This window comes from Panthera tigris, chromosome A3, assembly GCF_018350195.1.
Source record: "Panthera tigris isolate Pti1 chromosome A3, P.tigris_Pti1_mat1.1, whole genome shotgun sequence".
Lineage (NCBI taxonomy): Eukaryota > Metazoa > Chordata > Mammalia > Carnivora > Felidae > Panthera > Panthera tigris.
In genome coordinates, this window is record NC_056662.1 from 111000995 (window position 1) to 111289352 (window position 288358).

The window sequence follows — 288358 nt, forward strand, 5'->3', positions numbered from 1 at the left end:
GGAATGCACTAGAAGATTTTGTTGGTGAGAGTATATTGGTTAATTTTATGTGCCAGCTTGCATGGGCCTTGGAGTGCCCAGATATCCAGTTAAACATCATTCTGGGTGTGTCTGTGAAGGTGTTTGTGGATGAGATTGACACTTGAATTTGTAGACTGAATAGAGTAGATTGCTCTCCCTAATGTGAGTTGATCCCATCTGTTAAAGGCTTGAATAGAAGAAAAAAAAAAAAATGCCCATCTTCAGTGAGTGAGATGAAAACTCTCCTGCCTGAATTCTTTTGATCTGGAATATGTTTTTGTTTTGTTTTTCCCCCTGCCTTCAGTCTAAAGTTGAAACATTGTCTCTTTCTAGATTTCAAGCCTGCTCCTCTAAAGACCAGAACCCCTCCATTAGCTCTCCTAGATACCCAGCCTGTCCACTGTAGATCTTGGAACTCATCAGTGTCCATAATGTTGTAAGTAAAGTAACTTTATTTTTTATATAAATAATCTCTCTTCGTATATATAAACACACACACACACAGAGTTTGGTTTCTCTGGAGATTTTAACTTAGGGGTACTTATAATGATTTTTACTTCATGATCTTTCTTCAAAATCTACATGCTTTACCTTTGCTTCTGTATTATGCATTCCTCAAAAAAACCTAAAACACATAAGCAAAGTGAGCAGTTGCCAATCTCTCTCCAGAAGTCTACTTAGGGAATTTTTATCCCCTTTTTCTTGCTGTCTCCTGTGTAATCCACCTTTGAATTTCGGTACAAAAATGGCTATCCCTTAAATAAAACATTCCCTAGAAATGAAGCTTTAAGTTCTCACCAAATAGTTTCATGAAGTTCTCCATTTTTTACTTCCATTTTTATCTCCACTAATTTAGGTAGTGAGTTTTAATTGTGGCAAAAGATTGGCATGTGAATTTTGGCTTTGGGGGTAGGTTTCCTTTAGGTTTCAAATGTGGGTGGGAGAAGGGTAGAAAGCCATCAAAAGAGAGTTTAACATTGGCGTAAGGTAAGATCAAAATTCCGGAGAGGAACACATTTCTCAGGCATTACTTGGCTCGATAAATACAGTTCAGCTGGTAAATCCACCATCTGTCTTGAAAGCTCAGTGGGCATAAAGATGTTCCAATTATTACAGGGACCTCAGGGCATCGCTAAGTTCCTGTAGCTATGCAACTTTGTGTTTGTGATAGATTTCTGAAGAGAAGATAAATAACTACCATCATATTCTCCAGGCATCTCAGAACCATCATTATGGGTTGCTAGTCCAATATTTCCGTAATGTTGTGGGTGTTAGTTAATTCTTAGTATTCTTAAATATTGTATTAGAATTAACAATAGAATATTGGATTAGGACTGATAATAGTGAAAGATTACAGTGCCAATTACAGGGACGTGACAAATCCTGTTAGAATTTATATGCCTCAGAAGTGATCATAGTGGAGTTGCTGTACTCCTGTGAGGTGTGTTTATAAGTAATCAGGATCATCATATGTTTGACGCGTATGTGGAATTTAGTAAAGAGTATAAACAGCTAATTTTGTTTCTATTACATTATTTCTTGGTTCATAGGATAAATGATGACAGAGAGTGAAAAACAAATGCTTCAAATTACTAAATGATCTCTTTGTTACCTGACATATGTCATGTGGCTTCCCAGAGTGCCACTTTGTTTCTAAAAGAATCCTAAAGCACAGAAATAACTGTCTCAGTAATTGAAAATGCATATTATATCTACTATGTTCTATGAAATAACAAGATGTAGTTAAATGATTAAAAATATGTAGAAAGGTTCTATAAGGTATACAATTCTATAAAAACCAAGGTATTCTAGCTCATTCTTCTGGTTTATTAAATATTTCCTCCCAGTAAATTGCACTTTTATATAATATATAAACTATAATGAAATGCACGTTTTACTAAAATACACCTGATTCTAAAGGAATACTGAAATTTTCATGTCCTATGTAGCATCATTTGTGTGTGTGTGTGTGTGTGTGTGTATTGCATGTACCCACAAGCACATGTACATACATACACATAGGAAGATAAAAGTATTTAAGCTAAAAAGAACAAAAATATATTCATACATGTGTATATGTATGTGTATGTATAATCACTATTATCCCTATAGAAGTGGATAAACTCTAAATTTCAAACAGTATTGGAAATTATGGAATACTCCCTTGTAAGCATTAATAACGTTAGTGACTTAATGTCCAGTTATGTGGGAGGTAATCAAATGTTTTCAAAGAATTAATATTAAAGAAAATGAGCTTTATTTTAAAAATACACAACAATCATTTTGGGGTAACTTTGTGAAAATTACAATAACAATATTTCAGATGAACTGTATTTGCATATAGAAGTTTCTCCTGTCTTAAATGGAGAGATAATGGGTGGTTCTTCCACACTCCAGAATGCTCAAGGAAACTGTATATAGTGTGTGTCAGACCTCAGGTGTGTATACAGGGATTTAAAAACATGTAAATTTAAGACTTCTAGTGTACTAAAGCTTACTGTTGGGCTTTCTTTGTTTTGCCTTGAAATGTTCTTTATTAGACACCTAAATGCTCAAAGAAGGAAAACCTGTACGCCTCAATTTGATAGCATTTTCTTCATTTTGAATGAACCTGAAAATAGTGAAAAACTGCCTTTTAATGTTAACAAATTGTTCATATTTTATTTAAATGAAAATAATTAAAATGAGTTAAATGGGCTTTTCCTGACCATGTCAGGCACCATGATATTCATTTCATTTTTATATAAATAAATCATTAAAGACTGAATCCTGTATAAAATCTAAAATGGTAGTAAAATAAAACTGAGATAGTAGTAAACTAATCAGTAAAGGTTCTGGACAGAATGTTTTAATTTTGTAATTAGGCAATTTTCATTAGCAAGGAATGATTTTAAAGAACTATTACACGTCTGCAGAGTTGAGCATAACCATAACCATACTGGTACCAACATTCTTCAGGCCAATAAAATGGAACTAGAAAGGAGGACACAATCCAAAGAAAAGCTGTATTTACAAGTTTGTTAACATTGAAACCTTTAACGAAAAGGACACTTAAATTTCTTTGAAGTGGAATAAGATTTTTCTTTAAAAAAATCAAAATAGGTTCTACACCTACAAAGCAGATTATCACAGTCTTTGCTATCCATTGTCCTGTGATAACAATTGTTACATAAACTTTTTCCAAGTACGGATTGCTCATAGCGAAGGTGAGTTTGATACCATCCATCTTCAAGTATGGATAGACCTGGCAGTGGCATTGGAGTATTTTATTCTTGGGATTCTAAGTACACAGGAGATAATTCCTCTGTATAGGAGACTTAGATGGCAGAAATGGAATGGGGTGGGGGGATATCTTTATTTTCATCTAAGATAGAAACTTATGACATAGAATGTCACAAATCATAATTAGAAACCTAGATGATTAACAGTTTTCCAGTAAATTAAATGTTCCTAAATACATCAGGCCTGTAACTTTTAAAACCTCTTCATTGTGAAAATTAATAATCAATAGCTCTGTATTTTAAGTATTTTTTTTTTATTTTTGCAAGGAAAAGTTTAAGCAAAATGTAAAAAAAATACTTAATAGGGTAAATGAGGAATAAACTGAGTAAATTTAGACAAAGAAATAAAATGTGTACTCTAGACGGTCATCTTGAATGGGAGAATTTGCAGGTCATGATCTCATGGCCTTGAGATTGGGCCCTACATAGGGCCCTGTGCTGTGTGTGGAGCCTGCTTAAGATTCTCTCTCTCCTGTGGGCTTTGTCGACCCCCACCCCTTCCCTCTCCAGGCTTACACTCTGGCACATGTGCTCTCTCAAAAAAAAATTGTTGAACTTGCTCTAATATTGATCATATTTCAACATCCTTAGTAATATTTTAAAAATTAGTTAAGTATGCCATGTAAAGTTGGAAAGAATTTTGAAGCCAATTTGTTGCCGAAGTCCACAATGTTGTACAACCCTTTTCTCCCTTAGATGGTGTGAAATTGTTGATCAGTTCTGCCTCCTCAGATTCTCATTTTAATTTGTTCTCCGTCTCCATCTATGTTCTTCCACCGAAAGTACTTTTCAGATGCTTGATTGACATGACTTGTTTAGATGCTTGTAATGTGGGTGTTAAGTGCTTGTAGTGTGGGTGTAGGAAGGTGCATTCTAATAGATGAAAGTAGCATGTCCCATTCCCAGAGATGCAGCATTTCTTAAACAGATCAAACATCTTAAGGACTGAAGCCATGGAATGTTAATGATTGCTTCCTAATACTCTACAAAGTGGGAAAGCAAGTCGGTTGAAATGTTGGCATCAGGGGCCTCTTGGTACCTGAAATTGAACCACTTAGTAAATAACATCTGAGTGCAGCTAAGGGATTTAACTACTACCATTTCAGATCCAATATTGATTACTACCTAGCAAAAAATCACTTCTTAAATTGAGCTACTCTGAATCAACTTTACTCATAATAACCATTCTAAACAATACGCTGACACTTAGGATTACATGGAAAAACCAAGAATGGTCCTAGTAGCCATAAACTGTAAACCCTTGGATTGTGAGTAACTTGTTCTGCCGGTGTTCTGCAAGAGAAGCAAACATGTCTAATAAGTTTTAACTTGATAAGCAAGTGATGTCTTGAAATACGAGTAGTCCATGACACAATGTCACGTGACCACAACTGGGCCAATAGTTCTTGAAATATCGCTTGGATATACAAGTGCTTTGGATTACAAGTATGTTTCTGGGATGAATTATGCTTGCAAACCAAGGTTTTTAAAATGCTACTCGCCTAATTCTGAACTGCAGCCAGAACTGAGATCTGTTAGTGTTCAGCCTATTTTGAGCTTGTAGTCTGGTCTAGTTTGGGGTCTAATTGACTGGCATTTTTACCATCAGACTGCTTTGGTTCATGGTGTGCTATCTTTAAAACTCTTCCTTTAAACAATACTGCAAATTGGCTTTGCTTGATCACAATTCTCATTGAGCATAATTAGCTCTAAATAACTTTTGATGATTTCCAAAATTCAAATTCATCCTTCAGTGGTAAAGACTTGATATTCTAGACCTAAAAAGGAAGGAGCGATCTCCAAAAGCACTTCTGAACCTTGTGTTCCAAGGTAGCTGTATGAAATGGACCAGTACTTGGGGAAATGCTCAAGTTCTAATATATTCTTAAAAGGCTTTCCTTGGGGGCACCAGGAGCGTGCTTCAGGATCCGTGTCTCTCTTTCTGCGCCTCCCCCACTCATGCTCTCTGTCTCTCAAAAATAAACAATAAAAAATAAACAAAAATGTTCTCCTTATTTTACAGTGATGACTAAGAGGAAGGGAAGTATGAATTTAATCGCTCACACACATATCTAGTAATAGTGGAAATATTTTGCGTATTAAAAGTGAGCAGTTCAATTCTCCTAAATGAGAATTGCTAAAATTTCATCTAGATTGAGTACATATTTACTGTTTGTGTGCGTGTTGGTTTTTAAATAAAAGCCTTAAAATGGACTGGAGCATAGGAGATTTTAAGGGACATGTTTAGCATACATAAAAAAAAAAGATTTAAGAACTTTAACATCTTTAAGTTTAATTGAAAACACTTTTTATCTTGGGTTGAAAATGGTCTTTGAGTCTCCCTATTTCACAATTGGAGATTTTTAAAGAAATACAGGATTTTTTTAATATATGGAACTATTGAAATTGTAATATCTTGACAGGAAGAGACCATTAGCAGCTAGCTATATAAAATGAACAAAATTGATCTCTCCTATAAGACGAAATATGTATACTTCTTCTGCAAGGGAAATAGACAAAGTCCCGTCAGAAACAGAGGCAGTATCTCTCAGTGGCACATCTGTCCATAGAGCTGCTAGGAAGGGGTGACAGCTGCCTATGAGAGCATCAACACAAGATCTGTCCTAGCTATGTCATTGTCCTTTGAAACCTGTAACTAAATAACTTCTGTTGATGAACAACTCTGACCAACAACCTATGCATCCTTACCCTTGATAGGAAATGCTTAGGGCCTTCCATGACCCTCTTGAGCCAAACTTGGCGTCAGAAAAACCATATCCTCTAGAGCAAAAAGAATAGTTGGTGCTCTTGAACAAGACCACTGCCTTCAGTTTTGTAGAATTACAGGAAGTCCATTTTATATATCATTGTAACTGAATGCTGATTCCGTGTATGGTCCAATGATCTTAATCCACTTGTCCACATAGATCTTTTCTACATAGACCTGGATATTTTTTTTTTAATTTTTTTTCAACGTTTTTTATTTATTTTTGGGACAGAGAGAGACAGAGCATGAACAGGGGAGGGGCAGAGAGAGAGGGAGACACAGAATCGGAAACAGGCTCAAGGCTCCGAGCCATCAGCCCAGAGCCTGACGCGGGGCTCGAACTCACGGACCGCGAGATCGTGACCTGGCTGAAGTCGGACGCTTAACCGACTGCGCCACCCAGGCGCCCCAGGCCTGGATATTTTTAATCCTACTTGAATTTGAATATTTGAATTTTTGAATTTTAATTTGAATATTTTAATTTAATTTAATTAATACTTAATTTGAATATTAATACTTCTTGATAACTGTTTAGGTCTTAAAACATCCTATCAGGCAACTTAAGTGCTATTTGTGCTATTTTAAAAGTGATTGTACAGGTGTGAATAATGGATGACAGTAAAATAGAACAATATCTCAAGTTGGTGATCTATACCAAATCAGGTTTAGTAGGTGGTCAGTTTTTTTTTTCTTTTTTTGAAAAATATATCTTGTAATATCGTAAAAAGTTTTACCACTAGAAAATTAAGGTAATGTTGGAGGTATAACAGGCATTAGTTTTTAATAGTGAACATTAGGGTAGTGATTATAGAACCTCGTGTTCCTTTTACTCATCTTGTTATCCATACATATTTCAGACTTTCAAAATGATTGAAGAAAATCGATGACCTATTTTTACTGATAATTCTTCATGAAAAAAACTCAATCCAAAGTATAAGTTGTACAGAATGGAAGTCCAATATTCTTAGACCTAATTTAGCAGTCTTGTTAACAAATGAAGAGATAAGATTGTTAAATCTGAATTACTTTGTTTAAATCAGGGATTCATAATCTGTGAGGAACAGTGAAAGAATTTGAGTCCTAGAAAAACACATTTTGTGAATGCCTGTTTTAAATGCACATGTCTGCATTTACGGATGTTCACTTTCTGGTAAGGGACTTCGTTAAACTTATAGGTGTAGATTTGACCCAGGAAGGACTAAGAAATATTGACCTTCTCTTGTGCTTGGCTCTACAATATGGGGCCTTCCTACAAGAGCTATGGAAAAGAAAATGTCTTCTTCATATTTGGTCTACTGGTCTTAGTTAGGATGACCGTATATTCTAGTTTATCCAAACTGTCCCAATTGAAATTGCAATGCCTTCCTAACTATTGGGTGGAGGATTTCTTTGTTCTTCAAAGTGTCCCAGTTTGGAAAATAATTTATGCCGTCATTCCCCTAAACACAGTCTGAAACCAATTGTCTGCAATCTAATTTCAGCTCTACCGCTGGCTAATTTTGTGACCTGGCACAGCTTAAATACTCCGTTTCTTCTGCTGTAAAACAAAGTTATTATATTCACTACTATCTGCTTTCTAGGGCTGCAGTAGTGGTATGTGGGTTAAAGTTGTTGAAATTTCGAGAACAGGAATTATACACATATGTAAAGTAACAGTTTTTTTTTAACTGAATTATATTTTAAATTTATATTGAATCCTAGTTGACACACAGGTTCTGTTAGTTTTAGTTATAAAACATAGTGATTTGAGAACTCTGTATCTTACGCTGTGCTCACCATGAGTATAGTTACCATCTCTCACCATACACTATTACAGTGTCATTTACTACGTTCCATGTGTTGTACCCTTATTCCCATGATTTACTCATTCCATAACTGGAAGCTTGTATTTCCCACTCCCCTTGAATGAAAGAGACGGTCTTTAAAGCCTGACTCCTCCTCAGGAATGTTTGAATTTCATCAGTGATGGAAAAAAAATCCTTAATATACTATAGAGAAATGTGCTCAGAAGAAATTTGGAAATACCCAGAGAATTCTAACCACTACAATAAGTCAGCCACAGTGGGAATCAACCTTAATTGAGATACCACTGACCTGTAACATTGTATATGTTTAAGGTATACAATATACTTCGATATAAATCAAAGGTGGTAAAACGTTTACCACAAAATGTTAACATTTTATCACCTCACATAATTAGGAATTATATCAATTACATCTCAACAAAATTGGAAAAAAATAGCTGACACATAGTGGACCCCTAATAAATGTATGTTGGGGAAAGTAGGGGAGGGTATGTTTTGAGGCTGACTACTCAGAGTAGGAAGCAATCCTACTTCGAGTATAAGCAGACAGGAAGTTCTTGGGAAGACAAAAATATGCCCCCTACCCCAAACTCTTTCATTTGACTATGGAATTGCATTTTTTGATCTCCTTCAAGGAGTTATAGTGAATGCCTCCTAATTTAGCAATAACCTCAGCAAAACAAAACAAAAAACTGAAGCTAGGACTGGTTTTGTGACCCGAAGTCCATAAAACTGTTGGCAGCTTTTTCTATCTTCTTAATTAATTCGGCTTTTTTAAGTTACCATTGAACCTTGTGAAAATAGCATTTGTAAGAACGTTTTAAACTTATGTAGTCTTTTATTAGAATACTCCTAGCCATTTTAGATGTAAGGCAGATTAAGTATCTTTCCCTCCATTTAAATGGAACTAGCCTCTCCAAAGTAATTCATCAGAAGTCTGCAAAATTTTGATCACCTGTTTAAGAAAATATTTTAAAAAGTTATAAACTATAAACGTTTATTACTTAGAAACTGCATGTTCTATCAGTAACAATATTGAATGTTAAAACTAAATGTTCTTATTGATAAATATTCATAGAAAATTTATTTTCTCGATTTTTTTTACCCATCATGTTTCAATTTCCTCATCTGGAATGAGGCATCTGTACTGTAGGATTCTTGGAAGTATTACTTAAATGTATATTGAGTGCCCAAGATCATAATACAACAAGTGCCAGCTACTGTTTCCAGTACATCCCCAGTGGAATGTATTTTCCACCCTCCATGGCTCACATACATCACTTTGGAGATCAGTCTCTTAAACTGTTATTTTCTATAATTATATATGTTTTCTAGTTTTAAAGACCCCACTCGGTGTCTTAATTTTATATGTTGCTTAATATTTCAGTCTTTACTTGGAATTGAGAAAATAGAATGCATTAAGTTGAATTGCTGTATGTTTAAAATTTCAGTCCTCAGTCATTTGATATTGGCCAGAATGTTTCTCTGTGTGTAGATGTTTCATCATCCGTCAATTATATAAATCTTCTTTTTCCCTACACCAAAAGATTACTGTAAGAAATGGCCTAGTGTGTGAATATTACTTTAAATCTAAGAGTGACAAGGAGGCTAAAATACAATATTAGATTGGAGGCACTATGCTTGGTGCTTTTAATTAAACTCCTAAGTAAATGTTATTAAAATGATTCCTAATTGTTGAGGAAGTATAACTAGAAGTATGCTGTAAATGATGATGAAATATTTGTCTTAATTGTTTGAGGGAAAGTCCTAAGTGAAATACTCATATGCTGGCAAGAATATCAGGGGTATGTGCAAGTTATCCAAATTAAAACGAACTTCCCTCTAATTGCACTTCAAAAGAAGCTTTGTGGTACTCAAAACACATTTTGCTAAAAATTTTCATTCTTGGCTAAGGAGAAAAACTATTAAGTCTCTTTATCTTTTATTTTTGCACATTCTCTGAGGGCACTGCCCCCCCCCACCAATTTACGAGTATATAAGGACTTTGTTGTGCTACTTAAATCTAGTTTTCCATTAACAGCTGCGTTGACTTTTCTTTCTTTCCAAAGAAAAACCAGAGAAAGTATTAGTGGAATAACAAGAAGCTATGAAATCTATCTAGACATAAGTAATCTCTAACTGCTTTCTAAATCAAAGGAGTTGTGTACATTAAGCATGTTTGAAGAGTACATGGATTTACAATGAAAACTTCCCCTTTGACTTTCTAATTTCCAGTTTTATCGATGTGTAATTGACAAATGAAAATTGTATGTATTTAAGGTGTACAACCTAGTGTTTTTGTTTTGTTTTTTGTTTTTTGCTTTTTTTTTTTTTAATGTTTATTTTAGAAAGAGTGCTCAAATGAGGGAGGGACAGAAAAAGGGAGACAGAGTATCTGATGCAGGCTCCGCACTGAGAGCTCAGAGCCCAATGCAGGGCAGGGATTTATGCCATGAACCCAAGTCGGAATTCTCGACTGACTGAGCCACCCAGGCGCCCCAACTGAGTGTTTTAATATATGCATACACTGTGAAGTAAATCCCACAATCAATATAATTAATAGATCTCTCATGGGGGTGGAGAGGGAAATGGGAAGATGTTAGTCAAGGGGTACTAAGTATGCGTTGTAGAAGATGATTAAATTCTAGAAAAATAATGTACTACAATGTGACGATAGTTAAAATACTCTGCTGTATAATTGAAACTTGGAATGACGGTAGATCTTACAGGTTTTCACCACTTTGATTTTCTAGTAAATACTAGCTTCCATAACTCAATAGACTTGTATCAGAACAACAATAAAAAAAAGTTACAAACTTCCAGTAAATGGAAGTGAAGCACACTTTATAACTTCTGTTATAAGGCTTGTATTACCTCAAAACCAAACAATGATATCACATGAGATGTAAACTATAGACTAATGTGTTCATAAATAGGAGCTGGAAAAGGATAGACACACAAATCAATGGAGCAGAATGAAAAGCCCCAAAATAGAACCATATATGGAGTTAATAAAAGCAACACAGTGGAGAGAGCATAGTATTTTCAATTATTTGTGCTGGAAAATTTGAACATTAACAGTAAATACACCTCGGGGTGCCTGGGTGGCTCAGTGGTTTAAGCGGCCAACTTTGGCTCACGTCATGATATTGCGGTTCGGGAGTTCAAGCCCAGCATGGGGCTTTGTGCTCAGAACCTGAAGCCTGCTTCGGATTCTGTGCTTCTATCTCTCTCTGCCCCTTGCTTGCTCTGTTTCTCTTTCTCAAAAAAAAAAAAAATATATATATATATATATATATATATAATATACACACACACACACACACATATACGTGTGTATATATATATAAATATATATATAAAATAAGTAAATCTTCATGCCAAGTTATATCCTACACTGTTAACTCATAAGCCCAGGTATTAACTCTTAAAACATGAATCTTGTTAAAGCAGTATAATAGAGAATCTTTGTGACCTTGTATTCAGCAAAATTACATTGCTTAGGACATCAAAAGAAAATACCTTGGACTACAGAATTTAAATCTTCCATTAATATGGTGTGTCACATTAAGTTTTTTGTGTACTATGAGCATTTTTTGCATCCCGGGAATAAATCCCAATTAGTCATGGTGTATGATGCTTTTGATGTGATGAATTTGTTTTGCTAGAATTTTGTGGAGAATTTTGCATCTATGTTCATCACAGATTTCCACTCCTAGTTTTCATGTGGTGTCCTTAGCTGGCTTTGGTATCAGTTCTGGCCTTGTAAAATATGTTGGGGAGTGTGTTTTGTTTTTTTTTTTTGGTTTGGTTTTTTTGTTTTTTGTTTTTTTTTTTTTTTTTTTTTTTGCAATTTTTTTGGAGGAGTTTGACAAAGATTGGCACTGGTATTCTTTAAATTTTTGGCAGAATTCACCAGTGAAGTCATCAGGCTAGGGACTTTCCTTGGTTGGGATTCCAGTTTCTGATTACCAATTCAATCTCTTCACTTGTTATTGATATGTTAGCATTTTCTACTTATTCTGGATTAAGTCTTGGTGGGCTATATACTTCTAAAAATTTATTTTAGATAAATATTTTATTATTGACATATAATTGTTCATGGTCGTGTTATGATCCATTGTGTTTCTGTGGTATGAATTGTAATGTCTGCTTTTTCTTTCATAATTTTATTAATTGGGCTCCTGTCCTTTTTTTTTTTTTTCCCCTTAGTTGGTCTATCGAAAGATTTGTCATTCATATCTTTTCAAAAACACAACTCTTTTGTTAATCTTTACTACTGTTTTCCTGTTTTCTGTTTTATGTATTTCTGCTCTAATTTTTATTTCCTTCCTTTTGCCACCTTTGGGTTTAATTTTTTTTTTCCTAGTCCCTTGAGGTGTAAAGCTACATTGTTTGAGATCTTTCTTTCATTCTTTTTTAAAGCAATTTCCAGTTTTTATTAGTTAACGTACATTGTAATATTAGTTTCAGATGTAGAATTTAGTGATTCATCACTTACGTATATCACCCAGTACTCATCACAACAATTGTCTTCCTTAATAACCACCATCTTTTTCATCCAGTATCTTTTGGGATTTGAAAATTAAACGCATTTTCATTTTCCTCTTGGAATTTCTTTTGTTGTATTTCAAAGGTTTTGGTATGTTGTGTTTCCAATTTCATTTGCCTTGAGATATTTATTTGCTTTTTGATAACTTCTTTGGTGGTTGCTCAGGAGTGTGTTGTTTAATTTCCTCATAATTGCAAATTTTCCAGCTTTCCTTCTGGTACTGATTTTTAATTTCATACCATTGTGGTCAGAGAGATCATTGATATAGTTTCTATCTTGAATTTGTTGAGGCTTTTTTTTTATGGCTTAACATAAGATCTATCCTAGAAGATGTTCTGTGTGTTTGAAAAGAATGTATATTCTGTTGGATAGTATGTTCTGTAGATGTCTGTATGGTGTGTTCAGTCTATGGTGTTGAGAAATTTTGCATCTACATTCAGTGGATATTAGTCTGTAGTTTTCTTCACTTGTAGCCTCTTTGTCTGACTTTGGTATCAGGGAAATGCTTGCTTCATAAAATGAGTTAGGAAATGGTACCTCTTCAATTTTTTGGAGGAGTTTGAGAAACATTGGTATTAATTCTTGAAATACTTGGTAGAATTACTAGTGATACCATCTCCTTGGCTTCTCTTTGCTGGGATATTTTTAAATGACTAAGTTTCCTTACTCGTTATTGGTCTGTTCAGATTCTCTATTCATTCATGACTCAGTTTAGGATAAAAATCACATAATTGTATCAATAGATGCAGAAAAAATTTGACAAAATGCTAGATATAGGATAAATTAGGTATAGGATAAATTGACCTCAACAGAATGAAAACCATATATGAAAAGCCTATACTTAACATTATATTCAATACTGAAAACTGAAAGGTTTTCCTGTAAGATTAGAAACAAGGCAAGAATGTCCATTCTCATCATTTCCATTCAACATTGTGCTGGAATTGGGGAAAGGGGTTTGAGATAGTTGGGAGGGAATAGAACTACTCATTGTCTTGACATTGTAAGTGATTAAAAAGCTATAGTTAGCCATGAATAACATGGATTTGAACTGCGTGGGTCCATTTATACATGGATTTCTTTTGCTAAATATACTATTGTAAATGTATTTTCCCTTGTGATTTTGTTAACATTTTCTTTTTAGCTTCAGTGTAAGAATAAAGTTTATAATACATGGAACACATAAAATATGGCTCAATCAACTGTTAGTTGCTATTAGTTGGGGGAGTCAGAAGTTATTCATGGATTTTTGACTGCCCAGGGGGTTGGTGCCTTGAATCTCTGTATTGTTCAAGAGTCAACTGTATATATATTTCTTACAGCCCCAGGGTCAACTGTGTATATATTTCCTATAACCCACATAACTGTACACAAAACGTGAATTTTGCTTTATGTATATTGGGTCTTGGTAAACCTGACTTCAAAAAATTGCAAAATTAGTTACACTATTGAATTTTTCATAAAAATTTTAAACCTTACATTTTACGTATATTATCAAAAATAGAACTCCATGGTTTTTGATTGTTTATTTTTGACACTGAAAATAAAACCTTCAATGATTTTACACCCAAGTTAAACTACTGAGAAACTGGAATTATTGATACTAGTTTTGCAGTCACTGTATTACTGAGCAGTGAACATATGGTTTTGACATAAAATCACTTAGTTTCTCGTCTCCACTCTGCCACAATATGGATAGAACTCAATAGTGATGTTGTGACATTTAATTAAGTCCATGTATTGAAAGCACTTGTCACACAGCCAGCCCTGCTTAGGTACTCAGTAATAATTAGATTTCCTCTACTGTAAATGAGGGAAATGAAGGTGCTTCAGTAATTTACTCCAAGGTCACAGCTAGTAGTTAGTGAATTAAAACATAAATTGAGGTTTCTGACACCATATTCCATGATGTCAACATATACAATACTCCCTTAACTACTTATTGTGAACTGATCTTGATGTTTCATTGAAAAATAATGACTTAGATGAAGCAGACAAGGAGATACATGTATATGAAACTTGACCGAGTGAACGATCATTACGTTAAAATAGAAAAATTAGAATCAAGAATATTAAAACAAAGCCATTGAATTTTTAAAAAATAGTTCTTCCATTCTATAGTGGCAATAAGACTGAGTTACCTATTAAGTTTTTGTTACTTGTTTTATTTTATTGTGTATATGCAGTGTGAGTAAATGAACTGAATGTTGCTTTGGAAACTTTTATCTAATACGGGTTCTATAATATAATTGGCATTAAGAACAAGAAAAACATATTCGAAAAAAAAATTATCTCTGAATAGTTGGCCCCCAGTGTTATATTAGTTCCAGGTGTACAGAGTAGTGATGCACTTTATAGGTTATGCTGTGCTCGCCACAAGGGTAGCAACCATCTGTCATTATACAACGCTATTACAATGTCACTGACTATATTCCTTATGCTGTGCCTTTTACTCTCATGACTTCTAAACCTCTTTTACTCACTTATTGCAATCAGTGACTGACAGGCTATCACCAGCAACCTTAAAATTGTTCCTTTGTGGGCCATGATAGTTAGACTTGAGAATAAAGATAACTTGGTTTGTTGTAATGTTTAAATCCGTGTTTTAATTAAACTATTTATAATTTTTTTAATTAAAAAAATTTGAATATCTTAGGTTTCCAAAATACGATTTGAATAAAATTTCACACACCCTTAAATAGAATATAAATAATACTTGAACATCTAATTTTTTTTTTCCATTTTTTTGAGAGGGAGAAGAGAGTACAAGTGAGCGAGGGGCAAAGGGGGAAAAAGACAGACAGGGAGGTACTGGCGGAGCAAGGGAGGGAGAAAGGAGGCTCACTTACTACTTAAGATGGGATTCGAACTCCTGAACCTTGAGATCATGACCTGAGTTGAAGTGAGATGCTTAATGACTGCCTGAACATCTAAGTATTTTAATGGAGCAGAAAGACATCATTAAGATTATATTAAAAGTTGTGTTTTATGAGGCTCAACAAGCTAATATAAAAATAGTGCTCTGTAGTTTACAAAGTGTTTTTCATATTACAAGGAACTAACTTTACATAACACTGGGCAATTAACTCCATAAAATAAATTAAAATTGTTACTATTTCCTATATTTAGTTCAGTATATCTTATTGAACTAATCAAAGAACTGGAATGACAACCTCTCATGAAATTGGGGCTGTGGAAAAGTCGTCCATGTAAATGGTTGTAAAACCTTGACTCCCCAGCCCATGAATATAGCAAGAAAGATAGTCTCTTGTTAGGCTTTTATGGGGGTGGGGGGAAGGTACCTTCTGAGAAACTGGAATTCTAAACCTTTGCTTCTCATACATGTGGCATCCAAGTTTACCCTAGTGATTAACCTCCAAACAAGAAATGAAAGACTGATAGTATTTGGTGAAAACACTGGGGTGGTAATTAAAAGCTACTATAAACGACCTCTCTGAAGAAACTGGCACAGACCAGATCACACAAAGTTTATATTCTATGGGTAGAGAATTTTCAATCAGAAGTATAATCTATAAGAGGAAACAGAGGATGACAAAAAAATTAAATAATAAATTTATAGAAATGAGAAAATTGAGTGAAATTAAAACCTAATAGGAGTTAAACATTGCATTATATACAGCTGAAGAGATAATTAATATAAAAAAAATAGATCTGAGGAAAGTATCCAGAAGGCAGCACAGGACTGTGGTAATGAGATTAAGAGAGATGGAGAATAGAAGATGTTCCAAAATGCAACGAATAGGAGTTGTAGAAGGTAACAAAAATTGCATAGAGAGACATTAGTCACAAAGATAATGCCAGGCAATTTCAAAGAATTGAAGAAAACCTGTACATACTCACACTGGCAAAGTACACACCTGGAAACGTTCAGTGGAAGTTTGGAACACCAATGACGATTATCTTAAAAGCAGAGAAAAAGAAATTATGACCAGGATTCAGATGACGGTGGACTTCTTACCCACAAAGTACTAGTACCAAATGAATACCAAGTATTAAAATCACTCCCAAATCCAAACCCTTCACACCATAAATCATCACTGAGGAGTGAGAGCAAAGGGAAGACCTTTTCAGAAAAACAAATAGTAATGGATGTACTTGGGAGAAAAGGATAATCCTCCAGAATAAAGTGAGATAAAACATTGGTAAGAAAATAAATTGCTAATTCATGCGGGATATATAAATTGCCACTGATTTTAAGATAACGAAATGATTTCAGAATTGAGTGAAACGAGGTAAAACTTCTATGAAGTTAACTTGGAGGGTGGTACCTGTTGGTGAGAAAGTTTTTATCATTCTTAGTTCCTTACGTTTTGTTTTAAAGATCATGGAAATTAAACGTAAGGTAAAAACCTCATAAGTCAAGTATTAACACTGAATTCCTCAAGTAAAATGTACACATTATGAACTAATAGAAAAAGTGGGTAAAATGAACTATAACGAACTCAAATCCAAGAGAAGCTAAGGAAAAAGTAAAAAATAAAAATAAACTAATACAATGCTTTCAGCATAGTAGGAGATAAATGAATATGTTTTATACTAATATCTTGAAAATTGATAAAGAATATTTCTGAAGACATTTTCATTAAAAATGCAAAGTATTAAATTGGTTTTTCCATGTAATGCATCCTACACTATTGAGAATGTGGGGCAATGCATACAGGGTCATTTTATGAGGGGAAAATATAAATAATGTTAGAAAGGTTTGAAAAATATAAATCCTCAATTTGGAAATAGAGTATAAAACGTTGATTTCTATAGGGCAAGTACTTTCATCTAAAACAGTATTTTGCTTGTTTGGACAGACACTGGTATTAATTTCTTAAAGTTGAGGATTATTGTTATTCTTGAACCTGCTGCGTAATCTACATTGCCTTTAATATAATAGGAGCTCTAGTAATACTGGCGACAGCACTGAAATAGCATTTACTGTCTTAGATATGGTATAGGGGAATTACCTTTTTCTGGGTCATTTGGCTTTTACTGATAAGGGGCTTTGCTGAATTATGTCTCCAATAGCGGCCGATTGGAGGATATGAGCTTTAAGAGCAGTTCAAAGACTGCTATGAACATATTTCATAATTATTAAGAGCAAGGAGTTTGTTCCAGTATATATAGTCAAACTCTAGGAAGTAATTAGTTCACATGATAATTTTCAATCTAGGAACTGAATTGTGGACCCTGACTGTAGTGTCTGAAATTTCTTGCCTGAACCCGACTTGTCATATTATTAAACCCTAATGTTGAATTGCTAATGTTTGGCCATCGTAACAGTACCTTCCATTAACACTTTAGCAGTAATAACATGTTCCAAGAGACTCATCATAAGTTGAGAATGCTGTAAGTCAAAAATGCATCAAATACATATAATCTGAACGCCATAGCTTAGCCTCGCCAAACTTAAACATTCTGGGAAGACACGTTAGCCTGCAGTGGGGCAAAGTCCTCGAACACAAAGCTATTTTATAATAAAGTATGGAGTATCTCATGTAATTTATTGAATACTGATAGTGAGAAACAATGTCCGTATGGGTACAGAATTGTTATAAGTGTATCTATCAGTTGTTCACGCTCACGATCACGTAGCTGACCGTGAGCCGCAGCTTGCTGCCACTGCCCAGCCTCACAAGGATTCTTATACCAAATATTGTTAGCCCGGGAACATATCAACAATCAGAATTTAAAGCACGGTTTCTACTGAATGCATATTGCGTTCCAACCATTGTAAACTCAAAAAAAAAAAAAAATCCAAGTCGAATATTGTACATATCGGCTGTACAATAACCAAGACAGAAGAATGATCTAATATAGGCTAGGAAACAGTCAAAAATGAGATGTTGATTATTTGGTTTGGGAGGAGTAGAGGCTACAGGCTAAAGTGTCCCCCAGGGGAAGCAGCATGACAAGGGTGCCAAAGGATGGACCTTGAGCAAGTTTAAAAGATGTGTTTACGCCAGTCAGAGTGGCCAAAATGAAGAAATCAGGAGACTATAGATGCTGGAGAGGATGTGGAGAAACAGGAACCCTCTTGCACTGTTGGTGGGAATGCAAATTGGTGCAGCCGCTCTGGAAAGCAGTGTGGAGGTTCCTCAGAAAATTAAAAATAGACCTACCCTATGACCCAGCAATAGCACTGCTAGGAATTTATCCAAGGGATACAGGAGTACTGATGCATAGGGGCACCTGTACCCCAATGTTTATAGCGGCACTCTCAACAATAGCCAAATTATGGAAAGAGCCTAAATGTCCATCAACTGATGAATGGATAAAGAAATTGTGGTTTATATACACAATGGAATACTACGTGGCAATGAGAAAAAATGAAATATGGCCTTTTGTAGCAACATGGATGGAACTGGAGAGTGTGATGCTAAGTGAAATAAGCCATACAGAGAAAGACAGATACCATATGGTTTCACTCTTATGTGGATCCTGAGAAACATAACAGAAACCCATGGGGGAGGGGAAGGAAAAAAAAAAAAAAAAAAAAGAGGTTAGAGTGGGAGAGAGCCAAAGCATTAGAGACTGTTAAAAACTGAGAACAAACTGAGGGTTGATGGGGGGTGGGAGGGAGGGCAGGGTGGGTGATGGGTATTGAGGAGGGCACCTTTTGGGATGAGCACTGGGTGTTGTATGGAAACCAATTTGACAGTAAATTTCATATATTAAAAAATAAAAAAATAAATTAAAAAAAAATAAATAAAAATAAATAAATAAATAAATAAATAAAAAATAAAAGATGTGTTTACTAATGTTTCTTGTTCGTGCATAATAATTCTCAGGGCGCCTGGGTGGCTCAGTTGGTTAAGCGTCCAACTTCGGCTCAGGTCATGATCTCACAGTCCGTGCTGCCTCGGGCTCTGTGCTGACAGCTCAGAGCCTGGAGTCTGATTCTGTGTCTCCCTTTCTCTCTGCCCCTCCCCTGCTCAAGCTCTGTCTCTCTCTCTGTCTCAAAAATAAATAAAGACATTAAGATTTTTAAAAAAAAAAATAATTATGTATTCTACCTTTTAATGTGGTTTTTCCCCACTTAAAGGATTTTATTCTAATTTAGGGCAGCATATGTACATTTATTGCGTGTGAAGTTTAATACATGCAAAATAATATGTATGAGGAAACTGCTACGTTCAGACATTGTGTTAAAGACTAGTGGGATTATTAAAATGAAGGAAACCCAATTCCCACCCCGAAGGCTTCTTTCTCTAAGGATACTGCAAATAGCAATTACAAAGCACATGATGGAAACAAAGGGAGGTTCTGAGAATAGATTTGATGACCAGAGGTAAGTAGCCAATGCTCTTACTGAGATTGCAGTAGAATGAACGTGTAAGTACTTATGAGTACAATTGATATTTGTGCATCATTGGAAGACTTGGTAGAGGAATAGTGATAGGAAGCAAGTGTATGAAGTTGATAGATGATGTATGTTCATCCCCTGTGCAGTGTTAGGACTAACCATAACACTGACGGTCTGTTTTCAGGAATAGACCCTACATGGGTAGCACAGGGAATTAAAATGTTAATATGACTTTGACAGATGGGATCAGTGAATGTAATAGGTTATGCATGGAAAATAGGTGCTGTGATCAACTTCCTTGGAAAATCCATACAGAAGAGTGGATTCCTTACTGCAGAGCTTTTCATAGTGTTCAGTTATATTCATGTTGAATCTCAAGAAGGAAACTAAAATATGCAATGTTTTCTGGATGCACTGCAATGCGGAACTTCCCTTTGTAGAATATTTTTAAAAATTAACGTTCTGAAGAACACACTTTGTGAGGCACATTATGATGCCTATTAGACCTGTGTGGGAAATAGTGCTATGCCTAATTATCTTTGATAAATAATACTTTATTCTGAATAAGGATATTGGATTACCTATTTCAATTTATCATTGTAATTTACACAGTTGTCTGAGAGCAATAGAAAAATTTGAATGGCATAATAAATTTTTGAACATGTATAATTGATGATTGTGGATAAATGTTTCACTATATTAGGTTCCACAGTAAGGGGATAATGATTGATAACTTAAAGTCAAATGTACTGTTAAGTAATAAAAACTTTGAAATGTGAAGTTGATATGAAAATGACAAGCATAAGTAGCTTTGCACAAGTAAGTTTCATTGTCACGTATACTCAATTAACTGAAAAAGTGACCTAGTGATGAGGCCACTGGACTCTGATCCAGGACCTGGGTTTTTTGCCCAGGCCTGTCATTAATTATCAGTGTGTTCTTGCACAAATGAATTAATCTCTTTATCTTAGAATGGATGGGGTTCTTAGAGATTATATAGTTTAGTAACCTGATCTTAATCCTCGGAATACAAGTTGGAATAAAATATGTTATTCAGACATTCTAAGGTTAACGTTTATTTTGAGAATTTTCAATACTGAAGTGGGGTAAGGATTTGTAAGATTTTGCAGGATCAATTACTTGATATTATTCATCAATTAGCAGATAGGTTGGTTCAAGGTTTCCCAAAATTTATTACACCTGGTGAGCTTTTAAACACCAGTGCTTATGCAGGCATCATTAATTTACAGTTGCTGTCGGATGGACTCAAGTAAAAGTATTTTTCAAAGCTTCAGGTAATTCTAAACTTGAGAACCAGTGAGTTAGTAATCATTATCAGTGGTTATTTTTTTTTTAGCAAAAATAGGATAATATGAGTTACAGTTGACCCAAACCCCCAAATTATAGCCAAATGGGACACATTGCTTACAGGTGCCTGAATCCTTGCATCTAGGGGTGTATGAGAAATCATCCTGAGGAGTGCCCTTTTGAGAAAATTGATAGAAGGGAAGGTTTAGATATTTTCCAGCATGGTAACCTGGTCTTTTATAATTACAGAGATAAAATTTCTCTTGAATATATATGATCACACACTTTCATTTTACATGCAAAGTTGTTAATGCTCAGAGAATTAAAATAGAATTGTCAAAGTCACAATGCTCCTGAGTAGTTAAGCTTAAAAATATGTCTCCAGATTTCTGGAAAAAATTTTTTTAAACAAAACTACACCATCACTATCACTAAATGTTTTTTGAAGACTTAAGTGGACCAAAAAAAAATTTTTTTCTTTCCTATCTCCATTGCTTCCTTAGAAAGATTTAGTCGGGCATAGTAACATATCCTTTCTATTTTGTATGGCATTAACCTTGTCAAATTCCTTTTACATCAATTATTTCCCTTGACATAAAAAAAATTTAATGTTTATTTTTGAGACAGAGACAGAGTGCAAGTGGGAAAGGGGCAAAAAGAGGGAGACACAGCATCTGAAGCAGGTTCCAGGCTCTGAGCTGTCAGCACAGAGCCCTATGCAGGGCCTAAACTCCCAAACCATGAGATCATGACTGAGCTGAAGTCGGATGCTTAACCAACTGAGCCACCCAGGTGCCCCTCCCTTGACATTTTAACCGTAAGGTGGGGTTTCTACTGTTGATTTTGCAGGTCAGGAAGCTAAGGCCTTATCAATATTGGTCTTTTCTATGATGGCCCATAATCTTGACAGCGCTACTACATTTAGAGACCTATCCATTATTACAGGTCTTGTCCCGTTGGCATATAGTGGAACTCAAATTACCAGGCTTCCTTGCTGCTAGGCCCTTCCAGTCAGATGCACACTCTGAGGGACTTGTAAATGAAGTGATATGCATGAGGAAGGAAACCGTGCAGATCTTTGATCTTACTGGTATTTGTGGAAAAGCCCTTCATCTTCGTGGGGCAGCAAGCACGCATGGTCAGGTGTCTGACTCAGGAAAGGCAATGGCTCTGGAAGAAGTGAGAATCTCATTAGACTTCTACCGAAGCTTAATCCTGTCTGCCTGCCTGTCTCAACAATTTGGTAAACTACCTAATAAACTTGAATAAACTTGAGACTTGCCTGAGGTGACACAAAGGCAGAGTTGACAAGTGAAGCAAAACCATGGAGCTGAGAGAGCTTCTGAGGGAGGGAAGCAACGTTTTGTTGTAGACTGTATATTTAGCGTTCAGTCATGTGGCTATGAAATCAACACCTAACCATTCATAACTATTGATCACATTTTTATGAGGCTTTGGGGCATAAAATAATTTCATATTTTTAGGTAGTAAAGTTTTATGTTAAGTTTTTTTGTGTATCCTAAAAATTTCAAATAGAAAATCTGGTCCATGGGGCGCTACTTTTGAAAACGTTGATAACTTTTGTGATTGCTTTTATGATGATTAACATTTCTGGCTTCTAATTCCTTTCCAATCAAATTATTCTCAGTCAGATTCCATGAATCTATTTTCAGTGTTCACTCCCAGTAAGGCTTCAGTAGCAGTATGTACTACTTTTTTTTTTTGTTTTCTTCCCCCAGAAGAACTTTGCCTGAGGGACACCTGGGTGGTTCAGGTCATGATCTCATGGTTCATTGGTCCGAGCCCTTTATTGGGCTCTGTGCTCTCAGCTCTGGCCTCTCAGCTCAAAGCCTGAAGCCTGTTTCAGATTCTGTGGCTTGCTCACTCTCTGCCCCTCCCCTGCTTGAGCTCTGTCTCTCTCTCAAAAATAAACATTAAAAAAAAAGAAAGGAAAAACTTTGCTAAGTGAAAAAATGGGAACTTAGTATTCTATCGTTTGTAACTCTTCCTATTTATTGGCTTATAATCTATAATATTAAAAATTTCAAGACAACTAATATGTTCAACAACAAGGAAATGATTAAGAAATGTTACCAACCTCCTGTTGTAGAGTACTATACAGCCAGGAAAAGCAGTACTTCTAAAGCATATATAAAGAATAAGGGATGTTAACTAACATGGATTTAAGTAAAATCTTGGAAGGAAAAAAGAAAAGCCCAGCAAGGTACAATAAAAAAAGGGGGAATGATCACAATAATTATTTAAAAATAAATATGGATAATTAGCTTAACATGAAAATTAGAAATCTAGGATGCAAAAATGCAACCATAACTATCTTTATCTTTATGACTATACGTGCATTATTGATCTTCTCCATGCTATTTATATCTATTACAACAATTTTGAAGTTTTTACAGTGCATAATTCTTAGAACTCATAAAGATAATTCCATTTGCAATTTCATTAGTAGTGTTGAAAGGAGCTGGTAAATGTCTCTTCTGTGTTACCCTCTGGTATTTCCTGGAATTCTAATAAATAACTTTAATAATGTAATTAACAAGAAAGTGTTTTTTCACCTTTACTATATGCTTATGTGTAAATAGGTTCTGAGAGCAAATATCTGGTTAGTGAGTTGCACATATTAGCTATTCATGCTTTGTTTTTATTGCACCAAGAAACTCTTAAAGCACATGCGCGTGCGCGCGCGCGCACACACACACACACACACACACACACACACACACACACACACTGCAGCTACCAGCACAACAGCTTTACCATTGGGATCCCGTTAGTTTTTGTTTTTTGTTTTTTTTGTTTGTTTTTTTTTAAATAAAACACAAGTTTCATTATACTAGTCTTGTGTTACAATGTTCATCCTTCATGAGAGCAAGAATTTTACCTATTTAATTGCTGAACGCTTATACCCCGAATAGGGTATAGAGTACACTATGTGTTCTTAAAACATATTTTTAAATGGAATACAATATGTGCTTGTTGAACATAATGTAAAATTTGTAATAGTATATTTCCAATCTTAATTGATCATATAAGATATAACTCAATACCAATTAATTTGCTAATTAAAATTCAAATGAAGCAACTTTTGAATATAGTATTTACAAAGATCTGGGCAAACATCTTTCCATCCATAGTCACCATGAACGTTATCCTACTTATACATCCTTTACTCATTTTTCATATTCTAGTTTCATTGAATTAAAAGTTAAACTGAATTAATTCCTTCTTGGTAGAGAGAGACAGCTGTGTGTTTCTGATTGTACCCGAATTATCTTTTCCAAGTATTGGTAGACTGAGCACCTGCTCTGCCTACAAGGTACGTATATAGAGCCTGTGTTTATAAGGATGCATAAAACCATGGTTTCTTACCTCACATACACTGACATGAGTGACATTACATCATGTTACTATTAGCTACTGGTGTTTCAGTAGTTGAGCAGAGGCAGATATAAAATGCTATGTAAACAGAAAGGTCATCCCAACTAAAGAGAATTCCCTGATATACACTAAAGAAAGTGGCAAATGTCTATATAGAAGCAGCATTCATGAAGTGTGTCATATATATAGCTACATCTATTCTATCTATATAAATATATGTGTGTATATATATGTGAAATAGGAGATTTTGAATGTAGATTATGAAACTTTTGACCTGGAATGGAGGATGATAAAATACTATGTGAAGAGTTTGGCTTTACACAGAATGATGTAACTACCATTCAATTAAGAAATCTACAGGATTTGGAGGAAATTGTGTATAGCCTGTGTTACAAATTTTACAAAGAAAATATTGAATAAAGTAATTATGACATGATACTGATGCTGAAATTACCAAAATAGCTATTGCAATGTTGTTTTCCTCTGTGAGTACAGGAGAAAATAGCTGATATTTTGGTAGCAACAGCTCCATAATCATCTGACATAATTTTTTTCTTCTCGATGGGGAAAGCAAAAAGGAGTGTCATTATTTAGCAGAATAGCACTTGCTTCTAGTCTTAGTAATGTTTCCTAAAATACACATCTATCATAGATTATTCTGTTATGTTGCATTATGATGATTAAAAGCCTGGGTTTTGGTGTCATACCAATTAACTTTGAGTCAAAAAAGTGCCATTCACCAGCTGTCTCTTGACAAGTTACTAAAATTTTCCATTTTAGTGTACCTTTCTATAGAATGGGGATATTGGCTGTTTCTGCATTATGAGATTATTTTGTGTATCAAGCAATATTCTGAACTTAGAGCCCTTAGCTAAGTACCTGACCTAGAACATCCTCTTAATAAATACTGTCCCCACCATCAGCAACACTATCTGCTTCCAGTACCGGACAACCACCACTGCTACCTCGGTCACTGCAGATGCATGACCTCTCCTATTACCACAACGTTTGCAACAAGGAACAGAGCTCACTTGTCTTCACTGTCCTCAGTCCAAGCTATTAGGAATTCCCAATGCATCCATGTGTCTAGCCAGGGCTTAAAAACAAAATCTTTATTCTGGATTTGGAAAACTACAGCTACTTCATTAACGTTTCTCTAGCAGACTGAATCGTACGATGTTTAATTGGCAGTTTGTTACCTGTAATTTCCCTATAGGGGAATGGCCATGAATATGGGGGAAAATGTATGTCCAATAGAGTGGAGATATGGCATAATTCAGACTCCTAGGGTATTTCTTATCGAGGGGAAACACTGATTTCTCCTATACTTCAAATTAAAATGGAAAATTAAATTGCATTAATTTTGTGGATTGGCCAGCATCTTTGGGGTTCATATATTAGAAACATCTTAGACCTTCAGATATTGAAAGAATCTGAAAAATTACCTTTGTTAAAATGCTGATTTAATAGATAAGGAAGCTAAGGCTTAGACTATTGAATAAAAAGAATTTGAATAGGATAGAAATTGTGTTGAAGGACAGAAGTGTATTAGGGTTTAATAAAGAATATGCTGATTGAATCAATAATTTGGGAGTGAGAGTATTAAGAGAAAGTAGGATATTAAGAAAGAAGACTGGAGAGCTTGTATGTGCAGAGATAAGAAAATCCAGGAACACATTTTGAGTTCAAGGAAACTGAGCAGAGGGCAGAGTGAAGACTGAAACATAGAGTCCCCTCCCTGGGTTGCCATGGTTACAGGTCTTCCTTCTCTAGCTAGCTAAATATAATGGGGAAAAAATAGATGCAAATGAAGGAAAGAGTAATTAGCCATACATATTCTGGAGAAAAAATTGGAATAGATTTGTGCCGTCTTCCAGGAAAAAAAAAAAAAAAAGATGTCACAAAAGGATGGAATAGTATCTTTCATTAAGCAAAGATTGTACTGAGCCCATGAGATTACATGTCTCTTGAGTTCTGCCAAATTTTGAGTTTATTTGTGCAAACTAGAGATAAATACAATGTGGCAGCTACCTATTTGACCTGATGCCAATGCTATGTGGAAGAAATCCTGGGCTGACAAAAGGAGCTTGCTTTCTGGCCATTTTAGGAGAAATGAATTAGTTATCAGCAATTCTGGCTGTTTGGTGCCTTCCCTACTCTCCTGCTGCCTTGCTTCTGCGAAGGAGAGAAAACACCCCAAGAAGAGACCCCTAAGAAGAATTGAAGTTAGTTTTTCCCCAGTAGAATAGCATTATTTGTACAAATTCATTCGTAAAATACACATGGAGGAAGTTCTAAATGCCAGCAACAATTCTAGAAGTAGGGACAAGCAGTGAACAAAGGAGACAAAATTGTCCTCCTGAAGTTTACATTCTAGTGATGGAAGGAGACAATAAATGAAATTAATAGGTTATGCAATACACCCCTCCTTCCCACGTTGGTATGGGAGTAATCCATTACTATCAAGTAAAAGGGGGTTTGAAGAGTGGGAAACATATGAAAATTTTAAAGCAGGTGACAGCGAAAGCCTACCTTGGATAAAGATTTGAGTAAATGGGAAAACTAGGCATTACGATATGAGGTAAGGGAGAACCAGGGAAATGGAATGGTGAGGGCAAAAGCTCTACAGTGGGCTCATGCCTGGTGTGTTTTGGGAACAGTGAACAGTGTAGCACAGTTGGAGCACCATGAGAAGACAGTGGTGGGAATTAGAGATAAAGGGTGGAGTGCAAGTTGTGTAGATCCTGTTTACATGTTGTAGTCCTCCTTTAAGTGGCAGTAGGGAAGCCTTGGAGAACTTTGAGCAGAGGCATAATGTGACCTCTCCTATGCTTAAAAAGAGGCTCTGAGACTGCTGTTCTGGAAGAGACATTGAGAAGACAAGGATAGAAACCTGGTTTAGAAGGGGCCCCAGGGTGGCTTAGTAGATGAAGCAGTGGACTTCGGCTCAGGTCATGATCTCATGGTTGGTGAGTTTGAGCCCTGTGTTGTGCTCTGTGCTGACAGCTCAGAACCTTGAACCTGCTTCGGATTTTGTGTCTGCCTTCTCTCTCTGTCCCTCCTCCACTCACGTTCTCTCTGTCTCAAAATAAACATTAAAAAAACCAAACCTGGTTTAGGAGACTAGTAATTGAGGCATGTGGCAATGACAGCTGTCACCACTGGTAAGCAGCTGGGATCACATAGTGGAAGGACTGAATATGTTTTGAAAGAGATGTCTTTAGAATTTGTTGAAGGTCTAAATGTGAAGGGTAAGAGAAAGACCTCAATAATGAGTCCAAGGCTTTGGGCCTAGTGAGAAGAGATGTTTCATGCTTCTAAAGCTCTCCCTCACATGGTCTCGATCTGATCTCTTAAATGAAGATAATTATCAAAAGTAGGGAACTTTTTTCCAACTTTAGCATTGAGTCTATAAATACAATGTTTAGAATGTGCCAGCTGGTTTGCTAATCATTAGTCAAATGCAAGGAGCAAAAGACTATTTACTAAGAAAGTAAAGTCTCGTGGGTGTTTTGTGTGTGTGTGTGTGTGTGTGTGTGTGTGTGTGTGTGTGTGTGTGTGTGTGTGTGTTTAGAGTTTATTTATTTTGAGAGGGGACAGGGGAGGGAGAGAGGGAAAAAGAGAATCCCAAGCAGGCTCCATGCTATCCGCACAGAGCCCAATGTGGGGTTCCGTCCCACAAACCATGAGCCAAAATCCAGAATTGGATGCTTAACTGACTGAGCCACGCAGATGCCCCAAGAAACTCAAGTTGTTTTAAATTAGCATCTTTGGGTTAAATCACAAAGACCAGCAATGCTGGTAATTTTTTTGGACAGATGAGAAATGTGGCAAGGAGTAGGAATTGCATGCAAATCATTTGCTTGATGAGTTTGTCTCTGTGTTCATGGAGTACACTGGTGAAGAGAAAATGGAGGTATTCTCTAATTTATGTAAATTTAGGAGGAAAACATGAGCTAATGACAAAGATTACAAAAGTAGATCATAATTTTATGAAGAAATATTGATTCGAAGAAATATATATATATGTACTTTTATAGATTTGGGGAGCTGTGATATTCTGTAAATTGCGAACATAAATTTTTCTTTGAGTTCTTTTCAGACTTCTCTCCATTCTTCTCCTTTTCCTCCTTATTGATATCTAGTGCTTTAAATGTCAGTACTTAAAACAACATCCTCAACATCTTTGTGAATTTTTCTTCTTTTGCCATGATCTCCTTTAGCTAAATGGAACTTAAAATGACTTGGTAGAGTTTATGGACCTTTCAGAGCTAATGATAAAACGAAGTGTGTCACTTGTATTTCTATTAATAATTTGAAGCTGGTGTACTTACAAAGACTATATAGATGAACTCATTTTTTAATTTTGTTTCCCTAAGTAGACTCTTGGCTTATCAGTCACTTGGGAAAAATACATCTCTGCTGGTTAAAACTGATTCTGTTAATCCTCAATTGGAATTTTATGCAGTACTTGACTATGGACAGAAATTATTTTAGCATGAATATAAATCCAAAGAGGGAAGGGCACATTGCAATAACACATCTTACTCTGGAGGGCAGATCTCTTTTCCAAATCAATCCTTACTGTTTTTACCAATTAATATTGTGATATTTTGTGTTAAAAGGTCTTTACAGGTAATAAGTGAATTGGAGTGAAAACTATAATAGTTATACAGTTTAAAATGTGAAATTCCCAACTATTGATATTCCCTAACTCTGATATAATTCCTATCAACGGTTTTGTTAAACTACAATATATATTGTATTACAATATTACTTTCCACCTAAACAAATGGTTATCTTTGGATGTTTGTACTTATGTGTAGATCTCAGATTGTACATGCTGATCTGGTAGCCTATAGTATGGATGAGACTTAATCATTTCTTTATTATTGCACCCTTAGTATATGAAGTTTTAAAAACTAAAAAAAAAAATACAAATAAAAACAAAAATAAAAACAAAAAAATAAAAAATAAATTAAAAAAATAGATAAATAAAACAGGTGCCTGGGTGGTTCAGTGGGTTGAGTGTCTGACTCTTTATGGCTCAGGTCCTAATCTCATGGTGGGGAGATTGAGCCCCGTGATGCACTCTATGCTGGACGGTGGAGCCTCCTTAAGATTCTCTCTCTCATATTCTCTCTCATATATTCTCTCTCTCTCTCTCTCTCTCTCTCTCTCTCTCTCTCTCTCTCCCTCTCTCTCTCTCCCCCCCCCCTCTCTCTCTCTCTCTCTCCCTCTCTCCCTCCCCCTCCCTCCTCCACTTGCGTGCACCTCTCTTAAAAAGAAACAAAAAAAATAAAAAGATTATAAACATACTCATTCTGGATACCAAAATGAGTATAGATGTAGATACAGTCTTCATGGATATATGTACATTTATTTGGGTACATTTTTAGATCTGACGTTTTAAGTCCAAGGACATTGGCATTTTGATTTTTAGGAATAGTGTCAGGTTTGCTTTCAAAAAATGATATGCAATATAAAAACCACGAAAAAATGACATTAGCACAATCCATAGAGCTTATTTAGATTTCACCAATTTTTGATGCACTCATTTGTGTGTGTTTTATGTGATATTTTTTCACGTGTAGATTTTTGTAGTGTCACAATTAAGGTACAGAACTATTTCATGACCACAAGGTTACCTTATGCTGTCTCTATAACCACACCCATCTCTTCCTAATCTTTTGGAATTGTTTTTCTTAACTGAGCATAATTCCCTTGATACTACATGCAGGTTGTTGTACATATCAATATTTTCTCCCTTTTTGTTGCTGAGCAAGATTCCATGATACAGATACACAAGTTCGTTTAACAATTCACATTTTAAAGGTATTTGGATTGTTTGGTCTGGGGCTATTACAAATAAAGCTGCTATAAATATTCATGAACAGGTTTTCCTATAAACAAAGTTGTAATGATCTGGGATAAATGCCCAAGTACAGTTCTTAGGTTGTATGATAAGTGCATGGTTAGTTCTATAAGAAACTGCCCAACTCTTTTCCAGAGTAGTTATATCATTTTATATTCCCAATGGCAAAGCATGATAGTGAATGGTTTTTTTGCATATTCACCACAACTTATTACTATTTGCCTTTTAGCCATTTTGATATTTTTTTAAACTTTATGAGGCAGAATAAATATTGGTTGCATCAGTAGACAATTCAGACATTTTACGTATAGTAAAAACGAAAATGCGTGTACATGTCGACTGGCTATTTGAATATATAATTAAAAATGGTTAAAAAAGGTACAGAGACTAACTGGTAGAGAAGTGCTGGAATTGATTCCAAAATTCGTAATATCATATTTATGCTCTGATATTTACTGGTTGCCTAATCTTTGATATGTCACTGTAGCTCTCTGATCGTCCTTTTCCATATTGTTAAAGGATATAAAATGCCAGTTGCCAAAAGTTTGGGTGAGAATTCAAATAATGTAGTTCAAGTGCTCAAAAACACCAAAGTACCATTGCTATTCCAAAATACTTGATTTGTGAAGTAGCAATAATATGATTTCATATGTGTGTATGTATATATGTATATATGTATACATATACACACATATGTATATGTATATATGTATACATATACACACATATGTATATGTATACATGTATATACATACACACACACAATTTTTTTTAGAGGGGCAGTGGGAGAGGGAGAGAGAGAATCCTAAGTAGGCTCCACACTCAGTGTGGAGCCCTGTAAGTGGGGCTCAACCTCACAATGCTGACACCACCTGAGCTGAAATTGAGAGTCAGAAGCTTAACCAACTGAGCCGTTCAGGCACACAAGCTTTGCAATTTTTGATAGGGAATAGGACACTGTGCTCCCGTAAGAATCCATAATACTAAGCTAGGTTGGATACATGTGATGAGAAACATTCGGCCATGTATGACTGAATGTAATGAACAGTAAATATTCTTTCTTTAAATATACCATAGAAGAAATCAAGAAATCCTATGACCATCCATATCAAATTTGTATTGTATTGTTAGATTTTATAAATACAGAGTGTTTTTAAATTACTCTGAATGGTTTATGGGTATTTACATGAGCTGTGAGAAACAAAAGAGAACAGGACCAGTTTGGAAGGAAATCATCTAACAAATAGATATATCTGTTCATATTGATGTAAGAATAAAAGGGGAAAACTGTTTTTCAGTTTCTGCAGCCCCACACAATATACTGTTTTTGCAATTGTTATGAAGTCACCCAGAAAATTGCAAATGTTACTGAAAAGGCAACATCAGCTTATTTTAAATTGCTGAGCTAAGAGATTTTTATAGCCAATTCAAGAAACAGGTGTTTTTTTATGATCACATTGCAATAACTGCTGTATCCCTGAAATAACTACATGACCATTCCAAAGAGAAATATTTTATTAATACTAACTAACTTCAATGATGTAATGGCCAATTAAAGGTTGTTCAGGTTGCTTATACTCTGGTGCTAATATGAGGAACTTTAGCAATGATTTTCATTGTAAAATGTTGATGATGTAAAGGCTTTAATACATGGAAATCATCTTAGAATATGTAAAGTGCAATATAGTACCTCCCTCTTTTGTGTGCTTTTGCTTTCCGCGGTTTCAGTTATCCATTGTCTGGAAATGAATAAATGATGTTCCTCCTGACCTAGGTCACTGGCCTAATGCTACATCACAGTGCTGACATCATTCCCTCACTTTATCTCATCATGAGGCATTGTATTTTACATCATCTCAAGAAGTACAGTACAAGAAGATATTTTGAGAGACTACATTCACATAACTTTGATTATCATATTGTAACAATGTTACAATCTATTTTCATTTATTGTTAATTTCTCACTATGACTAATTTATAAAGTTTATCATAGGTAAATATAGGTACATATCATAGGTACATATAGGAACAACATGGTATATATAGGGTTCAATACTGTCTGTGGTTTCAGTCATCCATTGGGGGTCTTGGAACGTATCCTCCATGGATAAGGGGAGGGACTACTGTGGCCCACAATATATTTTATCAAAGTATATTTTATTCTGTTGTTTCCATAAACTCTTACAGTGTTTTTGTAGAAGTTTTTTTTTTATTGAACCAATCTTACGTTGGGCATATTAAGAGTGGTCACTGCATATTCATTGTAATACCTCTAATTCAATTTTAAGATGATACCACATTAGAATTGAGGTAAAACTGAACTTAATGAAGAATAACTTTGATGCAATGTTCTCTTTCTAAATCAGTGTCTCAAATTACTTTCATCCTCATGCTATTCAATGCTGAGAAAACATCTCTGAAATACATTTTATGAATAACTTCATTTTTAGTATTTGCATTTACTAAACTGTGTGTGAGTAACTATTGCTCAACCTTTCTTGTTAGGTTTATTTCTTGAGTTTTCCATCTCCTAACTATACTCTCCCATCCTTTTTTTTTTTTTTTCTTTCTTTCTTAGGCCCTACTTCATGAGAGACCTAGAATTCTTTCTTACGCATATGCATATTTTTATACACAAATCTCTTAAAGAAGCCTCATTCAAAGGGGTATTTGCTTTCATTCCTTGGTGTCTTTGTTTAGCTTATAATTTAGTTGCTCTGTCTTTGTTTCCTATAAGAAAATTTTATAGCTGCATATTATTATAAGCACAAATCATGATAATATTAACCAAAATCCTACAGATGGATGCTTGGTAGTCTTAGATTTTTCAATATTTTTAGGATGCTACAAAAAACACTTCTAAATACAGTTCTTACTTTCATCCTTAAGGAAAATTCTTAAAAATATACTATATCAGGGTCATAACTATATTGAAAAAAGTGCTTTTCAGAACAGTTGTGGAAATTGATAATTAAACACACACACACACACACACACGTGTACATACGGATATCCCTAAGCATGGTAGGAGATTCAATTCTGTACACTTGCCAGCACAGGAGATTGTAGTTTTTATTAAATTTATACCACTGTGGTAGAAGAATATGAATTTCAGTACTTATCTTTGAGGTTTAATTTTTCTACATACTTTGTTATTCAATATTCTGGAATATTATTCTGGAAGTTGTCCATCCATTCTCCATTTTCTTTTGAAATGTTTGAGAAAGAATGTGTATGCACGTACAGCAAGGGAGGAGCAGAGAGATAGTGGGGAGAGAATCCCAAGAAGGTTCCGTGCTGTCAGTGGGGAGCCTGATGTGGGGCTCCATCTCACAAACCATAAGATCATGACCTGAGCTGAAATCAAGAGTCGGACGCTTAACTGACTGAGCCACCCAGGCACCCTGTACCCATTCTCCATTTTCAGTAGGATCAAAGATCATATTTGAGGAATATTACTTTGGCAACTCCTAGTATTCAGATCTATTAGGAGAACATTACAATATTTCATGAGTGAGACATGATGACATGGGTTAGGATTTGGGAGGCATGAATATAAAACAAAGCAAAATGGGGAAATTATGAATCACAGGTAAATGGATGTGTTTTGTGTCAGGTGACCCAGAGAAAGGTGGAACAGTGACCACAAGGAGAACTGGTCTGGGATAAGCCTCATGGGTGCATTATTGGAGGTGGAGAATTTAATTTGAGAGCATACGTACCCAAACAGAAATGGCCCATAGGCAATTAAGGATATGGGGCAATATCTGGGCTCCTGGGTGGCTCAGTGGGTTAAGCAACCAACTTCAGCTCAGGTCATGATCTCACGGTTCATGAGTTCAAGCCCTGCATCAGGCTCTGTGCTGACAGCTCGGAGCCTGGAGCCTGCTTCAGATTCTGTGTCTTCCTCTCTCTCCACCCCTCCTTTGCTCACACCCTGCCTCTGTCTCTCAAAAATGAATAAATATTTTAAAATATTAAAAAAATAAAGGACATGGGTAGTATCTCAGCTTGAGAGGACAGACCCTATTAGTTGTAGATTCATATTCCCTGAAGTATGAATCTATAGTATTCATACTAGTGTGTGGAAAAAAAAATGCCAATGGGTAATTCTAAACAATAGGATTTGTATCTGCCTTACAAAGTTTTGATGAATTTATGTTTATATTCTACCAATGAATTGTGATTATCAGAATATTGCAAGAGAAAGCATCACATAAAGATTTGAAATAAGGATTTGAAATTATCCAAATTCCATATCCTGTACCAAAACTTTTATCTCCTCTCAATTGCAGAAACTAAACTACCTTTCAAATTAAGATAAGGTAGCTGTCTCAACAACAGCTTCCCTCTGTACATGCTCAATACTTCTGTTTTATACCTCCCACCAGAAACCTCACAGCCCAGAAACCTAGCATGCTGCAACAGGGAAATGGCTGACTTTGCTAAAACTACACACGGCAGAGTGGCAAATTCTAACTGCAGAATGGGGACTGGCTCCATTCTGTCACGTGTCAGAGGGATACCTGGGAAATGTGTGTTTACTCTGCAGGCCTCAGCCTCTGTCAGGTCCATCAAGAGGGGCAGAGGGTGGAAGACTGCAGACAGACTATGTCTAGGCAGACCTCGGTGTCCTTCAGGATGGGCACTGCCACACCGGGTCATAACACCTTTGGGAGGGACTTCAACAGGAAGCAGAGTCCAGTTCCAAGAAAACAGCTGAGGGTGTTTATTTCTAATTCTGCAGGTACAAATACTGAGGAATAACTTGAGTACATGGGAGCAGACAAGACTCTGAGTCCTCAATCAGAAGGGCAGAGGGGGTGCTCTTTAGTGGGGCTTGCCCATCTCCAGCCTCGTGGATGTTTCTTTGAGTCTGAGTGCTCATGAATTCTGGGGTCAGGGGTAGCGATCCTTTAGTGAGTCCTATATTGCTATTGACCTCTCTGGCAGGCTGACCAGAACATCAAAATATGCTAGCATTCAGATGGGTACAGCATTATGATGTTTGGAGGAAAAGCCCCCGTGGTATATTTCAAATTGTGTTGAAAAATAGGTAATATATAATCAACCAAACTATTCGCTGTATATAATTACATAAGGAAAACTTACAAGCATCATTTAAAATAGAGAAGCTGGAAAGGCTACAATCAACCTAAGCACAGCCAAATAAGGGTATAAAATGAGGTGTACCTGGGTGGCTCAGTCAGTTAGGCATCCAATTCTTGACTTCCACTCAGGTCATGATCTCTAACTGTTCGTGAGGTTGAGCCCCATGAAGGCTGTGCACTGACCGTGCAGAGCCTGCTTGGGATTCTCTGTCTCCCTCTCTCTTTGCTTCTGTTCTTGTATACTCTCTCCCTCTCTCTCAAATAAACTTAAAAATGTATAAAAAGAGACGAGATCTCAGAATGATTCTAAAATGTAAACTTAAAAGCTCTTTTGTTTTCATTTTTAGTAACTGCACGTTATGTCAAACATGCTGGAATTTTGACTTAGGCACATTTATACATCTATATCACGAAGTACATTCATTTCTCCGCTGAATGATGGCCTACATAGAGGCATAAATGTTTCCAGTGTTATCACTATAAGTGCAATTCATATATAACATCATTTTTTTATTGCTTTTCTGGTGACTATGGTATCATTTCTTTTTCAATGTAGTCTACCACTTTGCTAAATAGGTCCTCCAGTAAATCAGTAGTATGGTTTTGTTTTTTTCAATGCGGGCTTAAGATTCTTATTGATTACTTCTGGAAAAGTGAGAATCCTACAAATTGCATTAGCTGAAAAGATCAATGGCCCATTAGACTGGCATTTTATAAAGACCTAGACTAGATGTTTCAGCAGAAGGCCAGAAAAAAATTACCTTTCATAAAGCACCTGTCCAATTGTTCAATATTATACCACAGGGGAAATTTTTTTTCCTAATTCCAGCTGGTTATCATTTTATGCTTTGAAACACAACGATTGATGACCCTTGTAATTTTAGCCTGGCTTATAAAACTGCACATAGTTTGTTATTTATATTCACATCAATGCCCATTCTATTGTTTTAATCTTCCTAAGATGTTGGCCACCATAATTTTCAGCGTCAGAAGGCTTTACAAGAAATATGTTAAAAATGATTTTTGAGAAAAACAAAAATTTTGAGTTTAACTGAAATAAAAATATGTAGGATGAATTTACCTGACATGAGTATATTCTAGATTGGCCTATCAGAAATGAAAGAGCAGGATGGACAGAAAACAGTCATTGAAGTAGTTGTCTGTGTAGTGTCTGCAATTTTTTTTACTGAATTCTTGTACAAATAATGTGTCCTATTTCTTTGTTTCACTTACCTCTGTATCTAATGGCTGTGTTCATTTTCTACCCAAATAAATTGAAGATTCTCTTAGGTTTTAGAGAACAGGGACATAGTTTAATAATCAGAGAAAGACAGATATCAAATGTTTTCACTCTTATGTGGATTCTGAGAGACTTAACAGAAGACCATGGGGGAGGGGAAGGAAAAAAAAAGTTAGGGAGGGAGCCAAACCATAAGAGACTCTTAAAAACTGAGAACCATCTGAGGGTTGATGGGGGGTGGGAGGAAGGGGAGGGTGGGTGATGGGTATTGAGGAGGGCACCTGTTGGGATGAGCACTGGGTGTTGTATGGAAACCAATTTGACAAAAAATTTCATATTAAATAAGTAAATAAAAAATAATCACTGTCCTGGGGGCACCTGGGTGGCTCAGTCAGTTAGGCAACTGACTTCAACTCAGATCATGATCTCACAGTTTGAGTTCAAGCCACACATTGAGCTCTGCACTGACATTGTGAAGGCTACTTGAGATATTCTCTCTCTCTCTCCACCCCCCCCCTCTTTCTCTGTTCCTCCCTCATTCACTCATGTTCTCTGGCTCTGCCTCTCTCTCTCAAAATAAATAAACTTAAAAAAAGAATCACCGTCCTGGAATTGAAGGATCTGGGATTTGTGCCTTGTCTGTCACTGACCAGCTTAGTGGCCTTGGAGGAATCTTCTTCCCTTTCAGTTTGCTTCACTGCTAGGTTTTACAGTCTTTATCATTTGTAGACACTGACAAATTTGTTCTAACAATCTCAGCCATCCCCTAGGTTTTCAAGAGTTTATTCCTACCAGTAATTTCAGGCTTGAATTAATAAAGATAGATATCCAGTGACTCTGGATTAGGTGTTGTGTAAAGGTATTTGTTAGGTCCCTGTTTCTTTCACATCCCTCTCACTTCTGAGTACTTTATTAAAGTCTCAATAAAGTAAAGTCTACTTCATGTTCTTTATTCATATGCCAACTACCTGAGGGAGTTTTACTGGAGTTCTCCTATTTTTATTTTTGTTCTTGCGTGACTTTTCTATGATCCTTCTCCCTGGGATCACAGACCCTAATGAGAATCCTGTTCCAAGAGAGAATTGGTCAGATAGAGCCAAGGCGCTGCTTCATCTCTATCCTCAAGTACTATTACTATTTGAGAAATCTGCTTTCCTGTCCTAGACATTACCATGGGCCTCTTTTTATATCAACAAAAGGGTGAGAACCATTGCCTAGTGTAAGTCTACCTGTCAATCTTCTCAAGGGAAACCATAGACTTCGGCCAGCTGTTACTTAATTCAGACTATAACTTCTCTCATTCCAGCGCCCAGCTGAAGGGGTTCAGCAGGCTCTGAGACCAAGATTGCCTGTGGTATGATGTTTCTCATTTGCAATATAAAAAGAGCTGAATGAGATTAAGGACTCACTTAACCCTCAATTTATGTGACATGCTGCTCGAATACGGCGCATAATACACACGACACATTCATTAAAATATCCATTGCTTGATTAACACGAATAAATAGCGTAGCCTGAAGTACAGATAACTGAACCTCGTAAAGAGAAAATTTAAGTCTTATGTAACAAAATAATTTTGCCTTCCAGATAAAGTATTTTATTCCTATGAAAGGTGCAAGGTTCATAGCTTAGGCCAAATGAGTGGCTGAGAAGAACATACTTTGTAGATAAAGGAAGGTTTTCTTCCCTTTCTTCAGTTGTAGTGGTATAGTATTTGGCAAGCAAGGTGCCTGAAAAGATGGAAAGGAGAACAGTCTTTCATGGAGAACATGTTTTCATCAAAATGGGGTATTTCAAAGTTACTGTAAATGAACAGCCAGTGGTGGAGTCTTCTGGGTGCTTTTCATGTTCTCTTTGATACTGTTTGCCAGACGAAAACTGGAAATAATAATTTTTCAAACCTTTATACAAGATAGTAAAGAAAACACATGTTCAAGTAATTTTAACTAATAGGAAATAGGATACTAGGCTTCAACCAACCTTCTTACCAAAGAGAGAAAAGGTAGTACTAAACATTATGTAGTTCATATTTTGTTAAAAATAGCAGCAGTTTAAGTGATGTGACTAAATTATTAGGTTTTAAATACCATACAACTCATATATTGCAATCAATTTTCTTAAATTCTGGAAATACCATTAACACTTTTTTGACAGGAGAACAACAGAGAATATTTTGCTCAGTATTTTCCACAGGTATAGAATACTTTAACTCCCATATAGGGGCTTAAAATTATTCTGCATGAAGTTATACATATTTTAGTCACATTTTAGAAGAAGTTTTGAATTCCTTGAGGAAGTGTCCAACTTCTGTGTGGGCATTCATTTAGAAAAATATGATTTGTTATTTTTGAAATCTTAAAGGCTAGGTAAGCCTACGTAGGTTCCGAGCCTAATGAGATGGTATACTCAGTTCCAATGTGTGGTTCCAAGCCAAATAAAATGGTATGTTCAGTAATGGAGCCCAGGATTGGAAATAAAGATATGTACAGATAGATGTTAGAAAAACATAGGTCTACATCTACATACATATATATTTCTATCTAGAGATTTGCATCTATATACGTAAAAATGTTTTCTCTTTCACACTTTTGATTTTGATATTCTAATAGTTGCTGACCTGTAACTGGTTTTTGTTTAGCAATTTATAAACTTGTGTTACGATTTTCAAAGTTTCCTGTGCACAAAGGTAAGTTAGGTGTTTGGAAAGCAGATTTCCAGTTGCCGCCACAGAGAATCTTATTCTGTAATGCGAAATGGGGCTTGTTGTTTGATGTTTTAAACAATCTTTTTATGTAATTCTTTTGCAGGCTGTTAGGAACATACCCATTGAAAAAAATGACCAAAGCAATATTAACGCAAACAGGAAGTCATAAATATAATTCACTAGGAGGAAAATAAGAAAACCATTTTGAAACATGATAATGAGGGTATGTCCAGGAAAGGTGAATGTGTAGATTTGGAAATTGTGACAAAGATAGGGATTTTGTGAAGTCTGATTGAGGCAAAGAACATAGGAGAAAAGGTGAGAGAAGTGTCTAGGGAATTCCTTAAGAGAAACAATTAGGACTTTTTATGAGAAGAAACAACATTCTTGGCTAAATCAAACATCAAACAGAATAATATTTGTTAATTTTAATTAACTATTACTATTTCTGTAATTTACCTCTCTGTCTGTTGGAATACAGGGCTTCCTTGGGGCACCTTGGTGGCTCAGTAGGCTGAGCGTCTGACTTCAGGTCAGGTCATGATCTCACTATGGGTTCAAGCCCCGCATCTGGTTCTGTGCTGATAGTGTAGATCCTGCTTGGAATTCTGTTTCCCTCTTTCTGTGCTCCTACCCTGCTCACATTCTCTTTCTTTCTCTCAAAAATCTATAAATACATTTAAAAAACAGAATGTAGGGCTTCCTATTATTAAATATTCTAAGACGGACCTTTATAGATACTCTTAACTTACAAACTTTTACATTTTAACCTACATATTCTATTTTAATCAGGTAAACCCATAGCAGTATGAGTTCATCTCTGTGACAACAGTTAAATACCAATCACAGTTGTCTATAGTACCAATTGAAGCAAAAGCCAAAATTTAAATATACTTCATGAAGACAGCTCTTACCCAGTAAGGAGGAAGACAGGAGTTTCCTTGATGTATTCTGTAACTAATTTAATAAAAAATTTATAAGAGAGTAAGTTCTGAGAGCCACTTGCTGTATCAGCCTTTGGCCACTCTATAATCACTTCTCCTTATAGTCTGAAATTAAAGTTATAAAGGAGGCATAATTTCATAACCACCCAAGAGCTGGAGAGAGTTATAAGCAATATAAAATCTTAGAGGTAATGTTATTTTTTAATGCAAATGAGTTTCACCTTCTTTTGCTCAAGGGAGAGAGATGCCCAGGGTATTGTGTTGTCATCAAGAGCAGCTGAAAGGCATCATGATCAATTCAAATTTCTAACACGGTGCAACAGTGATGAAATATGAGTGCATGTAATTCACTACAGGAATTTGTGTGTGCATGACTAATGGCTAATGCCTGTGTTTTTTTAATTAAAAAAATTTTTTTTAGCTATTACCAGCCCTTTGGCTATTTTCCCAAAAATGTGCACATAGGACTGGATTGCTATTAGTACTCTTATTAATAAAAGCCTATAAATTCTGAAGGCCATATCCGTAACGTGGTATATATATACTCACAAATAAGTCCTCTTTTATTTGTGTATTTTAAAGATAAGTTGAAGCATTTTACAGTAATACTATGTGGAATTCATGTTTTTTAACTTCATCAGAGAAAACCTAGGTATTTTAGTGAATTACCTAGGTCTTAAGGACTACTAGGCAATTACAATTTTTGTAAGATTTCAATATGTGAAAAATACATATGCAGTTGGATTATTTAATTCATTTAATATAATGTTAAAACTTTTTTATTCTTAAATGTACATACCTTCTTGTAAGCCAACAATTTACATAGGCAATAAAGAGTAAGCTTGACCTGGTTGTTTACGTTAAGCAACCAGGATTTCTTCCATGGGCATTACTAAGTGTATGAATTAATACAAAACACGACTTTCTTGGAAAAAAAAATATGGTTTTGATACTTCTCAGTAAATGTTGAGTATCTTAAAAGACATTTATATTAATGGTATCTAAAGTCAATTAAATTTCTACTATATCCCATAAGACAATGTGATTGCTTAATCCAGAAAGAGCCCTGAAAATTAACTAGCTTTAATTTTGTAGAAAAGAAAATGGATTTTCAAAAATACTGAGTAATTTGCCAAAGAATTTTTACTATGTCATACAATAGATGAGCAGCAGCATCCAGATTTAAACCTATTTTTAAATGGCTTCAAAGTCTAATATTTTGTTATTTAAATCAGTCTTTTCTGATTGTTCTGTGAAGAATATTCCTCTCAGTGGAAACAAATGGATATTACAGACCAACTTTCTTACCACACAAAATTGTTGACAAATTTTGTAAACACCAGGTTATAATTAAATAAGTAACTTTAAGATTCTTCAGAATGTCTAATAAGCAATATAAATTTCCAAGAGGGAAATAAATGGTGTGGTTTTTCCTAAATTTATGTGAAGGCAAGTCCTTTCCTCAGAGGGGATAATTTTCTATGAACTTGAACTGTGAACTATTAATTTGTATACATTTTGTGCTGCTCAGGTGCCGGAATGTGGCATAATTATCAATTAGATTAGATTATAGTTTGCATAAATACCAAAAATCCATACTTATGGACTGGCCACCTGATCAAGTGATTGCAATAAATGCAAAAACAAATCCATTTTTGGTCTTTAGCCAGTGTTTGCTTGGTTTCCCCAGATTCTGCCTCCTTTACCTTTAATGAAGGCCACGAATGCCCAGCTTGCAAGCTCAGACTCTCCTAGTTGTTAGGAGCACTAACCTCAGTCTGGAGGGATCTCCACAAAATACTGTGCCAATACAGACATGGCCAGCTCTGTGATCCCAACCTGCCAGACCCTGACCTGTGTGGTTCACAGAGCACTCACTTTGATCTCTTTGCACTGAATACTTACCTTAATACGTGGTTAATAAACATATGAAAAATAAGTGCCCAGTCTAGTCAGAGAATTGCCAAATAAGTTGGTGATGAGAGAAAAATCCTATATAACTGAACAGTTTTTATCCTATATAACTGAACAGTTTTTAAAAAATACGATATCTAACATTAGTGTGTAGTACAGAGTGCATACTCCCACCAATACTGATGGATGTGTGAATCTGTACAATGTTGAGTAGGGCATTTTGGCCATTTAAATCTCAAAATTCAAAAGGACTCAAAATCTGAGATGGGGATTTCTTTAAATTGGGAAGAAATATGTTTAAAAACTTAAAGGCAAATATTTGTTGAATTTTTATTGCAGAAATTTGGAATGAATAAATTCATTATGGTATATCCCCGCAATAAGACATAGAGTTATTAAATTACTATAAAATATTAAAGGCATAGAAGACGTTTATGATGTCATGTTAAATATAAAAGAAGGGCATTTATATGCAGATTTTCTCAATTTGTGTCAAAATGCAAATAAATGATGTGAGATATTTTTGTGAGCTGTTTTGTTTTTAAGTTTATTTATTTTGAGAGAGAGAGTGAGGGAAGAGCAGAGAAGGGGGACAGAGAATCCCAAGCAGGCTCCCTGCTGTCAGCACAGAGCCTGATGGGGAGCTCAACCTCACAAATGGTGAGATCATGACCTGAGCTAAAATCAAGAATTAGACGCTTCACCAGCTGAGCTACCCAGGAGCCCCTAGTTTTGTATACTGCTTATGGGTGGTAGAATTCTGATTTTATTTTTTGTACTTTTGAGTTAAAAAAAAGTCTCCCCAAAGTACTGTAAAAAATTGAGGCATAGCAATACATAATATAAATACTTCTATGATGCTTTTGATAAATTTACCTACTGAATTGCTATCAATTTTTCCCATATCTGTGTAGTAAAAACCTACACCAATATATTTATGTTCTTCACTCAAAAGGTGCTTTGAGTTTCAAATTAACAAATATTACTAAGCTTTTCATTTGTATATTTTCCCAAGTAATTGTTTTTAAGAGAGGGCTTTTACACATACACGTCTTTGCAAATCTACAATCATGCATCTAACACTTGATTGTCTATCTCTTCTAATTAAATCTCTTTATATTCTAATCTACCTCTCCATATCTACCAATTCCAATATATATGCAGATCTACTTAGGAACAGTCATTTTAGGAAAATCATGTTAAAAATCCTACAGTGATTCTCCATTGTGAGACAAACTACATTCAGTTTCATCAAACAAAACCAAACTAAGTCCCAGTGGTCTGAATAGCTTTCAAGAGAGCCTGTTGACTGTCCTGGGTGCCCTTGTATTACTTTTTGCCAGTTCTGCTTTTCTCAGCTTCTAGAAAGGACGGTTTTGGAATCCCATCTCCTATTTCTAGCTGGCCTCAACTTCACTAGTTCAGAGAGATTCTTTACATCAGTGATCATTGATTATTAAGCATTTTAAATTTATGTGTGCACGCATGCTGATGGTTACTTGTAAGTTACTTGAAATGTTCTTTCGTCTTGTTGACAGGGACTTCCTTGACTGGATTGCTCTCTTCCAAGAATGGGAGCCATGCTTTCAACTTGTAAGGATTGTCTGACTTCCAATTCCATTTCTATATTATAATATTTGCTCAGACTTGAAACATAAAAAAATTGTTCAAATAATGAGGACCTCCTCATTCAGGAGCCACATCTACTTTATAGTATTTGAACCGGGCAGAATTTCAACTAGCTTTTTACACTATTTCATATTTCGGTACAATATGTTCAATGAGTTCTGCTGTTGACAGCCTACCTTCTTGCAGGAGTGTTTCAATTAGCCTTTTAAGCTAACTATTTACTGAAGGTACCTTAGAAGTGAGTCAACTACCAAAATGACATTCAGAACAATAATTCAATTTCCTGGCTCACCAGTTAGGCCAGAAATCACAGTCTTATTATGTTTCAAGGAATTTATGATGAAAGAAAAAAGTATTTGCTTTAAAATACTCAAACAGCCTGAGCCCTGCAGGTTGCCAGGAATTTAGGACATACTTTACAACTGCTCATTTACATCTGTGCCACAATAAAATCAATTTTTGGAAGGAAGTGGATGATAGGGGGTTGGCTGGGGCAGAAGAGAAGATATTAAAATTCAAGTAGTTTGCCTTCAAAAATTTGATATTTCATGCTAAGCTCAAGCAAAAAAGGACTCTGATGAATCATTACTTTTCAAACAAAACCATAGTGAAGTTTATAAATTTCTTTAATAGCCATCTAATATAAACTAAACATTATGCAATACAGTTTTTCATATTAATTTATTTAAACTTCATCCAAACCGTGAAAGGTAGATATTATTAATAGGCGCTTTTAAGGTGCAGAAATACTCGAAGGTCAGGTGTTTAAGATCAAACAGATTTCAAGTTGTTGGACTGAGATTATAATGCATATCTCACTCCCCAAACCATGTTACTGATATTACATCATACCATCATCAGTAAAGGCAGTAGATATTTGGGAAGTCATTGTGTATAGACATTAAATAAATTGTAAGTAATTGTTTCAACCTCTACTACTGAAATTTCATGTTTTATGAAACATGAGGCATATGTTAATGTGCCTCATTATAAAAAATTTAAGTGTACATTCACTAAAAAATAAGTGTACATTCACTAAAATATATAGAAAGTAATACAAAATAGACTATGAACTTAACAGCAAAAGATTAGACATAGAAAACAATGTATAATTCTCTAATAAACCTAATGTTGAGAGGTAGCCAGAGTTATTGAGTATATGTCTCCATGAGATTAATTGTTCATCCTCCCCACCATTACACGTTTAATACATTATAGAGTATAGGAGAAACCAATTGCAGCTGGCCTAATCTCTGTTGGATGTCAAAGTTATGGCCATTTATAACTAGTTAAGTGGCTTTTGTGAAAAGCATAGTTCGGAGTTTGATGCTCTTCGCACAATCATACTAGTAAAATTATTGTTTTAATTCTCACGGGAAAAAGTTAAAATGATGTTTCTCTCTCTCTCTCTCTCTATGTGTGTGTGTGTGTATATATATGTATATATATATACACACACACACACACACACACAATATATATCACATATATATACACACATATATACATACATATATATACACACACATATACATACATATATACACACATAGACAATATATAATACAATAATATAGAATATAGAATAGAATAAAATAATATAAAATAATAAAGTATAATATAATACAATAAAATATAATATGATATATAATAAAAATATATGCTAATTCCCATCTGAAATTAAACTATGATGTTACCAAGGAATAACAAAATCCCTTTAGCTCTATATGTATGTGTGTGTGTATATATATATACATATATATATGCAATATATTTTAGCAATATAATATATATATATACATATTATAAATATATAATATATAATATATATGCATATATTATATATATAATGTATATATGTATATATATTATATAATATATATGTATATATAAAAATTAAACTGTGATGTTACCAAGGAATAACAAAATCCCTTTAGCAATATATATATATATATATATATATATATGTATATATATATATATTTTTTTTAGCAATATAATATATATATGTGTGTGTGTGTGTGTGTGTGTGTGTGTGTGTGTGTGTGTGTGTGTGTGTAAAACTTATACCACATTCTAATTTCAGGGGTGAGGGACATTAAGAAAACAGAGTGAATCGGAAGGATAGCCTTAAGCTTTTAAGTGAAGTTATAGCTTCAGTTCGATACTCCACTGCTGTTTTGAGATCAACCGTATTTGTGGCAAAGAACTTGGATACTTGCCTGTGATCTTTATTCTGGGAGAGTTGCTTATCCCAGGGCAGTAACTACCCTTCAGTCTCACGGGGTCTCAGGTGGGGACAAAGATGAGGGCCATCAGTCTCCCCTTCCACTTTACTAAGTAAAGTCCTCACTACTTAGGTGCAAAACAGATACATGCCATCAACACAAAGAGACTGTAGAAATAACTTTTCCATTTCCAGTCACACATAGCAAGGAACAGGGTTAATGATAAAAATAAGATGTTATAATTTCATAGTCTTTTATTACATCTTATATCAAAGGCATTATGTCATTAAAATTCTTTGAAATCATGACTTTAAGGTTGAATACAATTGGTATGGAATTACAATGATGGTAATTTTTTTTATTCATTTGCTTTAAAGATACCACTGATATTTTTGTTGTTATTTTTTAAATGTACTGAACACTTTTATGGAGAACTCTGTGCTTTTCCTTAGGACAAATTCCCAGCAGTTGATTTACGGGATCAAAAAATATTAACATTTAAAATACTCTTGATATACATTGCCAATTTATCCTCCAAAGAGAGACTCCTTTTTATAACTCCTGGCAGGAGAAGAGGCTATCTTTTTACTACACACTTGCCAACACTGAATATAATCATTAAAAATGTATCCAGTGTCTTAAATTTGAATTATTTTGATTATTGAGCCTGAACAGCTTTATTTGCTTTTACTAATTTTTCAGTTATGAACAATAATAAAGTTACTTTCTTTATTAAAATGCATTATGGAATTGTCACCACCACCCCCAATTTCCAAACGTCATTGTTAATGAACAGCAAAGAATAATGCAAAATGCAAGCAACTGATACAGAATAATGAGAGGCTCAAATTTCAGTCCTGATTTCTAACAGGCCTACACACTGCAGTATCTCTGAGCCTCCTATTCTGCATCTTTATAATGATAATATTTTCAAACATTTTTGAATTCTGTGTATCTAAAATGTAATATTATTATATAGTAGATATGTAAGTCCTAAATAAACATGAAGTTCTTATGCCAGAACATTGAACATTTTATTAAATGCACTTTGTTAAATTTAAGCAAATTTTGAGACTTTTATATTGGCTCTGTCTCCTTAAATGAGTTCTAATTGTTTCATTTCATTTAGGGTTGCTCAGTATGAGAACTTGGTGTTCATTTTGTCTGTAGTATATCCCAGCATTCTGTAATGAGTGTGGGTGGAGGAAAGAAAAAAGATCTTTAAAGGAAAGTTGTGCTTGGTGAAGGCCTTCTTGGAAGAGTAGGTTTCATGGGTGACTACCCCCTTTCTAGACCAATGTAAACCTTACTGCCCTATAGAGCTAATTTTCTAGAATATGGGAGATAATCAATAAATAACCAAGTAAGATGTGTTCAATTGTGTTAAATGTTATGGATGCTTAAAAAATAATCAAATAGGATAATCAGGGAAGGCCTCAAAAATGAGTTGATTGAACAGACAGTGGAAGGAGGTAAAGGGCAGAGCCATGCATTTACATGTAGGAAGTAGGTTCCAAACAGAACACATAGCAGGTGTGAATGTCCAGAATCAGGAGCATTCTTGCCCTAAAGAAGAGTATGGTGGCTGATACTGAGCAATGGAATGATCAAGAGGGAGTTGTTTGAGATGAGGTGGTCAGACAGGTAGTAAATGATCACATAAGACACCCTCTAGGCTATTGTAAGAACTTAGCTTTTACTCTGAGTGAGAAAGTAAGTCATTGGAGGATTATGAGCAGAGGAATGACAAGATCTGACTCAATTTTTATATATCCTTATTCTCTGTTGAGAACGGTATAGGGGCAAAGGCAAAGGAGGGAGACCACCTAGAAAGACATGGCAGTAATCTTGGGGAGGGCTGGTTGTAGCTTATATTAGGATGACAGCTAATTGGATCTTGAAAGAAGAGAGGGAATACGATCTTCAGACCCTTTAGTTGTGGGGTAGGAAAGCAATAGAAGAAAATATTAATGATACCCTTGGACAGTGTAGGCTTGCACTAACTTAAAACATACCGAAGCACCCCCTTAGAACAGATATAAGGCTATGGCGTGAATTTGTACTCATTGTTTGTAACTCTTAACATCTTACCTAGGATTCTTAGAATGTTCCTTATTAAGTATTGATATTTCCCATTCAAGGTTCTTTTCAGGGAGTTCAATTTCTATTAAATTGACCATGTCATGCATTGGACTAATCCTGACTGAAAAAAAAAAAAGGTCATATAAGTATATGTATAACCATAATGGTGATGAGAGATGACAAAACCTGTAAATTTCTTACTAGTTATTAAGAGCACTTGATACTAAATCTTCTTGTGAACTTAACTTTTCACAGTGTAGCATAATTCTGGCAATTAAATAACATCTTTGACAGGCATAAAAATCAGAATTTTTAAAATCTGAGTTAGTATCAAAATAGGATATCCATACAATTTTGTATTACTGTTTAATATTGTCTACACTTTAAAAAGTCAAGTTCTAAAGTTCAAAGTTCTTTTTTAAACTTTATTCTGCAAAAATTATGGACAAATATTGTACGGAGTCTCCTATATCTTTTATTCAACCTACATCAATGGTGGCCAGCACTGTAATGTCAATACAGTACAATATCAAAACCAGGATACTCACATTGGTATATAACTGTTAACTCCTCTGTAGATTTTATTTGGCTTTTACCACTTTATACCTGCATATATTTGTTTGTGTGGGGTGTGTGTGTTGGTAGTTCTGTGCAATTTTATTTAGTATGGAGATTTGAGTAACTACTACCAAAATCAAGATGCAGGATGGGTCCATCACCACCAAAGAACTCCCTTGTGCTATTTCCCTGGGTTTACATATGTCCCCCACACTCTTCCCTGCCCCTGGCAACCAATAATGTATTCTCCATCTCTTTAGTTTTGCCATTTGAAAATGCTGTATAAATGGAATACTACAATATGAAACTTTGGAAGATGAATTTTAATAAAGCATGCTCTTGAGGTCTTTGTGGGTTGTTGCATGTATAAGCAGTTCATCTTTTTTATTGCTGAGGAGCCAAATAGATGGTAGCAGGGTACTTTTTAACTATTTACCAGTTCAAAGACCTGTGGGAAATTTTCCATATTTTGCTATTCCAAAGTTGTTATGAACATTCCTGTGGAGATATTTGTGCAAATATATGTATATTTCTTTGGAATAAATGCCCAAGAGAGCAATTGCTGGGTCATGTAATGAGTGCATGTTTAGTTTTATAGGAAAATGCCAACCAATTTTCCAAAACATCTCTAACAATTTACATTGTCATCAACAGTGTATGAGAGTGTCAGTTTCTCTGCATCCCTCCTCATCTGGTATTATCACTATTTTTTTATTTTAGCTGTACTGATACATATGATATTTTGTTACAGTTTTAATTTCATTTCCCTAATGGCTAATGATTTCAAATATGTTGTAATGTGCAAGAATTTGTCATATTTATTTGCTTTTTGGTGAAGCGTGTGCTTAGGTGTATCTCCATTTTATAATTGAATTGCTTGCTTTACGGTTGCATTTGAATTATTCACACATTCTAGATACTAGCCTTTGTCAGATGTGTGGTTTGCAAATATTTTCTACCAGTGTGTCGCTGTCCTTTTCTTTTTTCAACTGGGTCTTTTACCACAGAAGAGTTTAATTGTGGTGAAGTCCAATTTATTACGATTTATGGATCGTGTCCTATCTAAGAACTCTTTGTGTAGCTAAATGCTAAAGATGTTCGCCGTGCTGTCACCTCTAAGTTTTCTTATTATGTTTTACAATGAAATCCATGATTTTTTAAAAATTTATTTTGCGTACATTGTTAAGCTTAGGTTGTGGTTCTTTATGGATATGTCTATTTATATACAGCTGTTCCGTCACTCTTTATTGGAATGATTTGTCTTCCATTTGAATTGCTTTTGTACTTTTTTCAAACCTCAGTTGGACATGTTTATGTTAGTCTATTTCTGGGTTCTCCGTTCTGTTCCTTGATCCATGTATCCTTCCACCAAAACCATACTGACGTGATTACTGTAGACATGTAGTAAACAGACATAAGATTGAGCAATTCTTCCCACTTTGTTTTTAGAATTTTACTTAGCATTTGATATTTTAGTTCCTTTCCCTTTCCATGTAACTTTAAACATAAACTTGCCTGTATCTATAAAATATCTTGATGGGATATTGTTAGAAATTGTGTTAGTCTTCATATCAATTTGGGGAGATGTAAGTCTTTACTATATTGAATGTTCCATTCTATGAATCTTCAAGTAGTTTATTTAGATATTTAAAATTTTTTCATCAATGTCATAACTTTCAGCATACAGATCCTTTATATATTTCAGTTTGATTCACAACTAGGTATTTCTTTGACCTTTTTTTCCTCTAAATTGAAGTATAATTAACATTCAATATTATATTAGTTTCAGGTATACAGCAAATTGATTCAACAGTTGTACACATTACTCAGTATTCATTATCATAAGTATAGTCACCACCTGTCACCATACAACTTTATTAGAATACTGACTATATTCCCTACACTGCACTTTTCATGTCTGTGACTTATTTTAATTTTTAATGTTTATTTTTGAGAGAGAGCATGAGTGAGGGAGGGGCAGAGAGAGAGAGAGGAAGACACAGTATCTGAAACAGGCTTCAGGCTCTGAGCTGTCAGCACAGAGCCTGACGTGGGGCTCGAACTCAGGAACAGGGAGATCATGACCTAAGCTGAAGCTGGACGCTCAACTAACTGAGCCACCCAGATGTCCCTGTGACTTATTTTAAACATGGGGGCTTGGGGGTGCCTGGGTAGCTCAGTTGGTTAAGCGTCCAACTTAAGCTTAGGTCACGATCTCATAGTTCATGGGTTCAAGATCCGTGTCGGGCTCTGTGCTGACAGCTCAGAGCCTGGAGCCTGCTTCACACGTGTCTCACTCTCTCTCTGCCTGTCCCCTGCTCGCTTGCTAGGGCGCGCCCTCCCTCTCTCGCGCGCGCGTGCTTGCGTGCGCGCTCTCTCTCTCTCTCTCTCTCGCTCTCTCTCTCTCTCTCTCTCTCTCTCAAAAAATAAGTAAATAAATAAACATTTATTTTATTTTTTTTTTTAAAGGGAGTTTGTACCTTTTAATCCCCTTGATCTACTTTACCCATCCTTCCAACCACCTTCCCTCTGGCAACAAGCAGTTTCTTAAACACAGAGAACAATCTGTTGCTTTTTCTTTGTTTTTTTTGTTTGTTTGTTTTTTTCTTTTAATTCCGTGGTTAAGTGAAATCACATGGTATTTGTCTTTGCCTGACTTATTTCACTTAGCTTAATAAACTCTAGGTCCATTCATGTTGTCGCTAATGGCAAGATCTCCTTCTTATGACTGAGTAATATTCCATTAGAAATACAGATATATCGCTTCTTCTTTATTCATCTGTCAATGGACACTTGGGTTGCTTCTGTATCTTGGCTGTGGTGAATAATGTTGCAGTAAGCATAGGGATGCATTATACCTTTTCGAATTCGCATTTTCACTTTCTTTGGATAAATAACCAGTAGTGGAATTATTAAATCATGTGGTATTGTAATTTTTTAAAAATGTTGAGGAATCTCCATGCTTTTTTCCACAATGGCTTCACCAGTTTACATTCCCACCTATTCTGCATAAGGGTTCTTTTTTCTCCAAATCCTCGTCAGTGCTTGTTATTTCTTGTCTTTTTGATTCTAGCTATTCTGACAAGTATAAAGTGATAGTTTGTGGTTTTGATTTGCATTTCCCTAATAATTAGTGATGAACATCGTTTTATGTGTCTGTTGGCCATCTGTAGGTCTTTGGGAAAATGTCTATTCAGATGCTCTGCCCATTTTTAAATCACTGTTTAAATTCTTGATAGATTTTGGGTATTAACCCATTATTGGATACATCATTTGCAGACATCTTCTCTCATTTGGTAGTTTGCCTTTTTGTTTTGTTGATGGTTTCCTTCACTGTGCAACAGCTTTTTATGTTGATGTAGCCGTGATGGCTAATTTTTGCTTTTGTTTTCTTTGCTTCAGGAAGCATATCTAGAAAAATGTTGCTAAGGCCGATGTCTAAGAGGTGATTGCCTTTGTTTTCCTATAGGAAGTGTACGGATTCAGGTCTGACGTTTGGGTCTTTCATCCATTTTGAGTTTATTTTTGTGTATGGTGTAAGAAAGTGGTCCAGGTTCAGCCTTTTACATGTGGCTGTCCTATTTTCTCAACACCAATTATTCAAGAAGATGGTCTTTTCCCTGTTGTATATTTTTGACTCCTTTGTCCTAGATTAATTAACCATATAGGTATGGGTTTATTTCTGGGCTCTGTATTCTATTCCATTGATCTATGTGTCTATTTTGGTGCCAGCACCATACTGTTGTGATTACTACTGCTTTGTATTCTATCTTGAAATCTGGAATTGTGGTACCTCCCGCTTTGTTCTTTTGCAAGATTGCTTGGTCACTCTGAGTCTTTTGTGGTTCCATACAAATTGTAGTACTATTTGTTCCAGTTGTGTGAAAAATGCTGTTGGTATCTTTATTGGAATTAAACTGAATTTGTAGATTGTTTGCAATTAAATGGACATTTTAACAATATTCTTCGAACCTTGAATCTTTTAAAAAAAAAAAAGTGGTAATACTATATTTTAAATACTTGTTTCCACATGATCTGTCATTGAATTCACAGATTCCTTTCTGTGTGGCCTCCAATCTATTTTTGAACCTTCCAAGGATTCTTTTTTTATTTCAGTTATTGCATTTTAAATTCTTTGATTTCACACTGGTAATTTTTTTAGATCATCTATGTCCTTGCTCGGAGTTTTTGTTTTCCATTTTTAAAGCATTTTCATAACTGTACATTGAAGCATTCTTATGTCTGTTTTAAAATCCTTATCAAATAATCCCAACATCTCGGTCATCTCATTGTTGGCATCTGTTTATTGTCTTTGCTCATTCATGTTGTGAATTTCCTGGTTTGGAAAAATTCCTGGAATGATGAATGACTACTGATTGTGCCCTGGATATTTTGGAAATCATGTGATAAGACTTTGAATCCCATTTAATCTTATTTTTAGAACATAAGTAACCCTCTTTGGTTGTTGTGCACAGGTTTAGGTAGAAGGGGATTTTCATTTTCCTGCTAGACTCCACTAAAACCGCCCTGATAAAAGTGGGGTGCTGATTCACACTGCCTCACTGAATATGATTAGGGTGGAAATACAGCTCTCTCCCAGCCCCATTAACACTCCTGGCAAAAGCCAAGCATCAGCACTGCCTCATTGCCGCTTCAGTGGAGAGTAAGCTCGGCTTTCTTCTGGTCTTTGCTCACAACAGGAGGTGCTCATCTTCTGTCACTTCATTTCACCATACTGATGCTGGTGGGAGTGGAATTTCAGCTCCCTGTTAGGCTTTGGTGACATGAGGGAAGGTCTGGGTGTAGTGGAGAACAGACTAACTCCATTTTGTTCTCCCTTCTTCACTCTTTTTTTTTAATGTTTGTTTGTTTAGGAAAGAGAGAGAGAAGGCAGGGGAGGGGCAAAGAGAGAGAATCCCAAGCAGGCTCTGTGCTGTCAGTGTCGAAACTGACATAGTGCTTCATCCCAGGAACCATGAGATCATGGCTTGAGCCAAAATCAAGAGTCAGACGCGTTACTGACTGAGCCACCCAGGCGTCCCTCCTTTCTTCACTTCTGATGTTGCTGGATGGTGACAAGCATTCAGACTTCTGCCTATTCCTACTAATTCTACCTGGACAAACAAACTGGATCAGAGGAATGGGGACACTGCTTCCTGTTTCCACCAACCTTTAAAATTCAGCCCCTGACTTGGCCCCTCCAACGCCATCCTGGTAGGGAAATGTGAGCACTGTAGCCTGCTTCTACCAGGCCTAAGTAGAAAATCACTTAGCTCTACTGAAACTGCAAGGGTGAGGGGGTCAGGTGTTTCCGCTGCTGTTTGACTGCAGTAGGGCGCATGTTGTCAAAAAGATTTTCTGTTCTGTTATGCTGCTTTCTAGGTCCTTCTGGCTTGGGAGTAGTCTTTTCATTGTTTGCTTATTTTCTCTATACCTGTTTTCAGTTCTTGGCCAAAGATTTTTCTGTAGCTTCCTGTCCAGGAGGCAACAAGAAAACCCAGGAAACTCACCACCATGTTTTCCCTCCAGCCCCAAAGTCTCTGTGCCTTTCTACCTGTATTAGTTTCCTAGGATGGTCACAAAAAATTGGCACAAGTTGGGTGGCTTAACCCAAGAGAATTTTATTCTCTCACAGGTCTGGAGGTTAGGTAAAAAATGCAGGTGTTGGTGGGTTCACGTTCCCTCTAGGGATTCTGGGAGAGAATCTTTCTATGCTTCTTTCAGCCTCTGGTGTTCCTTGGCTTGTGACAACCTAACTATAATTTGTTTCATCTTTACATGGCCTTCTCTCTGTATTTCCTCTAAGGACCCTGACTATTGTGTTTAAGGCTTACCCTAACTGAGGATCATCTTATCTGGATATCCTTAATTTATTTACATCTGCAAAGGTGCTTTTTTCCAAATTAAGTCAGATTTGTGTGTTCAAGGGGTTAGAACTTAGACATCTGTTTGAGAGACATTATTCAATCAATGACAGGAATTTTCAGGATCCTCTTAAGTTTGTCACTTAAGTGAGGTCTAGGATGCAACTAAAAGTTGGAAGAAGAAGGACTTGAGAATATGGATGTAATCTAAAACCCTCTTTACTTTTTAATACTTAAGCTCATTGTGTGCGTGTCCTACTGAGAACTGTTATCTTGTAATAGGTGTCTTAATTATTCTTTTGAGTGATAGGAACAGACTTCTTACAGAATTTGCACATAAAATAGTTCTTGATTGAAAAGAAACATCGATGCCTGAGGGTCTTTATCTTGGTTAATTAATTACATCCTCTCATTTCTCTTCCACTTAATGCTTTTCTTTCACTTAATGTCACTTCTGCATTGCCACCAGAGTACGGCATAAGAAACCATGCCAACATCTTATTGCTTAAAACAATAACCATTTATTAATAGTGTGCATGCATGTCGGCATGCCATTCGTTCCTCATCATTCAGAAAGTTCACATGGACATGGACCATTTGGTGATAGAGAACATGAATGAACAGAAACATGCAGGTGTTTTCACGAGCCTCTGCATCATTTATGTTAGCATCCTATTGGCCTAAACAAGGTACATGGCACAGCCCACTGTCAGAATAGGAGGACAAGGTCACATTGCAACTGGGGTGATTCATGTCATCAGGCTATCATGGTGCTTCTCTGTTTGGGTGGTGCCAAACAGTACGTGTACTGTGACGTCATCTTCAATAAAAAATGAATTTCTTAGTCACTGTCTTACCCCAAACTCAACTCAGGTCAGTATACATGACACTATCCATTCACACAGTACATTGCTTGCTTTCTCAGCTTTTTCTTCTCCCTTCTCCTTTAGAGAGCACTTCCATCTATTTGTAATTGAATATGTTATGATTTGATTATCTTCTTTTTAAATTTTTTTTTAACGGTTATTTATTTTTGAGACAGAGGGAGACAGAGCATGAACGGGGGAGGGGCAGGGAGAAAGGGAGACACAGAATCGGAAGCAGGCTCCCGGCTCTGAGCCATCAGCCCAGAGCCCAACGTGGGGCTCGAACTCATGGACTGAGAGATCGTGACCTGAGCTGAAGTCGGACACTTAACCGACTGAGCCACCCAGGCGCCCCATGATTTGACTATCTTGGGAAGCCAGGGAGAACTGTCTTCAAAACACTGTTATTATCAGAATACTTAAAAAGGAAGTTACTATGGTATTTAAAGTCAATATCACTTTTTCTACCCGTTCCTTCCTAGCGCTTGATCCAGCTGCGAACTTTCTAGTAAGAGTTGTTCTTTGCTTCAAACCATTCAGGAATTCACCTCTATTTCCACGGTGTTAAAAGGAGTCTTCTGGCAATTATTTAGGCAGATTTGTTAGAAGAGAATATGCTTTTTATCAAAAGGCTAACCCTTGCTGTTTTAATGAATGTTACTTCTTTGCACTTAATACTAGAAGGGGAGATTATTGTAAACAGAAGCTGTTTTCATCTGTATAAAATAATTTATAAACTCATGACTTCTCTGGAAACACTTTGAAACAGCAGTGCATCTGGCATGTGAAGATGATGAAGCGTTATTAAAATAAAAACTCTTGTCTTGCAGAACTTAATGGATGTGACTGACACAGCTAAAGTTTTAAAGCATGAATCTATTTTTATTTATAAATACATTGTTAAAACTAAGGGAAGGGCCAAAAATGCACAAAGCCAGCCAGAGACTCATTCAAATTCTATTTTAATGTTCAACAAACTGAGTGCAATTAGGCATTTTAAAAGTTAGTTTGTTTTTTCAAGTTTCATAGAAAATTAGCTAGCTTTTGGTTTTTCCCAAAGTACTAGTCATTATAACATCAAACCCTCACGTTCAAAGAAACACTGAAATGCAGAATAAAATCATTCATTGTGAATGCCAGCCATTTTTATTATAATGTCATTTTTATTTATTGATGAAATATTGCAGAGCATGACTAAATTTATGGCGCTAAGCTATGATGTACTTTTTGAGTCCAAGTTTTCATAGTGTCCATCTTTAGGAAGTTAGATTTTATCACAGCTTATAGAAAGCCAAGAGTCCTCTCTCTAGAAATAATAATACTGTGGGGCACCTGGGTGTCTCGTCTCATGCATTAAATGTCTGACTTCAGCTCAGGTCATGATCTCACAGTTTGTGGGTTTGAACCCTGCATCGGGCTCTGCTGACAGCTTAGAACCTAGATCCTGCTTCAGATTCTGTCTCTCTCTCTCTCTCTCTCTCTCTCTCTCTCTCTCTGCTCCTCCCACACTTGTGTGAGTGCTCTCTATCTCAAAAATAAATAAACATCTTAAAAATGAATAACAATAATAGTTGGGAGTCTCCTCTTGATTTGTCTGTTAGGGATTGTCATAGGATCTATGAAAACCCACTGGCAAAGCAAAACAAGCAAACAAAACCAAACAAAAACCTAAAAGTGAGTAGTTACTGGCCAAAGAAAATATTAGTTTGGTACAAAATTCTCAGAACTTGTCCCGGGATTCACAGGTCAGATAATGCCTGAACTGCCCCATCTGCTTCAGGATATGGCAGGCTCATTGATTCCAGTAGGCTGTAGAGGACTAATGAGTAGAACCACTTTGTCACTGAGTCTGGACCTTGTGGAAAGCCTCTTTTTCCCTCAGGCTCATTCAGAGCTGGGAGCCTTTTGGGACATTTGTAAATGCATCAGGAACATGTGTCCCAAATGTAGAATTTATTCCCAGTATGATGCAGAGAGTTCCAGCAAGTATTTTGCTTTCTTAATGTTGAAACATGCAACAAGGCCTTCATTATGGAAGGTATAACTCAGGACCACCACAGATGTTGTTAAATTAGCAAGATTCTAGAGTTTCATGGAAAGTTACCCACTCTGATATATGTGTGTTTACCAAAGGATCTAGCTCTTACTAGACCTCTCATAATGTTGAAGGTAGATTTGCCATTGGACCCCACAATTCAACTTTCAGATATGCCCAAGAAAAATAGTAATATAGGTCTGCACAAAGATTCGTGGGCACATGTCCATAGTAGCATTATTTATAATAGCAAAAATGTGAGAACAACTCGAATGGCCATGTGAATGAAATAAAAATGTAGTATGTCCACACAATAGAATATTATTGAGCAATAAAAAGGAATCAAGTATAGATACATGCTACAACATAGTTGAACCTTGAATATATTATGGTAAACGAAAGGAACCACACACAAAAGAACCATATATTGTGTGATTCCATTGCATGAAATGATCTGAAAAGGCAAAACTATAGAAATGGAAAGTGAAATAGTGGTTGCCTGGGGGGACTAGGGGTAGGAATAGGGGGTGACTGCAACGGTCATGCAGTTTATTTGTGAACTGACACAAATGATCTAAACATTTGATTGTGGTGTTGGCTACTCACTCTGAACATTAAAAATTGATCTATACATCTAAAATTAGTGAGTTTTATAGTGTTTAAGCTATACCTCAACTAATTGGTTTTAGAACACTCATCCTACAAAGTAGTTAAAAAAAATTTTTGAAGAGTGAAAACAATCTTTATTCTACAGTCGTATATAAGGGCGTCAGAATAGGAAGTCCCAACTCCCCAGTTTAGATGTTTTCACTGGGGTCTAGCCAGGATTGGTAAAATGTTTTCAGAAACCATTCTGTGTATTAAAATCAGGTGGAATTTAAATCAAGAAATTTTTATACTGGCAAACCCAGAGTGATAAGTCAGGGGCAAAATGAGAAGACTCCTAGAAATCCAGCTTTAATTCTCCTCTCATGGGACAAATGGAGATGTGGTTTACTGGAATCTTGAGCCCTGGGGTCAATGCCAGAGAAACCACCAACGGCAGAGATAGGCAGTTTCTTTGGTTTCTCTCTTTCATCGTCCTATTTTCCTCCAGTGCTTCCTATTGGCTTAACTTGAATGGAAACCAGTACATAGAGTCGATCATCTCCCTTGCTACACACAGAAGAGCAAAGAAAAGGTAGGAATAGATCTGAGGCAAACATACTAAAAACAGAACCATGGGACTTAAATTCAACATTTATGTTTAACTTAGCTTTTTACCCATGCCACTCTTCCTAATCCTGAGTTGTTCTCTAGGTTCTGCATGTTAATAGATACTTCGAACACTCTGCTCTAAGCCAATCTCAGACCTTGCCTTTCCCATCATGGCTTCAATCGGTGATTACATTCTCTTAGAGCATATGCTTTCTTCAGGGTTTTCTGTCATTCGAGTTACAAATAAAACTCACTTTGTTAGCTTTAAAACTATTGTACATTTAATTTTCCCAAGTCAATTATGACTACCATGAAGACCAGGCTTAAGTCAGAGATATTAATATCTAGAAGAATTAACAAATAAAATGTTGGGAAATTATGGGATTTTAAAAACGGTCATTATAAAATATATTACTTGTTTTCCAGAAAGTGTCAAGGCTGAAATTAAAGGGTGACCTTTAACAGTCTTTGGCAAATTAATATTTGTGGATTTATTGGTGCTTCAATTTGTTAATTTTATTGTGAAGATATGCCCCAGACTTGGCAAGTTTCATTTCCTATTGCGCTAATATTATAAGGGTGGAAAACACTGCCCAAAGATAACTAACGTGAAGTTTCTCTTTATCAGTGTATTCATTCTACACAATGAGCAAAGTTAATCAGGTGGCAAAAGAAGTTCTCTGAAGGATCCATAATGTAGAATAGTATGACCTGAATAGGGAGCCATTAGAAACAAGAGTGTAACTCAATATCCAGGGAGGAGTCATTGGAACAAATTCTTAAGAACCAATATATTGCTAATCTTTAGAAAGGAGAGTGATAATTACATTCACAAAGACATAGAAATTGACACATTAGATTTTACCCCTGGTTTGCTTGGTACAAAGCTCACTTGTCAACAGTGGTTCTGAAAGGCAAGACAGAGGCCTTAGTAGCTAGGCTACTCTATTTCCCTTGAGTAGTTACTTATGTCTCTGTCTTTTATAAAGTAGCCCAAATATTTCTGGAACTCATTATGTATCCTACCAGAACATAGTTTGTTGCGGTGGGTTCCATAAGTTTATTATCCATTGTTCAAAGCAGTATTTCCTCTACAAAGCAAAAAAACGTACTGTCTGAAAAGACTCTCAGTTGCCAGATTCAAAAGATTCCAGTGTCTTTTAGATTCCTTTGTCCTTGTTATAGGAGCTGTTTGTAAATCAAAATGATACATTACTCTTCTGCTTTCAGGTCTATTCTTATTTGTGTGGATGGGCCAGCTGGTAATTTGAGCAGCAGCCATCAGTTAAATAATGCAAAACATTAGGCTGAAGATAGAACGTTAGCCAAGTTTCAATGTACGTATTTACTGATTATTTATGAATATTTTAAAAGGTTGATAAATTCTGGCTTAGTTTTTCCAGGGTTTTATATATATATATATATATATATATATATATATATATATATATATATATATGTATATGTATATTTACACTGTATATGTATATATATATATATATATATATATATGTATGTATATTTACACTGTTAGTAATGTAAAATTTAGTGTTAGACTGGGAAACACAATGAAAAGGACCAGTTGTGAGAGGAAATCAAGCATTTATATGTAGCCAAGCAAAGAGCGGGAAAAACAGTCAAACCAATTAGTCCAGTTGGCTAATGGTCTTCTTAATGTGTGATCTGGACAGCTGCACTGTTAGCTTGGGGACATAAGCTAATACAGTTTGGACTGAACTTTCTCAATTACCCTGAGTAGTTCTAACATGCTACACTTGATTTACGATGACTGTGGCCTTAGTCTCTACCTAACTCTGGTTTTTTATCCAATTGTATATTGGTAATAACTTGCTAAGATTATGTCTCATAGTTAATACTATATCCTTGAATGCTATATTTGCCAATGGATCTACATACAAGGAGGGCTGAAACCTCTTTAAGGTATGTATCTATATATTTCAAGGGTGATCTGTGTAAGTTACTTTAGAAGAATTAAATGGCTTGGAAGAAATTATTCATTGAATTATTGAAATAAGTACTAATATTATTTTAGGTTTTAAAAATATTCAGTCTTATTATGTGATGTGAATAGAGTTATCTGCAATCACAGATGGAACTAGGGTCAAAATGAAATTCTACACCTCTGAGAACTTTGAATTCTTCTACTTGAGTTTTAATATTGAAGCTTCTCAAAATTAATCAGAATATATTAGAATATAATTATGTAGCAATCCTTTATCCAGAAAGTTCAAATGCAAATATTGCCTCTTTGCTGAGTATAGAGATTGGTTAGGTAAGAGAATTGCATTTTAACTGTAAGTACTATATTCTTACTCATTTATTCAAATTAGTGTAATTATTATCTAACTAATTAGCTGGAAACATGACTTACTCTATTATTCACTAAATGTGAAAATTCTTCCAGGTAAAAGAGAACTCTAAGGGAAAAAAATGATCTAGAGGCTCGATAAAAATACTGATCGAAAGCTGGTAATACCTACCATCACAGCAGTGGCAATTTCCTTAAGGAATAGTTTTAGTTAAGCAAAATGGCAAAAATGGAAATAGATGAACTGTACCATTGATTAGTTACTTAGAAGAAGGTTGTTTTGATGTAAGGAAGCAGAGATCAATGTATAGCATTCTATGTTGAGTTGATGTTTGAGAGATTATAGTTTATAAATTAAAATTATCAGGCAATTGGATTAAAGCTTTAAATAGTATTACTGTATATCAATAGCAATAAGGGTAAGAAATAAGAGTTCATAATATGAAGATGTCTATCAATCACTAGGTATTCACTAAACTGTTAGGCATTTTAACAGAAAAGAAAAAAACAGCCTTGTGTATTCTTCTGTACAAAACCATAGTTATTAATGATGTTGGAAAATTCTTTTAATTTATAATCAGTCCCAGTAAGTTTTATATTAAATCATATTACCAAATGTGGAAATAATTTCATATGAACACAAAAGCTATTATAACTTGTGAAAAACCAGTGAGCTTTGTATTAAGATCATCAGCCCGTTTTTTCATGATTTATCAAAAGGTACAAGATAATTATATATTATTAATATGTGAGGATGACGATTTTCTTCCCTTGGATCCAGATCTTTGCTTGATTTAAAAACTTAGAATGTGAATATATGGACTTAGGCATGTCAGAAAATATTTTGTAAGGCACATACATTATGCACTAAAATAGATATTTTCTGTTTTCTATGACTTAGGTAAGAATTTGGACATCTGAAAACTAACTCTCAAATAAGAAACATTTTTATACAGACTATGATAGAAGAACTTAAACAGTTGACACAAAATTAATTCCATAACAAAAGTTAGCATTAATATTAATAATTTTAAAGATATCTCAGACTCATGAATTAAAATGTATCAGATTAGTCGGCTGTGCATCACCAACAACAGAAATGTGAATGTGTGTGGGAGAAAGGAACATTTGAGAAGAAAGTGAAGCCATCCACAGATTTTATATTTATGTGGTGGGTATATTTATGTGATATATATATCCACACACCACATATATGTGTGTATATATATACACACACACATATGCATATACAGCCAAACATATATACATATATTAATGTGTGTGTATGTAATACAGTTGCATAATATAGTTTCATATAATATATAGACACCTATATAACTATAAAATAGTATAGTATACTAATATTACTATACTACAGACATAGTTCTATAACTATATACAGGTGTATATATTATACATAAATGATATATACAGGTGTATAACTGTATACACACTTCTACAATCAAACTCTAGAATATTTCCTTCACTCAGAAATTTCCATACTATGCTTCCAGGGCAACTAGGTGGCTCAGTTGGTTAAGCTCACTGTTAATTTCAGCTGAGGTCATGATCTCATGTTTGTGGGATCGAGTAGGATCGAGCCCTGTATTGGATTCTGCACTGACAGTGTGGAACTTGCTTGGGGTTCTCTCCCTCTCTCTCGGCCCCTTCCCTGCTCACGCATGCACTCACAGCACGTGCTTAATCTGTCTCTCTGAAAATAAACAAACATTAAAAACAAAGTTACCTATGCTTCTTTGTAGTCCCCCTTCCCTCACTTGTGAGCACTGGTGACTGCTGATCTCTTCTCCATTGTTATAGTTTCACCTTTCCCAGAATGTCATGTACCTTAAGTGTCCTATAGCACACAGACTTTTGAGTCTGCATTTTTTCACCCTGCACAATGCTTCGTTGATTCATGCATGTTGTTTCATGTGTCAGTAGCCCTTTCCTTTTGTTGTTGAGAATTATTCATTATAAGCACACACCACAGCTGTTTATTCATTAATCAGTCAATAGATATTTCTGCTGTTTCCGGGTTTTGGTAATTCTGAATAAAGTGATTACGAACAATTGCAGAAAAGCTTTCAGTGTCGAGGTAAGTTTTCCTTCATCTAGGAGAGGGATTGCTGGTTATGATGTTAATTGTATGCTAACTCTGTGAGAAACTGTTTTCCACAGTGGTTGTACCGGTTTGCATTCCCATCAGTCTTGTATGATTTTTCCAGTTACTTGGTATCCTCTGTAATTGCTCTGTAATGGTGCTTGTAATGTAAATTGTTGCTTATTAATTGCTCCGTAATGCTATCTCTTTGTGACTTTAATTTGAATTTCCCTTCATGACTAATGGTTTTGAGTAACTTTTTCTGTGGTTATTTGCCATCCATGCCTCTCCTTTGGGAACATAGCTGTACAAATGTTTTGCTTGTTTTAAAATTTGAGCTTTCTGTTCTTCCTACTTGAGATGTTCTGGGTAACATATCCTACAGGTATTTTAAAAATATTTATCCTGGTTTGTTTTCATTTTCTTAAGAGTTTCTTTTGAAGAGCAAAACTTTTCTCAGTACATGAAAAGCAGGAACCATAAAAGAAAATTGATAAGTTGAAGATACATTCCCAGTACAAAACTCTTTGCTTTTTCTTTTTGGTAAGTTCTTCAAACCAGGTAGTTCAAGTTGTCCAATTTTGTTCTTTTCAAAATTGTTCTGGCTATTGCAGATCTATTATTTTCTCATATAAGTTTTAGAATTAGCGTATTTCTAAAACAAAATTAAAAATCAAATATTGCTTGGGATCATGTTGTCTGTAAGCACCAATTGTTGGCAGAATTGGCATCTTAATAGTATTGTACAAGTCCATGAACAAGTTCTGTGTTAGAAAATTCAAAAGAAGGAAAAAAGTACTATATTCCCATACTTCTGCTTATCATGTTTCATCTTCATTCTTTTTATGTCTTTTTCTTATTGTTTCCTTTGTCTTCAAGAGAACTATTTTTAAACATCCTTTCAGAGTAGGTCTACAGGTTGATAATTCGCTTAGTTTTCCTTCAATTAAGAATGTTTTAGTTTCCCTTCTTTCCTGGAGTATGTTTTCTCAGGATATAGACTTCTGAGTTGACAGCTTTTGTTTTTTAGTTTCTTGTTGTTGTTGTTTGTTTTTTTCTCCCTCCTCTCAGCGTTTGAAGTGTTGTACTACTTCCTTAGGGCCCTCGTGGCTGCTGAGTGGAAATCTACTGACATTCAAAAATGTTTTCAGCTCTTGGTCAGGTATTACTTCTCTCTCACTACTTTCAAGATTTCTTTATTTCTCTTTAGGTTTCAGAAGTTTGAGTATATGTCTTGATGTAGATATCTTTGAAGTTATTCTAAGGTTTTACTCAGCTTTTAAAATCTGTTTATTTTCTCTTTTACCATATTTGGGATGTTGTCCTCCATTGTTTCGTTCAGTACTTTTGCAGCCCCACCTTCTTTCTCCTTTCCTTATGGGATTCCCATGACATGAATGTTACATTTTTGCTTATGGTTCTACTTGCCCTTGAGGCTCTGTGTTTTGGTTTTGGTTTTTTGCTTCTTGTTCTGATTGAGTAATTTAGACTTTTTAATTATTTGGCTCATGGATTCTTTTTTTGTCCCCTCCATTCTGCTATTGAGGCTGTCCATTGAAATTTTGATTCAGTAGTTGTGTATTTCAGTTCTAAGATATTCATTACAATATTTTTGTGTGCTGTTTGCTGGAGTAAAGTTGTTATTCTCTAAAATACATTGAAAATTTTCCTGCCCCTTTCCTGTTACTTTCACTAGAAAAATTGTTTGTTTGTTTTCAATGCCCGTTGATGTTTCACATTGTCAGTGTTTTCAGCTGTAACTCTGGAATGCCTCGGGTGAAAAGATAACTTAGGGAGCTCACTTGTGTTCTATTACCATCCTTTGTGTCCTGAGGCCACTAACCGAAGTACCTTCTTTTTTCCACCTTGCATAGTTTTACTGTTGTTTTATGTATAACGTTTAGAATTTTCACTTCTGCTTAGTATGTCAACTTTGTCCTCCTAGAAGCAGTAATCCTTAGGGATTATTTTAAACCAGTTTAATTATGTCTGTTTTTAATATTGGAATATTGTTTCTCTTTCATAAATATATGAACAAATAAAAATGTGTGTGTGTGGGTGTGTGTGTGTGTGTGTGTGTATATATATATTCCATATACTCCATATATATGTATAGACTAATTGCCAGGCCTAATATTTATGTTGTTGATATCAAGACACTTGCAAACTGAGTTTTCAGTGTTGGCTTTACCATGTTGTCTTGGTTTTTTGATGGATGGGTCTTTAAATATGCTCCTATTTTGGACCAAGATCTAAACACTGCTCAGTGTCGATCTAGATAATCATGGAGTTATTTGAGTTTCAAATGTCCCAGCTTCCTATCTTCCCACATATTACTTTGATATGATGCTCTATGACTTATCTATTAATCATCCATTGCTGGAACCATCAGTTTTTATCCTCCTGGACTGATGTTCTGTTTTCCAATGACCACAGAGCCTATCACTATAACTAGAGTATATATCCATCATATTGGCTTTGATTTTGCTTTCTTCAATTTTAGATGTAAAAATAAGAAAAATTATTTGAATAACTTGCGTAACATCAGCTAAAATTACTGAGTAAAAATACAGTTAACCACATAATAGCAGCTAATTTTTTCCCTAATTTTGGAGTTAGTGATATAAAAAACAATCTGCCTATTATAAATCGCGAATTAGCAAACATTAGAGTATGGACTGTCAGGCCAAAACTCCAACCGTTCACCATTTTAGAGATAAGAAAATTAAAGCCCACAAAGGATAAAAAACAACAACAACAACAACAAATATGGCTAATGTTAAATTCAGTCTGAAATTCAGGCCTTCAGATTCTCAGACTGTTTAGTAATGGTTTTGTTTTGGTTTGGCTTACTTTAGGAAATGATTATTTTAAGAAATCAACCCATCAACCGAAACTAGAGCTTGTCAATTCATATTATAAGATTATTAATGAGAGGCTTTTAAACTTTGTCTTTCTGTTATAACTACACAGGTGATGACCACTTCCAAAAATTACTTCCAGTCATCCAGAGACACCTTTCATTTAGTAAGATCCAACCTGCTCCCTCACAAATGGCTTTGTTGACAGCATTCCCTGCCAGATGTAATTTGACCCAAGGTCAACGTGTGTCTGTGCTTTTCTGTAAAGCACCTCTCCTCCCAACCTGAGGGTGATTTTTCCTCCTCTAGCTCAATGCAAAGACTGTTTAGCTCTTCTCCTATCATTTATTTTCTCCTACAGGCAATCTCATTGGAACTCATTTTCATTCATCTTCATTTTACCTACTTACCTACAATTGGACAACCTCTGGGATTTTATTAGCTACTCATAATATTAGTGGTGATACAATAATAATGTCCTATTTTTTTCCTGTCATGAGGTATAACAATAATGGTTGAAATAGTTCTTACTTTGCTGGAAATAGTAGTTTGGACAGCTGGGTTTCTGCTTCGCAAGCTTTCCTTTTGGTTTGGGAGTTGAAGCCAAATTTCTTTCAAGTTCTTTTTGTTAACCCACCTAATAATAACCCAACTTCATTAATGTAATTTTTCTTCCCTTGTGTGATATGCATCTGTTTGCAGCACTTTTCAGACCACTATAAAGAATGTTTTTGTAAGAAACAGTGCTTCCACTAAAATATATTTAAATATGCTTATTTTAGGAAAATATTCAACTACTCTATATGGTAATTGGGTAAAGTACATTTCAGTTACAATGGTTACTATAGAGGGCACTTTTCAAATGAGTATTTTAAGTACCTTCCCTAATGGCTTGACTGACTCAACTTCAGTTTCTGAAAATGATGTGTGAACACACACATGCAGATTCCCATCTGTAGATATATAAAATTGCAGTTAAATAAAAGTAACATTTTGAAGTTGTTAGCTAAATACAAATTGGAGTAAAGATGTATCCTAAGAAGGCAAGTTATAAATTTATGTGAAAGCAAACAAACCAGAAAGCAAATGAAGTCAAATAGTTAAGCAATTTTGAAAAATAATGATAGAAGGATCACTCTGTCACTATCAAAATTTATGTAACTACAGGAAGTAAGATTGTGCATAATTGGTGGAAAGACCCATAGATAAGGAACAGAATAGAGAACCCAGAAATAGACCTATACAAATATGCCCAATTGATGTTTGACAAAGATGCAAAAGCAATGTAAATGGAGGGTGGCTAGTCTTTTCAGTAAGTGGTGCTGAAACAAACGGACATTAATAGCCAAAAAAGTAAACCTTGACCATGACCCCAGGCAATACATAATATTTACTTCAAAATGGAACATAGATTTAAAAGTAAAATGTAAAACTATGGATTTTTAGTAAGAAACCAAAGGAAATGATCTTCGGGTCCTAACTTCATGAAGAGATCTTGCCATGGTGCTAAAAGCATGAGATGTAAAAGGAAAATTTTACCAATTAGGCTTTCTCAAAGCTAGAAACTTCTGTGCAAAAAATTTGAAGAAGATGAAAAGATAAACTGTAAGCTAGAAGAAAGTTTTTGGTGACCACAGTTCTGACAGAGAACTTATTCTAGAGCATGTAAGAATGCTCAAAATTCAACAGTAAGAAAAAATGAATATTCCAAGTATAAAGTGGATGAAAGATACAGACATTTGACTGAATAGATATACAGATATCAAGTAAGCATGTAAAAAGATTGAATGTCACTAGCTTACAGGGAAATGCAAATTAAGACCACAATGAGATTCACGGCATACCTATCAAAAGGGTAAAGATAAAAAATAGTGATATTACCAAATGCCAACAAGGATGCAAAGAAATTGGAACACTTTTATATTACTGGTTGGAATGTAAAATGGTACAGACTTTCTGGAAAAGAGTTTGACGCTTTGATAAAATGCTAATCCTATATTTACCATATGACCCAGCATTTACCCTGGGCATTTATTCCAGAGAAATAAAACTTTATGTTCACACAAAAATCTCTACATAACTTTTCCCGGAAGGTTTATTAGTAATAGGTAAAAATTGGACGCAACTGAAATGTTTTACAGTAGGGGAAGAATTAAACCACCTCTGATATATCCATACCATAGAATAGTACTCAACAATAAAGAAGAATGAACTCTTGATAAAAGTAACAATATCAATCTCAAGGATATTATGGTGAGTGACAAAAGGTTATATAACATATGATTCAATTTATATAAAATTCTTGAAATGGCAAAATAAGTACTGAGAACAAATTCTTAGTTGCTTGGGCTTAGGAATAGTGAAAAGGTGTGGGGGGGGGGTGGTTCTGTGACTATAAACAGGTAACATTAGGGAGATAAAATCTGTATCTTGATTGTGATGCTTACATAATTCTACCTACATGACAAATTGTACCAGTTGATTTTCCAGTTTTTGGCATTGTGATATAGTTAGATAAGATGTAATAATTGCTAGAAACAAGGTGAAAGGTGCATGTGTTATCCTTCCTATCTGTGCTATCCTTGTAACTTCTTGTGAATCTAAAATTATTTCAAATTCTAATAGAAAAGATTTAAAATTTAACTGATCAAATCCAGTAGTATTCTTAAAAATACATCATAAATAAATGGAGTTTATTTTCAGGTATGTATCAAATACCTGCCTTGGCTCAATAACACCCTTTTGGAGCCCTTTGTTCCCCAATATTTAAGAGACTGATTTGTCTCTTGGCCTGTAGCACTGTTGAATCTGGTGATTCTTTCCGGGTTTCTTAAGACTGCATCAAATGATTTTGCATAACATTTACTCATTCCTCTTTCCAGTTCACTTTTCCATTAACAAAATATATTGGCAAGTTACTTTAAAAAGGGAATCGTGGGAGAAAAATTTAAGGGGGTGTAGCATGTGAAGAAATGTTTTATTCTGCCCTAATGATTAATTCAACATTTTGTGGTAAAATAGTCTTCATGAATCCTATTTATCTTCTAAAACTGGAAGGCGTTACTCTGTTATCTTCTAATGCTTAGAATTGCCAGTGGAACATCCGAACTTCCTCTCATTCCTATTCTTTTTTTTTTTTTTTTTATAACACCTAGGTCTTTTCTTTTTCTCTGGAAGTATTTCAGTCCTTCTCTTTATTATTTGTATTATCGAATATCACTTACGCTATACTTTTTTTTTTCTAATTCTTACATTTCAGCATCCAATAGACTATCTATTTATTATTTAATTGTTATATCTTACCCTCTGTGATTTTGTTCCATTTTAGCTGCATGTTTGACCATTATGTACTACTCATGACATTGCTTCTGTCGTTGAATGTTGAGAGAAGTCTCTCACCTCATGTATTATTAACCTTTCCCTTCATCTAGTCAGTATTTTAATTTCCCTATTATATTTTTACATTGCTTACAAGAACTATTGCCTGAATTTTCTTTCTTTAGAAAATTCTTATTTTCTAGAGACTTAAAATCTAATTTCAACTTGGATATCCTTGAAGATAGTGGTTAATTTAAAAAAAATTAAGCTTATTAATTTTTAAGAGAGAAAAAAACATAAGTGGGGGAGGGGCAGAGGGAGAGGGAGACATAGAATCCAAAGCAGGCTACCAGTATGAGCTGTCAGCACAGAGACTGACGCAGGGCTGAAACCCACTAACCTTGAGATCATGACCTGAGCCTAAGTCGGATGCTTAACCGACTGAGCCACCAAGGCACCCCAAAGATAATGGTTAGATTGTTGTTACCGAAGTTACATTCTTTTACCAGAAATAGGTGTTTTTTAACCAGGAGACATTTACATCCTTTTTTTAATCTCAGACATTCTCTGCAATAAAGCTTTTTTCAAAGAACTGGTTAATTATTAAAAACTCATTCGTAGTTTAGACTGAAGCAGAGTGACTTGTCTGAGATATCTCTGTGTAGATGTAGTTTGTTTTACAGCAAGGATCTGGTTGTTAGACTTTTAGAATTCAAATTGCCAAGAAAAGAGGGGTTTTCTTTGAGGTAACAGTATATTATTTTCTTGGGTTGCTGTAATAAATTACCACTGATGTGACTTCCAGCTTGACAAGGCTTTCCCATCTGTTACTGTGTCTTCTCTTTTTATAAAAAACACTTCCTGGATTTGGGGCCCACCCAGAAAATCCAGGATAACCTCATCGCAAGATAATTAATCTAATTAAATCTGCGAAGGTCCTTTTTCCGAACAAGGAGGAATTCAGATTCTGAGTAGACCTATCTTTTGGGGGTCACCCTTCAATCTACAAACAATATACACTCATATTTTCAAGACCATTGAATTAGGTTAAGATAGTTAAGTTTGCTATTTTCCTTTTAATTTGTTTTAATATTTATTGAGAGAGAAACAGAGAGAGAGACTTGAGTGGAAGTCAGAGGCTCAACTGACTGAGCCACCCAGACACCCAAGTTTTCTATTTTTCTAGGAGAAAAATTCACTTTTTGATATGAGCTTTGGGGATAACACTCTTGTTATCATGATTTAAGCATGAGGAGTAGATACACAGTTCATATAGACACTTCAGTTTACCGCCTCAGCCTCTCCTCTCTTGATTGCACTTTCCATCCTTGCTACTGAAGTTCCTCATGCATTCGCCATGCAGGTCACTATTGTCGTCTGTGTGCCCTGCTCTAGTACATTTCATACCTGGAGCTTCCTTCCACATGGTCACCCATTTGTGACCATGGTCACCCATTCCTCCATTTTCACCCTTTTCTCCGGAAAATGCTGAAAATTGGAGGTTTATATCTTTCTCATTTTCTTGTTGAAGGATTAAACGTTAAAGAAAAATAGAAACTATTGTTTATACGGAACCTCGGGAAAGAGGGATAAAAGTGCTTTTCTCTTTAGACACATCCACACTCTAAGTCTCAGTGTCTTCTGCTACAAAATACAAATTAAAAATCACACTTCATATTAATGTTTGAGGATGAAATTCTATAGTGCATATGGAAGACTGTCCATATGTTAGGAAGTGTTCAATAAATTTTAGCTGTTTTAGAAAATGAGTTTTTATCCAGATACTTAGAGAATTAGTAAATCAGTTGAAAATTGATTAAATATGTTCACTAAGACCTCATAATAAATCATTATTTCACTTCATTAAAAATGTAAATATTAATTGTTAGAGACCATTTTGTTCTACTCATTTGCTACTAGCACATTAACTAAGATGCAAGGTTTTCTGTTGTTAATTCTAACACAGTGTAGCACAACTTCCTGGAACTTGCCAATTTAGCATTTGTCACTTCCCATCCCCTCAACTTTGAAGGGCATATATATTAATACATGAGTATAATTTGTGTAGTTCTTCTTTTTAAATTTTTCATGAATTAATCAGTTCAAAGGGAAAGTATTTGTGCAGATCATACCACTTGATACTTAAAAATTCATAACTACAAGCTGGCTTTGGAAAGACAGCCATAATTTAGTGTTATGCTTGAATAAATTACATAGCAGTCAAGAAATGTTGTTTATCATTTTAAAAATTAGGCAATTTCATTCCCCCTCAGGTAAAAAAAAAAATTGATTTTCTGTTTACTGTAGTTAATTAAAGGGTAAAGTTATAATCTCCTTACTCTTTCCTAGACAAGAACTTACATTCAATCTGAATCTATAGAAGTGATTCCAGAGCAATAAGAGTGATTACTCTCCCTTATTAACCAATAGATTTTGAAATAAAAGGTTGATAGATGAGAATGCATTTTGTTTTATTCTATTTTGATAATGGTAAAACATTTCATGGCACACAGTAGGCACTCAATATATATGGTTGTGATAATCTTACTATTTACCATCAACCTTCTGTCAAACTGATTGTAGGAAATTTGTGTCCCACATAAAGTCATAAAACTAAGACACTCTGTATATGTATATATAGATATATTTCAAAGCTAAAACTATATTACATTATTTATCTTTGAAATGAGGGTAGTAGATAATTTTCTCTCAATATTTCTGTTTTCCAAGAAGCTATTTATTGAGTACATATTAAGTAAGGTAGTACCTAGTAAAAGGTAGTACCCAAAAGTAAAAGGGCACCTGGGTGGCTCAGTTGGTTAAGTGTCTGACTTCCAGCTCAGAGCATAGTCTCAGGGTTCGTGAAGTTGAGTGCCCATCCTTCCACCCCACCCCTGCCCCAAGCACTGTTCTGACAGCAAGGAGACTGTTTCAAATTGTCTTCCTCTCTCTGCACCTTCCCTGCTTGCTCTCTCTCAAAAATAAATAAATAAATTTTGAATATTTAAGATAAATGTTTATAAATATTAAAAATAAAAATAAAATTTTTAAATATTTACAAATAAAAGAGTAAAAGTCATATTTCATCTATTGAAAGAGACTGATGTTTCATTAGTGAAATAAGGACTTAGTAAAAACCCAAGTACCCAACAATTTGGTTAAATGGTATAAAGTAATCCCATTAAATGAATTATGTTCACTATGAAAGTATATCTTAAATATACTTAGTATCATGGGATGTATTTATGGTTGATTCAGTTCCAAGTGTGGGTTACCAAAAACTGTGTAGTACATTGACAATTTTGGCACAGGGAATAGCAAAACACAATGCACTGAAATGTTAGCAGTTGTTACCTTTTGTGGGAAGCATTTTTATTTTAAAGTATTTTTCTGCATTCCATTGTTTGTGTAATTCACATTACTTTTAAAATAAAGTAAAATTAGAAAATAGTATTCAAACAGATTGAATTGCTAGATTTGATTGCTAAATGAGTAAAGTTAGGTTAGTTTTATTAAATTGTTAAGTATAATAACATCAGTGGAGTGCCTGGGTGGCTCAGGTGGTTAAGCATGAGACTTGGGCTCAGGTCATGATCAGGTTTGTGAGTCCGAGCCCTGCATCAGGCTCTGCTAACAGCTCAGAGCCTGGAGCCTGCTTCACATACTGTCTCCCTCTTTCTCTGCCCCTCCCTGGCTCACACTCTGTCTCTAAAAAATGAATAAACCTTAAAAAAAATTAAAGAGTAACGTCCATTAGCATTAATTTGGAAACAAATCATGTTTTATCCTGAGTGTTGTGTATTGCTAAGCACACTTCTATGTATTTGAATACGTCACTGTCGTATGTGTACAATGACGTGGTTGCTTTCGTGCGAACATCTTGATGTGGAAACACACTGGTAAAAAATAAAGTCATTCCTGCTGAACTTTCATAAGTTTTTAATTATAAAGGAATACGTGAAACCGACACTACATCCACGATTACCACCTAAATCACTGATCCCCATAGGTACATGTTGTTGATAAGTAGAGCTCAGAAATAGAATGTATTAGACATGGGCTATATATCAGAAAAGACATAGGATCAATCATTTGTATATTTCATATAGACACTTCCGTTTACCACCTCACATTCTCTTCTCAATTATGCTCTTGGCTGTACCTGCCATCCTCGAGATTGAAGTTCCTCATGTATTCCACTGTGCAGCTCAGTGTTCTGCCATGTAGATCAGTTGAAAAAGCACTACTTTGATAGACAAAATAATTTGCATTTTACTCCTCCAATATAAAATTCCTTGATGTAATAACAGTGACTAGACTTCTTGAAATCACCAGAAAAAAAAAGAAAAAGTACAAAATATATGAAGCAACAGTCTTCAAATTGTGAAAGACGGATTTTGCATTTATATCTTCAAGAGATGATCAGTAAACAAGAACCTACAAAAGCCATGATTTTCTCACTGAAGGTATATAGCTGTGACACAGGAAGTGCGATCACAAGCAGAATGTGATGATCTTGCTAAATCAGAGAAGTGAGGAACAGAATCCATGAGTCTCTGGTAGATGGCAGTTGCTAGACAGAGTTCCCAAAATATAGGGGAAAGACTCAAAATGTGAATAAGTGATCTCTTCAATGTTTACTGAATACTTAGTGTAGGATAAGCCACCATGAGTAAGGCACAGAAGACTAGGGATCATTTGAATTCTCACCAACCAAAATATATAATCCTTGTCGCACAATTAAGGCATTGACTGCCTACTCCAGAAGGGGCCTTAATGCTCTGACTAAACCATTTATAGAGTAAATGCTATAATAAATTTCCTCTTTAGAACAAGTTCTGAATGAATCAAACTGAATCAAAAGTAACTTAATTGTCAACCAGAACATAGTGCAATTCATTAAGGTAAGAAAAGTAAGACTCTTAACAATGTAAATCTAAAATCACTAAAATTACACTTAACAATGTAAATCTGAAATCACCCATAACAGAAGAAAAATCCCTCAATAGAAATTGCTACAGAATTGAGCAAGATGAAACAAGGAGGCTAGAAGAACTATTTTAACTATAGTTAAAATTTAAAGGGGAAAAGAACATAGTGATGTGATAATGAGGTGATCTATAATGAAGCAAATTAATTGTGTAGTGTTGAAAAGTACAATATCTGAACTGGAAATTAACAGGATAGAAATGACGGAAGTTTAGATATACTAATGACACCAGTATTCATTATAACCAAATCTCTGAAAAAGAAAAGGGGAAAAATCTTACAAGTATTTAGGAGAAAATATATATTTTATAAGAAGGAATGCAGACTTCTCATTAAAGAATACAAGCCAGAAAAAATTCGAGAAACATTTTTATTGCTTATTTTTAGAGACAGAATCTTAAGCAGGCTCCACCCTCAGCACGGAGGCTGATGAGGGGCTTGATCCCACAACCCTGGGATCATGACCTGAGTCCATCAAAAGTTAGATGCTCCACTGACTGAGCCACACAGGCACCCCTAGAGAAACATTTTTAAAACACTTAAGTAAACAATTTAATATTATGTGAAAATGTCTTCTTTTTTAAAAAATGCAGGGAGCCTGGCTGGCTCAGTTGGTGGTATGTGTGACTCTTGATCTCGGAGTTGTGGTTTCCAGTCCCATAATGGATGTAGATTTTACTTAAATTTTTTTTAATTATATATTTTTTTTAATTTTATTTTTTTATTTTTTAAAATTTACCTGTAAATTAGTATATAACGCAAAAATGATTTCAGGAGTAGATTCCTTAATGCCCCCTACCATTTAGCCCATCTCCCCTCCCACAACCCTTCCAGTAACCCTCTGTTTGTTCCCCATATTTAAGAGTCTCTTCTGCTTTGTCCCCCTCCCTGTTTTTATATTTTTGTTTCCCTTCCCTTATGTTCATCTGTTTTTGTCTCTTAAAGTCCTCATAGGAGTGAAGTCATATGATTTTTGTCTTTCTCTGACTAATTTCACTTAGCATGATACCCTCCAGTTCCACGTAGTTGCAAAAATTTTTTTAAACTTCAAAAATGCAGTAAAAATTCAGAAAAACAAAAGCGAAAAATATTAAAGGAGGTTCTTCAAGCAGATAGGAATAATAGATGGGAACTTGGAGCTTTATGAAAAAATGGAGAATAAAGGAAACAATAAGACTTTTTCATAAAATTCTACTTAAAATAGAATTGAATAAAACAAAGCCACAGTACATTAATGGTATGTTTAACATACAGATAAGTTCGTTACACGACAAGAGTAGTTTAAAGGATGGAAAGGGACAGAGGAAGTATGTTACAAGTTAGGCCAATATGAGTGGTGTGACGGAAATAGCGTTTCAGTGAAGACGCGTATTACAAACCTGGGAGCAAGTCCTGTAAAACAGTGATGACGTAGAGCTGATAATAAGATAAAATGGGATGATTATGTTAAAAATCCTTAATCCTAAGGAAGGCAGAACAGGATGGGGGGAGGTAAAAACAAATTCAGTTAAAGGATTGGACAGATAAGATGCATACAGGCATACCTCATTTTATTGTACTTGGAGGATACTGCATTTTGCACGATGGAAAGTGTGTGGCAGCCTTGTGTCCAACAAGTCTATTGCGCATTTGCCGGCATTTGTTCCCTTGGTGTCTCTGTCACGTTTTGGTGATCACGACATAGTTCGTGCTTTCTCATTTGTTGTGATCTGTGGTCAGTGATCTTTGATGTTAGGATTGTAATCGTTTTGGAGCACCGCAAACCCCACCCATATAGTACAGAAGACTTAATAAATGCTGTATGTATTCTGACTGCTCCACCAATGTGCTGTTCACCTCTCTCCCTCCGCTCTTGCTTCCCGAGACCCAGAGGCACAGCCATATTGAAATAAAGCCAGTTAATAATCCTACAATGCCCTTTACAGGTTCATGTGAAAGGAAGAGTCTTATCTCTCTTTAAATAAAAGCTAGAAATGCTTAAAGTTAGTAAGGAAGGAATGTCAAAAGCCAAGACCAAAAGCTAGACCTCCTGCACCATGCAGTTAGCTACATTGTGAATGCAAAGGAAAACTTTTTGAAGGAAATGAAAAAGTGCTACTCTAGTCAACACACAAATAAGAAAGAAAACAGCCTTATTGTTGATAAGGAGAAAGTTGAGCGGTCTGGATATAAAATGAAACCAGCCACAGCCTTCTCTCATGCCAAATGCTAATCCAGAGCAAGACCCTAACTATCTTCAATTAAATGAAGGCCGAGAGTGGTGAGGAAGCTGCAAAAGAAAAATTTGAAGCTAGGAAAGGTTGCGATTCATGAGGTTTAAGGAAAGAAGTTGTCGATGTGACCTAGGAGTCCAAGATAAATCAACAAGTTATCCATGAGATCTAGCTAAGCTAATTCATGAAGGTGGCTACACAAAACAATAGATTATCAATGTAGATGAAACAGTCTTACTTTGGAAGCACATGCCATCTAGGACTTTGATAGCTCGAGAGGAGCATTTAATTCCTGGCTTCAGGGGACCGGCTGACTCTTTTGTTGGGAGCTAATGCAGCTGGCAACTTCAAGTTGAAGCCAATGTTCGTTTACTATGCCAAAAATTCTAGGACCCTAAGAATTATGCCAAATCTACTTTCTGCTTTAGAAATGGAGCAACAGAGCCTGGATAACAGCATATCTGTTTACAACATGGTTTACTGAATAATTTAAGCCCACTCTTGTTTAAAACCGCTCGAGACCTATTGATCAGAAAAGATTCCTTTCAAAATATCCCTCTTGTAACAATGCACCTGGGCACCCAAGAGCTCTGATGGAGCCAGACGAGATACATGTTTTCGTGCCTGCTAACCTAACATCCATTCTGCAGCCCATGGATCAAGGAGTAATGTCAACTTTCCAGTCTTATTATTTATGGAATATATTTTGTAGTCTAGCTCTCATAGACTATAATTCCTCTGTTGGATCTAGCCACAGTAAACTGAAAACCTTCTGAGAAAGATTCATCATTCTAGATGCCATTAAGAGAGGATTCATGATATATGGAAAGAGGTAAAAATATCAACATTAACAGGAATTTGGAAGACACTGATCCCACCCTTCATGGGTGACATTGAGGGGTTCAAGACTTGAGGGGAAGAAGTTGCTGCAGATGTGGAAATAACAAAAGAACTAGAATTAGAAGTAGAGCCTGAAGACGGGATGGAATTGCTGAAATCTCATAAAACTTTAATGGGTGAAAAGTTGCTTCTTAAGGATGACCAAAAAAAAAAAAAATCTTGAAATAGAATCTACTGCTGGTGAAGATGCTGTAAAGACCATTAAAATAACAACAAAGGATTTAGAATATGACATAAATTTAGTTGATAAAGCACCAGTAGAGTTTGAGAGGATTGACTCCAATTTCAAAAGAAGTTTTATCGTGGGTAAAATGCTATCAAACAGCATTGCACACTACAGAGAAATTGTTCATGAAAGTTTTAGTATCTGGGGAATATCGGCCTAATAAAAACTAGTAAAAGTGTTACCTCTTCTGTTTCCTGGAATATTTTATGTGAAACTAGTATTATTTCCTTCTTTAATATTTGTAAAATTCACTGATGAACTAAACTGGTCTGTACATATAAATTTATAAATATATATGTATAAATATATATATAAATATGTAAACATATAAATAATATATATAAATAAATATAACTTATGTGTATAATATAAATGTGTGTATATATATATCATATATATTAAAGTTAACTAATTCTCTTTGAGCTTTGGAAGTTTACACCTTTCAAGGATTTGCAAATTTCATCTAAGTTGTCTAGTTTGTTGACATAAAGTTATTCATAATTTTTTTTGTTATCCTTTTAATGTCTGTGGGATCTGGCATCATGTCCTTTCACTCCTGATATTGGTAACTGTGACTTCAGTCTTATTTAAAATTTTTTTTTAATGTTTTCTTTATTTTTGAGACAGAGAGAGACAGAGCATGAACAGGGGAGGGTCAGAGACAGGGAGACACAGAATCTGAAACAGGCTCCAGGCTCTGAGCTGTCAGCATAGAGCCCGACATGGGGCTCGAACTCACGGACCGAGAGATCATGACCTGAGCCGAAGTCGGACGCTTAACCGACTGAGCCACCCAGGCGCCCCTAGTCTTATTTTAATTATATCAGATCATAATGTATTCTGGTCAGTGTGTCTCTACATTGCAAAAAGTGAGTATTCTGCTCTTATTGAGTGGGGAGTACTTCACTGATGTCAATTAGATCCAGTTTATAGGATTGAATCCTTTTGCTCCCTATTAATTTTTAAATGAAATTGTTCTATCAATTATTATGAGAGGGATGTTAATATAGAACTGTATTTATGAATTTGCCTATTCCTTTCAGTTTTATCACTTTTGCTATACATAATTCAAATCTCATGTTTAGGTACATGGAAATTTAAGATTGTTAGGACTTCTTGAATAATTTTTTCTCTTTTTTGCCATGAAATGACCTTTTTATCATTTTTTAAAAAGTTTGACAGAGTACATGCGGATGGGAGTGGGGCAGAGAGAGAGGGACAGAGAGAATCCCAAACAGGGGCTCAAACTCGCAAATTGTGAGGTCATGACCTAAGCCAAAACCAAGTCAGAGGCTTAACTGACTGTGCCACACAGGCACCTCGACCTGTTTATTCTTATAGAAGTTAAAACTAAACCTGGATATTATGACAAAGATAAGTCAAGTAAACAATAAAATGGTCAGGCCACAAAAGTAATTTTAGATAGAAAATGTAGTCTTAATCAAACTCTGATAATAAGCTGATATGGAAAGATAAGAGAAAGACCATCAATCCACCATGAGAATAAAAGCTAGTATTATTAACACATTATTAATAACATGACCTCCTATTTTAGGTAGTAAATTATTAAATAATTGCTAGGCACACGAAGAGGAGTGGCAGGGAGCAGAAGGGGAAAGCAGAGAAAGTAAACCTGGGATTAAGATCTAGAAGCTGATGCAAATTTCTAATAAAGGGTTAGTATCCAAAATATATGAAGAACTTATACAAATCAAAACCCCCAAACTGAATAATACAATAAAAAAATGGGCAGAAGACATGAATAGACATTTTTAAAAAAAGACAGATGGCCGACAGTCACATGAAAAGATGCTCAATGTCACTCATCAGGGAACTATAAATCAAAACTACAATGGGACACCACCTCACTCCTGTCCAAATGGCTAAAATCATCAACACAAGAAACGACAGGTGTTGGCAAAGATGCAGAGAAAGGGGAACCCTCTTAAACTGTTAGTGGGAATGCAAAGTGGTGCAGCCACTGTGGAAAAATATGGAAGTCTCTCAAAAAGTTAAAAATAGAACTACCCCAAGATCTGGCAATTGCACAACTAGGTATTTACCCAAAGAATACAAAAAATAGTTATTCAAGAGGGTCACATGAACCCTGATGTTTATACCAGTGTTATCGACAATAGTCAATTATGGAAACAGCCCAAGTGTCCATTGACTGATGGAGAAAAAAGAGGTAGTATATACACAGTGAAATATTATTTACTCGTAAAAATAATAAAATCTTGCCATTTGCAAGGACATGGATGGAGCTAGAGAGTATTAAGCTAAATAAGTCAGAGAAAGACAAATACCACATGATTTCATTTATGTGGAATTTAAGCAACAAAACAAACGGGCAAAGGGGAAAGAGAGAGGCAAACCAAGAAACAGATTCTTAACAATGGAGAACAAACTGATAGAGAAGGGAGGTGGGAGAATGGATTAAGCAGTGCCCTTGTGATGACCCCAGGTGTTATATGGAAATGTTGGATTGCTATATTGTACACCTGAAACTAATACTGTATGTTAACTCATTAGAACTTAATAAAAACTTTTCAAAAATCTAGAAGATGAGTATTTGTGAATATGAATAGCTTTAAAGACCCAAGCATGAAATATTTTCACTATTACATCTATATGTTTTGAATACTAGAAGATTTCTTCCAAGTCAGATTGTGATTCTAAGACACTATTATAGGGGCTCAGTCGATTAAGTGTCCAACTCTTGATCTTTGCTCAGGTCATCATCTTACAGTTTGTCAGATCAAGACCCACGTTGAGCTCCATGCTGAGAGTGGAGCCTGTTTAGGATTCCCCCCCCCCAAATGGATGAATAAACTTAAAAAATAAATAAAAGACATAAGGAACAGGGTTGCAAAAGAGCTTCATCCATTTATTGGAAACTCCAATCGAAAGCAGCAGCTTTTCTGCAGTGAGGGAAGTTTTGGGACTGAGCCCTTCACCTGTGGGGTGTGATGCTAACTCCCCGTGGTTAGTGGCAGAATTGAATTGCAGCACACGCAGTTAGTGTTAGGGCATCTGAGACATGGTTTTGGCACGAGGAAAGAAACCCACACGTTTGGTGTCAGAAGTGCTGAAAGTGAAAACATCACACTGGGTGAATGGTGAACACAGGAACTCTGTCCTACTTTTGTAACTTCTTTTGAGTCTTAAATTATTTCAAAATGGAAAGTTAAGTATTTTTTAAAGAGTTAATGTGGAGAACAAAAAGAATCTCATTGGCAGATATTAGGCATATTTTCTATCTCTTTTTCTGCACTGTGATGCAAAAAATCATTAGCTAAACTCTTTACCAGATTGGTAATGCACAAATAAGATCTAAATTCTTACATTTTACGTGTGTATTCATCAAATTCTATGACTTCACCTTAAAGTCCTATTAATATGATTAATCAGTCTTGTTGATTTTTCAAGTGCATATCAGGAAGTAGTTCTCAAAGGATTGAATTCTAAAACCAGTCCTTATATATTTAGAAGGCAATGAGCACATAGATTTTCAAGATAGTCTTGAAATAACAAAATGGCAAAAGTTGATAATGTAAGTTTTAAATAAGAAATTGAATACGTTGTAACTATTTGAATTCCTACTCATTATCTGTTTGGAATAGTTCAGATTTATATAAAATGTTTTTATTTGCTCATCTAATGGTTTGATTATATGAAAAAACAGTTGACTGTTTTAGTGTAGAAATCCTAAATTATAAATATAGTAATAAATTCAACAACACAACTATTTATGGGGTAATTATAATCATTTTACAAAACATAATAACTTTGCACTACATTAAGTAAATAATTAAAAATCCTCATTTGTGAAATTTGTTATGGTTTGTGATCATAACAACACTTTATGACATGGACGTTGTCATTATTTTTAATAGGGAAAATTATTCTACTTACAACTCATTCGCTTTCATTGCAAAACATCTTTATCATAGAAAATGTTCAGATATAATCTATTTAAATTGCTTATCAGATTATATGTTTTCAAACATTTTAATCTTAACCATTGTCACTGCAATCAAGTAGCAAATTTCTTTCTTAGATACAGTGTTTTGGATATTACCTGTTTTGATTGTGAAAGTACTACTCCACTAATAATTAAGTTCTTTTTAAGATGCACTCCCCATTGTTGTAGCCATGTTTTTCTCACGAGGTATTTTCTCTTTCATCGTTTAAGAAACTTATTTTTTATTTTGGGTATCTTTTAAGTTGTGTAAAAGCAAATACTATAAATTTCTCATTACAGCCAAGATGACCACCTTCATAAATACAATTCAATCAAATTGAAAACGTTGTTTATTTTTTCTTATACAGGATGTGAAAGGTATACTTGTTCATCCTAATACTGTTGTATAAATATTGGTGCTTTGGTCTCTACTTAATCAATACTTTTGACTTTTGTGTAGGCAGAATAGATAACCATCTTGTCCTATTTCATTGTATGTTTTTAAGTTTGTTCATTCGTTTATTTTGAGAGAGCAAGAGAACAGGGAGGGGCACAGAGAGATAATCCCAAGCAGGCCCCTTGTTGTCAGCATGGAGCCCAAGGCAGAGCTAGATTTCACAAACCACAAGATCATGACCTCAGTGGAAATTAGGAGTCAGACACTTAACCCATTGAGCCGCCCAGGCACCCCCCCTTTTTTTTAGTTGTCTTATTTTAATATAGGTTATCATTCTGTGTAATTAAAATGAATACTTTATTTCTGATTAACATTTAAAAATTAAAACTAAGGATTTCCTCTATTACATGATAGTGTCATTTGCATAAAACAATCTGTAGAAAGCTATGGAACTATGTGATTCAATGATGAACAGAAGAAAATCAGTCTTTCAGTTTAAACCATTGATGTTGATTCACAATAAGAGTAATTGACTCAAATACGTATTCAATTTTCTTCTGTCTTTATATGTGTCTAAACCATAGATAGGCATTTTTTTTTTCTGTAAAGGTCACATAGTAAGTATTTTAGACTTTGGGAGCCACATGTAGTCTCTTTAATATAATTCATTTAAAAATTTCTTTAAAAATATAAAAACCATTCTTCCACAGATAGCAATAGAAAAGTAGCACATGCGATTTGGACTGTGAGCGATACCTTGCCAAACCCTGGTCTAAACGCGGTAAGAATAGCCAAGTTATTTTTGTATTATACCATATCCTTGGCATTAAGATATTTCTAAAGTAGATAAAAGAGACCCACTACATTACGTCCAGTCTATTATGGGCAGAGTTAACCTATGGGTAGAGTCCACAGTTGGGACATCAATGTAAAATCAACAAACATGTCCACATCATTACATTATTTGAATGATATATATATGATATGTTACTTAACATCAGATTGCAGAAAACAGCGATAATTATGTAAACATACATACGTAAAATATATATAAATAGGTGTATATATCAGTAAGTATGTAAATAAGTCTGCAGCAAACACTATCCAGCTATGACAACATTTCCATATAATCTATTTGAATATTGACAGATGTGGAGAACAAGAATCAATAGTTAAATGAGTAAGAATGTCAGCATTAACATCTGGGTTGTTAATAAAAAAAAGTATACCTATATCAGAATTAGATGTGTGTCAGAGCCATATCTGCAAGTGTAAAGTGAGCTGTTAGCTCCCTCTAGAAGGATGGTTGTGAGATTAGTAGAGATACAGTAGAGAAAAGTCATTCAACATGAGGCCTTACTTGCGCACTGTACACATTTGATTAATCTCAATTTTTCTTGTAGTAAAAGTAACATTATAATGGTGTGCCTTTAATACCAAGTAAATTATTTTTGTAGAGTTTTTTTCTTAAGTTTTTATTTATTCCGAGAGAGAGCGAGCAAGCATACACACATACAAGCAGGTGAGGGGCAGAGAGAAGGAGAGACAGAATCTCAAACAGGCTCCATGCCATCAGCACAGAGTCCAATTGGGACTTGAACTCATGAACTGTGAGATCATTACCTGAGCGAAGATCGAGAGTTGGATGCTTAATTGACTGAGCCACCCAGGTGCTGCTATAGAGTTTTATGTGACAAAATTTTAAGGTCTTAATTTTTTACATGCAAATTTATATAATGCTGAAATCTTTGCAAAATGTTCTTTGATTTGCTACTGGCATTTTAAACCAGAGTCGAATAACCACTGATCCTGCTACTATAGGAATAGATCATTTCAGATGCATCCCATCAGTGCACCAAAAGAAGCGTTTGCTACAGGTTTTGATCAATATGAATAGTGTTTAATACACACAGAAATAAATTTAATTTTAATGAGAAGCCTAACGCATGGTGCATGCTGTCAGTGAACTAATACAAGTAATATACCATAATGAACGGACAAATTACAGGCAAAACACACACATACTAAAGAAAAAGAGTAGATGAGGAGGAGTAGGAGCACAAGGAAGAGGAAGAAGGGAAAGAGGAAGAGAAAGAGAAAAAAAAATCCCTAAAAATTATAACATTGGTAAGGCATCGCTATTTAATTTTGCATTAATAAGCATTCAAATAATGGGCCACTCATATGCTGAACATGCCAGGAAAATCTTAATGAAAGGAGTGAATTTAATTCAGGCCTTTTGGGGAAAAAAATAAAAAAACCTAGGAGAAGCATTAGCTTGTAAATGGAGATTGGAAAGCATGTCAGGTGACAGTATAAGCAGAAACTGGTGCAGAGAAAATGTGTGTGGCAATAACACAGAATGAGAAGTAAATAAACCTACCAGGCTTTTAAAGCAGAAAATTTAGCTAGGGAATCATGGGAAATTTAATAGATTCTGCTGTGATTCTAAAACCTAAAGCGCTTGAAATACTAGTGATGAATACTTTTTTTCCCCCACCGGTCCTAGGAAAACATTAGGGAAAAGAAATAATTTTTTTATGTGTAGACCGACAGTTCCCTGCCACACTAACAATAATTGAAAATCAATTCTAACTTATTCCTGATTTCAGTTGAAATGTGTTAGGATTTTATAAGTTTGGATAACCTAATTTTGGAACAGTGGTAACCTTTAAAATGTCCTAGGTTTAAAATAACAAAGTTACATTTCTTGTCATCGCCTCACCATTAGTCATCCAAGGCCCTTCTCTGCCTCCTACTTACTCACTATGGGTTCAGATCGATACAGCAGCCAGTTTACAACATTGCTCTTCACCGTAGCAGAAACTGAAGATCAAGACATATTTTGTTAAGACCATTCATGAATATCACTTTCTACTCCTGCAGTTACCAAATGTTGACTTACTCTTTTTCCTTCAGGTGAGAGACTCTCGCTCCTTCCACAAGTGAACCAGTCTGAAAGTCTCAGACAAGAATGGAATCATACTGAAACATAGGGTCTTTTGTGATAAACAATAGTTTCTAAATTAGGGAGTGTTTAAAAAACAAAAACTCAACCAAGGAAATTTTAAAGATATAATTGGCTTTTATTCACCAATTCATGAACTGGGGAACAATCCTTTGTGGCAAGTAGAGGGGAGTTCCAAAGGGCTACAGAAAAGGAAACATTTTCAAAGGTAGAGAGGGAGTGGGAAAAGCAATGATTAGGGAGGAATCATTGTTTTTGGCAAGATTACCCTCATAGGGGTAACAGAAGGGCTCTGTCAGTAGGAAATTGTCATATTGACTGGTTAAAAGTTACATTTTGGGTGGGGGGAGTCAAAACTGCAGTTAGATATTAAGTCTTGATTTATTGACTTGGGGCCTTAACTTAAAGGACACCATTTTGGGCCTCTGGTAGTCTTCTAAACAGAAATAAAGCTGTTCTCTTCATTTGGAGAGCTAGAAATAAGGTATATTAATTGTCCCAAAAATACTCATTGTACAATATTGGAACAGGAACTAGGTAACCACAAAAATATTATTCAGAAAAGGGAGGGAGTGGACCACCTGGGTGGCTCAGTCAGTTAAGCATCCAACTTTTGATTTCAGCTCAAGTGTTGATCTCAGGGTAGTGAGTTCAAACCCCATATTGGGCTCTGCACTTGGGTATGAAGTCTACTTAGGAAATGGGAAGAAAGGCAGACACATGACAATCATTTTTCTTCAGCCATTCTGAAATTTCCATAGATAAATTGAGGGCATTTCACTTCAGGTACAGGGAATATTTAGACTTGGTTTCTACTCCCTGGATATATTTTCACTTAGTGGAATTTTGATTGACATTGTGTTGAATATATAGGTCAAGTTGGGAAAAACAGATAAGTTGACAATATTGATGTTCATACTTCAAATATGGACTATCTCCATTTATTTAGTTTTTTTTTGTTTATTACAGTTTTATAGTCTACTCATGTAGAATTTGTACATATTTTGTCAGATACATATTGATCTCACTTTTGGAGGTCTAATATAAACAGTAATGTACTTTGGGGGAAAAAAAGAAGAAAGAAAAGGAAGGAAGAAAGAAAAAACAACCTGGGTGGCTCAATAGACTCAGGCTTGGGTCATGATCTTGTGGTTCAGGCTTGTGCTGATAGCCTGGAACTTGCTTTGGATTCTGTGTCTCCTTCTCTCTGTGGCCCTCCCTGACACTCTCTCTCTCTCCCTCTCGAAAATAAACAAATATTAAAAATTATTTAAAAATAAATTTAAAAATTAAAGAAAAAAGTTTGAGAGTGTGTGAGTGGGGGAGGGTCAGAGAGGAAGGGGGGGAATCCCAAGCAGTCTTTGCACTGTCAGCATAGAGCCTGAAGCAGGGCTTGATGTCAAGAATCCTGAGATCATGACCTGAGCTGAAATCAAGAGTTGGATGCTTAACCAACTGCGCCACCCAGGGACCCTTGTAGTAATGTGATTTTAATTTCAAATTTTACATGTTCATTGCTGGTATATAGGAAAATGAATAACTTTTTAAATATTAACTTTGTATCCTATCACCTTTCTATAGTTACCTATGTATTAGTTCCAGGAGTGGTTTTTTTGGCAGTTATTTTTGATTTTCATATAGGCGTTCATGTCATCTGCAAACAATCAGTTTTATTCCTTCCTAATATGTTTTCCATTTATTTCCTATTCTCTTATTGGATTCATTTATAGATTAAATTTTCCTCTTTCTGTGAACACTTGGTTATATTGATTGGATGCCTGATACTGTGATTTGTGTTATGAGTTTCTATTTGCTTTGTATTTCTCTACATAGTTTTGGATTTTGATCTAGCATGCAGTTTTATTATTTTCAAATAAATGTGATCATTTCAAGTCTTGTTTTTAATATTAGTATGGTAAGTTCAGAGAAGCCTTTAGGGTAGCCTTCATTTCACCTCAGATAAGGTACTAATCTTCTGACAGCAAAGACTGAATCTCCCCCCACTCTGTGAAAGCAAAGATCTCTTGGACAGTAAATGATAAGTCACCTAAGTTAAGCAATATCGCACGTGTGATGCTTTGAATTTCAACCTTGGAAATTGTAAATGCTATCCAGTTGGCATGAAGAAGTCAGGAATGTTTGAAAAAAGTCAAGAAGGTTTGATGGAGGCATGAACTATGATTATATCTTTATTTGAAAATTTGCCTCTCAGTAATGATGAGAACGTAGTTGGGAGTAACACAGGGAAATATGAGGTCTATTGCAACTTTGGAAAAGTCAAGGGAAATTATATTGCCATACATTAGATAAATTTTATTCAAGCTACCCTAGGAGTTAGAAAAATGAAAAGCTAAAACACACACACACACACACACACACACACACACACACACACAATTACTCTCTTAGTGGGGTAATTTTCCAAGAAAAGAAAAGGAAGGGAAGGGAGGAATGAAGGAAGAAAAGTTACACTTTGTGTTTTGGTTACAGTGGAAATCCAGAAAATGAAGTTACAATGATACCTGGAAATAAAGCTTGAATATTGATTCACTGCTTATGTCCTACAACAAAATAAAAATTGTCATTTAACCATGCTGTGTTCAATACATGGCAATATATTTTTTAACTGGTAACTGGGGAATATCTTTTTACCTACTAACAAATTATTACTATCTTACAACAACATCAGTTACAAGTTATTGATATCAGGCCCATTTCTGTGTCATAAACTTGACTGTTCTGGGGACATGGTTTGTGACTTTATGGAAACCATCAAATTAGTATCCATAAGTGCTGATGGCTACATTTTCCCTTGAAAAAGGACATCAGCTAAATTTCATTAACTCATTCATATAAAAATAAAATTTGTGTTTTTAAAAAAGGATCACATAACAATTGACTTGATAGTAATCCATTTAATTTACGTCATCATGGTTCCATTTCTTATTAAGTTAATATCAGTCATTTTCCCAAAAACAAACGTAATTTTCTATTTCATAAAAAATAATCAATACATGCTTTAGAATTGGCCTGGGAGAGATTTGAATATTTGAAAAGAATGTAAAAATGAAAACAATGTAAAGGTAAGAGCTGTTACGTACTTGATTGTAACCATGTATTCTTTTGTACTGTACTTCCTACTGAGTGTAGTGAATCTCCAGTTTGTAGTAAGCGGTAGCTTCTTAGGCTCAGCCCTCTACAGAAGGAATTCATGTCACCATTCTGGTAATATAAATACATTTTTTAAATACCTAATTTTATTAGACTACTCCTCTTCCATTGTAGTGGAATTAGTCTAATATTTCTCAACTTGAAAATTTCAGGAATGTAGCCCAATCAACTTTAGCAAAAAAAAAAAAAAAAAAAAAAAAAAAAAAAAAAAAAAAGTCTTAGAATGAAGCGATATCACTCCTTTATTTCCTTTAAATAATTCCACCATCTAGATTTTATTAAAGAATTAATAGACACTATACCAATTCTATGAAAAGGAATACATGTTTTAAAAATTGGGGGAGTACCAAGAAATGGTCAGTATACAGAAGCACATGGCCTCTGTCACAATTATAAGCAGTTGAGTTAGCTCATTGGTGATCATCACTGCTTAACAGGCTCGGAAACTACAGTAGTTAATACGTATTCTAATTTGCTTTCAGCAATAGTGAACTTATAGAATGAGTTGAGAAATGTCATCTATATTCTGAAAGGGTTTGAATATTTACATATGTATATGGTAGGCATATATCTGTGGTGGTGGCTATCTGGTGGTCTGTTCAATGAGGTTTTTAATTATGAATTCAATTTCTGGGTTTTATTTTTGGTTATGTTCTATTCAGATTTTTTTCTTTTTGAGTCAGTGTTAGAAATTTCTAAAAATGTTATTTTGTTGATGTAAAATTATTCATCATATTCCCTTTTAATGGCTAATAGGCATAGGGGAAGTTTTAAATACCTATGGTCATTAGGAAAATGAAAATTTAATCCACAGTGACAGATTTTGCACACCTGCTAGAATAGCTATCATCAAAAGGTCAGATAAGAGTAAGTGTTGGCTAGGATTTAGAGCAATTGGAGCTCTCTGTTAGTTTAAACTACTACAGGGAGTTTAAGATGGGGCAGCTACTTTGGAAAACTGTTTCATAATTCCACATAGTTAAACTCAAATTTACCAAGCAACCCAGAAATTTCACTCTTAGTCATCTACAGAAGAGATATGAAACCATATAACCACACAAAGTCTGCATGTGACTGTTATCAGCATTATTCATAAGTCAAAAACTATAAGACAAACACCCATCAACTAGTGAATGGATACATGTCTACCCTGAGATACTATTCAACAACACAAAGTAACACGCACTCGATACATACTTTAATATAAATGTACCTCAAAAGCCGTGTGCAAAGTAAAAGAAGCCATTTGCAAAAGACTATTTGATGTATGATTTTTCTTGTACGACTTGATCAAAGAGGTAAATTTATCATGACAGTGCATCAGCAGTTGCCTCTAACTGGCGGGGAGGTAGCAGTAGAAATTGACAACGGTCAGCCTCCAGGGAATTTTAGAGGATAACAACAACAAAAAAAAAAATTTAAAGCTGGATTGCTGCGTTATGTACAACTATGCAAATTACAAAACACCATTTAGTTCAATACTTCCAGTTGGTAAGTGTTATGGTGTGTAAAATTTACCTCAATAAAGCTGTGAAATAATTTTGAATTGTCCATCTAAATTCCAATGCTGGAATCCTCTTATTATATCCACATGGAGTGATGGGACTCTCAGACGGAGCAGGATGCTAAAATATGGAAAGAAGAAAGTCTTTCTCCTAATGTCTTACCATGAAGCAACTGCGAATGAGCCTTTGACACATGCAGCTTGTGTTAGAACCTATCTGTATACTCTTCACCTGAAATCTTATATTGTCCCAGTAGTAGGACTTCTTAGCCTCTGCAATGCATTCCTTGGAACCTAGGCTGGCCTCTGGCCTCCAAGTCATTAATAATTTGGCCCTTGGAAGGACAGGATCCTGTTCAGAAATACCTTCATTTAAATGATCTTTGAAGGTGCCGATAATTTGCTACTAATTTCCATACCCTACAAATTCTTAAAGATGCCTTCCTTCCTAAGGAAGGCAATGAATTTGATTTTTTGTAAGATTTTTATTTTTTTAAGTAATTTCTACACCCAACGTGGGGCTTGAACTTACATCCTGAAGATTAGAAGCTGCATGTTTTACTGACTGAGCCAGCCAGGTGCCCTAAAAAGGCAATGAATTTGTTTTTTGGAGTGAATCGTATATTCTCAAAAATTACGTGCTTTTTATTTTTTTTTTAATTTTATGTATTTGAGGGTGGTGCCGGAGAAGGGCAGAGGGAGAGCAGGGGTAGGGGGAGAGAAAGAGAGAATCTTAAGTAGGCTTCATGCTCAGCATGGAGCCTGACAGGGGGCTCTATCCCATGGACTGTGAGGTCATGACCTAAGCCAAAATCAAGAGTTGGATGCTCAACCAACTGAGCCACCCAGGTGCCCCTAGAAAATTAGGCTTTTAAAGATGATGACGAGTAGCATTCTATTAAAAGTACACTAAAAGAGGGGACTCAACATAAATGCAAAAGCATCCCAATGCCCAAGATGAAAAGATTTCAGCCACTCTTAACATCTAGGTATCTAATAAACACTGCTTTACTTCGTATAAATACCTGTAAGTGCTGAGCGTAGGTTTGCTGTCTCTTAACCTGCAAATTAATTGGACAGTGAAAGAATATTATTTATCTAGGTCATTCATCTTTCTCAACATCAAAATGGTCCTATTCAATTATAGATGGTTGTTAAAATGAGCATGACACTCATCGGTTTAAAGGTGCCACTTGGGACTATGATGCAGTGATTGTTTACATAGTTTAGCCTGTCTGCCTCTGAGGAACCCTGGTATCTAACTCTCCAGGTAGATCAGGATGATAAAGTATTACCTTTGATGAATGTTGTCCAAGGCATGGTGGGTTTTGTTTGTGTCTGAATCTGCTTGTAATTGGTCATTCTTTTTTTTTCCTTTTTTTTCAATTTCCATTCTCTTGCTAGATACCTCTAAGAGGCTACAAGTTAACCACATTTGACCACTGGTGCATAGTTTATAATAAACGCCTTTCTAAAAGATGGTAAGAACATATTAAATTAACATTAAATTCTGCTTACTTTGCTCATATTCTTGCTTTATTCAGATTTCGATTGCCATTGGATTTAACCTTGCCTCACTACTTTGGTTCTTGTCTATGATTGACTTTTTTCTGGATCCTAAACACAGTCATAAACTTCTTGATCACCTTTATTACCTTATTCTGCCTTGGCTAGAAAAATCATGGAACCCTTGAATTCGAAGTAAGGATAGGGATCTTTCCAGTGAGGGAATCCCCTGAAATCACTGGAGATTGTCATTATAGTTGAGGCTAAGGAAAAATGGCGTATGTTCAAACAGGCTTAATTTCATTTTATCTTCAACGTTATGAGGTAACCAGGACTTACAGTTTTAACATTATTTTACTCTGTCACGTAGGCAAAGCTTATAAAGGCCAGTCATCATTCATAGTGGCTTCATTTGAAAGAGCATGGATGTGAATCATGCGATTTCAATCAAAACTATTCAATCTTACGGAATACAGTGAGCTTTAAGAATGCACAAAGGACTGTTACAACAGAGCTTTTAAATATTGAGAAACAATATGACTGCCGGGTTAGAATGTCAATATCTGTGGGGTCATAAGTATGCTCTTATGCATCTCTTAGATATCTAGGAAAATCTTTGCCTTTAGTGACCAGAAGATTGTCTCATAGTTTGATGTCACTTTTTTTTTTTTTTTTTTTTTTTTTTTTTTTTTTGGCTAAGATCTTGAATTTCATGATTAAGCATGTTTAGGAAGTTTGTTTAGTTCATGTGAGATATATATCAAGGTTAAGAGATAATCTAGATATTTAGTGTGAGGTGAATTTCTAGGGCATATAATTATTCAGGGACTATGAATAAAGAAATGATGTCTAAAATCTAAAGAACAGAGTATAAGGGATAAAATAGGCAACAGATCTTAAGCAACATCAAAAGCATTTCCAAATAAACAGGTACCTTCGCAAACAATCCGACCTGAGAAGACCGCTGTCTTACTATATAGTGCCTCAGCTGCTAGACTTTCAGTAATGTACATAAATTTGCATAGGGTCTCATAAAAAATAAAGGCCCTTTGTTTGTACTGCAGTTTGTACACATCGGGCTCGGATCACGAAATTGCCCAGTTCTTAGTATCCCAATAAATTATCACAGGGAATTCTTTCGATTCAAAATGATAGAAGGTTGACAAAATCCCAAATATTCCAGTGATTTTGACCACAGAGATGCTTCAAGATTTCAGTCTCTGAGATCTATTTCAACCACGGTGACCGATAACTGTGATCAGAGCAGGATCAGTAACAAAGCTGACGGATTCAGAAGACGACCTTTTGACATAGCACTTCGCATAATCTCTAAACCTATGGTCTAGAACTCTGTCAGAAGCCAGGTAGGGGGTTGGTGAATTTAGTCATGAATGGAGGAAATGGACCTGGTAGCCTGGACTACCATTACACTACCCATATTCCACTGAGCTGAAGACAGTGGCATTTTGTATATCCACGTTACAGAAATAGCTAATTATGTTGTGCGTGTATGACATTCTTGACTTGGGATGCACCCTATACCTCCACCCTCTTTGTAAACGTCCTACTTTCTGTTTCAAGGATTGAGCACCAGCACATTTATTTATCTTGTCTTCACCTCATTAGAGTTCGCTGGCTAATGAAGCTAACCGACAGCATAAAACAACATTTAGTGGCTTTCAAGTGTCAGCAATCAGAGGAAAACAATCTTTACCGGATTGAACAATGTGTTATATCAAGTTTCTGAACCCTGTAGGTCACATTAGTCCATAGCAAACACAGACACTTTGCAGAGACTGCAGATACTTGAGTTATTATTTGAGAAAAACCCTTTTAACTGATGTATTCTCTTTGAAGCTCAGCAAACTTTACCCGGTGCATAAACGTGTGGCAAAATCAAAGAAAAATATTGTGGATTAGACTCTCAAGGTTGTAATTTATTGATTGTGTATGTCTGTTTTGTGGCCGGTCAACTCTGTCCTCCTTAGTGATAAAGAGTCGAGTCATCCCTACTCAATAGTATGTAGATGGCTGGGTCTCATGAAAAGTGAAAATGGAGAATTCTTTTAAACTCATTGGAAATTATGATTTGCTATACCTTATAAATAATGAGAAACTTATTTTCCTCTTACATCAGAACCTCAAACCTAATAATCCAATTTACCTATCTGACATTTTCTATTTTCACTTTCACCATGTTATGCCATGCTGATGCATCTGTTCCAAACGAGGGCCCCTGCTCTGGACTCAAATCACTTACTTGGTTCCTAGTCTTCACTCTTCATTCCAGGTACTTAAAATTTTGGATCCTCAACTTCTTTGATTATAATTAAGGACAAAAGGGCATGTACTTGTAGGATTGGTCATTCATTAGTCACTCATTTATTCATTCATTCATTCACTGAACCTATATTGAATGCCTGACTTGTGACAGGCACACTGCTAGGTGATGAACAAGAACTGACTATGCCAAGGCTCTACTCTCATTTGGCTTACATTCCAATATGTATGCATGTAAATATTTACTACATTGGTGGGTGGGGGGATGCTCTGAGCTGCAAATGGGAAAATGCATGTAGAGTTTAGCATTATGCCTGGCACTAGAAAGGGCTCAATAGGTAGCTTGTCATTCTTGTTTTTTTCCCCTCAAGAAATTAGAATGTAATTATATCTTTAATTGTTGTCTGTCCAATATTATATCTTAAATACTACACATTTCTGATATCATGTAGCTCTGATATTACAAGCCTAGGATCATAGCTAGTATTCAATAAACATGTCCAAAATTGAGCTAGAAGTTCCCTTTCAGCTCTGAAATATTGTGAGTCTCGGAATGGTATTGAACTGGTAGCTTGTGATCTATACTCTGAAAGCAAGTCATTTGGGGCACCTTAGATGCTCAATTTATCATCAGAGGTACCTGATTGAATTGTGTCAAGTGTTTGTTTATTGACAGTGGTGTAGATATTGTTTACTGGTTTTCAGAAGTTAGATTGTGCCTCATTGCAAAGCTCAAAAGAAATCCAGCAGCTTCAGTGAAACAAAATCATTCTCCTTTGAGAAAATGAAGCTATAAAATAGGTATAGATGCCACAAAAAGAGATCTCAACCTAACATAAAAGAGGGACAAATCCCTGATTAAGGATTTTGCATAACAGCTGGTGAACCTAACAGTTATTCTATAAACCAGATTGGGAGATCCAACTAGATGTTCAGATTTTTATCCCTTTTGGCTTTGTTTCACCTACTTGGGAGCTGTGCATTATACTACAGCACTTGGAAGGTCTTCCTGTTTGCCAACTTTGTTTTCTTGTACTTTTAATCTTCACTTGATAATCTTAATCTGTCTGTCTCCCAAAACATGTCTTCTCTTTGTTTGGGATGTCTCTCTTTCAAGGCTGATCAATGTAAATCTGATCCTGCCCTAAGACCCTGATCCTTTCCTTAGAGATTAATTTCAAAGCATTAACTTAGTTTGAATCTTGAGGAATCCTTAATTCCTCAAGAAATTATGTTTCTTCAGTGGGAGGGTCTACACCTCTGTCTTCCAATAAGAATTCAGATCTAAAGTGATTCTAAATTTTCCCAGAGAACTATTTTTATATTCTATTTTGAATTTCTAATTTCTTATAGATAGGCCCACATCTTATTCTTGCTATAAACATTGCAAACAAGTATAATGTCTCAATTTATAAACAGCCACTAATTGATGAATCACATATTATTTGCTAGACCAAGGCACTCATTTCATTCATAGTGATAATGAAACTACAATGGCTCTTAGCTAACAGGGATTGCTCCTAAAATCAGGGACTGGTGGGATGGATGGGGAATGGGACTATACAATGTAAAGGGTAGTCATTACTGAGATGATAATGTCTCAAACATGTCATTTTGTTGTTTGGGTTCCTGTTCTCTTAATTATGATTCAAGATGACCATATATCCAATTTGCCTACTACAATTCCGGTCTACAACAGTTGCCAGGAATAATTATTAGCACTGATTTCATTCTCAAAAGTGGATTTCTTTGGGTGACGCTTTCTGTGGTAACCCCGTTATAGACCACTCAAATGCAGGCAAATTTCTCTGCATTTTGTTAGATCAGCCACATGTCCCACATTCTGCCAAGTCATCTAGAAACATACCCTCTATGAAGAAGGAGACTTTATTTACTGCCAACCACGGCCTTGATTATAGTTTGTTAGGTGTAGTTGTAAGTTCAAGGGTGAATATGTATTAATATTACAGTGATAACATAGAATACCTGGTAGTCACACATTTCTTACCGAGTTTCTAGTTCCAGAGAAAGCTACTATTACATAATTAATATTGACTTAGACAAGTGACAATAGAATACAGAAGTAGGAAGGAATTCCAGTGTATTCTCTTTTGATTTAGAGAGAAAACTAAAATTAATTAGAAAAATAAGAAAAAATAATTTGAACTTCTATATTAGAAAAGATTTATCTATAGAATGACCATATTATTTTATGCCTATCTCCTAAAAAAAAGTGATGGAAATATTTGTGTTCTTCATCTTTAACCAGAAGTTTCTAAGTCAGTGCTTTAAGGATTAAATTGGTTTTCAACAAGGGTTGAGAAGATGCCAACCAATAGGATTTTACTATCAGTAATCTCACAAATTAATAGCTTTCATATACTTTTATGTACTTTTTTTCAAATGAATCCTAAATATGGATATACTTAATCATTTCTTTCAAACTTGAAAAAAGATGGTTTATTAGCTTTCTGTAAAACCGTTTCTCTTAGCACATATAAATCAATATCAAATTAATAGTTGAGAAAAATTTAGTTTCACTATCTGATTATATTCTTATTAAAGAATAAAGCATTCTGAAGTTTTCTTGAATTGCATTCATAAGTTGTTTTGGCCTACCGAATTAGTAACTTCTTAAACATAATTACTCACTATGTTGAAGAGCATGATACGTAAAAACATAAATACTACTTTTATTAGGAGTTTTTATTTTTCCTTATGCTCTAGGTAAGCTTTAGCTTTTTGAGTTTCTTTAATGTGCACCATCTTGCTTCAACTGTCCTACTTTATTTCTTTATTTCTTGGAATCCTTGTATTAACTCATCAGTGAGGTGTCCAATATCACTTTCTGAAGGAATGCTGGCTGTCAGGACTTGTTAGCTTCCCTTATCATATTTAAATATTCTCACATTTGCAATTATTTTTTCAAAGTTTTGTTTCCCACTAGAATGAAGCTCCACATAGGGCATGACAAACCTATTGTCTGTTGTATTTTTCAAAAATATTTTTGTTCCTTTAGTTATGTAATTAGTATTGTAATATGCTTTTTCACCATTAAATGACTTTGATTAGTGAGCATTAAAGATTCTTGAAAGTTCAGATAATTAGATTCCCAGCATTCTCTCTGTACCATGTTTTTACTCAGTCTGCAAAGCCTGCCTATAATTATTTTTCTCCTATTTTGCAATGTTGTGCTCTTTCTTGCCTTCAAATCTTTTTCTATTTCCTGGGGAAAACAAAGTTGACTTGCTTCCAGGTAGGAGGAGGGGAGAAAGACGTGGAGACAATGAAGTCAAAATTAAATGTCGTAACTAAACATGACACTAGGACATGATTCTTAGTCACATACAAGTTCATTACTATTAGCTGGTTTATTTGGAAAGAATATACCACTGTTTAAGGATGAAAAAAAAGTATAGGAAGGCAATATAGAGAGGAGAAAAGGACCAAGCATAATTACAGATGATCACAAGACTTAATTTCACCAGTTACTATGTATGTGACATTGAACCAGTTACTAAACCTGTTAAAAACTCAATTTCTGCGTTCGTAAAATGTGAATGTTAACCTCAGAATCCAGTAGTACATATAATACACTTAACAATAGATTTTAGAAAAAAAGAGGGAGAAACAGAAAGAAATGCCCAACATAAAAGTGGACAGTTAATTTCAAAAATCGTAATTCAGCCATTAAATAATTTGCTATGAACATGCTGGTAGTTCTATTAGACATTATTTTGCCTCAAAACAAAATAAAATACTGCATTTAAAAATAAAAAATTGAGGGGCACCTGGGTGGCTTAGTCAGTTAAGCCTCTGACTTCAGCTCAGGTCATGAGCTCACGATTCGTGAGGGAGCCCTGTGTTGGGCTCTGTGCTGACAGCTCAGAGCCTGGAAGGTGCTTTGGATTCTGTGTCTCTGTCTCTCTGCCCCTCTCCTGCTTGTCTGTTCTCTCCCTCTCTCCAAACAAACATAAAGAAAATTAAAAAATAAAAATTGAAAAATGAAAAGGATAAAAAAAAAGACATTTGTTAATTCAAGGAATAGTTCATCACCTGCTATTTATTTATTTGTTTGTTTGTTTGTTTATTTATTTATGTTCTTTGCCTTGAAACAGAATTCCAGTTGTTAAAGAAGGTGCCTTTTATCGTATAATTTTTGGACCATAAATGTCCCTATGTTGGGACTTTATTCTTTCACCTTTACGCCATTATTTCTACTTAACTCCTTCTGGAATAATTTATTTTTGTAGATAATCTTCGTTATGAGATTACTTTAATACGTGTTTAAGCCATGTGACTTCTGTGGAATTTATTTTAGAAATTATAACTCTATCAAACATTCAATTGACTTTATTATCACTAGGTAGCATTTATAAGCCACTTTTTAATTTGGTTCCTGCTATATAATCATTCGTTAATGCAAATTCAATGCATCATTGCTCTCTTCCATGAACAAACAACTTTCCTTTTAGCTCAGCCCTAGCAGCTCAGTTACTGATCTTTGTTCACTCTATAGTGAATACTTTTCAGAGCTGAAGGTATTATCCTTCACTTCTATCCTTGCTTCTCTTTGGGGAAGCTGTTCTATGCTCTTTTTCAGCATCATATATGATGATATGATTTTAATAAAACTGTTGTTTATATATTCTTGGTTATGCCAAACGTTCAGACCCCTTACAATGATGACAGAAAGCATTGCTGAAGTAAGCCATAGGTAGATGTTTACATACATGCACACATCTACATATGTGTGTATATTCTTCATAATATCATCAATGTCCTAAGTTTTTTCAACTTCCTTTGAAAACCATTCAATACTAATCAAATCAAAAGTTTGAGATACACCTTTTGAAGAAATAAAATCTTCCATGATAATTTTTTTTCTTCTCTTAATGATTGAGAATCTTCTGTTGGTTCTATAATCAGCATTGGAATCAGAGACCTTGCTATACTTTATATTCTCTGGGTTAGAAGAGTATCTTGTGAGTAGTTCTGATCTCAACATTGGGACGTTCATTTATCAATTTAACTTATTACGAGTTTTCCCTACTAATAGGAAAACAATGATCATCTAGTCAGTATTGACTAATGTTTTAACACATGACATATAATTTTTGGCAGTCGTGATTATAAAGTCATGCATAAATATTAGAAGTGATTTAACAGTGTAAGTTAGTTTTAAGTTTGTGGTTTCTTTCAAAAATCAAAAGTGTCATGAATATAATTTTCATCCTCCTTCAGGCAAATATATGTAGATAGCATCATCATATTCCCATTATTTCTTTAAAAATAAATAATATCTTTTATTTTACAATACTCCTCCATGTGCATATCAAGAAACTGCTTGGGCTTGTGATGTTCACTTTTTCTGTCTCCAAACATTTGTTGAATGTTTGCCATGTGGCACACACACTATTGAAGGCACTGAACTTAATATGTGTTTGACTACTGGTCTCATACATTCACTTTGATAAGAAATAAAAAGGGAAACCACACCACCAGTGAAAATGTGTGAAACCCTCCAAAAAAACTATTAAGTTTCAAATTTCTTTTAAAAAAAAAAAGTGTTGACTCCTACATTTTGTTTGATGTGTTTTCTAATCACTGGCTATTTCATAAATTTATAAATAAAATTTGTTTATGAAAAAATTTTATTACATAAAAAGACTATTGATAAGCTAAATAAAGGGGTGACTAATGGTGGTGATGACCATTTTAATGATGAATCTAGGATCTAAATTTAGTATAGTCCAGAATAATAGAATTTCTCTTTCACCGTAGTGACATTATACAAACTTCTGTAAGGACTTGCATAAGTCCCTGAACAAGTGATTTACTTGGCTATTTTTTTTTTGCCTGCTTATTACATACAATATGATGAACCTCTATACTTAGTAAATTTGAGGATCATGTATGTGCAGGAATGAATTAATGCCTATATTTTCTCAGTCCATTTCAGATTAATGTGGTGTGGAGTGGTCAGGAGAGATTTCACTGTCCCTCTGATGGTCTTCCTCCTGTTCAATGAATTCTGTTAAATGATCCCTGTAAGACACATCCTTCATTCCTGGCTCACAAAAATTGAGTTCTGAATAGCATTGTTTTTAGTGTATGGAATTCACCAGATGGTACCAAATGGCCAATATTTTAAACTGCTTCCTGAGGGTAGATCTCCAGCTGAGCCTTCCTGTCAGCCTCATTCTCATTGACTTTCACTGTGCTCATTCATTTTAAAACTATCATGTGAGCAGTACTCATGTTTTCCCAGGAGATGTAATTGTGCATATTAGCAACTATGAAGCTTAAGTATGTTTCATAACGTCTGCTCTTCTGCTTGTGTTATCTTCAAACAATGTCTTATTTTTAAATGACTGTGTTCCATCTTAAATTCCAAATGGTGATTCCCTCTCTTTTCGAGAGTCAATTCGCCAAAGAAAAAAATTACAGGTAGTGATTTGTCTTAGCTATCAATGCATCTTTGACAGACAGTCTCATCTTTGTTGTCAGGCTGAAACGTTCTGTTCTAGAACAGAAGGAAAACGTTACACAGTGCTTATGAGTCTCTGAAGTCTTTATTGGTACTCAGCTCACCTTCACACCTTCATGAGAAGGAAGAGTAGATTTATATTCGAAACTATATTGAAAAATGTCTACTTTAAATGCACTCAAAGGACTTTCCAGTTGTTTTATTGCAATTCCAGGCTACCTTCATGTCACTGAAATAAGTTGGGCTAAGCAAGGTAGACATTCTTATAAATTTGTAGGAGGCTACCTTGAAAAAGTTGATGGGAAAATAAATAGGCTATATTCTGCTGCTGTTATTCATGTTAGAGTTAGAGCTTTCTAGTAGTAAGTTACTACTAAGTAGGTGTAAATATCCAAGGAGCAATGAAAGAGGAGTACCTATCATATATCTGTAACCTGTAATTCAACACTGAACAATGCAAGCACAAGGTCAATAGGGCCAAACACTTAAATATTCACATTTTCTATATGAAATATATACAAACATTTTAGTAAACAACCTTTTTGGGCCATGTTAAATGAAGCAAAGTCTCACCCTATGTTTCAACTCATGGTAAAGCTAGAAGTTACTCCCAACAAGAAATGGTGGTTGTAAAACTTAGAGAAGGTAGTAACTTTTTATTAACAGGAATGGTCAAGGGTAGTTAAATATTTTCAAGTGTATCACTCATTGCCATATCTGAATTCTGAATCTTTCTCTTCTATTGGTTATCTGCCTGAAAAGAAGATAGCTGTATCAGGATTCCCTTATATGTATGGTCATATTTCTTACAAAACTACTTGCCTACATGGAAATAACCTTAGATATGGTCTCAAGCACATATGACCCAACATATACGTATGCATGTCTAGTTTATAATGCATACTCTGGGCACTGTCTTTTTAACAAACAAATTCTATTTTAGTTGCTTATAACTACAGCTATTGCTCTCTCTGCACAGATGGGAGGAGATAGTGGAAATGACTTCAGGGCTGCTGGCTGTAGATCAGAGCAATGAAGTTTTGCTGATCTGAATCTTTTGTGTTTGGTAAATGAAAAGGGAGCTTTATATTGCGGTTTAATCACTCCACCTTCTCTTGGCCTCAGAAGTTCCTTTTGCTTAACGAGAGGAAAATCATCACTGTATCTTGCTGGAGATGTCTGATGAACACTTTTTATTTTGTCTCTTAGAAAAGAGAGAAAATAATCGGCCAGGACTAGATCCAGTTGTGAAGTAGGAAAAGATTGTTCTTGATGTCCTTCTCCCATCTGTTCCTAGATCAACCTTCTCCTCTTTTCCTGGCCTCTTGTCATGCCAGTGTGCTGGATCAAGGGAAAAGTTTAATAGAAGGAACCAGAAATGAATGCCAAGATAGAGGAAGCAGGGCATAATAGGGTCATTTAAGTGTTTGGGAAGGAAGTCTGAGGCCAGAAAACTCAGAAAATGATCAGAAATTCATCCAAAGTAATAATATTAGCAAATGCATACATACATCTCATTATTTGCTAGCATTCCAACTGCTTTACATGTATTAATTCATTTAATGTTCATGGCTATTATTTTCATCCCTACTTTGTAAGTGAGGTGAATAGCAGAATAGTGAGACAACTCATGCACAGAATAAATGAAAAAATTAGGATTTGAACTCAGGCTAGCATTAGAGCCCTTGGCCTTGCCCACTATTCCGTGTTGCTTCGCACACCAAGGAGTTGGCTAGTATCAGCATAAACATTATTTGTCTGATCTTATTCTCTATATTAATCAGCAACATGGAGGTTCAAAACAAAAACCTATAAGACTGAGAGAACACCTCATACACCAGAACCGCCAACCCTCTAGACACTTACCCAGAATCTTCAGATGACTAATACATTCCTATTACTCCTCGCTCTTCGAACCCTGTCAACAACTATCTGCTAGATCACTGTCCTATGCCAGGCTCAGCTCTGGGTCATGACAATAATTTTGGAGACGGCAGGATCCTGCTCTTGGCACTGTTTCTTCTCCTAATACATTCCTATTACTCCTCGCTCTTCAAAAACCCTGTCAACAAGTATCTGCTGGATCACTGTCCTATGCCAGGCTCAGCTCTGGGTCATGACAATAATTTTGGAGAAGGGAGGATCCTGCTCTTGCACTGTTTCTTCTTCTCCTGAAGAGACACAGACAATTGGAAGGGAAGAAGAGAGAGAGGGATAAAGGAAGGGAGACAGGAGGAGAGAGAAGGAAGGAAGAGATTAAACTTTTACATTTTGGTAAAGTTTTATGAATGGTATAAGCTCAAGTGATTGAGAATAATGGTGGATTGGAAAACTGACTTAGGATAGTTTAAGAAAGCCTTTATGAAGCAATGAAATTGAATGCCAGTCTTGATTTTCAAAGACACCCCTTTAAAGACCTTGAAGGAAAGGTTCCCAAAAAGGAAGAAACAGCACATGCAAAGATCCCTTATACTGGCGTATTTTGCTTCCTGGCATATTTTGAAGACTCTTGCTCTGATGGGAAACTTCGGATTGATAAGCTCAGTCTGAAAAGTAACCCAGGAAACTCTTTCCCAGCCTCCTTTACATCCAAATACAAGCTAAGTGACTGAGGCTCCACAAACCCAACTACAGGGCACATGCACAGGAGGCTTTGGTGCTGAAGTGCTCAAACTAAGGACTCAGGCTGTACCTAGGGTCTTCATTTTGTGGCAAGGTTTGTGCCTGAGCTGTCCAGTTTGGGGACAGTGCTGGTTGCCAGGTGGAGTCCCTGATGTAAGGTGTTATGCGCGCTGGCCACAAGAGCAGCTAAATGTGCAGTGCAATTTTGGGCAGTCCTGTAAATGGCCACATCAATTGGGATTGCCTCATTACCTCAGTTTTCAGCCACAGTTTTTAGTATTCTTTTTCAAATCTGAGATTTAATCCTGTATCTACAGCCTTCTAACCATCGATAAGCCCAGTATCCATTTCTGTTTAATTAACCACAGTCAGATTCCATTGCTTATAATGAAAAACACTCAGTGGTAAAGGTTGGACTTGATTTAGGAACAAAAGACATGACAACGTGGCTCCTGGTTCATCTCTAGCTAGAATATCCTGCCTCGTTCTGTCTCTTCCTATGATTACTCATGATCTGACTTTATCTTTCCATCTTTCCTTCTCCCTAATCCTTTAAGACCCTTAGTGTCTAAGCGTAACTCAGATAATGGTAAGGAAACAGAATGATAGAGACTTCGTACAAAACATCTTTCGTGTGTCGACATTTCCCTCCGGCACCTTGTTACTAATCTAGTATAAAAAACCTGCATTTCCATCTGTGCTGGTCTCTCTCAGCCTCATGTTGTCTTAAGTTATAACTATTATCCTTATTTCTGTCTTGGTTAGACAGAGAAATGTCCATAAGAGTTCTTTCTCTTTTATACACCCTATGTGACCCACGTGTCTCTTTCTGGGGTGGAGGACACAGGAGAGACCTCAACTGCTGGTCTCTTAAATGCCTGCTTACAATTTCCTTTCCTAGGGTCCACTCATCTTAGTACACTATTGAGCCAAACTGGAAAATATGGTGTTTTTAGGCAAAACAGAGTCAGAATAATCTTAACTCTAAGTGCCTGAAGAAATGTACAGGTGTGATCATTAGCCATGATGGCTATTGCCCTAAGTTTCACCACTTGTGGAGAAATAGAGGGGTCACCCATCTGAGCCCCTGAAGTGACAGAGGGACCTAAAAAAAGCTTCATTTCCACAAACATCACCTAAACCCAGAAATGTTTGGTTTAATAAAAACTTATATCCATTTATTTAAACTACTTGACATTGATGCCAAATTATCACAGAACAAAATGACAACTGTTTGTAGAAATACATATACAAAATTAATTCGGAAGGTTTTTTTTTGTAACGCAACTCCAATGCAGTACATGTGGCTTATCTAGCAAAGCCATAGACTCAGATGTTAAAAATCATTTGATAGACACCCAGTTTTTTTAACTGTGTCAGGGACAGAATTTAGAGATAGTCTTTGGCATTCACATAATGCTTAAACCCGTGATCTTCACATTTTTTTTTGGCAGTAATTCACAGTAAAACACATTTGATTTCACAACTCACTATAGGCAAAATGTTAAACACATAGACACATATGTATTATAGACACATTTATAAAAATAAAAAGTGTCACAAATGCTTCCTTATCCTCAAAAAGTAGAATTTACTTGATATATTCTATTGTTTTCATTTAGGAAAAAAAAAGATGGCTATTACCTACTTTATTAATTTAAAACCCACTAGTGAACTCTGGCCCTGCAATCTGAAAAGCATTAATTTAAACTCTGGTTCTGTTACAGTACAGGTAAAATCTATTTTCAGGCTAGCCAAGGAAACAAATCTGTTGGTTATGATTTCTATGACAAGTTAAAATGTTTTCCAAGTTTTAAATGATTAATTTGCAAGCAACTTTCACAACTCAGTTTATTTGTAAATTGTGGTTGGATTATATTTTCTTCAAAATGCCCATTTTTGGACCAAAATATATCCATAGTTCCCTACCTTTCCGCATCACTCGCACTTGGAGAGTAATTGAAAACAGAATCTTCAAGCTTCTCTATTCAGTGTCACACAAAGGTTAAACAATTGTGTATGTTTCTGTTCACAACTTTTCTGGGGCGTAAAAACTGAGAAAGTGAAGTCTAACATCTGGAGGCACACTGCAGGAAATTAAAAAAAAAAACGCTTGAGGAAGACTTCTAGAAATTATGCGATAATTTATTTTCCAATAATTTAAATCCTACTTAATTACATTTTTTCACTCTTCTACACCTACTTGTAGCAGCAAAGGAGTTAACAAAACATTTATTCTTATCTATACAATATTCTTTCAGTAAACCTTGTAAAATGCTCATTAAAAGTCCCACATGTTTAGAAACAACAGTGCATTAATAGGAATGCAATTAAGTACTTATTGCTTTTGTCATTTAAAGTAAGTTAACCAGATGGCATGAAATCCTCCAAAAGAGATTTTAAACAAACAAATGAGATTTAATTAATATGCACCAGTTAACTCATTAAATATATAGCAACTAGCTCATTAAACTTAAGGTAAATACTTACTTGAGATAGATTGTATATTCCTTTTTACATTTATCTTCATTTTGCTTGACTGGTCATGTGTGATAAATGGTGACTCTGAAAGCTAGAATATTTTAAAGTAGAAATTTTTTGTAGTTCACATATTTTTTCTTGATTTCCAGAACAGGACTTGACATTATTTACACAGAAATTATGGAATTTAGGGGTGCCTGGGTGGCTCAGTCGGTTGAGCATCTGACCTCGGCTGGGGTCACGATCTCACGGTCTGTGATTTCCAGCCCCACGTCAGGCTCTGTGCTGACAGCTCTGAGCCTGGAGCCTGCTTCGGATCCTGTGTCTCCCTCTCTGCCCCTCCCCTGCTTGCGCTCTCTCTCCCTTTCTCTCTCAAAAATAAATAAACATGAAAAAAAATTAAAAAGAAATTACAGAATTTAGTGACTACATAAAAAGAGTAGCGACAACAAAAATAAATTTAACTTTTCATTTAAACATAGACATCAGGTTTAATGTACTTATTAACCCAGATGCAATGGGCGCTCTTTTCTCCATCTGCTCTTAGTACTGTAACATGGATCGCGGTAATATTCCCAGTTAATTTTAAATAACTACCAAATTCCCTTACTTTGCTTCAGTGCTACTTATGGCAAAATTCTGTCATGTACCTTTGGCAAAGGAATTCTTATTATCTGTCTGCTGATAGAATCATCTTTGTCCTTTGATTAAAATAAATATGGAATGGAGACAGAGTGGGAGAATACAGGCTTAGCCAGACAAATCACTCAAGGACGTATGACCTATTACCATGAAGCATATCGTGGCCAAAGCACTTGACATCCATAAAGAGAACCTGTCTATTTCCACAACTCCTAAGACTGTTTTTAAAATTTTAATGAATTTAAGTTTATGAAGTTTATGTATGCTATTGAAGTTACTTTCAGCTTAAAATAGGTTGTTATAAGTACATTTTATGTAAACTTCATGGTAACCATAAAGGAAAAAACTGTAGTAATTACACCAAAGATCATGATAAAGGTGTCAAAGCACACTATACAAGATGTCATCAAATCATAAAAGAAGACAGCAAGAAAAGACACAAGAAACATGGGGCATCTGGATGGCTCAGTTGGGTAAGTGGCTGACTTCAGCTCAGGTGATGATCTCAGGGTAAGTTTGAGCCCCCCATCGCAGTCTACACAGACAGTGGAGAGCCTGCTTCAGATTCTCTCTCTCTCACTCCCTGTCTTCCCATCCCCTGCTTAACTCTCTCTTTCAAAAAAATAAACTTTAAAAAAAAGAAGCAAAGTATCTACAAAACAGAAAACAACTAACAAGTATAACTCCTTAACTATCAATAATTACTTTAAACATAAATGAATTAAATTCTCCAGTCAAAAGACAGAATGGTTGAATGGAGAAACAACAATAAAAACAAATAGGATTCACTATATTCCTACAAGAGACTGACTTTAGCTGGAAAGACACATTTAGTCTGAGAATGAAAGGATAAAAAATGATCTCTCAAATGAATGATAACCAAAAGAAAACAGTAATTATATATCAGATAAAATGTACTTTAAGCCTAAAAATTATCAAAAGAGATAAGATCATTATATAATGATGAAAAGGTCAATTTATCAAAAAGATATAACAATTGTAAATAATCATGCACCCAACATCACAGTACTCAAATATATAGAGCAAATACTAACAGAACTAAAAGGAAAAATAAACAGCAATATAATAACTGGAGACATCAATACTCCACTCTTTTTCTTAAAGTTTATTTATTTATTTTGAGAGAGGGAAGCAGGGAGGAGAGGAGAGAGAGGGAGATAAAGAACCCCAAGCAGTCTTCACACTGTCAATGCAGAGCCCGGCCTGGGGCTCAGTCTCATGAACCGCGAGATCATGACCTGAGCCAAGATCAAGAGTCAGATGCTTAACCAACTGAGCCACTCTGGAGCCCCTCAAATACCCAACTCTTAATAATGGATAGATAATCCAGACATGGAATAAAGACAGAACCAGTAGATTTGGACAACAGTATAGACTAAAGGAACATAATGGAAAAAATATATATATAATATACATTATTTTTTAAAAAATCCTGTCATTTATGACAGTTATATGGAACTTGAGGTCATTATACTAAGTGACATAAGTGAAAGAAATATACTGCATGAACTCACTTACATGTGGAATCTAAAAAATGTGAACTCGGGACACCTGGGTGGCTTAGTTGGTTAAACATCCAAATCTTGATTGCAGCTCAGGTCATTTTCTCAGGTTTGTGAATTCGAGCCCGGTGTCAGACTCTTGGCTGGCAGAGGGGAGCCTGCTTGGGATTCTGTCTCCCCGCCCCCTCTCTCTCTCAAAATAAATAAACTTTAAAAATTTGAACTGGGAGTAGATTGGTGGTTACCAGCCCTTCACCCCACAAACACAGGAACATTATAAGATGCATGTATTAGCAAGTGCTCCAAATAACAACGGTTTAGAAAATATTGTCATGGATACAGCCAGAGTAGTCAATGTTCTCCTGCTTATTAACCTATGACCTAGACTTAATTTTGCTACCATTAGCATCTTAGTCAATCTTTATTAAGCATATTAATGTCCAGAAGCTAAAGTGCAATGCTCCTTATCCTTTTTCCATTCAGAAGCATCTCCATAAATTCGAAGTCCCCTACAGTCTTGAAAATGTTTTACTAGTAATTGAGGTCACTCTCTATAACATTAAAAGATTAAATTAAGTCAAATCGGCAAGAATTCTCTAAGCAATGTATCTAGTGTTCTGAGGCAGAAACCATAAATGCCTTTCTTTAGTTCACAACTTGTAACTAGGGAAAGAAGTTACGGTGGCATGATAATGCAGGAGATTTCTATAAGGTAGTAAACAAGAATTAATTAACATTAAAAGGCGTCCAAATAGGTGAGGAAGAAGTAAAACTGTCACAATTTGTAGATGACATGATTGTTTATATAGAAAACTTGAAAGACTCCACCAAAAAATTGCTAAAACTGATACATGAATTTAGTAAAGTTGCAGGATACAAAATGAATGTACAGATATCTATTTCATTACCATACACCAATAATGAAGCAACAGCAAAAAAAAAAAATTAATGGATCAATCCCATTTACAGCTGCATCAAAACCCTTAAGATACCTAGGTATATATTTAACCAAAGAGGCAAAGGACTTATACTCTGAAAACTATAAAACACTGATGAAAGAATTTAGACACAAAGCAATGGAAAAACATTCCATGCTCATGGATCAGAAGAACAAATATTGTTAAGATGTCTATACTACCAAAATCTACACATTTAATGCAATCCTTATCAAAATACCAACATCATTTTTCACAGAACTAGAAAAAACAATCCTAAAATTTGTATGGGACCTACAAAAGACCCTGGATAGCAAAAACAACCTTGAAAAAGAAAAGCAAAGCTGGAGGTATCACAATTCCAGACTTCAAATTAAATTACAGAGTTGTAATGATCACAACAGGATGGCAGTGGCACAAAAATAGACACGTAGATCAATGAAACAGAATAGAAAACCCAGAACGGAGCCCAAAACCGTATGGTCAACTAATCTTCAACAACGCGGGAAAAAATATCCAATGCGGTAAAGACCATCTCTTCAACAAATGGCGCTGGGGAAAACTGAACATCAACATGCAAAAGAGTGAAACTGGACCACTTTCTTAAACCACACACAAAAATTAAATCAAAATGAGTGAAAGACCTAAAGTAGGACATGAAGCTGTTAAAATCTTACAGAAGAACACAGTCAGTAATCTCTTTGACATAGGCCAAGCAACTTCTTACTAGATATGTCTCCTGAGGAAATATTTACATGTTTGCAAATGACATTTCTGATAAAGTGTTAGTAGTATATAAAATCTATAAAGAACTTATCAAACTCAACATCCAAAAAACAATCCAGTTAAAATATAGGCAGAAGATGTGAATAGACGTTTTTCAGAGAAGACATCCAGATGGGTAACAGACACATGAAAAGATGCTCAACATCACTCATCATCAGTGAACTACAGACTACACTGAGATATCACCTCACACTGTCAGAATGGCTAAAATCAACATAAGAAACAGCAGGTGTTAGCAAGGATGTGGAGAAAGGGGAACTCTCACTGTTGGTGGGAATGCAAACTGGTGCAGCCACTGTGGAAAACATTATGAAGGTTCCTCAAAAAATTAAAAATATAACTACCCTAGGATCCATTAATGGAACTACTAGGTGTTTTCCCAAAGAATACAAAAATAATAATTCAAAGGAATACATGTACCCTGATGTTTACAGCAGCATTAACTATGATAGCCAAATTATGGAAAGAGCCCAATGTCCATTGACTGATGAGACTGATGAATGGATAAAGAAGTGGTATAAACACACACACTCAGACACACACACACTGGAATATTACTCAGCCATCAAAAAGAATTAAATCTTGACATTTGCACTAATGTGGGCAGGGCTAGAGAGTTTATGCTAAGTGAAATAAGTCAGTCAGAAAAAGACAAATACCATACAATTGCACTCATGTGTGGAACGTAAGAAACAAATGATCAAAGGAAAAAATGAGAGGCAAACCAAGAAACAGGCTTTTAAGTAAAGAGAACAATCTGAGGGTTACACTAGGGTGGGTGGGGGTGGGTGGGTTAAATGGATGGTGGCTATAAAGGAGTGCACTTGCTGTAATGAACACAAGGTGTTACATGCGGGTGTTGACTCACTACATTGTACACCTGAAACGAATATTACACTGTACGCTAACTGGAATTTAAAAACAAACAAAAAAGTTAACATTCTAATGGCATATAAAGGTGCTGCCTGGAATCCAGGGGTACTGAGCTCATTCGAACATCTACCCGACATGCTCAGTTCACAGGAACCACATTAACTGTAGAAATGCATGGTTGTAAACTATACGTGAAATTTTCAGTGATTGCCTGTCTACGTGGAAGAAAAGCTGGCTGAATCCTTGAATTATCATGGTGCCCATAATGCTTCCATATATTCATTCTACAAGTTACGGATGTAACCAAAATTATACTCCACATGGTTCTGTGAATTTACTGAATGCTAAGAGGAATAATCAGAGAATAAGTAAGACATTAGAAAAGTCTATTGTAATGAATATATACAAATAAAATATGCATTGAGAAAATCTGCAATGAAAACATTGTTTCTCTAAATTTTACCACTTAAATCATATTAAATTGTAAAATCACCTGAGAATTAAGTTTTGCCTTTTTTAATTTTTTTTTTATGTTTATCCATTTTTGAAAGACAGCACAAGCAGGGGTGGGGCTGAGAGAGGGGGACACAGAATCTGAAGCAGGCTCCAGGCTCTGAGCTGTCAGCACAGAGCGCAACGTGGGGCTTGAACTCACGGACTGTGAGATCATGACCTGAGCCGAAGTCAGATGCTTAACTGACTGAGCCACCCAGGTGCCCCAAGTTTTACCTTCTAAACATTCTCCATTAAACTATGAAACCCTAAAAATTATTTTAAAAAAACGATGATCACTATATAAGAAATCCTCAAAGTTAATTTTCAGTAGCTAGTTCTACAAGTGTTTAAATATTTTTAATTTTAAAAAACTCTATAGTGTGTGTATTCTAAAAAGGGAAATGTTACTAAACTGATGTAACCTTTTACCCTATTTTTCAAAAGTTTCATATCTAGAAAAATACTATTTCTGACACATTCACATTATAGGATCAACATGATTGATATTTTTAATACATTCTTTGAGAGATGATATTCTCAGTTCTACAAATTTATGGGGAAACAAAATAATTAAAAAATTATTTTAATACTTCTTAGACATTTGAGGATATAAGTAAATTTATTGAAATGGATTATAAAATCAGACCCATTCAAAAATAATATGCCTTTGATAGTCTAGATCCTATAGTGATATAATGATGTTATTTAGAGGCAATTAAAAGATAATGAAATTTGTCCAAGGTTATTTCCTTTGATGTCTGAAAACATGAAGTATCCACCATAACAAAAATTATCAGTGTGCTATTTTATAAACTAAGCCAAAATCTTTTGAATTAAACCTATTTTGATTTTTTCTTTTTTTTTTTTTGAGTACAGGATTCAAACACAGCCTCATTTTTTTAAGACTTAGTCTTTTTTTCATAACGTTCAACTTTGGAATCAAAGTACAATCCTTAATTAGTAGTAAAAGTAGCCATATAAATAGAAATCATAATAGCAAATATTTACATAATGCTCTACAATTCACAAATTACTTTTTAACATAATGTTTAAGTATTATAAAGCATATGTGAGGATAATCCCTAGTGTTCTAACAGTATTTCTAATACTGTAAAGGCCCTTGTGCATCATCCTTTGAGCAAAAATTCCAGCGAGGTCTGGTCTGCTAGCCCACAAGGTAAGCTGTACGACTTCCTGAGTAATCATTATGAATTGTACCACACATCTTCAAAAATGAGTATGGCTGAGTGACCATTAGCAGATATGCGTAAGTGGCAAATATTCCACAAACTGGGAAGATGTGTGAGACAGTAAATTTGTGTACTACCTGATTTGAGTAGTTTTCAAGTGCATACTTAATAAAGTGCAAAGCTGTTGTCAGTTCCCAAGTCTTGACCCAATTAGGAAACATTATGACAGGTACTATCCTATCCCTGTCCTCAAAGAAAGAACATGTCTCTTTTCCTATCTATCTACTTACCTCAGAGAAAGTCCTGAAGAGCAGAGTATAGCATATAGTTGCCCAAGGAGGATAGATAAAGCCTGACTATGAGGTTCATGGTAACTTTTAACTCTGGCTTTATGTTATTGAACTTACCTGTGTGGCAAACAGGGCTCTTCTTTATGAGAACGTCTTGTTCTGTTATGTCATTGAGAAATCGTGTCATTGAGAAAATTACTTTTGAGGACTCACCGATGTGCTAAATTCATCTCAGTTTACTAAGAAACCTAAGCAAAATAGGAAAAGGAGAGTTGCCTTTTGCAAAACTTGGACTAATTTGACTGCCTATGGTCTTAATTCAGGCCTGAGTTTTGTCACCACAGCAACTAAAAGAAAGCACTGAATCAATCGAACAATATGCTATAAAAAAAAGAAAAGAGGACTAAGAATCTTTAAAAACTTGGAAAGGAAAAATAATTTATAAGAATGATATTCTCAGGCACTTATTTTAAATGTTCTATGGTAGGAGAGGGGCGTTAGTTCACAGTATAATGTGTTAAAAATAATTTCATTTTTAAGCAGAAACCTATATTTTCTTAGCTGACTGAATCTAGCTGTTCATTTACAAAATTTGATTTACTACATGTGTTGGATAATTATTTAGTATAATTTATTAATTTATCAATTCAAGAAATAAGCAAAAATAGAATCTAATGATCACGGTTTCCTGCTTGAAGAATGGCTAATGAATTTTATCTATGAGAGAAAACTGCCCTTCAAAAAGATCGTCCTCACTCAAAAGCTATTTCAGTCAGGAATATGAGTACTTTATTAGGTTAAACCAGTTCCAGTAAACAGGAAGGAATTAATAAGAAATATCAACAATGTTCTCAGAGCTATTTAGAAACAGACGACAGCCAAGCATCCAAGATAATTGATTATCTTGTTCAATATTATGTCCTAAAACAAATTAGCCAATGGCTTTGGTGGCATTTCTTGCAAAGGAGCAAGAAATAAGGTTTCACAGAGCCCACATCCTCCCAGTTAAAGGATTAGAAGCAAATGCTACGGCCAGTGAGGAAGGAACTCCACCGTCTGGCACTAATAATGTGTCACTCTGTGGACACTACCAGTGCCACATAGATGAAGGACGGATAGCCATCCTAGCAGAGTGTTAAGCAACGGAGGGGAAGAGTAGAAAGAAGTCAGAAGAAGAAAACATTCCTTTTACCCGTGGGACCATCCTTAGGCCAAAGACACCAAACTATTCTTGATTTTTTCTTTTTTTTTTTTTAAGCTTATTTACTTATTTTGTATGCTCCCACATGGAGCATGTGGGGCTCGAACTCACAAACCATGAGATCATGAGCTGAGGTCCAGAGTTGGACACCTAACCAACTGAGCCACCTAGGCACCCTTAAGCTATCATGGCTTTTAAGATATTTCTGTTCTTTATTTAATTGCCCCTTTTACAATATTGGAGATAGTATTCCCCAGTCAGACTCCTATTTTTCCAGTACTTGGCGTGTAGTAGTGACTCAAAAACTAATCGTTCAAACAAACAAATCAACCTATGTGACAGGAAAGAAAGGAGCTCTATATTGCTATTTTCTTCTCTTCACCTGGAGAAAGGAAAGAAGAAAGTGAACAAGAGGGAAATTTTCAAAGACTGCTCTGAGGTTCCTGGACTCGAAATCTTGAAGGACCAGAGCATCTTTAATTAAAAATATATATATATTCTTTATGCTGCCATAAAGTCTCCTAACTACAGATATTTATGATGGTTTAGGTGGATTCACCATGCTGGTGAATTTAAGTTCTTGATTTTGCATGTATTTTCACATAAACATTCACACACATCCCCTTATGCGTACTGTAGATGAATTATGGCTATAATTTATTTTTAAAATAGCCTTATTTTGGGGATAATTGACATAAGCTATAAATACTTAAGGCATAAAATCTGATGAGGAACAATTACCACATTCAAGATAATTAATTTATCTATCATAACCTAAAGTTTCCTTGTACACCTTTGTAATCTCTGCCTCTTGCTTCTCCCTTCTCCAGACAACTGATTTATTTTGCACCATATAGATTAATTTGTACTTTCTAGATGTTATGTAAACAGAGTCATATAGTATGTAACCTGTCATATAGTGACATTAGTAGACATTCATGCTGTTGTATCATCAATAAACTATTTCTTTATATTGCTAAGTAATTCTCCATTGTATGTACACACCACAATTTGTTCATCCATTTACCTGTTGATGGATTTCTGGGTTGTTTCCCAGTTTTGAGATATTAGACATAAAGCTACTATGAATATTCATGTACAATTCTTTGTATATTCACTTGCTTTCATCTCTCTTAGGCATAAATATCTATGGATGGAATGGTTGTGTCATGGAGGGGGTATACACTAAACTTGATAAGAAATTGTCAAACCGTTTTACCACTTTTCATTCTCATTAGCAATGTTTTAAAGTTCCAGTAGATCTTTATCAATAATGAGTATAGGTTGCATTTTTGCTTCTCAAGATTGTACTGGCGGGTGGTGGTATCTCATTATGACTTTAATTTGCATTTCCCTAATGATTAATGATACCTGATCTTTTATCATTTGCTTACAAAGAACAAAACAAAAACCTGTTGTGTTTACCATCGACATTTACTGTGTTTTTGTTGCTACCATATAAGATTTTAGGCTGATTTATTAACTTCATACATCTTCTCCTTGATGATATCTTAAGTTCTGATCTCACACACACACGGCGTAGGGTTTCTACTTCTGTGGCACTCACTCTTTGCTTCAGAAATTTTGGAAGTGGGAAATTTAGTGGCCCCTGGGTGCTCTGGTCAGTTGAGTGTCTGACTTCAGCTCAGGTCATGATCTCACGGTTTGTGAGTTTAAGCCCCAATCGGGCTCTGTGCTGACAGCTTGGAGCCTAGAGCCTGCTTCGGATTCTGTGTCTCTCTCTCTCTCTGCCTCTCCCCTGTTCGTTCTCGTTCTCTCTCTCCGTCCCTGCCTCTCAAAAATAAACAAACTTTAAAAAACAGTGGGAAATTTAAACTTTAAGAAGCAGACCATTTTAGAGACCTCGCTATATTTTCATGTCTTCTTTGAAACTCATATTTTCACCCTAATTTCATACTCTGATTCTATTTTTGTCATATACACCAGCGTAATACAAACATTGTTCTTGACATTTGAAACCTTTGAAGACACCTTTATTTTTTCCATTTAATTTTCTTTCTCTTTTATTTTGGAGAGAGATCATGAGTTGGGGAGGGGTGGAGGAAGACAGAGAAAGAATTTTAAGTAGGCTCCACACTCAGCATAGAGCTGACGCAGGGCTCGATTCACTGACCCTGGAATCATGACCTGAGCTAAAATCAAGAGTCAGATGCTCAGCTGACTGAGCCACCCATGCTCCCTTGTTTGTTTGTTTGTGTATTTAAGTTTGAAAGTTCTATCTCCACTGAATTATTTCTGTATCCTTCTGCTCTTGAATGATTGATAGTGTATTCCTCCTCTCATACTGTGATATCCAGAGCCAGAATCAGAACTCTAGAATCAATAAGGATTGTAAGAAATATGACAGGAATAGTATATTTCTAAATTTCATTTCTATATTTGAGTTAACTTAATCTAAGATTTAGTTACATAAAAGTGTTTTTAAGATGTTATTAGTTTTTAAGGCAGCTGCACTCCTTAGAATATTTTTATCAACTAAAATGTTAACTAATATAAAGACGGTATTTTAAAAATTGTCTTTGGAGCAATGCTTTTATAAATATTTTTATTCAATTGCATCATGTGACATTAACTCCTCCAAAATTTATTTTTTATTTGGGAATTTTACCTCTATGTCAGACTGTTAAAGGGCAAGACACTTTGAATCATTATTTTCCAGCAAACATTTGAGCGAACTCCTGCCCTTAGTTTCGAGCCATCCTCTGTATTTTCCAGATCTTTATTCACAATATAGACACAGCAGCTACAAAATACACATTATGAAGTTAGCCCTGAACTTTTCAGTAACTATAGTTTGTGTGTGTTTGTGTGTGTGTGCTTTCAAGTTTTTCTTTTTTAATTCCAGTTAACATGCGGTGTAATAATAATTTCAAGTGTACAATTTAGTGATTCATCACTTACATACAACACCCAGTGTTCATCACAAGTGTCCTCCTTAATACCCACCATCCATTTATTCCATCCCCCTACCCACCTCCCCTCCAACATCTCTCAGTTTGTTCTCCATGGTTAATAGTCTGTTTTCTAGTTTTACCCTCTTTTTTCCCCCTGTGTTCATCTTTTTTGTTTCCTAAATTCCATATATGAGTATAAACATGTGGTATTTGTCTTTCTCTGACTTATTTCACTTATCAAAATACTCTCTGGCTCCATCCATACTGTTGCAAATAGCAAGATTTCATTCTTTCTGATGGCTGAGTAATATTCCATTACACACACACACACACACACACACACACACCACTTCCTTATCCATTCATCAGTCAGTGGACATTTGGGCTCTGCATAATTTAGCTGTTGTAGTTAATACTGATTCTGCCATTTAGGTTAATATCGAGTAGTGCCATTGCTGGATCCTAGAGTCATTCTATTTTTAACTTTTTGAGGAACCTCCATACTATGTTCCATAGTGGCTACACCAGTTGGCATTCCCACCAGCAGTGTAAGAAGTTTCCTCTCTCTCCACATCCTTGCCAACATCTTTTGTTTCCTGTGTTGTTGATTTTAGTCATTCTGACAAGAGTGAAATGACATCTTACTGTAGTTTTGATTTGTATTTATCTGATGACAACTGATGTTGAACATCTTTTCATGTGTCTGTTAACCATGCGGATGTCTTCTCTGGAGAAATGTCTAATCATGTCTTCTGCCCATTTTTTAAACTGAATTATTTTCTCTTTGGTTTGGTTTGGTGTTGCATTTGCTAAGTTCTTTATAGATTTTGGATCCTAACCCTTTATCAGATACGTTATTTCCAATATGTTCTCCCATTCCATAGCTTGACTTTTAGTTTTGTTAATTTTTCCTTAACCGTGCAGAAGCTTTTTATCTTGATGAAGGAGAGATAACGAGTTTACTAGACACAAGCTAAAAGAGTTTGTGACCACCAAACCAGCCCTGCAAGAAATATTAAAGGGGACTCTTTGAATGGGAAAGACCAAAAGTGACAAAGACGAGAAAGGAACAGAGAAATTCTCCAGACACAAAGACAAAACAAGTAATAAAATGGTACTTAATTCACATCTATCAATAGTTAATCTGAATGTAAATAAGTTAAGTGCTCCAATCAAAAGGCATATGGTGTTAGAATGGAGAAGAAAAGTAAGACCATGCCAATAGATGGCAAAAGAAAGCCAGAATAACAATACTGATATTAGCAAACTAGATTTTAAACCAAAGAAAGTAACTGTACTTCTAACAAGGAATCAACTACTATTTGACATGTAACTATAAAAGTAGTTGCAAGATCTACATGTAATATTTTCCAGTCCATATTTTTATATTTAGGCTTTAAGTAAATCATGAAATATTTTTCCAAATATATTTATAAAATGTATATAAGATACACAATTTTCCCAAATTATCTTTAAAGAGCAAAATTAACTTGAAAAACTCCTTTGTTTTTATATGTACTTCTTATGTATTTTTATTTTTTAATTAAAAAAGTAGTTATTTTTGAAAGAGGGAGAGGCAGAGCATGAGAGGTGGAAGGGCAGAGAGAGAGGGAGACACAGAATCTGAAGCAGGTTCCAGGCTCTGAGCTGTCAGCACAGAGCACAAGGTGGGACTTGAACTCAGGAACTACAAGATCATGACCTGAGTCGAAGTCGGGCATTTAACAGTCTGAGCCACCCAGGCTCTCCTTCTTATATATTTTTTAAACACTCACATAAACAGTTGATTTAAAATTTATGCCAACTGAATTTTCAAGACCAAAATTAGATACTTTTGTTGTCATTACCAGTTCCCACAAATAAGCTTGCTAATTCAACCATTCAAAAATTGTACAATATTCCCTGCAGATTTTCACTAAATGCATTTAATATAGCATGCTTGATAATTTGCGTTTCATCTTCCCGTCTGAATGTGCTCTCCCAAATGGAAGGATGTTTTTTGGTTCATTATTTTGTTCATGCTCTTAGCATGGTAGTAATAGATAGTAAATAATAAACGTTGAAATGTTTGGTTTTGGTTAAGATGAATGTTCTAGGATCTTTTTGCAATCACAAAACCTGGTTTGTGGTTTTGGGACTCAAATTTTGTCATAAATATAAAATTAAGAAGTTACCCAGCATATAGTTTTCTGACATTTTTCCTTTTTCTGCCATTTTTAATGTTTACCAAGGGAGTTTCAAAATCTTTTTTTTGCTAATTGTTCAAAGTCAAGGAATACGCTAAAGTAGAAACTATAAACTGAAAATATTTCATTGGATTCTTCATAGCAAAGAGTCCATTAGAGATTTAATATAAATGCCCAAGATTTTTAGGTTAAAAAAATGCAAAAGTGTATTGATCATAATCCTTGGTTAATGATTTACTATCTCTATCAATCCACTAAAGCATTGTATAATTTTATCTTCATCATTTTATTTTACTTTATTTGTTATCCTTTTTGTCTCCAGCAACCAATTCAATTTCTTCACTACTCCTCTTCTTGGATATAAGATGTTAATCTACTGTTATTCTTCCCTGAACACATGCCTTTGACACTGATCGCCTTTTATAATATTTTTTCTTTGTCCGATCAGCAGGTCATTTTTTTTTATTGTAGAAGAAAAGCCTTTTGAATGTACAGAAGGTCTTCTTTCTCTGTATGATCTCTTTTTTTTTTAAATTTTACTTATTTTTGAGAGAAAGAGAGGGAGAGAGAACGGGAGCAGGAGAGGTGCAGAGAAAGAAGGAGACACAGAATCCAAAACAGGCTCCAGGCTCTGAGCTGTCAGCACAGAGCCCAACCTGGGGCTCAAACTCATGAGCCATGAGATCGTGACATGAGCTGAAGTCAGACCATCAACCGATTGAGCACCCCCCCCCAGGTGCCCCTGTATGATTTCTTTATATTTATTTCAACTATCCCAAATAGGGCACTATAGTTGCCTTCTTTTTCCTGCCTTTAACAAAGCAGAGAAAATTTACTGACGTTAATAGAATTTGGGAATGAGCCTTATGCTTTTTAAGTTTTATTATTTCTTACACTACTTCTAAACTTTTATTTTGATATATTAAAATAGACCAATCCCGTGTACGTGTGAAGTGCAATTGACCACTGTCACCTTACATGGTGTTCCTTTGTATCCTGTCACCATAAGCCTTCAAAAATATGTGTATATGCGTTTTTTTCCCTAAATGAATTTCTCACGAGTAAAAATGATTTATTTTTATTCTTCTCTCCATTGCATATGATTATTGAGCATTTATGCTATCTGTGATTATATTTTATAAGCAGTACATTCTGCATACTTTTTGTAGGAGGACATTTTAAAAAATATCCCCATCTCTCTAATCCCTTCATGAATATTTCCTTGAGCAATAGAAGTGTTCAGTGCTAAAAGGGTAACATAATTGTATAATTAGTTGAAAATAATATTTATAACTAGAATATGCTTCAAACTCAGGCACATTTAAAAAAAACATTTTTATCAAATTTGAAAACAACAACTATTTTTACAACAGTTTCAAATTAATGAATTGAAAATTAATAGTAATTACTCTTTTCTTAACAACAGACAAAAAAATCCTACAGGATCCAGTGTTGGTTATTGCTTTGCATAAAATATGTCCCAGTCTGTTTTAAAGGGCTCGTCTTAATTGTGGTGCTTCATCCCCACAGTGTAGGTAAATGTTTGTTTTGTGTTAATTAAGAAGTCATTTAAACATCTGCCTTTATTTTATGGACCGCCTTTAAAGTGTAAAATGTGTTTTTCTCATGAGAGCGCTTTATGTTCCCAAGTGGCAATTCTAAAATAAAGTGTCTCTTTTTCACATATAAAGTCTAATGTGCAAAGGTTTTGCCATCTGTTCTGTGTAGTTGTACTTGTGAGCTAGTTGTTTGATTAGAAGCAACAAATGCATAGAAAATGTGTCTTCACTCTAAAGGAAACTACAAATAGTGTACTGTCTGCTTTTATGATTCCCTTTATAAAATGTTTTAAATTTCATTCAGAATTAGTTGAATCTCTTAAAACAGAAAGATAATCATTAAATTTAATTTTATATCATTTAGGAAAAGAAGGAAACACTCAGTTCAGTTTTTCAAAGCACAAAGACGTCCTCATTTCAATACAGGGTAAATAAATGAATCCATGCTGCTTTCCATGTCTATCCAATAAAGAGTTATGATTGAAAAATAATTTCTGAAGCAGTTTAAGATTCCCTGTAAAGTAAATCCTAACCATTGAGATATAAGTCAGACTCTTGTTAGAACTAGTCTCTAAGAACATAGGAAAATATTATTTAATCTAAAAATTGATACAGTAGCTACCAATGATCTTTGAAATTCACCAGGGATTTCCCAGTTTAGATATTTGGACAGAAGTTAATTAGGAAAGAAAAGAAAAACACAGGAACATACAAACACTTTTTTTAGATGTTATATTCTCACTAGTTGCAAGGGCAAATGCTTTATTCAAACACTTTGCTCCTATCAAGACCAGAGTAGTTACTCCTATGGAGAACATTCTAGAATCTATACTACTTATAGAAACTTTTGAAATGTTGTGATTACTCTGAGGATACAGGTTTTCTCAGAATTCTCTGTATTTTAATAAAAATTCATCTGTATTTCTGAGGTGGGTACTAGAAACATGTAGAATGACATAAATGATTTCTGTACCCAGAGGCATTCACAATAAACCAAGTTTCAGGGTCAAACAGATTGATTTGCCTAAAATCTGAGAAGACCACAAATAATATCTTTGAAACCATAGTCCAGTTAAGGAATCTTTCAACCCGAGATGATTTTTGTTTTAATCCTGATGCTATTACCTAGTTGCTGACAGTATTCCTGATTATGTCAAAACTTGATTTTAAACATTCCACCAGGATTAACTGTAAGTCCTAGGAGCACCAAGAATCTTCTACATTCACTTCAGTATTTCCTGTGCTTACTATGTGCACATACCTCAAGCAGCAAGGTTAACTATATGATGATAGCGATTATTTTTGCTAACTTGTACTTAACAGTACTGATTGAAACAATAGCAGTATTAAACCTTAGTTATATGGCGTGCATGTGAAATGTATAAATAGTCTAAGAAGACAATTACAGGACATATTTTGGTTTTTATAATCAATATCTTTATAGACATGATGGACAGTTTTTGAACTGGGCTTTCCAATTAGGTTACTATTCAGTTAATACTAGAAGAGGGAAGGAAATCAGTTAAAGAAGAATGATAGTGACTCCACAAAAGGGAGAAAAAGAGGAACAAAACACAATCGTTAGTTTAAGAATCAGGATTTTTATTTTTTCAAATAAAATTTCATGTCAAATCTTCAAACAGCTGATGGACAGGATTAAAGTAGTAGTTTTGTGAAGACTGGTCAAAGAAGTAGGTCTTTTGTTTTACCAAGCACAGTAAAGATAGTATTGTGCAGATTTGTAAGAAAATACTTAAAAATTTTAATTGTCTTGTTAATTACTTGAAAGGTGAAGTACTCAAGATGATTAAACCTGTTAGAATCTTACTACAATACGCTTTTTGTGGATGAAGATAGAGATGAAAATGTAAGATCAAATGTGAAAGAAAGTGCAGTGTTGAGGTGGAATAAGTGTGTGAAAAAGAGGAAGATTTTAAGACCCAGGGCACATAGTAAACACAGTAAGAGGAGTCAGCTTGTCTGAGTTGACCTGTAGCTCTCCTACAAACCCTCCACCTTATTTCTCCCTAGTACAAGATGGGTTATACTACTACCTTGTTTGCCCATTTTACGTATTTTCATAAAAGAAAAATTATCCATATCTAGGCATAGATGTGCATGTGTGCTTTAAGCCCTAAAAGTTCCATGCAAATAAGCCACAATTTATTAATATAGCCAAAATTTACTAAGCACTTAAATGAACTGGCATAGTGCTATTGAGTTCATACACACAGTATCAAGTTTCCATATGCCCATAATAACATCATAAAATGAGAGCATTTCTCCCCCCAAAATGTATAAAACATTATAAAGTGAGGTATAATTTTATATAATATCTAATTTTACAGATCATTCAAACTGTTCAAATGATAATTCATCAAACATAGAATCCTATGGAAGAATCCTCATCGATAGTTTTATTATGAGATTCTATGTAAGCTGGAGGGTTGAGTCACAACCAAATTACCAGTTTGGTCACTCATAGCACATATTAAAATAACAAACCTATGGTCAAATAGGTTCGACTAATTCCCATGCAGTTGAGTTTCAACTGGAAATAGATGGAAAGTCCTGTGGAATGTCCCAGCATAGCCCTAGAATAGATAGATACAGAACCTTAGAAAAAACTATTAGACTTTCTGTTAATGAGAGAACTATGGTGAAATGAACATTTCCTTTGATCTTTCCAATTTGCCCCCCAAGGTATTGAAGGGCCCCTCCTGACTTCTGGGACAATTTTCGTACAGATTACCTAAGGTACAACCTATCAGCATACCTTAAGATTAAACACACCCTCTATCTTCCCTAAATTACTGATTTTTTCCTCTGAGTACTTTTACCTTATCCTAGTTCCCTGCAGTCAAAATAAGGGTCCTCTGCAGTTCACTCTATTCTTGTTTCTGTGATTGCAAATTTTTCTTTAAGATTTTTAACAATTTCCTTTTTTTTTAATCCTTTGGAATTTAATAAGCTAATCATAAAAAATACATATGGTTGCTCTCATAGAACAATCATCATTGCTTTGAAGTATGTAGAAACAATCACATAAAAAAAAACCTTTTCCAAATGAATGGAAAACAAAATGAGTCAACAGAAACTCAGTTTATGTTAACTATTAGAAATTTTATCTAGATATAATCTTGCCAAGTTTTCATTATACTTTTTCGAAAACTAAAAGACCAGAAACTCATAAACTTTTTAACATCAAATAATTAAAATGTAAGAGAAGAGTTTAGTGTACTCATTGTAATCTAATATGCTAATTTAATTAAAGACCATTGAGAGATACTAAATGCTACATAGCATGGATCGGCTGTACAGTCTCTATCACAACTATTCAACTTTGCTAGTGTAATCTGAGAAAATTCTTAGATAGTATGTAAATAAATTGATGTGACTATATTCTAATAAAACTTTATTTTTAAGAAATGGGCAGTAGGCCAGATTTGGCTGATAGGCCATAGTTTGCTAACACTAGTGATATCTTATTGATATGTTCAACTCATACAAATAGAGACCTATAAGCATGTGCATTGTAGAAGTATTGGCTAACATCTGAAATGTGGATGCTGAGATTAGAAAGATCTTGGTGGGGCGCCTGGGTAGCTCGATGGGTTAGGCATCCGACTCTTGATTTCAGCTCAGGTCATGATCCCAGCAGGGTTGTGGAATCAAGCCCTGCATGGAGCTCCATGCTAAGCTTAGAGCCTGTTTGAGATTTTCTCTCTCTGTCCCTCTGCCCTCCTCCCCCACTCATGCACTCTCTGTCTCTCTAAAAGATCTTGGCATCAGCGATGCTTATGGATACATATTTATTCACTCTGAGTGGGCAGAGCAACATTTTATGGCATCCATTTGATCAGACACTATATGGAAAAAATAATCTACAATATTAGTTTTGTTCTTGAATGGCTATGCATAACATTAACCGGTTAATTTATACGTTAGGTGATTTTAGTATTCAGTGTATATGTATGTATACTTACACATATAGACATTTGAATATGACTCCAAAATCCAGATCTCTAGCCCTGAACCCTATTTTTGTCTATGATGCAGCGTTTCGACTTACTGCCAAGTGTCTCCATATACACATTAACTGTCTTTCTTTTAAACTTGTTTTAATGTTTGTTTATTTTTGAGAGAGGGGGTAGGGGCAGAGAGCCAGAGGGAGACACAGAATCCAAAGCAGGCTCCAGGCTCTGAGCTGTCAGCACAGAACCTGATATGGGGCTCAAACCCACAAACAGCGAAATCATGACCTGAGCTGAAGTCCCATGCTTAACCCACTGAGACACCCAGGCACCCCATATACATTAACTGTCTAATGAGTCAGTGCCATCTACCCAAGAGGTTAATAGTCATTAAGACCACTAATTTCCCATTTTTAGAAAGGTGTTTCCTTCTTTAAGTTCTCTTGCTCAGTTTTCTTCAAACTGTGTAGTCATTTATAAAATGTCAAAGATGATAATTCCAACTCCATAAGTGAACTATCCTTCTATGAAAGGACAGTTTATATCATGATTTTGTTGGTTCTTTTTATAAATATTTTTATTGGTATATAATTTCCATACCATAAAATTGACCCATGGTAAATATACAATTCAAATATTTTTAGCAAATTTATACTATTTTGTCAATCACCGCCACAATCCAATTATTTTTAAACATTTCTAGGGGTACCTGGAAGGCTCAGTCAGTTATACTGACTCGATTTCGGCTCTGCCCAAGATCTCATGGGTTCATGAGTTTGAGCCTTACATCAGTCTCTGCGTTAACAATGTGCAGCTATTTGGGGGTTCTCTCTCTCCTTCTGTCTCTGCCCCTCCCCTCCTCCCCCACCAAATAAATAAATAAATTTAAAAAATACATTTCTATCATCCTCAAAAGTTCCCACATTCCCATTTTCAGTCTATTCCTGCTCTCTCAAGCCTAGGAAGCTGCTGTTTCATTATCTATAATTTTGTCTTTTCTGGATATTTCATGTAAATGGAAGCCTACAATATGTGGTCTTTTTGCCTGAATTCTCTTGATTAGTACCTCAGTACTTGAGGTAATCCATGTTTCAGTATATATCAGTAATTCATTTATTTCTGTTGCTGAATAACACTGCATTGAATAGATAAACCATACTTTATTTGCCCATTCACTAACTGATGAATTTAGGCTGGATTCCACTTTTGAGCTATTATGAATAATGCTTTTATGGGTATTCATATACAAGTCTTTCTGTTAATATATGTTTTTATTATCTCAGGATACATACTTAAGGGTAGAACTTAAATTTTTAGGGGTTCTTGGATGGCTCAGTCGGTTAAGCGTCTGACTGCAGCTCAAGTTGTGATCCCACAGTTCATGGGTTCAAGCCCCACGTTGGGCTCTGTGCTGACAGCTCAGCTTGGAGCCTGCTTCACTTTCTCTCTCTCTCTCTCTCTCTCTCTCTCTCTCTCTGCCCATCCCCTGCTCACACTGTCTTTCTCTCAAAAATAAATATTAAAAAATTGCTTTAATTAAAAAAATGTTTAGTGTGAGTAGAAATATTTTTAACGAAATTGCCTAAATTTCTCACAGTGACTGTACCATTTTTATATACATACATAGATGTGTTTATATTTATTAACGTTGCTTTATTTCATTTGATTGGAATATACATTTCAAAGATGAATAGAAGTAGCCATAACAGACATGTTCCTTTTCCCCAGCATTTGTAAAAAGCATTTGGTCTTTCTTCCATAAGTATAGGTTTTTTACATGGACGCCATTTATCACTTAGAGAAATTTCCCTTCCTAGTTTTGTGACAGTTTTTATGGGTATTGGATTTTGTCAGATGCTTTTTTCATGTCTATTGTGATGACCCTGTGACTATTTTGCTTTATCCTACTAACATGGTGTATTACCTTAACATGGTGTATTATCCGAATTTCAGATATTAAAACCTCCTTGAACACCTGGAGGTGTTCCTCTTGGTATAAATTCCTCTTGGTAATGCTGTATAATCTTTTTCTCTTTTTAATACTTTGCTATTGACCAAGGCAGCCTTAACATTTCCCTCAAGTGGACCAAATTTTAAATAGGCTTTTTCCTATCTCTGTAGCCCTGATCTCACTTTCCTGAGAGCATTTCTAAATAAGTAAATACACACATACATACATACATACATTCTTTATCTTCCCCCTTGAGATGTAAATCTGTTTTCCAGTTCCAAGGACCTGGGAACTATCCCTTTGAAATCTAATCATCAAGGAAGATCTGGCTGTCTCCTAGTCTTCGTGGATGTTAGGATCCTAACTTAGGTTAGGCCTCTGTGTTTGCTAACTGGTCTTACCTAAAGGAAAAGTATATTCTCACAGCTTTTATTCTCAATGCCTCTATGTCTCATGTTGATTGTGTTCTTCTGTCCCTCCTTTCTGTCTACTCTTGTGCTAAACAAATACTTACAGTGAACCATGTTCAGTTCCTCTGTTGACTTTTCAACTATATATTTTTGCTTTTACTTAGTGATTTCTCTGCAGATACTATGCAGCTGACTTATCACAGTCCGCTTCAGATTAATGTTAACTTAATTTTTGTACAATATAGAAACCTTGCTGGAATACACCTTTTTCTTGTTCTTCTTTTTGCTCTTAGTGTCATATAGCCCTTTCTGATAACCCAGGAATACACTGTGATTATTTCTACATACTTCTGTGGATTTAATTAATATCTCATGTAATTTTGTTTAGAGCTAAAGAACTTTTAGTATTTTCATTAAAGTCAGTGGAGTAGCAATGGATTTTTTCAGGTTTTGTTCACCAGATATGGTCTTTTGTTTTCACCTTCATTTTAAAATATAGCTTTTCCAGACACAGAATTTTTGGTCAAGAGTGTTTCCCCCCCACACCCCACCCCTGACACACACAGACTTTGAACTTGTCATCCTTTGACCATTTGACCTCCATCATCATCATTATTACAAGTACTCAACTTTTACCTGCATTGTTCCCCACTAAGTGATCTTTCAACATTTTTTCCTTTGCTTTGTGTTCATTATTTGACTATGATATGTCTAGGTTTGGGTTATTTTGTGTCCACCCTATTTGGAACTGTGAGCTTAACGATTTTTTTTTTTAGGAAGTTTTGTCCATTGTTTTTTAAATTAAATTCTGCCTGTTCTCTTGTTTTTCAGACTCCCATTATATGTACATTGAAATTTTTATGTTGTCTCTGGGTCTCTAAGTATTTTTTTTATTTTTCCTTAATCTCTTTTCTTTCTCTTCAGAACACATATTTTCTCTTGATCTGTCTTCAGATGTGCTGGTTTTATTCTCCTGCGATCTGAAATCCACTGTTGAGATGCGCTAGTGGTTTTTTCCGTATCAACTCTTGTGCTTTCCGTTTACAGAATTTCCTAAGTTTTTTTTTTTTCCCTTAAGTTTTTGTTTCTGCTTGCAAAATACCACCGCTACATTGAAATCCATCAAAATCTTTCAAGCTCTGTCTTTAAAGACACAACTAAGCCCCAGTTCTTCAGTGAATCAGTCCCTACACTAAATTAAATGGTTTACCACTTTTTTTTGAGTCTTCTACATAGCACTTGGCTATTTTTGTTGTGCTGTGTTTTACATGTTATGTCAAAGCCCTGAAGACAGGAGCTGTATTTCCTGAGTTCTATACCCTTGCCCCATCTAGTATATTGTTTTTCACATAGTAGATTCTTAGCAAAAATGTTAATTGAATCAAGGTGAATATAATTGTATTATGGGTATTACTTGAACTTTGCTAATATTACCATTGTCCAAATAGTTTTATCTTTTTAGAAGCTAAACCTTAGCAAATAAAAGCTTTAGCCATGTTAAACCCTACAAAAGTTTGGTCTGAAAGCTTATCATGAATCGCTGAATGCTTGAGGATGTTTTCCCTGAGGTAACATCACTGCCTCAGGACTCTCACTGTAAAAAACCCAGGAGCAATTGAGGTCTATGTGAATAGCACCCACTGGGGTTCTGTACAAAGCAACTGTGTGCACTATGCCTGCAGAGGGTCTGGATCTTAAACAGTCCACCTGGTTGCTGATTCGTTGAACTGGAAGCATGGCAGTAGGGCAAAGTTAAGTTTGGTTTAATTCCTGTACTTCCAGTCCTTGGCCTGTGCCGCAGCCTCCATACCGTATATTGTTTTCAGCTTCTGGGTAACATCTCTCATCATGGCAAAGGTCTGTAACTGTTTCAAGATTCACAGCCACACACCACGATAGCCTGAGAGACAGCTGGAAATGAAAACTTTCTACTCCTTGTGATGGCATAAACTATATATTTTTATTTTTTTAAGTTTACTTATTTTGATACAGAGAGCATGCAATCAGGGGAGGAACAGAGAGAGGGAGAGAGAGAATTCCAGGCAGGCTCCATACCGTCAGCCCAGAGCCTGATGTGAGACTCGACGTCATGAACTGTGAGATCATGACTTTAGCCAGAGACTAAAATGAGTGAACCACCCCAGGTGCCCTGAAAACTCTATTTTTTTTTTTTAAGGAAATTTATTTCATAGAAATTGTAGCAAATCTACTGACTCCTTTTTAAATTGGTATGGGATGTGTTACATGCCAATTTTTGAAATGATGAAGGAATTCCATTGGCTTATTGGTTTAATTAGAGTTCCTGAATTCATTAGTTTTAGTAGTATTGACCTTTACTCTTATCACTAGTCAGAGCTAACCTTGGAGCTGGAAACTTGAAGTGGGGGTTATGCAATGAATGAAGAAGAGATTGCAGTAGGAGCCAAAATCAGATTATTTTAGAGAATGTGTGGATTGGTTAAGCAACCAATTACACGAATTACACCTTGGTATTTAAAAAATGTCAAAAACTCATATTTCATATACTCATCATATCATTAGCCTAATGAATAATGTCTCCCATCTTGAGCTTGTTCTTCCAAGATTTGTTATCAATCTTCTTTCTTGGCTAAAGCTAAAAACACCTGGTTTTGTTTTGTTCCTGGCTAAAGCTAAAAACACCTGGTTTATATCCTGAATCAAATTTGTATCTATATTATTTGCCTGGTGTAATCAAATTGCAAATACTTTGGGGGTAAAAAGTAAAATAAACAATGTGGCTAATGATATTTGATAGCCCTGTAGTGCAAAAATGAAGGTTTAACTGTTCAACTTACCATTTATTTTATACTTGTTAGTGTTAAAAGTCCTTTCATACTATTAATTAGCTCTTTATTCCTCCGTCCCTGACAAGTAAAATATCAGCTTAATAGAGGAAGATACTCATCCACCCGAAAACTTAATGAACTGACCAAGGACACAGTGAGACTGACAAAAATTTAGTGTCCTTACTAGCAGTGTCGAAATTGCCCTACCAAATCGAGCATAACATGCTTGATTTGGAATTTGGGGTCATATTAAAGACTGATTGCTCAGCAATAAATCTAGCCAACAGGGAAGTAATATTAATAAGTCATTAAGATGGCTAAACTTATAAAACTGACCATGCAACAGTCTGTTAAGTTTTTTTTTTTTTTTTAATGTGAAGGAAAAGTCATTATCAAGATGGGGCATAATGAAAACTAGAATAAATAGATAGTTCCCCAGTTGATACTCAAATAAAGAAAAGTTACATATAATTATGTATGTCAATTTCTTACGCACATCTCTTGAGTACAGTCTTAATGGTCAACAGTGCTAATAAAATAATTCATTTGAAAGTGCTGTTGTGAATGTGAAGTATAGGATTGCTTCCAGTACAAAATAAATAAATAAATAATTATACTGTATACTGATTCTAAGTTACTCCTAAAGAAGTAAATGTATCTTCTGAAAAAAAAGTAACAACCTTCAGGAAAGACAGGAACTGGAAGGTTCTGTTTGTCTGACCTGAGAGGTTAAAATTAACTTATCTTGTGATTTTTAGAATTAATTTTTAAAGAAATACAAGAGAAAGAAATATTCTTTTTCTTTGTAAGTATACAAAATTTATGGAACCTTATTTAAAAACTACTGCCTTGGAGTCTGAATGAGATAGATTGAAATTACAGTTCATTTCTTAAATGTTAACTCAAATCACTTGGGGGGAGCTGACTTTAACAAGGACATTGAACAGATGATCAAACCCAGCTACATACAGATAGTTCTGTAACTTATGCCATACCCAGAATTAGCCTTTCTATTCTAAGATAAGGCTGTAGCTAGCTTTCCATTTCCCTGTTTGTTGAGCTTCCTGACTTCAAATGAGATGTCAGAAGGATAAACGAACCAGGTAAGAAGGAACTTTTCTGGTCCAGCTAAAATAAAACATATACATATCTGAAAAGAGGATAGAAATTATTATCAGGTAGAAAATGAATATAGGTCATACTTGATAACCAAAAATTTAACACTAAAAAGTTAGGAATTCTCTTACCAAATCAATATTTGTTTTAAGTGCTTTAATGGTTCAAATACTTAGTTGTCTTTTGAAGCTAATATTTTGTTTCCTTTTTTTTTTTTTAAGTTTATTTTGAGAGAAAGCACGAGCATGGGAGGGGCAGAGAGAGAGGATCCTAAGCAGGCTCCACACTGTCAGCACAGAACTGGATGCAGGGCTTGATCTCACAAACTGTTGAGATCATGACCTGAGCCAAAATCAAGAGTCTGATGCTTAACAGACTGAGCCATCCAGGCGCCCTGCTGATTCTGTGTTTTCATGTACGAAAATCAACTAGGAATACTCAAAAACTCATGTATAGAATGTATGGATGATAAAAATGTGTAATTTATAAAATAAGAAATCTGTAAATCTAACAATGTAGCAAGATGTTCTCAAACTTACTAGTAATCACAGAAATGCATTAAAACCACAGAAAGTTATCACTTTGTATATGTTTGGGTGGAAAAGTTGATATGTAGATACTGTCTTCTTGCTAGCATTGATGTTGGTATACAGAAACTCTGACAGTGCTGAACAGAGTGTAGACTGATAAAGCCATCTGGAAAGTATTCTGTAAATACTTATTTAAATATACATATAACCTATGGTTATGGTTAACTTATAATTTTGAGAGAGAAAAGAGATACGATTTATGTTTACTCTGAGACAATAAACTTAAACCAAGTCTGTTCTAAGCAAGCAGAAAGTAATGAGCCACGTTACTTAGAACCCAGTAAATTTGTTCCTATATATGTATTCCTAAGAATGTGACTCAAAAATCTGTAGGTGTAGACACCCAAGAATCATCATGGAAAAGTGATGAGTCCATATTAATAATAATACTCAAACTCTAGCCAATAAAATAATTTTATAATCTAACTCTTCATTAGTACTTATTTGATTTTTATTGGGCTTAATATTTCAATGATAAGAGAGGCTGCTGTGATAGAAAATTGGGTTGAGAGCATGTTGCTTTTAGAAAGCATGTAAAGAGTGTTTTTAAGGAGGTTACAAATGAGATGGAACATGGTTGATAAAAAGGAAGCATTTCTAAGCACATCTGGAAGCAGAGCTCTCTATGCACAGAGAGGCAACAGCACAGATCCTGGAGCAGACACAAGCTAAAGGTGTTTGAGAAAAAGAAAGTCAGTTTGGTTGGACTTGGAGCAAAGAGATTAGGAGTTGGAGATAACATCATGGAAATAAACAAAGATTCTACTTCTTTTCAGGAACTTATAGTCTGGGTGTGTAGAAGCCTTTAAGCACAAGAGAAACATGATTTTCAAAATGTAATACACATCTATTACATATATATTACATATATATGTATTATATGTATTACATGTATTATATATGTATTACATGTACATATATATTACACATATATTACATGTGTATGTATTGCATGTATAGACAGTGACAATGAAGATGAGAAAAGTGGTCAGTTTGGAGATATGTTTTGTATATAGAAGTGTTAAGACTTGTTAATTTATTACAAGGTAATAAATTGGTATTGAAGCAATTTATTGGTAATAAACTAGGTATTGAAGCAATGAGAGAAATTAGAGATGAATGACAAGGTTTTAAATTAAACCAGTGGGAATTTGGTGGTGCCATTTAATGAAATGGGGGGAAATGAGGAAAGCCAAGATTAGGGAAGAAAAGTTGCATTAATTTTTCCAGACATCCAGAGGAAATGACAAGTTGACAACTGACCATTCTGGAGCTCAGGAGAGACCAACAATCACACTTAGGGATAATTAAATTGTTCTTGTATTGCAGATCCTATTTCCCTAGCATTTAACTATGTGGGGATTTTTATTGTGTAACTACAGAGAAATTCACTTTCTTCAGTCAGGTATAAGAAGTTTCCAATCTCATAAACCCAGTGTTTGTGACTTAACTGTAATTTAAGTATAACAGCAATTATGAGTATTTATTATATTACTCAGTAAATTTTTGTTTGTATGCAATATTTCTTAATAATAAAACAAAGCTTTTTAACATAGAGATCTAGTGGAGACGTGAGTCAAAAGCAACTTTGAGGACAAAAGATAATTATCCAGAACATATGAAGTCATTTATATGAGTAAATTATTAAAAAAAGACAACCCACTAAAAAGTAGGCAGAAGAAATAAACACACACTTAGAAGATACACAAATCACCACTAAACATATGAAAAAGGTACTCAACATCTTGAGTCACTAGGGAAATATAACTTAAAGCCATATCTAGATGAATTCCACATCCCTCCAAATGGATATAGATGGACAGCACCAAGAGTTAGGGTTGATGTGGTGTAGTAGACATTTTTATATATTGTCAGTTGTGTGGTGAAATGGTACAGCCACTTTGGAAAATCTTGGGCAGTTTCTTATCATCCTAAGCATACACCTATTCCATGACCCAGCAATACCACTCCTTGGTATATCTTAGGGAAATACGCATATATACATACAAAGACTTGAAGGAATGTCTGTAGCAGTTGTATTCAATAGGAAAAAAAATGGAAACAATCCAAACTCCCATCAGTAGAATAGTTAAAATGTGACATGTTAATACAACATAATTTTATATAGTAATAATAAAAGAACTGATAAACTCCAAAAAAAAAAAAAAAGGTCAAAAACATGTTGAATGAAAGAAGTCAGACAAAAAGGAATATACACCATATCCAATTTATATGAAGTTCAAGAACAGACAAAACTAATGTATGGTCACTGAAATAAAAACAATGGTAAACTTCTAACGATGAGTCGAGGGTAGATTGGTGAGTTACTTGAAGCAATTTTCCATGTGTAGAAATGTTCTATATGTTAATTTAATGATAATATTATAAGCCCAAACTCAGTAAACTCTATGCTTTATATCTAAACATTTTACTGCATGTAAATTTTATCTTCATGAGTAATAGTTTTGTGTTTTACCAACAAAAGGGTTGGTAGCATTGAATGAAATTTTTACACCTTGTTCTGTCCTCAGTTTTGAAGGATAACCAAGTTCTTCAGGGCTCTGATATGTGGATCATTGAAAGATTTCTGCCCTCTTCTTGGATGTACGTAAGCAGGACGCATTTTGCTCCCAGAGGCACAGCAGAAGCTAGCCTAATGAATCTTGAAATGTGTCTGTCAAATGACGAAAAAATGTGTGTGCATGATCTGTAAAATACAGAAATGTTTTCTGTCATGATTTATGGCCAAACTGCATAAAATTCTAAAATCTTAGGGCTTTATATTTATACAACATTAAGCCCCACAATACCTGCCTTCTAGCTCGACAGGACCGATTATTCTTTATCGTAATTCATTTCCCATTGCTAGCCTATAACTCCGTTATCAATCACACATGATTTATCTGCTTCTGATTCGAATACTGTGGTATACCTGGTCCAGGTAACACACGGTATAGATTTCAAAATGAAAATCCATCACTCTCTGTAAAGCAAATGTTAAAGGGTAGAAGAAAAAAAAATGAAACAATTCTGGAGCAAAAGTGAAAATAGAAGAGGAAAAGTCTATCTAATTTTTCTAAGGAGTCTTCTGATGTCGTTGGATCAGGAGAGAAAATAAATATTTGGAAAATTATTATTTTAAATCACACATCTACCTTCAAAACTGCCATGGAAGTAAAATGACCTCACCATAAATTTGAGAAGCCCTCTCCTCATGTGACCCCCCCCCAAGTAACTGTAGAGACTACAATCCACATGTTCCATTAATATGTCCTTATTTGAAGGTGTTTAAGAAGGAAGAATATCTATTCAGCCCCTCTCTGGTGGACACATGAATATGGTAGAAAAACAGGGCCAGAAGCAGGAGCTAGTTTCTAAAAGTAGCCTTTTTTAGGAGTTTAGGGTGAGAGACAGATGAAGAGTGGTCAGATCCTGAATCGAAATAGAACTCTGACCACAATCCTAAAGCCACCATTCTGGGAAGCCAAACTACCACCTCTGCAGCAATTGGCCCAAAATACTTAAGACTTGGTCAGTGACTATCAGCTTCCCAAACTTTTATTCCCTCATCCTTGCTTCCAACTGTGGATCAACAAGACAAGGCCAACGATGCTCCCTATGCCAATCACATAGGATGTTAGGTTTCTAGTGTTAGCTCACCTCCAGCTTAGCCACTCCAGCATCCTCCAGTGAGGCGATCAGGTATACCTGAAGTGTGGCTTCCCCACTACCCCCCCCCACCCCCCTGCCGTAAAGCTTTCTCACTTCCCTACCAGGCTTTGAGTTTCTGTCAGATACAAGTGTTGGTGGCTGTTTTTGTTTTTTTCCATACCAAGCTCTGAATAAACAGCTATGCGTGTTCTCATTTAGGTGGTCTTGCTTTATTTCCACAAGGGATACTACATGACCACAGGTATCTCCCTGCCTTCTTTTCTTTCTTTATTTAAAAGAGTGAGTAGGAACTGAAAGGTCAACGAGAATTATTGAAAATAGTGAGAAAATAGGAGGAGATTTAGGAATTTGCAATAGTTGAGAGAAGAGAATTCTAAAAAGGGAAGGGAGACTAACAGTGCTAATTTCCACAGAAGGTTTAAGTAAACTGAGAAGGGAGGAAGCTGAATGGAGTTAGCCTTTGACAAGCCATTGTTGACCAGGAAAGAGCAATTTCAAGTGCATTAGAAGGGAGTGAAGGCACAATGAAAACTGAGTGTAACGTAATGGAGGTGTGGAGGCATTAACTGCAGAAATGCTTCTAGAATGAAATGAGGAATTTGACTATTTTTCACAATTAGAAATTTTAAAGGACAGAGGCCTTAGGATGTCCTTTTTGGATGTTGGAACATGAAGATTCGATTACTGTCACCGTAGAGGTGAGAGGTGAAAATACTGGACTGGAATGAACTTGGAGGGAGAAAGAAAAGACAAAGAGATAGGAGACAAGAAACAGAATAACTCCAGAGCCCAAACTCAGAGAATACTTAATGCTAGAAGGTAGTGATACAGAGACCTAAACCAACCCAAGGAAAAGAAAGATAGATGTTTACATTGGCAAAGAACCTTGGAGGGATTCTAATCCCATTATGAAATTTAGCAAATGAGATCATGGAAGCTCAGAGAGTCATAGATGACCAGGCAAACATGGAGGACACCCAGGATAAATGGGGTCACAGAATCCTAAGTAATAGAGAGTATATCTATATTTTTCACATTCCCTAGTATCAGTCCAAGCCCTAAATTGCTGTGACACTTGCCAAATTATGTTACACAAAACCAGCTCATTGCTGGTCTGAGTAATTGCTTTTTGAAATGAGTGTAAGTGTACTTGAAGAAGTAAGAAAATGTCATATAAAAAAATAATGCTTTGAAATTAGACTAGCATCCCATCTTAAAATCCCTTTTCTTTTCTGCTATGGACTGTCATTGTAATTTTAGTCAATTATTTGACGGTTGAGATTTCAATTTCTTCTTCTGCAAAATGAGAATAGGGATTCTACCTCATAGAGATAAAAGGAGGCAATGTAAGTAAAGTTCTCAGTATCACCTGATAGTAAAAGTGAAGCGATGCTCTTATATTTGGAGAAAACGTACCGTGCATTGGATTATTACTTAGATTTAATACATACATGCACACACACACACACACACACACACACACACACACATCTCAACAACCATGTGAGAAGGGCAGGACAGGAACTATCATCTCCACTTTATACACCAGGACATTGAAAGTACAAAGATTTTAAGCAATTTTTCCAGGGTCTGATACCACAAGCAGAACTCAAACCCACTGGGACTTATGATTTCCTGGGGACTTGAAAGCCCTAGATTCATGGTGATGCCTATGAGTTTGCATTGTTCCCAGAAACTGCAGAAACTGTCAGTGGCTGTATAAAATCTTCACCAAGTTTCAAAGAGGAAGCCGCGGTGAGGGTCAAGAACCTCTGCAGCCCAGTCATAAGTAATAAGTAAGTAAGTAAGTTAGAGCTTAGGAAGAGTTTAAGGATCATCTTGCCTCACCTATCACTTTACAGATGATGAAAAAACACGTTTCCTAATTTACATGACGAGAGCTCCTAAAGGCAGGTCCCCTAAAAAATAATCTTACCACTATAACATCTCTATATTATTTATCAAATAGAATGTGGAAAATAGGTCCTGCTGAAAAAATTATGAAAATAACTGACAAGAAATTGAGAAATGCAGTCTAATGGAAAAATGTTATTTGTGTTTACAATTTTACATATTTATTATTACTATAAATGTTTGCTATCTTTTAAAGGGGCTTCTTGTCCACTTATGACTTTGATTTATGGTATATATATTTCTGACCTATAAACATTCTGCCGACACATGCCATTGGCACTGTTCTTTACATTATAATTTTGTATGTCTTTTATAAACATAAGAGAAATGTATAGAGATACTAAATCCATTTATAAAATAATTTTCGTAACATATATCTTGCATATTATCTCATTGAATTCCAGACCAGTTGTACAGAGCAATTATTATTTTATATAGTTTATAAATAAATTATATTTTAAACATCCAAATAATATATATTTTATTAATAAGTATAAAAATAATTGCTATGGCAGGACTTCAACTATAATTGATGTTTTCAAATACAAGAATTGTAAAGATATATAATCTTCAGCTTGCTAAATTGCTAAATTAGATATTCATATCTGTAGGAAGTTGTATGAAGATGCATCAAATGCAGAGAATATGAAACCATTTACCTACATTTGAGGCTGCAATAAAATGCTTTCAAAAAATATGAAAGTAAGAGGAAAGGAAGTTGTTTTTCTATGACTGAAGCATAGTGGAATATAGGAAGGATATGCAAGGTCTCTAAAAAGAGGCAGACATTAGGTAAGAAGAAATGAACTCTAATTTGATTCAGGGGATTAGCATATTTAAAGAAAGAATGTGTCACCTACCAGAGGAGTTGGCTTCCTTAGAAAACAAAAAGGAAAATCACTGAGGTAACCATGGACTGAATCCAACCAGACACTAGAAAAGAGAAACTTCCCTGGTTCATGCACTTACCCTCTGCTGTCCCCAGGAAAGATATGTACTTACTGTAGATATAATGTATGCCTTGTTACATTAGCCTGATACACATTAAATATCCATATTTTATAACAAACTCCTGAGGTTCTGAGTACAAGACTGAAAAGCAGTTTTCTTCTGTTCAATTCTTATGGTCTCCTTAAAAGAAGAGTTTTGTAGTAGGTCTGTCCCATGTGGTGGTTCCTAGACATATGTTGCTATTGACCACTTGATCTACGCCTAGTCCAAGTTGAAATGTGCAGTAAGTGTAAAATATGCACTGTGTTTCAAAGTCGTAATGCAAAAACTACATAAATGTCTTACTAGTAACTTTTTAAATAGATTGCATATTGAAATTATACTTTTTGAATATGTTAAACTAGATATAGTATCAAAATTCATTTCAACTATTTTTCTCTTTTTAAGATTTATTTATTTTTGAGAGAGAGAGGGAGGGAGAGAGAGAATGAGCAGGGGAGGGCCAGAGAGTAGGGGAGACAGTATCTGAAGTTGGCTCTGTGCTGACAGCAGAGAGCCCGATGCAGGGCTTGAACTCATGACCCGTGAGATCATGACCTGAGCCGGAGTCAGACACTCAACTGACTGAGCCACCCAGGTGCCCTGTTTCTTTTTTAATATGGCCTCTAAAAGATTTGAAATTACATGTGGGACTCCTGTATATACATTTGTGGATAGTATTAGTGTTATTCTAGACATCTCTGGTCCAAATGAATGGAAAGCATTAATGTCCATTCCTTACCCTCTCTATATTTGTTATTGTACATCAGTTGAGTGGCATTCTGATTGTAGATAATTTTACAGGTAGATATGACTATAAGAAAATAACAGCTGTTTATATGGATTCAAATATTTGGTGACTTCACAGTCTATACCTCTCATGGAATATTTAAAAAGCAACATTTTCATTTTCCCCATCAAGTTCATGAATTTGTTTCACCTGAATATGCCCTTGAGAATGGCATCTACTCTTGACACGTTGAGGAGTCAGAGTTTACAGTACTTAGGATCAGATCTTGTACCATGATTCACTGACCACAGTTTAACATTCTGTCAGCCTTTTAGAAGACAGCCAGCTGTCCAGTATTTCCCAACACAAATCTCATCTGTTTTGTGTGTGTTTGTGTGTGCATATTTTTTGATCATTGTTATGTTCTAAAATGAGATATTTTATAATTAATAAATATTTAGTATTTATTTTTATAAAACCCATGCATAAGTATAGTTTAAAAGTCATATTTCTGTGCCCCACATACATTTGCTATTGCCAAGTTGTCACAGTTCTTCTTAATCTTTTAATTACTTTGTCATCTGCCTCTGTTTCTCTAACCAAAATGCCTGAATTGCTACTTCTTTACTTTTCAGTTTTAGTAATTATATATAGTAGTGGAGATTTTGATTTCTTTCATAAATTTTACCCTTTCACACATAAACACAGACATGTGCATGCTCATTGTAGAAACCTGCTTCCCTTTCTGCCATCCTCCAAAGACAGTTATACTATAATTTAGGTTATAGTTCATAGAAAAGTGTAATCTAATGAATGTGTTCAATCTACCATCTTTAAGAAGAATATGAATGAGGTATTTACACTGGAGGAATAAAATGTCAGAATATGAAGTTAAGGGCAATATTGCTTAATGAGTAACCATGGTCAGCATCCCATTGGTGAAAGGCAGTACAGAGGAGGAAGCATATGTCCTATGTCCTCTCTCATGCTTCTCTTTCTTAACCTATCCGTTATTCAACCCATGACCTTGCTAATAAAGACCCAAGATTGGAATTTTTTCTGCAAAAATGCTGTTATGTAAGCATTGTAATGAAGGACTCATGGCGGGAGCAGAGCTTGAGGACAGCCATGCCCTTCACGTGTCATAGGCCTATGTATTCCACAGCAGAATTAGATGAGATGTGCAGAGAGGGCAGCCATCTAGACAGCAGAAGGACACATCAACTTTGATAATACACTGGATGAAAAGTAACAGTTGGCAGTTGGCTCATCTTCACACCCCTTCAAAGATAGCAAGGACTTAGATGTGTGAAGAGAAAAAGCAAAGGCTTTTTTTCTTTCTTTCTTTCTTTCTTTCTTTCTTTCTTTCTTTCTTTCTTTCTTTTTTTTTTTAGGAGTGTCAAATATTGGCAATGCTTGGAAGCACCAAGGTACAGGGCATGTTCAGACAATGATGAATTTTTGAGTTTGAGAAAGATAAGGAAGTTCACATATGCATCAAGGCAGATAAATGTGTGGAAATAGCATCAAACCTAAGGTGAGGAAAGGGTCTCAAAGAATGTCAATTTCAAACTCCTATTCAACGTGGGTATCATTTCTAATTCATCTATAGCTTCAATATTCAGAACTAGGCATCATTCTTATTGGCATGAAAATTTCCAGGGGACAAAGTTACTCTAGAAAGAAGTATGCTAATTTTTTTATTTATTTCAAGTAGAATTGTTCTTTGTAGTAATAAATCATTGAGAGCCAGATAGCAGAGTATGAAATACAAAAGTATGTCTTTCTTTAGTGTCAAATGTTTTTAATTGAAGTATAATGTTATAGTAGTTTCAGGTGTACAACAATTGTCTACATTACTCCCTACATGCCATGATAAAGGTAGTCACCATCTGTCACCATACAATGTTGTCACAATGTTATTAACAATATTCCCTGTGTGGTACTCTTTATCTACATGACCTACTAATTTTATAGCTGGAAGTTTGTGCCTCTTAATTTCCTTCATCTATTTCACCCATCCTCCCATCCACCTCCCCTCCGGCAAGCACCAATTCTTGTTATTTGTCTATTTGTTAGTTTCCTTGTTCATTTGTTTTGTTTTTGTTAAATTCCATGTATAATTGAAATCATGGTATTTGTCTTTCTGCAACTGACTTAATTCACTTATAATGTCTTCTAGGTCCAAATTTGTTGTTGCAAATGGCAAGATCTCATTCTATTTTTATGGCTGAGTAACATCCATTATATAGGTGTGTATGCCACGTCGTCTTTACCCACTCATCTATCAGTAGACGCAATTTGCTTCCATATTTGGCTACTGTAAATAATGCTGCAATAAACATAGGGCTGTGTTTATCTTTTCACATTAGTGGGTTTTTTTTTCCTTTGGGTAAATACTCACTGGTGGAATTTCTGGATCATAAGGTATTTCTAATTTTTTGAGGAACTTTCATACTGTTTTCCATAGTAGTTGTACTAACTTACGTTCCCATCAACAGTGCATGAGGGGTCCTTTTTTCTCTACATCCTTGTCAACACTTTTATGTCTTGTCTTCTTGATAGTAACCATTCTAATATCTGTGGGGTGATATATTTCATTGTGGTTTTGAAGGTTTGTGATGTCGAATAAATTTTCATTTTTTTTGGCCATCTGTATGTTTTCATTGGAAAAGAAGGGGCTCTGCCCATTTTTTAGTTGTATTGTTTTTTTGGCTTTGAGTTGTAGAAGTTCCTTATATTTTTAAAATATTAACCCCTTACTGGTCATATCATTTGCAAACAACTTCTCCCATTCAGTAGGTTGTCTTTTTGTTTTATTGATGGTTTACTTCACTATGCAAAAGCTTTTTGTTTCAGTATAGTATCAGTTGTTTATTTTTGCTTTTGTTTTTCTTGCTTAAGGAGACATATCCATAAATGTGTGGATAACAGCGATATCCAAGAGATTATTGATTTTGTTTTCTTTCAGGAGTTTTATGGTTTCAGGTTTCACATTTAGGCCTTTATCCATTTTGTGTTCCTTTCTGTGAACGGTTTAAAAAAGTGATTCCATTTCATTCTTTTGCATATAGCTGTCTAATTTTTCCTAGTATCATGTATTGAAAACCTTGCTGTATATTTTTTCTTTTGTCATAGATTAGTTGACCATATAGCTATAGGTTTATTTATGAGGTCTTTATCCTGTTTCATCAGTCTGTGTGTCCATTTTTTGGCCCATCCCATATTGTGTTGATTGTAACATCTTTGCAGTATATCGTGAAATCTGTGATTATGATACCACTGGCTTTGTTCCTCTTTTTTTAAGATTGTTTTGGCCATTCAAAGAATTTTGTGGTTCCGTATAAATTTTAGGATTATTCGAGTTCTGTGAAAAATGCTACTGGTATCTTGATAGGGTTGCACTGAAACTGTAAACTGCTTTGGATAGTATGGACATTTTAATGGCATTAGTTCTTCTGATTCATGAGCATGGTATATCTTTCCGTTTGTGTTATCTTTAATTTCTTTAATGAATGGTTTATAGTTTTTGAAGTAAAGGTCTTTTACCTCCTTGGTTAAGTTTATTCTTAGGTATTTTAATCTGTTTTATACAATTGTAAACGGGACGATTTCTTAATTTCTTTCCGCTACTTTGTTATTAGTGTATAGTTAATGTAACAGACTTCTGTATATTTTGTATCCTACAATTTCACCAAATCCATTGATCAGTTCTAATAACTTTTTTCCCCTGGTGTAAGCTTTAGAGTTTTCTATATATATGTTATCATATCGTTTGCAAATAGTGACAGTTTTACTTCTTCTTTACCAACTTGGATGCCTTTTATTTCTTTTTCTTGCCTGATTTCTGTGGCTAGGACTTCTATGCTGAATAAAAATGGTGAGAATGGACATCCTTGTCCTTTTGCTGATATTAGATGAAAAACTTAGGTTTTCACCATTGATTATGATGTTAGTTGTGGGTTTTTCATATATGGGCTGCATTACGTTGAGGTATGTTCCTTCTAAACCCACTTTTTTGAGAGCTTTTATTATTAGTGGATGTTGTAAATATCATGGCGTTTGAATTGTTTTCTTTAAGAAGTTGGATCATAAAAACATGTTACAGTGGAATGATGTGGGGTTTTTTTCCTCTAGAATATAGGCCATAGAAGATACATAAACTAACTTGAAGGTAAAAATGGGGGAGATTCTGGCCAGGCCCATTTATAAGATATTTTGGTCATCTTAGCTTGCAATGATGAAAGTCATGCCTTAAGATGGAGGCAGAAAAATAGAGATAAGAAGAACATAGAAATATATACAGTATTTTAATACTAGGAAGTAGTGAAAGTATGGAAAGAAAATATTGATTCAAAGTGACAAGTCTGGTTTGATATAAAACATTTTATATCAATAAATGAATTTTATTTTTAAGGGTATTGAATTTGAACTTAAAGTGGATTATATAAAGGGATATGCAGGGAACTAAAAATCATCCACTCCTGGTCCATTGCCACCAAATACACATAATGCTCAACTACATCTTTCTGTAAGTAGAAAAAATGAGGGAAGTTGTATTCATGAATTTTAAAATTCTGTGTAATCACTCAGCATTAATTCTGACCAAGTGCTGCTTATTTGAGCTTTTAGAAAATACTATTCTTGGTTTCCTTATGGGCTCATCTCAATGGAGATAACACTCTCTAAGAATTTATTAGATGCTTAGTAACTTTATTAGAAAAAAAAAGGAAAGGGAAGGATAGGAAGGAAAGAAAGAAGAAAAGAAAAACTGAAGAGAACTAGATGACAAGATTATTAATCAACTGAGTTTATGTTTAAATGATGAATGTATACAGTAAGAAAGCAGGTGGCCCTCAGCTTTCACAACACCCAGGAATGTCATTGTATGGGCCTCCTTCCATCGCAAGGCTTTAATAAAATGAGAAATTGTTGTTCTTTACAAAGAAGCTGAGAATGATTTTAATAGATAATTTTCTAGGCCTTACCATAGTCTGTTGATTGCTGTGACTGAACATAGGCACACATGATTTGCATTCATAGAATGCCAGCAATGTTTTGATTCTGCTATTTGTTTTATAGTTGCTTTTATTTATATATTTATTTTGAGAGAGAGGGAGAAAGTGCAAGTTGGGGGAGGGCCAGAAAGGGAGAGAGAGTGAATCTCTCTGCACTGTCAGCACAGAGCCCAATTACAGGGCTTAAACACAGGAACCATGAGATTATGACCTGAGCTGAAATTGGTTGCTTAACTGACTAAGCCACCCAGGCACCTCAGTGTTATTGTTGTTAATATCGATAGAATTTGCTATGCATGGAAATATTTGTCAAACACAGAATGTTCTATTGTAGAGTGTATCTAGTAGAGACAGGAACTTTTGGCAAGGGCATTTATATGGAACACTAGAGGAAATCTGCTTTGGCAACTGAAATAAATGTTGTTCACTTAATAAGAGATTCTTGAATTCTATAAGTAGTCTTCCATTTTATTATAATACAAAAAGGATACATGTCAGAGTGGTCATTTTTAAACATTGTTACATAGAGTTGTTTCAGATAGAGTACTACTAGGTGGATATCTGTCAATATGAATTGTTTTTGTTTTGGTTTTCCCCTGCTTTGGGCTCAAATTTATTAAATTAATGGAATGGATGTCTAGGATGGGATAGCTGGTTTATAAAAAATCTAAGGGATGTCATTGTCCAAATTAACATTTCTGAAAGACGCATGCTTGAATTCAATTATGGAGAGACGACATACTATACACAAACAAGAGCATGTAGCTCTTTTCTGTCTTTATTTCTAGGGGCAAAATCCAGAGTGAGTACTTGGACAAGAATAGCACTGTCATAATCTAATATAGCGTTGTCATAATCTAATATTTTTGGAATTATAGCTTAATGCACAATTCCAAGACTAGCAAAGTAAAGTTCTGAAGTAACACAATTGATAATTCAGGATTTAGAATTGTTTATACAAACCTCCTCTTGCTCAACAGGCAAAGAGTTCACTGAATTCCGTGGTTCTTTCTCAGTCCTTTTTTCTCTTGTTTATCTCTGTAGTTCTTAGGATTTTGGATCTGCTTTTATTTCTCCTCCTAATTTTATGTGTTTGCCATGATACTCTATTATATTTATTTTCTTCTAGGTTTATGGGTTGCTCATTCTTTGATTCTTTTTTAGTTGCATTTATATTTCCATTTTCTATTTTTGCTTTTTAGAGAGACAGTGACAACAAGCAGGTGTGTGTGTGTGTGTGTGTGTGTGTGTGTGTGTGTGAGAGAGAGAGAGAGAGAGAGAGAGAGAGAGAGACAGAGAGAGAGAGAGAGAAAGAAAGAGAGAGAAAGAGAGAATGAGAGAGAATATCCCAAGCAGGCTTCACGCCCAGCACAGAGTCTGACATGGGGCTGTGAGATCATGACCTGACCCCAAATCACAAGTCTGAGGTTTAACTCACTGAGCCACTCAGGTGCACCTATATTGCCTATTTTTGAAACCTCAGAAAGGAATAAAGATCTGTTTTTACCACCAGTAATTTTTCCTCTGAGAAGTAATGTGCTGATATATTCTTTACTACTACTACCTGTGTATATACCAAAAATAGAACTGTATTTTAACTACTTTTATTATCTGGGTATAAATGCAAACTCAGCCTGGCCAAAAATGTGTTCAACCATCCTTTTCTTACCTTGCTAGTCCAATCCTGTCCTTAAATGGACATACTTCACAAAAAGGTGGAACAGGTGAACGAGCTCGATTCTGGAAAACGGTCACTAAGTTTAGTTTTCTACTGTGTTTACCAGGGTCAGGAATTAGACTTTCTAATCCCAGAAAGTAAATCCTCTATGACCTACTTAAATATTTCTGCCATAGGCCTATTTTTCAAAAGAACTTATTATAACTTTATATGCTAAAATCACTTCAGATTCTCCTGCTGAGTTATATGTATGCTTTCACGGAGCAACCATGACAATTTACCATCAATAACAACAGAACCATGTGTTATTTGCAGCCAGATGTTAAGCACCTTTCTGGATGGTTTTAACTACAACAAGTAAGTCTAACATCAAAGTGCCACCTGCAGAAACCCAGTCAGAGCCCGAGGAGAAGTGTGTTTTCCTCCCAAGTTGTAGATGCTAAGATGAAATCTGTACTGGAAGATGTCCACGTAACTCTCACCTAATTCCATTCTTGATGTTTTGTTTCCGTGGCAGGTTTTCTTTAACTTTTCTATCATATTGCCCCCCAAAGCCTAGAGGATTGAACATGTGCACTCAGAATGGGCAAAGGCAGAGCTTGAAGCAGCCCAACATAAACACTGTCTTTGTAGTCACATATTTTATGTATTTTTTTAAGATATAATTTACTGTCAAGTTGGCTAACGTGCATTGTATGCAGTGTGCTCTTGGTTTTGGGGGTAGATTCTTGTGATTCGTTGTTTGCATACAATGCCCAGTGCTCATCGCAACAAGTGCCCTCAATGCCCATCACCCATTTTCCCCTCTCCCCCGCCCCCATCAACTCTCAGTGTGTTCTCTGTTTTTAAGGGTCTCTCTCTTTCTGTTTGTAACTATTTTTGCCTCCCTCCCTCTCTGTTTGTAACTATTTTTTCCCCTTCCTTTCCCCCATGGTCTTCTGTTGAGTTTCTCAAGTTCCACATATGAGTGAAAACCTATAGTATCTTTCTCTGACTGAACTTATTACACTTAGCATAATACCCTCCAATTCCATCCGCGTTTCTACAAATGACAATATTTCTTTCTTTCTCATTGCCAAGTCGTGTTCTATTGTATATATAAACCACATCTTTATCCATTCACACACTTTTATCTTAAATGCTCTTTGGATATTTTCATTCTCTTCTAATAACATATTTCTCTTTTCTGAAAATGGGAAGTTTAAAATTAATCAGTGTTGACTGAAATTGATTATAGAGACAGATTTGTTGAATTAATGCTAGCACAGTGTCATATGTGCTTAGAGTTACGAGCACACACCTGGGAACCCCAGGTTGAGAGCACTCCCTTGAGAAAGACAATATCAATAAAATAATTACAGATAGTACTCAGAAGAAAAAAAAAACCCTCCTAAATACTGCAGTACTCACCATGGATTTTATCAACAGAATTCAAAATTTACTTAAAGATTTTGTTGCTTTTTCTGTATAATTTTTATGCATAATACAGTGACATACATGGATAATAAGCATACATTCACTGAGTGATTAATGATATTAATGTATGATTAATACATACATATATCTATGCAGTTGAAACCCCTATCAATTTATAAACCATTAACTTCACCCCTCAAGGATGAAGTTTCCTTCCTCCTTAGCATAGGTTATTTGACGTGTTGCAAACTTTCATATAAATAGAATCATATTCTTTAGGGTAAAGCTTCTTGCATGTAGTATAAGGTGTTTGAAATTCACCCACAATGCTTTGTGTATCGGTGATTTGTACCACTTTATTGCTGAGTAGTATGCTATCGTATTAGTATATCAAGTATATTGATGAAATTCTGTGGACGGACTTCTGGTCTGTTTTCTGTTTTGGATATTAAAATAAAGCTGCTATGAATATTATACAGTATTTTTGAGGATACTGATTTTAATTTTCATGGGTAAAACTTGGGTGTGGTATTTCTGGGTAAGAGGGTTGGTGTATGTATATTTTCACATGAATTCCCAGAACATTTTGCAAAGTATTACATCATTTTGTATTCCTATGCTCACCAATGTTTGGTGTTCTCAGTCTTTTTTTTTTTTAAACGTTTATTTATTTTTGAGACACAGAGAGACAGAGCACAAGTGGGGGAGGTGCAGAGAAAGAGGGAGGCAGAATTGAAAGCAGGCTGTGAGCTGTCAGCACAGAGCCCAACACAGGGCTCAAACTGAAGGACTGCAAGCTCATGACCTGAGCTGAAGTCAGATGCTCAACCGACTGAACCACCCAGGTGCTCTGGCAGTATCAGTCTTTTTTATTTTAGCCATTCCATTGGGTATGTATTTCATTACAACTTTAATCTACATTTATCTGATAACTAATGAAGTTGAACAGTTTTTCATGAATGTGTTCAACATTTATACATATTCTTAAGTGAAATGTCTGTTCAAATCTCCTGCCCATTTTTTTTTTATTATTTGTCTTTTTAATATTGAATTGTAGGAATTCTTTATATCCTGGATAGTAGTCTTTTTCAGAGAGCTGTTTCATAAATATTATTTCCCTGTTGTGGCTTATATATTCTTTTAATAATAGTATACTTTTGTGAGCAAAAGTTTTTTTTTACTTTTAATCAAGCTTAATTGTCTGCTTTTCTTTTGCTTAGCTTAGACCTTTACTTCATACCATAGATAAACCTCTTGGAGAAAATTTTCATGATTTTGGGTCAGGTTAAAAGTTTTTAAGCTACCACAAGCACAATCCATTTTCTTTAATGTGAAAATTGTGCTTTATCAAATTTAAGAGTTTCTGGTCTTTTAAAACCCCTATGAAGTAAATGAAAAGATAAACAACTTGGACAAAATTGGCAAATCACATGTCTTGTGAACAACCTGTATCCGTGTATGAAACAATTAAAGCTAAATAAGGAAACCTACAACACATTTTTAACATGGAGAAAAGTTTTGAATAGACATTTCACCATAGCATATATATGAATGGCTAATAAACACATGAGAACATGACCAATTAACTTGTTGATTAAAACCAGGATTTAAGACCACTCCATACCCACTAGAATGTCTATAACCAAAAATCTGACAAGGTCAAGTTTTGCAAGAATGTAGAGAAACTGAAGACTCCTATCATGCCAGTTAGAATATAAAGTATTACAGCTACTTTATATAACAATTTTGGCAGTCATTAAAAGCGAAACTTGCACCTACCATATGAAACAGCTATGTTAACCTTCCATCTTTACCCAAATAAATGAAAGGAGATGTTCATACAAAGACTTTACACAAGTACTTCTAATAGTTTTATTTGCGTTAGCCCAAATTTGGAAACAACTAAAGGACCCATCAACAAGTGAGTGGATGAACAAAAATGGAATACCCATACAATGTAACACTACTCAGAAATAAAACCCAATAAACTATTGACACATGTAACAATGTGGATGGGTCTCAAACCTATACTCAGTGAAAAAAGCCAGACATAAAATTCTATATATCATATGACTCCATGTATATGATATTACTACCAAAAACAAAACTAATGTACCGATAAATGTACTGTACTCATAAAGTGATCCCTATCCTCTATTTTTTGTAAATAATCTAAAACCTAAAATGATAATGTGGTCAGAAAGACTAAATTGCAATGGGAAACTATAGCTCTGGTATATATCTCCATAATGTAGTAGAATATTTTTGAAAAGACCTGGCAAAAATGAAAAGCTAGTATGTAGATAAACCTATAACTGCTCAGATAAACAATTGGTCCCCAATAGAAATGGAATGTGAAGGTCCTCCACACTGTAAGACCTGAGGGCCTATTGATAAGGGTACTTCAGATTGTGTGTATGTGTGTGTGCATGTGTAAGTTTTTATTTAAATTCTAGATAGTTAACATAGTGTAATACTGGTTTCAGGAGGTGGAAAATAGTGATTCATCACTGACATGTAACACCCAGTGATGAGCCCTAAGTACTTCAGATTCCATAAACAAAAAAGGTCACTGGGAAAATAAATATTCAGTATTAGCACACACACAAAAGTATCAATTTACCAAGCCTGTCTAATGATACTGTTCTGAAGACTGAAGCACTCAATAATTATTTCTTGAATTACCAAGACGACATAACACAAATGTCTTTTTCTTATAGATAAAGGGCCACTATTTCTACCATAAATTCCACTATTGTGGAAGAGCCAATCTTTTGGGCTACTTGTCCTTGGGTCGTTTGAAATTCTAATAATTCCAAATTCTTGTCCATGTCTCAACCTCTAACTGTCCCTCTGTGACTACGAGCACTAAAACACTTCTTTCTCTTGTATGAAACTACCCTATCAAATTCATTATCAAATTTTATAGAGATTTACTCTGCAACTAAAACTGTCAAATAAAAGATTTAGTTGAAAAATTATATACAGAATTCCCAGGAAGATGTTCCACCTTGGATCATTTTATAGCTGATATTTTGATATTTGTTTTCCCCTAGTAAATATCATTTAAGAAACAATTGATAAGTAACTGAGAATTAGCTCAAGTTCCAAAATATTGATGAGCAAATGAATCTACTGATATGAGTAGAATAGAAGCCAAGCCAGTTAGAATTCATAATGACATTTCTAAACCATTACCTAGTCTTTCTCAGTCACAAATTAAAGCTGAAACTTGAGGAATACACAGACCTACTATGATTATTTTTATGGAAATGTTACTAGTCATCCCTTGGATTATTTATTGTAATGTTTCTGTTACCTGTAACTAACTTATCAAAGTTATAGGTTCGTTCAAGATTTCTAAGTGCAATGAATAAACTGCATATCCCTCACTTTGCTGAATGACTAATTCAAACACAATACTTCAACTTAGTCCGTTTTTTTTAAATGGATGTATTTGACATGATTTGGTATCCTACTGTATACAGATAGTCAATAATTATTTGCCTTTTCCTGGGAGAACTTACTATGTACTAGGGCAGTAATGGTTTAAAGGTTTTCTGAGGGATCATCTTATTTCTTTCAGGTTTTGAGGAAATAAAGTTTCCTTCTGGTTCTGCCTCAAGCCAATACTTTAAAACTTCTAACTTATTGTTATTCAGGTGATTCTAAAAATGATTCCACACATCTACTGACTGAATTGACTTTCTGAGGAACAGCTATAGTATCTTAAATCTGCAGTTACTCCTGATTTGAGAGATGTTGATGATAGTATCTGTTTTAATTGAGAAGTAGCTGACATATAACATTCTCTAGATTTAAGGTAAAAAACATGTTGTTTTGATACATATGTATTGTAATATGAGTGCCATCACAGCATTAGCTAACACCTATATATCACATCACATAATTCTCATAAGTATCATTTCTTCTTTCTGGTGAAAATAATTAAGATCTAGTCTCTTAACAACTTGATGGTCCCTCCGCTGTGTATTAAATCTCTAGGACTCATTTATTTTCTAGTTTCAAGTTTGTACATTTGAATAAGTTCTCTCCAAATCCCCAACCCCCATCTCCCCGATAGGCACTATTTTATTTCTGTTTTTATGAGTTAGGTTTTTTAGGTTCCACAGATAAATGATATCATAAAGTATTTGTCTTTCTTTGTCTGACTTATCTCACTTATAATGCCCTCAAGTTCCATTCATATTGTTGCAAATGGCAAGATTCCCTTCTTTCTTATGGCCAAATAGTATTCCATTGTATGTATATCGCATCTCTTTGTTCACTTACCCACTGATGGACACTTTGGATTTTTTCCATATTATGGCTATTATGAATAATGCTACAATACACGTAACGCTTCAGATATCTTTTCAATACCTTATTTTCATTCTCTTTGAATATATACTCAGAAATGGAGGACTGGATCATAGAGCAATTCTATTTTTAGTTTTTTGAGGGATCTTCATATTGTTTCCCATAGTGACTGAATCAATTTACATTTCCACCAACAGGCCAGAAGGGTTCATTTTTTCCACATAGTTATCAACCCTTGTTATCTATTGTCTTCTTGATGTTAACCATTCTAACAGCTGTGAGGTGATATCTTAGAGTGGTTTTGATTTGCACTTTCTTGATTAGTGATGCTGTGCATCTAACCATGTACCTGTTGGCCACATGGATGTCCTCTTTGGAATAAAAGTCTATTCAGTTCTTCTGCCTATTTTTTAAATCAGATTGATTTTATTTATTTTTTATTTTTTTAAATATGCAACTTATTGTCAAATTGGTTTCCATACAACACCCAGCGCTCATCCCAACAGGTGCCTTCCTCAATGCCCATCACCCACACTCCCCTCCCTCCCAACCCCCATCAACCCTCAGTTTAGTCTCAGTTTTTAAGAGTTTATTACGGTTTGGCTCCCTCCCTCTCTGACTATTTTCCCTTCCCCTCCCCCATGGTCTTCTGTTAAGTTTCTCAGGATCCACATAAGAGTGAAAACATATGCCATCTGTCTTTCTCTGTATGACTTGTTTCACTTAGCATAACACTCTCCAGTTCCATCCACGTTGCTACAAAAGGCCATGTTACATTCTTTTTCATTGCTAAGTAGTAGTCCATTGTATATATAAACCACAATTTCTTTATCCATTCATCAGCTGATGGACATTGAGGCTCTTTCCATAATTTGGCTATTGTTGAACATGCTGCTATGAACATTAGGGTGTAAGTGCCCCTATGCATCAAAATCTGATATTGTTTTTTGAGTTGTATGTTATTGTTATTTTTTGTTACTGACTTGTATGAATTCTTTCTGTATTTTGGATATTAACCCCTTATCTGATATGTGACTTACAAAAATTTTCTCATTTTTTAGTTGCCTTTTTATTTTATTCTCTTGCTGTGTAGAAGCTTTTTAGTGTGATGTTGTTCCATAGTTGTAAATTTTTGCTTTTGTTGCTTGTGCTTTTAGTGTCATATCCAAAAAATCATTGCCAAGACCAGTAACATCAAGGAGATTCTTCCCTATGTTATTTTTTTTTCCTAAGAGATGCTATCAGGTCTTATGTGTCTATATCTTTAATTCATTTTGAGAAATTTTTTGTGAGTGGTATAAAATTTCTTCACGTAGGTGTTCAGTTTGCTCAGCACCATCTCTTGAAGAGACTATCCTTTCTTCATTGAGCCTTCTCAACTCTCTTATCAAATATTGGTTGACTATATATAGAGGGGTTTATTTCTGAGGTCTCTGTTCTATTGGTCTGTATGACTGTTTTTATGCCAGTACCATACCACTTTAATTACTAGAGCTTAGTAATATAGTTTGAAGTCACAGGTGTGATACCCTTTGCTTTGTTTTTATTTCTCAGGATTGCTTTGGCTATTTGGGTATTTGTGTGTGTGTGTGTGTGTGTGTGTGTGAGATTCCATAAAAATTTTTAGGATGTTTTCTTTCTGTTTCTTTGAAGAATGCCTTGGAATTTTGACAGAGATTGCATAGAATATAGACAGCTTTGGGTAGTATGGACATTTTAACAGTATTAATTCTTCTTATCTATGGACACAGGGTACGTTTTCATTTGTTTTTCTTTGAATTTATTTCATCAAACTTCTGTAATTTTTATTGTAAAGATCTTTCACTCTTTTGGTTGAATTTATTCCTAAGTATTTTATTGTTTTTGATGCTATCGTGAATTGGATAATTTCCTTTATTTATTTACTTTTTAGATATTTTGTTGTCAGTGCTTATAGAAACACAGCTAGTTTTTGTATGCTGATTTTATATTGTGCAACTTCACTGAATTTGCTGCTTAGTTCCAAAAGTTGTTTTGTTTGACTCTAGGATTTTTATATAGAAGAATTTATCATCTGTAAAGAATGACAATTTTGTATCTTCCTTTCTTATTTGGATGCCTTTTATTTCTTTGTCGTGCCTAATTATTCTGTCTAGAACGTCCAAGAATGTGCTGAGTAAGAGTGGTGCATGTTGGTCATTAAAATGTTAACCTCATTTGGGGCGCCTGGGTGGCTCAGTCGGTTAAGCATCTGACTTTGGCTCAGGTCATGATCTCACAGTTCGTGGGTCCGAGCCCCATGTCGGGCTCTGTGCTGGCAGCTCAGAGCCTGGAGCCTGTTTCAGATTCTGTGTCTCCCTCTCTCTCTGACCCTCCCCTGTTCACGCTCTGTCTCTGTCTCAGAACTAAATAAACATTAAAATGTTAACCTCATTAATATCCTCTTACCATAGCTTGAAGAATTTACTCAGTTTTATGCAAAAAATGAACTTTCAAACAATCGTTTATATTCACCACCACAAGTTAGTTTTATTCAGACCTTATGTCTTTTTTATTCTTTGCTCTATTTTTCCAAGAGATATCAGTAATATTATACATCACTTTTTGGATTATTTTGGATTTTCATGGAGCATTTAGAAATTTTTGTGTGTGGTCACACCATTAAGAAACAGATTTACATCAAGAAATCATAGATCTTAATACTCTAAATCAATACAAATGTTTCACCTCACTTAGAGACACAGGAGTTATAATATGTGTCTTGCTCAGACCAGAGTAAGATTAAGGAAATGATCTATTGATGTTGTCTCTCTGGTTTTACTTGAAATTGTCCATACATAACCATTTTTTTGTAAACCAAACAGTGAAGGTTACAATTTTCATATGGCTGCTTCTCTATTTCTGTGTTTCACACTCTGAGTTAACACTTCTGGAATTTGAGTGGGTATTACTCAAGATTACAACATTATGAAGCAGTTGGAGACAAAACCCACTTAACTAAAATTCTGCCTCTACCACTTACTAAATTTTTTACTTTGGAAAAATTTCTAAATTTCTCTGAACTAGAAAAAAAAATCTCTAGATTTCTCTGAACCCCAGTATTCCTAACTTGTGGCATCTCCCAGAATCTAGGATCATATAACAGTTTTGTCCCATAACCACTATGAGTTTTATGTTTCTCACATAGCTTGCTTGACCACAATTTATAAAGTAGATCCATTCCTCCGAAGCTGTTATTATTTTTTTTATCTCACTCTGGCATACTTCTTGCCATAATTACATTTTAAAATTCTCTCACTTATTTCATTTATTCACTTATTTCTTTTGTCTCCATGGAGTTAGGGACCTTGTATGATCATTATTCTATTCCCAGTGCTTTGTACTTTTTCTGGCACACAATCAATACTCAAAAAAATATTCAGTGAATGGAGAAATGATTAAAATTGCTGCTGTCCAATTTGAGCCAAACCAGACAGACAACATCAATAGATCATTTCCTTAATCTTACTCTGGTCTGAGCGAGACACATATTATAACTCCTGTGTCTCTAAGTGAGGTGAAACATTTGTATTGATTTAGAGTATTAAGATCTATGATTTTCTTGATGTAAATCTGTTTCTTAATGGTGTGACCACACACAAAAAATTCTAAATGCTCCATGAAAATCCAAAATAATCCAAAAAGTGATGTATAATATTACTGATATCTCTTGGAAAAATAGAGCAAAGAATAAAAAAGACGTAAGGTCTGAATAAAACTAACTTGTGATGGGGAATATAAACGATTGTTTGAAAGTTCATTTTTATGCATAAAACTGAGTAAATTCTTCGAGATATGGTAAGAGGATATTAATGAGGTTAACATTTTAATGTTTATTTAGTTCTGAGACAGAGACAGAGCGTGAACAGGGGAGGGTCAGAAAGAGAGGGAGACACAGAATCTGAAACAGGCTCCAGGCTCTGAGCTGTCAGCACGGAGCCCGACATGGGGCTCAGACCCACGAACTGTGAGATCATGACCTGAGCCAAAGTCAGATGCTTAACCGACTGAGCCACCCAGGCGCCCCAAAGAAATAAAGGCAAGACAAAGAAATAAAAGGCATCCAAATAAGAAAGGAAGATACAAAATTGTCATTATTTACAGATGATAAATTCTTCTATATAAAAATCCTAAAGAGTCAAACAAAACAACTTTTGGAACTAAGCAGCAAATTCAGTAAAGTTGCACAATATAAAATCAGCATACAAAAACTAGCTGTGTTTTGTATAACAAAATCGCATAGTCTTTGGAGTCAGAAAAATAAGAAATTAATTGCCAAATTGCCATTTACTGGGTGTACAATCTTGTGCTCAGTGAGTAACTTAGCCACTGACTTCTTTATTTTCAAATGAGGATAACAGTTACCATACTGTCATGCTCTTAGGATTACATTAGGCAATATAAGTGAAAGGACCTCACATATCAGTGCTTAGTAATTACAACTTCTTTACATACTGTAGCAAAGAATTTCAGGGTTTTACTTGAAATAATATCTAAATGTTAATTTTCTTTTGAGATGCTTTCTGAATTCTTTTCAAAGCCTTTCAATTACACATACAATCAATCTAAGAAAGAAAATAGATTCATAACTTGTGTTTGAGAGGAAAGAAAACCCTAGTGACCTCTTACACATAAGATAGGCAAGAAATCATTTTAATTCAATTTGGAGTAAGTAATGAATTCAATTTGTTAAAATTGCTTACATTCTTTGGGAAAGGTGGATACAAATAAAATGAACCTAGTAAGTCATTTGCTTCTCTATAAGCAGTATATATTTTTTTACTCACTTGAATCTCATACAAGAAATTTTATAATTTTAAATAATAGTTTCTATACAACTTTTATATGTGAATTCTTTATTTCTACAGTTAAGATCTTCACATTAGACCCAAATCATGTGTTCACATTTGCCAAAATATATTAAGTATATATACATTACGTATACATAACATATACCCTCTTTATATATAGATGTATGTGCATAGTTACTGTGTACACACAAAAATGGATAGATGTATGCAAGTATATATATTGAATGCATGTATGAAATGTGTACATATATACATGCATGCTGTATATCATACATACATACATGTGTGTGTATGTATATGTATATATATGTGTGTGTGTATATATATATATATATATATATATATATATATATATAGAGAGAGAGAGAGAGAGAGAGAGAGAGAGAGAGAGAGAGGGAGGGAGGGAGAGAGAGGGAGAGAGAATTTCAAGTTAAAAGACCTAGTTATGGGATAATGAGCCAATCACTTAGTCTATGGAATCATGCTTTTTCTTACCTGTAAATAAAAATAATAGCTAAAATGGAGAGTTTTTTGGCTAAAGACGAAAATTACATCATAAATGAGTATCTCAAATATATTGCTGTTGCCTCCAAATGATGGAGTGAGATCAGTTTAGCTCGCTTGACTTTGGGGAATGTTTGTCTTTTTTATGTAAAGGGTACAAGGCATTTTCTTTGATGAAATTTAAAAATAACTGACAATTGTCTGCACTTTGATTTCTGCAAAAGAAGGAGATAAACAATCCAGTTTACAAAAATTGACTTTTGTTAAAAATATGTATTTGAGAACATGTTTTAAAAGCAGTGTCAAATTACTTCCTTGCTCTAAATAGTGCTGTTGGGTGAAGACGTAAAGAGAAATACTTGCTGCTTGCCAAAGGAGGCGATTGTGTTTCTGGCAGTGCAGCCACTAGCTTTAGATTAACTGTGGTTTTTTTTCCAAGTAAAATTTAGTATTGGGAGTCTTTTAAAAAGTATAAAGTGTAATAGCTGTAAAACTTTAACAAGTTAAAATCTTTCTTTTTAATTAGTTTTTCTTTCTCCTCTATGTTCTCTTATCATACTCACATGACAAATTGATAAATACTAGAAATGTCCACTTATGAACATCTGTATGCAGTCTTGAAAGTCCATGTAGCTAGGTTAGACTATAAAAGACTTGTGTTTTGTTTTTAAGTTCTTCTAGGGATGAGATTTAGATGATGGCCTTCAGGACATGCTGCCTCAAAATATGGTACCTTGGCATGTTGGATATTTTAGGCCGAAGGAATTTGAGAAGACAGTAGAAGCAGGCAGTTCACTTTGACCTTTCCCCTGCCCTTCTTCCCTGCAACAGGTCATAAACACCTCCTGGTAAAGGTGCTCTCCCTGTTCCCAGAGGAGCCTCCTTATCTCTGAAGACAAAGGGACACCAAAAAGAGTCTTCACAGACAGTCCTTGCTAAGTTTCCCCCAGTTTATTACACTTATCTCGTACTCCTCAACGTCTCATATTCTCCTATAATGTTCACTGCTGATCACGGCTAGCATAAAAATACGCAAGTCTGCTTGTTTGTTTGGTTCTTCATTTATTTATAGAGGCATTCTCATCATAGAACATGTATATTAAATGAATGTGTGTGCTTCTTTGTTAGGCTGTCTATCAGTTTCATTTTCAGCTCTAAGAACCCTAAGAAGGTCTTAGAAAATGTTTTCCTCCTCTACATATATCTGAGAAGAAAGAATGAAAATGAGCATTAAATGGAATTTACATAGGTCTATCCCTTCATGTTCCGTGAGTTCACCCTCAATCAAATCCCCTTTCTAAAGTGTGCTAAATGCCTTTACAGGGGCTTCTGGGTGGCTCAGTCAGTTAAACTTGTGAACGTTCTTGAATTCTTGAATTTGAGCCCTGCATTGGGATCTGTGCTGACAGCTCAGAGCCTGGGGCTTGCTTCAGATTTTGTGTCTCCCTCTCTGTCTGCCTCTTCCCCATATGTGTGTTCTCTCTCTCTCTCTCTCTCTTTCTCTCTCTCTCTCTCTCTCTCTCTCTCTCAAAAATAAACAAACATTAAAAGCCTTTGTAAATTGCCTCACTCTGCTTTGTGAAATCCTTTTCTTGCCTACTATGTGAAATCTACATTTTTACTTGTCTTCATTAAAACTGACATGGTGCTTCTGCCCCTGCCCATATCTAAAGCCATGATGGGCTACCAATTCTTGCTTAGGATACCACCATTTCTGCTGCTGGCCCTGCCTTTTGTGAGGTTGCTGATGTTCAGTATAAAGAAGAGCCAACATTAATTACTGTCCTGAAGACACTGATTTTCTTCCCATTCACTTCCTGCCATCAGAATTTCCAGAACCTACTGCAGATATCATATAATGACATGGCTGGTCCTGCTCTGTCAAATCCAAGCATTGGATACCTGAGGTCAAAGGGATGGCACTCTTAGGAGTAATATTTTCAAGAGGAATATTTTCTATAGCTGCCTGGGATACTATAATGAGTGCTGATCTTCATGTGCTTTTACTGACTAAGGTTTTTTTTTTGCCTCTTTCCTTATCTATAGCTACTCTTTCACTTGAAGCTTAAGACAAGACTAGCCCAGGGACGACTGGGTGGCTCAGTTGGTTAAGTGTCTGACTCTTGATTTTGGCTCCAATCATGATCTCAAGGTTTGTTAGAGCTCTATGCTGACAGTGCAGAGCAGGCTTGGGATTCTCTCTGTCTCTCTGTCTGCCCTCCCCCACTTTGCTCATGTACACACTTGAGCGCTCTCTCTCGAAGGAAATAAACAAATTTTTTTTTTTAAAGACAAGGTTAACCCAATGCAAATAATTCTGTAAGATACCCTATTCCCAGTATCTAAGTTTCTTTGGCAGCTTGTATTTTCTAGCAACTTCTCACAGGAAGGGGATACACAGGATGAATACATCATTAGCTTTGGCACAATAAGAACAATAGAATCAAATTTAAAAGCCATTGGTAACCATTACTTTCCTAAAGTCCCTGAAATCCCATTAACATTCTCTATTCCCATCATCGGGAGTATAGTTGTCTCCTTATCTGCCTTCTGGTCCTACAACACTGTTGATGTGCATATGTGACACATCTCAACATAAAGGAACTTTAATTGATCTGCATTGAGTTGGTGCTACTCACTCATTTTATCCATTTCTTGCACCATGTTCTTTGATGAAATTTTAAGTTAGGCTCATCTTATTTGGGTGTCTCCCCCCACTTAATAAGATTTGGATTTAAGGTAAAAAGAACCCCAAGCTTCTATAGATGTATTTCTCTAGTTTTGCAAGTGTCATAGCCCATGGCTATGGAATAAGAGGGAGGTCAAAATAAAAATAACTAAGATTTGTTGGGTTCCTGTGTTTCTTAAGCACTGTTATAAATGTTAATATAAATTATCTCACTTAATCATTACAGTATACCTGAGGTACAGACACATTGAATGAGGCTATTGGGGTTCAACTTGATTAAGATACTTGCCTAAGATCAAAATGTTGATAAATGGCAAACATTGACTTTGAGCTTGTCTGTGACTTGTCTAGGGATTTTTTTTTCCTTTCCTTTTCTTTCTTTTTTGTTTATTCTTATTTTGATAATAGGAAAGACTTACAAATATACTTAATTTTCAGTTAGAAGACCACCATTTCTGTTTAATGCCCTGTCAGCAAAAACAACAAATAATAATAAAAATAGTTTGAGTGTGCCCTAAATGTCAGTATCAAGTTTGAGTTTGGTTAAAGAGCCATCTTAATATATGATAATTATGTTACCAAAAGAAAAAAAGAAATGATACTCTTGACATGACTAAAAATATTTATATTTAAAATGTACTTTGGTGAATCAAGGGATTATGTATCATTGTGTACCCATAGCCAGATGCTTTTGTTTCTTCATTTTTTTTATAAAGTCTTTTTTTTAAATAAAGCATAAAGCTGTGGCAAGCATAAGAACTCCTCTCTAATAAATTTTCCTTAAGAATAAACAAGCTAATGATTAATAGATCTATACTTTATTTATATAAATTTTATGCAAGGTGGACTAGAGATTCACAGACTCCATTTCTAGTGACACAGTAGGACACTGAGATATGGAAGAACCAGATCTGGTTATAGGTTAGAGTTCTAGCTCTTGGTCATCCTTTTATCAAATGATGTTGGAAATATTATTCAGCTTTCTTGGAAACAAAGGCCTGGAAAATTCTAGAAGCAGCTTCAGAGTGGCTAGTTCATGGTCCAAGAGAAGGTGGGAGGACCTCATGCATTGCCTGTCATATCTGAGATTATGAGAGTATTTTATCTTGATATATAGGGTAATGAAAAGTGGTGGGAATGCTGTATTTTATCTGATCTAATTTTTCATTACCCTCTCCCACTCACTAGTAAATACCTATTCAATATCACAGTTGTTAAAAGAACACACTTTGATTTGCCCAATAAAAAGCAAGATGGCATTAGCAGAAGTTCATTGACTATGTTCTCCGCTTAAACTGCTTAGACTTTTGAACTTCAAACTCTGTAAGGTAGTATTCCTCTCTCTTACTCCCTTACTAAATGTATGACCTCAGTGAAAGGTGTTTTAATTGATTTTTTCCTCTGATATTCCTTATAAGTTCTTGGAAATAAATATTATTAGCCTCACTTTTAGAGATGAAGAAAACAAGACTCTAAGAATATGGGTAACATATCTAAACTGTCACCTTAAAACATGGTGGATGTGGAATTTAAACATCAGCTCAATTTTAAAGCATATGATCTTAACCACTGCATTATATCATCCAGCAAGAAGTCTGAGAAGCTATTTGTGTGTCTTTTCTCAGTGGGTTTTTGTTTTTCTAGTTATGTAGTGATGATAAGTCTTATATTTACCTTGTTCAAGAATTCTGATCAGGCAGAATACCATAAAGATAGTAATACTTTAACTCATGCTATAATTTACACTCAGTAAAAAAAAAAACACATTTATTGATTTTCTACTATATAACACTTGTTGCACTAAGTACCATATGAATCAGCATGAATTTGATACTAAGAATAATGCAGAAAAGAAATATTATAGAATAGCTTCTGGACTAACTTCATGTACAGACAGCCAATTTTAATTTCTCCTGAACCAACTGAACATTTCAACCAAATTAAGCACCTATAATCACCAGGCATCTAATTAAAAAAAGAAGGGGAAGTTTCTATATCAGGTGTAGAGAATAAAGAAAAAATATTGTAAAAGAATACATGATATGTATGATGTCCCCAATCTCTTCTGTGCTTCATTGCTCATTCCTCATCCTAAGATAGAGGGTTATCATACTGAGAACACTGGGATATAGCTGGTATACCAGATGTTATGCATATATATATATATATATATATATATATATATATATGCGTGTGTGTGTGTTTATGCACACACACACACACACCAGAAATTTGCTGATCTAGACCTCTGTTTCAGTTGTCTGGATTTTTCCCATCGAAAAGATCACAAGTTACTGACTTGTGCATCAGAGTTGTTTGTTGTTTGTTGTTTGTGTGTGTGTGTGTGTGTGTGTGTGTGTGTGTGTGTGTGTGTGTGTGAGAGAGAGAGAGAGAGAGAGAGAGAGAGAGAGAGAGAGAGAGAGATAAAGCACGCATTCAGCAGACTCTTGCCAGACCCATACAACTTCATCCCTGTAGCTCCTGTCAATTAAAAATCACTAGTAATTCCCTGGTCTCTCCAGTCTCAAATCTGGCCAGTGCTTATCAGAATATTTATTTTAAAAAATTGCTAAGAAAATGTGTATATTTTATTGATCCCACCACTTTATCTGACTCAAAGTAGCACATTTAGCAATAGTAAAAATGAAATCATAATTTTGACCAACTTATGTTTCAAGAGTGCAGCATAGTCTATTACATTGCACATTGCAAGCTCCCATCTATCTCTTAATCTTGAATGGTAGTTCAATGTAAAATAGCATCTATTTCATAAGATGATGGTGAAGATCAATGAGTTGATGTGTCTAAAGTTTTCGGATAGTACTTAGTGTAAGCACGCTGAAACCTTAGCTACTTTTTTTTACTGCATTGTGTTTTCATTGTACAGAGTATGTGACAAATGAATAATCCCAGGGAAGATTTTTGTCTAAAAAGACTGACAACTGTTTTTACCATTACATCCCAATAAGGTAGAACTTTAAGAAAAGACTCTTGGGACTTTAAATTTTAAGACTGCATGATAAAGATGTGTATCCCCTTTTCATCTCTGAACTTAGAACGAGGATGAGAAGTAGACACAGTTTTCAGTCAATGTAGGACACACTATAACCACAGGCCCAATGTATCATGAGGGTTGTTAGATCAAGCTTAGACCAGACATGTCTGCTGCTGCAGGTCCAACCAGCATTGGACGAACCCAGGGAGTTCCAGGCCAGGTGCTTCACCCTGAGAGATGGAAATAACACCATTGTTAGGCACAATGACATCAAGGGAAACAGGTTGCTGAGTGAAGTTCTCTGGACCCTGTTAGATATTACAGATTGTATAGAAATAAAAGAATTTATACACATAAATCTTTATACACATCACTGAAGGGTCTATGCAAAATGAAGCCCATTGGAGAAGATATGGAATTATGAACAGGTCCATATCTACAGTAATAAAGAAAAGTCCAACCAAAGCACTCATGTTCCTTCCCTCTTCTCTGTCTCTCTCTTTCCCTGTGTCTCTCATACACACACACACATCCAGATGTACAAAGAAAACAAAGCAAAACTAACATGATGGGAGGAAAAGGAATGAAAAATAGGCTCGCATTGCTCAGAAAAGAAGGTGAAGAGGAAAATAAAATGGCACAGAAATGAAGGTGGCTTTGAGATATAAAAAGGGAAGACTACTATAAAATTGAATAAATAGAGGGGGAGACTAAGAAAAATTTAACAAAATAGCTGAAAATGAATAAGTTAAAAATGCATAAAATGAGAGATGTGTCCACCACAAAGAGTTGGAAAAATAAATATTTTAATGTGTAATTGAGAAAACTGTTTAGAAATAAACTTGACTCTAAGTTTGAAGGAAGGAAGATCTTCAGAGTAAGTGATACACAATGATAAATTTCAAGATAGTTCATGGTAAACTGTTATGATTTTGAAAATGTATATGTGATAGCCACAGGGAAATACAGATTTTTGCATATGCAGGAAGAAAGTAAAAATAGGCTGTTCTCAACATCTACACACACACACAAAAACTTCATGCTAGAAGATGGGGAGCTAAAAATCTAAGTCAAACTACCATAGAGTGAGTGAAGAAAAATTTCAAGTAGATACTCCCTAAAAAGCCCCAGTATGACTAAAACAAAATTTCCTTCTTTTCTAGTCTTCTAGAAAACTTGGGTTGTTCCTTTAGTCTGAAGCATCTTAGGTATCAAAGTTATTGACTTCCTTCTCCACACTTGAGCTCTCTTCTTAGGCTACCTTGTTCATGCTGATCCCTCTTCCTTGAACTCAGATTGGGCTCAAAGTCTGTCTGATGAATTGATTTATTTTGTCATTGCATAAATCTGAGGCTCCAAAAAAAAGTTGCTGATAATTCAGAAACCTGCCAAAACTTAGGCTTTTAGGAAAAACACAACATAAAAAAATCAATATTGAATTATATAAAAATGAAATATAATGTTACTAGCCAGCGTTTCTTTGTCCACCACTCAAGGCTACAGCCCCATGGTAAACACTTTGACATTGTACTCTGGAATTCTATGACTTGCCTGTCTAATTAATTGCATTTCACGAAAAATAAAACCTTGGGGTAAACAACAAGTTTTACGAAAAGCTATTCCAATCATGATTTTGTGTGATAAAAAGCATTCCTTTGTGTGTGTGAGCCTAAGAGAATAATGAAGTAGCCCAGTAAGGCGAGGATTTATTCCAGGTACTGGTTCAGGCATACATGGGGCTGAGAGGATGTTCCAAGGAGTTGGGCAGCTTTTTTTTTTAATTTTTTAATATGAAATTTATTGTCAAATTGGTTTCCATACGACACCCAGTGTTCATCCCAACAGGTGCCCTCCTCAATTAAATAAGGGCTCCAACCAGCCTCTGGGCTAGCTTTTCTCTGAATTGAGTGTTTAGTGCTGGTGCCTATAAAGTCATGACATTCCTATAACTTTTCACAAAATAATATTTTCAGAAAGACTGACTGAACCTTGAATTTCTGTGCATGGTAACTGGCAATACGAAGAAGAGAGCTTAGGTCCCTTCATTTGTTCTCCAGGATTGTGAGTAAGAATTTTCAAAGGCTAACTATAAAGAGAGAATGGGTTTCATACCTGATCTAATGGCGTTCTCCATCCAATAGGATGATGGTTTTTATACACTGTGTAAACAGGCAATGGGAGGAGACAGGAAGAGGAAGAAAGGAAAGGGGAACAAGGATGATGGGAAGGAAAGAGGAAAGGAAGGAAGGAAAAAAGCTCAGGATCCTAATTGAACAGGTGATTTTCACATGATCTTGCAAAGAGAATTAAATAAAAGATGCTTGAAACATCCAGTCACACTGGTACAGCTGCCTAGAGCTGACTTCTATGAATCAATTGCAAAAAACACAGTCCTTGCAATATCATCTTCCTTAATATTTATTGAGTACCTCCTAAGGTACATGACACATGAACAGATATGATTAACTTCCTCCTCTCTACCCTTCTCTCTAGAATATGAAGCTAGTACAACCTTCAAAATATCTGCCTGAGGGGAAAAATGAACTTGCTTTAACAACCTGAACAAACATTATTTCAAGAACTAATTTTCCACTTATCTGGCTCTTACCTTCCATATTTTCAATATGCTGAGATGTCTCATAGTAATTTAACATCGCAAGTCACTAAGTACAAACCAGCACGGCCTAGAGTGTGCTTTGTGTCCATTTTATTTGTTTAATATGTTATGTTTTAAAACTCTCTCTAACATCAATTACTTAAATTAGGCAAATTAGCTATTTTTGCCCCAATTCATAGAATTTACAAATTTTATGTGACTTATTCTAGGTCTTCTAGTTTGTTTGAGCTTCAAACCTTCTGATATAAATACCTATGATAATAAGGATGCCTGTCTCAAAATTATGTTGCATGTTACACAACAGCTTTGTTATTTTTGCTATTGGTGGACAGCTTCCCTTCTACACATTGAATGATAAACAGGTAAAGGAAGTGTATCTAACAACTTTCTGAGTGTCCAGTCTTGTGCTAAACATGTTTCATTCATTACTGTATTTATACTCAGAACAAACCTATGGGGTAGGTGTTCATACACTTTTTTTTTTTTTAATACCGTTGACTATTTTCTCTCTGCTGTACCTTTCGTCCCCATGACTTATTCATTCCATACCTGGAAGCCTGTACCTCCCACTCTCATTCACCCCTTTGTCCATCTCCTCCCTCACTCCCTTCCCTTTGACAACCATCTTTGTTGTTCTCTATGCTGCTATTTTTTTAAAGCTTATTTTATTTATTTTGAAAGAGACAAAAACAGCTTGAGTGGGAACGGGGCAGAAAAGGGGAGAAGGATAATTCCAAGCAGTCTCCATGCTACCTGTGCAGAGCCCAGTATAGGCCTTGAACTCACGAAATCGCAAGATGATGACCTGAGCCAAAACCAACAGTCAGATGCTCAAACAACTGAGCCACTCAGGCGCCCCTTTTCTTTATACTTCTGAGTCTATTGCTGGCTTTTTGTTTATTTGTTGCTTTGTTTTGTTACTTTGATTCCACATGTAACTGAAATCATGGTATTTGTCTTTCTCTGACTTATTTCACTTAGCCTAATACCTGCTAGGTCTTTTCACAAATGGCGATATTTCATTCTTTTATGGCTGAATAATATTCCATTGCATACATATACCACATTTTTATCAATTAATCTGTAGATTGACACTCTTATTTTCAAGGAAGTAATTGATGCTTACAAATTGTAAAGTTGTCTATTAAGTGGCAGAGCTGGGATTAGAACCATGTCATCAGACTCCAGCACCCATGATCTGAACTAATTGAATACACTTGCCTGTTTTCATTTGTGGAAGCTGTTAAACTAGGTTTATACATAGTCTATATGTGTGCATTGTTTCAAATGACAGTTTGCTCTGGTTTAATTGCTGGATCCTATAGACCATAGAGGTCATCATATTTTCAAAACATGTTGCTGAATATTTTTTAACAATACTGTAAATAACTGTAGAAACATTTTTTAGTATAAAATTTATTGTCAAATTGGTTTCCATACAACACCCAGTGCTCATCCCAACAGGTGCCCTCCTCAATGCCCATCACCCACGCTCCCCTCCCTCCCACCCCCATCAACCCTCAGTTTAGTCTCAGTTTTCAAGAGTCTCTTATGGTTTGTCTCTTTCCCTCTCTTTTTTTTCCTTCTCCTCCGCCATGGTCTTCTGTTAAGTTTCTCAGGATCCACATAAGAGTGAAAACATATGGTATCTGTCTTTCTCTGTATGACTTATTTCACTTAGCATAACACTCTCCATTTCTATCCACGTTGCTACAGAAGGCCATGTTACATTCGTCCTCATTGCCAAGTAGTATTCCATTGTGTTTATGAACCACAATTTCTTGATCCATTCATCAGTTGATGGACATTTAGGCTCTTTCCATAATTTGGCTATTGTTGACAGTGCTGCTACAAACATTGGGGTACAAGTACCCCTATGCATCAGCACTGCTGTATCCCTTGGGTAAATTCCTAGCAGTTCTATTGCTGGCTCATAGGGTAGATCTATTTTTAATTTTTTGAGGAACCTCCACACTGTTTTCCAGAGTGGCTGCACCAGTTTGTATTCCCACCAACAGTGCAAGGGGGTTCCCATTTCTCTACATCCTCTCCAGCATCTATAGTCTCCTGATTTGTTCATTTTAGCCACTCTGACTGGCATGAGGTGGTATCTCAGTGTGGTTTTGATTTGTATTTCCCCGATGAGGAGTGACGTTGAGAATCATTTCATGTGCCTGTTGGCCATCTGGATGTCTTTAGAGAAGTGTCTATTCATGTATTCTGCCCATTTCTTCACTGGATTATTTGTTTTTTGGGTATGGAGTTTGGTGAGTTCTTTATAGGTTTTGGATACTAGCCCTTTGTCCGATATGTCATTTGCAAATATCTTTTCCCATTCCATTGGTTGCCTTTTAGTTTTGTTGATTGTTTCCTTTGCAGTGCAGAAGCTTTTTATCTTCATGAGGTCCCAATAGTTCATTTTTGCTTTTAATTCCCTTGCCTTTGGGGATGTGTCAAGTAAGAAATTGCTACGGCTGAGGTCAGAGAGGTTTTTTCCTGCTTTCCCCTCTAGGGTTTTGATGGTTTCCTGTCTCACATTCAGGTCCTTTATCCATTTTGAGTTTATTTTTGTGAATGGTATAAGAAAGTGGTCTGGTTTCATTCTTCTGCATGTTGCGGTCCAGTTCTCCCAGCAGCATTTGTTAAAGAGACTGTCTTTTTTCCATTGGATATTCTTCCCTGCTTTGTCAAAGATTAGTTGGCCATACTTTTGTGGGTCCAATTCTGGAGTCTCTCTTGTATTCCATTGGTCTATGTGTCTGTTTTTGTGCCAATACCATGCTGTCTTGATGATTACAGCTTTGTAATAGAGGCTAAAGTCTGGGATTGTGATGCCTCCCTCTTTGGTCTTCTTCTTCAATATTACTTTGGCTATTCGAGGTCTTTTCTGGTTCCATACTCATTTTAGGATTGCTTGTTCTAGCTTTGAGAAGAATGCTAGTGCAATTTTGATTGGGGTTGCATTGAAGTGTAGATAGCTTTGAGTAGTATTGACATTTTAACAATATTTGTTCTTCCAACCCATGAGCACGAAATGTTTTTCCATTTCTTTATATCTTCTTCAATTCCCTTCATCATCTTTCTATAGTTTTCAGCATACAGATCTTTTACATCTTTGGTTAGGTTTATTCCTAGGTATTTTATGCTTCTTGGTGCAATTGTGAAAGGGATCAGTTTCTTTATTTGTCTTTCTGTTGCTTCATTATTAGTGTATAAGAATGCAACTGATTTCTGTACATTGATTTTGTACCCTGCGACTTTGCTGAATTCATGTATCAGTTCTAGCAGACTTTTGGTGGAGTCTATCGGGTTTTCCATGTGTAATATCATGTCATCTGCAAAAAAGTGAAAGCTTGACTTCATATAGAAACATTTTTAATTCTTGTTGTATATTTGGTTTCAACCTAATTGACAAACACACTGTAAAAAAAATATACATAGGTCTATGAGCCTCTAAAACTGACGGCCTCTGGGTGTGGATCATACATGATATACTACTGCAAAGTCTTGGTAAACAAATCTAACTGGAAATTGAAATGTGGTTCTTTTTCTAATTGAATAGTTATATTTATAAATCTGAATTATGTAGATAGATATCAATGCCAGGTAGAAATATGCAAACATCATACAAAAAATGAAACTACCTTCTTTTCTATCAATAATACTTTACCAATTTCGTACAGAGCACCCAGTGTATAGCAATAAAAAGTTTTGAAAATTCCTTGTATCTTTTTACAACCCAGGACACTCTAAAATATAGGGCTATAACATTTTATAACCTTTCTTATTGTAACACCATGTTATTTCTCTCATAATATTGTTGGTAGCAAAATTTGAAGGAGAAAATTTTATAGGCACTTTCAGGGCAATTGTAGATTAACACTTTCATTATTAAGTTCCTCAGTGTTTACTTATTTGTAGGTTTCATTAATGGAACAGTACTAGTGGTTTGCCATCGAGTTTGCCATTATCAATACGAATGCTGCAATTTTTCACAAAATATCTAAAACAGAAAACCAAAATAAGATTCTCTTCCGTAAGGAAATGGGGGGGGGGGTTGGATTGGGGGTTATTGGCAGATTGCTTTACCATGCAAATTACCTGAATGGGTTGGCATATATTGAGCTTTTCCCTGAGAATCTTCAATTATTTATGTGGACTCATTTTCCTATCGTTGTAGGCTTCTCTGTCTTAAAAATTCTTCCTAAGAAAAAGGTTCATTCTGTTGTAGTTTCTCAAATCGTCTTCATAATTATGAGTATTATGTGACTTAGAAATACCGCTTGTCTAAATACTTTATTTATACATTTAACAAATATTTATTGTACTCTATGATATGCCATGCATTGTGCTAGATACTTTGCATATAAAGATAAACAGAGTGAAAACTATTCCTGCCTCATTATACCGAAATTCTAGTGACATATCCAGATGAATAAATAGGAAATAATAACATAAAAAGCAATGGGTGCTACTGGTGGAAAATACAATGAGAGGACATGTAAGGGAGAAGCACTTCAATATTTGCCATGTGTGCTTGGGTATGTACAAGAGTGATATTCAAGGAAGGCTACTCATAAAAGCTGAACTATTAAGAATGCACCTGTTTCGCCAGAAAATGCTGGAGGAGGAGGAAAAGGAAAATACTTTGCTCAGAGAATGACTCACACAGGGGATGAATGTTAAGAGACTGAGGATGTTCAAAACGTTGTGATGGGATTAAGTGGTGCAGAGTGTAGGATGAGGAGTGGGTGACAGCTGCTGAGAAGGGATAGATGTGAAAAAGCCATGTAAAGAAGGATTCTGTCACCCTTGTTAAAGTAAGGTGAACACCGGGGCAATGGAGATCCATTAGTGTAAATACATGTGAGATACAGTGGTGATATTCGTGTTTTAGAAACATTGCTTTGACAGTCATGGGGAAATGATGGAGGTAGAGTCAAGAGAGGAAAGCAAGGAAGCCAGTAAGAACCTGTCGCAGCAGTTGAGTTCCAAGCAAAGTGATTTGAACTAAGGTTGTGGCAGTAGGGCAGAAGATTACTTCCTCATACAGCACACACGTGTGTGTATCCCAAGTTTATTGTCAACTATATATTTGTGTTACTGTTTGTCCCCACTAAATCACAAGATCCCAAGGGCCATGAGCTCTGCTTTCTACCAGCCTTGTAAAGTCTTGGTAGCTCAAGTCCTTGAAGATAGAGGGGAAAAATTTTAAATAATAAACACAATGAAGATAGAGTCACATTTGTTTTTCTAAATATGTTGTTTTGCTAGTTGTAGAATTTCCTGAGATGTCTATCAATAACAACTATTTAAACTACTTGGGGTTAAAGATACTACACAACGTATTTTTAAAAACTTACTCATGGGTTTTCAGAAACACAGTCATTTGTTTTAAAAAGAAAGCTACTTTAGAGTGTTTGGTACAAAGTTCTTGTGAATATAATACTAATAAACTTGACTGGGCCCAAAGAGACTTGTTTTTCAAGAAAGAATTTAAGCACTGTAAGGAAATAAATGAAAGAGGAAAATAATAGAATCCCTCCTGGGTTATTCATCATATTGGTTATTAAAAATCATTTAAGACCATGTGTCTCCCTTCATCCTTTTCTTTTACTTTGTTATATATACAATCTCCTTCATATCTTTTATGGCAATGTGTCAGTTACCAATCCATAACTTAAAACAATGTAGTTATGCTTTGGAACATGAACTAACTTTTCTCCAGGAGCTCAACTTAGTTTCAAATGTGTAATAATTTTCCCACTTCAGAAGACAAGCTATTAACTAAATTATCAAAACCTTGAGAGCTGACAAAAATGAAGATCACCATGAATCAAGTGTGTTTCCAATCTGGCCTTGTAGGGAAACTGATTTGTGGCCATAATTTTCTGGGTTTTATCTAGAACTTCATAAGAGTAGATGAGAATCACAATAAATCAAAAGAATCTGACACAACTAAACTGGTAGTAAAGAGTAATCTTAATACATGTCATATTTTTTTCCTTTTTATTAAATTATCCTAAGTAAAAATAGTTAATAAAACTCAAAGACATAAGCAGCAGTAATTCCTTGGGAAGTTATTTTACTTTCTTTTGATGATGACAATAGGTTCATTACGTATTGGAAGCCAGGTAGGCCCTTTCAAATTTCTACAGTGGTGTCTCATAGTCAATAATTGGTTTTGAAATTTTTTTTTTCACGTGCATTGGTTCCTTTTATTTTACTTGAATATTTCTATGTGACAGAGCATAAGGTTTGTCATTGGGTCATTTTGTTTTTTGGTATACCTCCAAGTTATTTCCAGTCTCTACAATTTGCTTAGACATTACTACCTTTGAAGATAGATTCCCAGACAGCAGATTCTCTGAAATCATCCCAATTCCACTTTCTTTCTGTCCTACTGCCCCAGACATGCCCTGCTAAATTCTACTATCATATTCTCTGGTGGTGGGAATGCCAGACCACTTCACTTACTCCTAACAGTGTCAGGTGAAGGACTCTAAAGGGGGTGCAGCTCTAAAAGCATTGAATGAAGTCAGAGATGCCCATGGCATCAGATAAAGAAGGAGGAGAAGGAGAAGAAGAAATTCTAGTGCATACAATTTTCTCTAATACTTTAGTCTTTGAATTCTGTGTGCATTTCTTTCTCCTTCATACATATGTTTCAAATATTAAGCTATTTTATACAAGCGGTTAGTATAATACCTGACCATACTAGCATTTTATATACATTAGTTGGTAACTTCACAGCATAGTTCAAGGAGACGTTAGTTGTGTACAAGGAGAAAAATAAGAGACAATGCTAGGAATCAGTACTGAATCATTTTTGAGTACATGTCCAACTCAAGCAGTGCACAGGTCCTTCTACATGGAGGGAGTCTGTGACTGTGGAGAGAAGGTACAGTGTACCATAAATCACCAGTGAGTATTATAAGATACGCAGCTGGGTAAAAACACATTGTATTCTGTTTTTCCTCATGGAATGCTGTGAAATTCTTCTTCCTTGTACAAAGAGAAGACATGTTGCTAGATTATTCAGAAATAACATAATGGGTTGGAGATTCTCCTCACATGTCAGTGCATTACCATATATCTAAGACACAGAAACCCAACAACCAAATGGATAACTTAGCACAGAGAGACTCATGTTTTCAGTTTGCAAACCTTTTTTGGGAAGTATTAGAGTGTGGACAGCTTCCTATTGTAAAAAAAAAAAAAACATAAATATTGAGTGAAAAACTATGAAAAAAATATGTCCAAAACCTTGAAATATTGAGCCTGATACCAAATGGATAGTACATTAGTTTCTTGAAAAGGAAATGAAATGCATCATCTCCTATACACAAATAGTTACAAGTAGTTTGAATAGAAATATAGTTTCAAAACTTGAGCTCTTCATACTGAACCAAATCAGCAACCATAACCTTATCAACTGTATTAGACTAGAATTCATTAAAAACACCCAATATAAGTGATCTTAAATATCCAATTTATATTTAGATGAGACAATACATAAAATATTTAAAGACTCCATGTATAACTATGATAAAGTTATAACTTTCCAATGGTAACCAGATATAGAAACTATAGTTAGTTGTTTTCCCTGCTTAACATCTCTATCATGTTTTGTTTTTTCCCATGAATAAGAAGATATAGCTGGGAAGAAAGGAAAAGCTAGAAAGAAGACAAAAATATTTAGTTAATTATACAACAATGGAGTTATGACTCAGTAGAATTATGATACCTTTTAGAAAATAAATTTTGATTTAGGGTTTTGATTTAATTTTTATCACTAGTTGTGAGGAAGTAAATTACTGTAAAGTATTCACCATGCTATGCTACCACCTGGATCATGCAAGAATGTCACACTTCACCTGACAACACGGGACCAGAGAACAGTGGATGGTTGGAAAGAGGGAGAATTTAAAAGGTGAAACAACATGAAATGAGTGATGGGGAGGGGGGGGAGGAGAGGGAGACTGTATCATGTAGTAGCTAACCCAGAGTAGCCATTTAGTAGATGAAATACGGCGAGGAAGGGAGAATAAAAAATTAACAGAAGGGAAGGAAGTATGTGATACTTTATTTCAGTCTTGATGTGGAAAGAATGCTCTATTCTGGCAATTTTTCCCTCATTCTCCTAACATTTCTAAGGCAAAGATTTTCCTCCAACCATCCCCAAACATGCAAATTCTTTCCCTCTGCATCCCTTGCATCTACACCATCTTCTTCTTTTATTTATTTTTCTTTAAGTCTCTGTGCTTCACCAGTGTTGGTCCAAGTAGCATAGTGTTTTGGAATGAGTCAGTCTGTGCTGCCATTATAGTGGTGAAAAATATGTTTCAGTCCCTTTCTCTAGGAGTCTTAAGCTAGTTGGAGACATTGGTCCCCTAAATAAAATTCTCTTTGTCCCTAAATAATAACACCAAGGCTATTGTCCAATTAGTTGCAGAGAGCAGAATTGTCCTGCAAAGGCCATGAGCAGGCTAAAACTTGGAGTCCACCAGAAGAGAAAAAATATCTTTTAAAAAGGAAGGGAAGACAATTTCATCTGTCTAATAAATCAAAAAAGCATAGAACATAGTTTATTTATTTTGCAAGCAGAGGTCAAGGGAAAACATAGCCTTTCATTTCAATTAACCTTATAAAGCAGTCAATAAATATTTTTGACAAATATTTCTGGCAGCTGTAAAGGCAGGCATTTTTTAAAGGAAGTTTTTTATTAAGATAAACAGAATCCTGTGTTGAGTTTAGTGCTTCCGCAAGTTTCCAAGTCAAGAAACTGAAAGATGAGGTTCTTGAAAAAAGTACCTTAAAGGCTGATTTGAAGACCCCTGCTCACCTCCTATAAGACATTGCACAGGTGTCTAGGAAAGATACACATCTGTGATTTTCTCCTTTACTACTCACAAGGAACATTTCACTTCAGATCCTCTGATCATTCAGTATCTCAGGGTTTTTCCCCACACCAAGAAATTCTCTGTGATACCAGATTTGACACTATCTACCTGCAGGTAATATCAGATCCCACAAGTTAAGGACTCAGTTCTATCAAACTGCTCCCACTTCAAATACTGATCGCAAGTCCCAGATTGTCCCCTGTACTTTAGACACACTTGCCGGCTGTATATTAGGGTTCTCAAAACCCTTTCCTTGGTTTAAATCATTGACTAAAATGACCCAATGAATTCAGGGAAGTTATTGCTTACGCTTACCGGTTTATCACGAGGGTATAAAAACAGGTACAAATGAACAGCAAGATGAAGAGATGTGGGAAGTAGCTTCCATGCCCTCTCTGTGAGCACTTTCACATGTTTACCAACCCAGAAGCTCTCTGCATACTGTACTGCTGGGAATTTCATGGAGACTTCATCCTGTAGACATGACCCATCATTAACTCAGTCTCTAGTGTCTCTCTCTTTCCTGGACCACGTGAGTTGGGGTTGAAGGTTCCAAGGTTCTCATGACATCTTGGTCTTTCTGGAGACTAACCCCTATTACGAAACTATCCAGGAGCCCACCAAGAGTCACATAATTAAGCCAAAACACACTCTTGTCACCTGGGAAATACCAAGGGATTTAGAAGCTCTGTCAGGAGCCAGGGTCAAAGAGCAAATATTAGAACAAAAGATGCTCCTACCATTCCTATCACTTAGTAAATTACAAGTTATAGTCATAACATAATGTTACAAGTTACAAGATATATAATTACATCTATATAGAGATAGATACACATATGTATTATTTCATAAGAAATCAAGAAATGTCTAGAAATATTTCAAAGAGCAAGGCCACTCTCCTGAAGCAATGACTAAGTTATCTCTTTTTTTTTTCCTTTTGAGATACTCAAGATAAAATTTTTGTGTATTATAGTATTCTGTAAATATTTATGTCTAGCCCTTAACTTATCCCTAGGCAGAATTTTTACAGAATATTGTGATTCTAAAACTAACAATGTGGAAAACTGACACAATATTAATTTGGAGCTGATCTAATTGAAGATCTGATTATCATAATACTTACACAGGGAAGGTTTTTTCGTAACAAGATGTTATGATGCCAATGTTACCATTAGTTGAAAATGTTTCAAGTTTCTTTGATAAAGTAAAAAACAAATCGACAAACTTGGCACATAAACAGGAAAGAAATGAAATCTCTAAAATGTTTTATTTTTCTTTTAAAGAGCACCACAAAAAGCAGAAATAGTATTGTCACTTAAGGTAAAATCTTATTCTTAATAAAAATGTAAAACTCTTGAAGAAAACATTTGACAATCTTTTACACAAGTGAACATGCTTATTCTAATCATCAGTGAATGTATGTTTTAGGACTATGCCTGTGACCCCTAGTTGTAGAATATTTAAAACACAATTTCATAATTAAGATACCATCATAGAAAAACTGTTTCATTTGAATGAGTTTTGATGCCTGCAATAAATTCAGAAAAGAGAATGGGATTGAAAATAACTAATTTGATCTGCATTGTTGCCACCATTATGTACTGGATATTTAAAAAAAAAGTTTAGTATTAGAGATTGAAGATTTAAAACATTATTGGAATTACATTACAGGAATTTATTTAAGGGAAAAAACCTAGAATTAACACAGGTCCTTAAAAAAGTACCAATGGTTTCATAATAAAAATAAGTTCTTATCATCTCTATAGATAAGACAAGTGAAGGTTATTTCAGGAAATCATTAAAAAATATACTGAAAGAAAAGGTTCAGTAGATATTGCAGATGGGAGATGTTGAAAGCCAGACTGCTGGTCTGCCTGAAACTAATTTGTGTTAGCTGTAAATACTATATATATATATAGTATTTGCTGATGGCTAAATATATCTAAATATATGTCATATATATAACATCAGTTTTTGAAGAGTAGAAGATTTTTTCCTTAAAAATCATGTAAGTTGCCCATAATACCTTGGATTTAATGTGAGTGTGATAACTCTCCCTTTTCTCCTGACTCCATTTGAGACAGACAGAGAGAGGGAGAATGAGAATTAAAAAAAGATGGAAAAAAAAAAGAAGGAAGGGAGGGATAAAGGAAAGGAGAGAGAGAGGAAAACAGCAAAAGTTTTTCTGCATTTGCCAAGGCCTATCACTTACTGATACCCAGATGTTGAGTGGTTTTCATTGTCCAAGTTTCTGACTAGGATGGGGATGGGGAGCACAGAGAGCAGGATGTTGTGATGACGTATCATCCAGGCAGAATACAAATACATACTTGGTGTAGTGAAATTCATCTCTCATTGTAGCTGAGAATAGTGCTGGTGAAAGGAAATAATTCAGAAATGCTTTACAAGGATTCTTCTCCAAATAGAACAAAGGCTACCCTGAACATGTACAGGATCATTTCCATTATCAGTGATGAAATACATGATGCATTAAGGGGGCAAGTATGCGATTAGACGAAAACATCACAACTAGAATTCAGTCCAAGCTTCCGTGCAATTGACAATAGGCAATCCCATTGCCTGGGGTTTCTTAGGCACTGATCTGACTTGAAATGCTATAAAATGCATCCCTGTATTCATCCTTCTATTCATTTAATAAAGACTTATATAAGAATAACCTATTCTAGGCACACAGATATAGGACATAGGTTTTCAAATATAAAAATGATGACCTGAATCTTGCCCTTAGGTATCTGAACTTACAAACTAGTGAGGGACAGGGGAAGACAAGCTCTGCATATAAATAACTATAATCCAATGAACCATATAGTAGGTTTTATGGCAGAATTACAGATCAAGTGCAGTGTGGCTTCACTTGAGAAAAAGTTGGGAGATAGGATGTCTCCAACAGAAGGTACTTTGGAGCTGGGCTTTGAAGAGTGGTTTCTTAGCATTCGTTGGGCAGGGTATGCTACATCAATACAAGGCAATTGGCACAGGAATCTCCAGGATGAATGTGCATTCAAAGACAATTCGAAAGGTAGAATGAGCTTGTGCGTGTCTATTGACTCAGCAGTTCTGTTTCAATAACTAGCCTGAGAAGCACTAGGTAGCAGGTATAAGGATGTAGCAGATTTTTAAGAAATGATGTTAAGTGAGAAATAGACATAGAGCCCAGAAAAAATGTTATATCATTAGTGAAAAGGAAAAAAAAATACATGTACAAATGATACTTAATATAGGTGCATCCATATGATCTTGCACACGTGTATGTTTTCAGAAACAAATGAATAGCTTTGGTTTCCCCTGGGAATTATAAGAGAATATAGGTAATAACGTTATTTTTAATGAGGAAAATGGATTTGTGCATTTCTTGTGTAATCAAAAACGACTTAAAAATACTAGGTATTAAAGAATGCAGTTAGATAAATAATCCCTTTTCCCGAAATAACTAAAAGCAGAGGCCCTCTCGCATTTTCAGTCCTCTGAATGACCTTGGTTTACGGTATTTTTACTGATTGCCCATTTAACTTTGAATAAATACCTTTACTTCCTATTTAGTGTTTTTTCTTAGTACCAACAAAGGTTCCTTATAAGAATGTTACACAAAGTACATCACACACATCAAAAGATGAGTAGCTATAGAATAAAAGAGTGGTTAATTATTTTTAATTTCCCCCTTCGTATTTTAGGAACAAATTCCCTTTAGAATGTGGTGGCTCAATTTTTCTGTGTCACTTTGCAATGTTTTAGAAGAATTTCCAGTAATAGAAAAAACTGTTGGAAGAGAAGAGAGGTGAACAGAAATGCAATTACCATACTGGATTCTGGCCAAGGTACGAGAATCATTTCTCTGTCAGAAAATGCTAAGAATCTATTCAGGTATGTGAGGTCAGAACCTCCGTTTTGCATCTCATTGGGGTTCATGGCCTCTGTCATCGTAGTAGTAGGACTTAACAATGTGTTCTGAGGCTGGCTCTTGGGGGTCTCAGCAGAATGGAAGGTGCCACTTATTTCATTCCCAACTTCCTTCCACTGTCTTAACAATTCCCCTTTCCCCCTGAAGGATAACCTATGAAGCGGAGACTGCTAAAGTGTGCGTCCATGGGAATGGCAGCCTGATGCTGCTGAAACCAAAGATTCTAAGTGCCAGTTTAGGTGACAGTGAAGGAAGCAGCAAGGAAGTGGGAAGTTGTGAAGGTCATAGCAGTGGAGGGACAGAGATGCAGGAGAGAATCGCTCTGCAAAGGCAATGGGATTTGTTTCAGAAGGCATATCTGATTGCTTCATTATTTTCAGTAATATTTAGAGAATTTCAGCAATTATGTTTGAGATGGGGAATAACTGGCATAACCTTGAATTTTTATTTCAACCTGTAAAGTATTTAGAGCCCCCTTGTATATCCTTCTAAATAATGTGATTTGCTTTTATTAGATATCTTTGCTTTATTTCAACCTTTGGTCCCTAGACTTCATTTTGTCTTTTGAATTATTAAATTTCACAGAAAAAAAAAAAAACCTTCTGTCTTAAACACTTGTCTGACTATACCACTTTCCTATACTTGATCTACTCCTCAGTAGTCAAAAAGCATCCTAGAAAGTCATGTTTGTATAACCAGAAACCTTGGCTTTCTGATTTCCCCAGAGTTATACATCAAGATGTTAGTACTAACACAAGTCTGTATAGTGCCCGTTGGGCTGGCATTGCCCAATTCCTATCAGACCCCAGGATGGATACCTTATTTGGTTCTTCAAGCTGGCATATAGCTTCTCTGTGTGCCATTATAAAAAAGCTGACTGCCAGAACAGGGAGGCATTTTGTGGTATAAACACCAGAGGAATATTTAGACCAGAGCATTTGCTGATCCATATGTTTTTACTATGGTTGTTATTTTCATTTTCACAAAGGTAGGGATCTGCTCTGTAAAGAGTGATCTTGAAATTATTTCTGCCTCATTCACAGGTTTACTTGTGAACATAACACAAAAGTACAGAAAAAATCTTTTGAATTAATTTGATTTTGTTATATGTGAGCTTGAATTTATACTAGCTGCTAATTAGAGCTTACGGGGGCATTGTAACATGTATGTCTGTTTATCTGACTTTTAGTCTAACAGGTTGAGTGTGTGGGATCAGGGTATGGTAGGGGTAATACTTTTAGCTGGCTCTATAATGAAAAAGGGACAATACTAGAGGGACAAAGGGTTATAATAATAGGGCTCTGATGACACAAGGAAGAAGGGCCACAAAGGAAAGGAAAGAGAAATCAGTCTACAGGTGAAAAAGAAAATAATGAAGTTGAAACTGCCCTGGGACAATGAAGAAAATTATTCCTCCCCTCAGACACTGTTTATATGCTGGAATACATATTTAAATAATTGCAATTCCAAATTTTACTTAAGTTAGAAGAAAGGAAAAAGTTAACATACACTTCCACAGCCTTAATGAAAATCCATAATTAAAGGAACACTAAATATCTGTATTCCATATATGTATGTAAATACTCTAGTCAAGATATAGGTTAAACTAAAGCAATAGCAATCTATCAGGGCTTTTGTTCTGGATATATGGGATGTGGAAACGTTGTCCTTTCAAACATGGAATATACTCAACAATTACCTGCTTTGCCTCTCACTAGCCTGACAATGAAGACTAGATCAAATAATTTTTTGAGGTTCCAAGTGTCTGTAATTTTAAAACTAATACTTAGAACCAGTCACTATTACCCCATAGGTTTTACTAATAAGTTATTGGACAATATGAGTATCACTAGGGTTATTCTTGCCACCCTCTACTCACAAAACAAGATCAGTGCATTTTATAATTAAGTGGCATATATCTAGTTAGTTAAAATCACAAAATGATCATAGGTCATTACTTCATGTAAACTGCAAAAAAGCATGTTTGCTATTCTGTCTTCTAACAAGATATGACACGTTTATCTCTTTAATTGGAAACATCTCTGGTTACACAGCTATGAAGGACACCATAAATCTCTGTCTCCATTGGGAACTTAGTTAAATATCTCCTGATTTAGTATGTGTACTAAAATGTTAGCTCACATTACTCTGATTGGAATAAGAAGTCTTGATTTCTAGGACATGTGTTTGGGTTAGCAAAAATAGAGACACATTAAAGCCTACTTTGATAAAAGAATCCTGAAAGCATTGTTTATATTTATTAATTTTTGTAAATAGTGAAAACAAGGTTAGAAAGTGTCCATGATGGGAATGAATTAGTTATACTTGATAGTGAAATCTTCTTGCAACTAAATTAAAATTATATTGTTATGAGATATACTTTAAGGATTTTTAAGGTTCTTATTTGCTGTCATCTCTGAATTCTAAAATAAGTAGTGAAAATATTGATATTCCAGTATGAACTAGACAAGATTGTATTCTCATTTATTGTGATGAACAATGGAGAATAACTTCATCACTTTTTCATAAAATAACCATTTTATTGGAATTGTTTATTGGGGCCATCTATTGATGGGCATTTCAAGATGATTGAAGAACAACCAACTAACATGTGAAAGGGGAATAGATACTCTTTTTAGTGTTATGTTCTTTAGTTTACTTCCAATTTCCAAGCTCTTTCCATGGATTCACATATGCTTTGGTAAGCATCTATTGACATGCTGATCATTGTTAGTAACTATCAAAACAAATTGTTCTAACCAATGGGGATTTTTTGTATTCACCTTTAAATACTAGGCTCATTATATACACTTAATGTTTGAAGTAATGTACTGAAAATATAATCAAATGTCTTATGATTATGGCTATGACACAGTAACTTATACCACACTAGCCCTGTCATCACAACCAACCATAAAACAGGGCAAAATATATTAAGGAACGCTTTTCAGACACCAGAGAAGAGATAGTGCAGAGATGGAAGAAATGGTGCTTCTTGACAGAAGAGAAACACATGAGGTAATCCTTACAGTTAGTCCAGTGTTCTGCCTTTTGTTACTTTCCAGACAACAACAGAAGGAAATGAAGTCTGAGCCAAGCATGGCAATCTTGCTGAGCTAGGAAGAAAAAAATCTGTGTTCAGCTTACTACAGTGGCTAGTAATTAAAGTGTAGGATTTTGGAAAGGAAGGATCTAGGTAAGACTTTAAATAAACCATAAGCTACACATAAACAATATGAAATGGCATAAGGTCTAGTTACTGGGAAGCTGAACATTTAACAGATGCTCCATGGGCCAAAAAAATACGAGGCGGGGAATTCCATCCTGACAGAGTAGAGAGACTATGTTGAATAGATAAGGTTTTCAACTGAGATGCTAAAAGGTCACACCTCAAAAGGAGAACTATCTGAGCCATTTAGTAAAGCCCTAACCTATACTTAACCTAACAAAGCTTAAAATCAAGTCTAATTAGTACTTTATTAATCTGCCCATAAATTAATTGCTTCCTAGAATAAAACGTGTTACTCTTTAAAGGAAGAGAACAAAATCCAGACTTTCAGCATTGTAGCATTTAAAATGTTTTTTTTTTATTTTTTATTTATAAAATATTTATATTTTTTATTTAAAGTTAAAAAGTGTCAGATATATCAAGAAACAGAAAATTATTGTTATAATTAGGAAAAACAAAAACAATTTGTTTAGAACCACAAGTAAACTTCTGAGTTATAACACAAGAGGTATAAAATATCAATATTTAATATATGATAGAAAAGATAAATATGCAGGTTGAAAAATAAAGAAGTCTCAATTAGTGAAAATGATAATACAAAATAAAAAATAGAAATTCTTAAATTAAAGCATAAGATACTTAAAACAAGAAATGGATGAAACAATAACGGATTAAAAGCCATGAAGGAAAAGATCAATGAAGTTGAAGACACAGTATGAAAAATTATCTAAACATAAATTTATATAGAGGCAAAAAACTGGCAAAAATAACCAAAGAATTTGTCATTTGTGGGAAAATACCAAAAAGTCTAACATCGCAGTGACTTGAGTATCAGAAATAGAGAAATAAGAGTAGAAAAAAAATGGGGAAGCAATGCTAAAAATCTTCAACTTGTGATAAAGACTATTAACTCACAAATTCAGAAAGCTCAATGAATCTCAACAAAAGCAATTAGAGAACTATACCTAGCATATCTCAAAGTGCTGAAAAGCAAAGATAAAAAAAAAATCCTAAAAGCAACTGGAGGCTGAAGGAATTATGTGCCTGAGAAAAACAATAAGGAATACCAGTAACTATATAACTATTTCAGAATATAAAATAGGAACACTTCCCAAGTCTTTTAATGAGACCATTATTGTTAAAATCAGAAAAAGTATGTAATAAGTAAGAAAACTGTTTTGACTAATACCTTGTATGAATATTTTAAATTGTCAAAATTACTTAATTTTACCATTTAAGATCTGTGCATATCACTGTAGGGAAATTTATACCTCAGATTAAAAAAAATCACATTAGGGGTGCCTGGGTGGCTTGGTTAACCGTCTGACTTCAGCTCAGGTCATGATCTGGTAGTTTGTGGGTTTGAGCCCCACATTAGCCTCTGTGCTGACAGCTCAGAGCCTGGAGCCTGCTTTGGATTCTGTGTTTCCCTCTCTCTCTCTGCCCCTCCCCTACTCATGCTTGTCTCTCTCTGTCAAAAATAAATAAACATTAAAAAAAAAAAGATGCAAAACAGATGAACATAAGGGAAGGGAAGAAAAAGTAATACAAAAATAGGGAGAAGAGGGCGCCAGGGCGGCTCAGTCAGTTAAGCCTCCGACTTCAGCTCAGGTCATGATCTCATGGTCCATGGGTTGGAGCCCCGCGTCTGGCTCTGTGTTGACAGCTCAGAGCCTAGAGCCTGCTTAGGATTCTGTGTCTCTCTCTGCTCCTCTCCTCCTCATGCTTTCTCTCTCTCTCTCTCTCTCTCCCCCTCTCCCCCTCTCCCCCTCTCCCCAAAATAAAAAACAATAAAAACCTTAAAAAAAAGAGAAATTAATTTATGAGTGCCTGGGTGGCTTAGTCAGTTAAGTATCTGACTTCCACTCAGGTCATGATCTCACGGTTTGTGAATTCCAGCCCTGCATCAGGCTCTGTGCTGACAGCTCAGAGCCTGGAGCCTGCTTCCGATTCTGTGTCTCCCTCTTTCTCTCCCCCACCCCGGCTCATGCTCTGTCTCTCTTTCTCAAAAATGAATAAAGGTTAAAAAAAATCACATTAGAGAATCAGTAAATAATCTATTCATATTTTTCATTAGTATACTTCTTTAAAGAGCATGAAATCCATCACAGAAATCTACATACTTTTAGTATAAAAGGAGAAATGGCAACCTAAGTGCAGTTTATTATTTTATTAACAAGAGCAGTGACACAAAATAATATAAACTTGATGCATAACAAGGTATTATCCATGAGTAAAGGTAATATTATTGACTCCTTTTAACCATCTATTATATGCCACCTTCTAAAGAAGTTTGTTAAGGAAACTAAGGTTGGAGTAGAGTATATTACAATGTCTTACTCATTTAGTTTAATTTTGAATAACCATCCCACACTCTGGAGATTTTCTGACAATAGCGTGCAATCTAAGACATGGAACTTATCGGAGAAATTCAGTTAGATTATGGTCTTTTGAGCTTTCCACAAAATTTATTCAACTTCCCTTTAATATTTTCAAAGTAGTTTCATTAGACATTTCAATGCTTAAGCTTTGAGTGTTTTATTATTATAAATTCTTCATGAAAAGGAAATATAACTCATTTCAAAAACAATTTGTAATTGTAAATCAATTTTTCTCCTCTTGGTAGCTCAGGTGCTATATTATTTCATTAAACCTGATGGCTCTAATCTAGTACTGGAAGACAGAAATGGCAGTCTTCTATGATTATAGAAGGAGGTCCTACAGGACTAGAGAAGACGTCACATTTTTCCATTTTGAACCCAAGCCACACATTTTTGTAATGCTATTTCTTTAGGGGAATTGTTTTTATTACTGGAGATCTACTTATTTTGTGTAAGGCATGGTCCCAATATTAAGGGCATTCTCAAGAGAATAATCATGATGTGAATACTTGAATGCAATCTCATTGACACCATGAAGGACTAAAAATGCAGTGTATTTCATTTTGAAAATTAAGAGCTGAAATTTAGCAGTTCTTTCTGAGATGAAGAGAGTTTATATAAGGCATCTCTGGAATAGAAACTAAACAGAAAGAAGGATGACTGTGGTGAGATACAGTTAAAATGACTTGGTATAAGCAGAAAGGTGTGTGTGTCTGTATGTGCGTGATTGTGTGTATATGAGATCCTCATCCCAATAGCATAAATTTGCCTCAGTAAACCTGTACAAATACCCAGGAGCTATTTTTATATGTGCATAACTGTTCTGAGTGATGTATGTTAAGTAAAGAATGGAAATAGTAAAGAAATGCTTTGTAAAGAGTTAACCCCAGGCATTATAGTAGTGTAAATAATGGACGTCTCATGCAGGTAATTCTATTTTACTCAAAATGATCTCACTCGAAAGACCCTTCTCCTTTTCTTCTCACTTGAAAAACACTTCCCCTTTTCTTCTTACCTGCTACATGTCTTTTAAGACCTCAGTGTCAATTTTTATGTGAAGCTTATCTGGAACTCCTCAAGTCCCAAAGTAGAAAGAAAATTCTTCTCTGCTCTGCTCTGCCAGATCACTTAATAACACATTACCATTGAGGATACTTCATTTAGTGGTTTGTTTGCATACATGTCTTGGTATGGACTTTGACCTGTCATTGTGCAAGATCCACCCCTTTTAATCCCACCCATAGAGTACCTAGAAGGGTGCAGATAAAAAATCAATGATTAGAAACTTAAATGAATAGAAACCCAGAAAATAATGACTTAATTTTCCAGCAACCTAGCTATATTTTTCAAAATTTTACTTTTAGAACAGTTCTATTCAGATACACCTACATACAATAAAATTCATACTTTTAAAACGTACAATTACATGGTTTTTAGTAGATTGAAAGAATTTTACTATGTATTACCTAATTTTAAAATAATGTTATCATTTCTAAAAGGAACACCATACCTATTAGCTCCCTATTCCTGTTGCCTCTCTCTGTTCTACTGCTAACCATTCATATACATTTTGTTTCCATGGGTTTGCCAATTCTGGATATTTAATGCAAGTGGAAAAAGTGGAATCATACAATATACGGTATAGTGTGACTCATTTCTTTCATTTAGTATAATGTTTGCAAGGTTCATTCATGTGGTAGCATATCAGTATTTCTTTTTATTGCCAAATAATATTCCATTACATGAATATGCCACATGTTGTTTATTTGTTTATCAGTTGATAGACGTTTGGGTTGTTTCCACTTTTTGGTTACTATAAATAATACTGCTGTAAACACCCATGTACAAGTTTTTATGCGAACATGGGTTTTCATTGCTCTTTGTGTGTGTTTGTGTGTGTGTGTGTGTGTGTGTGTGTGTGTGTGTGTGTGTGTGTATCTAAGAAGGCAATTGGTAAGTGATTTGGTAATGCTACCTCTTTGAAGAACTGCCAAAGCATTTTTCAAGGGAATTGTACCATTTTATGCTCCCACCAGTCATGTATAAACAAGCATTCCAATTAACCTGCAGCAGAACTTATTATTGTCTTTTTATTTTAACCATCTGATTGCACATCCTAATATGTGAAGTCCTATTTTGTGCATTTCTAAATATAGATATTTGCATTGCCCTAAAAACGCATGATGTTCAGCATCCTTTTATGTGTTTGGCAATTTGTCTATCTTCCTTAGAGAAACCTCTATTCATTGTTGTACATCCTGCCAAACTGTTAAGTTCATAATAAACTCTAATAGTTATTCTGTATGTGTGGATTCCTTAGGTATTTCTATATAAACAATTATGTTATCTGCAAATGGAGATTTACCACTTTCTTTCCAATATAGATGACCTTTATATTATTCCTTTCCTCATGTTCATGGCTAGAAACTCTAATACGATGTTCTCCACAAGTGGTGAGAACAGACATCTCGTTCCTTATCTTAGGGACAAAGCATTCAGTAGCTCATCATCAAGTATGATGTTAGCTGTGGGTTTTTCGTAGATTTTGGTGAGTAATTTTTGGTTTCCTTTACCTTGCAGAAGCTTTTTATTTTGATGTCATCCCAATAGTTTATTTTTGGTTTTGTTTCTCTTGCGTCAGGAGACATACTTAGAAAAATGTTGTGATGGCCAATGTCAGAAAAGTTACTGCCTGTTCTCTCTTTTAGGATTTTATAGTTTCAGGTTTCACATTTAGGTCCTTAATCCATTTTCAGTTTATTTTCATATATGGTATAAGAAAGTAGTCCTATTTCATTCTATTATATATAGCTGTCCACTTTTCCCAACAGCATTTGTTGAAGAGACTTTTTCCCATTGCATACTTTGTCTTCCTTTGTTAAAGATTAATTGACCATACAATTGTGGGTTTATGTATGGGCTCTCTATTCAGTTCCATTGATCTATGCATCTATTTTTATGCCAGTATCATACGGTTTGATTTACTACAGCTTTATAATGTATCTTGAGAACTGGGACTGTGATATTCCAGTTTTATTGTTCTTGTTCAAGATTGCTTTGGCTATTCATGGTCTTTTGTGATTCCATACAAATTTTAGGATTGTTCATTCTAGTTTGGTGAAAAATGCTCTTGATATTTTGATAGTGATTGTATTAAATCTGTAGATTGCTTTGGGTAGTGTAGACATTTTAACAATATTTGTTCTTCTGATCCATGAGCATGGAATGTCTTTCCATTTCTTTGTCATCCTCAGTTTCTTTTCAAACAGTTTTTTATACTTTTCAGAGTACAAGTCTTTTACCTCTTGGGTTAAGTTTATGCCTAAGGTAAAAAAAAAATAGTTAATTCCTAAGTGTTTTATTATTTTTGGTAAAATTATAAATGGGATTTTTTTAATTTTCTTTCTGATACTTCATTATTAGTGTATAGAAATGCAACATATTTTTATATATTGATTTTGTAACCTGTGACCTTACTGAATTTATCAGTTCTAGTAGTTTTTTTGGTATAGTCATTAGGATTTTCTACATACATTATTATGTCCTCTGCAAATAGTAACAATTTTACTTCTTTCCTACCATTTTGGAAGCCTTTTATTACTTTTTCTTGCCTGATTTCTAGTATTATGCTGAATAAAAGTTGTGAGAGTGGACATCCTTGTCTTGTTCCTGACCTTAAGGGAAGAGCTCTTAGTTTTTCAGAATTGTGTATGTTGTTATCTGTGGGTTTTTCACATAAGGCCTTTATTATGTTGAAGTATGTTCCCTTTAAATCTACTTTGTTGAGGATTTTTATCATAAATTAATGTTGTACTTTGTCAGACTTTTTTATTTATCTATTAAAATGATCGTATGATGTTTATCCTTTCTCTTGTTGATGTGATGGGTCACTTAGTTGATTTGCAAATATTGAACCACCCTTGAAATCCCCAGATTTTGGTAAATCAGCCGATAACCTTATGGCATTTCCCTTGTAGGGAACTGTTTTCTCTTCCTCTTTTTTAAATTCTCTCTTTAAGACTCTCAAAAACTGAGAATAAACTGAGGTTTGATGGGGGTGAGAGGGAGGGGAAAGTGGGTGATGGGCATTGAGGAGGGCACCTGTTGGGATGAGCACTGGGTGTTGTATGGAAACCAATTTGACAATAAATTCCATATTTAAAAAAAATGTTGAGCTAACCTAAATAAATAAATAAATAGATAAATAGATAAATAGATAAATAAATAAATTCTCTCTTTATCACTACCTTTTTCCATTTCAATTACTGTGTGTCTTGGTGTGGACCTCCTTGAGTTGATTTTATTAGGGGATCTCTTTGCTTCCTGGATCTGTTTCCTTCCCCTGGTTCAAGAAGTTTTCTGCTATTAGTTTTTCAAATAAACTTTCTGCCCCCTTTTCTCTCTCTTCTTCTTGGATCCCTATAGTGAAAATGCTATTACTCTTGATGGTGTCATTGAGTTTCCTACGACTGTTTTCATTTTTTTTCCTCTCCTGTTCAGCTTGATTACTTTCAATTACTCTGTCTTCCAGGTCACTGGAAGATCTGTTGTTCTCTTTCTTCTAGTCTACTATTTATTCCATCTAGTGTATCTTTAATTGAGTTATTTTTCGTCACCTCTGATTGGTTATTTTTATGTTTCCTATCCCTTTGTTAAGGGTCTCACTGAGATCTTCCACTCTTTTCTCTAGTCCAGTAACTACCTTCATGACTATTACTTTAAATTCTATATCTGACATGTTATCTCCATTTTGTTTAGCTCTCTTGTTGTGATTTTTTTCCTGTTCTTTCATTTGGAACATATTCCTCTGTATCCTCAATTTGTCTAATTCTCTGTGTCTGTTTCTCTGTTAGGAAATTTAGCTATGTCTCCTGCTCTTTAAAGCAGTGGCCTTATGAAGAAGAGGTTCTGTAGTGTTCTACAGTTCAATGTCCCCTGTTCAGAACATGGTGATTTAGTATAGTCTCCTGTGTGTGTTGCATGTTCCTTACAGTTGTGGCTGAGGTGCTTTTGTATTCATTCCAGTTGTCCGTAATGACTCTATTTGTCTTTTGTGGGCAGAGTTTACTCTCTGTATTGTTAGTGGGTCAATCTCAGGCCTCTTTAGGCTTGAGATGAGTCATACTAGGCATTGGCCAGAGATGCAGTAGCACCCTACTGCAGTGCGCTTTCCCTGTGTTGTCCTCCACGAAGCTTTGACTGGTCTGAGAGCCTGAACTCAGACCCAATATCTGCCCCCAGCCTACTGCTGGGGCTGCAGTGGGACTGGTGTGTGTGATTATACTCTCCTCTCCCTGGGACAGGGGTCGCTTTGGAGTGGTGCTTGTCCCTGTCAGGTCTGGGTGCATATTACAGGCTTGTGGCACTGCTTTGGATGAAGTTTGGTCAAGGCTGTGTTGGAGTGAGCTGGTCCACAGGAGAACATGGGGGTAGGGCTCATGGTATTAGCAAGATTTGTAATGATCTACTTTGAGGGAGAACTGCAATAAAGGCCTGGCTAGAGGGGTTGTGTCCACAGGAGATCACATGGTTAGGGCATGCTCTTAGCACATTAGGTGGATAGTACTGAGCTTTGCTAGTTCCTACTGGTGTCTGTGTATCTAGTCTGGGGGTAGGGAAGGTAAATGGTGCCCACCAACTCTTTTTCTTGAAGAATTCTCCCAAAGATCCCTGTGACTCCAGAATATGCTCTGAGATTAGTAAATAAATCTCCTTCCCTTATATCCCAGGCATTTTTTTTTCAAACTCCTGCCTCTTTTCTCTATATACATGAGGCTCTTTGTTATGCTGCCTTTTTAAGGAAAGAGACTCAGTTTCCTATCATCCCCCATCTCTCCCAGAGTCAAATTTGCTGATTTTTAAATTTCCAGGTGTTAAGTCCTGCTGATTGTAAGAACTCACAAAATTATGCCTGTCTGTTGTTTGAAGCCAAATGTTATGGGGGTTCATCTTCCCTTTGTGGGTTCCCTATGCTTGGGTACCTGATGTGGGTCTTCCCCTCTCCCCTCTCTGCACCTGCAGCATCTCTCCCTCCCAGGGATGATCCTGCAAGTTCCTTTAGCTCCTCACTGGTCTCCACCCTTCCTACCCTCTTCTATGTGACCTCTACTCTACATTTAGCTGTGAAGAGTTTGTTCTGCCAATCTTTTAGCCATTTTCTAGGTTATTTACCCTGACTTGGGTATGATTTGCACTGATATGGGCGTCAGGCCAAGGGACAAGGTGAGCTTAGGATCCTCATACTCCATGAATCTCCCCAGAAGTCCTCCAAGAGTGTTACATTTTATGAACTATTTTTTTTTCTGTGTCAATTAATATGACAATGTATTTTTTGTCCTTTATTCTATAAATATGGTATACTATGTTAATTTTCATATGTGAAATCAACCTTGTATTTCTGGGATAAAGCCCTGTTGGCCATGGTGTCTTATCCTTTTAATAGACTACTAGATTTGGCTTGGTAATATATTGTTGAAGATTTTTGCAACTATATTCAAAGGGATTTTGTCTGTAGATTGTGTGATTTGGGGGTCGGGGGTCTGATTTTAGTAGCAGGCTAATACTGGCCTCATAGAATGAGTTTGAAAGCATGAAATTGCCACAAAGTTAAACCATCACTGTTCTTGTTCCTTTTATTTCCCTGAAGTTATTTCAAATCTTTGAGTAATTTCTAGAGTCCTGAAAAAGTTAATTTTGATGGTTCTTGCCAGTATTCTCAGTTATTTTTTATTCAAGAGTAGATTTTCAGAAGTCTTTTCCCTATAGAATTGCTTCTCCAATTGCTTCTTTTAATGTTATTATTCTTTAAAGTTTATTTATTTTAAGAAGGGGGGTGCAGAGGATCTGAAGTGGGCTGACAGCAAAGATCCCGATGCAAGGCTCAAACTTATGAACTGTGATATCATCACCTGAGCTGTAGTTGTATGCTTAATAAACTGATCACCCCAAGCACCCCTATTTTATTATATATTTTAAGTTTTTATTTAAATTCCAGTTAGTTAACTTATAGTGTAATATAAGTTTCAGGTGAACAATATCGTGATTCAACACTTCCATACAACACACCTGATGTTTTTTATTTTTAATGTTTGTTTATTGAGAGAGAGAGAGAGAGAGAGAGAGAGAGAGAGAGCGCGCTCACACATGCACAAGCTCGGAAAAGGCAGAATGAGGGGGACAGAGAGAATCACAAGCAGGCCTCTTGCTGTCATCACAGAACCCATCATGGAGCTCAGTCTCACAGACAAGATCATGCATGACCTGAGCTGAAATCAAGAGTAGGCCATTTAACCAACTGACACACCCAAATGCCCCAACACCTGGTGCTTTTTAAAGAACTGAAATGGATGTTACTTTGCCATATATTATTCTCTTCTCCATATTACGGTTTTCTATTAATGAGTTATTACAATAGAGTTACCAGGCAAGCATCACTGGGCAAGGAACCTGTATGAAACTTCTAAAACGAGAGAGACACAGATGGCAGTTTTTACAAAAATCACATTTAGTGGCTAAATTGAATTAGAACCCATGTCTCCACACTTGCCAGCTTCTCCATCTTATTTCATGTTCAACTGCCTTGATTGCAGGGATTTTCCTCTATATTAAAACACCTATCCCAGTTATCTAATTATCTACCTAGTTGTATGCCAAAGTGTATAAAATAAAATTATGTGATATAAAACATTTGTATGTGTAGCGTTTACACATTCATGCCAAAATAGTAAAATTTTTCTTAGCTTGCTTTCATTTATAAGGATTACATTACTATTAATCTAAGTGATAGTAAAATAGGTTTAATTGCACTTAAAATTGAACCATAATTTACTTAATCTTTATTTTTTGCTGTTGCAAACTATTAGAGAACTAGTCAAAAGTTCAGTGAAACATTCTTCCATATTCTGTCATCAAAATTCTTTTATCTTTGAATATTAGTACTATTCACCCTAATTTGAAAACTTTCAGCATGGAATAAATCATTCATGGAATCAGGATTTTCTTGCAGAAGTTAGTTGTTGCACAGTTAGTGCAGGCCATTGATAAACTTCACAAAGTAAAATCACCAATTTTTCTAGTTATTGGCAGTCATAATCAGCATCTAAATCAGCTATCTGAAAAGTATGCTCCTTGTTAGATCACACTCAAATATTGGAATTCCCTGAATACTGGGAAAGGGGTTTGGTGTTACCTTGTCAATAATAAGTAGTTATAGAAAGTTTTTTAAGATAATCAATCTACAGTAAGCTGTATACAGATGAAGATTAAAGCATTGTTTTTGTTATTTGTATATTAAATATTTTCTGTATGAAAAAAAGGCCTTGACATGTTTGGAAGATATCAAAAGACAGAATAAAATGTAAGAAACTTCTGAAGGAAATATTGAAAGCAAATGAAATCTGAATGAGAAAGAGAAAACATTCAAGTATATAAACCAAATTTTCATATAGGTTCATCTGGAAATGACTCAAATGTCAGACTTCAGTTACTCAGATGAATGTTGAACTAATTGATGTAGTTGAAGAGACCCAATTAATTTTTAGTGAAAATAAGATCCAAGATGAAAATGCCTAGTGTGTAGCTAGAAGCAAATCAGTGGCTTTTTTGTTGGACTCTCTTCCCTGATACATGATCTATAGAGGAGCTAAAATTCTAACATGTATATTAGTAACTAGCATTTATCTCTATTTTTTTTGAAAGTAGTCCGTATCACCATAAAGCTGGTCATTTAGGACTGTTGCATTCTAACACAAACAAGACATTATTGAAAGTCATTGGACATATTATTAAAGTACAGTAGATGACTTTGGGGAAGTTTAAGGAAGGAGGAGCATACAATAGGGTTTCTTGGAACCTGATTCGCTGAAAATCTCGGAGTTAAGAGTTGCTGTTTAGGAGGTTGAGAGTGACAACTACCGGAGAAAGACAATCTGAAGAGGAAACATTGTTTCAAAAGCTACCACAGAGTTCCTAGGAGTCATATAGAAGTTGACTTCTGTATAATCTTGGTGAGGAAGAAGCTCCCAGAGCAATTTCACGTTTATTTTTGTGACTCAAGTGTTGAGTTTGATGAGATTTTTGAATCTTGTGGCTCCACTACTCTTTTTTTTTTTCTATCCCATGATCCTACAGGCTGCCCAGATGAACTTCATTATTTCTACCCCTGTGCCTTCCTTAGTCATTGACTTCCCAGCAGAATCTCAGTATAACAGAAGTTTTGAATTATCCTCTGCTATGTTTGTGTTGATGGGCATCTTCCTCTGTTGTAGCCTAATATGATGGAGGAAAGATAGGAGAGGGAGAGGATCAGACTTTGAGCAAGATGGGTGGCTGGAAGTTCCCACAACTATAGTCGAGAAAGAATGAACTGAGAGTCCTCAAAAACATTGAGCTGACAAAGTGGTTAATAACACCGTTCCATCTCAGAAAATAGAATCTTAGCCTCTATGTTTTTTACATTTGTTATAGCCCAGGTCAAATTAAAAGGAGATTTATATTTGAAATTCCTTTGTATACTTATATACTTACAACTCCACAATTATGTCCTCTTAGCAGTTTTCAGTTTGTATATTGGAATAAATATCATTCTTTTTCTGAGATCAAAGAATCACTCTGTTTTCAAACATATATGTCTAAACCCAGTAAAAATCCCTTCTCTTCCTTCCAATCCCTACTACAACTCCCTATGTTTTTCAATGGTAGTAAACATTCCCTAATGTTCACTTGTTTTAGACTATTTGTTAATTTTAAGAAACCTAGTGCTTTCAACTATCACAACATTTGTCTAATCCATAACATTATTATTGGATACAGTTTACCTAACTCTCAGGTCTATGTTGAAATATGGGTCAGTTGTTCTTAAGGTTAGTAAAAACATTTTAAGCCTTTTGTTTAGCTTTATTTTTTCTAATTTCAATACAATATATATACAATATAGCCACATACACACATATACACATATATACGTATACACCAGAGACAGCATGAACACAAACCCATAAAGGCAATTTTTTGTTAAGATTCCAAACAGGTTATGACCATGCAATAAAGCAGGTAGAGTTCTTTCCAAAATGTAACTGTCTTACTTCAAAGGGAATATTCCCTGGAGGAAATGCCAATTCTAACAACTCCCAATGCATCCGTTTTCAGACACATTGCACTGTGAATGACACTGAAACATCCAAAGTTGAGATGGAAACTAGGTGAACTTTTGAAATCTGGGTTGGCTCCAAAGTCTAAGATAGCTCCAATTGAGTGGCCTCATTCATGGACAATTTGTCCATATTTTTAGATAGGTTGATGGCAATAGAGCCAAAATTATCATGTGAAATGACATAAATATCTGGCAAAATGCAGCCTATAATTTTATTTTGCCAGTATCCTCCAACATATTGAGGATGTTATGCACTGGGAGCGGGTAAATAAGCACTTGTGGGAGCTTTTCTTCCCAGTTGGCTTGGGATTTGACAAGCTCGAGAACTTTGGCAAGGGATTTAGAACAAATAAAAACAACTATAACAAAAGTTAGCAACAGTGACAAAAAAGAGAAACCTTCCTCTATTCTCATATTGTCCTGGCTAAGATTGTCATTTAAGTATCCAAACAGCTGTGCCCATGCTACATGGCCAGCTGATCAAAAGTAAATCTGCTTCTAAGAATCACTTCAGCAGAAATCTAACTGAAGGCTTACAGTGATTGAGGTTGATATCCCATTTCCTGCATGAGGCTATCTCTAGTATCCGTGAGGGACTCAGTAATTTTGCACTACCATAGTAGTAGTGGCCATAGTGGTAACAATAATAATAATGTGTTACAGTTTATTAAACATGATGAAATAGGCACTGCTGTAGATGCTCTATAGGCATTATCATACTTAATTATCATATCAATCCTTTGATGCTGGTACCATGAATAATTCTATTTCTGGGAGAATTTATTGTATTGCCTAAAACCACATAGCCAACAAGAACTGCAGAAAAAAAATTGAAACCCACCCATTCTGATTAGAAATCACACTTTCAAAGTAAACTATAGCAATTACTATATCTTCCAGTACTCTCAATCCTCCCCCATAAGCTGGATAATTTGTTCTTTACCTTAGGTGTTGTCACTTATCAAATAATTTAATACAGCTTTCTGCCTAGAGGGGGAAATCAGATCTTCCAAATGCTAAGTATAAATCTACCCTTGAGTGAATGTTCTCCTTGGTGTTGACATGACTATTTAGGCCTTTCCATAGTAGGAAGGAGGGGCTTGAGAATCCACAGAGCCAGAATCCACATGGCATCAGTTATGCCACTAATAAGCATGAGGCAACTGAAGACACATACCTCCCCCCGATTTTGAGTAATTCCCATCTCATTCTCATATTGATGTTTCAATGTCAAGTCCAAGTGGGAGAACTGAAGGATTTCCCTGTAGTTGCTTGAAGGGTTGTAGGTTAAGTAAAAAGGTGACAGAAAGTACTGAAAAGAGAAACAAAAAACATGGACCCAAAAATGAGCATCACTGCAGTAACACAGAACACATTTCCTAGATTTCACAGCCAAAAAATTCTGGCAAGCAAAGGGATCTCTATATTATTCCAATCAAGTGGCAGTAAATGGATAGCTAGCTGTTTCTCGCCAAAAATGGCAATCCTGCTCTGGCCCTGAGAGATAATACACACTCCTGAACTACACAGCCATTTCAGCTGCCTCACAATAATTGATGTACATTAAGCTATTATCATCATGAAAGAAGAGATTACAATTTTTTCCCGGTAGCAAATCTGAAAACCCATAGAAGAAAACCATTGGCTTGTCTAGGTATAAAAGCCATTACCTTTGTTGTCAGTGTTTGAGACACAGACCAGCTGGTTTTCAAAATAGTTAAGACATTTAGGATACATGCAATGAGATTAGCCCTACTTGCTGGCAATGTAATTACTCTGTTTATTCATTTTAATGATCCTATAAAAGGGAATGAGATACGATGCTAGTGCAAAACAAGGAAAAGGGCCCGGAAAGGCAAGCATCCCGCTCTTTAGGAGCACAATATGAAGCTGGTGAGCCCAAGATAAGCCAGGATTTGTTGGAAGCAGCTTCCTGCTTTCTATGGAGTCAGGAAACTAAGCAGATCTGGAAGCGACCATTCCTAGCAGGCATCTTGTGCAACCCTGAGCCAGTTTATACAGGACTCCTCTTTGATGGGGAAAATCTGTGATCATTGCTTTTAGATAATGCTTAATTCTGTCTACTCTTGTCTAACAAGTTAAACTATATAACAATAGAGATTTGGGGTATAAAGACCTACAGAAGTTATCTAATTCAAACTTGAACCCCAAGGCAGAAATCTGCTAGAATAATCCCAATCAATGGTTGTCCAGTATCTCATTGGATGTTGTTGATAAATCAGTTTTTCTTTTGGAAACATTCTTTTCAATATTTGGATTTGTCTAGAGGTTATAACATTTTCCCTTAAACAGCTAAAGTTCCTATCACGGAAACATCCATTCAAACAGTTCTAAATGTTCTTAGAATTTCATATTAATTTTAATTCTTTTTGCTCTACCTATTCCTATGTACAAAACATATTGCCCTTCAGATTTTTTCCAGTAAACAATATGCACCTATTTAAGGAGAAAATTATTGTAGAGTTAATATGTGGTAGACACTAGGGATTCTACAGAGAATAAGACACATGATGAATTAGAGAGTTCACAGTTCACTGTGGTTACAGGGAAGTCAACAGTTCAGTAAATTAAGATAAAATGCTACAGATGATGTAACAGTGCTTGGGAGGAATATCTAATCATCTAGCCCTTCGCATGTGCCTCATGTGTAGTTTATGGATATACTGCAGGTATTTTCTGAATTGCTAATTGTCTGCTTTAAGAAGTAGTTAAAAATAAACCTATCATTGCAATGTAGATGTATCATCTACTGTAACTGAACACTGCAATCTGTTACTGAGGTAGCCTAAAAACTTACTTTTCATAATAATACCTGCTAGTGGTTTTTCACAGAACCTTTGTCTAGTCAGATCTATGTTGCCATGCACATTTTATACTATGTTTTAAAATCCATGGGGCGCCTGGGTGGCTCAGTCAGTTGAGCGTCCGACTTCGGCTCAGGTCACGATCTCGCAGTCCGTGAGTTCGAGCCCCGCGTCAGGCTCTGGGCTGACGGCTCAGAGCCTGGAGCCTGCTTCCGATTCTGTGTCTCCCTCTCTCTCTGCCCATTCCCCGTTCATGCTCTGTCTCTCTCTGTCTCAAAAATAAATAAATGTTAAAAAAAAATTTTAATAAAATCCAAATTTAGGTAATAACATTTATCGATGTTTAAATGTGTCTGGTGGATTTAGGCCAAGAGATACAACCAACTACATTTTTCTTCTATCATACTATGTATTACTTACATATTTCTTTTTAAGAATTTCTTTTTTTTTTAACTTATTTATCTTGGGGCATCTGGGTAATTCAGTCGTTGAGTGTCTTACTCCTGGTTTCAGCTCAGGTCACAATCCCAGGGTCATGGGATCGGGCCTTGTGTTGGGCTTCGTGCTGAACATAGAGTCTTCTTGGGATTCTCTCTCTCTCTCCCTCTGCTCCCTCCCTGGCTCATGTGCTCTCTTTCTCTCTCTTTACAAAATAATAATTAATTCATTAGTTAAACAAATATTTTCATTTTTAAATGATCATTACCACCTCCCATGTTATCTATTGTAGGGTTAAAGGTCTGTATTCCCTCAATTAATCTTTGCATCTCTTCTCCCTTCCTGCCTTTATAATTTTTTTTTTGTTTGTTTCCACCCGGTGGATATAAATAGTACAATGAATATTTAAAAACTTAACTATGGCACTAACACTCAAACGAGTATATACACTAATATGCAGACACAGGTTATTTTTAAAAGATCAAATTGATAGAAGGAATAACAATGGTTAATAACAATAGTAAAGCTATTGTTTCCCATTTTGAAAATCTGACTTCTGAAAGATTATTAATATTTAATGATTCTCCTTGACATTTTAAAAAATTTTTCTGAAACCTTTCAATATATCTTCTTTATACCTTTCCTGCTATCCAGAGGATTAATCAGGGCCAATATTATCATTATTTTATTTTAATTTTTTAATGTTTGTTTATTTTTGACAGAGAGAGATAGAGAATAAGCATATGAGGGACAGGGAGAGAGGGAGACACAGAATCTGAAGCAGGCTCCAGGCTCTGAGCTGTCAACACAGAGCCTGATGCGGGGCTCAAACCCACAAACCGTGAGATCATGACCCAAGCCAAAGTCAGACGCTTAACTGACTGAGCCACCCACGCAATCCTACTATTATTTTATCAATATAAACTGAGTCATAAAATACCAAAAAGCCAAAGTCATACAGAGTGGTAGATCGGGGACTAGGAATCATACTCTTGACACCCAGTGGAATTTAAATATGTTACAGCATAACCAGAATTTCAGTATGTATGCTTGGTGTGTGTGTGTGTGTGTGTGTGTGTGTGTGTGTATATATACACGTATATACATATATATGTATGTGTATATGTATACGTGTGTGTGTATATGTCTATGTATATATGTGTATATATGCCTACAAGTAAAACCATTAGTTTTGGTTGTCTTATTATTGACAAGTTCCTGCCATTGGCTAATGAAATAATAGCTCAAAAACAAACAGTGATCACTGTTAACTCAAATGTTATATGATTAATTGACAGAGTATACAGTGGAGTTGATTATGATGAATTTTAAGGAACAAAAATGGGAAAAGTATGCAAAACTCAGTAGGTATAAATTCAGAAGTTTCCAGTTGGTTTGCATTATATAAATCATAATGAACTTTCCATTTCTTGGCAAAATTTCTGTGTTTAATAAAAGTTAATCATTCCTTAAATAAAGCTATGTGAGCACTTCAACATACTATAAAAGAGTCTAAATTCAAACCACTCCAATTTTCACACTTTTCTTTTGCTCCTTTCTAATAGGAGAACTATAAACTTGGACTTTCAATACAATTAGAGCTTTGATGTGGCCATTTATTTTTAAAAGGCATTCTATAGCGTACCAATTGCTGAATCTAGAAGCTCTCCATTGATATTCCATTTAATAAACTACCAAGCCAGACACATTTATTTTAAAGTTCAGGTTTAATTAAAAGATAAGACTAAAGTGACAGAATGGCAAGGGAGAGAGGGATGTTGAAATTTTTTGTTTATTATTGCAGAGCAGCTGTTTTTATTTTTAACTAATCTCCATTAATGTCAAATCAAAAGTCAGCACTTCTTATAGGCTTTTGCATTTGCCTTGTTACCAGCTTCCCTTAGGAAATTACTATGCATTTCCTCATTCTGGTTGAAATCTAGTACGAGCCCATTATTGTCTAGCTGAAAAGTGCTGAGAAATAATTGTCCTAGAGTTTATTTTTGAAATTAAAACACATTTATTTCATCAGCAATACTTGTTAAATACCCACTTATATATTACACTCTGTTTTAGTTTGTGGGGGGGAGTTAATAAACAGACCAAAAACAAACAATAAACATACAAATTAAAGAACAAATAAAAAAACCTGTCTTGTTGGAACTCAATGCTGTAATGAACATACGTTTCAGACTCATGGAAAGCTGCCTACAGATATTAAAAATTAGGACAGGGGAATTGCAGAAAAATAACGGATCACATTTTCAAAGATTTTGTTTGCATGTCTGTAATTCATTCAAATTTTCCAATTTGAATTTCATTCAATTTTCCTGCCTTTAGGGTAATGATAAGAAAGGACTCATGTGGGTGCAGGAGAAATAGGAAGAAGGTAAGAGTTATACATCTAGGAGGTACTTCTGTGATATTCCAGGACAAATATCACTATGACTTGATTGTACTTAGTAAATGAGCTGCTTGGAAGGGAACTTCTGTTTGAGACAAATTAGGCCACATTCTCTTATTAAGATAAAAATAAATGCAAAATATCTCCCTCTAAAAGAATATAACATCCATTTTTTATTTTAATCTGTGGAATCATGATGGGGAAAATCCATTAAATGAGCAAAAAATTTCATTTTGTTCCCATGTATTAAAACAGCAAAAAAAAACCTTGACCACAGACTACTTACCAAAGTGTTTTCACAAATATAATCTTATGTGATCTTCAGCACAAGCTTATGAGATGCTTATTATTTTATAATCATTATTCTGCACATGAAAATCCCAAAGCTAATTCACTGAATGACTTACTCAAGTTGATACAACTAATCAGTTCTTAAGTCAGATCTCAAAACTCAGGTAAAACAGCTTAATACCCTATGGGAATCCTGCTGAATGACAGTTTTTGAATAGACTGATCAAATACAGAAGGTTTTGTTAGATTTTAAATAGTATATGCTTTTAGACAATCTGGGTATTATAAATATGGCTATCCCCATAACTTGCCCTCTTGTTTTCTTGATTTTTTTTATTTGTTGTTTTTGCTTTAGGTGCCAGTATATTCTAATCTGAAGCTATCGTCTATGATTATTAAAGAGAATCTAAGATAACTAAATCAAAGTAGCATATATGCTTGGGCACAACTATCATGTATTAATCCTTTTACAGGAGAACTGCTATTACTGATGTTTACTGAGCATTGTAGGACACTTAATCATTGCAATTGGTCCCTGGCCATTTTGGTTGGTTGTTCTGTAATCACAAGGGCCAAGGATATAAGACGGGTTTGCTTTGCCTCTTAGCAATAGCTCTTTACCAGAATTTTGACTGTAAGCTAAAGCAGTAAAAATGTGAATGTAGGATGTTATAGATTTCCTGCAGCAGGTGTAGGGTAAAGGACACCGGCTTTGAAGTTAAACATACACGAGTCCTTATCTCCATTCTGGTATCTGGTCATTCTGAGAATAGAAGTTTTAATTACTCTCTCTAGGCTGCAATTTTCTCTAATAATAATAGTAATAATAGTCATAATGCATAAATCATAACATTGTGATGATTAAAGTTATAAAAAAGTACCCAGAATTAGATTAATTGCATGTTATTCAACATAGTAACTTTATGGATCCCCTTCTCTACTACTCTAAATTCTATGCATTCTCATTAATGTGTGTGTATGTGTGTATATGTATATATATTTTTTAAATATATCTGGGATCATAATCTACGCTTATGTCACACATAAAGAGCCATGTGGATTTTTTAAGATAGAGAGTAAACTTGATAAAATAGATATACTTTGCATAGTGTAAGTATTTCTATGTAGCCTACTTCTTAAAGAACTTGAGATAACTTAAATTTTTTATCATTAGGCTTAATAGTATAGTTGAGGTTCAAAAGAGAATATCTAAGAAGAACACATGGCATTGTGCCTTATTTCCAGACACTTGAGATGGGATAGAGTCAGGCATTTCACATGACCCTAAGCTTCCTAGGTTCCAGGTCTTCTAAGACTTGGAAAAAAGGGAAAAATGATTCATTAAATAAATTTTATATTCAGACAACATGTGTAAGGCCAATTCCTTTACAGAGTTAAGTGATTTCCTTTGAAATAAAGTTAAGGAAAAATTTATGTCAAACATCCTGGTTTAAGAGACACAGATTAACACAGTGGATAATCTATGGTTTAATAAAAGCCAGAACTCCTGTTCAAGTGCATGCATCTACTACTGAAATCTTTATAAAGGAGCAGACATATTATTAAATGTAGCTCATAGGCTGAGATAATTGTGACTTTGGTTCTCTTGCATTCTGGTGATCTAAATTAATGCAAGAATACTACCTTAAGAGAGACTAATGGGCATGCAATCTTTCTATACAGCTAGTTCTCCTCTCAAATATCATATGTCTTAAGCAAGCATTTGGCAGGTATTAAATTGTAGTCAGTTCATGATTGAATTCTCTAGTAGGTACCTTCAGTGGTGATAATCTATTGCACTGGTTAAAGTGTTAGCCATATACTTAAATCATATCTGACATAGACGCTATAGCCACAAAAAGAAAAGGCAAATGACACAGATTTTCCCATGTGGTTATGATAGTAGAATGGAGGTAGGCAAGCGCTGTTCCAAGGTCAAGTAATTTTATGATTAGATTGCATCCCTGCCTTTCTCAATCCTGACCTCAGGAGGATTTCAAAGGAGTCCCATGGAACTCTGCACCCTCCTGTAGTCTCAACCTCCCAGCAGTCCCCCAAAAGGCTACTATTAGAACTGATTCCCTAATTTCTTTTAGAGACTGTTTTTTGTTTAATTATTTATTCTGAGAGAGTGAGCACACAAGCAGGGAAGGGGCAGAAAGAAAGGGGGAGAGAGAGAATCTCTATGCTCTGGCAGCACAGAGCCCATCTCGGGGTTCCATACCATGAGATCACGACCTGAGCTGAAACCAAGAGTCCGACGCTTAACCACTTAACCAACTGAGCCCCCTAGGCACCCTTCTTTTAGAGACTGTTAAGACTTATCCCTCTATATCTAAGTCACCACTAAAGCCTAGGCTTTTTAGGTCATCCCATATCACAGACTCTGCATACATTAACCTGATTCAGGGTCTTACACTTTCCCTTGTGCTCTCCAGAAAACAAGGCCTATCATCAGCAAACCAGATCAACTGCCTCTCTCGTTTTTCCTATATTTTTTTAATCTCTCTAATGAAAAGTAGATTTTTGCTGAATGTACCACTAAAGATACTCACAGTGTTTCCTCCGGTGGCCCACCAATATGAACTTGCAGCGGGAGATTGCCCCTCACTTCTCATTGCCTCTTCCTTAAAACAAAATAAAACACAATAAAAAGACATATTAAATTACATGCCATCAGATATATCATCTGTAATCTTTCGGAGTCCCCTGTCTATTTTTTGGCATGTATTATCTCACTGATTTTTTTTTTTAGCTCTTTTCTTACTGCTCATTCTTCGCTCTGACTTCTGTCATTGTTCTTGGTACTTTTTAAAATGTATCCATCTTCCTCTTATTTTCATCCTTGTGTTCCTCACTGCCAGTGATTTTATCCTTCATTCCATGTCAGTTGATCATTCTCAAGGTCTTTGACCACATGGTGTCTTGTCCAATTTCTATTGTACCTCATAATACTCATTTCAGCATCCCATCTTAGGATACAATCTATCTTTCCGACTCATCACTCTGATATCCCAGACCCCAACTCTATCATTGCTTCGGATTCATTGAACCCACCAACTTATCTCTCTGTCCATCATTCTCTTTGTGTCTTCACTTCCATCTGTGCCCACTTCACTTTCAGGAGTCATCTCTATACTGACACATTTCAGAAATATTCAACTCTCTTGGTTTCTTTCTTCTTCCATCATATTCTGTTGGCAAAGCTCAATTCGGGTTATAGCTTACTCTTTGCCTAGTCTTCAGTGAAACCCAACAGCCTCGTGAAATAAGAGAAAAAATGGTGACCTAACTGGACTCATTACAAATCAATGTCTTAAATGTCAGATGGAAACTCTGTGTTGCCTGACACTCCTGTTACATTTTTCTTGTCAATCCATTCTCCTCCCGTCTGTGGCAACTATTTCACACTTCAGCTGATGCCCTTTATTCTTCTTTTACTGGGAAAGGGAAATCAAACTGAGAAGAACTTCAATCTATTTCCTTGACCAAATATACTCATACCCCCATAACATGTGAACTCATCAAGTGTATCTTCTCTCCAGTTGTGATAAGATCTCTTTGGTCATGTATTTTGATTCCCATATTGTACTTGATGTGCTACTCCATTTCTCTGCCTCCCCCCCCCCCGAAGGAAGTGTTGCTATTCATTATCATCTTTATTCTCCTCCTGTTATCTCTCCAACTCTCTCCAGTCAGCATTGTGTTTCCGTTTGTCCTTTGGGACTGCGATTGCAAATGTTTACCAAAGGCCTGCACATCACCATAGCCTCAGTCATCATTGTCCTCATCTTCTTCGAAACTTTTGACATAGCAGGACATATTCTCCTTGAGTCACTTTCTTTGCTTGAGATTTCCCACTGAACTTTTCTGTTTTCCACCTCGTGCCTTGCCCACTCCTTCCCAGTCTCCTTTACTTTAATTTTTTATACCTATCTATAAAACTAGGCTATGCCCAGGGTGCAATCCTCAAACTTTATCTGTTTTGTATCTACACTGTCCCCTTTGGTGGGTTCACCAAAGATTGTGACTTTAAAAGTACGATTTCCATATTGATGACTCAAATTCATATGCTTAACCATGACTTCTCCCCTTTAATTACATATTTTCATATGTAACTACTCGATATATTCATTTGGATTTCTGGTAGACATCTCAAATATAATATGGCCTCCACATTACTCCCCCAAACATGTTCTTTTTCTGTCATCACCATCTCTATAAATGGCATAACCTGAGATCAAAGACCTTGAAGTCATTCTTGACTTTCATGTTGTTGGCACAACAATGTGTATGTGTAACTGGTATTCAGAATTTGGACTCTTATTACCACCAACACTGTTGCCATTCTAGTCTAAACCACTGGCTATGTTTCAACCAGATTTCTGCAATAGCCTCTTAACAGCTTTTCTTGTTAGCATTTGCACCTCTCAGCCTGTCCACTTATAGCAGACAGAATAATCTTTTAAGGGATGATCAAGTCATATTATTCCAAGTGAGTCAAACACCTCCAGTGGTTTCTCATACACAGGAAGTAAAATCTAAAGTTTTTGTCACATCTTACAAAGGCTACATATTCTGGCTTCTGGCTACCTCTACAACTTTGTGTTTTTCACATTTCTACCATATCCTATTTTGCTCCCAATGCTCCAGTCATACTGTTCTCTGTTGTTTGTCAAGGATCTCAACCCCTCCTGCCTCAGGACACCTGCACTTTCCACTTCCTCTACCCGGAACCCTCCCTTCCTCTAAATATCTGTCAAGTTTCTCCCTCATCCCATTCAGGGTTTTGTTCAAATATCACCTTCCTAGGATTACCTTCCCTCATCGCCCCCAACAAATTAGTAGCCTTGATATCACTCTATCCTCTTATGCTCCTTAATTTTTTTCTTGAGAGTTCAAATCCCAATCTGACATTATATATTTACACCATTATTATTTAATGTTTTATAATTTTACTTTTATTGTAATTTTTAATTACAACATAATTAATATAGTGTTATATTTGTTTCAGTATACAAATACAGTGTACAATATAGTAAATCAATGATTCTATATGTTACTCAGGGCTCATCACAATACGTGTACTCTTTTTTTTTAATTTATTGTTTTAAGTTCAATTAGTTAACATGCAGTGTAGTATTGGTTTCAGGAGTAGAACCCAGTAATTCATCAGTTACATATAACACCCAGCGTTCATCCCAACAATTGTGCTCCTTAACGCCCATCACCCATTTAGCCCATCCCCCCACCCACCTCCCCTCTAACAACCGCTAGTCTGTTCTCTGTATTTAAGAGTCTCTAATGGTTTATCTGCCTCTCTGTTTTTATCTTATTTTTCCTTCCCTTCTCCTATGCTCACCTGTTGTTTCTTAAATTCTATTTATCCCAATTAAATATAAGATACATGAAGGCAACAAATTTGTCTTTTAAAAAAATTATATACATAGCAACTAAAAATATGCAGGCACATTGAAATGGCATAATAACTCTTTAATAAATTACTGAACGGATAAATGAAAGAGTTAATACAAGAGAAAACAGGCAGTAGTGATTATAAATACACAGGTAGTATCCAGGGTGGAATCTGTGAATGAGAAAACTGATAAATTACAAAGGGAATAGAGAACCAGCTGGGAAACTAGAGCAAGTACTTCAGTGTATGGAAAAATTTATGGAAAAATTTATCTGATATTAAAATACATGTATGACTGTTGATCCAGAGTAGAGATACCCACTCTTGGCTTTGGTTGCAAGTAGCTCCCTGACATGGAAAGGCATAGGTTGGCAATTAGAGATTGAGAGTTTTAAAATACCTGTGACTGCAGAAGAGATCTAGGACATCCCTCAACCCCTCACAAGACTATATAAAACAAAATGTTATATTCTCAACACTAGGATTAAATTGATTAAAAGATTTGTCTTATGTGAACGGATGGTGTGTGTGTGTGTGTGTGTGTGTGTGTGTGTGTGTGTGTACACATACATGCATGTGTGATATGTAGTCTGACACCTAAATATGGGTGATGCAAGAACCAAAGTATAAGGAAAAGTCAGTTCTGATGGCAATCTTGAATCATCTTTCAGTTTATATTTGTTATTTTCTGGATAGAGTATTTAATAGGAAATTTAAAAGAAATCATGTGGGTGGTACCTACAAAATTTCCTAATTCTAACTACAACTGCAAAGTGGGAGTGGAAAAACAATAAGCAATCAGTTCAGTACTACTCTTTTCCTATGGATGTACTTGTTGGAGAACTTGAACATATTGCACTGGAAGATTCACTAGGTAACACTTGCCTTAATGTGTAATGAAAAGAGCATGGATTTAGAGCACAGCATAGTTGTTCTATTTCTGGTTCTTACTATCTTCATGGCTTAGTGTATATTGTTTAATTACTTTACTAGCTCTTTCTACATCAGTAAATGCAGATAGTAACATTTACTCATTAGGTTGTTGTGGACAGTAAGATGCTATATGCAAACATCTTGTTCTGTTCATCATCGTAATATGTACTCAAAAATTCTAGTTCCCTTCCCCCCATGTACTCTCATACCCAACAATTTGTTGTAGCCTGTGATGTCATATTTTCAAATGGCAAATAATTAAATTTTTCTAATTTCTAGCGCCATCATTCCTAATAATCATAGCTTCTTCAAAGTTGTATATTAACATAGAAAACATAGCAGTAGTTAGTAATAACTTGGAGACTTTTACTTTTACCAAGAGAGTATATTTAAGAGTAAAATGATGTTTTAAGCTGTCTCAAGAGGATATACTGTGACTCAGATATATGTGGATCCCAGAAACACATTCTTCCAAGATTATGGTGAAAGTGGAAACTACCGATATACATCTTTGTCACAGTTACATATACATTATGGTATCCATAGTACCTCCCCATTTTTCTACCTCAGAATTTCTCAAATTAAGTCTCTTTCACTGTTGAAGTTAAAGCTTTGGCTAACTTTACATACTAGAAAGATTGTTATTAGAGATAAAAATGTCAGGTGACAAAAAGATAAAAACACCACACCCTTGTAAGAGGATTGTCATTGTGTGTCCATAGACTGCCCAGGAGGCCAAGGAATACACAAACTGTACCTCTCTTCAATGCTGTAAAAAGGTGAACACATCACCATCTAAAACCAAATTCATTGACTGTCCAAAAAGTGAATGCATCAACATCTAAAAACAAACTCATTGTCCGGAAAGAGTGAATAATGCTCATGCCAGGAAAAGCAGTCGTTCCACTTACAAATAACCTTGTGTGGAAAACACTCACACATCATTCCAGGATACTCAGTTGCCCAAGTCTAGGGAGAAGGGAAGCTGGACTCCTACTGAGATGTTGGAAGGCTGCTTCCTACCTTAACAAATTCAAGACCCTCTCTTATGGGCTGAATTTTGTCCCCTGAAATTCAAATTTATATATTGAATTCTTAACCCCAGTACCTCCAAATATAACTGCATTTAGAGATACACCTTTAAAGAGATAATTATGTTAAACTAAGGTGACTGGGGTAGACCCTAATCAAACGTGACAAGAAGAAGCAATTTAAACACAGTTATAGAGAAAGGACTGCGTGAAGACACTGGTAGAAGATGGTCACCTACAATCCAAGGAGAGCGGTCTCAGAAGAAATTAACCCTGCTAACACCTTGCTCTTGTACTTCTATCCTTTGGAAATGGAAGAAAATCAATTTCTGTTATGTAAGTCGCCCAGTCTTTGGTAATTTGTTATGGTAGCCCAAGCAAACTAATGCACTCTCTGAGGTTGGCCAATGCACAGTGCACTCTAGCAAAAATAACTCTTAAATAATGAGTAGTGAGTGGTGGGAGTCAGGGAGAGAATTATGAAGTGTTCTCGTTTGCCTGCATAGATATCTCTTTTCTCATATCCTTATAACATTAATGCACGTGATTCAACTCATAGCTATATATTTTACATAGTTGGTTTTTGATTCGTATTCATATATTTTAAACTTGCATGGTACATTTTACCGAAAGATAACAGTATGTACTCATTTGGAGCTAATTCTCCCACAGACTATAATAAAAAGAAAAATGAAGTCTAATAAAATCCCAGGCAGAGACGATGACCACCATTTTGACATAAAGTAACAGAATCATACCAGTAAGAAAGGCAGTGTTTTGTCTTTGGCTTCAATCCTGTTAAAATGTTGCCTGTAAGTTCCTTTTTCTTTCAGATGCTTGCGAGCTATGGCCACTCTGTTGATCAGCCAAGGCAAAATCTGGTAGAAGCAGCCTTTGAAAGGACCTATGATATCAACTTCAGGGATTCTGTCAGACAGTCAGTATTCCACTTCAAAACGCATCAAGGTCCAAAGAGTGATTGATTTCATTTTTTTTTTTCAGATGACACAATCACCAAGCAAAAGCTGAAACCATTCATGTTGCTTTCTATGTTCCCAACTGAATTATTAATCTTTCTGTCAAGTCTAATTTCTGACCCTCAATTTAATTCTATTTCAGTAGCTGATGCCTCTATTAGCCTCACTGCACTTGAATTCTGTTGCTCCCTTGGCTATAGCCTGCTGAGAAACTGTTTTTCAAGTACTTATCAGAAAAGCTCTATGCCTTATTGACTCAGATTTTAGTTTCAAATACTATTTTTACTGATCAGGTACTTGGAAACAAAAGTTCTGAGAGGCTTTATTCATGCACTGAAAGGTGACTGCCAAATTTCATTTATGCCCAAGGACATAAATTATAACAAAGTCTTTCTTTGTACCATTAATAGACTCCTGGGGGAATCATTAGTTCTGAAAGTGAAAAAAAATAACTTTAAGAAGACTGATAGTGGAGAAACATATGGATTGATACAAAAAAAGAATAGAAACTAGGGCCAGATTTCACTATTTCTAAATATAATCATCTATTATAACAGAATAAACAGCCAATTAAAATATAAATTCAGTGTTGCAATGAGAATATGGTGCAATCCAATCATTAACAAAACATGATCCCATGGTGAGAGATCAATATAACTGAATGAGTTGACTTTGTACTTTGGGACTGCCTCATGTTAGCACACATGTAATTGATGACAGTGCAATCTATTGAACCAATCAACTAAATTGCTCTGATTCTTATTAGTGTGTCAACACCCATAGTAACAGATTTCTAAAGTGTACCAAAGAGTGATGCTTCAGGAAAAAGTGTTCTTCAGTATTGCTGAGTATATTAATCAATAAAATATATTGCTGTGTCCCTTGGTGGAAATTAAAGTAAAATGAACAGTGTCTTTTCTAGTCCAACCTGTTTCTGAACAGCACTTACATAAATATCCTCAAAGTTATTTATTCCAATCTCTCTGCTCTAGTGAGAAAATGAGCACCTCTTCACCAGAAAGGTCATTCCATTTTTGAATAAATCTAATAATTAAAGAATTTATTTTCACAATGACTTTTTTTTTATAACTCCTATTTCCCATTGATAGCATGGTGACACTGGAAACCACGCAGTAAATGCATTTCCTGCCTTGGTTATATGATAGCTTTTGAAATTCCTTCAACCCTCCATCTTAGGCTTTGCCTGCCCATTTCCCCCATTGTTCTTTACCTAAAATGGTATGTCTTCCCTTTATACACCTGATGACATTTATCTGGACATACTCTGATGTGTTTATATGTTTATAAGCTGTTTTCTCCTGATACTATCACTATGCTGATACACCGTAGGTTTCTTCTCTGGGATTTTCTGTGCATCACCTTTCAGTGATCTTTAATTAAGTCATTCAACAGCTATTTATTGAGTTGTCTCTAGATTTTTTAATGAAATTTATTATTTTTATTAAATTTATTATGAAATTTATTGTCAAATTGGTTTCCATACAATACCCAGTGCTCATCCCAACAGATGCCCTCCTCAATGCCCATCACCCACTTTCCCCTCCCTCCCACCCCCCATCAACCCTCAGTTTAGTCTCAGTTTCTAAGAGTCTCTTATGGTTTGGCTCCCTCCCTCTCTAACTTTTTTTTTCTTCCCCTCCCCCATAGTCTTCTGTTAAGTTTCTCACTTGTATGTAGATGGTTTTTGTTGTGGGTAGTTAGTGGCATTGGAATGTTGTTAAGGTAAGGTCTCTATCCTCCAGAGCTGCTCAGTCCAGAGAACAATGCAGACCAAACCAGTGATTCTAATGCAGTATACTGGTGAGATAAACACAAGATACTGTAAGAATCCACTGGAAACGCACACATCTTGCCCAGAAAGACTTCCCAGTGGAGGTGGACATTAACTGAAGTATATGAGGAAGGAAGTGGCCACACAAACAAGGGCTAGTGATATCTTTCAGAGACAGTGGGCAAACAGAACAACTAGGCATAAGAAGAGACGTGGTATATTCAGGGACTTGAAGGAGTTTAGAGGGTCTGGAACACTGAGGATATAAAGTGTGAAATGTGGCTACAGCAATAAATGGAGGCTGAACCTTGAAGACGTGCCATGGTAGTGTATGTCTTACTCTATTTAGAATGCTATAACAGAATACTGCAGACTGGATGCTAATAAACCACAGGAGTCGATTTCCCACAGTTCTAAAGTCTGGAAGTCCAAGATCAAAGTGCCAGCATGGTTGGGTTCTGGTGAGGGCCCTCTCCCAGGTTGCAAGCTGCTGATTTCTTCCACTGTGTGGAAGGGGCTAGGGAGGTTTGTGGGTCCTCTTTAATAAAGGCACGAATCCCAATCATGAGGTTTCTGACCCCATGACCTAACCACTTCTCAAAGGCCCCGCCTCCTGATGCCATTACTTTGTGGATTAGAATTTTAATATATAAATTTGAAAAAATGACATACAAATATTTAGACAATAGTAGCATATTATTTTCCTGGGGCTGCTATACTAAATTATCAGAATTGGGAAGTTTAAAATGACAGGGATGTATTCTTTCACTATTATAAAATTTTTTAATGTTTTTATTTATTTTTGAAGAAGAGAGAGACAGAGCATGAGCAGGTGAATAGCAGAGAGAGAGGGAGCACAGAATCCGAAGCAGGCTCCAGACTCTGAGCTGTCAGCACAGAGCCCAATGCGGGGTTGAACTCATGAACTGTGAGATCATGACCTGAGCCGAAATCAGATGCTCAACTGACTGAGCCACCCAGGTGCCCCTTCTTTTACTGTTAAAAGGACAGAAGTACAAAATCAAGGTAAAGACACTACTACTTAAAAATAAAGCTAGGGGCACCTGGGTGGTTCAATTGGTTAAGCAACCAACTCTTGGTTTCAGCTCAGGTCATGATCTCAAGGTTCGTGAGAGCTGGCCTGGTGTGGGGCTGTGCACTGACAGTGTGGAGCCTGCTCGGGAGTCTCTGTCTCCTTCTCTCTGTTTTTCAAAAAAAATAAAAAATAAAAAACATTGTTTTAAAGATAAGGCTACATTCTGTGGTTCCAGGTGGACATGAAATTGGGGGAGTACTATTCACTACAGTAAACAATTATTTCATCTGTATGCAATGAGAAAATACTGATAAGATTGTGTAGGGTTTGTAAATTAGAACTATCACAAATATCTAAGAGCATGTGTAAAGAGGAAAGTAATACATTTAGTTTGGGATAAACTGAGTTTCAGGTATTTGGGCACATCAATCTGGAGATTTTTTTTAATTTTGAGTATAGTTGACACACAGTTATGGAGATTTTAAGAGGCAATTTATGTTCAAGTTTGAGCTTTAGCAGAGATATCTAAATTATAGGTCGATTATACCTGCATGCATTTCCATAATGTTTTTTTTTTTTTCTAATGTACCTAGTGTTAGCCTGGAACCAGAATTTATTGGCTCAGAAAAGCCAATTATTAAATATTCAGGAACATTTCAAGGCCATCATAAACCTTTGGTGGGTTGCAGTCTGCCAAGATAGAGCCATTTATATCAATGGAGAGTTGGTCGTTACCAGAACATCACTGAATTTCACCCATTTGAAAAACTGATGAACACTATGGACCCTCCCCCAAGAAATAACACACAAAAGTTTTGTGTTTGTCACAATTTAAGGAACTCTGATATTATTGGTGTTTTAAGGCACAAGGTGTAGGGGAACTTTTATTTTTAAGACTAAAGAAATGTGAGCTTGTTTAAATGCTAATGTGAGAGTGTCAGTAGAGAGGAAAGTTTAAGATAAAGGAAAGAGGGTAATAGGATTAGGTTTCTAATGAGGCAGGAGACAATGGAATACGGAGAACATCATTAAAAGGTCCTTCATTTCCTTTCTCTTCTGCTCAACATGGACCTTTTCCCATTAGTTTCCCATGGCTGGTGTAACAAATTGCCAAAAACTTGGTGTCCTAAACTGATATAAATGTATTATCTTTTGATTCTGGAAGTCGGAAATCCAAAATGGTTCTCAGGAGACTAACATCAAAGTGTTGGCAGGGCAGTGCCCCTTCTAGAGGTTCTAGCAGATAATCTGTTTCCTTGCCTTTTCCACCTTCCAGAGACCACCCACGTTCCTTGACTCATAGCTCCATTCCTCTACCTGTAAAGCCAGGAACATCAGGCCTAGTCCCTCTCATACTGCTCTCTCTGGCTCTTTTTATTCTGCTTTTCATTTATTTAGTAGAGTCTGTGAGATTATATTGGATTCACCTGGATAATCCAGGCTAATCTCCCTTAATTCCACCTACAACTTTAATTCCCCTGTGCTATGTAACCTAGTATATTTACAGGTTCCAGGGATTAGGACATGGACATCTTTGGGGGGCCATTATTCTGACTATTACATACTTTCCCCTTTGTCCCCATTTCATGTTCACATTCTACTCTGTTACTTTTATGTATTCCTCTGTTTAGAGAGAATGGGGGAGGAACTGAATCTTCTATTTGTATAAACATGATAAACGCTGAGCTGAGTGCTTTTATGTATATTAACCCACTTAACACTTAGCACCCTGTGAAGGGAAGTTTTCTCTTTAATGTAAAGCTGACAGAGATTTATAAAGTAACTTGGTTCAGATCACATAGGTAGTAAATGTTGGTTGTGTGTTGAAAACCTAGAATTGTCTGATCTAATGCCTAGTGAATGATCAGCTTAGTTGATATAGAAATGGGTGGTTATATACAATAAAGATATTTACACACACAAAGAGAGATATAAAAAAATACACAGAATATGGAAAATAGTTTACAAACCAACCATTCTATAATAGACTTTCATTGCTGCAATACCATTGATATCTACTACTCCTAAAGTACTAAGAACTGTGCATCAAGCAGATGTTTTTATTTATTTCACAATGCTCAAACTATTGGGATTTAAATTGTTTGTAGTTTTTAAATGAGCTTTTACTTAAATATATATATATATATATGTATTTAAAATCACACTCTTTGCTCATACTTCATTACATTTCTCTTAGTATCTCCTCTCCTTTTAGATTCTTTACTCTGCCAGTCTAAATCTACACAGCTTTTAAAAACTGGTCTAAGTTCTCATTCTTCTGTGCATGAATCTTTTACCCTCTGGGCTTTTGGTTTTCTTCATTCTCTGGACTCAAAGCATTCTTTGCCTTTCCAATTTGTGAAAATATATTCTTAGTTGTTATGTTTTGCTCCTTATATATTGCTAAGATTTAATGTTAATGGGTACTTCTCAGTAAGCATCTAGGGATAGTGCCTGCACCAAATCTAAAGTTTTATTCTCCAGCTCCATCTACTGCAATGCAAACATACAATAACATATAGGGTCTTGTTTGGTTTTGTGCTATCTGCCTATCAGCCAATTAGTAAATGGAAAATTAGTAGGCATTCAAGAAATGCATTTTGTTAAACGTGGATATTCTCAGACGTATATGAAAAGGATTATGCCATCCGTTTGAACACAATAAAATACTTTTGGCTAAATTGATGCAGACATCACGTTTGAGTTTTTTTAGCCACTTCCCTGTCTCCTTTTGAGTAAAGAATATAGGAATATAGAAAGCAGGAGCATGCCTTCTTTACCATTTAATCTCCAGATTCTAGAAAAGTGCCAATCATATAGTAGTCCTCAATGAGTATTTGTTGAATGAATGCATGCTTATTTGAAAAATATTGAAAATATTCAAGAAAGTGTAAGATATGAGATAGAGTGTATTTACTTATTTGAATAGATTGGAAAACCTATGTCTTTTGTTGTTTGGGGTTTGGTTTTCTTTTGTTTTTTGTTTTTCGTTTTTTTTTGTTTTTTTTGCTTTTTTGTTTTTCAGATGTGTCTTTCTAAACTGCATAATACATTGGTTTAAGCCCACATTTTTAAAAATAGAAACTACATGCATTTATGTATTTGGCTTGTGTTTTTGTGTATCATTTTAAATTTTCTTACTTGCCAAACCTTTTGTGTGTACATTGTAGTGTGCAATTTATGTGAAAGAAATTATCTAGGCTTACCAATTCACTATGATACAATTTTATGGATTTACAGTGGCCCAGTATCTACTGACTAGATAAACTCCATCCACAGCAGTACATTAGCACCCACCCTACAAAAGGCATTCCAGAAATATCATGCTCAAAAAAGAGAAATTATGTCATCCTCAAATCTATCCTAGAAGCTATATTTTGGACAATGCCTGTTGTCCTTCTGCTGAATACTTAGGTTCCCCAGTTCTGAACTTTGAATACATTTGCAGTCTGTTTACTCATTATTCCAGGTTGCTGCCTTCCACCTTCCGCCTCTTCTTCCCTGTCCTCTATCCCCCATTCCCCTCCACTATCCTTCTGGTGGCTTAGTGATGTCCTTGAGCTCTCGCTCTCTCTCCTTCCCCCCACCTCCCTCCCTACCTCCCTTTCTTCTGTCCCTTCCCCCCACCCTTCATTTGTTTGCATGTAAAAAGTGAAAGCTCAATATTTACTAATACAAAACCATCTCATGATGTCTTCAAAACCAGGAGAATTCCTCCCAACAATTAGACATTATACCTCAATGTCTGGTCTGATCTATTTGCTAATTTGGATTAATTTCTTCATTAAGGGCTGGGATTCCACAAAAATAATTATTTCATTTGTGCCTCATGTTTGAGTGAGCAATGAGCCAATCTGGTGCCTTTCCTTAAACAAAGAAAATCTGATGCCATATGATGTGCTTTCTCTGTTCTCCAAAATCTTAGCAAGAAGGAAAAAACAACAACAACAACAGCAACAACCTCTTTTCAGTGTTTAAAAAAAAAATAAAAGGCAGCTAAGGCAAGAAGGAAGTTAACTAAATAATCTTTTAAAATTTTCTTTATTTTATATATAACTTTGACCCAGAAATTTTGAATTTATTTTTTGAGGGACAGTAATATTTTAAATGGTAGTAGGGGGACATCTGGGTGGCTCAGTCAATTAAGTGTTGGACTTTTAAAAAAAATTTTATTTTTTAACATTCATTCATTTTTGACAGTAAGAGACAGACCATGAACAGGGTAGGGGCAGAGAGAGAAGAAGACCCAGAATCTGAAGCAGCCTCCAGGGTCTGAGCTGTCAGCACAGGGCCGATGCAGGGCTTCGACTAACGGACCGTGAGATCATGACCTGAGCTAATGTCGGACGCTTAACCCACTGAGCCACCCAGGTACCCAGACATCTGAATGTTGGACTTTTGATTTAAGCTCAGGTCAGGATCTCAAAGTTTGTGGAATGGAGACCCTGTGTGGGGCTCTGTGCTGACAGCACTGAGCCTGCTTGGAATCCTCTCTGCCTTGCTCTCTGCTCCTCCCCCACTCACATGTGTTTTCCCTCTCTCAAAATAAATAAACTTAAAAAAAAAAAAAAGTAGAGCTCACATTCTCATCAGAATTAGCAAAAATACACGTAACAGGTGAAATAGGTATATCCTAGCATTAAAAATACAGATACATCTTCATCAAAGTGGTAGAAAATATTTTTTTATTTACTTTATTAAATTTTTATTTAACTAAGTCATTCTTATAACAGGACAAGTATTAAAAATCTTAGCATTCAGGTGTGATCCTTCTCCCCAAAATGAACTATAACACACTCAAGAGATGTTATTCACCAAGTTCCTTTGGTCCTTGTGAGGAAATACAAAATACAACTTTTTTTTTTTTTTAAGAGAGCCACTTACTAAATTTACCAATTTGAACAGCGTCTGGTGGTACCAAATGTTGGAAATATGAGTCGCCCATTCAATACACTAACAGGATTAGGGTGAAGAAAGATACCCTGGGTGTCTCATTCTTGACATTGGTGATTTGTATTCTTTTTTTTTCCTACTCCGCCTCACTAGAGATTAGTCAGTTTTATTTTTCTTCTAAAAAAGGCACTATTGATTTTGTTGATTTTTCTCTTTTGTTTTTATAAGGTCTATAATTATTTCTACTTTTATTTGCTTTCTTCTCACAGCAGGTTTAGTTCGTTCTTCTTTCTTCGTTTTCTTGGAGTAAAATTTTAGGTTCCCTAATCCCCTGATTTGTCTTCCTGTTTCTTTCTAATGACATACCCCACAGAAGTAGTTGCCAAATGTATATTTTACTCAGACTCAAGAATCTTTTGCTCACAAGAAATTAAAGAAATTAAAAACATAATACAAACAAACTTTTTATAGTCTAATCAGTTGAAGAAGAGAGATGGATACTATAATTGTGTTCTCTCCCCTCCACCCTTAATAGCAGCTCTTTCAAGAGTCTATTGAACACTTAGGGCTGCAAATGCTCTGATATATTCTTATCTCCTGGCCTCTAAGAAATCCTAAATTTCCAAAGCATGTAATTTGAGTTGGCATTATCACCTTTACAGTAGGTGGTATAGATATGCCTGGTATTCATGTGATTTGATCCATTGTTCTTTTATTAATCCAGCAAGAAGTGTCTTCTAGAACCACTGAAATTAGATTGCAAGGAGATAAAGAGAATTTGGGCTTATACCTTTCTTCTGAAACCGCCCTGATAGTTACTACCTTTGTGGCTATAGGCAGAGATCCCACCTGCACCTATTTTCTGAATTAAGTATAACTGTATTAGAAGAAGACTTCTAAGTTGCCTTATAGCTTTAAATTCTATGGTTCTCTTTACTATAGTACCAAGATTTTAACAAAAATTACCAGAGTTACAAAGTAAGTGAGTCATATTCTTATGTTACAGACATATCCAGTCTAGTTTGGGTAATAACTAATGTCTAAAGTTAGATATAAATCAATATGGACCTCAAATACGTGATGCCCATTTTATGATAGAAGGAAAAGTCAGTGTGGGAAGTTACTGGGAATCCCTGGTCGAAGAGAAGGAAATTTAACTCAGTTTTTGAAAACGGGAAGGTTATATAACATTATAAGGCTTAGTGAAAACCTTCTACGCAGGAGAAATGGCTTGAACAGAGACATGGTTTAAGAATATTTGGGAGCTATGGAAGCAATTGGTTTCGGTTTTCATTTATGTAGTCCAGTTGAAGATAAAGTTGAAGAGAGAAGGTCTCATTTCTGGATGGAGGAATTGACTTTATTCTTGCATCTATGATCAGTGATGATTATTTACATATTGCCTTTATAAGCTAAGGATTAGTTTCTCTACTGAGAATAAATGCAAAGCTCTCAAGCACTAGGTAAGAGTGAGAAGCAGGCACAGAGAAATTAAAATGATAGCCTTCAGAAAAAACTCTAACATCAGTAGGTAGTAAAGGCCCACACCCTAAAAGCTCAGGAAAACCAACCCCAATGTTCTATTCAGCCAGAATTGGAATACAGAATAATATATAGAATCGACTGAATTATCATATGTGGCCAGTAGAAGTTCATATTTTAAAAAAAGATGTGGGAATAGCTAAAGCTAAGGGAAAAAATAGAAATTTTAAGTATTAAAAGAATAATAGCAATAAATCTGTTTCTCAAACATAATATACCTAAAATATTTTGTGGAGTATGGATGAACTGAATGTGGCAAAAGCTATTTTTATTTACAGGCTTGATTCACATTTAATTTAGTATTTTGATGAATATTTATTATCTTTATAAATACCGGGTAGATTTACATGCCTTGCCCTCACTGTCTTACCTCCCATATAAATACCATTGCCAAGCATATGGCATGAGATAAATAGGCAGACACTTCCAAAACAGAGATAATTTTTTTTAACAGACCTTATTTTTCACAACAGTTTTAGATTTTCAGAAGAACTGAGACAAAAGTACAAAATTTCCATGTACTCCACCTGTGTAAAAGCTTTCCCTATTACTAACATCCTACATGAATATTGTACATTTGTGAAATGAATGAACCAATTCTGATATATTGTTATCTCAAGATTATTTATATTTCATTAGTTTTTACCCAATACCTCTTTTCTGTTCCAGGATCCCATTCAGGATGCTACATGGCATTTATTTTTCATCTCTCCTTATCCTTCTTGTAGCTGTGACAATTTCTTAGACTGTCCCTGTTTTTGATGACCTTGACACTTTTGAGGACTGTTGGTTCAGTTATTATATAGGTTGTCACTGTTGGAATTAGTCTAATGTTTTCTCATGTATAGACTGAGGTTATGGATTTGGGGGAAGAAGAACATAGAAGTAACACCATTTTGATTATTACATCATATAAAAATTACATATCAACATGACATCACTGTTGATGTTGCTCTTGATTACCTTGATGCAGTGCTTGTCAGATTTCTGCATTACAGATCATTTTTCCCCCCTCTCATACGCTTGGGAAGGAATTAACTATGACTTGTCCACATTTAGGGAGTGGGGATTATGCTCACCTCATTTAGGATAGAGTAGCAACATAATTTATTTTTAAATCTTGTGCGCAAGAGTTTTGTCTCCCCTCTGCCGTTTGACAAAGCAAGGAATGTGTGTATATACTAAAACAAATATGTATACGTACCTTAAATATTTCTATCTACAAGCATCTGTATCTATGTTAAGTTAGACTTGAGTTGTTACTGATATTACCAACTTTTACCCATTATGACATGAATTATCCTAGCCTTCTGCCCTTGATGATTTCTAAATTTCTCACTGTGACAGTGGCTCCCACTATCCACCATTAATTTACCTAAATCCTCATTTCCGATATGTATATGGATAACAGTATCAGAATTTTTAACCCATAGCCCCACAGAAAACACCTTTATGACTAAAGTACTTTTATTCAGTTTCTTTTGTCTTAATTGTACAGACTCTATTCTTTTCCAAGTTTACTTAGGCCACACCTTTCTCTCACCAACTTTAGTAATGCTATTTCATTTTAAATACAGTTAGATTTTCTTGCTTTGATCTACATTTTTTTCCTGGAATTCCTTAGCCTTCTAGATGGTTTTTTTTTTAATTTTTTTTAACATTTATTTATTTTTGAGAGACAGAGACAGAGCATGAGTAGGGGAGGGGCAGGGAGAGGGAGACACAGAATGTGAAGCAGGCTCCAGGCTCTGAGCTGTCAGCACAGGGCGCAATGCGAGGCTTGAACTCACAAACTGAGAGATCATGACCTGAGCTGCAGTCAGACACTTAGCCAACTGAGCCACCCAGGCGCCCCTTGATGATTTTTTTTAATGGTACACATAAGGTTCACTTGTGTTGTAAATTTCCACAGATTTTAGTAAAGGTGTAATGTCATGTATCCACCATCACAGTATCATACAAAACATTTTCACCACCCTAAAAACATTGTATTTCACACGTTGATCCCTCCAATCTCCCCTGCATCCCTCAATCCTCTGGTAACTACTGACTTTTTTTTTCTTCCTGTTTCTGCAGAAAAGGAATTCCACAAAAGGAATTCCTTTTGCCTTTTCCACAATGTTATATAGTTGAAATCATACAGTAGGTAGATTTTCAAATTGGCTTCTTTCCCTAAGCAATGCATATTTAAGTTTACTCAATGTCCTTTTATATCTTAACACCTCATTTCTTTTGAGCACTAAATAATATTCCACCATATGGTTGTATCACCATGTTTATCCATTCACTCACCGAGTAAAGTTGCTATAAACAATAAGTGTGCAGGTTTTTGTATGGATAGAAGTTTGTAGCTCAATTGGGTAAATACTCCGGAGTGTGATTGCTGTATTGTATGGAAAGAGCAGGTTTCGCTTTGTAAGAAAATGCCAAATGGCTTCCGAAGTGGAGCATTCCCACAGTGAATGAGAATCCCTGTTACTCCACATCCTTAGTAACACTTTGGTTGTGTCAGCTTTTTGGATTTTAGCCCTTCTAATAGGGATGTGGTGGTAATCCTTGCTGTTTTCCTTTGGAATTCCTTAATGAAAAATGACATTGAGCATCTATTGATAAGTTTTCTTTTTACCATCAGAATATCTGCGTTGGTGAAGTATCTGTTCAGATCTTTATTCATTTAGGTTTTTTTTTTTAATGTTTATTTTTTTAGAGAGATACACAGAACATGAGCGGGTTGGGGCAGAGAGAGAGGGAGACACAGAATCTGAAGCAGGGTCCAGGCTCTGAGCTGTCAGCACAGAGCCCGATGTAGGGCTCACACTCACAAACCGCGAGGTCATGACCTGAGCCGAAGTCAGATGCTCAACCTACCGAACTACCCAGGCACCCCAGATGTTTATTCATTTTGATATTGGACTGTTGGATTTCTTATGGTAGAGTTTTAAGAGTTCTTTGTGTATTTTGGATACTAATCTTTTATCAGATATGTGTTTTGCAAACAGATTATCCTATTCTGTGGCTTGTCTTTTTGTTATCTTATGGGTGTCTTTTGGGGTGCCTCAGTGGCTCAGTCGGTTAAGCTTCCAATTTTGGCTCAGATCATGATCTCATAATTCACGAGTTCCAGCCCTGCATCAGGCTCTGTGCTGACAGCTCAGAGCCTGGAGCCCGCTTCAGATTCTGTCTCCTTTTCTCTACCCCTCCTACACTCACACTCTGTCTCTCTCTCAAAAATAAATACATATTTTAAAAAGGGTGTCTTTTGTAGAACAGAAGCTTTTATTTTAGTGAAATCCAACTTATCAATTATTTTATTCATGGATCATGTTTTTGCTGTTGTGCTAAGAAGATACCACTAAACCAAAGAATACTTAGATTTCCTCTAGTGTTGTTTTCTAGAAATGTTATAGTTTGTGTTTTACATTTAAATCTATAATCTATTTTGAGTTAATTTTTCTGAAAGGTTTAAGATCTATTTCTGACTCATTTTTTTTTTAATATGTGATTTTCAATTGTTTGAGCACTAGGTTTTGAAAAGATTGTTCTTTCTCTGTTGAATTGCCCTAGCTTCTGTTTGAAGATCAGGTGACTATATGTGTGTGGATCTTTACTTTTTTTTTTTTTCCTTTTTTTTTCTTTTTTTTTGATTCTGTCTTCTCTTCCATTGATCTATGTCTTTATTCTTATGACAATACCATGCTGTGTTGATCATTGTAGTTTTATAGTAGTTGGATACTTGAAGTTGGATAATGTCAAATCTCCAACTTTGTTCTTCAAGCTATTCTGGGGTATTCAACTTTCCATGTTAACTTTAGAATCATTTGTCTCCTTTTTTATTCTTGTTTAGTGTGGTTTGTGATTAGAGGTTTATTAATTTTATTGATCTCTTCTGACAGCCAGCTTTTGATTTTATTTCTCTTTTGCCTATTTCCAATATCATTTATTTCTTCTCTAGGTTGTTTTGTTTTGCTTTTCTGATTTTTGTTTTTCTGCTCTCTTTAGACATAATTGCTTGTTTTTGTCTACTTTTCTAAGGTGGAAGATTATATTATTGATTTTAGGTATTCTTGTCTAATATATGCATTCATTGATAGGAATTTCACTTAAACACAGCTTTTACTTCAGCCCACCAATGTGGATAGATTAAAAATATTTTTAAACGATTAAAACAAATTTTTATTCAATTCAAAACAATGTATAGTCGCTCTTGTGATTTCTTCTTTGACACATGCCTTTTTAATATTTGTGCTGTGGGGCACCTGGGTGGCTCAGTCGGTTAAGCGTCCGACTTCGGCTCAGGTCATGATCTCACTGTCCGTGGGTTCAAGCCCCGCGTCAGGCTCTGTGCTGACAGCTCAGAGCCTGGAGCCTGTTTCAGATTCTGTGTCTCCTCTTTCTCTGACCCTCCCCTGTTCATGCTCTCTCTCTCTCTGTCTGAAAAATAAATAAATGTTAAAAATTTTTGAAAAAAAAAAATTAAAAAAAAAAAAGATTTGTGCTGTAGATCTTCAAGTTTGGGGAAAGGGAGGTGATTTCCAATTATCTTTCTGTTACTGATTTGTAGTTTAAATCCATTGTTGTCTTGGATACTTTGAAAGATGTCTATTCTTTTCAATTTGTTGAAAACTTTACGTTTGTATGAAAAGTTTTGTCGAAAAGAAATGTTTATGACACAGGATGTGGTGTATTTGGGTAAATGATTAAGTGAACTTGAGAAGAATGCATATTTTTCTGTTGGATGAAGTATTCTATAGATGTCAATTAGATTCATTTGATTATTGGTGCTATTGAGTTCATCTATATCCTTATTAATTTTTGTCCTGTGAAATTGCCAATTGCTGATAGAAGAATGTTAAAGTCTCTGACTATAGTAGAAAATTTATTATTTCTCCTTGCAGTTTCATCAGTTTTTGCCTCAAGTATTTTGATGCTCTTTTGTACAAAGTATATATATATTAAGAATTCTTATATCTTCCTGAGGAATCAACTCCTTTATTGTTATGTAATACCTTTATCTTTGATAATTTTTCTTGCTCTGAAGTCTCCTTTGTCTAAAATTAACATAGTTACTCCTACTTTCTTTAAATTAGTGTTAGCATAGTATATTTTTCTTAAGTCCTTACTTTCTGTCTCTTTGTTTTTATATTTAAGGAAGTTTCTTTCAAGCAACTTATAATTGAGTTTTATTTTCTATGAACTCTGACAATCTCTGTCTTTTAACTGATTTAGACTATTGATAATTTAGACTATTGACAATTTAGACTATTGATGTTTAAATTTTTTTTAATGTTTATTTTTGAGAGAGAGAGAGAGAGAGAGAGAGAGAGAGAGAGAGAGAGACAGGGTGTGAGCAGGGGAGGGGCAGAGAGAGAGGGAGACACAGAATCTGAAGCAGGCTCCAAGCTCTGAGCAGTCAGCACAAAGCCTGTCGTGGGGCTCAAAGTCACAAACTGCCAGATAATGGCCTGAGCTGAAGTTAGACACTTAACCCACTGAGCCACCCAGGTGCCTCCTAGACTATTGATGTTTAAAGTGATCATTGATATAGTGGATCAATATGTCTTATGTATAACTATTTTTTATTCGTTGCTCCTTTCCTTTGTTTCGTTTCTTCTATACGTTTTCTGTCATCTCTGGTCTTAACTGAGCATTATATTATTCTATTCTTTCCTCCTTGCTTAGCATATCACATATCAGTTATACTGTTTTTTGTTTTGTTTTGTTTTATTGTTGTTAGTGGTTGAGTTTGAGTTTGCAGTATACATTCATAACCAATCCAAGTCCTCTTTCAAATTACACTCTCCCACTTCAAGGGTAGAACAAATATTATCTAATCAAGTATTTCCAATTCTTCCCTCTTGTTAGTTATAATACTGTTGTCATTTATTTCAGCTATCCATAAGCTATAGTTATCAGATAGATTGCAGCTATTATTATTTTGGATAAACTGGTATGTGTTAGAGCAATTAAGAATAAGAAAAATAAAAGATTTTATTTTACCTTTATCCCTTTACTAATACCCTTTCTTTTGTCATGTATATCTGAGTTTTTTACTTAAATCATTTTCCTTCTCTGTGAAGGAGAATAATTCTTATAACATTTCTTATAGGGCAGATCTAATAGTATGACAAATATCCTTGGCTTTTGTTTATTGGAGAAAGCTTTTATCTCATCTTCACTTTTAAAGAATAATTTCATGTAGAATTGCTTGCTGGTGTTTTGTTTTAATGTCAATACTTAAAATATTTCACCCCACTCTCTTCTTGCTTGTATGCTAAGAGAACTCTGATGTACCTCTTATTCTTGTTCCTGTATAGGTAAAATGTTCTGCACCAACCACACCTACTTTCCATATTTTCTCTTTGTTTTTGGTTTTCTGCCATTTAAATATGTTATGCTTGGATGTAGGTCTTTAAAAATTTATCCTGCTTTGTTTTCTCTGAGCTTCTTATATCTGTGGTTTGCTGTGTGTCATTAATTTTGGAAAATATTTGACCATTATGACAAGTATTTCTTGTACTCTTTTCTATCTTTATTCTTCCAGTATTCTGATTACATGTATGTTAAACCATTTGCAAGTGCCCTACTGTTAAATTGAACATTCTGTTCTATTTTTTTTTTTTTTGCAGTTTAATTGGATAAGTTTCCATTGATATATCTTCAAGTTTACTGATTCTTCAACTATGTCCAGTCTACTGGTGTGACCATCAAAGGCATTCCTCATTTCTGTTACAGTGATAATTGATTTCTAGCATTAATCTTTGATTACTTTTAGTTTCCACTTACATCTCTCCTTACATCTCCCATCTATTCTTGCATGTTGTCTACTTTATCCATTAGAGTCATTAACATACTGATCATGGTTATTTTTAATTATCTATCTGATCATTCCAAATCTGTATCATATTTGAATCTGCTTCTGATACTTGCTTTATCTCTTTAAGTGTGTTTTTTCTTGCTTTTGTAGTATATCTTCTGATTATTTGTTGAAAATGGGTAATAGGAACTGAAGATAGATAGATAGATAGATAGATAGATAGATAAAACCGTAGTGTATAACTTTATATGAATCTGGCTAGCAGCTGGTTTCTATTTAATGTTTGCTTCAGGTCTAGGTGCCAGAGGCTTCAGTTTCCTTTAATTTTCTCGTTTTGTTTTTGTTTTTATCCCTGTTGCCTTCGGTTTCCTTAAGAACATCCTCTTCATAGAATCTGTGTCTTACAGCTTTTTTTGTTGTAATCCACTGTATACTGGATAACTGTTAATGTGGCGTTAGAGTAGGGGCCAATAGCACTTCATGATTTAATTACTAAATCCCAGTCATGTATTGGGCCTAGGTCCCCGAGGTGTGTCCTTCAAAAGTGTTTCTTAGCTTTATTCTTCTCCTTTACATGAAACAGGAAGGCTAGACTGAACTGAACCTGCCTTTCCTTCAGGTAGATAATTGCCATTTCTTCAAGTAGATAAGGCTCAGTAAAGTCACTTCCTTTGGAGAGTGTAGGCTCTGTGTTCAAGAATACTCTGGGCAGATTTCACAATGGTCACTTTTATCCTCCCCCAGCCTAAAGTCATCAGGAACTTTTCTAGGATCTTCACCATGAACTGGGAGGAAGTGATTTCTGTGGAGGTAAAACTGACAACAGTGTAGTTCTCCCTCCTGCTCACCAAAGCCAGGAACCCCAGGAACATTTCAGTCTCAAAGTAATCCACACTCAGCCCCCAGCAATTCATCAAAATTACCCTGTATGTGTTCCTACTAGTTAATGGCTCTAGGATTCTCTCTACTAGGTAAGCTGATCTCAGGTATAACTCCTTGTTTTGACCTTTCTCCAGATGATCAAGTGGCAAAGTCTTGTGACCCCAATCTCTGATATGCCTAATAAAAGTAGTTTCTTTTTAGTTTGTTCAGCTTTTTTCTTGTAATGACAGCAGTGATGACTTCCAAACTCTTTGTATATTAGAGTTGAAACAGAATCCTTTTCCCAAGATCAGTAACCTTGAAAAATGTCTCACGGCTATATAGCACTGTTCCTATTCATCTTAAACTTTCAGGGGCCTGGTAATTGGTAGATATGAGACTTTTACTCACCTTCTAAATCAAGTCCACATTCTTCTTCCTCATAGTTCCCAAAGACATATATCTTTAAATAAAATAAATTTTAGAATATATTCTGGATGTAGGCTATCTTCAGGACAATTGTAGGTGGTAGATAGTTGATAAGTAATTAAATGGATCTATCAATTGATTTCCTAATGGAATGGATTTCAGAGATGAATCAATTCAAATCCTTCATTATATAGATAGGAAACAGATCTGTTGAGAGGAAACAGTTTCTCTTAGTCCCTACTAAGCAGCTCATCCTGGACTGGAAGATAAATTTCTTCCCTCCCAACTTAGTTCTTGTTCCACTGCCCTGTACTATCGCCCAAGATAGTCTGGGTGTCTTTTACTAATGTTTTTTTCAAGCTTAGTGTATGCGTGAAGAAATTTATATGTAGTCACCTTGTTATGAATACCTCAACAGTACTCAAAATTTAGAGAATATCAAAATGAGTTTTCCTTAATTTTTTTAGTGTTTATTTATTTTTGAGAGAGACAGAGAGACAGAGAGTGAGCAGGGGAGGGGCAGAGAGAGAGAGGGAGACACAGAATCTGAAGCAGACTCCAGGGTCTGAGCTGTCAGCATGGAGCCCGACACAGGGCTCAAACTCACGAACTTTGAGATCATGACCTGAGCCGAAGTCAGATACCCAACTGACTGAGTCACCCAGGTGCCCCAAAATGAGTTTTCATTAAAAAAAATGAACATATAAAATTTTCCTTCTGCTTTAGAAAGTCATAAAAGCCGTAACATTTGGAAACAAATGGAAACCCATTGCATAGTTCTTTGAAAGGACAAACATGAAGAATGAAATCTAAAAGAGCATTACAATCCTTCCTGAACCTTCATTTATATAATGCCTAAAATCTTATCTCCCATTAAAGCATTTCTTTTATTGCAGACCTTACTTGAATTAATGAGGACTAGGAATCTTGTAAAATAATGAAATTTTCTCTATACTATTTCTTATAAATGTGTGTATATTATAATTTAATATATAATATATATGTATGTATGTACACACACATGATGAACACACATAATTCATATCATGGAATGCGTCCCAGGAATTTGATTTTAATAAGAAACCTCTTCTAATAATTGCTTTATTTCTTGATACCTTAAAAACCTTAAAACATCAATGAAAAATTAAGTTGTATTTCCTTAACTGTGCACATTGTCATACAATCAAGCTGATGTCTTGGAAATTTATCTAAATTATCTAAATTGGGATTCCAAAAACTGAAAGAGCATCCAGAGGTACAGCAGGGCTCTAATAGGCTACAGACTATGAAAAAGAGAATGAAGAGTAGGCTCAGGAGCAAAGATAGTCACAAGAATCATAAAACTGCAGGGAAGAAAAGTTAATCAAAAGAATTAAGGATGAAAAAAAATGGGGATATGCAAACAGAAAAGGCTACTTTAAAAAGAAAAGCTGCAGAGATTTCCTGAGGCTTCATAACATTGCGTTATGCTTCCTGTATGGAATTGTTGGAATCCTAGGGACCATCTTTTCTTTTTTAAAATTGTTTAAATGTTTATTTTTAAGAGAGGCGGGGTGGGGGTGGGGAGAGAATGTGAGCAGGGGAGGGGTAGAGAGAGAGGGAGACACAGAATTTGAAGCAGGCTCCAGGCTCTGAGCTGTCAGCACAAAGTCCGACCAGGGGCTCAAACCCACAGGCCATGAGATCCTGACCTGAGCTGAAGCTGGACGCTTAACCAACTGAGCCACCCCGGCTCCCCCCAATTTTTTGAACTGTACTCCTCCCCCCAGATAGAAAGCAAGATTCTACTATAATTTCACATAAATCATTTCACACCTGTCTCCCCAACTTGACTTTGAGGGGTTTTGTTTTTTAGACAAAATAGATTGTTTTGCTTATTTATTTTTATTTTACATATTTATTATATTTTATCCTGAGATCCACACTAACACCATCCAGAATGCCAGAGATAAGAGTAGAAACATAGTAAACATTAAATAAATGAACCTCTACAACCATGTTTTCAGCCTTGGAAATTTCTATTCCATTACAACAACTATCAAGATGATCCCATGTACATATACCTTCTACCAGATATGATAACTCATCATGGACGTCACCTATACAGTTTAGTTTTAATCTTCTATGTCTCCTGTATATTGCTACACTGTTAACAAGGTGATATGTCCAAAGCGAAGTTTGTGATATCACCTCCTTTTTGTTTCTTGCTTAAAGTTTGTTTGTTTGTTTAAGGAAGACAGAGAGGGGAAAGTGAAGAGGGGCAGAGGGAGAGGGAGGGAGTTCCAAGGAGGCTCCGTGGTGCTGTCAGCCCAGAGCAGAGCCTGAAGCAGGGCTTAATCTTACAAATCTTCTGATCGAGACCTGAGCCAGTATCAAGAGTCTGAGGCTTAACTGACTGAATGCCTCAGCACCCCAGTCACCTCCTGCTTTAAACTATACAATGGCTTCCCTTTGTTCTTAGGAAAAACTTATTTTTGCCCCTGTGTGGTGCCTGCCTCCTTGCCAGTACTATCTGGCCTCACATTCCCTAATGCTTAGCCGTCTATTTTTAGTTGTATTTTAAAAATTATGTGACATATTGAATAAATATCTGTTGGATTAATGTTACTGAAGCAAATAAGAATTATCACAGGAGCATCTCCTTTTGAAATACTTTTATCACTTAAATTCAAATTACCAACTTAAAGAAAAATGAACAAAAAAATCCAATTTCCTAAACAGATGTATCTTAGTGTGAAAGGAAAATTTCTTATCTGAGATGTAAATCTGAGCAAAGAGAGGACCCCCATGACCCTTCCTGTCCCAGGGTCTTCCTTTAACTCAAATATCACTGTGGGTCAGAATACAGGGGATAGAATCCTCTCTTCCTTGTTTACATGTTGAGTGACCTTGGACTGTACTAAACGTCTCTTGTCTCAATGTGTTTTATCTTTAAATAATTATGACTAATAACGTTTACAAAAATACCATTGTATCATATGGCTGTACTAAAATACAAATCATTCAATACAACAGTTGCTAGAGCATTCCATTTACTCCATATATATGTTAAGGATAATAATTTCCTCTGTCTCTTTTTACTCATGTATTCACTCCACATTTAATGAATACTTATTTATGTATGTACGTGTATAAAGGCCCAGTCTCCACATACAGTCACACAACAGCACCTCTTTCTTTGTCCTCTTGTTCTCTTTGGCCATATTTACGTGGACTCTTTTACCATGTCTTTGATGATATTTTATACCCCTTGTTACCATTTGAAGTTCAGGTAGACTCTTCTCATCTTCTAAGCCATATACTCTTTTTTCTTCATTTAGGTCCTGAATTCGTATCTATCTTCATTTTCTCTGGCTATCTATCCCTGGACTTTTCTTCTCATCTACTGATTTTTCTGTAAGAAACTGAATGGGAACAAGAGCTGAAATTGGGTGAAGAAATGGAAATGAAGGAAGTTGAAAATGTTAATTTTCCTTAATACCAGTGTCTCAGTATCATTGACCAACTTAAATCATCTTTGCCATTCTTTTACTAGATGGTCGAAGTAATTGCCTAAAATCTCTAGGAATTAAACTGATGCACCTGAAGACTGAAACTTTCTGATACAAACATGAAGCCAAAGCTTATTTATTTATCTATGGATCATTGGAAACAATTATCTCCTTGCCTCAGCATTGAGCTGGTTCAGTGACTATGGCTTATTCAGGAAGTTTTCATGCTTTGTTAACAAGCCATTAACACCACTACCAGTTCATTAGTTCTGACTTTGAAAAATACTTCCTCAACTCTCACTATTGTTCAAGAGGATTGCAATCACAATAGGATATTTGAGAATATCCAGGTTGGAACAAAACTCACCCAAATCAGGCATTGTGGGTATATACTTTATAGAAATGTTCCTATATATGACTAACACATCCTCAGAATGATCTAAGTAAGATAAGGTTACATGTACATATAGGAATATTGCAATATTTATATTGTAATTATTTTTTCTTTTCTTTCCTGAGCTGTTCCAGCTCAATTGTCATATTCTGTACTTTTATTAGTGGCGGTGATGATGATGATGCTAATGTTAGATGCTGCTTGATCTTCTTTTATTTAAGATGAATGTTCAAAGTCATCCTTTTCAAGTGATTGTTTCACTGCCATTGACTTTTCGTACTGCTACCTCCTTCTGCTCTTTCTCCCCCTACTTCTGCTTCTTCTGTATAGACCTCCCCACAAAGCTATACTATACAAGCGTAATATTCATGTTAGTTTTCTTATGTACATTGCTTTTCTTTGACTAGAATCAGTAATTCCAAGTCCAGACAGCCAGCAATGGCTCAAGAAGACAAGGCTAAGAGACAGACATGATAAATTAGGGCTTGCCACTGTTTCAGTTAGGATACCTTTCTCCTATCATTTCTGCCTCCTTTGACATTTTCCATAAGGTCAGTATGGTTTAGTCTGATGCCATAAGCTGTTTGATGATGTGATACGTATTTATCTCTGCCTTAGCCAAAGTACCTATACTTGCTTCCCTTCTTTCTTCTAACTTTCCTCCTCTTGATATAATTCTCCTGGTTGGAACTCTGGATTAGAAACAAAACAAAGGTGACATATTTGTGCAGTTCATCCTCTAGCCCAACTACTCATGGTATTTGGTAGAATACAGGAATCACCATTGGGACATTCCTGTCTTTGCTTAATTCCTATAGATGTCTTTAGACTATTGATTAAAGCACAGGATAATTGGTGAGGTCTTTCAGGAGACATCTGTTCTCTATTCTGATGTTAGAATTAATCAGATCTGATTGCCCTCTTCAAACAGGGCAAAATTACACTCTATTGGGCCCATACACTAATTTGGCTATGGTAGGAAGTTTTTTAAATTTCATGTGTTTTTAGAGATGTTATTTATTTTCTATGTGGTTTGTCTTATATTTTTAACTATATTTCTTTATGGTGGCTTTAATCCACTAATTTTTGCATAAAGCCCCACCCAAGTCAAATTAACTATTGAATGCTTAAAAACTTATAAACACACTAGACAAAGTAGATTTTTAATAGATGTATATTAATAAATATTAAAAATCAGAGGTTTGGCAAATATTTTAGGTTCATTTTATCCTAGTGATTTACCTACCATAGCACAGTCTCTCTGTCTTCCTTCTTATGCACTCAAAGTATGATTTCCATATATTGTCAGTCACGTTAAGAACCTGAGGTTGAATTCACACAGGATCAAGCTACAGTCATCCAACAAGAAGTAAGTTCTGTTAACCATCACTGGTAAATAATTAAGAATATCTCACTAATACTCCTGGTAATATCTTGATTATATGTTTCTCATTTATATTTTCAAAATTCTCTTATAATTTTGACATTTGTTTCAATATTCCTCTGAGGCCGATAAGAATAGTGTAATTGTTGCCATTTATTTTTTTTTTTAATTTTTTTTTTCAACGTTTTTTATTTATTTTTGGGACAGAGAGAGACAGAGCATGAAAGGGGGAGGGGCAGAGAGAGAGGGAGACACAGAATCGGAAACAGGCTCCAGGCTCCGAGCCATCAGCCCAGAGCCTGACGCGGGGCTCGAACTCACGGATCGCGAGATCGTGACCTGGCTGAAGTCGGACGCTTAACCGACTGCGCCACCCAGGCGCCCCTGTTGCCATTTATAAATCAGAAAACAGAGTCACATATTGTTTAAGTGATATACATAAGTCACAGAAACTGATGGCCAAAATACTTCTCTTTTGAAAATAATTCAAATAACCATACATAAATAGAAATTACTTTTCTTTGTATTTTCTCCCAAGGATCTGTTACTAGAAAAGTAGTAAAATATTAGAAAAATAATTTCAAAGATACCATGGAAATACTCAGTATTTGAAATTACATCAATTTTATTCTTTAAAACATCATCTATAGGGCCTATTTGGTAGATCTGTATCTAGACAACTTTAGTAATATTTAAGAAATTGCATTATGTATTATCATATATAGGGAGAAGTTTTCAAAATTCAGTGAATTCTGTAAAAGACAATACAAAGTAAAATAATTCATGGAAATAATTACATAATGCAGTATTTCATACGAAATATTTTATTCTCTGGCTTTATGTGTCACTAACAAAATTGCATATACTATTTCTCTAAGGGACATTTTTATATTTCACCTATTTTGTTGATATGTTGTTATGCTCTCCCCTTTATAGATGGTACAGCAAGGGTCCTGATTAACTTCAATTGCTTCCAGCTTGGTTAGTGGTATCTTTTACTCTAATTGCAAAACAAACTTTTCATCTTACCTTTGATACTGTCTAGTTTCTCATTAGGAGGAATAAATTTGCGTGAACATATTACCCATGTAAATGCTTCCAAATTATTGCAAGTAAAAAAATAAACCACTGAATCATTATTGAGCTCATTAGAAGAAAGATGCTATGTAAGTGCCAAATATTATCATTTTATCTGACAAATACCATTAGTTCATTATGAAATACAGCATTCAATTACCTACAACATAGAACAGAAATGAGCTTTGTTAGGTCCTGCTAAAGTGTTATTCTGAAATTGCTTTTTAAATTTATCTGGCACTACAGTTTTGTTATTAAAGAAAGAATGAGCTTCACTTAGTTCAGAAAATTCATTGTTTCCTTTCAGAATAAGCTTATTAAAAGGCATAAACAGCATAGTGAATAGCAACTTCCTTGAATATAACTTCTATGATTCTGTAAGGCTACAATCATGAAAAAGTTAGGGTTCATGGTATGCCTAACATGAAATTATACATTATTAATAATAAGTGGCCTATGAAATATTAAGGATGTGTGGATGTATATTGCAATGGCTAGGGGAAACATTATTTTTAAAAATGGAAAAAATAGCTAAAAGCTAACAAAAAATAAAATTGAATTCTAGAAAAAAAATTCAAATAATAAAAAAAGAACAAAGACAGGAAATAAGGAACTGAAACAGAGAGGATAAGTAGAAAAAAATAAATTATAAACCCAAACCTAAACATGGTAATAATCACATTAAATATTAATGGACAAAACTCACCAATTAAAAGGAAGAGTTAGCAGAACAGATAACTTTAAAAATCCATATTCTCTTCATAAATGCATGTTAGTTGAAGATAAATGAATAAAAAATGTCAAGCAAAGATTTTAAGCAAGCAGTTATATTAACATCCTACATGCAAGTAGGAGAAAAAATCCTTACCAAATTATTAGCCAGTCAAATTCAATGATCTATAAAAAGACAATACATCATGACCAAATTGAACTTTTCCCAAGAATGCGATGATTTAGCATCTAAAAATCAAGTGAATATAATGTAGTAATAGTATAAAGGAGAAAAATCTAAGAAAATTGTAATGGATGTAGAATAAACATCTGGAATAATGTACTCTTTTAGGATCAAAACTCCCATTAAACAAGGAATAGAAGTAAACTTTTTAATTTTAGAGTGAGAGTGTAAGTGGGGAAGAGGGTCAGAGACAGAGAATCTTAAGCAGCCTCCATGCTCAGTGCAGAGCCCAATGTTGGGCTCAGTCACATGACCCTGGGATCATGACCTGAGACAAAAATCAAGAGTCAGATGCTTAACCAATTGAGCCACCCATGGCCCCCTAGAAGTAAAGTTTCACAACCTGATTAAGGACATCTGCAAAAAAGGCTACAGGTAACATCATATTCAATCCCTAAAGGCTCTAAGCCTTCTACTTCTGATTAGAAAGAAACAAGGGTAACCTTTCTTTAGCATCATACTGAAGGTTCTAACAAGTCCAGTAAGGAAAGAAAAGTTATAAAAGGCATACAAACAAGTAAAATTCATTTATACATGAATGATCATACATGTAGAAAATACTCCATGGGGGAGGGGAAGAAAAAAAGAAGAGGTTAGAGAAGGCTGGAGCCAAACCATAAGAGACTCTTAAAAACTGAGAACAAACAAACTGAGGATTGATGGGGGGTGGGAGGAAGGGGAGGGTAGATGATGGGTACTGAGGAGGGAGCCTTTTGGGATGAGTACTGGGTGTTGTATGGAAACCAATTTGACAATAAATTTCATATTAAAAAAAAAAAGAAAATACTAAGAGATTCAGAAAAAGTTATTAGAACTAATAAATGAAACTAGCGAGGTTTCATATGTATTATCATTTTTTTTAAACGTTTATTTTTTATTTTTGAGACAGAGACAGAGCATGAACAGGGGAGGGTCAGAGAGAGGGAGACAGAGAATCTGAAACAGGCTCCAGGCTCTAAGCTGTCAGCACAGAGCCCGACACGGGGCTCGAACTCATGGACCGCGAGATCATGACCTGAGCCGAAGTCGGACGCCCAGGCGCCCCTCATATGTATTATCGATGTATAAAACCATTTATGTATTTTACACTAGGAACAACTAGAAAATTAAAGATTCACAATAGCATAAAAATACTTAGTGGGACACCTGGATGACTCAGTCGGTTAAGTATCTGACTCTTAATTTCGCCTCAGGTCATGATCTCCAGATTTGTGAGTTTGAGCCCCATGATGGGCATTGTGCTGATACTGTGGAACCTCTTGGAATTCTCTGTCTCCCTCTCTCTCTGCCCCTCCCCTGATCAAGCACACATACACTCTCAAAATAAATAAACTTTAAAAAAGTACTTCGAAATAAATTTTAGTAAAAGACAACCAGGAGTTAAGAGTTGAAGTGGGTAACTACAAAATAATTGCAGAGGGAAATTAAGTAAAACAAATAAATGGGATAATACCCCACTTTCACATGCTGGAAGACACATTATTATTAAGATTAAAATACTCTCCAAATTGAATTATAGATCCAATATATTCTGAATCAGGGGACATATTGAGCACGTATTCTTGAGCCAACTCAGAACCCCTTCCAGATACTATCCTTCCAATTGCCCACATTCAAAGATGGAACTGTTCAATGGTAGAACTGAGACTTTGAGGGTAGCAGCACCTCTGGTGTCCTCTGAGGCACTGATAAAAAGCTATGAAAGAAGTAACAACTTTTTACATTCCTTGGCTAATCCTCACTTGAGCATTCATATGTAGTTTTAGTAATCATAATTATACATATGTGAATAGGTTTTTGTAATTTACAGATCACATACATAGGCATTATTTTATGTGATGGGTGTATATGCCACTTGCTATGATTCTTCTGAGTGTTTTCCCTGGAGCTTTGAAAAGATGTAGCCCACCTGCATTAATGCACATAACAGATCATAAAAATACATGAAAGTATAAGAACTGTCAAGACAAATATTTCTTTGGAATTTAGTATTTACCGTTTCAACAATAGACTCTGTGATGGGAACAGTGATGGGCAAATCCTGACTTTTTTGCTTCTTTCAAGGAGAAGTCTTTCTAGAGAAACCAACGTAATTCAAATAACACTAATAAATATGTGATTACTAATTAACTATATTTCTAAAGGAGTTAACATAGAATAGTAAAAGAACTGTTTTCTAAGAAAATAAAGTTGTGAGATTTAAAGATGATTAGAAATTAACTGGACAAAGAGGTCAGGGAAGTATACTCTTCCCAGACAGGACATGTGCAACAGCTCTGCAGTATAAGTGGTCCACATAGTATTACAAAATTGATACAAGGTCACACTGGCTGAAGCATGGTAAGGCAGAGGAGCATAAGCAAAAATGAGAATTATGTTCATAAGAATTCACATAAGAATTTATAGTACAAATATTTTCCCCTTTATCCAAGAGTGGTAGTAGAATCATTAAAATTGTTAAATATGAAATGCATTTGACTGGAGTTGTGTTTCAGATAAAAATTAATTCTAGATGGGTTGTAAAGAAGGAAATCAATGGGAGAGAAGTAGGTAGAGGTATAGAGAAGTAGGTAGTGGTACTGGGCTGGAGAGAAGAGCTAATGAAGGGACACCCCAGGGAAAATGGCGGCTTAGGAGGATGCTGGGCTCACTGCGCGTCCTGCTGATCACTTAGATTCCACCTACACCTGCCTAAATAACCCAGAAAACCGCCAGAAGACTAGCAGAACAGAGTCTCCGGAGCCAAGCGCAGACGAGAGGCCCACAGAAGAGGGTAGGAAGGGCGGCGAGACGGTGCATGCTCCATGGACTGGCCGGAGGGAGCCGGGGCGGAGGGGTGGCCCGCCAGCCAGGCAGAGCCCCCGAGTCTGGCTTGCAAAAGCGGAGGGGCCGGAAGGAGTGTGTTCCAACAGCAAGCGGGACTTTACATCTGGAAGGTTATAAGCTAACAGCTCTGTTCAGAGAACAGGAAGGCTGGAGGACAACGGGAGGGAGAGTTGTTGAGCCCCAGATGACAGAGTTCAGCTTGGCGGGGAACAAAGGCGCTCCCCAGTGCCATCTCCCTTGCCCACCCCCCAGCCAAAATCCCAAAAGGAACCAGTTCCTGCCAGGGAACTTGGTTGCACCTCACAAACACCCAACGCTGTGCTTCTGCGGATCCACACCTCCTGCAGCAGGTCTGACTCCCTCCTGCTGCCACAGGGCCCCTCCTGAAGCGGATCTCCTAAGGAAAAGCGAGCTTAGCCTGACCCTCCCTCCCCTGTGCACCTTGCCGATCCACCCCAGCTAATATGCCAGATCCCCAGCACCAAAAGCCTGGCAGTGTGCAAGTAGCCCAGACAGGCCACGCCACCCCACAGTGAATCCCGCCCCTAGGAGAGGGGAAGAGAAGGCACACACCAGCCTGACTGTGGCCCCAGCAGTGGGCTGGGGGCAGACATCAGGTCTGACTGCAGCCCCGCCCACCAACTCCAGTTATTCAAGACAGCACAGGGGAAGTGCCCCACAGTCGTGCACCACTCCAGAACTATCCAAAATGACGAAACTGAAGAATTCCCCTCAGAAAAACATCCAGGAAATAACAACAGCTAACGAACTGATCAAAAATGATTTAAACAATATAACAGAAAGTGAATTTAGAATAATAGTCATAAAACTAATCGCTGGGCTTGAAAACAGTGTAAAGGACAGCAGAGAATCTCTTGCTACAGAGATCAAGGGACTGAGGAACAGCCAGGAGGAGCTAAAAAATGCTATCAATGAGTTGCAAAATAAAATGGAGACAACTACGGCTCAGATTGAAGAGGCAGAGGAAAGAATAGGTGAACTAGAAGATAAAATTATGGAAAAAGAAGCAGCTGAGAAAAAGAGAGATAAAAAAATCCAGGAGTATGAGGGGAAAATTAGAGAATTAAGTGATGCACTAAAGAGAAATAACATATGCATAATTGGTATTCCAGAGGAGGAAGAGAGAGGAAAAGGTGCTGAAAGTGTCCTTGAAGAAATAATAGCTGAGAACTTCCCAGATCTGGAGAAGGAAAAAGGCATTGAAATCCAAGAGGCACAGAGAACTCCCTTCAGATGGAACTTGAATAGATCTTCTGCACGACATATCATAGTGAAACTGGCAAAATACAAGGATAAAGAGAAAATTCTGAAAGCAGCTAGAGATAAACGTGTTCTAACATATAAAGGGAGACCTATAAGACTTGTGACCGATCTCTCTACTGACACTTGGCAGGCCAAAAAGGAATGGCAGGAGATCTTCAATGTGATGAACAGAAAAAATATGCAGCCGAGAATCCTTTATCCAGCAAGTCTGTTATTTAAAATAGAAGGAGAGATAAAGGTCTTCCCAAACAAACAAAAACTGAAGGAATTCATCACCACTAAACCAACCCTACAAGAGATCCTAAGGGGGATCCTGTGAGACAAAGTACCAGAGACATCACTACGAGCATGAAACCTATGGACATCACAATGACTCTAAACCCATATCTTTTTATAATAACACTGAATGTAAATGGACTAAATGCGCCAACCAAAAGACATAGAGTATCAGAATGGATAAAAAAACAATACCCATCTATTTGCGGTCTACAAGAGACTCATTTTAGATCTGAGGACACCTTCATATTGAGAGTGAGGGGATGGAGAACTATTTATCATGCCACTGGAAGTCAAAAGAAAGCTGGAGTAGCCATACTTATATCAGACAAACTAGACTTTAATTAAAGGCTGTAACAAGAGATGCAGAAGGCCATTATATAATAATCACAGGGTCTATTCATCAGGAAGAGGTAACTATTATAAATGTCTATGCGCCGAATACAGGAGCCCCCAAATATATAAAACAATTACTCACAAACATAAGCAACCTTATTGATAAGAATGTGGTAATTGCAGGGGACTTTAACACTCCACTTACAGAAATGGATAGATCATCTAGACACACGGTCAGTAAAGAAACAAGGGCCCTGAATGATACATTGGATCAGATGGACTTGACACATATATTTAGAACTCTGCATCCCAAAGCAACAGAATGTACTTTCTTCTCGAGTGCACACGGAACATTCTCCAAGATAGATCACATACTGGATCACAAAACAGCCCTTCATAAGTATACAAGAATTGAAATCATTCCATGCATACTTTCAGACCACAATGCTATGAAGCTTGAAATCAACCACAGGAAAAAGTCTGGAAAACCTCCAAAAGCATGGAGGTTAAAGAACACCCTACTAAAGAATGAATGGGTCAACCAGGCAATTAGAGAAGAAATTAAAAAGTATATGGAAACAAATGAAAATGAAAATACAACAATCCAAATGCTTTGGGATGCAGTGAAGGCAGTCCTGAGAGGAAAATACATTGCAATCCAGGCCTATCTCAAGAAACAAGAAAAATCCCAAATACAAAATCTAACAGCACACCTAAAGGAAGTAGAAGCAGAACAGCAGAAGGCCTAAATCCAGCAGAAGAAGAGAAATAATAAAGATCAGAGCAGAAATAAACAACATAGAATCTAAAAAAACTGTAGAGCAGATCAACGAAACCAAGCCTCTAACCAGGCTTGTCAAAAAGAAAAGGGAGAGGACCCAAAGAGATAAAATCATGAATGAAAATGGAATTATTACGACCAATCCCTCAGAGATACAAGCAATTATCAGGGAATACTATGAAAAATTATATGCCAACAAACTGGACAACCTGGAAGAAATGGACAAATTCCTAAACACCCACACGCTTCCAAAACTCAATCAGGAGGAAATAGAAAGCTTGAACAGACCCATAACCAGCGAAGAAACTGAATCAGTCATCAAAAATCTCCCAACAAATAAGAGTCCAGGACCAGATGGCTTCCCAGGGGAGTTCTACCAGACATTTAAAGCAGAGATAATACCTATCCTTCTCAAGCTATTCCAAGAAATAGAAAGGGAAGGAAAACTTCCAGACTCATTCTATGAAGCCAGCATTACTTTGATTTATAAACCAGAGAGACCCAGTAAAAAAAGAGAACTACAGGCCAATATCCCTGATGAATATGGATGCAAAAATTCTCAATAAGATACTAGCAAATCGAATTCAACAGCATATAAAAATAATTATTCACCATGATCAAGTGGGATTCATTCCTGGGATGCAGGGCTGGTTCAACATTCACAAATCAATCAGTGTGGTACATCACATCAATATAAGAAAAGATAAGAACCATATGATCCTGTCAATCGATGCAGAAAAGGCATTTGACAAAATTCAGCATCCTTTCTTAATAAAAACCCTCGAGAAAGTCGGGATAGAAGGAACATACTTAAAGATCATAAAAGCCATTTATGAAAAGCCCACAGCTAACATTATCCTCAATGGGGAAAAACTGAGAGCTTTTCCCTGAGATCAGGAACACGACAGGGATGTCCACTCTCACTCCTGTTGTTTAACATAGTGTTGGAAGTTCTAGCATCAGCAATCAGACAACAAAAGGAAATCAAAGGCATCAAAATTGGCAAAGATGAAGTTAAGCTTTCACTTTTTGCAGATGATATGATATTATACATGGAAAATCTGATAGACTCCACCAGAAGTCTGCTAGAACTGATACATTAATTTAGCAAAGTTGCAGGATACAAAATCAATGTACAGAAATCAGTTGCATTCTTATACACTAATAATGAAGCAACAGAAAGACAAATAAAGAAACTGACCCCATTCACAATTGCACCAAGTAGCATAAAATACCTAGGAATAAATCTAACCAAAGATGTAAAAGATCTGTATGCTGAAAACGATAGAAAGCTGATGAAGGAAATTGAAGATATAAAGAAATGGAAAAACATTCCATGCTCATGGATTGAAAGAATAAATATTGTCAAAATGTCAATACTACCCAAAGCTATCTACACATTCAATGCAATCCCAATCAAAATTGCACCAGCATTCTTCTCAAAGCCAGAACAAGCAATCCTAACATTTGTATGGAACCACAAAAGGCCCCAAATAGCCAAAGTAATTTTGAAGAAGACCAAAGCAGGAGGCATCACAATCCCAGACTTTAGCCTCTACTACAAAGCTGTCATCATCAAGACAGCATGGTATTGGCACAAAAACAGACACATAGACCAATGGAATAGAATAGAAACCCCAGAACTAGACCCACAAATGTATGGCCAAGTAATCTTTGACAAAGCAGGAAAGAACATCCAATGGAAAAAAGACATTCTCTTTGACAAATGGTGCTGGGAGGACTGGACGCAACATGCAGAAGATTGAAACTAGACCACTCTTTTACACCATTCACAAAAATAAACTCAAAATGGATAAAGGACCTGAATGTGAGACAGGAAACCATCAAAACCCTAGAGGGGAAAGCAGGAAAAGACCTCTCTGACCTCAGCCATAGCAATTTCTTACTTGACACATCCCCAAAGGCAAGGGAATTAAAAGCAAAAATGAACTACTGGGACCTTATGAAAATACAAAGCTTTTGCACAGCAAAGGAAACAACCGACAAAACTAAAAGGCAACCAACGGAATGGGAAAAGATATTCGCAAATGGCATATCGGACAAAGGGCTAGTATCCAAAATCTATAAAGAGCTCACCAAACTCCACACCCAAAAAACAAATAACCCAGTGAAGAAATGGGCAGAAAACATGAATAGACACTTCTCTAAAGAAGACATCCGGATGGCCAACAGGCACGTGAAAAGATGCTCAATGTCGCTCCTCATCATGGAAATACAAATCAAAACCACACTGAAATATCACCTCACGCCAGTCAGAGTGGCCAACATGAATAAATCAGGAGACTATAGATGCTGGCGAGGATGTGGAGAAATGGGAACACTCTTGCACTGTTGGTGGGAATGCAAACTGGTGCAGCCACTCTGGAAAATAGTGTGGAGATTCCTCAAAAAATTAAAAATAGACCTACTCTATGACCCACTGCTAGGAATTTACCCAAGGGATACAGGAGTACTGATGCATAGGGGCACTTGTACCCCAATGTTTATAGCAGCACTCTCAACAATAGCCAAATTATGGAAAGAGCCTAAATGTCCATCAACTGATGAATGGATAAAGAAATTGTGGTTTATATACACAATGGAGTACTACGTGGCAATGAGAAAGAATGAAATATGGCCCTTTGTAGCAACGTGGATGGAACTGGAGAGTGTGATGCTAAGTGAAATAAGCCATACAGAGAAAGACAGATAGCATATGTTTTTCACTCTTATGTGGATCCTGAGAAACTTAACAGAAACCCATGGGGGAGGGAACGGAAAAAAAAAAAAAAAAAAAAAGAGGCTAGAGTGGAAGAGAGCCAAAGCATAAGAGACTGTTAAAAACTGAGAACAAACTGAGGGTTGATGGGGGGTGGGAGGGAGCGGAGGGTGGGTGATGGGTATTGAGGAGGGCACCTTTTGGGATGAGCACTGGGTGTTGTATGGAAACCAATTTGACAATAAACTTCATATATTGAAAAAAAAAAAAAGAGCTAATGAAGAAATAATCAGAAGTGGTCAACCCAAGAGATGGGAAGTGTTTTTGAAAAAATTGGTAAGAATCAAAGTAAGCTTCAATTTGAGTGAGGTGATGGCGATTGATAATGGTGAAAGACACTGAAATGAGAAGGGAGGTTCCTCAAAATAATCATTCAATAATCATTCAACAGAGACAACAAGACTTTCACTGAGCCAGATAACCTAAACAGTGTAAGGATACCAACATTGCTCCTAAGCAAATTTCAAAGTAAGGATCACTTCACTCTTTTCATATTGCACTAGGCTCTTCTATTTTGTTGACCCTAATAGGTGATTATCAAAAGTCAAAAGCACTGAACTTATTTCCTACCAGTGAAAGTTTATTTCCTACACTTTCCCTCAGTAGAAAGTCAGTTTAATGAAGATAAAGAATTTTTCTTTCTTGTTTGCTTAGCTATCCTCAACCACTAAACCAGAGCCTGGCCTATAGCAAGTACTCAGTAAACATCTGTCAAAGAAAGGATAACGACTCTTTCAAAGTGTCCTCAGTTACTTCACATTCTTATTTGCTCCCAGATAAAAAGGGAAGTGAGACAGTAAGACCATTGACAACTTGAGGTTCACTGTTTGTATATATAAACATAACTGATTTTTGTATGTGTATTTGAACCCTGCAAGTTTACTGAATTTATTTATTCTAATAGCTTTGTTTGTTTTTCTTAATCTCTAGGGTTTTTCATATATCAGATCATGTAATCTGCAAATAAGGGACAATTTTACTTCTTCCTTTTCGATTTGGATACCTTTTATTTCTTTGCCTTGCTTAGCTGCCATGGCTAGTACTTCCAGCACAATGTTGAATAAAGTGGTGAGAATAGGCATCCTTGCCTTGTTCCTGATCTTAGAAGAAAAGCTTTCAGAATATACAATGGGGAAAATATAATCTCTTCAACAAATGGTGCTGGGAAAATTGAATATCCACATATAAAAATAAAATTGGACCCTCATCTTATTTTGTATACAAAAATCAACTCAAAATGGATTAAAGACTTCAATACAAAACCTGGAACAATCAAACTCATAAAAGAAAACAGCATATGGGAAAATCTTTATGCTTTTGGGCCTGGAAATGTTTTCATGGATATGACATCAAAAGCACAGACGACAAAAGAAAATAGACAAGTGGGATTATACCAAACTGAAACTCTTTGGCACCTCAAAGGAAGCAATCAACAGAGGGAAAAGGCAAACTACAGAATGGAAGAACATTTTTATCTGATAAGGAGTCAGTCTCCAAAATATATAAGACACTATACAACTTGATAGCAAGAAAAAAAAAGAATAACCCAATTAAAAATGGGTAAGGACTAAACTAGACATTTCTTCAAAGAAGACCTACAAATCTCCATCAGATATATGAAAAAAAATCAACATCACTAAGCATCATGGAAATATCAAAACCACAATGAGATATCACCTCCCACCTGTAAGCATGGCTATTAATTAAAAAAAAGACAGTAAGTATTGGGGAGAATGTGGAGAAATTGGAACTTTTACACGCTGTCGGTTGGAATGCAAAGATTAAAACTAGAGCTACCATATGATCACACATGTACGTGTAACTACCATAAATCCCATTTCTGGGTATTTATCTAAAATAATTGAAATCACGATCTCTAGAGATATTAGCCCTTCTCTGTTCATTGCAGCATTATTCACAACAGCCAAGAAATGAAATAACCCAAGTGTCCATTAACAGATGAATAAATAAATTGTGGCATACAGATACAATGGAATAGTATTCAGCCTTTAAAAAGAAGAAAACTCTGCATTGTGCAACAGCATGACTAAACTTCGAAGATATTATGCTAGATGATTCCCTATCACACAAAGACAAATACTACATGACTTCACTTGTATGAGGTATCTAAACTAGTCAAATTCATAGAATCAAAGAGTGGAATGACGGTTACCAGAGCCTAGAGGATGAACAGTTTCTCACCAGTGTGCATAAAGTTTCAGTTGAGCAAGAGAAGTAAATTTCAGAGATCTGTAAAACATTGTACCTATAGTCAAAAATACAGTATTGGAGACTTAAAAAAAGTTTTTAAAGAGGATACATCTCATGTTAAGTGTCTTTACCACAATAAAATAACTTTAAAAAAAAAAACAGGAATAAGACACTTTCCTAGTAGCACCATGAACTGTAGAAAAGTAGAACCCTGTTCTTACTCCAATTAGGAATAGGTTTTCTCTTTCCCTAAAAATATGAGCAAAGACTTCTGTCCATAACATGAACAAAAATGATATGTGCCTTGTTCAAGCGATGTAGATATTACAACTTATGTCCTAAGCAACATAGATTTCACAAATACAAGATTATCTAGGTGATAAACAGACACAGAGATTATAGTTGAGTCTATGTTGGGCTGATTCATGATGAAAGGGCTAACATATTACAGACTGATCTGTCCGTAAGATGATATTACATTGGCTAAGCTCAGAATCTGCCTACATTTTTCTGTATTCTTCTCTGTTGTTTGGGTGTGTATACATTATCAACTTCTCAGTCAACCCACTAAGACTATTCCGGTGAAACAGCAGTACAATTATTTTTCTAAATGATTTCATCGATTTATTTTGACAAAGAAAGACTTTTTAACTAAAAAGCAGTAGTTTCTGAAATCTCCACATCAAAGTAAAATATCCAGAGGGGAGGGAGATAAGCTTCCCTTAGAGAAGGAATGAAGAACAATTCACATCCATTTTCCCAAATGCCATATGCTCTGTGGATTTGGTCTGCAATCTGGAGCTGAGGGCTATAACGGCCCCTGCTGGGTAAAACATCCGTTAAGAGCAGACATTTGTTGGTGTGCAACTGAGGAATGCAGACACTTGGCATTCACAGATCATAGTCTGAAATAACAGTGAGCGTGTTTTAGCAGGGGGAAAAAAATAAAAAGAGTATCTTGGCAACTCTGCAGCCTTATGCAAAAAGTAGTTCTAGCCTTTGGAATTATGTTATCATTAAGGAGAGTCTAAGTGATTTTTTTTTTTATTATTCCTGAGCACCCCTCTGCCTTTCTCTCTCTTGGACTTTTTGTTTTTTTTTTTTTTGTTATGAAAATGCTTCCATTTGTGAATATATGTGTACAGAAAGCGATTTGAAAATTAATTGATGCTATAAAATGAAAAATGAATTGTGTAGTCCATTCGTACTCAAGAGCCCCTGTTATTAGAATCCACATATAGATAGATAATTATATAATTGTTATATAATTACAATTGTAAGATGGATGGCTGGATGGATAGATTAGATAGATAGATAGATAGATAGATAGATAGATAGATAGATAATTTTTGCATGTTAGGTTTAGAGATACTTCTGTGACCTTTCATTTATGTACTCAGCATACTTTGTGTGTCAATTTGTGAGTTTTTTGGAGGGATGGTGCTAAATGAGGACTCTTCATGTTCTAAAGTGGATACTGATAGATACCAAAATGCATTAAACTATTACTATTTTTTTGATTAAAGCTGTTTAGGTCATATGACAATATAATTATGCTACTAACCTTTCAAGAGTTTACAAAGTCAAAAATACTTTCATGATAATATTAAGACACTATTTTCACTCTTATTCTCTCACAAGTGTATAGTGGAGTTTTCCAGAAGCCATGTGATGTGTGTTGTTGGAACAGACTGATTGCAAAAATTTTTGTGTTCACTCTTTTTTCTCTCCCCTGCCCTCCTCTCCCCTCTCAGTCTCATTCATGGCAGGAATGCTCCTTACTTGGGCTCATCTTTGATTGTTGAGTGCTAATGTGATCAGAGTAGAGTGCAAGGAAATGCAGCATTTCTTTGTACTCGTTCTTCCCTTCTGTCTCCACTCTAACTAAGGGGCTCAAGAAAAACTCTTTCCAGGAATGATGCCTTTCATGGAAATACACATGTCTTATGTGCTGACTCAGAACCCTCAGCATATGATTCTAAGTTGAGAAGAGCAAGACACCTTTAACGAAGAGCACAGCACAATATGCTATTACTAACTTTCAGTGTTTCATAACAACTTTCTTATTAAAACGGCTAAGCAAACATGGCCTCAAGCACAAATGCAAGAAATAAAATTATGAAAGAGAAGAAGAGAGTCAAACTATGAGGAATGAGAGATGTTTGGGTGAAATCATGGACACCCAGGGAAAACTGCTGAAACAGAACTCTAGGTAGCATTGGGCAACAGGGAGTGGGGGGCGGGGGGAGGTGGGAATAGGAGAAAGGGCATAAAACAATTATAAAAAATGCCATTCTGCCTCCCTCACATGGGTTTACATAGGTTTATACACATTTAGAAATGGTCATGAAATAGTATGCACGAACTAATAAAGGGATAGTCTGGAGAGGTATATTTATAAATTCATTATCTGAATTAACTATTAACATATTTTAGGGCATTGATCTAATGACCTAACCTCTCTAAACTTCAGTCTTCTCTTTGAAATAAAAGCAAAACTATTGGTCCTGACTAGCTCATGGAACGGTTAGAAAAGGCACCAAAATAGAAACTTGAGTGTGCTTGTGTATGCCTTAGAGCATTGTATAAAAGTAAAATACTACTTGGGGCGCCTGGGTGGCGCAGTCGGTTAAGCGTCCGACTTCAGCCAGGTCACGATCTCGCGGTCCGTGAGTTCGAGCCCCGCGTCAGGCTCTGGGCTGACGGCTCGGAGCCTGGAGCCTGTTTCCGATTCTGTGTCTCCCTCTCTCTCTGCCCCTCCCCCGTTCATGCTTTGTCTCTCTCTGTCCCAAAAATAAATAAAAAACATTGAAAAAAAAAAAAAAAAAGTAAAATACTACCATTACTTTCCCTTGACTTTTTACCAGCAGTGCATTCCATATCTCATACCATCACGTTATTGAATATTTTCATTCTAGAAACTACATATACGATCACATTTAGTTTTATTTTAGATCTTTATTTAGTAATTATAGGGTGCTTCAAAAACCATACAAATGGCACTTCTAACTTAAACATTGGACTAGTTTACAGGTTGTCATTATTTCTACATTCTCTACCACAAATTTATGTTTTTCTCCTAGAGGGTGCATAGGTGATTGGCTCATATGATTTATATACTTATTGATTAAACTTATGATTAAAAACTTATTTTTTGAGGTATAGCTCATAACGAAGATGGCAAATTTTAAGTAAATCTAATATTTCCATACACATTCACCTATATAAGAACCACACAGATCAAGATTTAGAACTAGGGACACAAAACTCTTGTCTCTTTCTCCCAGACAGTTACCTTAAGGATAAACACTATCTAATAAAATATAATGTTTTTAAATATCCAGTTTGTTTATAATAAAAAAAATATGGACTTACTTGTGTGCGTCAGATTCCCTGATGAAAAATTGTATGTCTTACATATGTTAATCAACAAAACCATCCATCAGGTACCTATAATTGGCTCTGTTTTAGATACAAACTGTGATTTTTTTGAAGTGTGAATTTATCTAGTTATAACAAAAGTAGCACAGCCCATCCTTTACAAATTTAGAGTGTAGAAAGAGTAAAAAAAATAACACATATTACACCAAAGGAATGATGCATTTTCACATTAACCATCCATTAGGTAAACAAATACATGTTGAGGGAATTCAGGTGTCAGTATTTGAATGCAGTTACTATTATTTTTTTACCATTAGTTAATACTGATTCAGAGGGGACAGAAAGAAAACTTTGAGGAGTAGGAGACTATCACCCATGAACAAGGAAGTGTTGCATTGAAATTTGAAAGTGTGCTCACATTTGGGAAAGCAGAGAATAGAACACTTAGCAGTAAAGGAGAATTAAAATAGATCCAGAAGTGGCATGAGTTTATGAAACAGCATAAAAGAGTATATGAAATAAAACTGAATAGGCAGAAGTGAGAGAAAAATGCTGAGCACCCATAAAAATGAATGTTACATATGTAGAAACAGATAGCTTGGAGAAGACCTTGAAAGTAGGGCAGGGATTTTGAATGGTAGAAAAGTGAGAGCTGCTGGGAGGTTTTGAGATGAGAACTGGTGTTGTAAGAGCAGCATTTAAGGAATCTGGGTGTGCAGAGGCCACAGCTGAGGCTGTTCCAGTGAGATGATAAAAAAAATGTGGACTTGTGTGCACCAGATTCCCTGATGAAAAATTGTATAACTTACATATGTTAGTTATATGTGGCCCTATGGAGAGGAAGGTATGGAAGAAAAAGTAGCGGTGTGATGTGGTGATAGACCTAACTAGACCATCAAGAAGAAGGCTGAAGAGAAGGTGATGCCAAGCATTTTAATCTGGCTGTCTGGAATCACGAACTTCCCTCAGAAGAAAGGAAGGTAGGGAAGGTGAACTAGTCTGCATGAAGTCTGAGCTGACTGAACACAACTTGCACGTCAAGGCATCCCTCCATCATTTTGAAGTCCTATGCCAGAGCTCCTATGAGAGGATAAGGCAAGTGTTACAAATTGGGTGATCATCAGAATATGGAGTGTGAGGGACTCAAAGGCAGAATTTACCAGGAAAGGGCATTGAAGCAACACAAAGGTCGAGATGGTGCTAGAGAATGCTCCATTTAAAAAAATGTTTTAAAATTTATTTATTTTTGAGAGAGAGAGCACGTGAAGGAGGGGCCGAAAGAAAAGGAGACACAGAATCTTAAGCAGGCTCCAGTCTCTGAGCTGTCAGCACAGAGCCGGACAAGGGGCTCAAACTCATGAACTGTGAGATCACAACCTGAGCTGAAGTTGGACGCTTAAGTGACATGCTTAACTGGCACCCAGGTGCCCTGCAAATGCTTCATTTTAAAGGGAGAGATCAGACTGAGGGATGGTAAACCCGGATGAATAAAAGGTTATACCTCAAAAAAGTCACGTGATTCAGAGCAAGTAGGCTCATAAACACATCTTTCAAAGTTGTAAGACAGTTGTCCCCAAGTTAAAGTGCTCCCAAAACAGAGAACTATTTTAATCCTAGGGCAGTTTATTCTTTGTCCTTTATTTTCCTTGCTGTGAGAAAGTGTCAAAGTCTTGAGGTATGCAGTAGATGAAAGGGGAGGGGATTAGATCAGTTTGCATCTCGCTAAATCAGAGTGAGAAGGAGAGAAGAGAGAACTTCTCTTAGATGTTTGAAAACATGATATTGAAAGAGTTCTCCAATTGGAGGATCGAAGACAGAGATAAAAGTGAGAGACTAAGAATGTTCTTAGTCAAGATACTCTTGACTTGGGTAATACCCACAGCTGTGTATGTTAAGAAAAGAAACAGAGTAAGGAATGGCTGGAAATAGAAGAAAGTTACCGGGGGCTCCTGCGTGGCTCAGTTGGTTTAGTGTCCAGCTCTTGATTTCGGCTCATGTCGTGAGATCGAACCCCATGTCGGGTTCCATGCTGACAGCATGGAGCCTGCCTGGGATTCTTTCTCTCTCTCTCTACCCCTCCCCTGCTTGCTTTCTCTCTGTCTCTGTCTCTGTCTCTCTCTTTCAAAAATAAATAAACATTTACAAAAAAGGAAAAAAATTGCTTGAAGTATAACATTATATATAAAAATGACAATAGCGATTAATATATCATACACTTACTGTGTGCCAGTCACTCTTGTAGAATTTTACATAAAGTCATTCATCCCAACAATAGGAAGCATTACTATTCTAATTTTACAGGTAGGAAAAATTAAGCATAAGAAAGGTAGGTGATGAGGCAGAAGTTACAGAACCAGGTTGTGAACAAGATAGCTGGATTCTATATGGAACAGAAATTACAAAATGGAATAAGTAACAATGTTATATAAAGCTCATATGATAAGGAGAATATGTTATAATATTTCCATTTATACGAGGGCCACATTTACAATTTTGTAGGTCTATTAGTTTTGTCAATAAATAGATCTTAAAGATGATCAAATAGTTTCAGATAACTGGAAATAGAAGTTAGGGGTGTTTCTTAAGATTTATTTAAATTTTATTTATTTATTTTGAGAGAGAGAGTGAGCAAGCATGGGAGGGGTGGGGAGGGGGAGAGAGAATCACAAGCAGGCTCCTCACTGTCAGTACAGAGCCCTATATGGGGCTTGAACTCATGAACTGTGAGACCACGACCTGAGCTGAAACCAAGAGACCAAGGGACGCTTAACTGACTAAGCCAACCAGGCATCCCAGAAGTTAGTTTTTAAAGGGCAGTAAGAGAGTTGCTGTGTAAAAAATGCAATCAAGAAATTATAGAAATACTTTCTCGATCTATAAAGGAAAATACTCTTTCATATTGGACACTCTGAAATTGAGCAGGCAAAGCTAAGTCTACATCAAAGCCCAGGCCAAAACTGAAAACTGGGTGCTGACCCTGCCTGCAGGCAGCTGAATGCCTAAACTGTAGATGGAACCAGCTTCTCCTTAAACTCTAAGAAAGTAATATGAAATTATCCCCATGTGATAGATTCTGCTGGCTTTTAATTCAATATTCATGAATTCCTTATTCCTGGTCCTCCATGGACAATCTTTTTTTCTTTTTAATTTTTAAAAATTATGGTAAAATACACATAACATAAAATTTACCATCATAATCAGGGCACATGAGCAGCTCAGTAGGTTAGGCACCCAACTCTTGATTTTGGCTCAGATCATGATCTCATGGTTCATGAGATCAAGCCCCATGTCGGGCTCTGTGCTGACAGTGCAGAGCCTGCTTCAGATTCTCTCTCTCCATCTTCTTCTCTCTATGTCCCTCCCATGCTCTCTGTCTCTGTCTTTGTCTCTCTCTCTCTCTCTCTCAAAAATAAACTTTCTATAAAACAGTTACTTTCTTAACCATTTTTAGGTATACAGTTAGGTGGCACTAAGTACGTTCATATTGTTGTGGAACGATTATCATCACCCATGTCCATAATTCTTTTCATCTTGCATGACTGAACCTCTATTTAACAGCAACCCCCAATTCCCCTTAATCCAAGTCCTTGGCAACCACCATTCTGCCTTCTGTCATTATAAATTTGACTACTGTAGGTACTTGACACAAGTGAAATCATGCAGAATTTATCTTTCTGTGACTGGCTTATTTCACTTAGCATGGTGTCTTCAGTGTTCATCCATGTTGTAGTATGTGTCAGGATCTCCTTCCTTTTTAAGGCTGAATAATATTTCATTGTACGTATATACCACATTTTGTTTATCCTTGTACACTTGGGTTGTTTCTACCTTTTGGCTCTTGCAAATAATGTTGTTTCAAACATGGGTGTACAAATATCCTTCAAGACCCTGCTTTCAATTCTTTTGAATGCGTACCCAGAAGTAGAATTGCTGGATTATACGATAATTCTATTTGTAATTTTGTGAGTAACTGTATTTTCAAAGGGATCCAGTTTTGTTTGGAACTCTAATGGAACTAGGGAGAAAAGTAAGGACATGATTAACATGAGGTTTAGGGTGATGTTTACTTCTTGGGAAAGGAAAGGAACGTGATACTGTTCTAGTTCATACTTTGGGTATAGTTCATTCATTATCATTTTATATATTTTACATTTATATTTTATAATACTTGTTATTTTATTCATATATTCTTTGCATATATCAAATATTACTACTTTTTAAAGTACTTGCTAAAAAGATATGTGTAGAGAGAAAAAAAGCGGGGGGAATCCATGGAAAGCATGAAAGCTAAGGACTTTATTTGTTCTGGCTTCCCAGTAGTTTCAGTTTCTAAAACATCTCAGTGTATCTTATCTCTGTTCTTGACGATATGTGAGTTTCCCTCTTTTACTTAAACAAATTCCCTTTTTTAGTCTAATATGAATGACTTTATGTTCTTTTCTATTTCTTGTTCACTTATTTTGATATTTAATCCTTTGGATATATCACTGACTTGTTTTGCATCATTGTTCAGGAGAGAGGTTGATCTAAAATTTTACTGAGTTGTCCTTAGATTTTGTTATTGAGGTTATGCTGTTCTCCTAGAAGAAATTAGCATATTTCTCCCTTTTTATTTCTTCGAAGAATTTGGAAAAGTACATTTGAAGAAAGTTGTCAGTGAAGACGTTTAAACTTGGCAAGAAATTGATAAGTTTTCATTATAGATTAAAATTATGTAATAGATATTAGAGTGTTCGGAGTTTCTATTTCTTTTGACATATATGATATTACCTTTTTAAACCAATTTTTCCATTCAGTATAAAGTTATATATTATATCTCATTCATTATCTTTTCAATATTTGGAAATATGTAGTGATGGTTACATTTTTTTTTAATACCTGATATGGTCAACTTGATTTTTGCTATTTTTTTTTAACGTTTATTTATTTTTGAGACCGAGAGAGACAGAGCATGAACGGGAGAGGGTCAGAGAGAGGGAGACACAGAATCTGAAACAGGCTCCAGGCTCTGAGCTGTCAGCACAGAGCCCGACGCAGGGCTCGAACTCACGGACCGCGAGATCATGACCTGAGCCGAAGTCGGACGCTTAACCGACTGAGCCACCCAGGCACCCCGATTTTCGCTATTTTTTTAATGAAGCATTGATTATTTTCTGGGGGTTATCAATTTTCTTACTACCTTTATAAAAGCTTTCCTTAATTAGCATTTCAATGGAATATTCTTTTCCTTTCACTTTCAACCTTTCAGCATCCTTCTATTTAATAAGTTTCTTACAAGTAGCATATAGCATTTTTAAAAAAATTTATATCTAATCAGATTATATTTTATTTCACTTGCACTTATAGTTAATGTAACTAAAATGAGGATGAATTTATATCTGTAATCTTACTATTTTAAGCATCTTCTTTATTTTCCTTTCTCTCTGTTCTTTCCTTTCTTAATTTTTTAACAAATCAAAAAATTTCTTCAACTGCCCTGTATGACATTTTAAGAAATACATTATTTAGTATTCATTTAGAGGTTTTTCATAAGACATACAGCGCTGATGTATTAAATTAGGATTTTTGCCATTTCTCACATGGTGAGAAGACTTCACAAAAATTTTACCTTTGCCACCAACCTGCTTTGCATACTACTGCTATCAGTTATTTTTATATTCAGGTAATTTTTATTAGAGTTTTTAAAAATTTTTTAATGTTTATTTTTGAGAGAGAGAGAGAGAGAGGGAGGGAGGGAGAACGAGAATGCAAGCAGGGGAAGGCCAGAGAGAGGGAGACACAGAATCTGAAACAGGCTCCAGACTCCTAGCTGCCAGCACAGAGCCCAACACATGGCTCGAACTCACAAAGTATGAAATCATGACCTGAGCCAAAGTTTGATGCATCAGTTGGAAAATAGTCTAGTTTCCACCGCTTTCTCATGGCCAGCTGTAGAACTGCTACAATGAGATGGTTGTTTTTACATACACCTTCTATAAGATGAATGAAATCCCCTGGATTTACTAGCTCGTGAATATTCTTAGTTAAAAATTGGAGTCCAATTTTATCACTGTTTGGTGCATCTATTGACATGCTCAAAGGGTGTTTTATAATCTCTATTCTGCTCAGGTACAAACTTGGGCTCAGAGCTTCCCTAGTATTAAGCCAGTTCCATTTTTAGGATGTAATTAAATTATCATGTAACATCTTTTTCTATACATGGCTAATTTCAGGGTTTTTTTAAAGTATATCCATATGCATGAATGAGATCAATGGTAATTTTCCTTCCTATTTCTGGTGTAGTTATTGTCAAGCAGTGGTATTATTGTCATTATCAAACATTGAAACCTATTGTTTCCACTCCATGATGCATTGACTATCTTTCCCCACCTGAATGAAACGGAATCTTTAAAATAGTTTAACTTCCCCATCTCCTCTCTTTCTTTCCCTCCACCTTTGGTGAAAACTTTGGAATTTTTTAAAACACCTCTCTGGCCTCCAAACTCCAATCCTAGTTCTAGCTAAGACAGATTAGTACTTATTTAAAATTTCCTTATAATAATGTGCCTTCTATAAGTGTCTTTTCTATTAATACATTGCTAGTAATTTTCAGAAATTGTTAGCAGTTGGGAGAGAGGGCTCAAAAGTAGTCCTGACTGACTCCCAAACTTGGAGTCTTCCCAGTACTCAATGGCTTCTGTCCAATAAGGATACTAAGATTTAGATCACAGAGTTTTTTGGAAGATTTATTAAGATAGAGAACATGAAATATCTGTCTCATGGTCATAAATCAAAATTTTGAAAGCAGCTCTGAGAGTTAAATATTCTGATTAGACACATAGAGAAATAAGGCTAAATGAGGTTTTAAGACATTTTCTCAAAAAGAGAGAGTCAACATGTAGACCTAGGATTCAAATATGCCCCTGTCTGATTCCAAAAGGAGGTTTTCAACCACAATGTTCTTCATTTTCACATGGCTTACACACCTTGGTCCAGTTCTGGTCACCCAGCAGGCCGAAGTAAATGAGGAGAGCCTAAATGGTCCGGTAGTCCCCAAGCCAGTTTTATGGCATAATGGACATAACTTCAGATTGTTTGGATTTAAGAATGATTATTTGTGGGTTTTTAACAAATAAGTAGATGTCAGTTTCTTTATCCATAAAATTTATCTATAAAGTCCAAATATTCCTTGAAATTTCTCTTCAACTCATCATTCTATGTACTCTTTTCTACAAAAAAAAAAGGACTGTAGTATTTAGCACACACAGTAGGTATAATAATTTAAATGAGTTATGCAAAGGAAACTCTTGGCACTGTTTCTAGGCCATAGAAGTTAGTCAGTTAAGTGACTCTTCATTTAGGCTCAGGTCATAATATCACAGTTCACAGGATCTAGACCCGCATGAGACTCTGAGGTGACAGTAAACAGCCTGTTTGGGATTCTCATTCTCTCTCTCTCTCTGCCCCTCCCCTGCTCATCCCCCCCCCCTCACTTTCCCTCCCTCTCTCTCACTCTCACTCTCAAATAAAATAAGAATTTAAAAAAGAGCGAAGAGGCTTATTTTGGGACCAGGGAGAGGCACACTCTGATTAGCGCTTATGTCAGGGGAGAGAGTTGGGGCAAAACGGGATCATCAACTTTGTGATATTCAGCTCCTATGCTCTGAACTCCCATTGTTATAAAACAAATTGTGTGTGTGTACACACACACTATATAAATTATATTAAAATATATTTCATATTATAGTATGATATATAATAATTTGTATGTGTATATGTTTACATTTTACAAAACCATGTAAGAGTTTTAGCCTGATGAAATTCTAAAATGTGAGCAGAAAAAAGCCCCTTGCTGTCTACACCTGTACATTACCTTCCAGTAAAGTTAGCAGCCATCCTCTTGAAGACACAGCACTCAAATGAACTGTTTCCTTTATCTGGTCTCATAAAGCTAACCGTAGATAAGTTAGGGATCATTAGCCCCCAAACAAAGAGTGTGTGTTGGCAGCTCTTTCTCCATACATCATTCTTCCTGATTTATTTGATCTGGAAGCCCGTCCAGGTTCTCTGGGAAATGTCTGCAGTGAAACTAGACAAGCAATGCCTTCTAGGGCTTTAGATACCCTATACCTTTGGTTCCCCTTCTTAGTGAAAACAAGCTTACAAGCATAGGTCAAACGCTTTTTCAAATGAGTGAAGACAAGGGGTCAAGACAGTCCTTGGAAACGATAGCATTACACCTGCACTTAAAATCCGAAAGCTTATGTGAAACTTGACACAAACTAATGAGGAAGAATGCCTTTCTCTCTCTGCCTCACCACCTGTCCTCCTGCCATCTCATTCACAAATTGCTGAATCCAGGAGAAATCTTGATAGTTTTTCACAGGAACTGTTGTGGATTCCTTATTTTTGTTTGCTGAGAATCCACTTTTCATTCAGAATCCACTCCAGAATATTCCCTTGGCTATTATTAGCGCTCTGCCTGCATTATTTTTCTACAAAGCACTTTTATAATTATCTGACATCACTTCTTGCTTGTATTTACCGTTCTGCCCCTCCTGCTTGAATGTAAGCTATGCAAGAGTAGTGACTGTTTTGTCTTTCTTTAGTTGGTGTTCTTTGATACCCAGCATTTGGAAAAATGCCAGTGCATAATAGGTACATTAAAAAGTTGAATGAATGAATAGATAAATGCATATATGTGAAAGGGCTTTCACTCTCTGCTTGATGTGGAGAAACTAGCAGCTTATATCAACATGTTTCTGCTCATTCTTTTTAGTTTGTTTTATATGTTTATGTTTAATTTGGATGTGAAGAAATTTACACGGTTCTCATATTATAAATGCATCCAGCCATTCATCTGGTAAACTGAACACCACTGGGCAATAATCATCCTGTAACTAGCTCTTCTTCTGTCTTCATAAAAAGTTGAGTAAGAGACAACTTCAAATATTATTGCAGAAAAATATAGTCTCCTTAAGTTAAGATCCTGATGTACTACGTGGGAAATTCAGCTAAGTTAGTGTTCCTAGTGAAGGCCATGTTGGCAAGGGTTGTTTCTTAGGCTGTTACACGGGGTGCAGGCCTGCTCAGTGGTCATCTGCTTAGTAAGTAGTGTACCATCTGGCCAACTACAGTCATTGGGTTAGAAGCGTAAATGTTACTAGCCAGCTTCCTGGAACTTTCCTTGGGCGACATCAGGAGTATACCTTTTGTCCTTTCTTAGTCTTCTCTCCTTCAGTCCTGCTCCATGGAAGATAACACCACCTGGCACATGAGGACAAAAGCTATACCTAGAGATAATAGAAAGTTGACAATGACAGGAGCCTAGAGCTGTGAGGATGATTTGAGCACACTCCTCAGCCTAGTTCTGAACTATGTAACACTAGAACCTTACAATAAAAAAGAAATGAACCTGTATCTTGTTTAAAACTTTACTACTTGAGGATGTTGTAATAACCATAAACAAAATTATTCCTAGCAAATACAGATTCAAATCCCAGCTCTGTCATTTGTTAACTTTATGAACATGCACATAAATTTCACACATGGTCCTTAGTTTTCCCATCTTTAAAATAAAAATAGAATACAAGTTTATTGTGAGAATTAAATAAGATGACTGATTTTAAAAAGCATTTAACATTGTGTCTGATGCCACGTATATGTTCAGTTAAAGGAGCTGTTACTTCTATTGTAGACATAATAACCCCTATATCACATGGCTTGAATAAAGAATCAGGGAGGTTTTTAAGATTTCTAGTAAAATATAGACTATTATTTTGCTTTTAAAGCATATGTGCTATCTTTATATCTTAGAGAATTACAGTATCCATTTTATTGGAAGAAAACTTAAATTTTCTATATCTCTTAGAAGAAAGGACTCTCTCTAGAAAGTTACCAATCTTATCCACACAGGTCTTATGACAAGAAACTAATTGAATATCTTAAGCAAATGTAGTTATTTCTGGTTTTGCACATTAAAGCACAGATACATGTCTTGAGATCCAATGTGTTTAGGATAAAGAAATTAGAGACATACTATTGATTGTTTGATTTAAAGCTACAACATTCTAAAACAAAACAGGGACTTAGGCATACTATCTAGAGCACTAAAAATAAGGTTAAAATAAAAGATAAGACCAAACAGGGAAAGTTAACATGCAGGCCATGAGATTCAATTCAATATCTGGTATTGGGGAGCAGATGTGTTTCCATGTTTCCTCGCGGGCAAATTAAAATGGGAAAAAATACTAGTCCATGGTAGAAAGTATACCAGTTTCTCTGGAGAAAGAAAAGAAAATTCTGCCACATAAGAAACTTATTTCATACTAAGAATTTTTTTTTTAATATTTTTTTTAAATTTTTTTTTTAACGTTTATTTTTGAGACAGAGAGAGACAGAGCATGAACGGGGGAGGGTCAGAGAGAGAGGGAGACACAGAATCCGAAACAGGCTCCAGGCTCTGAGCGGTCAGCACAGAGCCCGACGCGGGGCTGGAACTCACGGACCGCGAGAGCATGACCTGAGCCGAAGTCGGACGTTTAACCGACCGAGCCACCCAGGCGCCCCTCATACTAAGAATTTTTAAAAATTTTTGTGACACCTGGGTGGCTCAGTCAGTTAAGCATCCGACTTCGGCTCAGGCCATAATCTCACAGTCCATGAGTTCGAGCCCCGTGTTGGGCTCTGTGCTGACAGCTCAGAGCCTGAAGCCTGCTTAAGATTCTGTGTCTCCCTCTCTCTCTGTTCCTCCTCTGCTCATGCTCTGTCTCTCCCTCACTCTCAAAAATAAACGAGCATTAAAAAAAAAATCTTGCATCTACATGGTGATGATGTTGTGAGCTATAACCAATTTCAGAAGAGTAAAGAATTAGGATTCACCTTGGGTGCTCTTTTATCATCTGACACTACCAACCTCACTTATCCCTGCAAAAAAAAAGAAAAAAAAAAAAATTTCCCCGGGGCGCCTGGGTGGCTCAGTAGGTTGAGCATCCAACTTTGGCTCAAGTCATGATCTCACGGTCTCTGAGTTTGAGCCCCGCGTCAGGCTCTGTGCTGACAGCTCAGAGCTTGGAGCCTGCTTCAGATTCTGTGTCTCCCTCTCTCTCTGCCCCTCCCCCACTTATGCGCGCGCGCGCGCGCTCTCTCTCTCTCGCTCTCTCTCTCTCTCTCTCTCTCTCAAAAATAAATAAACATTTAAGACAAAATTCCTCTTTTAACTAGTTAAAGCTTAATAGATATGCATACTCTAGGGGATGTTTGTGTGTGTGTGTGTGTGTGTGTGTGTGTGTGTGTGTGCATGTGCACATAAGTGTGTGTAGTATGAAAAGTAACCAGAGAACAAAGAAGGACTTTAGTTAAATGATGTCATATGTGTGGAGAATCCCCTTGCCAATACTATTTCTGAACACACATGCCACACACAATTCTTTACACCAAAACCAAACAACCAAACTTCTTTTTTCTGTGATTATCAGGAAAATTGAATTCAGGATAATCACAAATTGTAATTTACATTATGATAATCACGAGTTTGAGCTTACATTACATTGAAATTATAAGAATTGAACCTTCCTCATCCCCAAGACATGGGCAATATAGTCAATGAAACTATAGGGAATAGCTAAACGAATTCAAGCTTCAAGATTCTGACTGAATTCAAGTAAATAAAAATTTGGAAGTTGTGTTCATTTAAAAAGCTCATATGTGTTATTTATGGATTTGGAATGTTTGAATATATATTATTTATTAATATTCATCCATGCTATGTGAAAACAGCATACACAGGAGGATAACTTATTTATTATTTCCAAAAGTTATTTTTAATACGGTGGTTAACAATCCTAAAGGAAACTGAACTCGGTTATTTTATTTGAATTAGAATTACATATTATGATTATTTAGACCTTTGTTTTTCTTCTGGGACTTATTTAAATGCTTAGGATAAAATATATATGTCAATTCCTATATTCGTATTCACATTCAAAACTGGAAAATGAATTGGTTAGGGATATGTTTCTTCTCATCCCTTTCAAAAGGAAGATACACTCCACAAATCAGCATAAAATAATAAATCTGCTGCAAACCTTTTCTGTTTACTCTCCCCCATCAGCAATTTTGGAAAAGCTTTCCACTGTATTCTCCATTTGACTTTGGCACAAGAAGCCAAAAAAATGTTGTTTGGGGAGAAGTCACAGAAATAATTCCAGAAACTTCTATTTATCTCATAAGGAAAACACGCATACACACATGCACACAGTAAATTAAGAGAAGGGAGCTTTTTCTTCTAGAAATAGTCATGTTCACCTGTACTGGGTAAACCTAAAAATGTACTTTTTCAACGAATTTTCCTTTTTTATATGTTGGGCTCATCCACTGAAAGACATAGGAAGCCATCTTTCCAGATTGTGTAATTGAAGGAGTCATCATTTGCTGACCTATTTAAATTCTGGAATTTCTCAAGAGATGCTTAAGACATGGAAGCATTCAGACAATCTTAAATCTTATGTTTCTATAAGTGTTACATTGGCTCATCTTTATCTTTACATTGAATCACAGCTCAAGGCACACTGGCAGCTACAGTTCTGGAAGAATTTAAATCTTTCTGAGGCATCCAAAGATCATGTAGACATCTGAGCACAAGCAGCCAGAATTATGCCTTCATGTTGTTCTATAGTTTTGGCACCAGGCCACCTGGCCATTCATTTTTAAGAAACAAAAATATGTTTATCTATTGTCCATTAGGGTTCTGCTTCTACCAGCATGCTTGGGCTGGGCAGCAAAAGATTTGAATACATGATGGCATGCTCAACTTGAAAAGTGTATGCTTCCCCATGCATTCCACTCCAAGTGTGTAGTATAACAGGGGAAGAAAGGAGATCAGGCATCCTGAGCATCATCCCCGAAAAGGTAGCTTGGTCAGTCTTGCTTCATGTTTGAGTGGTTGCATGAGAATGTTCTTAGCCCAAAATCTAACAAGCTTATTATGTCCACTGGATATACTCAAAGCACAAACAGAGGAAGAAAAAAAGTATAGTATTCTAATAAATGGAGACCTAATTTGAAAGCTAAGTACAATTATGAGCTGTGAAATCTTAGACAAAGCACAATTTCTGTAAATACAATTTTTCCTCATCTGTAAAATGGTCAAATAATACTTGCCTTAATGGTGTCACCCAGTTGAGGACAAATAGTATTTAAAATTGGGTAACATATGGCCCAAGACTCTAGCTATTATGGAGATGATATAGCCTGTAATTTTGGACATAGTGAGTACTCAGTAAATATCTGCTACCTTAAATGGGAAGATGGGTGTGATGTGAAGCCTAAATTTAAGTCTCTATTATGTCCTGCTTGATGACTGGTAAATATAAGGGGGCTACAAATGGCCTAATGACAAGTTCCCCTCCCCACTCTGCTCTGTTGATAAGGTCCCCTAGCCAAACAACCCTTCTTTTCATGGGGACCAGGTACAGTTCCTGCTTATCTCTGAGTGGCAGATTTCAGTTCTTTGCCAGCCCTTTGAATTATTCAAACAAGCTAATCCCATCCTCCTGTTGGGATCGGGAGCCACCTCACCCTCTTCATACTACCAAGCCTGCTTATTCACTCTGCTCCCAAGTGCAACCCCACATGGCCCTGCATGGCAGTGGTGTCCTCTTCCTTGGAATGAGAGTATATATAATTAATACATTGGTGATTAGTAGTGATTATGGTGATTAATAATTGGTATTGTGTGTGTGATAATGGCCACCCCCATAGCCATAGGGTGGGAATCCCTTCCTCATAGACAGGTTGAGTAGACAGTGATTAAAACAGTGGGTGAATAAAAGACAGTGGGCCAATGGGGGGGAAAGGGAGAAAAAGTAGAAGAATGCAAATAATGGGAGACAGAATAGAGTTAGACTCTAGGTGGAGTGGTATTATATGAACGGCCAAAAGTGACTCAAAAGTCGCCTCGTCTGGAACACCTGATACATTCAAATGAAAAGGGACAGAGACCTAATAAAATTTTCCCACAAACGTCTGTAAATGGATTGATGGGAACATTTTCTAAAAAACACAATTGGAAGTTGGCAATTTTGTTTCTTCTTAGCTGAAAAGAAATAGAAGTAATGTCTTGTATGCATTTATTTTAAGACATATTTCATAAGATCAGCAATGTAACTGGTGTCATTTGGTGTATCAGTGTGGGTTGGGGAATGTGGGCAGAGAGCCTGGTTCTCATGAAGAAATCTCACTTCTCTGGAAGCTGACATTTAGCAATTTTGTATTAGTTATGTCTTCTTTGAATTGCTCAGAGGACAGGAGGGCTTCATAAATACAAACTTAATTAAATGTGGAGTCTTGGTGGTGGATTTGAGATGAAGAGGTGGGGAGAGCTCACACTGCCATGTTCATGAAAGAATCAGTGTGGTTAAATAAATGGGAAAGTCATGATAAATCCCCTGTTAAAGTTCACTGTCTATTTTAGGAAGGTGCTACATATAATTAAAGTACCTATTAAACAGTCCTATCTCTACAGAGAATAATCAAGACAGGAGCAGCAGAATTTTCTTTACTCTTGTTTTCCTAGAACTGAATTAAAGTAAATAACTTTTGGGCTTACAAAAATTTAGATTATTGCTTTAGTAAAATTACTGTCTGCTGAGTCAAAACCCCTTGCATTTGTATCCCAAATCTGCCATCATGCCGGGGTATGATCATGGAGAAGCAGCAATCTCCTTCACGTAACTGAAGAAATAGGCAGCTTGTGGGGAGTCTCTTAATCCCCCTTAACTCAAATGTGCAATCACATCTCTAGAGTTAAATATTTTTCTCTTTTGGGTCATATGTATACGTATGTATGTACTCATCAATATCATCTAGAACAGCTGATGTTCAATAAGTATTACTTCTTTCCCCTTCCTGTCATTAATTCCATCTTTGAAGGATTATAATAACGAATATTAAGTCTTGTCTATGTCCCAAAGGATCACCTTACTCTCCCCATACTAATCCTTTTCTCCAAGCTCCCCCAGGATATGAGATTTTCATCCTAATTTCATGAGGTTAGAGATACTACTTCTGTAAATAGTGTCTCATCAGGACTTACCTAGGCTGTGGAGTGATAGTACTTTTAACTGCTTCTGTCCTCTGAGTTAAGTTTAAAGGAAGCAGTACCCACTCTCATTCCATTGCTCTTTGGTTGTTTATACATTACCAGTTTTAGTTGAAAGAGATTTTGCTAAAACACTTCAGTAGAAAGCAAGGCCTTGTGAGGAAATAGGATGTAAGCCAAGTGAGTTTTTATTATAAACAGCAATTGTGTGTGTGTGTGTGTGTGTGTGTGTGTGTGTGTGTACGTGCACATGTGTCTGTCAATCTCGGGGTGGAGCTGAATATAGTTTTGAAATAAAAGAAGGATAGAGAAAGGATGGAAAGGCATCAAAAGAAATACCATTTACAATGATGTTTTGCATCAGGAGAGGTCTGGCTTTGAACTTTTGTGTGTATAGTTTATTTCTATACATTCTCCAGTGATTATATCAACACTCAGCATTGTCTCTATCGCTGTCTGACCGCTCCTTGTCCTTACCAGAAGCATCCAGCAGCATATACTCCAGTCCTTATTTGTTTATGAACGTGATTGAAGTCTGTTCAAAACAAAACAACAGTAAGAACACAATGCCTAGGTTACTGCACTGCTGCCCAACCTAAAACCAGTTTCAAGTCTGTTCAAAACAGTTCCGTTCATTTTATAACCTGGTCATGTATGTGAAAGGTCCAGAAAATGTCTCTCTTTTCTTCTCTTGTGTTAAATATAGATTTTAGAGAAGCCAGAAATTAGCAAAGGCCTAATAGGTAAGTGGCCCTAACGTAAACTGATAATACAGATAGAAGACAATGGAAAGGAAAATGAAAGTTTTGTTGTGAAATCCAGAAATGGAGACAATCTTTGATCTTTCTTTGTTATTGAACAAAAAGAAAACAAAATTTCTTTGACAATAATATTTTTTTGATTTACTTACCAACATTTCTTGAATTTGAATGTAACTGTAATGGAACAGAGAGGTTGTGTTCTTTGGGAGTCTCATGTTAGGGGAGGTGAGAGTGGAGGCCATTATTATTTGAATCAAGACGTAATGCTTAATAAAGGCAATTTTGTTTCATTCAGTGACATAGACATATATCAGAATTTCTCTTTTTTGAAAGGTAACTGATACTCCTAGGGGATAAATCACACCTCCAAAGATCCATGTAGCCAAGATCCTAACCTCAGATTTGGGGAATACAGAGCCTATATGCCTCCTGCTATCCCATTATGAGACACTCAAAAGTCACTGTCACTGCTATCTGGTCCCCTCAATCGATTCTCATTAGCTTACGTCCAAAAGTAGATTTTCTTGAGAAAACAAAGAAAGTAAACACTTGTCTTCCATTGCAGTATTACTGTAAGCAAAGTACTTACACTAATCTATTTCCTCTTGAGTTGGATTCTTCCCTAAACGGAGGCTAATTATTTGAGGATCTGGGTAGGCTCCTGAAAATGACCAAAGTAGGAACAGCTGACTATATGGTGGATGGCCTCATTCTTGCCTATGCTTATGCTTGGGCACCTCCATTGTCAAGATTCTCTTAAGCTGTCCTTGCATGGAAAAAGTTCCATCTTTGTTAATGCTTCTATTAGTAGAAATCACTTCTTCAATTCTATATTGAAACGGATGTGTGGAACTCTAATAAGCAAAATGGAGCATATAAAAATAAATAAGATTCAGGCTTTGCCTTCAAAGAGTTACATGGTGATGGTAGAGTTGTCTTGTACACAAACCCTACATATAATTTCCTGGGGATTCTGTTTTATATCATCCACATCCTTATTTCTTATCCCCAAAGTAAAACTTAACCATCCTCATAAATAATTCATTGTAATGAATCAACCCTCTATTGCAAGCTAACAATTGCTTTTTAATAAGAACTCTCTAGAGAAAATAATAACCCAAATGAATAAATCCAAAAAACTGAAATTCAGGAAAACTTGTACACTGCTTATGGATGTGGGGTATAGATAGCTAACAACATACCATCCCTCAAGTAACATCCGCCTGTTTTGGGTTTTTTTTAACACTTATTATTTTGAGAGAGAGACAGAGTGCAAGCAGAGGAAGGGCAGAGAGCCATGAGATCATGACCAGAGCCAAAGCTGGATGCTTAACGGACTGAGCCACCCAGGAGCCCTGACATCCACCTGTTTTCGTCTGTATATATGACTAACTCTGATATGAAATACATCATTTTCACATGCAATCAACTGGATTTTGATCCAGAAAACTTGACCCACTTCTTGGGTGAGAGAGTGATATTACTTTTAATATTCACTTTTTACATATAACTTACTGTGTTTGGTATCTTTTCAAGGTGGTATTTCAGGAGAAAAAGTAGTCTTTATGTGGCCTGAATAACATCAGACTTTTCACATTAGTATGCAGTCTTTGGGTTAGGGAACAAGGTTGCCAGCCGACTTGAAGATGTGTTTAGAATACATGCAGTGCTAAGAGCCCTGCCAATGATTCACAGCAGTTACAATCTTTGCTTTTATTAAACTAGAGCAATTGAAGAGGAAAGATGCTTTGCTTTTTCTTTAGGGAGCAGGTGAGGGGATGCCTAATATCTCAACTCAAAACCAAAATATTGAGCATATGCAAATTTGCCCTTTAAATAGTATGAACCAAAATTGTTCGTCTCCACCCAGAGAAGAGAAAGGAACTCCCAAGTTCATGTTTCCCAAATGCCTTATTGTACAATGACGATTCAATGACCTTTTTGAAATACAGGTATATTAGGATTAACCTGATATAACTCAATGAAATGAAAAAGAAAAAAATAGATACCAATTCAACTATTTAAAATAAACTGTTATCAGCTCGATTTTAGCAAATTTCACATGAATATCTACATAATCTCATTTTTCCTTCAGTCTTCCCTTAGAAGTTAATGATTGACATATGATTAACTTCTGAAGACAAAATCATAAGATGAGGAAAATGGGCACCTGGGGGTGGCCGGTTAAGCGTCCAACTTTGGCTCAGGTCTTGATCTCACAGTTTGTGGGTTTGAGCCCCACGTTGGGCTCTTTGTTGACAGCTCAGAGCCTGGAATCTGCTTCAGAGTCTGTATATCCCTCTCTGCCCCTCTGCCTCTTGCATTCTGTCTGTCTCTCTCTCAAAAATAAATAAACATTTAAAAAATTAAAAAAAAAAGATGAGGAAAACAGATGTTTTCATGTCTACTTTTGAAAGTTAGTAAATCTGCCAGGCACTTCAAAGATAAAGAGAAATGGAATATGCTGTATAGAAAAACATGAATATTGCTGTTAATATTTTGGGGAAATTGTAAATACAGTAAAACTTTGGTGTATAAGCATAATTTGTCCCGGAAGCATGCTTGTAATCCAAAGCACTTGTATATCAAAGTGAATTTCCCCATAAGAAATAATGGAAACTCAGATGATTTGTTCCACAACCCAAAATCATTCAATAAAAATGATTACAATACTGTAATATAATACAAAATAATGAAATACAAAATATAAAAAAAGAAATTAACCTCCACTTACCTTGGAAAACCTTTGTGGCTGGTGTGAGGGAGACAAGAAAGAAGAGGCTTATTGTGTAGGACGACTTTGACTATCACCAACGGATTTACTGCTATCCATCGGCTCAATGGAATCTTTTTCTTCTTGCACAACTTTAACAAGGAGCTTATCCAATGACAGTTGCTGTCGCCTCCTTTTGAGTTTTCCGGAAACGTGACATTGCATTGTTGCTAAACACATTCATCGCTCGCACTGCTACAGCCTTACTCGGGTGGTCTTTTCTACAACATTTTGCGCTGTTTCCCACATTTTACACATCTCCCTAATCTTACTTGAAGTGAGGGATTCTTCCATCTTTTCTCCTCCTCCTCTGCAGATAAGATGCAAATGTAGACTTCTTATAAAATCTTGCAATTTTGGCTACTTGCATACCTTGTTTGTACTTCTTGATGATATCCTTCTTAACTTGCACCATAATCATCTCTTTCTTCCTACCGCCTTTGTTTTCAACCTTTTTCTGCATGGGGGCCATTGTATACACTCACACAGATGTTGACTACAGTACTGTATGAATAAACTCTTGTCATATATTGTACTTAATGTACCTGGCAATAAGGCAGCAGAGGAAAGGATCTGTATCTGCAGGCAGCCCGACCTAGAATGAAGCAATGTATTCCTAAGCTTACTCTTGTGTGGAAAAGCAAAGGCCGGTCCTTAGGTGCTTTCAAGTGACAAAAAACACAGTAGTGCCAGTTGTGGGCACCTTCCAATGTTCGAAAAAATCACTGATTTCTTCTAAAGAGTGCAGCCTGAGACTGAGCATCTGAGCATGGGAGATGATCACCCAGAATCCCACAGAGAATAAGGGAGGGAGGGAGGGAGGGAGGGAAGGATGGAGGGAGGGAGGGAGGGAGAGAGAGAGAGAGAGAGAGAGAGAGAGAAACCATCAGCTCACTTGTGATCATGTGATGTTCGACATCATGTACTGCCCATATTGCAAGATATTGCTTGTTTATCAGGTTAAAAATATTAGAAATGTTTTCTCATCTTGCAGAACACTTGCAGAACAAGTCACAATCCAAAGTTTTACTGTATATAATATATATGCATATATAATAGACTAAGACTAGTCAAGTTTTGTACTTAGGTATAGTTGAACTATAATTCTGAACAAATATCAGAGTAATTTTTTTAAATTACCTTAATGAAAAACTTTCAGAAACAAGAATATTTGTGTCATAAATTTAGCTTTTAAACAGTAACATTTAGCATTTACACATAGTGAGGTTTCAAGAATGTTTACCTTTTAAGAGGGCATCAAGGAATTCCTTTGGTTCAGAAATCACTCAAAAGTCTGTAGCAAAGAGACAGCATTTCCTGAAAATGTGTGATGTAAGAATTTTTCCTTTGATTATAAGAGCAATAATATCTATTTTGGAACATTTATGTCTAGATATAATTAAATATATTTCCTGAAACTAAAGATGGACATTATTAACAGTTTAATTTTATATTTTGAGGTCTTTGAACATAGTTATAATATATAAAACACTAGTGTATTTTAATCTAAATGCAAATAATCGATATTTCCTTATAAATGAAGGGTGTAATACAAAGAGATCTCTTATGTTTTATGTAAAGAACTTGAGAATAAAAACTCACCCTCCATTTTGGTTTAAACTCAAGCAGCTTCCTTGATCCTGATCACCAGAAGCTTAGAGGAGATCATTACCATTTCTGATTTTTTTTTAATAAGTAGAACTGAAAGATTGGAGGAAAGTGAGAAAGAAACTGGGGATAAATCCAAAAGCATGTCATAATAATATACATCCATGTAGTAAAAGAGCTATTTTGGTTTGCATTTCAGCTCTCAGAAACTGGTTAAAAACTATCCAACACAATAAAATAAAAGCAAGCTCACCCTTTGCTTCTTATAAATGAAAGGTCTATTTCAGTGAATGCTTCTACCATGTACTGTGACAGAAAAATTTTTCTAATATAACGATTTAATCCTCAAACAACCCACATACATAAAAATATCACTCCTAATATTAACACTGTCCCACCATAGTTAGTAATAAGAAGAAGAATAGTACCCATTTTAGTACCTGCTAAAGTACTCAAGTACTAAATCAGGTACTTACAATGCATTTGAAATTATCTAATTTAAATTTTAATCTCAAAACAATATCATGGCGGGAGATATTTACTCCTGTTTTATAGAGCATTGACTCTTCAAAAGATTAAGTAATTTGTCTAGGCTCATACAGCTATTAGATGGAATTGTCAGGATCCAAACTCAGTCTGTCTGATATCAACATATGTACTTACTCCTTCAAAGCGTCCTGGTGCATCACTGTTCTGAAGTGTCAGACAATTAGTATGGCTTTCTACACGATATGAGACTTATGCCTGAAAAACAAAGATCAATATACCTGCCTGAGGGGGCGCCTGGGTGGCTCAGTCAGTTAAGCATCTGACTCCGACTCATCATGATCTCACAGTTTGTGAGTTCGAGCCCTACGTTGGGCTCTGTGCTGACAGCTCAGAGCCTGGAGCCTGCTTGGGATTCTGTGTCTCCTTCTCTCTCTGCCCCTCCCCCACTTGTGCTTTGCTTCTCTCTATCTCTCGAAAATAAATAAATGTAAATATATACCTGCCTATACCTGCCTGAAACCCCACTCTCCCAGCATGATCTCTTTTGTTGTTTTCTTGGCTCAAACACCTCTAATACTAGTACAAATTACTTTAGAACATAAACAAATCTTAACAAGCAACACTTGTTCCATGAAATGGAACTAGCAAAGGACATTAAAAGTGCATGTGAGATTAAATAACACTGAGATACCACCACACACCTCTTGGAATAGCCAAAATCCAGAACACTGGCAACACCAAATGCTGGCAAGGATGTAAAAGCAACAGGATCTCCCATTCATTGCCAGTGGGAATACAAAATGGTAGAGCCATTTTGGAAGGCATTTGAGTGGTTTCTTACTCAAAACTAAACATGCTGTTCCCATATCATTCAGTTGTCACACTCCTTGGTATTTATTCAGAGGAATTGAAAACTTATACCCACATGGATGTTTATAGCAGATTTATTCACAATTGTCAAAACTTGGGAGCAAACAACATGTCCTTCGGTAGATGAATGGATAAATAAACCACGGTATATCCAGATATTGAATATTATTCAGCTTTAAAAAGAAATGAGCTATAGAGCCATAAAAAGACCTGAAGGAAATTTAAACATGTATTACTAAATGAAAGAAGCCCAAGTGAAGAGGCTACATACTGTATGATTCCAGCCATGTAACTTTCTAGTAAAGGCAAAACACAAAGACTGTAAAAAGATCAGAGCTTCCATGAGTTGAGATGGGAGGGGATGGAAAAAAAAAACCTCATGAGTGCAAGAAAAAAGAGGATGTCAGAAATGTACTTGCCCACTTTGCCTTGGCTTAGTCACATATATGTGTGTGCAGACAGATGAATCAAAATATAGACTATGAGCATTATTTAGCTATACAAAATTTACCCAGTACATAAAATATTTATTTTGACTTGAGAATTTTCCAAGAGGCCATTTGCATGAATCTCATTTATTGGTTAATCATTCAATCATATCTTTCCTACTTTGCTTGGATGAGCACAGTCTGAAGCACCGGGACTGATGTGTAACTCTGAAAACGGAGCCAGTAATAAGAAACCACTGTGTGAGATTCTTTTATGGGTTGTTCATGCTACAAAGGCACCAGCAGAGTTTGATTTTTTTGTATCACTAAGTTAACATCTTTCTTTTCTTGCCATCACATTTTTTGTCAGTCTTGCCTTACAATTCCCTGTATCTGCCAACATTTGGCTGCATCAAATAAATTTATTGTTTTCCCTGCTATTCACTTTCTTGTCTACTTCCTTGATATTTCCAGACAATAATGTTATTTTTTCCTCAAAAAAAATATATATATACTAATGGGTTTCTCCTCTGTTGGTGCTAAAGATAGGTGCTGTCCATTTTACCCTCAAATTTACAGAACTGGATACATCGTGATTTTAAAGTTAGTCTCACATAAAAGCTTTTACACATTTCTTTTTCTCTGAGTAGTGTTGACTGTATATGTGCAGAACATGAAAAATCTGTCTGTCTATCTCTCCGTGATGGTTAATTTTATGTGGAAACTTGACTAAGGGGTGTCCAGGTGGCTTGTAAAACACTATTTCTGGGTGGGTCTGTGAGAGTGTTTCTGGAAGAGATAAGAACCAGTGGCCCTCAGATTTGGGATGAATTATATTACTGGTTTTCTTTGTTCTCCAGCTTTCAGTAGACAGATTGTAGGACTACTCAGCTTTCATAAACATGTGGGCCTATTCCTGTAATAAGTCTCTTCATAGATACCTACATATATCCTTTGGTTCTGTTTCTCCAGAGACCTCTAATATACTGCCTACCTGTTTATATCCACAGACATATTATTTTATGTATATGTTAAATATATGTATATTTAGTATATACAATGTATGTTATAACTATCTTGGAAATTAAAAATAAAAGTTCAGTGAGATTTTGTATGAGATATTAGGCAGTTCTTTTTAGTGAAGCACACAATATAAACCGTTATGTCTATTTTACTATAAAATAGTATATCTATTTTAGAAAAGACATATGAAGTTTTTTAAGTCTATTTATTTATTTTGAGAGAGAGAGAGAGCACATGCAAGCAAGGGAGGGATGGGGGGGGAGAGAGGGAGGGAGAGGGAGAGGGAGGGAAGGAGGGGGAGAGAATGAATCCCAAGCAGGCTCTGCACTGCCAGTGTGAAGCCTGACGTGGAGCTCGAACCCATGAGCCACAAGATCATGAACTGAGCCCAGGCTGCACACTTAACTGACTGAGCCACACAGGCACCCCTGAAAAAAGAGAGAGAGGGAGAGAGAAGGAGGGAAGGAAAGGGAAAGGGAACAGGAACAGAAAGGAAGATAAGAAAGTTGAAGCAAGATTCGTTCTCATTGTTGTTTTGGGTTGTTGTTTTAAACTCAGTCTCCATTAGAATAGCCTAGGCAGGTATATTAGGGTTCTCTCAAACCATAGGATAGAGGGTTATATAAATATAAGTATAAATACTAAATATAAATATAAATATATACATTTGAGAGAGAGATTTATTAGAAGGAATTGGCTTCTGTCATTACAGAGGTAGAGCAGTCCCAAGGTCTGCGTGTAGCAAGCTGGACACTTGGCAGAATGAATGGTATAATTTCAGTTGTCACCCGATGTCTTAAGAACCAGTTGTGTAAGTTGAGTTGGAGTGCAGAAGAACATGGATGTCCCAGCTCAAGTAGTTAGGTAGGAGGATTTCCCTCTCAACCTTTTTGCTGTTCTCAGGTCTTCACTTGATTGGATGAGGTCCACCCACATTACGGAGGGCAAGGTGCTATGCTCAGTCTATTCAAACATTGATTTCATCCAATAACACTTTCACTAAGATACATGGGGAATTTTTGATCAGATACCTGCATACTCCATGGCCTAGTCAAGTTGACATATAAAATTAGCTACTACAGTAGGCAAAATATTTCTGAGAAAATAAGGCTTATGAAGAAAGAAAGTAATCTGAACTGTATTGTCTTGAAAGCTTAACCATCATTATTAAATATATCTTAAATTCATTCTTGTTAAAGAACCATCAACTATTAATGTTTTATTCCTCAAAAACATTTAATTGTGTACTTATTACACTCTTGGTCTTTACGTGTGTATTAGAGGAATAATTATAGTAGAAAAATAAATACAGCAGAGCTCCAGCTTTCAGGGGGCTCAAAGCCTAATTTATTTGGTAAAACGTACTTCCTGAAGCCACCTAGGTCAGAGTTCCTGAGTCCTGGTTAAAATGCAGGTTTCTGGTAGCGGTATAGGCTTATAGAATCAGAAAGTGGGAGGAGGTGTGCATGGAAAAGGAAAACGAACACTTTGGTTTTAGAAATCCCTGGCTTAGTAAGGAATTAATATAGACAAATAACTACCATATCATATGATTTGTGTTGTGGTAACACCAAAGAGCGGGTGAGTAACTGTTTCAAACAAGTAGAAGATACCCCAAGTCAAGATGCCCCATGTGTGTGAACAAAAAGACAGGGATCTAATATTTATTGCACTGATGACCTCACTATGATTAAATCTCTCTCAAAGCCTAAATGTCCCCCATATTATACAGATTATGTGTTCAGAAGAGTCGTAAAGCCTTGCTTTACACTCAGATTAAGACCAGTTTACTCCTGTTTTCTCCTAGTACTTGCATACTTTCATTTTTTTAATTAAAATCTCTAATTCATTCAGATGTGGTAGGGAAAACTCATATGTCTATTTCAGTACTATTTGAAATTACAAAATGTTGATAATTGATAACCTTCTAAATGTTCAAATTAAGAGATTATTTGAATCGACTATTGTATGTAGATACAATAAAGCGTGCTCCAGCCATAAAAATAAGGAAGTTCTCTATGAACTGTTATGAAGTGGTGTCTAAAAGCTACTAAGTAAAAAAGCAAACTTCAGAAGACTGTATGTATGCATATTTATGTATATACACATACAGCCACATACATGTATATATATGATTGCAGCAAAATTCAGAGAATGTTTCACCTTAAATGTTTCACTTTAAATGATCATCTAAAATAGATCAAGCATGTATTTCTTTTTTTTTTTTTTTTTTATTTTTTAATATATGAAATTTACTGTCAAATTGGTTTCCATACAACACCCAGTGCTCATCCCAAAAGGTGCCCTCCTCAATACCCATCACCCACCCTGCCCTCCCTCCCACCCCCCATCAACCCTCAGTTTGTTCTCAGTTTTTAACAGTCTCTTATGCTTTGGCTCTCTCCCACTCTAACCTCTTTTTTTTTTTTTTTTCCTTCCCCTCCCCCATGGGTTTCTGTTACGTTTCTCAGGATCCACATAAGAGTGAAACCATATGGTATCTGTCTTTCTCTGTATGGCTAATTTCACTTAGCATCACACTCTCCAGTTCCATCCATGTTGCTACAAAAGGCCATGTTTCATTTTTTCTCATTGCCACGTAGTATTCCATTGTGTATATAAACCACAATTTCTTTATCCATTCATCAGTTGATGGACATTTAGGCTCTTTCCATAATTTGGCTATTGTTGAGAGTGCTGCTATAAACATTGGGGTACAAGTGCCCCTATGCATCAGTACTCCTGTATCCCTTGGATAAATTCCTAGCAGTGCTATTGCTGGGTCATAGGGTAGGTCTATTTTTAATTTTCTGAGGAATCTCCACACTGCTTTCCAGAGCGGCTGCACCAATTTGCATTCCCACCAACAGTGCAAGAGGGTTCCTGTTTCTCCACATCCTCTCCAGCATCTATAGTCTCCTGATTTCTTCATTTTGGCCACTCTGACTGGCGTGAGGTGATATCTGAGTGTGGTTTTGATTTGTATTTCCCTGATAAGGAGCGACGTTGAACATCTTTTCATGTGCCTGTTGGCCATCCGGATGTCTTCTTTAGAGAAGTGTCTATTCATGTTTTCTGCCCATGTATTTCACTCTTGAAGAAACTGGGACTCAGAGTCAGACGGTGGCTTGACCCCAAGGCCACACAGATCAAATCAGAAGCAGTAACTTCTACAACCCAACATCGATAGGCTTGGAATGAACCAGGAGAAAGCTAGCAGGAGTCTTCCTGGAGTACTAAGTACAGTGTCTTTCTTGTGCTAAAGTTCCAGGTGAAGTCTTTCCCCTGCTGGTGGCTGCCTTAGCAAGAGAGGGACTCAGCCCCCGAGTGATCTCATCACATCTCTTGCTTCAGAGAATAAACAAAATCAGGTAGGTGATTCTGAAAAGGTAAGTGGGAATGATTACTACAGGCCGCTTCCCCTCCAAACCATGAAGAACAGAATCCTCATGACAAACGACATTCTTTGGTGGCAGGTCATTGATCATTCTGCACACTGTGTCCACTTACAAGATTTTGCTTCTTATTCGAATTCAGAGATAAAATTGGAAATTACAGAGCTGTGGGAGTGGCTGAACACAGCTTTCAATTTAAAAGGAAGGTATATTGATTACTCCCTTGGATGCACATAGAAAATTATTCACAATACATCATAAACTAGTTTTTAAAAACCCTCAACAATGCTCAACATAATGCAATTCACAACACCAAGGTAGGCCTTGTCTCATTTTTTACTGTGTAGTGAAGGAGGACAAATAAATGAAGACTCACAAAGATTAAGAGATAATATTAATTCACTCACTGTGGATGCGATTATAATAATTTTTCAGAATTTCATTCATCCCAACATGTTTACAGTGTCCTCCTTACTGACTCAGTATTTTCCAATTCCCAAACTAATTTCCCACGTAATAAATAAGAACATGAGGTGCATCTGGGTGGCTCAGTCAGTGAAGCATCCGACTTCAGCTCAGGTTATGATCTTAGGGTTTGTGAGTTCGAGCCCCGCGTCAGGCTCTGCACTGGCAGCTCAGAGCCTGGAGCCTGCTTCAGATTCTGTGTCTCTCTCTCTCTCACTCACTCTCTCTCTCTCTCTCTCTCTCTCTCTCTCTGCCTTCCTCTGCTCGCACCATGTTTGTTTGTCTGTCTGTCTGCCTGTCTCTCTCTCTCTCAAAAATAACATTAAAAAGTTTTTAAAAACACAAAATCGATGTATTAATTTTAAGGCATTCAGGTGGATAAAACTCATTTATGTAAGCATGAAGTTATGCCCGTAACACTTTGTGTGTTCGTACATGTATACACATGTGTTGGTATGTATGTGTATAAGAGTGACAGATATGTGTTTCCCATGTTTTTTTCTCTTTATCCCTCAGGGGATATTGAACAAGGGAAGAATGAGGGCCCAGACATAACTACATACGTATTTGTGTCTCCTTTACTCCACCTTCTTCTATAAATACATAGTTTCATTACTGGGATTCCATCTTCTTCTCTGTCCAACCAGGTTTATAGACCTCAATTCTCTAATCTATAGGTTTGAGACTTTTCCACAATTTCTTTCTCATAATTCATGGTAGGTAACGTGCTTTTGGCCATTCCCTCCCTATTTCTGCCCTTCAGAACACAAGATTTTGCAACCCATTTACTTGTTGAGAAACATATACAGTTATCTCGCCATCAAATCCTTTAACCAACCCACCTGAGGGACCTGATCTCCCAATGAGATATATAGCGTAAGAAGAAATGGTTCTTGCTTCCTAAGGTAAGCATGGCACTTCAGGACTATAAAACGACCATGCAAACTGAAACTGTATAAAATTAACTTAATAATCAATGAGAAAATATAACTATCGTGTGACCTTCACAAGTATTTTTTTCCAAACATCACAAACTCTCATACTCTTCGTTATAAATTCATGGGAAATGTTTTGAAAATAGTAAAATTACATTTATTTAATGCACAGTAACTTTAAAAATTAGAAACATTGAGAACTTAATGTCTTATTGCTTTTCAAAAAGAAATGAACTGTCAAGGATGGTTAAAATAGTGTTTGCCTTCATCTTATTACACAGTTACAGTACAGAACAAACCTCTTTTCTATGGCTTGCACAATTAGCATGTTCTTTGCTAAGTTGGGATCAGCTTCTAGCACTTTATCCTTTGTGTATTCAGCATTGTGAGAGAGGTCTTTTACCGTAAAGTATTTTTCTAGTATTTCCTCCCCTGGGATAAGTCATCCTCATCACAACTGTGTTTCTCATCTCTGTGGATAAATGTGACTTCGCTAATTTATCCAGCTCCCTTTATAATAGAAGCAGTAAGAACGTTTCCATAGCCAGCATTTCGTCTCCATAAAATCCATTTATGTTCTATTTGAGTTTTACTTTTGGCATTTCTTTTCATTTCTTGGTTGCCCTTCCACCAACACTGGCCGGTACCTTTTTTCAGTTGCCCATTTTTATAAGCATTTTATGTGGGTTTATCACTGGAAGACACAGAGGCAACCCAGCTATGTGTCTGTGTGTGTATGTAAACCGAATAACAAAAAAAATGGGCAGTAAATAGTGACAGGTCTGCAAGGAAATGATGTGATTAGTCACTGATCATGATGTATGCCTTTCATTCACATAATGATTTATGGACTTTAAGGGCCAGTAGTGAAGTTTGTACTTAATGTAATTAGTAACAGTTAATATACATTGGTAACTGAAATTTGGACTGTACTATTGCGAGAGTGGTATTATTTCACTACACTGTGGAAGTTCATGCATATTAAAACATGCAAAACAAGGATTTTCTATATATTTCATATCAATATGCATGTATTTATGCAAGTTTCTTTAAATATGACAAAACTTGTTTTAAAATAATTTAAGGCAGATGGTCCTAAAAATTAGTTTTGATCTTTAAGATTCCTTATTCATTCTCCCTTGAAAACTGCCATAACAGGTGTGGTGAGACAGCAATCTGGAACTTTTGAGCATCTGACAGGAACCACCTTTCCCGGCCAACTGCTCCTTGGCCACTGTCAACATTAAATAAAGACGTTCTGCATAAGCTAGGGCGAAGGTATATATATTTTTTTCTGTAAAATACACATGTCAATGGCCTCTAAGTCTGTAAAATTCCATTTGACAGTTAAATTTATTTCACACAAAAGTGGAGTTAACGACCATCAATGCACATAACAGCTATCATTAAATAATTGAATGTTACTATATGGCATTGGACCTCATGTTCTTACCACAGCAAAATGTAACAAGATGATTGCTTGCTGTTTAGTAACACCTTCACAAATCTCTCTGATTAATCACCAGAGCAACTACAGAATATTGGGGAAAACTCAGAGATGGGCTCTGAGATACCCCTTGCTCAGAGGTAAGGGGGTCATCGATGTATGATTTTTCAACAGCCCTGAAAAGTACTGCTGCTTGTTCACTGTCCTTTCATTCCTGTCCTCTTCCTTTTGATATCACTAAAGCATCCCTGAATCACAGAGCAATTATCTGTTAGCTTAGCTATGTCAACAATAGGTGTTGATGAAAAGATCACCTGTGTCAGAGAGTGGTAAATGTGGCCACTCTAGGAAAGGTGAGCCTGAGCTAGGAGTTTGGGAGGAATTCAAAGGTTATAAACAGATCTGTCTGATTCCTCTGGAATCAGTGTAAGAGAATAATAGAAGAACATTGCCACTATAAGCTCAATACTTAGAGTCTGAGGCTGGAGATGATAGAGCTTCTAAGGTCAATAAAGGCGGTCTAATGGAGAAGGAAAATGCTGGTTTCAACAGATTAGTTAATAGCAGTACTTTGCCATGGTGGACTCAAAATGGGAGATGGGTTTAGTGCGCTGGTAATATCCAGCAATGGGATCCAGACACCACCCTCAAAGACTGCAACTAAAAACTACCTGAGGAGTGGAGAGAGCAGCAAAGTCACCTTAGAGCCAGCCACAAAACTAGGTTGTGCTTGAGAACAACTGGAGCCTAACTCCCCACTTCCTAATGTTGTGGATTAGTCTTAGATTTGAATGTGGAGAGAAATCCACCAAGGAAGATAGGCTACATTTGGAGTAGGCATGAGGAGCAAATGGTAACAGCTGTCTAGTTTGCTATAATGAAAATCGTGAGGCTGTGCACCCACTTTAGTGGAAAATTGAACTGTGATAGAATTAGACATAAATTGTACTCTGATTGAGAATATTCATCATAGGCATCAGAAGCGTGAGTTGTCCCACATATATAGCTTCCAATCCCAAGTTCTCCCTGTAGTGGAGAATGGAGAGAAGGTGGTATTCTCAAAGTCAGCCAGTTGGAGGTATAGAAATCAGGTAAGATTTATAATTAATCTTAATCAAAGATCTCACTCTGACAGTGCTTCCTTTTGGCCTTTCTTTTCCAATGGGGCGTTATAACTATTTTAGCTGTAAGTGGAGGACTTTAGAAACACTATGTCTGGGGTGAGTTAGAAGCTATTTCTAAGATATGCCAAGATGACCAAAATAACAGCACTTGTGTATAAGGAAATCTTATTTGCTTTTCTCTCTAGACTTAGAATAACAGGGTGCAAGTGCCCTGGGTGTGTTTAATTATTTATATAAGGGTTATTAGTGTGTGGTTAGTGAGTCCTTACTGAAAGTTATACATGCCAGCAACCTGCAGTGAAGTTTTGTAAGACAGTGTTCTTGCTAAATTATTAAGATACAAAATGAATAATGAAGGGCATTTTAGTGGAAACTTACCTGAAAAAAATAGCTGCTCAAGGTAGGGAAAGAAGAGTGAGAGAGTAGGGGTAATGAGTCATTCTGTCCCTTATGGGAAAGTAAAGCCATCTTTCTCATAAATTAGTGATGATGGATATATCCATAGATGATGACACAAAAACAGCAATATTTGGGCTTTGTGCACCCTGAACTTTTAAGGATGGCATTGTGGAGGGCACTGATTTCCTTCCTCAGAGTACCTGAGTGTTTTATTCGATCATAGTATTGTTTTGCTTCTCTTCTATACCCATAAACCTTACCTTGATTTAGGTATATTGATTACCTTATCCTTGTCTTATCCATGGGAAGGAAAAACATAGGCATGTCTTGCCACAATTAAGGGGACAGAACATTTTTTATTAATTTTTCCTTAGACCTACTGTCCAGACCCTACTGTACCTGGTCCCTATCTTCTAATTACCTCATACAAATATGTGATTTTCCATCTTTATTATCTGCGTCTCCCTGCCTGCTTCTCTGACTCTTGTTACACCATGCCTATTATTTCCAATTACACAATTCCTATTGTATTGTTGCATTCGTTTCCAATTGCTACTTGTGGTAATAAATTAATACACAAAGCCTTGAAGCAACACAAATGTTTGATCTTTCTGTCCTAGAGATCAGAAGGCTAAAATGGTTTGGCAGAGCTACGTTCCTTCTGGAGGTGCTAGGGAGGGATCCACTTACTTGCCCGTTTTTAGCTTCAAGAGACTCCCCATATTCCTTGGCTTGTGGCCTTCCATAATCCTTACCCCTGTTTCTATCATCTTATATCTTTTTTTTCCCTCTCCTTCCATAGTCACATCATCTCGTCTGACTCTGATCCTCTGCCTCCTTCTTATAAGACCTTTATGGTTACCCAAAATAATCCAGGATGATGTCCCCATCTCAAAATCTTTAACTGAAGTCACATCTTCAATGTACCTTTTACCAAGTAAGGTAATATACTGACAGATTCTGGGGATTAAGATACAGACATCTTTGAGGAATATTTTCAGCCTCTCGTGTCTGTGAATCTACAGGTACTGTCATTTGCTTTATCCTACCCCATGTCTGGGATCTTGTTAATTTCAACTCTTAGACCTGATTTTCCTTCACTTGGTATCTCATGTTTCCCACAGTTGAATTAGGCTTACCAGTTTGTATCTTCTTTCACCTGTGCTGTTTAGCTTGAGTCCTTAAGTCAAATCTTTCGGCTGGAAACAATTTTTTTAAATTTTTTTTGTGTGTGTTCAACTTTGAGCCTTCGGGCCAGTGTACTTACAAACAAGTGTCCTCAGAATAAAATGTACAAATTCTTCTTCAATTCAGTTTCTGAGACCTTCCTCCTCCCCCATGCTTCCCATTTGCAATCTTCTACATCCCTATAGAAAGAGCATATCCTTCTACTGTAACTGTAACTTAATCTGAACCTTGAGCCATGTATGTTGTATGGTGGTCCCAGCAATTACAACCTGGACATGGCCCAGAGCTGAAAGCTTGTCTGAGACACTTTGAGGTGACATTGTGGACAAGTGGAATTTCTCAGATGCTTCTACTGTAATGTAAACCAGTCAGACTCCCAAAAAAATAGAAGAGAAAAAAAAAGACCTCTGCCTTATTTCTTCCAGGTGTTTTGTTTAGTTCTTCTCCATTTTTATTCTTACTGCTTTGTGACTGTGCCTGTAGTACAACAGGTAATAGAGGTGCTCTGTAAATGTTTTATTTGTCCCTGTAGATTCATATGATTTCAGATAAGCCTGTGATTATTAAGGTTACTACTTGGCTGTTGACGTGGCTTCAGTTTGCCCCAAGTTTGTAAAATCCCCCTACAGATCTGATGTTCTGATTTAAAACACTTGGTAAACCATTTCAAATATTTCTTTGAAATGCTCACAGGAGAATTTCTAAATGGTAGTTTCATGAACCCACATTGGGAAAAAGAATTTTCGCTTGTTGTTATAACATTTGGTGTAGTGCTTCTTCCTTGAGGAAGGGCATTGTGATCCCTTGAAGGACATATCAAATTGAGGAAAAGGTTAGAAGAAAGTCTTGAATGAGTAGAAAATACACATTATACATTAAAAATTAGGTGTATAATATTTGTTTTCATTACACCAGATAAGCTGTATTCTGAAATGTTAACATTAAAGAAAGGTTCATAGTCTTATGTTTACTTAAGGAGCATGTGAACTAAAGAGGTTGAGACACACCCTTCCATCTAGAATTTGGCCTCACTTTATAAACTCAAATGCAACTTTTCTCCTTTATTTTAGAGGAATTTCTTATGTTTTCTATTTAGTCTCAATCTTTTGTGGTTTCCATGTTAGGAGGTATACACATAGAAAGGAAACAGTAAAAGGAGAAAGTGAAATTTATTTTTTGAGTTTTTTTTTTGTCTTTTTATTATTAAATATAATTTACTGTCAAATTGGTTTCCTTACAACATCCATTGCTCATCCCAATAGGTACCTTCCTTGATGCCCATCACCCACTTTCCCCTCTCCCCTACCTCCCATCAATCCTCACTTTGTTCTCAGTAGTTAAGAGTCTCTTATGGTTTGCCTCCCTCCCTCTCTATAACTTTTTTTTTTCTCTCCTTCCCCTCCCCCATGGTCTTCTGTTAAGTTTGTCAGGATCCACATATGAGTGAAAACATATGGTATCTGTCTTTCTCTGCCTGACTTATTTCACTTAGCATAATACCTCCAGTTCCACCCACATTGCTGCAAATGGCCATATTTCATTCTTTCTCACTACCAAGTAGTATTTCATTGTATATGTAAACCACATCTTCCTTATCCATTTGTCAGTTTATAGACATTGGGCTCATTCCATAGTTTGGCTATTGCTGATAGCACTGCTATAAACACTGGGGTGCATGTGACCCTTCGAATCAGCATTTTTGTATCCTTCGGATGAATACCTACTAGTGCAATTGCTGGGTCATAGGGTAGTTCTATTTTTTAATTTTTTAAAAAACCTCTTTATTATTTTCCTGAATGGCTGCACCAATTTGCATCACTGGGTTCTACTGCTGAAACCAACACTGCATTGTATGTGAACTAACTTGGATTTAACTAACTAATTAACAAGAGTGAATAGTTTTTTGTGTGTTAAATTTCATATTTCTCAAATCCCTATATTTCTGCTCTCCTCTATTTCCAGACTTTCTTGACTTTATGTGATTCAAAATATTCATCTGGAAATTATTTAAAAATTTTTTAACGTTTATTTATTTTTGAGACAGAGAGAGACAGAGCACGAATGGGGGAGGGTCAGAGAGAAGAAGACACAGAATCTGAAACGGGCTTCAGGCTCTGAGCTGTCACAACAGAGCCCGACACGGGGCTCAAACTCACGGACCACGAAATCATGACCTGAGCCGAAGTCGGTCGCTTAACCGACTGAGCCACCCAGGCGCCCCTCATCTGGAAATTAAACCATGGAGACCTTTGAAATACTTTTGTTTAAAATTCATTAAAGGCAAAACAAAACAAAAAAAAAAAACCTCAGTGATTTTATTTTATTTTTTTAAATTGCTGTCTTTCATATTTTTTTAAGGAAGGAGGCAAATGAAAATTTGAGGAGATAAAATTAGTTGATTGTTTTGCCATGTTCTGTTTGTCTACTGAAATAGATACGTAACAGTTCATATTCCTGGGATTGGTCCACTTTTCAGGGCTTAGATGTTGAGTGTTATTTAAACAGATAACGTTATGGGCATGAATTAATATTTTCATTTTGGAAAATCTTTCCATGAATATTCAAGACACTTCTGACATTCTTAAATAATATATTAAAAAGAAAATCATGGACAGTGGTTCTCTCCCTGGGCTTTTAATCCAGTATGGTAGAGATGAAATTGTTACGGTTTGTTCTGCCTCTGCAATGGGGTTCCTCTGGGATTCTCCAGGACAGGCAGTCATTTAGAGCCCAATCATCTTCATGAGATCCAGCCCTTTGCCATTCATCCACAGGTCTTTTCAACTCTGTTCTAAAAAGCCTCTTGACAAGAGATTGTGACTTTACAGAGGAATGATCTGAAATAACTAGCCTTTTCCTTAGCAGAACTGTCTTGGGAATTGCCCACAGATGTAATAAAAGTTGCAGACATTTTAGATTACTAACCCCATTGGCATTTGTCTCTTTTCTCACTATAATCTCATTAATTCTCCACCTCTTTCTGGAGTCTGCTATCATATCAGTCAGTAGCTTTTGGTCGCAGTTTGCATTTAAATATTTGCTTATTATATTGCTTTCTGAAATTAAAAAGAAGTTTTGTCATGTAATAGGACACAGTGAAGCCCCAGTTGAAGATTATTTGGAGAGTGGGTTTGGCTTAAGGTGAGATTTAAAAAGTGTCAAAGTTAAACAAAGAAAACTTAATCTGTAACTCACACTTATCCAAGGCATCAGTCGACAGGTACTTCTACACCTTTTTTAGGTCTGGCAACTAATGTTTGTTTGTATTTTGTTTTCTGCAGTCAATATTATCTCTTTCTTCTTTAAAAGTACATAATATTTGATCCATATTTAGATATCTCTGATCAACTCCCTAGTTAATGGGTATCATGCTGCAGACCAATCATATTATCCTAGTGCTTTTGGTACATATGATTGAGCTATTGCTATGTCAGAAGTAGTGCTATCACCTTGAAACAGTCTTCCACAAAATAATGGAAGCCACTCTTCCACAAAATAATGAACCTTATATAATGACATCTACTTGTCTGAGTTGATTAGGATATTCATACTGTATTATTTCATTTGTTGATTCAGCAAATATATAACAAGCACCAAATATTTGCCAGATATACTAGGCTTTAGCCTGTGTGTGTATGGGGGATTAAATGAATTTAAGGATCTCCTTTTCAACCCCATGAATGATTAATTTTGGATATGGAATCTCATTCGCATGAAACATCATTAGTTATTTAAACAATTTTTTCCAAATTAATAAAATAAGGGCCTGTACATTGTAGTACCTCTAAGTCCTATGGTAAAAGTTCAAACCCCACTGCTACCCTTTGCCAGTTAGGTGACCGTTGGAAAATTACTTAATGTCTCTCTGCCTCAATTTTCGTATTGATAAATATTTAAAAATTGGGTTGTTATTAAAGAAGTAACACTTCTAAAACATTGACTGTAGGTATTGGCACATGGTTTATGTGTTAAATATATAAAAAAGATAGGGATATAATGAAATAAATCCTTGATTGGGGTAATTGGTTTCCTTAAACAGGTAATAAACTGATTGACAACATTATTCACTTGTTATCCTGCCCTTATATGTTAATGCCTTTTGAAGTTGGGATCCTAATAAGAAAGGTTATTTGCTGAGATGGGGATCTGCAGGCTCATGTAGTGTAGGAAATCTTAAGGTACCAGGTTTTAACTTAGCCATGACTTGAAAGAAGAACAATCTGTCCACTAGTACAGCACAGACAAGCTGCTGTAATCACTTACTTGGAATACGTTTATTTTTCTCAGTTACTATTTCAGCCACAGACGTCTATGTTCTAACAGAGATAGCAGCATGGGCAGACAGCAAGAGAGAATACACACAATTTTCAATAAACATATAAGGAATTATACCCTCTCTTGGGATTTTTCTTCCCCTAATATGAATAAAAATACTCTCTCCTTTGGAATCACCACTGTTGTTCCATCAGGTATCTCTTAATGAAGTATAGGGTATGAAATTGACTGTTGCTTATTTGTTTTATACCTAGATGCTATTTCCATTATTACAGAAAACAGAGGGATATTTGAATTTGTTGAATGGCTCCCTTGCTCTCAAAGTTCATGGTTACTTGTGTTTCCTACTTGGCCTTGTTTGTTTTGTCGTTGTCACAGACAAAATAGCAAAATCAAAATTTGAATTAATGTATCTATATGTTTCATAGTTATGAAATATAATTACATACTACACATGGAGGTGTCTGGTTTGCAGTGTGTGTGCGTGTGTGTGTGTGTGTGTGTGTGTGTGTGTGTGTGTGTGTATAACTTACAACTGTGGATATTGTTCCATTGTTTACTTTTTATAATATATGATTGAGTGGGGCATTGATATTACAGTTTATAATTCACTTAGTCTTTCCTGGTATTGTGTTCAAATATTACAGAATATATATATAACTTGTAATTCAAATATCAAATATCTTTGCTGGATAAACTGATTATTCCATTTTAGATTGTGAGTTTCTTTGTTCCACTAACTTTGATATAAATATATGATTTCATATATGTTTCTATTTTTCTTAATTATAATGTATTTTTAGTGATAAGTCCATTTATCTGTCAGTCCACACTCACCTAATGACACTATTCTGATCATTGATGCTTCCTTTACCATAGATGGTTCCTCACAGACTACACGTGCCCCTGTGTTACTTACATCTTGTTGATTCTACACTTGTTTTTCTAAGCAAGGTATTGTTGAACAAATAAGCCAAATAGGTGGAGAAATTGCTTATGCCTATTATGTTTAACCTAGAATGAATGTGGCTGGAAGTCATTATCTTCTGAGTCCAAGTCCTCTGGCCTGGGGAGAAAAACTTGTATTACCTGAAAAATGTGGTTTGCCTGTGTTCCATTCTTTTGAAGTCAGTACCAATAGTCTATCAGAATGACACGCAAATATCAAAATACAAATCACCATTATCTGTCATATCATTTTTAAAAACTTTTTTATTACATTTCTTTATTTTTGAGAGGCAGAGACAGAGCATGAGTGGGGGAGGAGCAGAGAGAGAGACACACACAGAGTCCGAAGCAGGATCCAGGCTCTGAGCTGTCAGCCCAGAGCCCGGCGTGGGGCTCAAACCCACAAACCATGAGATCATGACCTGAGACAAAGTTGGACACTCGACCGACTGAGCCACCCAGGCGTCCCTATCTGTTATATAATTTTCTTAATTTTTCTATGTCAGTTTTATGTACATGTTTTTGGCTTATTTCAATGTGCCACAAAAAACATGGCATAAAACTTGTTGGTAGCAACAATCATCAGTACCAGACTAAACAATGTAAATACTAACAATGAAGAAATGTTGAGATTTGCTCAAGTCTGTTGTGAATGCATTATGAAGCTGTCTTTTTTAAAGTGACCATTCCAAATGACTTACATTATTTCCCATACAGTGGATACAGGCAATTATCTCTTTTCTAATTTTATTCCCTTCAAGAGGCCTTTTCTCCACCCTTCCACTTTCTTGGCTCTCTTCACCTTGTATGGATGGAATAGTATGTTTCTATTACCTTTGCAGTCTTTTTTACTCCTCTTAAAACTGAATTAAATTTGGTCTACTGTTCTAGACATGAAGTGTTGGCCCAACAGAGTTATTTAAGCTCAGTAAAGTACAGGGGTTTTTATTACTCCAGTTCAAGCTTTACACATGACAAGTTTGTCAAAAATGGAAACCCAGGATTATTTTTAAAAAAGGAAATGGTTCTTTTGTGTTTGTGACTTTGGGATAATGCATACGGTAGAATTGATAATCACCTACACCACTGACTCCTATGATCTCCCAGATCATCTAACAGCTGTTAATTAATCTTGGTATATTAGCTGTGTAAAAAGTTTACCATATATAATTTCTCTAATCTTAACCTTACATTAAATGTTTTATGCAATGTAAATATTGGAACTATTTAAAAACAAATTGTCTATTAAAAAGTACATGTTATAAAGTTATTTTAGTACAGACAGTGCAGTTTTTACCTTCACATCTATTACAAAGATGATTCATTACCTCAAATCTTGGTAGGAAAAATGGTTAGTAGTTTAGATTTTGGGTGGATGTCAGTTGTAGGTAACATTCTTAGGTTTAGCTTTGCTATCTGGAAAATCCAGAGAATCAGTGACAGCTGAAAATTCAATTTGCATTATGCATAAATCCATTCTAAAGCTGGAATATATTGAGGTACATATTTGTCAAAAAAGAAAAAATAGTGGTTATTACATGTGACAAATATTTTATTTTATATAATATTTTATGAGTTTTAGTTGTTTTATGTATTGTACTCAATTAAGATACAAAGGAGCAATTTCCATTCCAGAATATAAAAAGTAGGAATTGTTTTGACACGTATCTGTGCTGTATGTGTCAATACTTTCTTTCTTTTATTACAAAGAGTGTTTAATTGCATGGATATACCACAGTTTGTATCCATTCACCCAAGAAAGGATATTTAGATTGTGTCAAAACATTATGCTAAATGAAAGAAAACAGTTTCAAAATGTTCTTTAACATGAAATTCTGGGGGGAAAAAGTACTGTAGGGATAAGGAACAAGTTGATGGTTGCCTGATTAGTCTTGGGGGAGGTTTGATTTACAAATGGGCAGTCCAGTACAAGAGTTTTTTAGGGTGATAGAACTGTTATGCATCCTGATTGTAGTGGTGATTGCATAGATTTACGTATGTGTTAAAGTGCATAAAATTTAGCAGAAAATAAGGTCAACTTAAGTAAATTTAAAATCAATAACAAAAATCGTTCATTATATATAAAGAGGAGGAGTTGTTAGTAGATTTATAGATCTTTGCCAGTTCCATTTATTTTTATGTGATTTATTTAAATTTCAAATAAAATTTATTTTCAGAGTGCAGTTGTAATTATGTCCATAATTTTAAAAAGATAAAATATTTAAAAGTATAATAAAAAGGAAGAAAAAGCATGAGAGAACTCAGATAAAGCCACCTAAATGTTTAATATGCTTAGCACTAGTCCCCTTTTGCATATTTTGTTTAATTTAACACAGTTATACCATAAATATATTTCATATTCCTGAATGTTTTACTTATTATAGCAAAAACATTCCTTATAACATAAGCTTAGAGAAAAGATTATTTTATTGGCTGTACAAATGCCTTGGTCATTGCCTACTATTTACTGTATTGTTTTATGATCCTTTAGTATACTTAACCTCATAACATAATTTTAACATCATTTGCATAAGCCAGTTTATTTTAATATGCTTCAGATATTTTCCTTGAGAGATGTCCTAGCAGTAAAATTACCTTTCCAGTGAATAAGGCTCATCCTTGTCGTCCACAATTATCCTGAATTTAAAGTATATTTATTTGCAGAGAATATTTTAGAAAATATTCTATCACAATTATTTGTCACCATATGAAACTTTATGTTAATGTTGCTTTAACAGTACAATATTTTCCATTATAAATTGGCTACTTGTTATCACACTCCTTAGTTTAAGAAATCCTTGTGGGTTGCAATTCAGAATATCAGAATCTTCCCAATAATCCAGTTTTCACGAGAGAGGGGGAGTATAAGTTGGTGTCCTTAAGAGAACAATATACTTAAAGACCAAACATTTAGACATTTAACGTATGTCATATTATGTTTGCATATCTCTTCTTCCTATATCCCACCCTCAGTAAAAATGTAAAATTTCTTTAGTACAACATTCATGCCTTATACGTTTGGTGTTTTGTCTGATTCTAAAGCTAATATTCATTGTAAATATGAAATGAGTTAAATTAAATAAAAGCAAAGTGATATCCACATACATACTTAGACATCAGTGCTTGTTTCCAGCGACTTAACATTGGGTTTTTGAGTGACCAAACTAATGCTAATGAATTAATACAACATGCACAAACACATGTTGCTATTTCCAAAGGGGTTTTTAAAAACCAGTAATAATCATAAATCCCCATAGGATTATCGCTTCTTACCAAAAAGTAGTATTAGATGGAATCATAGCGGGGCGCCTGGGTGGCTCAGTCGGTTAAGCGACTTCGGCTCAGGTCATGATCTTGAGGTTTGTGAGTTCGAGCCCTGCGTCGGCCTCTGTGCTGACAGCTCGGAGCCTGGAGCCTGTTTCGGATTCTGTGTTTCCCTCTCTCTCTCTGCTTCTCCCCCACTTGTGCTCTGTCTCTCCCTCTATCAAAAACAAATTAAAAATGTAATAAAAAATTTAGGAGGAATCATAGCTATACTTATAATCTGTAAAATGTAAGAAAGAAAAAATTAAAAAGATGCTCAGAGCATCTCTAATGATGGTGGGAACTGGCTTTCTATCTTCGTAATGATGCTATAGGCAGCTTATTTTTTTTTAACTCCTTTGTTAGAGAAACAGGCAACATATTCTCTCCTTGAGAATGTGATCCCCGTGTATGTTCATAACTGCGTTCCCCTGACAGCTAAGTACTGTCTTCAGGTGTTGGAATGAATGCCTTCTGACAATGCATAACTCAGCACAGGTTTTCCAAGAAATCTTATAATTTTGAATATCTAGCTATTCACAGAATCCACAAACTACCTATGTTTAAAGAATATTATCCCTATGAGGGCTAGTTCTCATTTTTTAGACTACTTGGAAATAGGCAATAACAGAAACATGAAGGGGGTGATAGAATGTAATTACTTTTTCCAAGTAAGATCAAATAGAAGTTGTTTTTCTATATTCTTTTCAATTTATATCTTTATTCAGCAAATACAGATTTACCACCTAATATTTATCAGACTAAATAGTAAATGCAAATATATTTATCAAACTAGTAAATGCAAAATTAAATTTTAATTTATTTAAAAGTAATTGATTTTGAGAACAACATGTTGTATAAGAGTAGTGTTGCACAAAGCAAGGGCTTGTGACCCTTGACTGGGGCTTAGGATTTTTTGAAGGCTGTGTTCATCTCAATGTTCTGTCAAAGATGAAAGAAGAAAAATATGGGGAAGAGAGAGGCATATTTCAGGCAGAAGGAACATCACATGCGTAGTACGCAGATGTAAAACATGACAAAGAAGTTGGAATTGTGGGCAGCTCCAAACCTTGGAGGGACTCCTGTACCACAATTTTACCCTGAAAGAAATCCTAAAGGTACTTTGGGAAACATTTCATGGGAATGACATGATCCAATTTGCAACAATGCAAAGAATGGGCAATGTGTCTACCTGTGGGGCTGGAATGTGGGGATTCAGTCAGAACCAGGAGATACAGGAGACTCTTTCCTTATGTCCTATGAGAAATTCCAGGAGTCTGGACTAAGAGACTAGCAGAGGAAATGTATAAAACACATGTGATTATGTCCATCAACTGACGAATGGATAAAGAAATTGTGGTTTATATACACAATGGAATACTACGTGGCAATGAGAAAGAATGAAATATGGCCCTTTGTAGCAAGTGGATGGAACTGGAGAGTGTTATGTTAAGTGAAATAAGTCATAAGAGAAAGACAGATACCGTATGGTTTCACTCTTATGTGGATCCTGACAAACTTAACAGAAGTCCATGGGGGAGGGGAAGGAAAAAAAGGTTAGAGAGGGAGAGTGCCAAAGCATAAGAGACTCTTAAAAACTGAGAACTGAGGGTTGATGGGGGTTGGAAAGGAGAGGAGGGTGGGTGATGGGTATTGAGGAGGGCACCTTTTGGGATGAGCACTAGGTGTTATATGGAAACCAATTTGACAATAAATTTCATATTAAAAAAATAAAACACACGTGATTCAAGAGATTGAAGCTGTTGGTTGTTGATTGTAGAATCAAGAATATTTGATGGCCTATTAGAAGGGGCATAGTGGGGTTCAGTACTGTTAAGGGTACAAGCACAAATTTGCCTTAAGTGACTACATCTAGTTTAGGATGTCATTTAAAAAACTAAACATGTAAAAAGGCTAGACTTGTTACTTTATTTTGTTTGTTTGATTTGTTTCTATTTTGAATAGGAGACATGAAGGTGGCTATATCTGGCAGGCTTCTAGAGCTATAGATCTGGATTACAAAAGAGATCGGTTTACTGTTGATTAGCAAACATGTACTTGAAGTGAGAATAGGGTTGTTTGGAGAAATTGTGGATTCAGAAGAGCACAGGGCTGAGGAGAGAAGCAAAAAGGCAGGGGGAAAGGTAGAGAAACTGAAGAATATCTAGAAAAATTAGGAAAGAACATAAAGCGGTGTCACAAAGCCCAGAGGAGGAAGAAATATAATGTCTGGTGGAAAAAAAATGAATGCGTTAAAGATTGAGGTAACGGTTGCTAAGTGTGCTGATTTAGCCTGTCTGAGGGAGTAGGCATGGACTGGGGTCACTTATAAGGGCCAGATGTTACTTACGAATGTATATAATCTACCCAGATGGTGGTGGTTTCAGTCTTTACAGATGGTAGCCAGAAGTGACTGTATAACAGTGTTTCAGATTATAGATAGATATAGATAGATATGGATATAGATATAGATGTAGATGTAGATATAGATACACACACACACACACACACATCTATATCTATATTCATTCAAGCCTATATAAAATCAAGCCCATACATACACAGGCTAGCAGAAA